Source organism: Mustela nivalis (genome assembly GCF_964662115.1).
Source record: "Mustela nivalis genome assembly, chromosome: 18".
Classification (NCBI taxonomy): domain Eukaryota; kingdom Metazoa; phylum Chordata; class Mammalia; order Carnivora; family Mustelidae; genus Mustela; species Mustela nivalis.
The window spans coordinates 19,838,871-20,127,228 of NC_139037.1; the positions used below are offsets into that span (position 1 = coordinate 19,838,871).

The following is a 288,358-nucleotide window of genomic DNA, read 5'->3' on the forward strand; positions in this document are numbered from 1 at the left end:
AGAGGTTCCACCATTATAAAATGTGCTGGGGTTGCCTACAAAGACTATCAGTGACCTTTGGGGCAGAACAATGATATGGAGCAAATTTTAGTACTGTAATTCTGCCCCAGGCACTGCCGGAGTCTGCAGCAGAAGCCTCATGCTCAGAGCTAACTCTACTATTTGGCCTCAGGAAAAGTTTCCTGGCCAAGTTGAAACCCCTGGAGACTAGGAGTGTATAATTTAAGCACTAATATAAGCTAAGAGGGAAAGCAACAATACTAGCGCTCCCATAATGGAAAGATCATTATTTTTAGGTTTGTATAGAAAGCAGAGCCGGCAGCTGTGAGAGAAAATGTACCCTTTGAAAAGAACCTACCATTGTTATATTTAAGCTGTTGGGATACAGCTTTTGACTCAGAGGCAATTGTCATCTGCTCAGAATTACCCCATGAACAGTCACAGGCTTAATGCTTTCGAAAGTAGCAATATACAAACAAAAGACGGTGAGAGGCCAGGACTGAGAAGTGTTTTATGACCCATTAGTTCTTTTGTCTGCTAAAGAATTTGTTGCCATACTAAGAGCAGATGGAAAATGATAATGCCACCTTGTAAAGAGCGGAAATTTAGTTTTTTGCTCATAAATATTTACCTGTCAGGATAACAGAGAGGTTAAGTACTTGGTCAAACAGACATCATTTAAAATATTAGGTCTGCTACTCACAGCCGTGTGGTCGTCAATAAGTTCCTTACTTTTCTCAGTTTCCAGTTATGTATATGATAACAAATGGACATAATAATAGCATGTCTCAGAGAGATGAGGCATAAAGTTTCATTCACTTTACACAAAGTCATTGGCAGCTACTAGTATCTGGTGCTAGAAGTACAACAGACAACAAGACAGAAACAAGATCCCTGCCCTCTTAGAACCTTATGATCTAGTCAATCAGATGAGAAAAGAATGTGTCACTGAGCACGGTGCCAGCAGGAAAGCAGAGATATGTATCTACATGATAGGGTTTATTCAATGGTAACATCTCACTATAAAGTTCATTGTGCATGGGGGTTAAGCTGAGCAGCCTTGGTCCCAGTTCTACTCCAGAAGAATGACTTGGCTGGGGGCAAGCCCTGTAAAGTGTCTGAGTTTGTTTCCTTGTCTGCAGATTAGGGGCAGAATCTATCTCCCAGGGTTGGGGTAAGGATGAAATGATTACCTCATAGTTTCAGGCATTCAGGAGAAGTTTTTGAATCAGAAACCCATCAGACTGAGATACTGACAAATTGATAATGGCAGAAGAGGATTGAATATCTGAGTCTGAAAGCCAGTGAAACAGCTGGCCAATTTTGGCCTTCGTACTACCTGATTACCCTTTATTAACAGCTGCTATATTCCACGTATCACACTGTGGGCTGTGCAGGAGGCAGAAGTGAAAAGCACAGCTCTCCAGCTGGGGGATGAGGGAGAGGCAGTCCCATGGGGAAGACAGAGAAGTAAGTAGCTAATTCTGAGACTGGGAGAATTCAGTGGGTGTTGCAGGATAGAAATGAGTGGAGGGGTATGGGAGGCACTGGGATATAGTCATGTCTGACTCCCAGGAAGGATATCTGCCATGCAAGTGAGCAGACCTTTAGAGCAGTGAGTACATTATAAACATAGTTATTCATCATTCTGCAATCATGAATACCTACCTGGGGGGACACTTATTGTCACATATGCATGCCACACTAAACAGGGGGAGAGGACCCCCCCCCCCCAAAAAAAAGCATCTATGGGGAATCCACTGGAGGCAAGGCACTGGGCCAGGTGCATTAAACACCTCCCTTGATCCTTCCAACAATTCTGTGAGGGACATGTTTCTGTACTACATTTTAAAGGTATGGAAACTGAGATGTAGAGGGTATAATTCACTTGAGCAAGATCAAATAATCAGTAAAAGACAATGCAATGTATGTATACCCAGATCTTACTGATGGAAATGTTTTTCCCCCCTAGTATATATCGATGCTCCTCACTGGTCATATATAGACTACAGTTTTCCTTGGGGGAAAAAGTAAGTTAACGAAGGTATAAACAAAAAAATTGATTCAAAGCGTCATCCAAGAGCAATGCACTATATATGTCAAAGGTTCAAAATAACCCACAGAATTTTCCAGGTGAGTAATTTACCAAAGAAAGTGAGGTGTGTTTCAGAGCCAGTATTCAAATTGTTTTTATGCTGATTTTTGCTTGATCCCTTCACAGGATATAATAAAACATGACCATATGCCATAGACTTCTAAAGGGCACGAGTATACACCTTGATTTTGACTAGGAACCCAGGACATGATTTTGAAATCACTATGGTGGTTAATGAGCATGTTAAAAGGGTTATATCATCTGGAACTGTTCATGAATTACAATATAATTGAGTCAGTTGGTACACATTATGGAAATATGGATTCAGGGAGAGAATCAAGGTAACTAAATAAACAATGTGTGGCCAAGGATCAGGGTCTTAGAAGAGGAGACTAAGTTGTCCCTTGAGAGGTCAACTCACCAAATTCATGAGATTAGTCATCCCAAGTAATTTTCTTTATGACAGATTTATCTAAATTCAACAGTAAGAACAGATGTGCTTAGAAATTCAGTCAAGGCTTGGCAGGACGTAAAAGAATTCTGTAGCTTGGTCAATGGTACTATTAAATCTGATGTTATGTATGTTCAAAAAAAAAAAAAAAAAGAGGAGGGTATTTTCTGTATCCAGGAAGAATAATGGGAGAACAACATTTTGTCAATATTGATTCAGTGTTGTCCAGGAAAAGAGACACTAAATATAGCACTACTCATATTCTGGACCCCAAGGAGAGTTCAAGAGATGTCTCGTCTACCTTGAGATGCAAGATATCCTAACATCCTTTTTTGATCTAATTTTTGTTCACAATGAAATAACTGCAAAATGATGTGGATTACTTAGAATTACTGATGTATATATTCTGATTATTTGCAAGGTACAACCTGCAAATATATCATTCTAAAATTAAGATAATTTTATTTTTTTATTTTTATTTTTAATTTTACAAAAAAAAGATAGATATATCTTTGTATATTAAGTGTGAATTATTCCCAAGTGGTCACTTAACCTCTGAGTTCCTTGGCATTGTTTCTGAACTAATGATGCTTTGGCAAGACCCTGGGTCATTATGGTTACACTCAAGCCTACAGCCCAGAAATAACTTGTCTGGACATCTGACCAGCACCTTTAGTGTTAAGATTCTAATTTAAACCCATGTGAGTATCAAAATATCACATTTTCTTTTTTTAATGTAGAAAGTTATTCCCTGTGCCTTAAGCTGGAAGACAGTGGGTGTAGCTCTTTCCCCCTCCCCCAATCCTATTTGGGTGGCTCTTGCTAGGTGACATTCAGCAGTCATACTGCCTTCCTTATATTAAAAGGTACAGAAATGGGGAAGACAAAAGGACCTCTCATCAAGTACTAAACTAGATGGAGGGAACCATTCATACATTCATACATTAATTTATTTATACTTGCATTTATCCATTCATACACACATTTAAAAAATATACATTGAGCATCTACTATGTGCTACGCTCTGAAGATCCTGAGGTGATCAAAACAGACAAGTTCTCTGACTTCGTGATTCAATGACAAAAGAAACAATGTGGTCCCTACTTTATACAGAGTGGTAATGAAAGGCTTCTATATTAAGGCAACATTTAAGCAAAGACTAAAAGATATGAAGAAATGAGCTACATGAAAAAGGAAAAGGAAAAGAGTATTACTAGAAGAAGGAAATATCAAATGTAAGGGTATGTTGAGCATGGTCAAGGAACAATGTGGAGTGACATGAAAATATGTAAGAACAGTAGGGGGTAATTTTAAAGAGTTAATGGGGACAGGATTATGTAGGACTTTGTAGGTCATGATGAAGTCTTTAGTTTTTCCTTGAAGTAAAAGAGAAACTAGTAGAGGCATTTAAATAGAGGAGTAATGTGATGTGACATTTTACAAAGATTATTCTAACTGCTGTGTGGAGAACAGGTTGTTGGAAAGCAAGGTGAACATAAAGATACCACAGAAAAACTGCATTCAATGCTGTGAGAATGACTGTAATCCAGTCATTTGGAACACTTAATTTTGGAACAATTAATCCATGTAGAGAAATCTGTGCCTGTCTTCAGAAGCTAAGCCCATGGGCCCAGGGATAATTTCTGCTGGTTAGAGGGCTGGCCTTCAAGAGGAAAAAAAAATAGTGGCACATGATCTATGGAAAGAACACCAGTAGAACATTTGCCTGGACTCTACCTGAGGTTCAATAAGTTACCATTTTCCAAAAGAGATTTTATTTTTTTATTTGAGAGATGGCAAGAGAGCCACATGAGTGGAGGGAGGGGCAGAGGCAGAGGGGGAAGCAGGTTCTCTGCTGAGCAGGGAGTCCAGTGCAGAGCTCCACCAGGATCATCACCTGAGTTAAAGACTTAACTGACTAAGCCACCGAGGTATCCCCAAGTTATCACTTTTAAGCAAGGTAGGAATAAAAAAGAATAACAATTCAGTCTAGTACACAAAAGGAAACTCAAGTGACTCACTTCTTACCATATTCCTAAGCCCACTCTAGTCAGGGAACAATGTAAATGCCCTCAAGTGGTAAGGAAAAAATGGAGATTCTGAGCTGTCTTTACTAACTGAGAAACTAACTGAGAAAAAGGGAAAGAAATGGTAGGAATCTGGAGTGTCCTTCTTGGGGCTACATTTTAATTTTTTTCCAAAGGTTGAAATGGAAAACTCCCTACCATCTTTGGGAGAGAAAGGACATGGCGTTAAGAATAGTGTTGGCAGAGGCCAGCTAAGATGCCAACATTTGTGAATACAGTGGCCTTGAAGATGGCACAGATGCAGGAGCATCTGTGATATGGAAAGAAGATGGTGAGAACACCTCAGTACTAGAACAGTGACTCAAGGTACCACAAATACAACCAAGAAAGAGACAGTCAGCAAAATCCTGACTGGAGACCCTGAGGCCATTATTTTCTGTGGTCACTGCCAGATAGTGGACAAGGCACAAGCTGGAATGGAGGTGGGGAGAGTAAGAGATGCACAGGGAGAAGATTAACAAGTGGACCAGATACTGATGGGAATTGGGAGAAGTGGGGTTTGTAGTCTAAAAGAGAGGTGATGGTAGTGGGTGTATCAGTCGCCTCTCAATGATCAGGTAACTTATCACAGGTGCATACAATTCTTCCTTCTATCTCCAAGTTGGAAAAAATACACTGTGTTGGGACTTACCTAAATGTTAAACTAACAAAAGACATACTTGCTCCATAATCTACCTCGGCTTTATTTTTCCATTCTAACTTGTGTTGTTCTAAAACAGATGCATGAAAAGGTCTGTGTTGTAATAAATGTGGCACGTATCAACTCCTACTAGGAGTTGGAAAGGAGGAAAAAGTACAAGGCATTATGAATAAATCTTGCCATGAAAGGAACTCTGATTCTTAGATAAGATGTAGTGCCATGGAGAAAGAACTGTGCTTGTCATTGCTGGAAAAAGTAAGAATGCAAGCCTGGTGTCTGTAGGGTAGCTGAAACCAGAGTTCTTGGGGGAGAAAGAGTCTGGGAAATAAGATGCATGTGAGAAAAAGGACTTTGAAAAACTCTCTCATATACCAGGTAATGGAGAAGGCCAAGCATATGTTTGGGCCAGGAACAGGCTCAGAAAAAATCCAAACACTCCACACTTTCACCTTTAGCTGACCCTTAGACTCTGCATGAGTACGGAGACTGAGGCAGAGTTGTAAAAAGTCCATCTAAGCATTGGGAGTGCCCCAAGACAGAGTCAATCTAAAGACTAGGAATATGTCTATTTTCTTTTCTTTTCTTTCTTTCTTCCCCCCCCCCCCCCCCGTTGTTTAAGGAAACTCTGTCAAAACACTGGATGGCTGGTAAGTAAGTGGAATACAGAATTTAATGGGCATGCATGACAACTAATACAGAATTTACAAAAAAAGTTTAGAAATTCACTAGACAAAATAAACCCAAACAAACAAACAAACAAAAACACCCACAGCAAACAGCTACAATAAACTGAGGGGAGATGGAATATCTGATTTCTAGACGTTCCATATTTTTTTAAGATTTTATTTATTTATTTGACAGACAGAGATCACAAGTAGGCAAAGAGGCAGGCAGAGAGAGAGAGGAGGAAGCAGGCTCTCCACAGAGCAGAGAGCCCGATGTGGGGCTTGATCCCCAGGACCCTGGGATCATGACCTGAGCCGAAGGCAGAGGCATTAAACCACTGAGCCACCCAGGCGCCCCAATGTCCACATTTTATTATTCAATATATCTGGCTTCAACAACAATAAAAATGATGCATGCAAAGATAAAAGAAACTATGGCCCATTCCCACATAAAAAATAAATTAATAGGAACTCTTAAAGATACGGTTTCCCAAAAACTAATAGGTAAGTGGGCAAATAAACTATGGTAAATCTGCATCATGTAATATTAGTCAACATTAAAAGGAAATGAACAATCAAGCCACAAAAATACATAGATCAATCTAAATACACGTTACTAGGTAAAGAAGACAGTCTGAAAGGGCTATATATTATATAAGTCCAATTATATTATGTTGTTTAAAAAGCAAAGCCATAGAGACAGTAAAAAACCCGTGTTTGTGAAGGGAGTGCATGAAAGGGATAGGACAGAGTGGTGAAGAACAGGATATTTTACAGTGATGAAATTCTTCTAGGTAATACTGTAATGATGGATATATGACCCTAAGCATTTGTCAAAACTGAGAGAATTTCACAGCAGAGTGAACCTTAACATATGTAAATTTTAAAAATATTGCTTAGGAGCACATAGGATCCCCAAAATGAAATGCATAATGTGATAAAAGAATCTAACCATTTTATAAATTTATGAAATAACCACATCTGAGTGGAGAAAAGGATGATAACTACATGACTCCAGAACTGAGAAGAGTCCAGAAAGTAAAGGCAAATGGAGGTGTACATAAATACTGTATTCTCATAAATAAGCTTGTTTTCAAGGGGGAGGGCTTATTAATTCTCACACCATCAGATCAACTCCTGGAATTGGACCCTTAAGTAAATCATGCTGAATAGTAGCAGCCAGGGTTCTCACTGTTGAGTGGGAGGTTACACAGAAGCAAAAGGAAGAGGTCAGAATGATCTATGTGGTAATAGCATATAGTTAGAGATATCAGTAAGAATTCATGCTTAGCTTAATATAGATGCAGCTGGTTTTACATAGAAATATTTATAGATATGTATATACACAGTTTTAGTATATAGACTTACATTCCCCCTAGTCTGTCTAAGAGAGTCTAGATTCAATGACACCCCAGTGACAATGAGCACACTGAACTCACAGATGTTGGTGTCTAATACCATTCTCCAACTAAAGGAAACAAAAAGTGTTGGTAAAATGGATTATTTTCAGACAAGACCAGAAAATATACAAGAAGAAGTTTTGTCATCTTTAGTGCCAGAAAGTAAGGAAGTGCTGAAGATAAATATCAGTAATGTCAAGGGGACACAGGGGCCAACTGAAAGAGCTCCCAATGGCCAAAGCTGCAACAATTTGAGTAACAAGACAAAGTAGTATTGGATTAAAATTAAGAGTATGAGGTAAATAACTGATGAATCCATACTGATACAAATAAATAATTGAATAAATAAGTCGATGTGGGAAAAGAAACAAATCTTCCATGAAAAAGAATTCCAAATAATTTATGTAGGGGTTCCACACACATGGAGGTAGAACAAAACTCCCCATTTCTTTAGTGTGGGTTGTACACAGAACCTTCCACCCAAAGTCTATAGGATGGAAAGGTAGATATAAAGAAGAATAACTTTACAGCACAGACACTTGACAAGCACTATCCCAGCCAGGTGACCAAAATTAATATCAACAGTAATAAGTCATCTTGATAGCATGTATGTGGTCTTGATATGATGAGAGGAAAATGGCACTTTACATCTGTAGTCTTCCTCCCCCAAACACATAACTTCAGTCCAATCATGAGGAAGACATCAGACAATTCTCAATGGACCAGCATTTTAGAAAGTGTCTGAATAGTACTTCTCAAAAATACCAAGATTATAAAAAACAAGGAAATTCTGAGAAACCATCATAGCTAAGAAAAAGAAGCCTGCAGAGAAACAATAATGATATAACATGGTATCCTAAGTGATCCTGGGACACATAAAAGGCATGGGCAAATAAGGAAATCTGAATAAAATGTGGACTTTAATTAATAAAACAGTATTACTTCATTAACTGTTACAAATGCACCGTACTAATGCAAGATGTGCATTTTAAGGAAAACTGGTTGTGGCATCTAAGGGAACCCTCAATACTATCTTCACAAATTTTTGGTACATCTAAAATTGTTCTAAAATGAAAAAAAAATTATGCATAAAAAGAACAATGACTAAAATCATTTCCTATTTCCCATAAGTGCCTTTTCCTATTTATTTTACATGTACTTACATAATCTGTTTTTCTGTTATTACATATATATATGCATTCACTCTTGTTACTAAAAACCTTTTATTTAAAACACTGCAATTATAGCAAAAATATGAATGAAGGTACCAGAATTTACTTAGTCTCTATTACTGTACATTAAAGTATTTTAAAACATCTTTACTTATAAAACACATCTTCCACATAGTGAAGAAATTCAAGGATTAGATATGGGTGGTTTTTTCCCACTGATTTTCAAAGATGAGTATCAACGATGTGACCGTCTCAAGGGCAGACAGCAGAAAAGAGTGGGATATGCTAAACACATTGTTTCTCACATTTTCACATACATAAGCTGGCCTACAGATCTTGTTAGTTAAAATGTGGATTCCAGTTCAGTAGATCTGGGGTGAGAGCTGAGGTTCTGCATTTCCAATAAGCTCCCAGAAGATGCTCTTGCTGCTGGGCCAGGGACCCCACTACGCATGGCCAGGCAGCAAAGAGCACTTGCCTGGATTCAGGTGAGCTGGATTGTCTGCTTTACCATTTCTCTTTTCTCTTTCCTGTGTGACCTTCAAAAATCACATGCCTTCTGAGAAGCATATGCCCCCTCTCCCTGCTCCTCCGACCTTGTTCCACTTTCCTCCCTCGGTTGTTGTAATTTAGATCATGAATGTAAAAGTTCTCTGTGAACTAGGAAATACCTAGTATGAGTGTGTTTGTGCTCTCTTTCTCTCTCTCTCCCACTGGAAAACTCACTGTGGTAAAGTCCCCCACACTGTACATTACAAAAGTGTCTCAATCACAAAAATGGCAACATTAGCAAGTAAGACATGCATGAAATGGCTGCAGCACCATTAAGGTTCTTACAGCTCTCGTTGCCAGGAGTCAGACCGTTTAATCCTCATTAGGACCGATACCATTAACGGAAGGAGTTAGGAGACATAAGTGGCTATAAAACCTGAGCCTTGTTTTCAAGGAAATTGACATTCTTAGCAGAGCTGGGCAGGGTACGGGTTGTTAGGGATGGTGGAATCATCATTAAGCAAGAGCAAGTCAATCACACTGAAGACGGCAGGCAAACCTTATGTTTTCCCAGAAACGGATGCTCTCAGCAGCATATTCCCATCAGGGGCCCACGAAAACACTCTATCCAAAATAAACAGGCATGTTGGGGTTTGCGTCTCTGTCCCTGGGATGTGAACATGGAGTTGTCAAGTCACGTGAGATCCAAGAGCTATAGATTCTATGCAAACAGAGCCAGTGTAACCTCACAATAAAGGAAATATGCTTTATTTCTTTTACTTAGTTGACTGAAAATAAACCAAATAAGGTAAGATTTTATCTTATTATGAAGACTTTGCCAACACTGATAGATGGACGGCTGGGTGGATGGATGAGTGGATGGATGGAGGGATGGATGGATAGATTGATGCATAAATGGGTTAATAAATAAGCAGAAAACTAAGCAAGTGAATAAGTGAAAGAGTGACTGAATAGGCATTTGACAGACCCAATCATTTGGGACTTGGTGAATACATTTTTAACATGCCAGAAACGCCATTAAACCCAATATTTTAACTAGTATATGAAGAGTGCAGGCAGAAAGCAGGCAAATCGGATGTACAGAAAGCAGGCAAATCGAATGTACCTATGTGCAGATTGTGAAACTGGGAAAGAAAAGACAAAACAACAAAAACATTGATTGAAGAATCTGTGAGGGCAGGAACCAAGGCTATCCTACCCATGACTGCATGACCAACACTAAGCATAATTCTTCACATATAATGGGAGCTTGATTAATACTGTTGAATGAATGAATGTACAGGTGACTGCAGCAATTGCTCTAAAACTTTAAAGTGTATGAGAATAGGGGTGCATGGGTGGCTCAGTCAGTTAAGTGTCCCACTTTTGATTTCACCTCAGGTCATGATCTCAGGGTCGTGAGATCAAACACTGCACTGGGCTCCACACTGGGTGTGGAGCAAGCTTAAGATTCTCTCTCTCCCTCTTTCTGTGCCCCTCCCCCTGTTCTTGTGCATTCTCTCTCTCAAAATAAAATAAAAATAAATACAGTATATGAGAATCACTTGTAGAATACACTCAAAGCCTCCATTTCCAAAAATTCTGATTCTGATTCTATCTGGGGTACTTACTTCTTCAATAATTATCCTTAAATGACTCAGATACAGGTGAGTCTCACTGAGAAACCCCAATCAATTCTTTATGAAAAGTTATTTCCAGATGGCCCCAAAGAGGCAGATGTGCCACATGGCATTCTGATACGGACATTTTCATAGCTCAATAGTGAAACTAGATCTTTGATTCACGTTTAAGACTTTGCCTCTGGAATGCTAAATTTGCCAGCCCATTGGCTAAATAGACATTTCTGTAAAGAAGTTATACTGCAGGGTACCTGGGTAGCTCAGTGGGTTAAAGACTCTGCTTTCAGCTCAGGTCATGATCTCAGGGACCTGGGATCAAGCCCTTCATCGGGCTCTCTACTCTGTGCGGAGCCTGCCTCCCCTCTCACTGCCTACTTGTGATCTTTCTCTGTAAAATAAATAAATAAAATCTTTTAAAAGAAGAAGGAGAAGAAGAAGAAGAAGAAGAAGAAGAAGAAGAAGGAGGAGGAGGAGGAGGAGGAGGAGGAGGAGGAGGAGGAGGAGGAGGGGGAGGAGGAGGAGGAGAAGAAGTAGTTACACTGCAAACTACACTGTATGTTCGAAGATTTCCAACCTTTTCCAAAATATCAGTTAGTACATATGTTACTAACCATGGATTGACATTAGAACCATCTGATGGAGGCATTTGAAAAAGACCAAGACCTGATGTACACTGTAAGCCAGCAAAGTCACCAATCTGGAGACAGGACTTAGGGATCAGTATGTATACTGGTGTCCTTGATACAACCAGCTTGAAGGTCTGCACCTTTTCTATACCTGCACCACTTTCAGTGTAATAGCTCCTTTTATCTTTTTCCCCACCATTGGTTGTTTTATTTTCTGAATTCTCCTGAATTAGAAGTATTTTATGTCCTGAATTCTGGTTAAAAACAAGGGAAAAGACGACCACTGCATTAAAATGAACTGGAGCAGAAATAAACTGGGAAAGAATTCATTTTGAAAATTGTAGTTTCATGTCATTTACTTTTATTTAATAATTTAGTTTGGCAAAGCCATGGCATGTTCCACTATCATGAAGCTTGGATCTGGGAGGTGGAAAAATTTTGCAAAGCCAATGAGTGACCACTGCTATCTTCCTAGCGTGCCCCTTGAAATGACCATAAGACCGGGGCTGCTATCCTCAAGTGGGAGAGGATAATTCATGGAGGCATAACCTCCCTTTATTAATTAAAATACATATGTGCTTTATATATCTTCTACCTTGCCCCAAAACAGATTAAGGAAGTTTAAATGCAGTGCAGTATATAAAGAAGACATACATTTGGCAGTAGTCAAAGACACTGAAACAGAGACAAAGGCACGTCCATGCAATGAAGCCAAATATGAACCCACACCAGGATTCATTTCTCCCAGGCTTCGTGGAGGCTCCCAGGACCTCCCCGGCACCCTCAGCCGGTGTGGTCCTCTCCTGATGCTGACTTCATCATGCCATCTCTACCTCTCCCCGGTGACACACCACACCCATTTCCCTGCCTAACATCTGTGCTGCTGTAATATTCCTACAGCTTCTGATGCATCCGAATCTCCTGGACGGCTTATTAAAACCCAAATTGCTGGGCTCTTCCCCCTCAGTTTCTCATTCAGTAGGTCCAGGGTAGGGCCTAAGAATTGGCCTTTCCCATAAATTTCCAGGTGTTGCTGATGCTGCTGGTCTGAGGACCACATTGAGGTCCACTGCTCATCTGGTCATCAAAGCATGTGTTCTTCAGATGAAGAGAAACTATTTTTCTTGTGTATAAGGCCCTGGGGTCTTGGCTTCTACCTTCTTCTTTAGGTTTGTTTAGCATCACCATCTCTTAACTCTGTAAGCTCCTACCCCAGTGCCCTTCACCCAGTATCTTAACTGAACCATACTCCCTTTGGGGACAAGCCCTCTGAACATGCAGTTCTTTTTCACCATCAGTCTCATTGCACAACCCCTTCCCACTGCCATCTTCAACATCCTAACTGTCCTGTTAACTTATGTGTCATTTCCACAGGAAATCCCTTAGTTTAAATCAGATTTTCTTCTTTAATGCTCCTACAGAACCCTATTCCTTTCCTGTACAACACTTACTTCGATTGATAATTATACATTCATGAGTATGATATGTGGATTAATGTCTTTCTCCTCCTCTCGACTCCAAGCACCATGAGAGTGGGAGCCCTTTTTTTTCTTTTTTTTGTATGTGCATTCAATTATCTTTAGATGCCAGCACGCTACTTGGGATTAAGGCAATCCATTTATTTTTAATGGAGTAAGATTTCATACACTTGCTAAAATTGACCTCACATTTAGCTCTAACTTTTCAGCCACAATGTGAAAAAAAAAATCCAACAACACATGAATTATGCAATTCACAGTCTTTCTCCACATTACTCTGGAGTTTGCAAGGAAATCAAATGTTCCGAATGATCACAGCCATCTCTGATTCTCAAACTAGGGTGGGAATTACGTGTAACCCAAACATTCTGGTCAGCTAAAAGTAACAAAACATGCATTGGCATCATCCCAAGTACAGCCCCATTCATCGGGGTCTTGGCTCCTGCCCTTCACTCATTTCCCAGAGTGGGCCAGGGGAAGACTTCCAGAACATGCCACGGTGGTGACAGCTGGACAGAAGGTGATCCTCTGCAGGTACACTGCTGATGGTAGATGGTCCGGCTTAATCTAGAGTTGATTTAAGAGTCCTCAGAGGAGTAGATGGACTCTATATACTCCAGGCCATACTCCAGGAACATTGTTTCTCTTGCCAAACCTTTGAAAAATATTGGACATCACCAATGTGCTTAAGATTTTACTCCCTGGAAAGTCAGTGGAGGTTATTTTGATCATGTTCCATTAAAAAGTAGAATCCTCTGTTTAATAAACCAGCCCAGATGAGAAGCCTCAACTTCAGACAGGCTGTCCAGGCTGCCTGAAGTAGTCCGGGTTACATCTATGATCATTTTATTTCTCATATTCTGGCCTACCTGATCTGTAAGCCTAAAACTTGCAGGCTCTAAATGTGTTGCAATAAACTTCAAGGGAGGCACAAAAACTCATATAGTGAGAAGAATGTGGGCCGAACCTGGATCATGGTAACTTGGGTTCAAATCCTGCCTGTGCATGATGGCTGGCTTGATTAAATGATGTAAGCCATTTCTTTCCTTTTTTTATGAATTATTTTTTATTTTTTTATTAACATATAATGTATTATTAGCCCCAGGGGTACAGGTCTATGAATTGCCAGGTTTACACACGTCACAGCACTCACCATAGCACATACCTTCCCCAATGTCTACAACCCCACTACCCTCACCCAACCCCCCTCCCCACCCCTCTGCCCTCAGCAGCCCTCAGTTGGTTACATAAGCCATTTCTAAAACCTGGTTTCCTCACCTGGAAACATTACGTATCCTTTTGAAAGATGAAGAATAAAGAAGATAATGTATGTAAAGTGCCCAGCTTAGGAAGTATAAAGAAGCTATTTTTGTTGTTTTCCATGACAACATGGATAATAGCTTAATCAGCTATTATTTTAATAAACCCAAAGCCTGACATACCACCACAAAGTGATGTCACAAGAATTTTTCATTTGTGAAGCAAAACAGAATTGAGGCTAAGCCTGGCTACCGGCCTTTGTTCTCATTCCCTCTAAAGCCTTGAGAAAAGACCCAATGGATGCTTTTTAAAATACTAAAATAGAAAAAGTCATGATTCCCCAGGGCCTAGTGGATAATGAGGCCAAAAAGGATCAGGCTGCCTACCGCTCACAGACCGGAGGCAGCAGAGCAGGCACCGGGGGCCCACCTCAGGGACTTTTGTTTGCAGCAGAGCCCGACAACTGAGGGTGCTCACAGACACCTTGTAATTCAGGTATTAACCTGGCATGTTCAGCTGCCAGATCCTCTCCCCAGTGGTTTCTGCAAAGAGTTTTAAGTTTGTCAGCTCATTTTTCACTTGCAGCATCTAACTCTGGAGATGGCAAATGGTCTTGGGCTGCCCCCAACTCTGAGTAGCGCACACAACATTTTTTAACAGACTCTTCCATTTTTCATATTGCTTGGAGCACCATAGTGAAGCAACACTCACTGGGCATCAGGAGACATGGTTTCGAGTTGACTCTGCCCCCAAAAGAACATTCAAGGAGAGGGAACGGCGTGTGCAAAGCTGTAGGGGCAACCAAAGGGACCTGGGGTATGTATAAAGCATTCAGAAACTCAGTGTGGCTGGGACCTTTGCAGTACTTAAGGTGGTGATGGAGACTAAGGTCATGCAGGGATGCTGGGAACAGACACTAAAGAGTCCTTCTTGTTCTAGGGTTCTTCTTCTCATAAGCCACAAGAAATTGGAATGTGTAGGAGAGACATGGAGATGTTGGCACAATCAGATCATGTTTATGAAATGTCACTCTCACTCGGGCAAGCTCTGTGAGGGGGTAGAAAAGATAATGTAGACAGAAGTAGACAAAACAGGATGTTTCGAAGTAGTTGTTGAAGTAACCCAGATTTTAAAATTTAATGTCCATACATTTTTTCCTTATGTACACATCTTAACCACCCCCTAGCTGTACACAAGCATGCATGTGTGCACACACCAGCACGAGTACACACACGAGTGTGCGTACTGTTTAAACAGAGAAATCAGTGAGGATATAAAACAGTCATTAAACTGAGGATGTGATCTGAATGTGGTACCAACTGGATGTGGGGAGAAATGGGGGGAACGATCAGGCTTTTCCTTTGCTGACTTCGTATGACTGGGTGGGTAAGGAAATTATCATGAGGGAAGCTTTAAACAAATGCCTTTCCCTCAAGGGTCTTGGTTTTACCGTTTGTAAGATGAGCAGATTGGAAGACAGCACTTCATTGGGGGTAGAGGGAGAAAGTGTGACGTCTGCTGCAACCACAGTGTCACTGAAGAGAGCCTGGTCAGCAAGCAACAGCGGCATTTTGGAAGGAAGTTGGTGATTTGAATCTACAGCATGAAGTCCTATATGCAAAGGTTTTAAAAACCAGGGTTAGGGGCACCTGAATGGCTCAGTGGGCTACGCCTCTGTCTTTGGCTCAGGTCATGATCCCAGAGTCCTGGGATCAAGCCCCGCGTCCCGTGTCGGGCTCTCTGCTCGGCAGGGAGCCTGCTTCCTCCCCCTCTCTCTGACTGCCTCTCTGCCTGCTTGTGATCTCTGTTTGCCAAATAAATAAATAAATAAAATCTTCTTGAAAAATTAATTAATTAATTAATTAATTAATTAAATAAAACCAGGGTTAATGTTTCAGGGCACATTGCATCCTTGGATCCTAGGGTACGAATTCTGCTTGATGAAATAATTCTATAATGTGAGAGAGAGAAACCTGGCTTCTCCGTGAGCCTGGGCGCTTTAAAGGAAAACTGAACCACTCTTCCAAAATGGTGAGTTCTCTGCAGCAAGCATCCATGAGCTGGTTCTCTGGCCTTAGATAGTTTACATAAATTGCCTCAGCCTTTATTTCCTTGACTCTAAATGGGGCTACTAAGACTGACTTCGTCACACTTTAGTGAGAACAGGATGAGAGAAAGTTAGTAAAATGAGCACCACACCATTTGATATAACACAAGAAGTCACTTGAAGTTACTCTTTCCATCCTTCTGTTAAGAGGATACAGTCTCATGTCATGGAATTTCTGAGGATGTAGAGTCAAATAGCCCTGTAGTCTATGGGGACCATAGTTCACATTCTTACGAACCTCAGTAATTAAGTTCCTCAGCCTCAGTTCTCTCATTCATAAAATGGAGCTAGGAGTAGTTACTTTACATGGTTGATGTAGCACAGGCAATAATCTGTTTTCATTTACCTTTGTTTAATGTATGATCACAATAAATTGTATCAGTTGTTACTGAATGAGCTTCAACAGGAAGTTGGGCATGCTTACGAAGGCTTGCTAAGACAATAACCAAGCCAGGAGAGAAAGAACTGGAACATTCCCTTTAACTGAGTTAATTGGTAATGAGTATGTAGGGGACATACAGTTCAAATCTCTAAAATCACTAGGAAAGAAGCAATGTCTAAATACTCTTCTTTTTTGTACAATTTATTATTTAAGAAGATTATAACAAATTCACAGCGAACAACATATCTGAAACACTATGGCACTGATGAGACACCTCAGCAAATATAGTTCTAGATTTTGAGAGAAATAGAAAAAGTAGAAATAAGAATACATAACCTGCTTCCCAGGAAACATAACCTACAAGGAGGTAGGAGTTTGATCAGATTTTAAAGTAATAGTAGGCACATTTGTAGCAATGCACAGAACCCACTTCTTAGCTTTCTTTCTTTTCCTTAGGTGACCAATGCTTGCCTTTGCAAGAATTCCTCAGTTAGGAATACACCCAACAATTCTGACTAAAGAGCTTAAAGCACAGAGTTAACAGAAGATTGCGCTCTCCAAGAAAAGCTCACTCAGAATCACAAAAAGACCCTGAACATCTACAAAACATGGGCCTCCAGTGAGGGAAGCAGAATGCATTTTCTATTTCTAAACAAACTTTAATATTTTTCATCTGGAGTTATTTCTATACTGTCAGCAGAAAAAAATCTTTGCATGTGGTTGTGTATTTATGAGTGAGTTTTATCTCTAAACAGATTTGTAACTAAAAACAGAAATATCTTTTTATGGGAGACAGCTGGTGGGGAGATTAAAGATACACATGGAGAGAGAGGGGGCTCAAATTAACAAACATTCCTAGACATAGAATGTCTGCGAGTATTAGGAATCTTTTAACTTATGACCTCAAAAAAAAAAAAAAAAATCTAATACCCACCAGTTTCCCAGGATAGGTTTCAGCTTATTTGGCATTTAAAGAAAAAAAAAAAATCTTGGTAAGCCTAATACAGATCTGTAACTCTACAAAATCTCAAGGAATCATAGATAACCTATAAATACTATGTGAACATAAAATTCCTAAATATGCAGCTCCATTTATGGGATTCAGGGAAAAAAAAAAATTAACCAGTCAAATCAGGCCAATTCTGGGCTTACTTTCTCCCTCTCAGAATACAAAAAAGATGTGCTTCTGAAATTTTGGATTTGATCTCCACATTTCAAGCATCTGCCACATGTTTGTGCTGGAAGTGTACCGGCATTGCAATAAAACCATCCTTGGGTTTATTTCCCAAAGGGCAGTGGCAAACATGAATTTTCAAACCTTATAATTGAAGCTGGGTGAAACCCTTTGAATTTTGCAAACCATTCCCCCAAATTGGATTTACAATTATCAATGATCAAAACAAATCCAGTTATTTTCATCCTAGTCTAGGAATGACTTTTCAAATAAATGGCCAGAACTCAGGCTGGCTTTATGGGAGGCTCTTGTCATTGTCCCAGGGACACGGGTGGTAGAAGGTTTGAGAGCAATTCCTTCCATGGGGTGAGTTCCATGGCCCAACTCATGTGCTTTAAGCTGACTTAATTTTTGCAATTGTCTGAACAAGACCAAGGCATAGAGTTGGCTGCCCTCAATGATTTTTTTTTTTTTAAGATTTTATTTGTTTGAGAGAGAGAGAGAGGGTGAAAGAGCACAAGCAGGGAGAGAGGGAGAAGCAGACTTCCCGCTGAGCAGGGAGCCTGATGTGGGACTCAATCCCAGGACCCTGGGATCATGACCTGAGCAGAAGACAGACGCTTAACCATCTGAGCCACCCAGGCGCCCTGCCCTCAATGATTTTAAAAAAGTAAAACTGAGGTTGCAATCATCATGGTTGGCTGATATAGGAAAAAATTATGCACAACCCATTTCCCACCCTTCCTCCAGTCTAGCTGGGTGTTTCTCAAAATTCCATTATTAAAATTGAAGTACATGTTTAACTTGTTTGAAAAATAAATCTATGCCTCTCTCATACATGGAAAACCACTATTGACTGCTACCAGTGGAAGGTCATATACAAAATAAATACATTAAAAGTCAAACAGTGTTAAAAACTGTTCCTTCCTGAATCAGCTCAGTCTGCTCCCTATTCTTTTGTGGCGGTTGTTCAAAGCAACTCTTTTTTTTTTTTTTTTTTTTTTTTTTTAAAGAAGGCTCCAAGCCCAGTGTGGAGCTTGAACTCATGACCCTGATATTCAGACCTGAGCTGAGATCAAGAGTCAGATGTTTAATTGACTGAGCACCCACGGTATCCCGAGAGGACAGCAACTTTTAATAAATGTTAAGAACAAATTACCAGTGGGGAGCCTGGGTGGCTCAGTCAGGTGAGCATTTGACTTCCACTCAGGCTATGATCTCAGGATCCTGGGATCAAGCCCTGTGTTGGGCTCTGCACTCAGCAAGGAGTCTGCTTGTTCCTTTCCCTCTGCCCCTTCACCCACTCGAGGTCTCTCTCTCTCTCTCAAATAAATAAAAAAATATCTCTTAGAAAAATACCAATAAAGCTGTTGAATGGGTTGATGGATTACTGCAAAAGTTATACTTTGACACCTTGTAATATTTACTGGCATGTGGTAATACTCCATGAACAATCAACTCTTCTTTCCTTCCTTCCTCCCTTCTCTTCCTTCTTCCTCCCTCCTTCCTTTCCTTTTCTTTTCTCTTTTCCTCTTTCTTTCTTTCTTTCTTTCTTTCTTCTTTCTTTCTTTCTTTCAGAAGGCTCCATGCCCAGAATGGAGCCCAATATTGGGCTCAAACTCACAGTCATGAGATCAAGAGCTGAGCCAAGATCAAGAGTGGGACACGTAACTGACAGAGCCACCCAGGGGCCCCGAACAATCATCTTCAATACAATCAGTGGCTTCTATTCTGTGCCTGGGGAAATCACTAGGGGACAGTTGCTACTACTATACAGAACTCATTCACTTGATAAAGTACAACTCTTAAAGATCTTAGTAGTCATTAGCCCCTGGGAGTAGATAAAATTGAGATTCTTGATTTCTTGCAGCCCATCAACCCTGCCTGCTTCACCTTCTTAATTCTACTGCTGAAGCCTTTCTTTGTCCTTATATAGCTCCATACTTTTATATACTGTACATGGCTTCCGCGACCTAGAAGACTCTCCTCAAGGCAGCCCTTCCCCCCACAAACATGACTTCAATGGGCTTAGAAAACTTCCACTCACCCACCGGAAACTTTAGAAGACAAACTGATGATAGATATATATGCTACATTTAAAGGACTTCATTAATCAGGAATCATTTCTTTTTTAAAAATATTTATTTATTAATTTGAGAGAGACATAGAGAATGAGTGTGGGGAGATGCAGACAGAGAATCCCCAACAGACTCCACGCTGAGGGTGAAGCCTGATGCGGGGCTCAATCCCAGGACCCTGAGATCATGACCTGAGCCAAAACCAAGAGCTTCACCGACGGAGCCACTCAGGTGCCCCTAATCAGAAATATTTTCTTGAAGAAATGAAAATGTGAGTGATTATTTTAGCATTGTTTGAAAAACCAAAAATGGAAGTAATGGCAATATCCATAAACCTAAGACTAGCTAAATAACCATGCTTCTGCCATAGAACATAATATTTTGAAGTGGTTAAATAGAAGGGAGCTATCTGTACACATACATGGGAAGATAGCCACCTAGTTTATATAATTTGCTGAGTGTCTCCTTGCTTTTTACCTGAATTGATCAATTCACTCACTGAATCAAAATCACTAAGGAACAGCAGTATTACCCCATATGATAGATGAGGAACTTAGCATATAAGAAGGTGAAGTCATTTGCCCAAGGTCACCCTGTTAGTGAAGAGGCATGATTTAATCCTGGGAATTTTAATGCCCTACATAGTTCTTCTAAATTTGGGGCTGATTGTAGGTCTTAAAGAATGTACATCAAATTGTTAACTTCATTTCCTTGGAAGGCAGTAGCATATTCATACGGGACATCTCTGCATTCCCAACAGAGCAAGGGGAGTTTTTTCTCATTGCCTAATTGGCTGATGTCACTAGGCCCTACTTAGAGGGGAGAGATATGAAAGGGGACATTCCTATTGATGTTCTGGGTCCAAATATCAGGCTCATAGTGTAACTCTGCGAGCCCCACCGTCTGGGACAACTTGCTACGGCAGAACTGGATTCTCACAATCACACACTTATGGATCTCACCTGGGCTCACTAGCTCCCAGTCACGATTCCCCACCACTTCCTGCCTCCTTGACCCCTCATCTTGGCAGTGCTTGTACCTCACTGTTTCGTTTTTACCTCTTTTAAGATGTGGGGTTCTCCTTAAGGTTTTCAGAATATCAGAGCTCAACTTGTCCCCACTTTTGGTGGTGGGGAGATTTCTATCTCTAGAGTAATGCTGAGCTTGCACTATTGTCCCCAATTCAGGATAGGTGTCACTGAAGGTGATGTCAGCCTGTGGTTTTAATCTTTGGATGCCATCTGTCCTTTTTTTTTTTTTTTTTTTTTAAAGCAAAGTCTTTTTATTTCAAAGTGAATAATCTCCCCCAATTTATCTTCTTTGTATGATTTGAAAAAAAAAAAAAAGAGTCTGGTACATGAACTTCTGATACATGGGAGTTTGAGTTTGTGCATGACATAGTTGAAAGAACCCTGGGTTGAGTCTTTGTCTGAGCACTGCAACTGATTGACTCTGTACCATCTGTCTTTTGAAGGTGAAGCAGATAGATATATTCTAGGGAGCTGTTGATGAAATCACTGAGACAGGGGCTGGCTTATCTGAAAGTACATTATAACAACTATTCGCAAATTTATTTTGATAACCTCTCTTCGAAAAGAAAGCTCTGGGCAGTATGACAAGCATCATGAAGTACCATTTTCTTACTGACAATAACCTAATTATTATTATCATGGTTATTATTCCACAGAGGTTTATTTGCAAACTTTAAGTGGCAAGTATTTTTTGTGTGGTTTCCTGCCGGATATCAGGTGTTCCTTTCACTGTCTTGGCTAATAATACCTATAAACAAAGTTGGTAATGAGCCTGTCATTCTCTGAACATTCCCATGATACAGAGTGCCAAAAGATGACTGAAGGTCAAGGGACTGAATTAGGGCCACAAGGTCAGCATCCCTGCTGGACTGGATATAGGGTAAACATTACTATGTTCTTCACATTCATAATCTCTCATACTCTCAAGAAAACGTCAAGGTAAACATAATGAACCCATTTCAGAGACTGAGATATTAAAGATTTGGGAGGTCATGTGATTTGACCAAAGTCATCAGTAAGCGGCAGAACCTATTTCAGACAAACACCTTTCTGATCTATCACCCCAACATATTGTCTGATTCCAATTTCCACAGACAAACCACAAACTTGATTTGGTAGCTTGCCATCTTTGAAAGGAGCTCCTTTGAGAAATCTGAATGCCAAGGAAATTCCTCTTTAATTTTTGGGTTGTGGCTACCATAAAAGGGCAGGATATACGGGTAGGAGTTTGCTTTTCTCTCTCCCAACCACAGCTATGCACTTCGGGAGCTCCCAAACATCGACACTGTGCTGTATCAGCCCGCAGTTGTGGGATGTCTTCCAGAAAAGACGTTTATTTTCACTGACCCTTACTCTCCCATGCTTTAGTTTTGTTTCATTTTTTATGGGCTTAAGTGTGAACAATCACCATCCACATGAAATATTCCAGCTGCTTCTGGAGCCCTTTGGAGTCTAAATTCTGAAAGCCATCGTCTGCCTGCCCTTTTGCCCTTACCCTTCTGTTTCTGAGGGAAGAACCCTAAGGACAGGAACAAGCCTGGGTGGGAAAATATAATCCAAAGACTCCTGGACCCTTGGCAGCTGAGAGGGACTAGCTATTAGGATGATCAGAAGACACAGAAAGCCCTTCCCATCTGCTCCTGTTTATTTCCCTACTGGTCCTCTTGTGAATTTCAAAACTTGCTTCTAAGTGATTCTCATTTGGTCCCAAGCAAAAGGCCCCAAGACTTCTGTCAGGAGCTACAACTTTCCATCTGATGAGAAGGGAATGAGATATATTGGATACATTCCCAGTGTGTGGTATTGCATTATGCACTTTAATAAAACTTTTTGAAAATGGAGATAAAATTCACATTGCATGAAATTCACCATTTTCACCATTTTCAAGCATCCAGTGAAGTGTTTTCCAGAACACTCAAATGTTGTGCTCCATCTGATTTCGGAATTTTTCCTTCACATCATCATCCCACTGAATCCCATCAACAATACTGTGAAGCAGATGTTCCGTTTACACCTGACAGACGAGGAAATGGAGACTGAGACCTTAAGTGACAAAGGTTACAAAGGTGTGAAGTGGTGGAACTGGGATGTACATACCAGAGTTCCTTACTTCAAAACTTGACCTCAGCCCATTCACCAGACGCTGCTCATAGCAAGGTTACTGTCTACATGGAGATGTTTAATCACCATTAAAAGCTATGTTTTGCTTCTTCTAAGAAACCCAGAAAATCAGATGGAGGAGAAATAGTTGGTGGCATCAAGCTTTAAAATCCTATCAGGGAAAAATGAGATACCAGAAGATGGCAATCTGTAACTTAGGATGGGCTTAGGAGGATTATGACTTTGACATAAACAATGCAGAGGGTATAAATGAAAAAACCCCAAAAAAGAAAACCCAGAAAGAGTTCCCACCAGAAAGACTACACTTGTGTTGGATCAGTATCTCACTATCTCCACCTTAGTCATATATGCAGATCTCTTCCATATATGTTACCCTGATGGATAAACAGTCTATACTTTTATCCACATATCAGTAGTTTAGCTAATAAACTAAGCAGTTTGTATAGGGCAAGGCCAGGTGAGTATAGTTGGGGACCAGTAGTTGGGAAGAGTGGCTCCAAGTGTGAGGAGAGGTCATGCCAGATGTGTGACCACTTAGCACTGGGGGAGCATGAACCCAGGAAGGAAAGACAAGCAGCAGAAGAGACTCAAACATGGAGGGCTCTGATGTCTTACATCCCAAATGCTGTAGGCAAAACCACAGAAGAGAGGGAAACCTGCACAGCCCCTGAGGCCACACCCAAACTTCTTTTACTTGAGCAACAGGAATCCCAGATGCTTCCCCCTCTGTGTGGGTAACACTTTGTCTCTCAGAGATGTTACCCCTTCATTTCAGAGCTTCGTCCACATGTGAGTAATTATCATCTCCTCTTCTCATGGGGCTGGAGGTGAAAACTGAAGGTGGTCTTCCAGAAGGACTTTCATCTCCCTTTGGATCTAGAGGACTGGCTTCAAGATCAGAGTTATGACTTTCTCCTCACTCCTGGTCAGGAAATTCCCTGGGGTTCTTAATCTCCAAGTTTATGCTGGTTTGGGATTTGAGGTTTATATCTGAGCAGTCACCCTCAACTCTGTTTCCTCAATGGTTCCACCTTTAATTACATACAAACTTTTTAAATCCCTTACTCTAAAACCACTGTACTTCCCAATTCAAAGCAAAATATTTAAAAACACTCTCTTGAAGAATCAACATAGTAAAGATATTAATTCTTCCAAAATTTATCTATAGGATTAATGCAATTCCTATCAGAATCCGAGCAGATTTGTTTGGAGTTTTGTTTGTTTGTTTGTAGATAGAGACATAGAGAAACCTATTCGAAAATTTATATGGAAAGGTAAAGGACTTAAAACAGGTAAAATAATTGTGAAAAAGAGGAAAAAAGGAGTCATCCTATCTGGTGTTAGGGTAATTATATGGCCACAGTTATCCAGACAGTGTGATACAGGCAGTGGATAAGACAGAGCAAGGGAACAGAACAGAGAACCCCAATACAGATAGACCTCTACAAATATACACAAATGATTTTTGATGAAGGAACAAAAGGAGAGCCTTTTTCACAATATGGTACTGGGGCAACTGGACATCCACAGGAAAAACAAACCCAAACAAACAAAAACCTTGACCTAAACTTACAACTTGTATAAAAATTAAATCAAAACAAATCACAAAATTAAATGAAAAATGCAAAACAAAACTTTTAGGGAAAAAAAGGAAAACAGAATAAAATAATCAGGATCTATGATTATATTTAAAAAAAAGTATTTAGACATGACACTAAAAGCATAAACTCTGAGAAGAAAGTACAATAAATTAGACTTCATCAAGATTTTTAAAATTTGGCCTACAAAGACCCCAATAAAAATATGAAGAGACAAGCTACTAGGGGAAAATATTTGCAAAACATATACTGGCAAAGGACTAATTTTTAGACTAAAAGAGAATTCTTGAAACCCAAGAGGGAAAAAAAAAAAACCTAACAAAAACAATTCATTAGAAAATGCATGAAAGACATGAAGAGATTTCACCAAAGAGGATATGCTGATGGTGAATAAATACATGAAAAGATGTTCAATGTCACTAGCTAATTGGGAAATGCAAATTAAAATCACAATGAGTTATCATTACACACCCATCAGAATGATTAAAATTTCCTGCAAAATTAAATATTCAACTAATTTATATAACTCAGCAATTACACTCTGACATTTATCCTAGAGAAATGAAAAGTTCACATAAAACTCTACATGAATGTTCACAGAAGATCTACTCATAATAGACAAAACCTATAAACAACCCAAATGTCCTCCAACAAGTGAATGGTTAAGCATACTGTGGCACACCTATCCCCTAAATACTATGCAGCAATGAAAAAGGAATGAACTATTGTTACACATCACAGCTGGGATGGATCTCAGGAGAATTATGCTGAATGACAACAGCCAATCTCAAAATGGTCCATACTATGTAATTGCATTTATATAACATTCTTATAATAACAAAATTACAGAAATGAAGAACAGATTAGTAGTTGCCAGGCTTTAGGATTGGGGTGGGGGATGGGCAGGCATAGGTGTAAAGGAATAAGAAAGAAGCCTAATATGATGGAAAAATGTTGCATCTTGATTCGACTGTGGTGATGGTTATGCAAATCCACACACATGATGAAACTGTATATACCTTTATTCACACACACAAAGTGGTACCTAGATGATTAGGAAAACCTGAATAAACTCTGTGAATTTATCCAAGACCATTTCCTTACATTGACCATTGTACATAGTTATACAAGGTGCCACCATTACAGGAAAGTGGGATATATCCCAAAGGATATATGGGACCTTCCCGTACATTCTCTTACAACTTCCTGTGGGTCCATGATGACCTCAAAATAAAAGGTAAAAAATAAAAATTCCCAGGAGCAAAATTTCTCTACAAATTGATTCCCATTTTTACCTCCAATGGAGAAACTTGCCTCCTATGTTTCTTTCTCTCCTTAATTCTATCACTTACTGTCTCGTTTCCCTCCAACCAGTTCATTCTAATTATTTTCCTGGAGATCTCTGGTAAGGAGTTAGTCTGTTCTCTGTCTTCCAGAGGGATTTGAACATGCAGTGCATATTCACCAAACTCTGTCCTGAAGAACGTTAATTTGATTAAAGATATTTGAGTAGGAAAATGGATAACGGAATCTGTTATTCTAATAATTTCTAAAATGTGGAGTGAAACAACTTGCTTTACGACTAAATTTCTGAGAGCCTTTAATAAGGTGATTTACTTCATGAGTCTCTAAGAATGTCAGAGCTCGAAGTAATCCCCTAAGTATCTTTCCACAGAAGCTTTCTTTCAAGGAGCTAATTCATGGGGCTGGTGTTCCATATGAGACCACTTTTGGAAATTTTGCTATGCAGCATATATCCCCGACACCCCTATATGCCCCAATGCACTTACACATCATTCTGTTTATGCACTCTTTCTATGACCTTTGTGCTTCTTCAAGATTCATGCTATCGGTTCCATTAAAGTCTCTCTAAAGTCTCATTATATTTCTTCCTCACGACCTCCCATCCTGTTTCCCAAACTATAACCTTTATTGTTTCATGAGATTCAGCATTCAGATGCACATCTTTTTATTCTGTTTGCTCCATGTTGGTGTCAGATTTCATGGTTTCATTTATCTTCATGGGGTGGCTTTAAATTTGTCTCATTAGTGATACCCTGCTTCTCTAATACCCACTCACATATCCAACCAACAAGTGGACATCTCCATTTCAGTGCTGTGGAAAAAAAAAAACCCTCCAAACCAACTTATTCAAAGATGAACTGCAATTTCCCAATCATGTTTGTTACATACTGAATGTCTGTATCTCCCCTAAATCCCTATGTTAAAGCTCTAATCTCCAATATAATATTTGGAGGTGACACCTTTGGGAAGTAATTAGGTTTAGATGAGCTCATGAGGGTAGGACCCCCATGATGGGATTAGTGTCCTTATAAGAAGAGGAAGACAGACCAGAGCGCTCACTCTCTCTGCCATGTAAGGAACAGCAGGAAAGTAGCCATCTTTGATCCAGAAGAGGAACCCTGCCAGGAGTAGAATCAACTGGCACTTTGATCTTAGACTTCCCAGCATCCAGAACTGTGAGAAATGAATGTCTGTTGTTTAAGATGCTGTGGTGTTTTTTTTTTGTTTTTTTTTTTTTTTTTTTTTTTTATAGTGGCCAGAGCTAAGATTCTACGATTCTTCTCAGTTTCCTCATTTCAGGAAAAGCCACCTCCACCAGCCATTCATCTAAATGAGATATCTGGAAGTGCTTCTGGACCCCTACTGCCCCCCTCTTCAAATCAGAGTATTAGAACTAGTATTTATGGAGTACCAGTACTTTCCATGTGAATGAGGCAGTAATTACCCATCCCCTTAAGGAAAACATGACTTAGATATTAAGTCATACTAAAACAGAAGTAATGGCCTTATGTCATAAACCCCTGTCAAACGCTAAAACCCTGAGTCTTTTCATAGCCCCATTCCATTTCCTTTAAACTTCATCTTCCCACCACCTCTAATATCATTCTCCCCCTTCTATTTCCGCTGCAGTTCCTCATGGTTTCTTTCTTAAACACCTGCAACAATTTCCTTAGCTGGCTTTTCACCTCCAGTCTTTCCCTTCTCTATTTCATATTTCACACCACCACCGGATTTTCATGATTTTCAGAAACATTTATTGGCTTCTATCAGACACTGAATTGTTTATAATTTTTAACCTGGAATTTTAAAATTTTAAATGACTTACAATATGTTTCACCTTCTATCTCCATCTGTACATGTAAAATTGCACGATCTCTCTCTCTCTCTCTCTCTCTCTCTCTCTCTCTTTATCAAGCCCTCCCCTTTCTAACTACTTATTTATATCTATGCTTTTGGTTTACACATTTATTTACTGGTGTCAGAATCTCTAGATTGGAAGCCCTGGATCCTACTCCTAGTCTTTATCTCACTTAATCTTTTAACAAATTGTACAAAATAACCTGAAGAGCTGTTACGAACATATGTGGAGAGGAAAACAGATGGGAAAGAGTGTGGTAGCAAGAAGAGATTAATGTGAATTCAAGTCACTGCCCACATTCAATCTAGAAGGAGCTTTAGAAGTGAGTGGAAGGATGGATGCGTTGATAACAAGCATACATGGAGAGGTGGCAGATCACAGTGTGTGTTACAGAATGAGCCTCAAATATGTGAAAAAAAAAACACAAAAAACAAAAAACAAAAAAACTTACTTAACTTTCTACATCACCCAGCCTGAGATACCAAGCAGGGAGAACTGCCTTTGGTAATCTACTGATGAAGGTATGAAGGTCCTAATGCTTCCCAACCCCTAATTTTCAAATTCCCCCTCATTTCTGCCAACTTTGGAGTAAGACTTGCTTCCACATGAAACAAAAAGATACATTGAAAGACCATAAAACCAAGGGCAGGATATATTTCTCTGCCTCACGAGTGGATTTCCTACAGATTTTAGTTTCCTTATCAGTAAACTGAAGAAGCTGGGTAAAATAATGTAGAAGGCTCACCCTCACCCTGATATGCTGATTCTCTGGGCTTCTGGCTAGGACTCAGCTGTTAGGGAAGCTTTTTGCTCATGTAGCGTCTACTAGATTGACCATAGAGTATCAGGAATCATTTCCTGCATGGGCAGGATGGCACTGTGGAGTCTCAGTAGATCACCTGTATCTATCAGACCTTCCTTTGGGCAGCCCACCGATCTGCTTCATTTCTACTGCAGGTGTGGTCCCCTAAGATGGGAACTTTATTATGGGGCACTCTTAGGATCATCACCAGGGGAAGGGTAGGGAAGAAAGCAGAACTGAACAGATGGAGAAGTCAAGCGCATTGTGGTCTCAACAAAGGATTTCAGTGACTTCATTCAAGTGCAGCTCCAAATCCTGGAAGTTTGGAATGGAGGGATAGGACTTAAAAACATGGTGTTAACCAGACCCTGGTTACAGGCTGCTCCGGTGAAGCAAAGCAGTACTCTTTAGCCGAGACACTTCCAGAAGAGGGCTGGCTGCTGAAAACTGCCAGGGACACTTTGAGTAACTGAGTCACAGGCTCTTTAATCCTAAAAGAGGATCTGGATGGCCCAGTATAATGAAGGATTCTGTTCCCGGGTGAAACATGGTGCCTGGAAATCAGTAATGCCAGGTAAACATATAGGTAGGCTTTGTGCTGGCAGCGGTGTTTTATTTTATTTTATTTTTATTTATTTATTTTATTTATTTTTTTATTTTTTTGGCAGCGGTGTTTTAGAGAGTAGTTGGAATTCCTGTCTCTTTCTCACTGTGGAGAGAATGATCTGGCACTAGTTACAATTACTTACAGATCCTTCAATATGCTCATTGCCATGGCCATCGGTAGAATCATTTACTGGCTGGCCTGTAACCTCTTTTTCCCAGTTTTTTTTTTTTGGTTTTTTTTTTTTTTGGTTTTTTTTTTTTGCCTGGCTAATTTTATTTTTCAATTCTCAGGTCACATTTTGGTCCCGAAATAATCATTTTTCACTCTTTTCTGAATTGGATAGCCACTGCTTTTTAGGATGGATTGATTAAAATAGTTGGTACCACGTAAGTGTGACTTTATGGGTAAACAATTTGATGGGATAAATGGTGAAAATGGATGGATTTATGGATGAGTGAATGGATGTACAGGTATCCTCCACTTTTTGAGAGTTTGCTTTCTGTCACATTCATTTTATGAGAGTGCTACATTAGTACGCATTTTTGCTAACTAAAAGAAAATTGAAATTGAAAATTGAAGCATTCAGCGTTTCCTTGCAGTGGACCATGATAGAAGCTGCATACCTCGAGCAGTGAGAGTGGCCCTGCCAAGCGCCTTCCCCAGAAACCACACTCAACATCTCAGCATCCAGCCACCAGAGCTTTGAACTGTGTCTGCGGCTCTCTGTGCTTTATATCCATTTATTTTGAATATCCATTAGCAAGCTGTGTCTTAAGGTATCAGAAAAGCCTAAGAGAGGCTATTTTGGGGGTCCGGAAATGCTAAAACTTTTCCCATATGAATTCGTGGTAATTACTTCCTTGCTTCATGCCAATTTGGCTTATGAAGGATGCTGAAGGAAGCCTCTGCTTTCAGACAGTATGGGATGCTCTCACCTGATGAAAAACAATACTCTCTGGCCAGCTATCTTGAATTCCTCCCTCTGTTCCTTCTTTTGCAAGACCGAGGAGAAAGAGTGAGGTTAAAACTGGAACTTTGGCTAGAAAGAAGAGAAGAAAGTAAAATAAGGTACACCAGTGCCAAAGGGGATCAGTCCTGCTGGGGTCAAGTACACCATGCTCGGGTTCATCTGTTTCTCCGTCCATGCAGCTGTCTCCACCTCTGATTTCCTAGCCTCTACTCTGGTTCTGCCCAAATCCCACCCATAGTTCCTGATCCAAAAGAATCCTCCTATACTATTCTTTCAACAACCTACCTTATTTTCTGAACCAATTTAATACTCTCTGTCTTAAATAACAGAACTTTAGGTTAAAAAAAATTTACTGATCACTTATCCTGAAGGAGGAGCGTGTAATGACTTCAAGATTAAAGAAGAATGGCCCAAACTCAGTTCTCATAAGAAATCTATTTTCCGTGGGTGCCCGGGTGGATCTGTCAGTTAAACTTATCAAGTCTTCGTTTCAGTTCAGGTCATGACCTCAGGGCCCTGGGATGAAGCCCCACGTTGAGCCCCACATCAGGCTCCACACTCAGTGGGGGAGTCTGCTTGAGGATTCTCTCCCTCTGCCCCTCCCCCAGTCTCTCTCTAAAATAAATTAAAACATCTTTTAAAAAATTTGTTTTTCTTTTTTAATGTAGTCAGTAACAGTACAATAAGATATTGGCATAGAAGGTGTAAGACGTGTTGACAGCAGGTATATAGTAAATTCTCACTAAATTTTTTAAAATAAATGAATGAATAAAAAGGCTTGCATTTTAACCAGCCATCCGGAATGGGTGAATAAAGTTATGATTCAGGAAGACCAGGTTGTCTGACATGAGATCCTGAAACAGGATAATGGCAGAGAAGTCAGAGAACTAGCTGGATAGTTAAGAAAATAGTGCCCTACTGAGGACCACACACACAGCCATATCCGGAATCTATCATCAGTGCATGTTGTGTCAATGCATAAATGATGACAAGGTTTGCACCCCGTCACATCCAAAGCGGTAAATCCACAAATTTAAAGAGTTTGTTTCCTTTTTCTCACTATTTTAAGCTTTCATCTTGAATTTTCACATTTCTCCTTTCCCTCAGTTTGTAGCAAATGCATGTGTAGTACCATTTAAATAAGGGAGCATTTTATATAGCTTTCCTTTCACATTTAGATAATCAGTCGTTCCCCCCAAACATATCTATATTAACACATGTTGTAAACCAATTTGTAGTTAGCCTTATACCAAACACATATGAAAGGTGAATTTTAGCAGTTTGCCGATGAAATAAAACAGGTTGAAATCTGAGTTGTCAAACTGCCGTTTTTTGGTTCAGGAATGACCAACTGAGGGAGTGCAGGCCTTCTCCTAAGCTCAGGGTTGCACGGTCAAGCACCTCATTTCTTGCCAATTTGTTTTAGACACACAGTTTTGAATTTTGGATTCAAGCATATTCTCACTGGGCTTGGGTTATAAAAGACAACTCATTTTGCCCCCAAAACACTATGTTTTTTTTTTTTTTTCACTCCTTGTGCTTTTGTTCATAGGCTTCTTCAGTGACAAATGCTTTCTGTAACACTTCTACCCTATTGCTATTCCAGATTTCCAACGTGAGAATTAGCCATTGTCTTCTCTGTCTAGCATACATCATATTAATACATGTTGTTATTAATGTCTGGCACAAAGGATATGTTTGACAAACATCTATTGAATTAAATAAATGCAGAGCCAGAAGAGAAAATAAAAGACCAGGAAAGGAATGCATTTATAAAATTTCAATGGATGCACACTTCATATTTTTGCATTTTGTTGTATATAAATCTTTACATGAAAAATAATCTATAAATAAATCTATATATATAAAAATATATATATAGATCTATAAATAAATATTAAGCTCTAGTTAGTCATGTGCATACTGAAGTAGTTAGGGGACATGTATAGGTGTTTACTATCTCCTTAAAATGTGTAAAGAAATAGATGGATTGGGGGCACCTGGCTGGCTCAGTGGGTTAAGCCTCTTACTTCAGCTCAGGTCATGATCTCAGGGTACTGGGATCAAGCCCCGCATCGGGTTCTCTGCCCGCCTGCCTGCTTCTCTCTGCCCGCCTCTCTGCCTACTTGTGATCTCTCTGTCTCTGCCAAATAAATAAATTTAAAAAAATAAAAAAAAATAGATGAATTGCTGCTGGACAGAGGGATGGATAGCATACGTGATTTACAAAGCAAATAAAATGTTCATGATGGAAACTAGGTAGTAGGTATGTGGGTGTTGACTATAAAATTCCTTCAACTTTGTTGTATACTTAAAAAATCTTATAATAAAATGTTGGGGATAAAAAGCAAGGTGAAAAGAAAAGATTAACCAAAGAATATAGAAATATTAACTAATCAGTATGATCCCTGCTGACTCTGACAATCAGCATTAACTCAATTTTTTTCATTAACTTATTTTTAAGCACTCAGTATGGTTCACATAACAATGTTGTGCCACAGGATAGGAAAAAAAGAATCTTCACAAAATGGGAGAAAGAAACCATGAAAGGTCACCCAGGTGGTCTCTCTCTTCACTCTTACCCCAAAATTTATGCATCAATCTGAGATGATAACACAACTCCTAAGTTGAGAGATTGATAATGGATGATATGTGTTTTTGAAGCAGGGGCAGGGACAGTTTATGGAAACAACCCACCCAAGATTTGTAGCAAGATCACAGGGAGCTCTGGCCTGAAGCCATTACATCATTCGTATATATATTATTTTATTTATTTGGATTTCCAGGAAATAAATTAAGGATACATTTGAGGAGTGAGAATGAAGCTCTGGAAATCACATATATCTTCCTTCCAACTTCAGAGTTCAGAACAGACTAATAAATAAAGGACTGTGGCTTAGTTAGATCTAAGGGAAATGGAGAAAGCACTGCAATACTGGGAACCAAGACTGAAAGCCAAAGGCAGCTAGTCCCTTGGGAAGAGCACCTAATTCACAAACTAATTCACTGACCTCATACCTCACCTATGCTACAAACTCTCCTTAACTGCCTTAACTGCCTCCTCTGTGAAATGGAGCCATAGACACTATCTTTTTTTTTTTTTAATTTTATTTATTTATTTGACAGAGAGAGATCACAAGCAGGCAGAGAGGCAGGCAGAGAGAGAGAAGGAAGCAGACTCCCCGCTGAGCAGAGAGCCCGATGCGGGGCTCGATCCCAGGACCCTAAGATCATGACCTAAGCCGAAGGCAGAGGCTTTAACCCACTGAGCCACCCAGGCGCCCCCCCATAGACACTATCTGTTCTTCTTATGGACTTCCTGCTAAAGATGGTGGGCCAGACGTGTTGGTTTGCTTCTGATCCCTAAAAGTTCATTAATATCAGTAAAAGCAAAAAAGTCTAAAAGGGCAAAGAGAACAAAGGAGGAAAGCAAAAAAAAAAAAAAAAAAAGAAAAATGGAAACAAAGTTTAGAAGGCAGAAAACGCAGGAAAGAGGGAAAACTAACAAGAATGCAAATAGCAGGGGGAGCGAAGGGACGCAAGCCACTCGGTCTGAGGATGGGAGCGGGTTCCGAAAACAGATGCTGCGTTTGTCTCAGAAGACGGGATGGGTTGCGAGATAACTTAAGAAGCTTCTTGAATGTCTTTATGAGGTTGCTCAGATCCCCCGGTAACCTCTTCCACTCTGTGGGACCAGGAAATGCCAAGCTCAGGCCGCGAGACCCAGATGAGGATATAAATGTGACCACATACAAAAAAAAAAAAAAGACAGAGATGAAGTGATTGTCTACAGACTGAAAGGGGGGGGGGCTCTGCCTCAAACCCCCTTTCCTTTTTCAGACTTCTGTGATTCTCCTGAGTAATTTTAGGATTGTAGGAGGGGTGAGGGTTCTTTACTGGGAAGACTTAACCATCTCAATATAAAGGGAAAGATAGATGTAGTGATGATGGATGGATGGATGGATGGATGAAGTGGGGATGCACGGATGCATGGTTGGATGAAGGGAGGGAGGGGTGGGTGAAGGGAGGGAGGGAAGAAAGGACGATAGAAGAGAGGGAGGGGTGAATGGAAGGAGGGAGGGGGAATATATACAAAAGAGAGAAATATATAAAGATTGTTTCCGAATATGGAGAGAGGGAGAGGGAAATGGAATGTTTGACAAGGGGGAACTGGATCTCATCTTCGCCCTAGGAAGTCAACCTAAAGATGAAAACGAGACATCTTAAGTAAGAGCGTATTATTTAGAAGTCTAAAGACAAATACTTCATGAAAACAAGCAAGGGATTTGAGAGCAACCGTTTCTGGTTAGAAGACATAACCTTGGGGAGAGTTGGGGCAAAAAAAATCTTAATTTTTGTTATCTATGTTATGTTATGATTTGGTAGCATTTATGCAGATATTTCACTTTGACAAAAATCTATTTAGCATAAGGTTTAGGGCTTATCAATAACAGATTATTGCATATGGGGACAGTGGGGTCCTAGTAGTGAAGATGTAAGCTCTCAGCTAGAGAGAGGAATCCTTGTCTGGATTCCTAGTCTGACTCCATTCCTTACAAGACGTGTGGCCTTGGGCAACTTATATACATTCTCATTGTCTTAATGCTCCTGTTTGTAAAATAAAAACAATTTAATAATAAAATATAGGATGTATTTTATAGCTCTGTTTTGGGGATTAGAGAAAATAATTTTGGTGGATTAGCACAGTTTCCAGCAGGTAAGAAGTATAGAGTTATTATTATGTGGAGCCATTTAAGAATGATGTTTACACGTAAAAAGGTATAGTAATTAATGAAGGATACTAAAGTCTATACTGAAAAGTTTGCTGTATTTTTTAAAAAATGGGATAATCCTGGAAATACAGCAACATGTAAACAATGATTTTCTCTTTGTCATGTTTTCTGAACTTTCAAAATATTCTATAGTGAACACATCTCACTTTTTTATAACCAGAAATAAAACCTTGATTTTAAAATGCAAATGAGATCTGGAAGATAAATCTGGCTGTCGTAGGGAGAAATGATGTGAAGATTAAATGAGAAATAGTAACATCTGGTGCATCCAGACAAGATATTGGCTTTGTCCAAAGGTAATATTCTGAAAACAAGGCGACTTAAGCTGTTTTGTCCAGTCTAAGCTCCTACTGTGGTCTGGGTCCTGGCAACACATATACCCACCTCCACCAATATCTGGAGCAATTCTTTTATTCATATGTTTGCAAAATTGATAAAAAAAAATTTAGTCAAAAATTACTTAGGGGTGCCTGGGTGTCTCCAGTGGTTGGATGATAGGACTCTTGGTTTCAGCTCAGGTCCTGATCTTAGGTTCATGGGATCAGGCACCGTGACTGCGTCCACACTAATCTCAGAGTTTGCTTGTCCCTCTCCTTTCCCTTCTGCCTGCCCTCCTCCAGCACTCATGCATGCTTTCTCTCTCTCAAATAAATAAATTAAATCTTTTTTTAAAAATTAGTTAAACCATTACTCTTAAGTACTGCTATATATCCATGTTTAACAAGGAGAAAACAATTTAAAAGTATTTATTGATTGGACAGTTAAAGACTCTTAAGCACTGCATATAGCTTACTATATCATTATCTAAAGTGCAATTATGTAAAACACACTAAGAGTTGCTGATTGTATTCCTGATACAAAATTTTCATTCCCTATTCATTAGGGAACTAGTCAATCCTGTTAACAACACTGTCATGGGGCAATCATATTTGCTGAATGTTAACACCTTACTGGACATAGGGTTCGCATGTACCTTTTCCCTTTCAGTAGGTTGCCTTTTCATTCGGATGATGGTTTCCTTTGCTGTGCAGAAGCTTTTAAGTTTGATGTAGTCCTATTAATTTTTGCTTTTGTTTCCCATGCCTTTGGAGTCAGATCCACAAGACCAATGTCAAGGAGCTTACCACTTATGTTTTCTTCTAGGAACTTCATGGTTTCAGGTCTTACGTTGAAGTCTATAATGCATTTTGAGGTAATTTTTGTATATGGTACAGGATGATGGCCTACTTTCATTTTTTTGCATGTGGCTGTCCTGTTTTCCGAACACTTACTATATGTTCTTGGTTCCTCAGTCATAGATTATTTGTACATATATATGTGAGTTTATTTCTAGGCTCTCAAGTTTTCCATTGACCTGTATGTCTGTTTTTCTACCAATACCATACAATTTGGATTACTATAGTTTTATACTACAATTTAAAATCAGGTAGCATGGTATCTCCAGCTTTGTTCTTTCTCAAGTTTGGCTCAGTTATTTGGGATCCTTTGTGGTTCCATACAAATTTTGTAATTATTTGTTCTAGTTCTGTGATGTATGCCATCACAAATTTGATAGAATTTGCTTTCGATCTGTAGATCATTTTGGGTAGTATGGATATTTTAAGAATATTAATTCTTCTAGTCCATGAGCATTGAGCACTTTTCCATTAATTTGTGTCTTCTTCAATTTGTTTCATTAATGTCAAAATTTTCAGTATACCCATCTGTTACCTCCTTGGTTAAGTTTACTCCTGGGTGTTTTATTCTTTTTGATGCAACTGTAAAGGGGGGCAGTTTCCCTAATTTCTCTCTTTTGCTTCATTATTGGTGTATAGAAATTCCACCGTTTTGTGTATATTGGTTTTGTATCCTGATGCTTTACAGAATTCATTTATTAGCTCTACATGTTTTTTGGTGGATCTTCTGGACCTCTTTCCTTGTGAAGCTCTAGCTCTGTTGATTTGCTTCTATTTACTCTTCTTTGTCCTTTTCACATTGCTCTGCATTCAGCTGGACACTCTATTGTATTAGAGCCCTTGTACTATTATATATAACATTCCTGGCTTTAGCGAATGTTCCCATTAATGTTCACTTTATGGAACTTAACATTGTAAAGGAAACTTTCTTCCCTCTAAAATATATGCCAGATGTTTTCACTGACTCATCCATTCATCTATTTTGTCAACAAATAAATACTGAGAATATACTAAGCCCCTGATGTTCTCTGATGAACAAAACATAAATCCTGACCTCAGGAAGCTTGAAGCTTAGTAGAGGCAAGTTATTTTACTTTACAACCAAAAAGGGGTGAGGCATGCCTCAAGAGAGATAAATACAGGTTGCTTGAAGACATGCCTAAGAAAGCAACTGATTCAGACAGGGTGAGTCAGGGTGGACTTCTTGGGGAAGGAAAAATGTGTATTACCTTCTGTCCTACCTCTCTTAAGTGGAATGCTTTTCATTCTTCCCAGCTCATGCTACATTTTAGCCCTCTGTTCTTCTTGGGACAGGCACAGTTTTCTGATATGAATGTGAGTTATAAATGGGTCTTCCATTGGTCTGAAAAATGATCTTCCTAACACATCAGTATCATCAAATAAGCCCTACATTTATAACAACTCAGGGTCTTCTGTTTAACTGTTTCTCATTCAATGACTCTAAGCAAAATTTTGATTTCCCTAAGGACTTACAAGCACGTCTGTCTTAATGTTTGAACGCAAGTGTTCATGCTGTTTCTCACATAGTAGGTATTCCATGAAGGTTGGTCACATGAGTGAATAAATGAATGGACCACAGAAGAGTCAATGTCCATTCATCTTTCTCATGAAAGGGCCAGATGAAGTGACTGTCAAGTCCTATTTTAGCTCAGGAATGCAAGTGAATCCTTTCAGGAGAATGTTGGACCCTCTGGGCTTTCCTTTAACTTGCCATCAGGTGCTTCAAAGAAAATACTTCAAAGAGTAAATCAAGGGCTTTAGAATCAAATGCTTATAAACCAAAGGTATGGCAGAATGGACACAGGCCCTGAGTCAAACAGACCTGGGTTCTTATCCTGATGCTGCCAGTTACTAATTGTAAAGCCCCAGTTCGGTTCAGTCCCACTCCCTGGCTCTAGCTTGTATCATTTCCAGAAGAGAGATAGCAACGGTGTGCGTGATATATAGAAGGCACTCAAGACATGTTTGTTGAATGAACAAATTCCACAGAAAACTAAATGAAATAACCTATCTGTATCACCTAACATTAATGTTATTAATGTTCAGGTGTTCATTTCCTCCTTCCATGCATTTTGTAATCAAATACAAGTAAATAGGATAACGGCAGGGATGAGAAGTCCTCGGATGTCGAAAAAAAAAAAAAAGTATGCATCATGTCAAATTTTTATGGGAATGAAACCGCAAGACTTTCCTACTTTCCCATGGAATTTAAATAGAAAAGAACAAGCGAAACGAGACGAGCAATTTATTAATCCATTTCACAATGGGCCCATATTACATTATCTTCAGGGTCCTTTAACAAACAAAAATTAATTTCTAGACCCACAAGTTGTTGGCACATTGATAGACTCCTTAATTACAGAGTCTTTGGTTTAGAAAATAATGATTGATTATTTTAGACTGTATTTCACTTAGTTATGGATGAGACCCTGAGTATTTGCACAGAGAAATTATTTCAAAGTTATTATGATTAATAAGTGTTATAGACAGGATGTCTGAGTTATTGCAAAATCTGAGACAATGAAAATAATTTTCTAGAGTATCTGAAAGGGTTGTTCTGAGGTAGATGACAGGAAATTGCGAAAATGAATTGTGCTTCTGTTTATTTATTCCACAAATATTTACTTGATACTTTTTAAATACCAAACCTTGTTTTGGACACGGACGATACAAAGTTAGACGAGGCATGATTCCTGCCCCAAGAAGATCACAGGAGAATGGAGAAAACCAAACTCCAAACAAATAAATGCAATGTGACAACAGAAGGGCTCTGATGGGAGTTTGGAGAGGGGTATCCAATGGGCAATTTTATCTGATATGCTAAACATACAAACACCACCTCACAAAGACGGCATTCCAACGCTGGAGAGATGAAGAAGGCCTTCCTGGGTGATGAATAAGGGCAAGCAAGGTGTGCCAGATTGATGAAACAGCACGAGTAAGGGTATTGTTATGCTTAGAGACCACGTCCAGGGACTTGGCTATGAAGTGGAGAATACCAACCAGTGAATGGCAAGGATGAGGCTTAGGGAGATAAACTGTCCAGTGGCAGTTTGAAAACAAGTAAGGAAAATATTCACGTCACATTTTAAAGAGACCATTCTGTGCCAACATGAAGCCTGAAAATGGAACACTGGCTCCATGAGGCTCTTTGAGAAGCAACATGGATACGAAGGAGAAGGACAATGCTGTATCCAAATGGCAGTGGGATACAGTAAAGGTAGGGATGACCCTCAGGTTTCTGACTGAGGGTACCTGGTGTTGGGTAGGGAGTGAGGTCATTCATGGAGGTATGGAACTCAGGAACAAAAATAAATTTGATGAACTGGATAGATTTCAAAAAGCAAACCACACGGATCTGAACTACAGATTTTTTTGTTCATTTGAGATAACTCTTAACTAGATGTGATAAAGTGTTTGGTGCAGGAAAGTCTTTGTTTTCAAAGTAGAGATTCAGGTTCTCCCCAACCCTCTTGTTATCATAATGCTAAACAACATGCAATGCTTGATGTTTGAGCATTGCCAATGGAATATGGAAGGAAAGAGGGTCAGGTCATTTTTGTGATGGCTGTTCTTTCTTTGGGATTCACCATATGTTGTAAAAAGGAAAGAGACTCCTCCCTGAGTCACAAGGCAAGGATGTCAAAGGAGATCTGGCCAGGGTTGAAGAAAAATACAGAAACTCATGGACTCTCTGAAGCTTGGTTCCAAGCCCATGATGGTGTTCTTAGCTAAATAGGAATAAAAATTATAGGAGAGTACAATCTAACTCCAGAGTGACTTAAGTGACGTCCAACTTCTCTCTGTGAGTAGTCCTTGAGATGTCGTTCTGTTTGTATTTTGTCTGTCCCTTTTGTGTTCATCTGCATCAAATCCCTTGGCAGGAGGAGCTCAAGGAAGGAACAGGGATAAGAGAAATTAGAGGATGCTAGATGGCCAGTTAAAGGGCACACCAAGACAAATATGGTGAAAACAAGCTTAACTTCTGTGTGTAAAGATAGTGCCAGGAATTGTGAAAAAGCAAAAATTCAGAGATGGGACTATAAAGCCCTGGGCAGGCAGAGTCTTGTTATTTTTACTTCCAACCTTTTGGCGCAGTACCCCGTAGACCAAATTCTTCTGGAGAAGCAGCCTTGTGTACTGGGACCTCCCAAATGGGTTGGAACACTAGCTCAGCCACTTGCTACCTATACAATCTGGGGACAAATTATTAAATCTCTCTGATTTTTACTTAGTAATACATTCTTTCATTCATGGAGGCAGGGCAACACAATTGCCATGTATTAGGCAGTGATTAAATGAAAGTGAATTCACATTTTACAGGTGAGGAAACTAAAATACATAGAGAGGTTACAGGAGGTTCACAGTAAAGACTTGACCCTGAGTCCACTGATAGTGACCACAAGTATTTTCCATAGGAGATGGTATAGGAAGACATTATTCTGCTTCACAGGAACTCAATTTGGGTTCTTTGGAATCACATCAGCATTTTCCCTCTGTTCTTAGATCTATTTAGGGTTATGGGTCTTCAATAAAAACTTGGGCAAAAATATTTGAGTTATTTATCAACTCTCCACTTTGCTTAGGCTGTGCAGCTCTGGCCTAAGGGAGTCAAACCAGGAGCCTCGCTCACCAATGAAGCCCATCAATCATTCAATCCATCCTTGTCCCCAACCCACAGAGAAGAGCTGGAGTTGCTAAAGGGAAATTTGCTATCATTTAGGGAACAGCCAGTGCATAAATTTGGTCATTCAAAAATGCATGCCTTTAAAAAAGAAATTGTTTTGCAATAAAAAGAAGTGATGATTATCAGGGCAAGAACCATGAAATAGCAGATTGGAAATAAAATATGCTTTTATTAAGTCTCCATTTCTATGTGTCAGGAAGAGAAATAAAGAACAGAATACAGGGCTAGGGGCTGAGAAAATACTGCCAAGGGTGGAGTCTAATGACTGTGAAACAAAGACCCAGCTTTGGAGAGAATTAAATATGTTGGTGAAATCAGAATGGATTTTCAAGTTCTCCACTGACCTTACACGCAACACTTCTTCATTTCCTGACTTTCAAGCTCAAGATGGACTCTTTATTTATTTTTTCTTTCTTTTTTCTAATCTCTCTTGATTTCATTTTAAGAAGTACTTAGCCATTGTCAGGCTCAAATAAATCCTCTGATTCATTAGGATTCATTGAGATTTTATAATATGGTATTTTAAATAATACTGCAATTAACATTCTTTGCGCTCTGTGTTTTTATTCTCCGATAATCTTTCTTTTGTCTCACCTCCATGTACTGCCTTGAAGCTATCCTAGTCAATTTCATATATATGAAATTATACACACACACACACACACACACACACACAGACATATGCAGTTTTGCTGGTAGGTTGTTGAGGCTGGAGTGTGACTGCTTTTATTTTGTAGGTCACTGCAATGTCATAGTCACATTGAAATCTTTAGTAAATTGTGCTTTAAGCTCAGAGAAAAGTACAAAAATGTTAATTTTCCTTCTCTCCTATCATTAAAAAACCCCTCATCTTTAGCATCTTGATGAATTTATAAATCAGGCTTTAAGGTTTTATTAAATTTCAGGTAACAGTAAATTAAAATCTCATTCACAGATGCTTCATTAATTTCATTTGTTACCAATAAATGCATCTACATTTCTTGATACATTTGAATGTGTCCTATAAATATATATTAACAATGAATTCCCAGCAAGAAATATAACACATTGTTGTGTAAAGCATATTATAATGACAAGTATTTTTAAAGTATGTGTTTAATACATAATTCAAATTATCAAAATGTGGGTGTATAAATCATAGCAGAGTTTAGAAATGAACTTTTCAAATTTGTATATGTAAATTTTTAGCAAGAATCTTCCTATTTTTCTTGTGAATGTGTGGGTTTGAATAATTACTTGATAGGCATCCACACATATTAATGGTTTCTAAGCATGTCATAATTAATCTGTCTTCCTAAATGTAGTGCAGAGATATTTTTTTCTTTAAATTGCCTTAGCGGCTGCAATGAAAATGCTCCAGCTTATGTCTACCCAATATTCTAGCCCTAGACAGAATATTCTCCTCTTGGTTCAATGAGCAGTTCAGACACTAGGTAATATGGGTCATTATTTTTGCCTTTGTGTGATTCAGATTGAGCACTCAAGAACTCAGAATTAAGACTGAAGAATTAAAGAACCAGAAACATCTAAGCCATCTTCTCTCCCTGGATACTGTTGCTTTGAATATTTATTCTGAGGGTGTCAAAAATAAGTATCATCTGCAGGGAAGGGGGCTGACATTGGCTCTAAGTAGATGAGATGAGTTCGATCTAGTCACAGGGGATTAAATCTGAACCTCTGGGTGAGTGAGACTGACCCAACTTGAGAAGTGTCTCTGACCAGCTCACAGTATCCTAACATGAGGAAGACAGGCTAGAGGTAGTGAGTTCCCACTACTGTGAAGTACTGATGTAAAGGCAAGGGAACTACTTGACAGGGAAGGCGGTTTCCTCTAGTTGCCCATAAAAGGTTCTTACGATTTGGTTATTTTATGATTCATTCCTGAGCCCAAAGTCTTCAGAGGAAGGACGGTAACTCTCATGGACTCTTAACAGGTCAAATAGTTTTTTGGTCACCTAAGTTGGTTTTATCCTCTGTGGAATACATGTGGAGTCTGGTACCTCAAGATCTTAGACTCTTGAAGCAGAGAGCTTCCAGACATGTTTTCGGCAAAGACACATCAAGTTAAAGAAACTGGTGTTGAAGGATAGAGAGTAAAAATGATTTAATTAAAATTACAAAGTGAACAAAGGTAAAGCCTTGTTAGGGGCTGAATTTTGTCCCCAGAGATTCTTATGGTAAAGTCATAACCTTCAGCCCCTCAGAATGTCACCTTATTTGGAAACAGGGTCACTGTTTCCAAATTAGTTGGAACATAATTAGTTAAGTTGAAGACATAATTAGTTAAGTTGAAGTCATTAGGATAGCTCCTAATCCAATATGACTGATGTCCTTTAAAAAAAAAAAAAAGGAAATTCTGAACACCAGGAGAATATCATGTGGAGATTGAAGGTATGTTGCCACAAGTCAGAGAATTACTAGAAACCAGGAAAGTGTCCCAGAATACATCCTTTCCTAGCATCCTGAGATGGAGCATGGCCTTGCCAAATCTTGATCAGACTTAATGGCTTGACCTCTCTTGTAGAATATATCCAGTTCCCACTCAAGTTTGGAGACAGATCAAGAACAGACTTTCTTTTCACCTACAATGATATCCTTTTTTAGTATTTGGACATCTCTTTGAAAACAACACCGTTTATTACTACTTTCCTGAGATACAAAGGTTGAAGTACATCTTTCCTTATTTTCTTGGTTCACATAGCAGACACTGCCTGGCTAAGGAATATGAGTTTTCCCCACTAAGAACAATTCCTGACCTGTGGGGTATATAAACAATGGTGGCTCTGCTACCTGGGTCCCTCTGGACTTTTATTTATGTTTTGATTGATTTGCAAAACACTTCGACACTTCAGTGACCTAAACCCTTCCCATTGTCAATTCTAGAAAGTAGGCAAGGAGGCTGGTATTTCTATTTCATATTAAAAATGGCCTCACTCATAGAAATGCTAAGTGAACTGCTTATGATCACACAGTAAACTAATGACAGAGTAGGGACCAGCGTATTGGCATTTTGTGCCAAATGATTTTCATCCAGTAGATATCTGCACATATTTCAATCTTCTCCTTTAATATTTCAAATTGTTTGTTTTCTTTGATACAGGACTCTGCAATACCTATCGTGTCTGGCTTTTGGAGAGGGTTCAATATCTTGGCCTCACTGCCTTCTGGTCTTGCTTGTGTGACTCACAAGGTGAATGAAATATGATGAGAAATAACATGTGTACATGCCAGCAGAAACTGCTTTTTTTTTTCTTAAGATTTATCTATTTTTTTTTTTTTTTTGAGAGATAGAGCACACATAAGTAGGGAGAGAGGTACATGGAAAGTGGAAGAAGACTCCCTTCTGAGCACAGAGCCTGACACAGGGCTTGATCTCACAAACCTAAGATCATGATCTGAGACAAAACCAAGAGTTGGATACCCAACCAACTGAGCCACCCAGGTGCCCCTGTAAGCAGGAACTTCTAAGTCATTGTGCAGTCACAACATGCATGAGTGGTGATATTCCCAAGAAAAACCTCTCTTAGCTTGAGTTCTGGCATAAAAATATCATGGTGCAGGCCACATCCAACACAAGAAGGTCATATCATGGCAATAATCCTTGGCTGCAAACTATTGAGATCTGTGGGTATTCCCTTAGCATAACACAATGTGAGCTACCTGACAAATATAGACTTCAAAGAAGTTGCCTTCTCTATCCTGCCTCTGGAGGGAAGAAATGGTTTTACTGTTATTTAAAAATCAATAGAGTAAAAATAGAGACTGAATGTATTAGGTAGAATTAATTTATGATGTGCTCTAATATATTAACACAGATAGATTAAATCCCTGAGTGTGATAAGACCTAAAACCAATTGAATATCTACGATGTTTCTAATAAGCACATATTTATGCCTCATTTTCGCTAACATTCTCATGTCAACCCTGAGATGCGGTGTGGCGGAAGACAGAAAGTTTGATAAATTCTTTCCTTTCCTACACCACGCCTTCGCAATGTAACACAGCAGGTCCTCCATATGATGTAAGAGCAAGGAAGTTCTTTTTTTTTTTTTTTTTAAATCACATTTCCTTCTTTTGAAAATGTGAAAATTAAATCTCAAAGAGAGGAGGATGTTTATTTAAGATTCCTTATTGAAGGTATGTGAGAGAGGCAGTATTAAGCCCCAGTATTCTCAACATCAGTCCTAGCATAACCGACTACTTCAGTAGAAAGAACTTTCTAGACAAGTGTTGGGTTTGTGTCATCTCCCTCTCATCTTTAACAGCATTAATCAAAAGTTTGTCCATGTATAGAATGCTGAATTTCTCCTATTTTGTACAAAAATTTACTTTTCAACCTTTTTCATGATTGGTATCATCAGGGCCTAAATTATAGACCCATTTTATGATGTGCAAAAAAAAAAGGAGCCCAGGATCTTAAACCAAAGTTGGAGCAGAAAACGCTGAGACAGGATTCAAGGGAATTCTCAGTCATAAGGACATCTGTGAAGGTAAGTGTGTACATCTGGAACTAGTCAATCAAAAACACAAAGTATAAGAGACCAGAGACAAAGGTGAAAGGTAAAAATCTAGCTGTGTTCTCTGAGGATCCAAACAGCCATCACACCTTTTTTTTCCCCCAAAAACATCCTTATCTGTGGATGTGGACACAGGTCCTGACCTGGCCTGGCCAGCCAGAGGTGGGAGATGTGACATCAGCAATTCAGGGGTAAGGGAAGTGAGGAGGCTGTGGATTTGTCGTGGCAGCAATTAAAAGGTCACTAGAGAAGGTGGTGTCTTGCAACTGGCCTCACAGAAAACTACAAAATAATCCAAGAAGTGAGCACAAGCTGTAGCACCAGTCATCGCCGCAGGTTTGAGCAGGAAGATGATGAGAAGCACCTGTCCTCACATCTCAGAGAAGTGAAAAACAGTACATGTGAAAACACGAGAGAACTGTTTAAAAAAAAAAAAAAATGCCCAGAGCAACTGCAGAAGTGGTCTGACATCAATCACTGTTGATATTTTGGTGCGTGCAGTGGCGGGGGAGGGGGGGGCGGGAAGGGAGGGAATCAACTTAAAACTTGAACTATTTCAGGGGCACCTGGGTGGCTCAGTGGGTTAAAGCCTCTGCCTTCGGCTCTGGTCATGATCTCGGGGTCCTGGGATCGAACCCTGCATCGGGCTCTCTGCTCGGCGGAGAGTCTGCTTCTTCCTCCTCCTCCTCCTCTCTCTCTCTCTCTCTCTGCCTGCCTCTCTGCCTACAGGTGATCTCTGTCAAATAAATAAATAAAATATTTAAAACAAAACAAAACAAAACTTGAACTATTTCAACAAGAACGAAAAGCAAACAACAGGGAATAACCTGTAGTGACCAGGAGAGAAGAAAGCAGAAATTCAGGAGAGCAATAGATAGGTCTTCGATTTAAGAACATCATGCACGAGCCCATGTGTATGCTGGCATACAGGTGGACAGGACCGCCTGTGAGCGCACGAGGTGCCAGAGGGTGGGGAAGGATGAGCTAATATTTTAACACAGTTAGGCCTGTGACCTGGTGATTATCACCACTTGTCCCTGGACCTCTTCTTGCTAAAATCACAGTTCTTTCTAGACTAGCCCCTCTGGAAGATCTGTATGATCTGATATAATGAAAAAAAAAAAAAGGCATTTGCAGGAATCCTTCCAGCCTCCTGTGGTTTCTCATTCTAATGAAGCTCACCTACAGTCCCTAAGTAAAATCCTAATGACTGAGGCCTTTAGACTCTCTCTTTGAACATTTTAAAGCTTTGCTGAACTGTCTGAAAATTCATTATACTTTATTTGACTTCCTTTTATTGGACAGAAATGAGGAGTCCCTGATGGAATTCTGGAATCAACATGTTTCAGGAACTGCGCACAGCAAAGGAGAAGAGAATCTTTAAAAAATGATGCTCTTCTGGAAGGCAGTTAAGTTTTTATACACACTTGTATGTTCACACACACAAGCATAGGTATACACATCATATTCACGTGGGTATCACTTGTGACATGGTTATGTATTTCCAGGGAAGCCAACTTAGCACACCTTGACAATAAAACCTACTCATCTTTAAAATATCTTTAAAATAAAGCATGCATGGGAAAAGGAAAAAAAAAAAAACTCAAAAAGAAAGCAATTCAAAAGGGTGATAGAACAGAAAGTAGTAGTTAATTATGATTTATAAACTTATTAACTTGCTAAGCATTGTAACGAACCAAAGAACAAATTTAATTTTAAGTAACATTAAAGAAGCAAAGTTGCTTAGATGAAAACACAAACCAAGAAAATGTATTTAAAGACTAAGAAATCACATTTTTTAAGGAAATAGCCCAAATGTCACCTTTTAATTCAGCTTTCATCCATTTAACATGAACAGAACTAGAACTAATAAAGAATAATAACAACTCAACATTTCCTAGATAATTGTTATTAAGTATAATAATGTGTTTTTTCTTCCTTTGACACAACTTGGGTATTACTTGTAAAAACAAATTACCGTGGCAGTTTATAGGTTTGAATTCTAATGTTCCTTATGTACCTACTGTGTACAAATCATGGTCTACCAGTCTATATATTACATATATACAATTAAGCAGAAGAAAGCATCATATTCTCTACTTTGGAAGCAAAACAAAACACCAGTAAAATAATAAAGAAACTTTGATATTATAGAAATCACTTTCATAATATGTGATGGCAAAGATAACTTATTACATTTGATTACGTAATATCATACCTAAATTACATTATAACTTTGAACTTCCTTGTTTTGCCCACTAGCATGTGAAACCAGAAGAAAACTGTAGTAGAAAATAAGACAGAAGTTACTTCTTTAGGCAGATTCCACTTGCTAGTGATTTAGCACCTGGGAAGTGATTCTTTTTCTATCCATTCACTCCAATTTTAACGTGGATTGATGATCAGACATAAAGAGAATGAGGATGTCTCTTTATTACTTAATAGTTTTAAGGAGCTAAAAACTTTACATACCCTCACCCTTCATTTAATGAATACTTTTGGACAAAGCCCAGAGGTTTAGGCTCATTTCCTCATTTTTTGTTATTGTTGTTTATTTGTTTATTTGTTTAATTTGAACTCCCCAGGCAGAGGTTATCTGTGACCACACTGAATCTAGCTCTTTCTTTTTCTCTGTTGTTGTTTTTGACATAATAAAATTGTACATGTGCGTACTGAGCACTTATTCTATGTCAGACACTGTGTAAAGGGTTTTATAGAGATAATCTATTTCCTCCAAAAAATAAACACACACACACACACACACAAAAAAAAAACCATTCATTGATGGAGGAACTAAGTGTTAGAGACTTTAAGAAGCCTTCCTAAACTCATCAGTCTGCACTGATGTTGCTGGAAATGGATCTCAAGCAGCCTAACTCCATATTGTGTTCTTAAATCTCATTCTGGTACTGCAGGAGGACCCATTTGGTGGATGGGTGGATGGCTGCTGAATGAATCGGTTGATTGTTTTGTCCACTGGTTTACATGCTGTTGCCAATAGACTGGGAGCTTCTTGAAAGTACAAATGATTATCTATTAATTTATTCTAGAAGCACTGATTATCTACTACATACTAGACACTTCTCTGCCTTACCAAGCTATACGAAGGAATAAAATAGAAAAACAAAACAAAACACCACAACATACTGGAGTCTACTTTCTGGTGGGCAAAGAAAGACAAAAACAACTTTATAAATAGATAGTGTGCTTGGTATTATAAAGTTCTATGGAGAGAAATAACCCATGATGTGGGATAGAGAGTACTAGTGATTAGAAGGTAGAGGACCCATCATATAAATGGCCATTAGATGGCTTCATAATAATAAGGTTTTACTAACTGCAGACAAAAGACCAGTTATTGCAAAGGCCATGAAGCTCTATGAACTATGAATATGAACTACGCAGGTAGGGTCAGCAGTTTAAGATGAGGAAGGGCTCCATCAGATAGAACCTGAAGGCCATTTTAAAATCTTTTATTTATGTATACAGTGCCTGATACAGTTACCATTCAACAGACTTACTTTATAATTAAAAAAAAGACTTGACCTTGACATTGACTATTGTCATTCATGGTCATTCATTGTCTCACTGATATAGAATCATCATCAGATATATGAGAGGGCTGGTAATGGATTCCTCAACCTCCGCAAAACTGATTTTTAAGTTTCATAAGTAAATTCATGTTAGTATAAAAATCTATTCTTTAATGATTAATAAAATAATTAATCTTTAATCAAGATCAATAAAGTCCTAGAGAGAGATGACATTAGACCAATCATAGATGAACTAGAATATGCTCATGACTATGGTTTTTAAGAATCTGGTTATTGGGCGCCTGGGTGGCTCAGTGGGTTAAGCCGCTGCCTTTGGCTCAGGTCATGATCTCAGGGTCCTGGGCTGGAGTCCCACATCGGGCTCTCTGCTCAGCAGGGAGCCTGCTTCCTCCTCTTTCTCTCTCTGCCTGCCTTTCTGCCTACTTGTGATCTCTCTCTGTCAAAAAAAAAAAAAAAAAAAAACTTAAAAAAAAAAGAACCTGGTTATTTATGGGTTAATTTAAAGTGTTATATGAGGAATAAAGCTTGACTTATTGACATAGGCTACTACAACATCCACAGCAAAAGGATATGTGAGGGAGAGAGAGAAGTAAAAGAAGAAAAATGATAAGAAATGATTTTCCTAAGAACAGAACCTTGACTTTGGAATGAGTCAAATCTGGGTTTAAACCCCAATCCCTCCATTTGGACATAAGATGACAGGCTGCCTACTACAGACATTCCCATCCCCTTTCGTCCTTGCTCACTTGATCTTGTCTCTATTACCCTATAAATGAGCATGGTTTCAGGGAGACTGAGCCCACCTCAACTTCATGATCTGATTCTTTCTTGGTCTAAGGTCATACCATGACGGTCTCATATATCTTGCCAGTTCAAATGTTTAGGTGTGTGTAGGTGTAAGAACTAGATGAATCTATAGTCAGGATCTGGAAGGGTTTCTAGAAAAGTTTTCCTTGATCTTATAAAAGAATATTCCCTTAACTCAGTCTCCAAAGAGGGTCAGCTTCATGTGCCAAGCTGCCTTATTTGGACAAGCTACAAGTTAAGGGTAGAAAAATGTGAATGTGGTGGAAACCTAGCCCACTGGGATGATGCTGAGCCCTTGAACTAAACTGTCTTGAACTTGAAACAACAATAGTGTCATTAAGCCACTTTCAGATGGGTTTTTTGTTTATTGCAACTGAAAGGTGATTAAGTAATAAAATTCACAACTTATCTAGTAAATCTTATCCACCAAATACTAACCTGATTAACCATGCTAGGAGTGAGGGTACAATGGTAATAAAGTTTTAGTTTCTTAGACTTCCCATGATCAACATATATGAACTAATTCCTCATCAACAACTCTGTTTCTCTTATCTTATGTAGGTTTTCCCAAAGGGTTTTCACCAACATACTATGTGTTTACTTTTCACATGCCATATTCCTCATTATATGGAGAACAAGGTAGTGATTTGGTTGATTTTGTTCACTCTTGTGCCTAGAACTATATCAACAATGTCATAGTCTCTACACAAATGTCTACTGGGAGAATAAATGAATGAAGGTATTAATAACCTATGGTCATACAGAACACATACACAAATAGTTACATTATAAATGAGCAAATTTAGCATTTGTATGCATTTCTGTATTATATTTTCCTACATACTCATGTATCTTTTTTTACTTTTTAAGATTTTATTTATTTATTTGACAGAGAGCGGGGGTGGAGAGAGAGAGAGAGAGAGAGAATGCATAAGGCAGGGAAGCAGCAGGGAGAGGGCAAGGAGCCCAATATAATCCCAGGACCTTGGGATCATGACCTGAGCTGAAGGCAAATGTTAAACCAACTGAGACACGTAGGCACCCCATTTGTTTTTGTATTAATTTGTCTTAGGGAGTGGAAATACTATACTCATTTTATATTCTAAATTAATTATTAAAGCCAAATCATCTTTATACATGATTTTAAATTTTTTACATGAGTCTGTGATAGTAGGGTAACCTTCCGTCCAAAAGATGAGTCAAATTTTACTTATCTATCTGCCCATTACTGGACATCAGGTTCTTTCTACATTTTCTTCATGTTTCTTATTAATAAGATGAAAAGCATTTGTATCAAGTAATTTTTTTATTGTTTCAAATACTGTCCTGGGGGGGAGCACCTGGGTGGCTCAGTGGGTTAAGCCTCTGCCTTCGGCTCAGGTCATGATCTCAGGGTCCTGGGATTGAGTCCCGCATTGGGCTCTCTGCTCAGTAGGAACCCTGCTTCCTGCTCTCTCTCTCTCTCTCTCTCTCTGCCTGCCCCTCTGCCTACTTGTGATCTCTGTCAAATAAATTAATTAATTACAAAAAAAATAATGTCCTTGGGATTGGGTGAAAACAGGAGGGAGGGTGGGTTTGAGTTTTCTGAGTGAGATTTTAAAGACTGGTTATATAGCCTTGCAGAAGGGTTAAGCTTAATTATACCCCAACACTGGGTTTCCTTGGCCAGCCTTTAATGTCATACTGATGTAAATGCATTGCCTTGATAAACTCTTTTCTTTTATTACTAGTGCACTGATTGATTTCTCCATTCCTAGCCATTTCTAGAAACACATGTTTTGGTCTTATCTCTGATGCTACAGAAATAGTGATTTAAAATATATATATTTATGGGGCTCCTGAGTGGCTCCGTGGGTTAAGCCTCTGCCTTCAGCTCAGGTCAAGATCTTGGGGTCTTGGGATCCAGCCCCGCATCAGGCTCTCTGCTCAGCCCGGAGCCTGCTTCTCTCTCTCTGCCTGCTTGTGATCTCTGTCTGTCAAATAAATAAATAAAATCTTTAAAATATATTATATATATATTTCTTAAAGGAGTTGGAGCACCCATATTTTGGCAGTCAGTGAGACTCACATGCTTTTCCCTATGGAAAAGGTATAATGTGGAATAACTTTACTATTTTTAGTACCATTCTCCTTCTCAAAGAATTTAACCATTTATTTTTTTTTTAATTTTTTATTTTTTATAAACATATATTTTTATCCCCAGGGGTACAGGTCTGTGAATCACCAGGTTTACACACTTCACAGCACTCACCAAATCACATACCCTCCCCAATGTCCATAATCCCACCCCCTTCTCCCAAAGCCCCTCCCCCCAGCAACCCTCAGTTTGTTTTGTGAGATTAAGAGTCACTTATGGTTAGTCTCCCTTCCAATCCCATCTTGTTTCATTTATTCTTCTTCTACCCACTTAAGCCTCCATGTTGCATCACCACTTCCTCATATCAGGAAAGTACCATCCATCTTTTTCAAAGAAATGGAACAAATAATGCTAAAATTTATATGGAACCAGAAAAGACCTCGAATAGCCAAAGGCATATTGAAGAATTTAACCATTTATATCAGTCTTTCCATGCCCTGCTTTCTCTCTGCCAGATCAGTTAATATGAGTGTTCATACTGGGTCTTGTTATTTAAGAAAGTGACTTGCATACTAGGGTTTGGGGCTTCTCTTTGTCCCCATGTCAATGTGGGAATCACTGTGCCTTTTTTTTTTTTTTTAAGATTTTTATTTATTTATTTATTTAACAGAAATTCCAAATAGAGAGGCAGAGAGAGAGAGAGAGAGAAGGGGAAGCAGGCTCCCCGCTGAGCAAAGAGCCCGATGTGGGGCCCAATCCCAGGACCCTGAGATCATGACCTGAGCCGAAGGCAGAGGCTTAACCCACCGAGCCAACCAGGCGCCCCTCACTGTGCTATTTTAAAGGGAGCACAGACTGAGTTAGTTGGCCACAGATGCAAACACCAGCTCTTAAACACACTAACTCTGTGACTTCAGGTACATTAATGAGTCGGCCTGAATCCAGCTTCCTCAGCTACAACAAAAGTAGAACAATTCATATCTCCCAGGTTGTGGTCAAGATAGAATGACAGCTAAGTGGGAAGGCACATAAAGTTCCTGGTAAACTGCAGAGATATTAGCTTTCCTTCTCTTTCTTGAACAACCTGCATAATATTTCTGTTTGTCATCCATTCTTGTTGTCATTATGGGAGTTTCTGTCTAAGACTGTACAAAACTACACTGTCAAACTTGAGAGGGCACATGGACTGCTTTTGCCAATGAAATGTAGATAAAGTGATTATTTTGTTTCTGAGCAAGAGCACTTTGGTCCCTCATGCTTTGCTGTACTCTAGGTCATGATGATGGTAAGATCCCACCATTAGCATGTGGTGCAGAGTGAAGGTGACAGAGAATGGAGCTACATCTGACCTTGAAAGAACATGCAATATACGAGAAAGCAACAAACATCTATTTTTTAAGTCACTAGGGTTGAGGTACATTTATTACCACAGACTACTCTGACCACCCACCCCATCAAAAAAAAAAAAGAAGTACCTATTATGGTCAGGTGAGGGAAAAAGCAAGCAAACACACGAAAAGTAAACAAAAAAGCCATACTAACTTAAAACCAAAGTAAGAACAAAGCTCTTTGTGAGTTATGAAAATTATTTATAGATGCTATTTGCCCTCAAAGAGATCACAGTCCATTATTCAGCCTATGCTGTTATAAATTATCTCTTTTCCCTTCACACAAGGGAAGATGTTCTCTGACCTGGAAACATGAGGAAGATGTCAAAAAATGTCCTTCTGCAGAAAGAGTATGCAGCGAGGATAGATTTTCCTCATTGTATCTCCATCTCACTCTACATATAGCCCAAAGTGACTAGCTCACTGCACTGTCTGTTATTGTAGAAAGACAAAAAGCAATTCCATGAGCTATTTTAGTTTTCCTAATGGAAAAACTAGATGCTACAGATGAAAGAGTTATTAGAAAAATAAGTCTTAGCTTTCCTATAAAAGCACCCGAAATGTGTGGCACGTCTCGGCCAGTCCATCAGCACTGTGAAGGTGTACATTAACAGACAGGATCTCTAATCAAAATCTATCTTATATTTAAATACCTCTTTTCCCCTAGAAAGTAGTCAAAGGAGAAAGAGGAGACAGAAAAGACAATTAAGGTTGAGTGAACATGTTTCAGCCCGATTTCTGATGCACCCTCTTTGCAAAGAGAAGCCTTGTGGCTGGAAGTCAGCCAGGCCACTCACCCCACTCCATTTTCTCTCCTCCCTTTCCTGACATTAGGGCTCCTCGTCTCCATTCTCAAGTTCTGCTTTTGATCATGTGCCTCCCTATTCCTGATCCTTGTCATTTCTTCTTCTTTTGTTCAAGCTTAATGGTGATAAAATACATGTAACATAAAATGTACTGCCTTAATTATTTTTAAAGTGTACAGATCAGTAGTGTTAAGTGTGTTAACACAGTTGTGCAACCAATCTCTAGCACCTTTTCATCTGGCAAAATGGAAACTCTCTACCCATTAAATAATGACCCCCCATTCCTTCTCTCCATTCCCTGGCGGTTGTCATGCTTCCTTCCTGTCTCTGAGACTCTGGCTACTCTTGACATGGTGCATATGTGAAATCACACAAATATTTGTCTTTCCATGACTGACTTCGCTTAGTATGATGTCCTCAAGTTCTATCTATATCACAGCAGGTATCAGAATTTCCTTCCTTTTTAAGGCTGAGTGATATTCCTCTGCGTGTGTGTGTGTGTGTGTGTGTGTGTGTGTGTACACACCACATTTGGCTTACTTATTCATCAGCTGATGGGCATTTGGTTGCTTCCATCTTTTGGCTACTGTAAATAATGCCACTATGTCCATGGAAGTGCCATTTCTTCTTACTTTGCACTTTGTGCAAAACCTCAGCACAAGATAAAATGAGTTTTCTTTTCTACCCCCAGTCGCATTTGGGCAGGAATAAAAGAGCAGAGCTGGAAGTGGAAGGAGCTGGGGCATGTGTCTTGGAGATAAAGTCTAAAACATTCCAAAGAAAATCTCAGCAATCAAGGCCCATGGTATTTCAATGTGCTCTTTTAAAATATCAAAATGAATGCAAAAAATCTGTGATAGACAAAGTATAAAAATTATAAGTAAAGAACGGAACAAGAGGGTGCCTGGGTGGCTCAGTGGGTTAACCCTCTGTCTTTGGCTCAGGTCATGATCTCAGAGTCCTGTGATGGAGCCCCACATCGGGCTTTCTGCTCAGCGTTCCCCCACCTGCCTCTCTGACTACTTGTGATCTATCTCTGTCAAATAAATAAATAAATTCTTAAAAAAAAAAAAGGAACGGAACAAGAATGATACATCCACAAACTGTACACAGCCGTATTAGGAACGAAAGCAGAAGAAAAAATTAGTAACACCAATCCTGACTTTATTTAAAATCCTCCATTATGTTAATAATGGAAATTTGCATCATTATGTTTTAATTATGCATCAAAACATTATTTACCTTGATTACTGAGCTTTTTGGTACCTCCTTTAGATAGTGTGATACCAGTGACAAGAGCCTCACTTTCCACAGCCTAGCCCCAGCCCTGTCAAACAGATGAAACTCATGTTCTTATGTTCCCCCTTGGCTTTATAAAACCAGATCAGGCCAAGCAGTTGCTCCTTTATTACCATCTTTCTTAAATCTGAGAAACAAGCCGGGCTCCATGGTGTAAGTTATCATCAATCTGGCCCATGATCTTGTCAAATACATCATTTTTTGAAACACCCCTTTTGCTGAAAACAAATTTTTCATGGCCAAATTAGTTTTGTAAATGATCAGTCGAACAGAGCCAAACAGATATTACTTGAGAATGTTAGGTATACACATGCTGGATGTGCTGGTGTGTACTGGAGTGACAGACATATTATGAGTCTGAGGTAGCTGGAGCCTGCAGTATTTTCATATTTAAGCAAGAAAGCACGATTTTCAAGGGCAATCCAACTCGGACATCCAGGGAAATGCCTCCACAATCTTGGGGAAGGGATTGCAGTAAGCTCTCTTGGAGAAGATGCACACACCTTATGAAAAGGGAAACTGGCAACAGGCATGCTGACACCGCCTAGAGAATGGTGTCACAACCAAAAGTTGAAAAGAGCTCACGTGCCACTCCGGGAAAATAAAGTTTACACTGCGTGATTTAATATCCACCTGTTAGATAGCACCCAGCTTCGTGAAGAATAGAATAGGAGAAAGGTGAGTTATTATTCACAATTCTTTCATAGAAGACATACTTCCACTGACAAAAAAGCACCATTTCACTAATTTCATTTTAACTTACATAAGATCATTATTTAGAGGTGAAAGACAGGGCCAAAGCTGGCTTTCCAACAAGGTAGGAAAAAAAAACTGAGTGATTAATTTGAAGGCATGGAAAAAGGCTTCTCTTTCAGCATTGCAATGGTGAAATCCATTTCTCTGGGTGAGACAATGCAGAGGAGTTTCCTTTTATTAGATACTGGCAGACAGTGGTCTTAAAGACATCCCATTATAAAGAGCAGACAAGGTTTACTGGTTGCTCCCCATATGCCAGACCCTACATTAAGCACTTATGTGGACTATCATTTTTAACATGTATGACATCCCATGAGGTAGAAACTATAATTACCCCCATTTGACTCAAGAGGAAGTTAGGTTCAGTGAGGTTAAGTCATTTACCAAACTCACATATTTAGAAGATGATGGAGCTTGGATCAGAAGCCAGGCTGGATCAGAAGCCATGCTGACTTAAGTTGTTCCATAACCACTGAGGCTAGAACCTCAAAACCTTTGCCTTCAAAGTATCAGCAGACTTGAAAGAGGGCATGTCTAGTGATGAGCACTGAGTATTGTACACAACTAATAAATCATTTAACTCTACATCAAAAACTAATGGCATCCAGCTGACAGCAAGTTCAGGTTGGAATCCAACTATTCTGGCTAGGACCAATGTAAATAATGCTATCTTAAAGGAATGAAAGAGGAACCAATGGAAGTGGGGGCAGAACTGCAAGCATCAGTATAAATAGCTTCTCATTTTTCATGAGCAGAGTGGTCAAAGAGAAGACAAGGAAAAGTACTCCATGCCAAGGTAGAGTTATCATGGTAAAGGTATCACTTCCTAGGAAAACAGAAGACTAAATCTACTTCAACTGCATCAAATCCACAAGCCTCTAGAGAAAGAAACTTAAAGGTGAATGATTCTCAAAACTTGTCTGCGTCAAAGACATTGACTCTACTTGGAAAACCTATGTTCTCCTCCATGTTTTTCCATTCCCTTCCAAGAGGGTCACGTGATTAGTTCTGACCACTGAATTTGGCAAAGACTTAGGAGCTAGAGCATGACCTTCAGCTTCTCTTGCTTCCTGCAAGGGCATAAACATTTTGATGACAAAGCTAAAGATAGAGAAGCTTGGATTGTTATTGCAAAGAGAACATTTTCTGAATAATATTCCATTGTATGTATATACCGCATCTTCTTTATCCATTCATCCACTGATGGATACTTAGTTGTTTCCATATCTTGACTATTGTGACCAATGCTACAATAAACATGGTAGTGCACCTCTCTCTTCGAGATCCTGTTTTCATTTCCTTTGAATAAGTTACCAGAAGTGGAATTGCTGAATCACATAATACTTCTATTTTTAATTTTTTTGAGGAAAAATCCATACTGTTTTCCTAAGTAGCTGGAGCCAGTACACTCCCACCACCAGGGCATGAGGGTTCTCTACATCCTCATGAAATCTAAAAGAGCCAAACTCATAGATATGGAGAGCAGAATAGTGGTTACCAGAGACTGGGAGGTGGGAGAAATATGGGAGTGGGGGTGGTCAAAGGATACAAACTTCTAAGTTATAAGATAAATAAGTTCTGGGGAATCTAAAGATGAGAGTGATTATAGCTAATAATACTGTATTATATTCTTGAAAGTTGCGGAGAGTAGATGTTAAATGTTCGCAACACACACACACACACACACACACACACACACACACACACATTATAGGTCCACATTCCAGTCTACTAAATCAAACTTCCAAAGATGTAGCTTGAATCTCTATCTTTACAAAACCAGGGTATTCTAATGATTATCAGTTTTGAAAAACAGTGTCAGAAATACTGTCAGACACAATCCCATTCAGCCTTCCAAACTGTTTTCTCTCTAAAAGCATACCATTATCAAAAGAAAAAGAAACAAAGGAAATCCACAGATATTGAAGCTTAGTCTCGGGTGCCCCAGCATAGTATGGCAAGGAGCAGGATTTGATGACCAATTTTGCTATTTACTACTGGTGTAGCATTGGCAAATTATTTAATTCTTCTAAGTCTACTTTTTTTTTTTTTAATCTAGAAATTAGAGCTAAAAATGGCATAGTTGCCTTTTTTTTTTTTTACAACAGTTTCTATCACATATATATTTTTTGAGTATGTGGGGTTCTTTTATAATTATTTTTTATTATTATGTTTGGTTAGCCAGCATATAGTACATCATTAGTTTTTGATGTAGTGCTAAATGATTCATTAGTTGTGTGTAATACCCAGTACTCATCACCAGACATGCCCTCCTTAATACCCATCACCCGGTTACCTCATCCCCCCGCCCCCCTTTTTCCTGTAACTCTCAGTTTGGTTGATGGCAGCAATGTCCACAATAGCCAAACTGTGGAAGGAACTGAGATGCCCTTCAACAGATGAATGGATAAAGAAGATGTGATTCATATTTATGATGGACTATTACTCAGCCATCAAAAAGGATGAATACCTACTATTTGCATCAACATGGATGGAACTGGGGTGCTTATGCTAAGTGAAATAAGTCAAGCAGAGAAAGACCATTACCATATGGTTTCACTAACATGTGAAACATAAGAAATAGCATAGAGGACCACAGGGCAAGAGAAGGAAAACTGAATGGGAAAAAATGAGAAAGGGAGACAAATCATGAGAGATTCTGGACTCTGGGAAGCACAGTTTTCTTCTTGATTGAAGTACTGGCTACACAAATGTGTACATTTGCCAAAACATATGAAATAATACCCCCTAAGGTGTGTACATCACTGAATGTAAGTCTTACAGTAATAAATAGTAAAAGTAAAAATAGAAACAGTACCTACTTGGCAGAGACATTGTAAAAATTATATCAGATAGCCACAGAGAACACTTAACATGATATCTGGCATCTTTTATTTTTTTAGTTATTTTTTTTCACAGATTTTTATATATTTAACTAACAGAGAGATAGAGAGCATAAGTAAGCAGAGTGGCAGGCAGAGGGAGAGAGAGAAGCAGGCTCTCTGCTGAGCAGGGAGCCTGATGCGGGCGGGGCTCAATCCCAGGACCCTGAGATCATGACCTGAGCCAAATGTAGAGGCTTTAACCACTGAGCCACCCAGGCACCCCATATCTGGCATCTTTTAGATATCTGGCTACTATTAGAAATTTTTTTTCTATTATTTTTCATGTACCATTATCAGAAGGTCTTCCTAAGTTACACATACCTAAAGCCATGGTAGATTTGGTAAGTTGTAAAGAGAGCTCAGACTACGTTAGATTGTGAATTGTGTTATCAAAGTATGTTTCTTCACGTTTTAAGTACATAATTTTTCTTTACCAAAACTATTTCATGAAACAAATTTCATATTACTTTGTGAGTTTCTTACAGAATGTTTTGGATTCCAACCTCAGCTTATTCATGATTTATAATTTTGCAAATGGTGCATGTTCCAACACACAATATATATTTTGTTATGCCTTTGCTCTAATTAATCAAGCAAAAAATGAGTATTATATTTCCTAATGACAACTTTCTGCTGCAAAGAAAAACCTTGCCACAGTGTTAATACATCTATATGGTCGCCTGAATCAAAATGTACAATCCTTAATTCTAATTTCAAGCTTTAATTGCTATGGGCCATAATAATAAAGGATTTTTGTAAAAAAATACACTGTGTGTAGGCTTTCTCTTTAAGAAAAGCAACACAGTATAATGATAGATGACACACAGAAAACCACATGATAAAAAGTATCAAGCATTGCAAATGTGTTTGGAGAGAGAGAGATTAAGTTGCTACAAATTTTAATTTTCTGGAATCCAAGAAAATACACTTAACAATGACAGATTTTAAGGCACAAGTTTTTGTTGTAAGAAATGTGTAAAATGTAATATAAACTCTTCCATTGGGAGGACCCCAGGAAATATCTGATTGTTTATTGAGCTTCTATTCTATGCTTTGTTCTAATCTTGAAATTCTAGGGATGATGACAATGGGAAAAGCAAGCCGCCTTGCCCAAGCAACATATACTTTGTGTAGGGAATGTTGCTTATAGTTGGGGTTTTCATAAATTGCCAGTCTCCTGTCTCTGGAACTCAGAACAATAGCAGCAAGAACAACAAGCTGAGATTAAAACCCTTAAAATAGAACAACTGATAAATATGATCATCACAAAGAGACAAATGACTCCTGGACAACAGAATGATCTGGCTGTATCAAGACTGCTTACACTAATGTATCTGAAGAAAAGTATGGCTATCAAAAGCAAGAGGAGCAGATGAGACAGAGTTACAAAGTATCCCAGCAAGGTATAGGGTGGGAGGTGGGAATAACAGGACAGACACGCCTCTGTCCCCTTTGACAGGGATAGTTCTATTACAGGAAAGGCAAACAGCCCACAAGTCTGAGGCCACTGGCAAGTTGGATGGACTGTCCCTGTGCTCCCCTTCATTTGTGAGGCTTCCCAGATCGGTAATTATAACAAATCTTTCCAGGCCATTCCTAACACACATACACACTTTTCTTAGTCTTCTCACTATTACCAACTTCATTCACATGTTTAGTTTCTTATGAGCACTTGATATAAGCTGGCTTTCCCATAAGACGATAATAAATATATGTTGAGTATGTACTAATTCCATATGGTTTACATTTTGTTTTTGTTTAATCCTCTTAACAGCCCCCAAACTAGGTATCATTACCCTAACATTATGTGCAACCCAAATATCTTCTCCTCCTTTAGTTTATAAGGTGCAGGGAAAGAATGCAGACTCATAACTCAGTTCCTTTAAATACTCCCCCCCAAAAGAATCCAGTGTCATAAAAGCATTATCAAACATGATAAACCTTACTGAAGGTGTTTGGCAGGAAAATAAGAAGACTTAGATTGCATCTACACAGGGGGAAAAAAAATCTCCATTACACATTCTTCTTCTCCGTAGTCACTTCCTAGTTTTGATAGAAGGGGTACAACCTGCATGTGAGATGTAGCAGCTGGGTATAATTTATATCTACCTTGACTCTGACTCTCAATTTTTCACCTCTCAACAATTCAAGATGTTTAATCAAAACAAACCAAAACAAAAATCTGGAGCTCTGCTGTCCTTGAGAAAGTAATTTGGGAACCGTTTTACTCCACTGAACATTTTCTTGCATTCACTATTCATTCCACATATTATTTAGTTGTTCAGAATGGATATGGAACTCCTTTTAGGAGAAATTCTGCTGAATGAGGTTGTCTTCATTGCTTTGCAACTAGTTGGGATTGTGAGCTTCTGTTTTGTCCAGATCTCCTCCACTTAACATCCAGATAACTCAAGTGTTAGGTAAGTACAATAAATGGTCCGATCAATCATCATCTCTGGAACTCAGACAAGACTGAATTCTTGGACTTGCAAAGCTAAAGGTCAAAGTCAAAGTTAGTTTTCCCTGTGAAGTCACATGAAGATCTATAGTTAGTATCTCCCCAGGTACTGGAACTGACCATGTACATCTCCTTGCACTGACACAGGAAAGAAAAGGAGTCACATAGAACATGATTCTGAATCTAATTTTTTTAAATATTTTATTTATTTATTTAATAGAGGTCACAAGTAGGCAGGGAGGCAGGCGGTGGGTGAAGCAGGCTCCCCGCTGAGCAGAGAGCCCAATAGGGGGCTCGAACCCAGGACCCTGGGATCAGGACCCGAGCCAAAGGCAGAGGCCTTAACTCACTGAGCCACCCAGGTGCCCCCTGAATCTAATTTTTTGATGCAGAGGATAGCTTCTCTAGGAGCTTGAAAGAAAACCCCAAGAATCAGAGAAGTGAATACCAACTTCCTAGTGGTGGTAGCGCTTGAAAGGTGGTGAGCAAAAGTGCGACGCTTGTGGGAAAATAGGCACAAGCATGTTCCCTACTTTGATCCCAATGAGGCTGGCTATTTGTCTGAATCAGCTCATCCATCATGGGTTCTCTAAGTACCTTGGGGGAAGAAACTATCAAAATTGTTTAGAGCCATTTGTCTTTGGATACAGGCTTAATTTTATTATTCTTGATATACTGATAATAACTCAAAATACTATCTTTGATCTTCCAATCCTATTCAAGTTCTTCTTCTTACCTTACCTCAGGCCCTCTTGATTTACCTTCTCAAGAAGATGCGTATGAGCCACGCACATCAATTAATCTGTTCTCATGCAATTGTGAGGGAGGTCTTCCTATGAAGGTGTCCACAGAATCCAATGGATTAATTTGAAAAAAAAAAATCAGCAGATGGGCTGTCACTGATAATTGTAATCTATACAACTGGCAATGTATAGTTGACACACAAGAAATTACACATTTCAGGAGGAGAGTATCATCTTTTCCCAAAGTAAGTCTGAGTTAACCCTAACATTACTACATATTATTCCCTCCTTTGATCTCCTCTGTTCTGTTCTTTCCTCCCTTTTCTTCCCCCCCCCCCCCACCTAAAACAAAGAGACAACATAGTTGGAGATCAGACACACAATGGTCGGAGGGTTATTATCTGGCTAACCCTGTAAAGACTGCTTCATCTCCTAGAGCCTCAGTGCCCTACAACTGCAAAATGAAATGGGTAACATTGCCCCTTCAGGATTGCTTGAAAGTTAAGTGACATGGTGTATGCAAAATGCAAAGTGTCTAGCACAAGGACTATGCACTGTTACACAGTAGCTACTCTCCAGAGGGCACCTATTATTAGAGGACTATGAGTAGTAATTGCAATACTAGCAGTAGTTTTAACATTAATAGAAATAAACTTTTGTTCAAGGCATATGGGACTCTAAGCAGACCTGTTACAATTTCTATGAAAATGTGTACTGGAAAGAGATGGTGGTGCTGTAATAGTCTTCCCTACTTAGAGCACAAGTTCCCTGTGAAATGTGAGAATTTCTGTCAGATGGTCATACACTCTGAGTTCCTCTGCCTGAAATGAACCAAAGCTCTCTATTCCGAAGAGCACAACATCTAGTGGCAGAGACCTTTTCTGGCCAGAAATCCTTCTGGAAACTGAGCAGCATTCATGCTCCCTCTCCAAAGCCGCCATCCGTTAGTCTCAGTTTTGTACCCCCTGGGGCCAAGCAAAATAAATCTAATCACTCTTCTTTATGACAGCACTTCAGATATTTGAACAAAGTGATCATGTACCCCCAGAGCATTCTCTTCTCCAAAGTATACATTCTCAAATATTTCTTGATGTGGCTCACATTCCAGGCCCTTCAGTGTCCTGATTGTCATTGTGACATCCAGGACTGAAAACACGAACAGAGTCTGTGGCAGAACACCAAGGGCAGCAAAGCACCTGTTACCTGTGCTGGGTGTTTATCAGTGTGGCTGGCAGTTTCTTTGTGTTAAAACTCATCATGTGTTTGATGAAGTAAAATATCCAGATCTATGATGTGTGCATGTTTGCATAGGGAAGTTGTTATGTATTTTTGTACACATTCCTCCCTCCCTGTCTCTTTTTCTCTCCCTCTCTTTCTGTGTCCCTCTCTTCTTCCCCACCTCCAGTAGAAAAGATCCTTTTAGGTAGTTTCAATTTCGCATTCATGTTATGAGAATTAGATCAGTCTACGTGTAAAGTACTTAGAACAGTGCTGACCTATGTAAGCAAGAAATCAATGCGAGATATTATTCTTATTTTATCTTCACATGCACTGTGACAGGTTCTAGAGATATGCATATATCTGGGGATATGTACCCCCAAATCAAGTACAAAAAAAATGGCTGCTACCCTTAATGAATAAGAGCGTTGGGAGGATTTTGATTTTTTTTTATAAATTATCAAATACTATATCAGAATTAGGCACATGGTACACAGAACATAAAGGAAGGATATTAAATTAATACTGTTGGCAGGAGAGAGGGAGGGGAAGGGAGAATCAGGAAAATATTTCTGGAGGATAGGACACTTGAGCAAAAGATTTTCAAATAATGTATTGGAATTACCTGAAGCATGCCTGGGAAAGCTTGTTCTAAGCAGGGGGAAGGGAGTATACAAAGACAATGATGCTATGGGCATTTGGAGATGCGCAGAGTTTGACAGGTTTTCATGCATTTGACTTCAGGATATAGGTGCATTATAAGGTGTTAAATGTCCAGTTTCTAGGAAGTCTTCATCCTATCAGACTGAAGGCTTGTCAGTTTCCATCTGAGAAATGCCCACAGGGCTGGAATGAGAAAGCTACAGGAGGACCCCCAAGCCCCGCAATGTCTAAGTTGTATAAACGTAGACCTACAGCTTATCACGTAGCACTGTAGTCTCCCAAAATGGGTGTAATAAGATTGAGCCATAATTTGGGGAAGGCACCTCCTTTCTACTAACTGATTAGGATGCTACAGCCTTCACTGCTGTGAATATTTTCTGTTTATAACATGATATTTAAAACAGATATTGGCCAAATAAAACCTATAAGTATTCTAGAAGCCACACAGCTAACAAATGGAAAGTAAAAGATGTTTATCGTGGAAAAGCAATTACTGGGTGTTGGCATGAGGGCGAGGGGTAGGGTTAGGAGGAAGAGGATAGAGAGAGGACTACAATTTTCAGCTGCTTTCCTGCTTTGAAATCATACCCCCATTTAAGTGATGGTTTGGCTAAATCTCTCTATGTCTTCTACCAGAATCTTCTGTAAATACGCAAACTTCTGGCTGAAAAAAGATACCCGTGTACTTCATTTTATACATCTGCCACATCCAAAACAGTTTTATCTGATGATTGATCATTTTTGTAGTACATCTTCCCATGTTTGCTTCCGTGACTCATCTGACTTAAAGGAATTAGACTGTCTGGGTGCATTTTCCCCCTTCCGTTGATGTAAGCAAAGCTATAGGAGAAGAGCACTTCACACTGCAAATACACATGGTAAATTCTGCTTCTTTTGATAAACATTTCTTAGTCAATCAAGACTTGCTTGTACTAAGGACTAAATGATGAGTATATGTCACAAAGCAGAGAACTATTAATGCAATTTGAAACAGTTAATGGATTCTGCTTTTACTATTTTTCCTTCGTAGTCTATACCAAAATCTCTTTTGAGGAGCTGGCATGACATGTGGGATTTTTTTTTTTTTCTTCCTCCTCTCTGTCATTCCTCTTCCCAGCCATCCTTCTTCAAACATCATCTTTGGCAGTAAAGGTTAGCACACGTTTATTGAACACCTACCATATGCTTGCATGCTTGAGATACAATGAGGAAGTATCAATAATTACTGGTCTCTAGATACCTCTCAGGGAGAGATGGGAGTGAGACAAGCAAACAGGGGATAATGACAAGGATCAAATTATACACTGGATTCTCTGGGGCAGGGAAAGGTCAGGGGATATTTTCCAAAATGTGTGATCCCTAAGCTCGGTTCTGAAAAACGTAAGATAATAAGGAATAGAAGGCAAAGGAGTGGTGGCGGGGGTGGGGGGAGCAGAGGGAGAAACACATTCACTGAATATTTACTATTTTTTAGGCACCGTGAATTATCACCTTTCTAACTTAAAATACTTCTCTGAAGTAGGTACAGACATCGTTACAACTTTATAGATGTGGAAACTGACACTCACAGAGGTAGAAGATTTGCCCACAGCCCATAACCAGGATTCACACGTGGGCAGCTTGATTTCCAAGCTCATTCTCTGTGCTGAGGAATTCTGCTCCCTCTCCTGAGAAGAGCATGGAAGGAGAAAACTGGGGCAAGCAATGGTGTGGACACATTAGGTAAGAAGGAAACCTGCTGACAATCCCTGGATGCCATGAATAGCAAAGAATTGTTGATAAATGGCCCTACATCGCAACATGAGGGAATCTGACCTCTGCACTGAGCAGTGGGGGTAACTTGAATGTCTCTGTGTATCTTCTGGCCATTACCACTGCCCCAGGTCCTGTTTCACCTGGGTGTCAGGACAGGCCTCCAACTGCACAGAGTCAATATAAATGTATCTTTGGGCATAGTTTTGAAAAACTGTGCCTGGAGTGACCATCAGCAGTAATCATGGGCTTTTAGAGAGAAACAGAAATGCAGACATCATTCGGGCAAGCCTCCTGATTCTGGACAAAAAAGAAATGGCTCAGAGCTCAGAGTGAGGCAAGTATTTATCCAAAGCTAGAGTTCAGAATCCAGGACTTCTGCTCACAGTAGAGTGATTTAAAGTCTTCGCTAAATAAACATCAGGGGGCACTGCCTCCCTGACCCTGGAGGATATTTGTGGGCACAGGAAAGGAGAGCAGCCTAGTACCCAAAAAGGGCTCATAAAAACTGCAGGCTGGGGAATCTTGTTTCCCACACCTGGTCTCATGCTCACACACCTGGTCATCCCGCAGACTTCTCCTACTCAATAACAAGCACCCATATCCACCCAATTGGTTGAATCAGTCACATGAGAGCGATCCTTGACATCTTTCTCTCTCTCACCTGCCATGACCAATTCAACATAAAGTCCTGCTGGCATTTCCAAAACACACCTTGTGCATGCATCCCTCTTTGTTGCTGCTGCATATTCCAAGCCAGCAGGCCCCTCCCCTGTTTAACTGCAGTGGATTGCCATGGCCATGCATTCATTCTTGTTTTCATTGGCTCACAGCCAAAACACTCTTCATCAACAAATACAATCAGATCACCCCTGCTTTAAAAAAATAAAAAATAAAAAAACAAACAAACATAAAAACCCCACATTGCCCATTGCATTTGGGGTACAGTTTCCTTGTCTACAAAGCCCTGGATTATTCATCTCTGTGCACTTCCTCAGAGTACATTAAGCATCAGGCTTACAAATAAATCTCTTTTAGGTTCCCAAATGCCCCAAATCCCATCTTGCCTCAATGCTCTTACACAATCTACTCCTTCCATGGAATGTTCTCTCCCTACTCTTAACTTTTCTGCATATTTTAATTTTCAGCTGAAAAAGAATACCTTTAACAAAAGCTTCACTTACCTCCCCTTACAATCTCTCCCATATAAATTAGTTCCCCAATGATATTCCCTTGCAGACTCTGAGCAATTACATCACATTTAATTATTCATTTATTAGCAAACTGTGTGACTTGGAGTAAGCCGTTCAATTCTCTGCGCTTTCTCGTCCTTGCCTATAAAATGGGCATACTTTGTAGAATAGTTATCAGGACTGGAATTAAAGCACTTAATAGGCATTCAATGAATAGCTGTGAAAAGAGTTATTCTTAAATTCCATTCATAGCCCAAAACAATACTCTGTACAATGGAAAATCAATCACAGCTTAAGACCCAGGACTAAGGTTAGAATAGAGACTCTTCTGGAATACTGCCTCCAAGAAGAAAACTCTGAAACCATCTGTGTATATGCCTCCTGTGCATTCCATTTTGATCTACCTGTGCTCGATGGAAACACCACTATTAGCTCTTAGCCACAAAGGGGCCACTGAAAGAGGAGAAAAAAACATACACAACTGGAGAAAACACTGAAATACAGCTTACACTGTGTAAGTTCATCTGTCTTAAGCTGAAGACACCAAGGAAAGATTTTTGTAAAAAGCTTTCTGCATTGGGTAACAATGATTTCTGCCTCTCCCTTCCCAACACCGACAGTCAACATTCCCAAGTTCATAAAAATTGGAACACAGAGCTCTCTTAAAACCTGTTGTCCAAATCGTAGACTATTTGCAAAGCAAGCCAGTACAAATCTTGAATAACATTTCCAATGGTTCTCCTGGAGCACAAACACATTTAAATGCGTCTATTCACAAGTTTAAAAAAGAATGTAAATGTATGCACATACGAACATTGAAATAGCCTTCTGTGAGGCCCTTTAATAAGCCAATCTCTTAGTCCACACAGCAAACAAACCAGAATTAGAAATCAGAAGCAGAACTGTCCTTATGCATACCTGTAATTCATTTTAGGAAGTTCATACATTCCAGAAAAGTTGTCTGTATACCACCATTTTGGAAATTGGATTATATTTTTAAAAGCACTAAAGGAGGTGGCTGTTTTAACTAGCATTCAAATGAAACCTTCGTTAAAGTGAAGAATTATTTTTTTGTAATGTGAATAACTGGCATCATTAAATTCACTTTGTAAACAAGGGACACTTGTACCATGTTTAGATTCAAGCAGAGGATCCATCTGCTCTTGGTTTTGGGATTCATTCATTCAGTTAGCATTTTTCATGCATTTGCTATTCATGTATTCATTCTACAAATATTTACTGAGTGCTTACCATATGCCTGGCACTGTATTAGATGCTGAAGATACAGGAATGAACAAGAGAGTTGATATCCTTCGCCCTCCGGAATCTTGTACCCTAGTGGGGCAAGGTGATGATAAACATAAATAAAAGTACACAATACAATCTCAAGTAGATATATATGTCACAAATAAGAACAAAGTAGTCAGGGCGCCTGGGTGGCTCAGTGGGTTAAAGCCTCTGCCTTTGGCTCAGGTCATGGTCCCAGGGTCCTGGGATTGAGCTTTGCATCAGGCTCTCTGCTCAGCGGGGAGCCTGCTTCCCTTCCTCTCTCTCTGGCTGCCTCTCTGCCTACCTGTGATCTCTGTCTGTCAAATACATAAATAAAATCTTAAAAATAATAAAAAAAAAGAAGAACAAAGAAGTCTCAGGGGAGAGAAAGGGATGGACTGCTGGGGACTGGAATGTTGGGTGGGTGCTTCTGCTGATGGAAGAGCCAGGGACAGAGCCTACTTAAATAGGCAAAATGAGGGAGCAAGCCCGGAAAAGGACTTAGGGCAGGGTGCTTCAGGCAGAAGAAGGAACAGCAAATGTAAAGGTCCTGAATCTGGAGTATATTTGCGTTTGAACAATAGCAAAAGGTAAAGTATGGCTTGAGTGATCCAGGGAAAGGTAGAAGGATCAGCCAGGTACTCAGGAATCACCTGAGTGCACCTGATGCGCCTTCTTGACTACAGATGGGGGTACGCATGAGGCAACTGTTTTCTGTACCAGGAGGAAAGGAACTGAAGACTCAAAATCCACAGATTTCTGCCCACCATGGAAGGGATGGTTCTCTAAATAAATTAACACGCGTATATCTTTGTTTCTGTATCCTCCTAATTCTGCTCTTACTTTCTCTGCCTCTATTACCCTTCCTCCCTCTCTCCCTTCCTTCCTTTCACTGTTTCATAACTACGTATTTCATGCCTATTGTGTTCCAGGCAATGTGCCTAGGGATCCGATGGATGCCCTCTGCCCTGGGCTTAGAGAAAAGCTCTCCCTTTCCCCCACACACTCCCCATTCATATCAAAACTGGAATCTGTTGCATGAGCTTCTCCACTGGGATAACGTGTGAGTCAAACACACAGAGGTTGGAATCCCAGCTCCAGTATGTACCTGCCGTATTATATTAGGCAGTGCATATAATTTTCCTATTGTCTTGATTCTTTCATCTGCAAAATAAGGATAATAACACATGCTTTGATGGAATGTTTTAATAATTTCTAGTTTTATTTATAAGCGGGTGATTATTACTACACTACTATTTCTAGTTTTTTCTGCCTTTACAACTTGAACCTCAAAGTTAAAGGAAGGACATTGTTACAAGGTTTGGTATGAGGCTGAAACTGTCTTCTGTATCTTCTAATGTTCTAGAATATTGTACACTTGATTATAGGATATAACCCATGGGACCTGATAACCCAAGATGACCCAGGCTGGAAGGAGGCTAGAAAGCTCTTTGTGCCTATGGGAGATTGTGTTAATGGCCCCAACTTTCATCCTTCCCTGTATCTACACCCCTTGCCATAGAACTTTGAAGTTCCTCTCACTAAAAAAGCAGATTATATATTTCCACCCCTTTTCTTTTGATCTGGCCATGCGGTATGCTTTAGCCAATAAAAGCATAGGCAGAAGGGACAGTTTCCAGTTTTAAGCCTGCACCCCAAGGGGCCATCCATATTTCTGCATGACAGCATGTGTAGCTGCCATTGCCATGAGAATATACCCAAACTAGTCCCAAAAGGAGGATAAGAAATGCAGGGAGCTGAGCAGTAACCCTGGCTTAGCCCAGTCTGGACCAGGCAACCCCAGCCAACCCATAGAAGAGAACAAATAATTGTTATTTTAAGCCACTGGATACTATAACCTAGTATTATTATGGAGACATTTGATATACTATCTTAATTTAATCAAAATATGTTAACAAACTATCAATTTATCATATTTACTGAACTTCTATATTTAATATATCAGGTGCTGAGGATACAGGCCTAAATCAGAAGGATATCATCCCTGCCCTTGGGGAACTTAGAGTCTAAGTGAGGGAGGAAAACAAAGAAATGTTACTGGTCAGAGTTGAAAAGGGTCTGTTTCAGAGAAGGGGGTTGCCTGGAGTCAGGGTTTAGCCTGAGATGACTGGTTGACTACTCCTAGTGGTGAAAAGGGGAACTGCATCTATGAGATGCTCTCCCTATAATGAAGTGTAGGACTTAAAACACGCCAGAATGTCAGCTCTGGAAGGATCCTCCCCTGAACTTATCTTGGGTGAGCTCTCCTTTACAGCTAGGCTCAGAGAAAGGCAGTGAGTTACTCAGGGTAACTCACAGAATTTGTGGCAAATCTAGGACAGGGCCCCTGTCCCCAGGGTAGGCACATCTAATTCTAATATGACCTCAGATGGGTCTTACAGTGTCAGTAAACTTTGTACTGCCATAAAACTCTTGGCCAGATGTTCTACTACTAACACCATTTAAAATAAGATTAATATCCGTGATTATTATAATTCATAATTGTAATATGACTCCTTTCTTGCTCAGGGCATTTAAGGTATGATACTAACCAGACCTCCTAATTAATAACAGTAATTAACACCTTTCATTTATTGAGTCTCTGCTCTAAGCACAGTCTTGATGGCTTTAGATATGTGGGTACATTTAATCCCTGCAACAATCTAGGCACAGATAATAAACCCCATTTTATAGAATTGGAAAGTGAATCTCTTGGAGATAAAGTCAAGTCAAATCATACAGCTAATAAGAGGCAGAACCAAGAATCAGACCCAGATCAAAGGCCTGTGGTTTTTCTACTTTGCTCTGCAGACCCAGCTGTGGCCACCTTGATCTGAAATGTTGGTTCACAAATGGCACTCCTGTTCCATCTTTCTCAATGTTTTCCCTTTGCCTAGAGAAGGCATGATTGGAGCCCACTGATAAAATCACCTCCCCTCTTCGATCTTGCCTCACTTTTTACACCTTATACCGAGGGATGCCTCCGGAGCAGGGAGCTTTGAGAAGACCTGGGGAAGCCTGGAGCTTCTAAGTGGAAACAAGGAACTGACTCAGCAGGGCCTGGCTATCTTCAGAGTCTGAGGAGAGGCACATCAAAGGGAGGAGAGCCTGGTACCTTTGATGAAGGAACCAACAGGAAATTATTAGCCTCATGCTGACAAGGACAAAGACAGGCAAAGGGCCATTTGGGCCTCATCTATGTCTGGACTGGAAGAGGCAGGAAGCTTAAGGGGCTGTTGAATCCTGGCCCCAGAGCAAGGTGATGAACGCTGGCTTCCTCCCTTGAAGAACCAGGTGAAGGAAAGGTGAGGCAAGTTAAGATAAACACCCAAACTTCTGGCTGCCCGGATGAACTGAATCTTTTAATTTAAGCTGTCAGTGGGTTCTTTCTTCTCTCTCTCTCTCTCTTTTCCTTTTTTAATCTAAACTGTAATCACACAATACTCCACCCAAGTGCTTGATATGGATTTCTAAGGCAGATCCTAACATAGTCATAAAAAAAAAAAAAATCCCCTCTGAAATGTGCACTTTGTACTGTGTCTATGTGTAGGTGTGTTTAAAATGTCACAAACTGGAATACCTAACTCTAGCTCCCAGGAATTAATCACTTAGAAGAGTGAAAGGGGGAAATTAACTTGCTTTAACACTTACAAGACTCTCCAAAGCAGGCGCCAAAATAGAACTTACTGAATAGACGTATGGTTATCTTTCTAGAAGAACCAAAACTCTTAAAAAAATTTTTTTTTCTCTAAAATTGCCTTGCAAAATCCCCCCGCCCCAAGTTAGGGCTCAAATGCAGGTCACAGACTCTCACAGATGCCTCATAGGGAATAAAGGTGTAAAAGGTTTGGGGGGAGGGTGGGAGGTGGCCTTTTTTAAAGTAACAATTCATTGGATTTTAGTTAAATGTGTAAATTTGTGCAACCACCACCACCATCTGATTTTAGAACATTTTCAACACCAAACAAAGTTCCCTTATGCCCATCTGTAGTCAATTCCTATTCATACGCTGAGCCAGGACAACCACTGATCTGCTTTCTGTCTCTATAAATATGCTTTTTCTGGACATTTATATAAAGGCATCATACAATATGTGGTTTTGTATCTGGCTTTTAGCATGTTTTTAAAATTCATTCATAATGTAACACATATCGGTATTTCTCTTCTTTTTAATGCTGAATACTATTCCATTTTGTGGATATACCACATTTGTTTATTTGGCAGTTGATGAGTATATGGGGTTATTTCCGAATTTTGGCTATTAGGGATAACGCTACTATGAACCTCAGATACATGGCTTTGTGTGGATGTTTTCCACTCTCTTGAGTAGAATTACAGGCCCAGAATTGCTGGGGCACTATATTGCATAGGGCTACTGACCACTGCTAGATACTAGGTTTCATCTGATTCAGATAAGCTATGTCAGTAAAAATCCACCAAATTCTTACCTTACCTTTAAAATCAGCTGATATTATCTTTCATGATTGGGATGGCCTAAAACAAGTCCTCCCAAAAAACAAATAACAAACAAACAAAAACAAAAGAACAGAAAATGAAGGGCAAATTTCCATCTAATACCAAATCTCATGTGCCCAGGCTCCTCCTGTTGAACATGCCTCTAAAACGGAATTAACTGAGGGTGGTTTGTTTGTTTGTTTTTCCTCATGGATCAACAGATGCCCTCTCCATCACAGATGCTGGTCATCTCTGTGTACGTGTAATTAGACTGATGATGGTTTCGCGGTCCCTTTTATGCCCAAGCGGAAATGATGAGAAAATCCTGACAATAGTAGTGGAACAAGCGCAAAATCCAGGCAGCTCTGAAGGAGAGTACAACTTCTCTCCGGTGTAACTTCATTCATCAGCGAGGGGGCGCGGTGTGAGGACCCCCCCACCGCCGCTATGCCCCGCCGGAGCGAAGGGACCTGCGGCGACGGTCTAGGACTCACTGAAAAGTTTTAGGGCTTAGGGCACCCGGGAATGGCAGATGAAAAGACTTCACCAAAGGCGCTGAGAGGAAGCTAGAGAGCAGGACTCAGGTCAGGGTCCAGCCTGAGGAGGTGGCCGAGGCTGGTACCACGTGCGACTCACCCGCGCGCTCCGCGGAAGCGCTGGGCCTCCTTGGCCTTGCCAGTCGCTCGCACCTGGTGTGAGGGCGGCGGCGGAGCGCGGTGTCCAGTGTCCAGAGGCCTGTCACCTTGAGGCCTCTGAGGTCTGAGGGTTGAGGGGAGCAGAGGAGCAAAGGCACCAGGCAGTGCAAAGCTAGGACCCCCTTCCCCAGCGGAGGAACGCGCAAGTTAAGGGCCACGGCCGCACGACGGACGCCGGACGCGCGCTGCCGGGGCCGGGGGATCCCGGACGCCGCCAAGACGGCAGGCGCGCCGAGGGGGAGGGGCGGCGTGCCCCGAGAGCCCGCCCCGCCCACCGCCCCCGCGCACGCTGCGGGGCGCGGAGCAAACCCACCCAGCCTCGGGCGCTCGCAGCTCGCGGTGTGGCCGCGGCCTTTAGACTGCCGGTTCCGACGCTGGGCGGGCTTAGGTCGCTCCTCCGCCTCGCCCGGCGTTCCGCTGCCTTTCCCTTTCGTGGACCGTCCGAGTCTTTCTTACTCATCCCCGTTTTCCGTTAACTCCTCGGCTTCACGCCCGTCGCCGCGCTCTCCCTCCGCGCCCTGCTTACCCTGCCCTACGCCGGCCCGTCACCTCTCCACCAGTTCCCCATCCTGATCCCCGTCCCTCCTGGAAATTCCTTTCCCCCGTTTTCCCTTTGCGTCTTCATTGTCTTTCCGCCTTTTCTTTTTTCCACCACCTCCCTGCCCTGGAAACTTGTTCCAGCCAGGGATCCCACCGGGTCACAGGCGCCTCCCTCCACCACCAGGCCCGCGGAGTGTGTGGGTGCCCCCGCCGCTTCGGGTACCACGAGCGTCCCGCCCAGTCCCCGGCGTGATTCCGAGGCCTTGACCCCGGCTGCCTTTTCTTGCCGCGACTCCGCGAGGGCAGGAAGAGGCCCGGCGCTCTCTCCCTCTAACGGGTCCTCCTCGAGGGATAAAAGAGAGGACTGGGGGAGGATGCAGGCCCAGTACCCTCAGGCCCTCTCGCCCCCAGAGCCGCACTTCCCGCAGAGTCGCGGCGGGTGTGCGGTGAGGGGGCCCTGAGGCAACAAGTGACGCTGCCTGCGGGGGCCGCTGGTACCTGCCTGAGGCGGGGGGCCCCGGCACCCTCGGGGGTGGGTGGCGGGAGCGAGACCGGCTCTGGCGAAACGTTCCCTGCGCCCCACTCCTCACAAGGCGGGGGTGGGGGGAAACGAGAGAAGAGAGAGACGTGGCTCTTCCCAAGTCCGAAGTCTCCCTCCCCAGGTTTCCCTACCCGTGCCCCGAGCAGAGTTTGCGAGAAATGGGGGAGACACAGGGCAAAAGCCGCCGACGTGGAGGGATTTTCGGAAGGTGGGGTGCTAGAGTGAGGAAAGACAATTCCCGATTGCCTCCCCCGCTTGGGCGATGCTTTCTTCCAACCCACCATCCAGGCCTCCCGGGCAAGGGCCCAGCCTGGCCAGCTGGAGCGGATTTGGGCGAAGGAGGAAAAAGGGGCTCCCAACCCCTCCCCGGTTTTCCTCCGCCGCCCTCCCTGATTGGCTGTGCGTCCCTGGAGCCCAACTTCAGTCGCTCCAGACTCTCTGAGCCCCAAGGGAGCCAGAGTGCAGCGACCCGGGCCCGGCCGCGAATCCAGGGGTCGGCATCCGTGGGGCCCCCGGGGGGAGGGGCGCGGACAGGGTCGGCCCCCGCAGCCTCCTCCAGGCCCAGCTTGCTGCGTCTCGCGGCCTCGGCTCCTCTCCGCCCCCCGCCCTTTCCTTCCCTCCCAGCAGCGGCCTCCCTCCTCCTCCGGCCCCCCCCACCCCGCCCGCCACCTCCCCCCGGTTTCTCATTCCTGCCACTAGCGCGCTCGGCGGCTCATTCCGCGGCCGCCGCCAGCCGAGGGGAGCGTCGCGAGCAGATGCCGCGGGGGCCGCTCGCAGCCGCCGCCGACTTGTGAATGGGACCCGGACTGGGGCCGGGGCTGATACCGCTGCGCTCGTTTTGTGCCAGGGACCGACGGCCGGGAGCTGGCGCCCACCCTCCAGGGCCCCAGGTGAGGCTTGCCGCCAGTCCCTTCCTTTCGACTGAATGGGGCTTCTTTTGGGGGGGGGGGTGTCTCTGGATGAGCATGTCTGGGGGTGGGGGGAAGGAGGTCTGACTGGAGAAGATTTCACTAATGCAACACAGAAACGGGAGGGGGGCGGAGGTAAGAAGATTTGTTTAAAAATCAAAAAGGGAGAAGGGAGCCAGCCAGCTGTGGGCGCGGGCGGCGCGGAGAGCAGAGGCGCCAGATGTGCGCTCCAACCTCTCCCCCGCTTCGGCCTCCTCTGGGGTCTGCGCGGAGGCCGCGGGAGAGGGGCTTTGCGCCGGGCTGGGGCAGAGGCTGCAGAGCTGCGCTCCGGGCGCGCCGGCTGCCCGCGGTCGGGTCTCTGGGGAAAGTCGCCCCCCGCGCGGGGCCGGCCCGCCGGCCCGCGCTGCACCTCTTTCCGAAAGCGGCGACGTGACCGAGCTCTGCAGGGTTCCTACCCCTTCTCCCGGTCCCCGCCGAGCGCTCCCCGGGCTCAGCCCTCCTTGCGCGACCGCCGGGGGGAAACGGGAAGCACCCGGCTCGGATCGGCTGTGGCCCCGCACTTTAATAGGCGATCTTTGGGTCCGCTGACTGCGGCTGAGGGGCGGCCGACTGCGGTGCGCGCTCCGGCTTTCCGGCCGGAGTCTGCTCGGGAGCTCCGGGGACCGCCTGTTACCTCCCGTCAGCCCTACGGAAGGTCCGCGCGCGGTTCAGACTCGGACTCGGCTTGCCTGGGGCTTGCGAAGCCTGCCAGGGTCAACGTTAACTTTGCGAACCAAGCCGTGCCCTAAGCCTGCGCCTCCTCCCGGAGCGCGCCAAGCCTCTCCCGCTCCCCGCACGCACGGCCCTCCTCCCTTAGCTTTGCCCGGAACGCTAGCCGGCAGGACGGGAAGGGCGGCGAGGAGAGCACCCTTTCCCCGCTCGAGCCGGGCAGAGCTGTAAGGAGGGCCCGCTTCGCTATGTGAAGAAAGGAGTCCCCGCAGAAAGTGGGGTCGGGGAGGGCCCCCCGGTCACGCTTCCTTATCCTTTTCTCGCCAAGGCCCTGCTTTCGCTTGGGCGGGAGGGTGTGTGTGTGTGTTGGGGGTGGGGGGTGCACAACACGCCTCCCTTTCCCGGGTGAGAGGTTTTCTAGATGCTCGAAAAAGCCCTGTTGCTTTTGCTGATAATGCAGCAGGAATTTCATGGGCCATCGCGCTGCTATTAAGAAATTGCATCTTTTAATTATTTAATAATGCCATCCCTGCATGACGACGGATTGCCCCTAAGGGATGGGGGTGGAGGGTTGTTCCTGAAACCCTGCTGTTGGGGTCTAGATCTGTCAAAAGTCTTCCCTCGTTTTTCCCCCAAAAGAAATCTTGTTCAGGTGGTTCTGAAATCGTGCCTTGTCTTCCTCTTCGGATCTTTCTTAGCAGGTTAATATGAAGCAGGGAGTAAGTTTTCCTTTTAATCAGAGGGAAGACGCGATGATTAATCTGGCAAGAGGGTGGATCAATTCTTTATCACTTGGGCTTGCAGCAGACATCGATGGTTTTGCGGGGTGTCTGGCTTTCCGGGGAATGGGACTGTAGACGTGGTCTCAGGGGCGAGGATCAACCAGCATCACATCAGCGCATTTGCCAGGCTGGGCTCCCGAGTGCTGGATCCTAACACCATGGGAGAGGAGAAGGGGCTGACCTTCATTTCATTAATCCCGGAATTATTTTTCCTATATACCCGAGATGCAGACACCAGAACACAGAAGTAGTCGCAGCCCAACCCTAGCTGCAGGGAGCCTGGTCTCCTTCTAGCAGAAGGAAGGAATAAAAGTTGCAAAACAAAGGGACAGAGTTGTGGTCCATACCAGACAGATCCTGAAGCTCCTGGTCACTAAAGTTCCTTACTCCTAAGCTCTGATTCCAAGTTTTAGAGTTGGCCAGTGGGCCCTGGAATTCAAACCTCCATGCAAAACTGAAATCCTGCCTAGTACAAAGAAATGTGAGTACATTTCAAGTACAGACTAGGGAATGGCATCTTACAGGCCAGGAAAATTGGCTTGAGTGGGAATTATCTTTAGATCTTACTTCTGAAACATTGCAAATTAATGCCTTAAAAATGTGTTGCAGCCAGGCTTTATGATTAGTAACAATTATTATGATCATTTTTGTTGTAATTTCAGAGTCTGCATAAGCTGGCCATGTTATTACATTGTTTAAAAAAAGGGATCCCCCCCCCCCACACACACACACCCCTGGAGTTAGGGGATATGGGGGGAGAATGAATAGAACTAAAACTGGATCATCTGTTGAGGCCCAAACATGTAGATTTACTCAAACTGGGCTTATTGCTTACTAGAAAGAATAGGATTTTAAAATAGTTCTAATTGAAGCAGTGGACCATCTTGATAACACTTCAGAACTTCCATTATGTTCAGCATTCTTATCAGAACACCAGACAGTAAAATTACTAGAAACCTAAATTCTATTTTCAATTAAGATGCAATCTTGTTAATTTGAGAATTTAAAAAAAAGTCACAGTTCTATTTTTGTAGGGGTGGCAGTGGATGTGTATATTTGTTTATTTGTGAGAGGAGAGGGGGCAGGTTTGGAGACCCATGCCATGATTTGGGGGAATACAGATCAATTTCATGCTCCTTTAATGGACTTGTCTTCATAATTCATGGTTTTTCTTCCTCTTTGAATAGAATTACATGGCTGCCTTGTAAAGATTCTGGTTTTGGGGACCCTCATATGGGAAACGCCATGACTTTGACCTCAAGGCTTGATTTACAATGCCAGAACTACACTCCCATGAGCTTAGTGTGTCTCGGAACCTTGCCTGTGAATGTCTGTGACTTATGAAGTTGACAGTTCACATAAACTTTGATCTGTGATATTCAGATCTATTTTCAGAAACATCTAAAGGAGATCCGCAGGTTTGATTTTAATTTTCCTCCATTTTCAATACATTTATGTAGGCAAATGTTCAAGAAGTATAACCATTTTGTTTATTTATTTTCAATATTGGTTTTTTTCACTTTGATCATAGACGTACCTTATCATTAATAATGATAAAACACTGGTCTATGGACTTTGAAAGTAGGTAGCAAACATTTTCTCTTAAACTGTTAAGTTTGCCGAATGCCTGAATTCCTTAGTCTTTTTCCTAGAAAATCTGAGCACTGTGTAAATTCACCAGCCAATGATTTAAGGGATTGAAATGTGGTTGGGATTTTTTTTTCCTCCCTCTTATGAAATTAGTCATTGTTTCAGAAAAAAAGTTACCTAGTTCGTTAGGAGCCTCCATTCTAGATCTTCCAAGCATTTGGGTTGTCAACCTTTCCAATCCAATGTTATTCCTCCTAGAACATGTAAAGATCTTTGGTCTGTGTGAGCTAGGGGAGAAACGTCAACAGGTATGTTAAAAAGGAAAAAAAAAAAAAAGTGAAGCTGGAGAAAGTTGGACAAATTCTGGCACACCAGTAGTACTAAGAATCCATGAGGAGTCCATCAGGATTACTGTGATAGCCATCCACAGCCTCTTCTACGGGCAGGAAGGACTAAAGAAAACACTCGAGGAGGATAATTAGACATCTTTCTGCTATAATTTTACCCTGACATTGAGAGCCTTGTGCCTCTCTGGAAATGGGCTCCCTCGCGGAAGATTGTACTTCTGGCCACTAGAGGGCAATGGCGCCCTTCTCCAACTTTCTGCATGGGGCCCATCTGCTTTTGAGGGCACCATGAAAAGCGGTTTTGTTACCACCAGCCTTGTCTGGCCCTCTCAGGAGAGACCGAATTCAATCTAGCTATGGTTCAGGCTACCGCCTGAGCAGTTTGTCAGGATTAACATCTTTCTAGTTGGTGAATCTGTTACCTTCAGCCTCTCCTTCCCACCTTGCAGTTTACTAGAAAGTTGGAAAATCTTGTAACTCGAGATTCTCTGAGCAGGAGATGAGGAGGAAAAGGGGTGGGGGGGGAGGGCTGGGCTGAATGAGACACTAGGTCAGCTCTCACTGAGGCTGTGATCTTGGAGGATTTTCTGGCCTTTTTTTTTTTTTTTTTTTCCTCTCCCTGCCAGAAAGAGCATCATTTGAGACTCTGAGGGGAAGCGAAAGAATAAAGAAGGGAAATATTAGTGAGATTGCTGTGGTAGCATTGCCTGTTCTTTCAAGAGGTTTTGAAGAGTCTGCAAGACATTTCTAATTTGAAAAAAGAAAAAAAAAAGAATAGCGTTTTGATCTTTGGTAAACACTTTGGGGCATGGGGTTATAATAGAACCATAAATGTTTTACTCTTACCTTTAAACCATTCTTGATATTGCTGTTTAAAAAAAAAAAAAAAACAACCCTAAATTTAGCAGAGAGTAAAATTTAATTCAAGATTGGTCCTCATGCACTACAGTTTAATCATTTGACTTTTTTTTTCCCCTCAGTGATATGGAAATTACTGCTTATGATTAAATTGCATATTTCAGGCTGCACGAATTTATATTTGTTACTGTTGGATAGTGTCATTATGAAAGTTCAGAAGAATAATGTAAAAAAAAAAAACCACTAGCGCTATATTATAATTAAGAGGAAAGCTCTATTAAAAAAATAAGTACTGTCTTAAGTGGATTCTTATTTGTATTTTTTTTAACTGAATACAATTGCCTCCCTGGTGAGTCAGCAGTGCAGTTCCTTGCAGCTCCAAGTGTGTTGGAATGCAAGGGCCGTTGATGAAGAAGGAATCAATGCAAATGGATTATGGGAAGGAGTATTAAGTAACTCAGTGGAAAGTAAGACAAAGTGTTTTGTAAACCAATGCTCACTCACCACCGGACAGTTTATTTAACTGAAAAAAAAAAGAAAGTGCTTTTAAATTGTAAGTGCTTGTGAATAATGCATGTTTGTTAGAACTGGAGGCAAAATTTCATGGTTATTTGGTTTAATTGGTCATCAGACGGTTGCAGAGGTCCAGAATTCTTATTGAGATAAATCATTGTTCTCGTGGTCTGTCAGGTGAAAGTTTTGGTTCAGGCAGAGAATCTGGTATGTCAGGATATTAAGTGAGATAGGAGGATGAGAGGGGGAGGAGGAAAAGAGGTAAGGGAAGCGGGGGGGCAGAGGGGGGAGTGTGAGAGAGGCTAATGGTGCTGTTGCTGATGGTGGGGCAGAGACTGCTGTCCCTATTCCTTTATCTCCACTCCTGGAGACCCATGTGAGATCCTGAATCCAGAAAGCTGGCATAAACAGCTTTACAGGCCGCCGCGAACAGTGGCCAGGGTCTTAAATTCTATTACTTTCTGGCCCTGAGAACTCCTCACAGTACCCTGTGAATTTTTCTTGAATTTTTCTGGTTTTTGCAGGTGAAGAAAAACCTTCCTTCACTTCCTCCACAAATCCCCTTCCTTGCCAGAAATCCACATGACGTGGTCCTCTGCACTAGCATGATTTCGCTCATTAAGAATTTGCAGGAATTTCTGGAAGATACTGGCTTTGGGTGTGGTGTCTTCCACGCTATGATGATTACCTAACATAGCAACCGGGGAGCGATGGAGGCTGCTCCCTGGTTTTAGTTTTAGATGCATGAGATCTCTTTTCCGCCACCATAGGCTCCACCAGTGAGTGCAAACAGTGAGAATTTGGAGTTGCGTCCCTGCCACCGGTGGTGTTTATTCTGTGTACGAACCAGCACGGATGCCAGCATGGGTAGGCGTATTAGATATAATGCTGTGCAAACCATTCCCAGCATGAATCTCTGGGAACGTGTTACCTGTAATTCCGTCCTGAACACTCAGGCTACTTCCGTCATCCCCGAGCCTGAGGCTTGGCCCAACGACTCAGACAGCAAGACATGAGGGTGAGGAGCGTGCAACAGCAGAACAAGATCTTGTCTTTGGTTAGCATTTTGATATTTTGTTCATCATCACGGACTTTCTCCATTCAACATGGTTTTTAAAATACCGCATTACAGTATTATTCATGTTAGTTACTGAGTTTTTTGGCAAGCCCTTACATTTCGTGCCCAAGGACCGTGCCTCACCTGACTCACCCTAATTCCAGCCGTGCCCAGTCCTTGGATCCTTCTCGGCTCCATCTCCAGGGCTTAGAGGCTATGGGACCGAGATTAAGGAACATCACATTTCTAAGACTCAGACGCCTCATCTGTTGCAATGGAAACCGTAATAATACTCATGTCCTAGAATTGTTGTGACGATAAAGTAAGAATGGAGTGCAGTGCCTGGTTCATGATAAGCCCTCACCAAACACTCAGTCCTTTCGTCCTCTCAGACCTGGGATTTGGTTTTAGAGACTAATGGTGGCAGGTAGCAGTTCTTCCTTATAATTACTACCGCAAAATCCTACACTGAAGATTCCCTTTAATGGAGGCTTCTCCCAATTAGGGATGAATTGTTTATTAGTGCCTCCCTCTTTTTGAATTATTTCATAAGTTTAAGTGATCCGTCCCTCTTCCATTTAAAATATTCAAGAGGCAGTTGAGATTTTAGAGATAATGATGGCTTTTGAAAAGTGCCTGCCTCCTTCTCCTACCTTTGCATTTTCTGTCTGTTCATTCTACATACGGGTTGCCTGATAAGTTGCCCTGAAGTAATATCTTACTGGGAAAGTTTGCTAAGCGTGTGATGTTGAGATATTCATCACAGGGTCTGCTTTCATTTAAAAGGGGCTCATTACTATTCCAGACTAGCTTAAATGATAATTAGCCCCATGATAAATCGTCTCCATTTCAAGCATATTCCTGTTTGTTTTTCAGGTTAAAGTAGTTTGGGAATTTAAGGGGGTTGAGCAGGGACCATTCTGACTGATGAAGAGACTGCGGCCGGAGAAGCCGTTGCCTGCCTGTGGTCTTCCTAAGGTCCAGGCCAAAGCACAGTGATTTGGTACAGCCTTGACAAGGACAGAACCCCCTCATCCATTGCCCCTGCCCCCTGCCCCAGCCCTTAATGGTTTGCCAACTGTTTTCACACTCAGTGGCACCATCAGCCTGGGCTTTCCAAGGCTCCTGGACCTTCCAGGTTGTCCTGCTGTGTCCCATCTGCAGCCTTCTTGTGTCATGTGTTTCGACCCCAGGCCCCAAATCCCTCCTGGGTATCCCTTGCAAGGAAAGGAAACATCTCCCTGTGTTTGCCTCGAAAACGGAAGGGAGAAGAGCCAACTTGTTGATTTCCCACCCTGTGCCAGGTCTGTACCTGAGACCTCATTTATTCTACGCACTCACCCTGTGGGGAGGGTATGAGCATCTCTGTTGTGCACATGGGAAAACTGACTCTTGGGAGGGTTCTGGTCCCTTGTCTAAGCTCCTGGGGCTTGAGGAAGGAAAGCTGGGTTCCCCAGTATGTTCCGAATGCACATGCCTAGAAGCTTTCTGCTGTGTGTGCAAGCTGGGGCTCCCCTAGATTTCTAGAGAAAAACAGCTGGAGCGAGACCTGAGCTGACTGCTCGGACCCCGTGCCCCTATCTACAAAAGGAACTTCTGGGATCTTCTGGTCTAACTATTCTTTCTGCCTGTTTTCTGTTTGTCATTAATCCTGCAGCTTCGTACATGACCTGATGACAGCCTGCTAACTACCTCTTAGGGAACCCCTCACGCTAGCCATGACTACTAACTCTGTTCATTAAAACTCCCCATTACAGGAGGACGTGAAATACCCCTCTTTTGTAACTTTCTCCCAATAGTTACTCTTTGCCCCTGCTCTCCATCACTATTTCCTCCTCCTGACAGCCCTGCAAATATTTGAAAATCAGTATCAGATATTTAAAATCTAGGATTTATTGTACATTTAGCTAGTTTCAGACACTGGGCTAAGAACATTCTATATAATATGAGACTTACCCATAGTGACTCTCTGAACGGGTAAGATTATTGCTAGGCTCTTACAAAGAAAAACAAAACAAAACAAAAACCTGAAAAAAACCCTGAGTTCCCAGTGTTCCGCAAAGTAATTGAAAAACATAGGCCCAGAGCCTTTCATTAAAATAGGTGACAGAGAACTTGGACCTACTACTTCCTGAGTGAGGAGTAGACATTCTACTTTACCAAGTAAGAATCAGATGTGTGACGTCATTGGATTTATCAGCTATTCTGGCCAACCTTCAGTTAGAGATAAGGGTCCAAGGACCTAGAGAGGAGCCACGATTTGCCTAAGATCACATGTTCATTTAGGGCAGATAAAGCAAGAACTGGGCAAGCTTGGCTCTTAACTCAGTCTCTTAGCAGTGTCTACATGCAATTTTTTTTTTTAGACTAGTTTGATTGGTGGTCTGATTTTTATTTAAACCTATCACTAGGTCCATTATCTATCTGCCTGTCTGTCTATCTATCTATCTATCTATCTATCCATCCATCCACAGAAAGATATAACCTCTCATGTCATTAGGCAGTTAAGTTATGACGGCTATAAATGGGACTTTCCGTGAATCTCTGTTTGGAAGTCATAGTCAACCAATCCAATGCCATTTGATAGATAATATTTTGAAAACTGTAGCATTTGACCTTGGCCTTCAGGCCTGTCCTACCTTGTAGTCCCTATCATTACTATCTCCATCCTATGTGTGTCTTGATAACAAAGGAGAGTGGCATCTTATCTTGTCACCTCTGGCAAGCGTTCACAGGGCTCCCTGGCAGGGTGTGGCTTGAACTTGATCCCAAACCCATTTCTTTGTCAACTACTTTAATGAAAAGCTCTGGGCTGGGCACATAGAAATAGTCAAGTCCTAAGGCCTTCCCTTCGGGAGCTGCTATACCAGTGGTACCGAACATACTACGTTCAAGGCTGCAAACATTTAGTGCAGCATAAGTGGGGCCACAGGGCCGATGAGTCCCAAGCAGTGCGGTGATCCAAGGTGGTCTGGGGAAGGAAGGCATTTGTGGCTACCATGTACTGATGATGGTGGGGCATCCTTAGTGATACAGGGTGCATTACCCCTAGTGCAAATCATCTAGGCATGGGGAACTTTCCTATTAGAAAGACTTCTTTCTATGGAGCCAAACTGTCTCTCCAGAGGTCACATTCTTTGATACAAGCCTTTGATGCTACGCAGAATGCATGGAGTTCTCCCACATTCGTTACCCAGTATTTACTGTCTTCCAGGATGCCTTCTCCCCGGTTTTCACATCTCCAGCGTGAACACCTTATTCATGTTTGCTTCAGCCCTCTGCGGAGGGAAGGACTGAAGACAAAATTCCAGGCAGCTAAACACTAGACTATACCCTTCTTTCCCCACGCTTCTTTTATTGCAGCCCGAGGCTACATCACATTAGCTTTTATTGCCAGTCACATCACCCAGAGGACTTACGCTCCATAGTTTGTTTGTTTATTTGTTTTTCCTTATGTGCTGCTGTTAAGTCACATTTCTCCACCTGTCCCTGTGCACCTAAGACATGACAGGCACCTTCCGCCATTGTTAGCACAGGATCCGGAGTCAGACTGCCCTGAGTCAGACTGCCCTGCTGCAAACGCTGGCCTTGTCCCTTCTTAGCTGTGCAAATCATTTTAGCCATTCCTCCGCTTCCCCATCCAAACGCTGGGTTAGTAATAGATACCTTATACCGGGGCTCGGGTAGCAAACACTATTAATACATACACATGCTTAGACCAGTGCACAGAACGTGATTGCTGTCACTGGTGTCTCAGTTCTATGAGTTGCTTTACTTAGTTACCAACCTCGCTTGGTAAAAACAAAACAACAGCCGCAGTAAAAATAACAGAAAAGGAGCAGGGGCAGGAACTTTTTAAATAAGACACTCCTTTTTCAGTGATTCAACAGCCTAGAATACACTATTCTACATGTTAGTCGTTCCTGGGGGTGCGTATCTGTCATCTGGTTTGCTTGTTTGCTTGGCTGCAGAGCAGTGGGACCCCCTCCTGTGTCTGGAGAACAGCTCACAGTAAGACTCTCCATAGAGAGAAGACCCCTCCTTCCGCTCCAGAGGCCTGAAGGACCAGAGTGGCTTCCCTGGCCCTCCTGGAAACTAGAACACAGATTCAGCACTAACTTCCCCGTGTGTTTTACATCTGGATTCAGTACCATATATATATATATATATATATATATATATATATATATATATATGCAGACATGAATGCATACAGACACAAAACCACTGGCCATGAAGCACTCACTCTGAGTGCTGTGGCTGTGGTTGCACCAGTATCTGATTTCTGGGGCCACCGGGGTGGTAGCGCAAAGCTGTAACAGCCCGTGTCCAGCAGAGACAGCTTTGGGGTCCTCATCCACCTGTTCCATGGGAGTGTCTTATCTGTGATCTGGCTGTCTCAGGCTCTTGGCATTCCTCTCCATTTTCCGAGCCTGCTTCTCTAGTCTTCCCGGAAGAATGGTGCTACCCTAAGTCCGTTTCTGAACTGAGAACTGAAAGAACTGAACTAAGAACTAAGCACTGAACTAAGAAACCCGAAAGGCTTCGTTTCCCTGCTCATTTTGCAAGACTATTGTGAGAAATCTTACCCACGGCAGTACTGAGTGGGGTATCTGGCTTTTGAGCTCCTTTTGAATGAAGGGAATGTTGATAATTAGATGCTAGGGTGTGAGGGTAGAACAGAGGCAGCCTTTATTAAACATTGAATAGTTTAATTTGGGCAAGAAGTAGGCAAAATTTCAGGACCTAGGCTGAAGCCTACTGATATAGCTTAGTAGATGGTGGGATTTCTGTGGGAAGCTGTGGCAGACAACTCAATAGCTAGTCACGTGGACGGCCAAAGATCTGCTGGAAGGGACGGGGCAGGTTGTGTGGGCAAGTGGCCCGTGGATGCTGGCCACGGAACCAATGCTAAATTCCCAAAAAATATTATCCAGAGGAAGCTAAAGCCAGATATAGGGACAAGAATCCAAATTGGTTCCCCAACCCAGTGGCAGCCAGGTAGTGAGGTGTATGCGAAATTCAGAGCCAAACATCTTGGAGAAGGCAGGAAGGAAAACATAGAAACTCTCCAAGCATTCACGGGAGTGTCAAAGATGCCCCCCATAAAAATGGGCTAGTCTCCCTAAGTCCTATCCTAGCTTCTGGAGGGGACAGCTCCCACGCTGTCCTGGCAGCATGGGCTCTGTGTGGACCCAAGGAGACAATGATCACATGGCAGTTGTCAGTGCTTACAGCTGGGCGATTTGGGGCAGGAAGGACACACAGATATAAGCTGTCTCTGCAGTTCGCCTCATACCATCCCAGGACAACTTTCCTCACCGACCTTTGTCAGAAATCAGCGTCACCCCGTCTGGGTGGCTCGGTCAGTTAAGTTTCTGTCTTCGGCTCCGCTTAGGATCCCAGGATCCTGGGATCCAGCCCCAAAGTTATCAGGCTCTCTGTTCAGCCGGAGTCTATTTCTCCCTCTCCTCCCTGCTCCTGCTCTGTCTCTGTCTGTCTGTCTGTCTCTCAAATAAATACATTTTTTAAAAAACAAAAAAGAGAAAGAAATCAGCATCACCTTTCAGGGAGGGAAGCCTTCGGAGCAAGCTCAGAATTTCAGATCTGTCTAATGGGCCAGGTAGTGGAACACAGAATGACTTTGATTTTGTGGCTGATGAACCACTGGCCACACCTGACTCTGTTATCACCAAGCTGCCTGGGACTCTTGGAGCCATGCATTTCAATTTCCATGAGATGCTCCCTGATGGGTCACCATGGACACCCATCCAGACCACAAACCACAGATGCCTAACCGAACAGGTGAAGCTGGGTGGGCACCTGTGTTAGTAGGTATCAACTTTCTTTTTTTTTTTTTTTTTAAAGATTTTTATTTATTTATTTGATAGAGATCACAAGTAGGCAGAGAGGCAGGCAGAGAGAGAGGGGGGAAGCAGGCTCCCCGCTGAGCAGAGAGCCCAATGTGGGGCTCGATCCCAGGACCCTGAGATCATGACCTGAGCTGAAGGCAGAGGCTTAAACCACTGAGCCACCCAGGCGCCCTAGGTATCAACTTTCTATTCTCTATAAAAGCATGCATATTTTAAGGTTTTAAATATTTAAGCACATATTTAAAGGTACTATAAAATATTTTATTGACAATAGCAGCAAAACTGTATTTGAAATCCAAACCCAAGCTGAAAAATCAGAGGTTATTTCTGCAAACAATTCCAATTCACAACCTTTTGACCTAAAGCACCCCAGCAGTGACGGGAGACTGTTCTTGAACCGGCTTGCTCCCCTACCGACTTCATATATGGACACGGCTGTGGTGTTAAGATACAGTTGTCATTGTTCTATTATTCTTGGGAACCTAAGAAGCAGTATATAAATGAAGTGTCACTATTAGTATTATTATCTTAGAGTAAAAATTGCAATGTAGCAGTTAAAGCTGGGCACACTTGCCTTCGAAATAATGCATGGGTGATTCTTGTGTTTTATTCATCGCTGCTGCTCCAGCAAACATCGCAAAGAATCTTCAACTTCAGCAAATCTCAGCAGTGCCTTTGGAAGCATTAATCAGGAGACTAATGTAGCCAAAGAGGCTGTGTCTTTGACGTGAGGGATGGGTCCCGTGGAATTATTTCAGCTGCCCTCTCCCACCAGCTCCGCTGCTGTCGAGCCTTGCATTACAAGCCAGAGAGGCCCCCAGTTTTCACTTAGAGAGTCATGCCTTGTGTCCTTTTCTTATTGGCTGTGTAACATTTTATTTCTCACGAACGGAGAAGGATCGCCTGTCAGCAAGTTTGCTGCCAATTGCTGACGAATTTACCCTAATAGGCTGCCAGGTGATTCCCTCCCTCCAGGCCGACGAGCTTAGTGCCATCTGACGTTGCTGATGGATAGCTACGGGGCCTTGGGCAAGCCAATTAACCTCAGTTTCCTCATCTGTAAAGTGGCCTTCGGGGTCCTTTCTAAAACGGTCTGACTCTCATATCTTCCACAAATCCTTTGGCAAGGTGCTTTTTGACTGTCAAATCTCAGCATTCTAGAGAAAGCCATGCGAACAGAAACACCAGGAGGTGAGAGCACAGACCAGGTTTGCCCAAGCACAGTATGCCAGCAAGTGATAGCGGACAAAGTCTGCCTGCGGGGTAGTAAGTTCAGGACTCTGTGGAGTACACTGAATGCCGAATTCAGGGCTTTGGACTTCAATCCCTAGCCCCTAGGGAGCCTCTGAAGGGTTTGGAGTAGGGGAGTGATGTGTTGAATGCATTATTAAATGATTTCTGGAACAGCATGGAGAATTACTGAAAGAAGGAACAGAGACCCTAAAGAGGAAGGCCAGCAGGATGGGGGTTACAGCAGAGATGATGAAGCGGGGATTAGGGACTAGGGTGGGGCAGCATTCTCACAATCGCTGTTGTGCACTGAGCACAACACTGTATGCACATCCTGCGCAGCGATCCCCGTGAATTACCTCAGTCTGTCCTCACTACAACCTCAGGGAGGCGGAAGCTATAATTATGCTCATTTATAAAACATAGAAACCAAGACTCAGGATAGTTAAGCCACTTTCCCCAGTGTTGTGTGGTTTATAAGTGGACAAGCAGGGATTTGAACAGATATTCCATGTTCTCCACGGCTCTGTTGTAGGGACACCGAGGTAAGAGATTTTGAGCGGTTCAGGAGACTTGCTGTTGATGGTTGATGAGGAGTGGGGATGGATACTTGGTGACGTGCAGACAGAGTGCCCTGCACTTGACCTTCCAGGGTTTACCTCATCCCATCTTCCCAAGCTCATAAACAGGAGATCCCACAGATAAATTGTTGCAAAGGATTTGAACTCAATTGACTGAAAGAACTAGAAAGCTTTTCCTGTGGTTCTTCTAATAGGATTGATGGGTGCTTGGCTTTCTCCCGATCCAGGGATGATTTGAGGATGACACAGAGTGTTATGTTTTCTGTCATGGGCTCATCATACAACTTATATACTTGAAAAGATGGGTTACACAGAAAACAAGTTATACTTCTAAAATCCATGTTTTCTTTTGAAATTTTGGTTCCTTTCCAGTCCTGGCATAGATGAAGATGCCCTAGTAGTGTCATTTTGAAACAATTATTTTGCACCCAGGATTTACAGGGGGGTGATTCTAGGGGCTGTTGAGAGAAAGCCCATAAAGCCAGTCTTCGTCCATCAGTGGGCACTCGCCACTTCCTGTCACGTGACTCCATGACCTGGTGAAATGTATGGCAAAGGTGAGAGAAGAGAGTCACATTGTATCTGTACTGATGCATATGAATAAGGACCCGGGCTTCTGAGAGATAAAAGAATTACCTACACCAGAATATAAGAGGCTGAAAGTTTGTCAGTCTAAGCTAGAACTTAAGAACAAATGAAATTGCAGATGCCAACATGGCAAAGTCTGGTTCAGAGAGACTAAGGCCGTGGGGACTTTGTGCTTGGTATTTCTTTATCTTCTCTAATATGCTGGGAGTAGTTTCATTTCTGTATCCTCTTGATCTAGCCTTTACCCATTCCTTCTTTTTTAACCAAATCACTGTGAGACAAGAGATGGAAACTAGCTTCCCTTGTCCAGACTCAAGTTCTCTCTATGGTAAAAAAAAAAAAAAAAAAAAAAAAGTTATAATGGAAAATTGCCTCCCCATAGGAGAGATCTGGAAGAACAACTGTGTTCTGCTTAAAAGTAAGGAAAAATAAATAAATAAATAAAAAGAAAGAAAGAATTAAAAAAACAAACAAACAATGAAAAACATCTCTCTCTACCCAGCTTGACCGAGAGAATACATGTATTATTCTCTTCCTAACCCAGCTCCTGGGGTTCAGATTTTTACTTGGACAATGAAAACCAAATTGTTGATAGGCTGTTGGGAACTCAGGACTTCTTTCTTCGTTCTGGCCAAGAACCTCCAAAACCTGTCCCCTGACTCATTTAAATGAGTGGTTGTAAAAACAAAGGCAAGTAAGAAAAGCTTTGTGGATAAGAATGTGAATTGATTAAATTCATGGAAATAGCATCACTCTTCAAGGATTGCCTGTCTTTGCTGAATGTTGAAAATATTGATACTATCTCCAGTATTGTTTCCCCTATTTTTACATTTGCATGGGAAATGATTTGATTAACATTTTCTCTGAAGAGGGTTTCCTTCCGAGCAAGGTACATTGATGGTATCCGTTTGGCCCACGGAGCAGGCCTGCCTTACCCCCACCAAAGGCTGATTTGGATGCAAAACAGAGCTATTTTGGAAACTAACGTTACCTGTATTGTTGAGTCTTTTTTGGAGGCTCAGTTGGGTTTGCTGCAGGAGAGCATTGAGGATGCCATTCACGTGGCGTGCATTGTGCTAATACGACTTTAATTTTCATGTCAAATTGGACAAGAAATGAGTTTGTCAAAAATAATCAAGCCTATTACAGAGGTGCCAGGTTGGAGAGTTACTGAGATGTGACTATTACTCTGTGACGTGACCTTGTGTTGTGGGGATGTGTAGATGGAGGTCATCTGGCTGGCTGGACCCAGGTACTCCCCTTGGGAAACTCCTATAGGGAACATTCCTCGACACGGCTCAGCTGGTTAGGAATATTCCCGAATCTTCACAATGACGTGGCTTTGGGCTCTGTCTCATTCCCAGTGCCCTGCGGGGCTCCTTACAAAATCAAAACCAGACCAAAAATGCTTTTTTTTTTTTTTTTAAAGATTTTATTTATTTAGTTGACAGCAAGAGATCACAAGTAGGCAGAGAGGCAGGCAGAGAGAGAGAAGGAAGCAGGCTCCCACTAAGCAGAGAGCCTGATGCAGGGCTCGATCCCAGGACCCTGAGATCACGACCCGAGCTGAAGGCAGAGACTTAGCCCACTGAGCCACCCAGGCACCCCCCAAAAATGCTTTATATAAATAGTTCAATCTCTATGAAATTTATGCTTTACCGTAAATGAAAGATAAGGTGACTTGAGGCTAGGTCCACATAGGTGGGCCCAGAAATCCAACCGAGTGTGAGGAAGCACTGGGAAGAAAATATAGAAGGGATTCCATATACGGAGCCTGTAGGAACTGATTTTAAGCCTTTTAGTTATCTATGAGGCCAGAATCCTTTTGACTTCACATTTCGTAGGGGAATTTTGAATCAATTCTCCCAGACTCCAGGATTCTACCAATATGTCCAAGTTTCCCGAGTCCATTTAGGTTCCTCTTCACCTGTTAGGGTCTTTCTTTGGAGCTGAGGGGGCACAGAATGCCTTGAACACTATATCCTGTCAGCGCTCTGTTGTGCCTTTCATAGATGTGGATGTTTCCCGTGGCTTTGGCGTGTGCTTTAAATTCACTGTCTCAGGGGCGGTTGGGTGGCTCAGTCAGGTAAGCAGCTGTCTCTTGACTTCAGCTCCAGGCAGGATCTCAAGGTCTTGGGATGGAGCCTCAAGGACAGCTCCGCGCTCAGTGGGGTGTCTGCTAGAGATTGTCCCTCTTCCTCTGCCCCTCCCCCAACTTGCTCACTCGCTCGCTCTCTCTCTCAAAGAAATAAATAAATCTTTTTAAAAATCCCTTTATAAAATTCACTGTTTCACTCAGATTCATGACAGCAGTGAAACCTGATCTGAGTGACTAAAAATTCAAGAGCTGAAGGGGTTCAGACCAACGGCTTTCAGATTCCACGGCCACCAGTTTGGAGCAGTGTGGCCGGGCATCTCTCTGAGTTCTTTTTGCTTCAGTTTCCTTATCGGCACCACTGGCATGACAAGGACACGTGCAAAGCCCAGTGAGTACTTGATAAATGTCAGCGACAACCCTGTGAGTGAGACGTGTATTTTTATTTCTGCTCTGCAGAGAGGAAGCGAAGGTGCACAGAGTTTGCACGTCTTACCCTGGTTATAGAGCCAGGAGCGGCAGCGTGGACTTTGTATCCAAGTTCAATGGCTCCGAACCCATTTGTTTTGCTCTGTTCCTTCCACTCAAGTTTACTAAGCTATTGTTTCTCTATTGTTTCTCTCTTCCACACCAAAACCTCTCCCTGTCTTTTTTTTTTTTTAATTTATTTATTTTAGAAAGAGAGAGAATGTATGAGCAGGGGGAAGGAGAGGAGTAGAGGGAGAAGGACAAGCTGATCTCAGAGCCTGAGGCGGGCTCAATCCCACAACCTGGAGACCATGACCTGAGCCAAAATCAGGAGTCAGACGCTCCATGGACTGAGCCACTCAGGTGCCCCAGGCCTCCCCTAGATTTGATGAAAACTAGTTTTCCATCACTTGTGAAGATTTCATGCTTTCCTTTTAAAGAAATTGACATAAATAGTGGTCTCTTTCCCAGGATGAATCATATTTGCGTAACTGTGAAGATGTTAAGAACTCAATTTTCTTCAACAAATCCTTTGTTTTTAAGCTTTTACATGTTTATAATTGAAATTCCAGGAGGATAGCTCTTCAGGCAAATGTCCTTGAGACATGGGACACAAGCCTTAGCTGTGAGCTGTATCTGTAATTTTAACTTTTCTCATAGTCCAGTTAAAAAAGTAAAAAGGAAATAGGTGACAACGTGAATGATGCGGTTTATTTAAGCCAATATATCCAAAATATTATGACATGCAATCATATAAAATTATTAATGTGCTATTTCTCATCCTTTTTTTATACAAAGTCTTTGAAATCTTGTATGTGTGTATGAGTAACACATCTCAGTTGGGGCGAGGCACATTTCAAGTTCTCAGTAGCCACCTGCCCTTAGTTAGATACTGTATAGATACTGCAAGTCGTGATTTTTCTAAGGACAATTTATACAACGAACAATATTTTAAAAGACTTATTTATTTCGGAGAGCGGGGAGAGGGAAGGGCAGAGGGAGAAAGAGAGACTCTGCAGCCATCTCTGAGCTGAGCACAGAGCCCAGTGCAGGGCTCGATTCCAGGGCCCCAAGATCGTGAGCTGAGCCAAAACCAAGAGTGGGACACCTCACTGACTGAGCCCCCCAGTGGAGCACCACTGTGCCCCGGTCTCAGGACCTTCTAAACCACAGCAGCAGGAACCACCTTCTTGGGTTCATTGCAGCTCTTCTGAATCTCCCAAAGCTGGACCTAATCAAAGGGCCCACAGAAAGGGGATGACCAGAACAGGGTCATTCTTATCAACAATCAAAGGTAATCATGACTTTCAAAGGTCCTAGTGAGCTAGCACGGACATAAGCTTCAGACCTGGCAACCTGACTTTCAGAGGTGGGACACCTGTGAGTAGAGATGGCCCTGAAGCAAAATACATAACACTAAAAATGTGTTGTCCCTCCATCCACTAAGCAAATATGCATGGGACACTGATAAATTAATTAGGCTGGAAATAGAAGGGTGGCCGCGGTAGACAGCTTCCACTCTTACAGACCTTATAGTTTAGTTTGAGGGAGTAGAGAATAAAATACAAACAAATGAACAAACTATTTTTCAGTAGTGGTAAGTGTGATCTTTAACTGATGAGGTAAAAAGTCTTTTACACATGACAATGTGATGTATTAGGAAGTAACTGACATTTGAGGATGACAGTCACTCTCTCTGGCCATCCCAGCTGAGGACTGCTGGTACAAATGGGGATGATGATTGTGAAGATATTTACCATTATTGGGGCCTACAACGTGATGACTAGGAAAGGAAGAAAGAAGAAGGAAAAAGAAAAAATAAAAGAGGAATAAAAATGACAAGGAAGGAAGGGGGCACCTGGGTGGCTCAGGCGTTAGGCGGCTGTCCTTGGTTCAGGTCATGATCCAAGGGTCCTGGGATAGAGGCCCACATTGGGCTTCCTGCTCAGGGGAAGTCTGCTTCTCCCTCTCCCGCTCCCCTTGCTTGTGTTCCCTCTCTCTGTGTGTCTCTCTGTGTCAAATAAATAAATAAAATCTGAAACAGAAATGACAAAGAAGGGAGAGATAAGAGAGGGAAAAAACAGGACAACGTTTTGGCTGACACGTTTTGTAAGTGATGACAGGACATCCCAATAACTATCCTGAGAGAGAGCTGGATGAGAGTTGGATCCCCTAAAATTGAAAGTGAGCCCCAAAGAGGGAAAGGACCTTGACCAGCATCACAGGTGAGTTCAGGACTCTTCCAAGAGCAGAATCTGGACCTCTGGTATGTCACGGTACCTCCTTGTTCACACCCAGGTCTCCTGGTGGACTTTCATTGCCTTTATTCCAGGGAAGGTCCTCCTTAGTGAGAATGTGTTAGGAAAGTTGTGTGCATCTCTCGGAGGTTCTGAGAAATCAGTGAATGTGTAGAACAAGCTTGTATACGTCAATGGTTGGAATAAATAAAATTATTAGAACATAATTCCTTTGGTTAATGGATAGAAGCTTGGTGATGATGCCTAATAGAATATAGCCCACACACATCTGACGGATGCTTTGCAGGGGAAAGTGATCAGATTCTCACTTGTGACCCAAAAACAAACAAACAAAAAAAGTGATGAAACATCCATCTCAGGAAGAGATATTTACATTAAATGAGTTGATAGGAGATATAGACTGTCCGTGGAAGCACTTTTCTCAGGGGGCGTTAAACATAGGAATTTGTCTACCCATCCGGGGTCTCCCGATAAATGCCAGTCTGGCGGGAGGTTCCTCTGGTTGTCCTCTCACTTCAACCGCCCCCAAATTCAGTCTCTTAGTTTTTCTTAAGATGCTTCTCTGTCTCAGAAAAAGAGAAACTTTTTTCTGAGTTACCTCAGTTGGACACCCGTCTCAGCCTTTTCTGTCAAATATTGGAGATTCTTAGTGCTGTTTTCTTTAGTCTTTTATTCCAGACATCTTCTCTTCTGTCACGCTTTTTCACTGGGATGATTCACAGACTTCATAGCTTCACCTCCTGTCCTAACGCTGGCGAATCCCCAGACCGCATTCCGAACTTAACTTAGCAAACTTTTAAATATGATCATTTCCCTGTATTCCATATTCCAGTGATATCAACGTTATCCACCAACGTAGCCAAGCAGAGGCAAATGAAAATACAAACATAAGTCCAAGGTGCCTCATTTCTGAGACCTCATGTCTTGTCTACGGCCAATTACTATTGATCTGTTTTCTGACTCCTCTCAAAATAAGGACATTTTTCTGATTTTGCTATTGTCCTGGTTTCATCCTTTGTCATTTCTCTTGTGACTTTGAAGATTCATCATTCTCTTTCCTCCTTGCTTCCTGCCTTTGATCAGAGCCCCATGACCTCCTTTAGCCCCAACACTTATAGCTTCTTTAATACTTGGCACATAGCAGGTTGCAGTAGCTACAGGTTACAGAAATCTAGCCCAGAAGAGTTTGAGAGAAAGAAGTTTTGGGCTGTGTAATTGGGAAGTTCATGAGAGGTCTAGCTTCTGGCTGGACTAGATACAGGGCTTCACAGTTCCGAGAAATCTGTCCTACGTTTCCACATGCTGGAAACTTTGAGTCTTAGTCTCAGACTCTGTTGCTACTGAGAGGTTTTCCCACATGATAAAAACAATGACATGACCACCACCGGTGGTCTCAGAACATGCTTATACTTGAGGTTTGCAGAAGCAGGAAAGAGCTGTCCCTCTTTCTCCATATCAGAAAATTCCAAGGAAGGACTGAGACTACCTTGAGCCCCATGCCTATTTCTGAGGCCATTTTCTCTCTCCTGTGAATACTCATAAGGACTCAACTTGGGCCATGTGTTCATCCTTGTGGCTGACAGTGGGGTTGGGACAGAACACAAAGCCCCTTTAAGACATAGAAGCTCAGAATTGTTATTGGATAGACAGACAGATGAATGGATCAATGAAATGGTATTTGGCCTCCCTAAACCTTTACTGTGTTTTAGTCCACGTATGTCTGCATTTGTGCTCTTTCCTCTCTCTGGGAGAAGAGACGCATATCATCTTGCAGTTTAGGGTTCATTTTGGTACAGCTGTCTATGTGTTGGTTCTCAGTGGCTGTGGATTCCATGAAGCCTAAACCAGGATACCATCTCGCAATTCACGGTACCCAAGGATGGTTGAGTAAAAGAGTAAGTTACTGAACATATAAATGAGTGAATGAGAAAATAGAGGGTTACAAGGCATTTCTGTAATGTTGGGAATTCTGCTCAATACATCCTTTAGAATCAAAGTTTTCAAAGTGACCTTGAAGGGCATTTGATTTATTTACATTTGATATTCATTTTATAGTTTTAAAGAGATTTAGGTGCTGATATTTAGAGAGATTTAAGGATTACCCTTAAAATTGCATGACATAATGATAGTGGCATCAGGAATAGGGCATCAACCCTTTTAACTCCTAGTGAGGTGCACTTTCTATTACACAAATCTCTCTTCTCAACTGATAGGCACCTACCTTAGCCTATGCCCAAAGGAGATGCTCTAGGGGATAGTAAAAATGAAAAGACTGAGCACCAATTTTCCAGCAGCTCCCAGCTGAATGAGGGCAATTTAGTCAACGTCCAACAGCATGACTGTCACCTATCCAGAGAGGGACTGTCATTCGGGCCTGCTGCCTCGATATTTTCTTGCTATCCGAGGAGGACTTCAGTATCTCGTGTAACTAGACAACCAAAGTTGTCTTACAGAACATCGGAGGATATGTCAGCTCTGGTATGTTTGTCTGCCCGTGTCTCGTGTCCAGGGAACTTAAGCATAACAAGAAGAACATCATGGCACCTGGGGATGCATTGCATTTCTCAGATTCTCTGAAGAGACCGCCCTGGCCAGGTTGGTTCTTCCAGCAGTGGCTTTGCCCCATTTCCTGGCCATCTCTTCTACATTTGATCTCTTTTGACAACATTTCTTTTCTCCATTGAGTCAGACAAGCTGAGTTTTCAGGTTCGAAGGAAAAAAAACCATATGGGTTGCCATTCTTCTACTGATATTCCAAACGATCCTTCTTGGAGTTTGGAGGGCTCACCTGCTACCTCGTGATGATTTCTGGTTAGATTATTCTAGCACAGCTTTGTTCCATGGGAAAAATCACATAAGAAACGAGTATACAGACTCATATTCTGAATTTGCTCTTATGATTTAAAAGTTATGCCTCAATTTCACCAACCGAAAGTCCTCAGTAGTTAAAAAGGAGAGCTGTCAGGGGCTTCCTGTGGAGGGCAGGGGGGCTCTCAGTGTTTTGTTCCTTGTTATAGGGCTGATAACACGGTCATGATCCCTTAGTAAAAATACACAGAACTATGCTCTTCTATATCTATTTTTTTTTTAATATTGAAGAAAAATTTAAAAAGTAAAAGCAAAAAAAAAATTAATAGTAATATTTATACCCCTAGAGAACAGGGGTTATAAGCCTGGGATGATTTTTTTCCACCAGGGAGTATTTGTCAAGATCTGAGACATCTTTGGTTGTCACCACGGGGTAGGGGTGTGCTATTGGTATCTAGTGAGAGAGGCCACGGATGTGGCTGAACATCCTAGAATAATACACAGAGCAGCACGCCCTGCCCCGAACAAATAATTATCTGGCCCATTAGTGCTGACATTCAGAAGTCCTGCCCTAGAGAGTGGAGATCCATCTGAAAGATTAATTTATTCTGAAGGGCCATAGCAAGCACCATTCATAGAAACTTGTAGGGTAGATTATATCTTTCTTTCACAGTTGAGGAAACTGAGGCTCATAGAAACCAATCCGTCCAGAGTCATTCATTTAAGAACCCAAGAAACCAGAACCTTCCTCTTTACACCAGTATATTCTGTTGCCTAATATCACTTCTCCAGCGCAAAAATCGTAATTTGAAAACTGACACATACTTCTCTCCACAACTAAGATGCTTTTTGTGTAGGACAACCAGATAAAGGCATTAATGAAAAGAGACTTTACAGAGATAGCATTGATATGATCTTCTGCAACAATGGCTTTGTAATAAACTACTATGAATTACTTTTTCCAAGAACTTGTAAAAAAATGTGCAAACTGGAAAGCATCGTGTTCTTGTTATTGAACCAGCTGAAATTTGACCTTTGCACATAAGTAAGAAGACTGTCATTCAGGGGAGTTTCAATGCATTTCTGGCTGCTATCAGGAGATCGCCGAACCTCTTCTCTTCCCCGGAGTATGAAGTTGTCTGGAGTTTCCTATCTGTCAATGCCGATGTACACATCGTCTATCAGTCAGGATGCACTGAGGGTAGCAGAACGAGGAGGATACACGTGTATTCGGAGATTTATTGGAAGGTGAACTGGCTCAAACCATTGTGAGGGTTGGCAAGGTACGTCAGAGGTCCACAGGACAGGTGGGCAGGCAAGACAGACAGGAGACTGAGGATGGGAACCGTAGCTGCCGTCCACAGGTGGATCTTCCTCTTTCTTAGAGTAAATTCACTTCTGCTCGGAAGGGTTTTCCGCTGGTTGAGTCAGGCCCACCCAGACTATGGAGAATAATGTTCACTTAAAGTAAACGGGATTATAGACTTTAGTGACATCTACAAAATATCCCAATTAGTGTTGTGTAACGGGACTATCACCTAACCAAGTCGACACGTAAAGCTGATCACCATGCACAATGAGTATAATCTTTTTTGAAGCCAGAAGTTATTTTAGTTGGTGTAGTTCAGTTCTCAGAAAGTAGGAGTGTGAAGGAATGTAAACTACACTATTTCTCCGAACAGCGTGAAGATATGGTGGGCCCGCTCCATCTCGCTATATCTCATCTATTCTCTGTATTTGGAGACACTTTTCCTTCCCTTTTTTTTTTTTTTTTTTTTTTTGACAGAGAGAGATCACAAGTAGGCAGAAAAGAGGCAGGCTGAGAGAGAGAGGGAAGCAGGCTCCCTGCCAAGCAGAGAGCCCGATGTGTGGCTCAGTCCCAGGACTGTGAGATCATGACCCGAGCCAAAGGCAGAGGCTTAAACCACTGAGCCACCCAGGTGCTCCTAGAGACATCTTTGTCTTCAACCCATTACTTGTGATTTGGTCTTGAGCCTCGCTCTGACATCACACTGAGAAGAAATACGGCAGACTGGAAAGAGCTGGGAGTAAGGCAGATGGGGACTCGGACCGCAGCTCTCTTCTGTAGGAGCTCTGTGAATGTGTGTATTACTTAATCACACTACAGATGACAGTAATAGACTGCCTCTCATGTTCTGGGGAGATTTGCTGGAGACACACACAGTGGGCGGTAATATAGGTGCATGGATGTATAAATATATGTGCATATATGTACAGACACACATTTGTGCTGTAGTTACTTTAGCAACATCCATGTATCCAACAAAATATCTACCATGTAATAGCCACGGTGGTAGGTACCAGGCACACAGAGGTAAAGCTATCATAGTCCTTACCTTCAAAGTCCTAATAGTCTGGAGGAGAAAGATATAATTAAATTGGTAATTTCAATGTGTTCTGATACATGCTATAATGTATACACATTTAGAAACATTAAAAAGGCCCCTTGAATGTTGAATAACTGAAAGCAAAATTAATTAGCTAGAAAACTGTTCTTTGAATATATGTTCCTTTGGATAGATGTTAGGACCAACTCTTCCTTCATAAGAAATTACTATTTGTTAGGGTTTAACTAAAGTTCTGGGCAGAGAGCCAGGAGAAAGGTGATTGGATTCCCAGCGGTTGGCCACATGAAGAGTTCAAACAGTATGGCCTATTTACTTGTCCATTTATTTATGGCCTTTCCGGTTCTCAGGAGGTGTTGAAGTGGCCTTCATAAATACCAGCAATGTGCTAAGATTTCAACAAAGGAAAGTTTTAAAGAAATTAGGATGAAGGAAAATTAAGTAAGGTTGAAAGATAGAACAAGGGACTTCCCTGAAGAGCACACCATTATTTATGACACAGAGCACTGTTTCTTAGTAACCAAGCAACTGGAGAAACATCAAGAGTTATATACAACCACCACAAAATAATAATACAGTAGTGTCCAGATGAGACAAAATATTTTTTGACTTTGAGGCCAGTAGAATTTCTCCCAAAGAGCCTTATAAAGAGACCAGTGCCTTTAACAATTACCCAACCAAAACTAAAAAGCTGCACATGCACATGGTGCATATTTACTTACATATGGTTATATATGGATAGATATTTAGGTGCATCTCTAGGGTTGCTTAGTACACCCATCCAGCTCAGTGGTTAGAATCTTCTTAGTCAGTGACATTGCCACGGGATTTGTAGGGTCATGTCTCAGCTCAGACTCTCCCCTACCTTCCTCTCTGTGTTCTCCATGGCTTTTTGCCAGGAGCCAAGGTGATATGGACTACAAATAGAAAAATAATGACCTAGTGAACCAAGGCTGCTGAATGTTCCAGAACCGCACTACGCTCAGAGCCACCGAGAAGCCCTGAGTTCTGGGCACCTGTCAGTTGCTTCCTGGAGTAGCTTCAGACAAGAACTTTATCCTCTGTGTTCACCTACCTGGGAGTGGGTCACTGGGCTTTGAAGAGTCTTGGGGCCTCAGAAGTAAATACTGAGCAGGTACAACATCTGAGATGGGTTTTGGCCTTTAATCTCCCATGAACTCTTGATAAAAGAGAAACTGCTGTCATTACTGGAAGTTTGATGAATCTGTAAAAGATATATCACATTACTACAGAAATGACATTAACACAGGATTCTATTCATTTATTTCTTTCCTTCTAATTACCTTCTCTCAAGGTGAGAAGGAATAACTGTCCACTGCAAAATCGTGGTTCATGGGTCTCTGCATGAATGAGATCTGTGATCTGAACTGTTACAAGAGAACTCGGGAAATGCACCTTTGAACTTGGTGAATGGACACCTGGCACCTGGTCTGGGCTTTGCCACGTGGCTTTGGCCATGTTCCTTAGCTCCTGTATCCCAGGTGTCTCTATCAGTAGGAAGAGGATAGTAATAGCGGCCCTTCTTTACTAAGGTTGATGTGTCTATGGCTGCATAAAAGTATTATTATACTTAGATATAAATCTTAGATATACTTAGATATAAAGGGGTCGGACAGTACCAAAGACAAAGAAGAGAGACCCTATCAGTTGGGTTCAAAGCATTTTTTTCTCTGTGGGCTCAGTGGGAGTGAGGGCCTCCTTCTCTGCTCTGGGCTCAGAGATGACTGTCATTAGGCAGCTTAGTAGGAACTCTGGCCTGGGAGTTGGAAATTGAAAAATTCACATCCAGATTCCGTCATTTTACATAAACTTTGAACAAATAACTATCCCTCTTGGGACATCTGTTTACATATATTTTTTTTTTAAGTAACGAAGTTAAACTTGGTGACCTCTAAGAACCTTTCCAGCTCTGAGGGACTACAGTGTACCATTTATAGTGCTGTGGAATAGGGACTTCTGAGTGAAAACGACAAACCCAGTCATCTGTAAGCATTCTGTTGGAAGAGGCAGAGGGCATCCGTGATGGGACAGTCTCAGACTGGAGTAGTTGTAAGGAAAGGAACAGAGTTGAGTAACAGAAGAAGAGGTGAAAAGCATCTTTCTTGCGAAAGAGGTGAAATGGGTCATTCCCTCAGGAATATTTCTCGGAGGAGATGACATTATTTGATCTTCCTCTTTATTCTTACAGAGTAAACAGTTAAAATGACATCTGAAAGAACTTTATCCTCTGCCAATCCATCTCAGCGTTAGTGGTGGAAGACAGAATGGCTTTAGGAGAAGGTTTCCTGTCTTAATTAATTAATTAATTTATTTATTTATTTATTTTTGAATGTGTGAGGTATAAATAAAGGAAAGTGAATAGAGAAGGATCTTTACAACTAGAGCAGGAGAATGAATGAATGTTTGCTGAGCACCTACTAGGTGCCTGACCTTAAGCAAAGAGCTGAGACTAGGGTGTTTAATTATCTAGCCTCTTCCTGAAGAGAAGCCTAGCCTGGAGGGAGAAGAAGCATATAGAAATAAATATCTCTCTTCCATGGTAACAGTGGTGGTGGGAAGGATTCAGGATAATTCAGGACATTGGTAATGGGGCTGGTTTGAATAAGTATGAAGCAGTTCACAAAAAATGCTAAGGATGAGTGTTTAGGTGAAAAATAAACCACCAAAATTATTTTGAAATAATGATGTCATTTCTGCTGACATTTCTGCTGAATATTTTACAATACTCATCTCACTTTTTTAAATTAATACTAAAGAAATATCTTAAAATGTTAAAATAACTACATGTATCAAGTATTCAGCATAGGAAAGAAAGAAAGAGAAAGAAAGAAAAGAGAAGAATTCTTAAATATCTAACAAAAGAGATTGGTTAAATAAATATGGTATGTATTTATGATGGACTATAATTGTCACTGGACATAATAACAAAGAATCTGTTGCTACATGGACATATGCTTAGGATAAAATGTTAAGAGGTACAAAGTAAGCCACTGATTTATCTATTCAGTGTGATTTCAGCTTTCTCCACACACAGCAGAGGATGGAAGGGTATGACTCTGAAATAGCAATCATGGAGGGATGGTATGATTAATTATTTTCGTTTAGTTTTAAATTTTATTCTTTTTTTATTTTTCATTACCGCACATTCGTACTTGAGAAAGAAGCACATCGAAAACTGTTGCAGATCTGGGGGTATTTGATGAAGAATGGAAGCGCGGTTCCTTCTAGTTCAGTCTGTTTCTGATGAATTAGTTATTATTCCTCTGGAGTCGAAGTTAAACCTTGAGTTTAAAAATAAACCTTACATTTTGTCTTTAATTCAAAGCTTTTGCGATGCTGCAATTCATTTTTACTGTCCACAGTTTTTTTTTTTTCCCTTTCGACATTTAAATGAAGCAAGAATAGAAAGCATATGTGAGTTTAGAAAACCTGGTTTTGTTGTATATTTCTGCTGGCACTCAGGAAGAGCTACAGAAAAGGACGGAAGGTCTTTTGAAAATAAAAAGGACCTTAGCAGAGTCATTTCATGGCTGAGAGCTCTAAAGGCTTAAAGATGAGGGGTGATTTGCCCATGGTCATGTGACTGGTTTAGAGGGGACATTAAGCATCATCACAGTGCAGATGGGGAGAATAAGACTAAGAAGAATTTGGCTCAAGATTTGTTGTTGTTTGGCTTGTGATGGTGGTGATGGTGAGATGGTGATGACAGTATGTAGGAAGCAGAAGGAGGGATAGGGCTCATGCTCAGTTCAAAGCTACAGTATGGTCATTGTAAGAGTGTAGAACATTCAGGATATATTCTTTGAATAGTGGAAACACAACGTCAGAAAGGAAATTATAAACCTGATACCAAATCAGGTGGAACTTGAAGTCTGGGATTTAAGCTCTACTATTCTGTGAGAACTCAGAACATGTCAATTTTCCGAATAGAAGTGTTTCTTTCCATATCTAAATTTTAAAATTCATTGTGCATATGTTCTGCGATTTAAAAGTAACAGTCTTTTCCATTTCTCTCATTCTGTTGCAGATTGCAATCGTACCATGTCATCAAAAAGTTATTTAGTGACAACTTATGGGAAGCCAAAAAGTTTTCTATAATTTGCATATATTTTCCACATTTGGAATGTTAGTGATTAAGTTTTTTTGTGTTCACTTAAAATAATATATTATTATTGAAAATAAATATAATAATAAATGCAAAATGTTGGCTCTAACGGCATATGCTAAACACTTGCACCGTGCAGCACAGCATATGCTTAGTTCTTCATTAAGAGATTTTAAAATAACTCGTATTTAGCAAGAATACATTATCTTTTATTCAGAATTAATTATATGCTGTTTTGTGTACCATAATTTAAAGTGCTACCCACTTCTAATATGTAATACGCAAAAGAAACTATGGTTACAATTCATTAGAATTGGCTTCTTTCCTTTGCAATTTAGTGGCATAATGAATACATAGAGCTGAAATGCTATTTGTTACTTGAATCAAAAGTTACATGAAGTGCTGATAACTAACAGTTACAAATCCTTCATTTTTTTTTAAGTCACAGCATGCCTCAGGAGAATGGACTAAGTCATGGGAGTAATTCATGCATAATTAGTTATTTTACCATGTTTTGATAGTTTTAAGAACAAATTTCTAGAAAGGCGATTGGAAGGAGAAGGGAGAGGAACATGTAGACATCATTTTTGTATTATGAAAACACTGTGTTACTTAATTGTTCGGTATGCCCAGACAGACAGCACTTTGAAAGCGAACTCTGACTTTGTGCAAAGGTTTTGATTCTAGGTGTCTGTTAAATCAAGGTAACATACCTTCTTAAAAACGAAACCCCTGTCTCAAAAAATGACCTGGAGATGTGTTAGTTGTCTGGTTAAGTGTGTATACCCTTTATCTGATCATCTTCTATCTCAACTATGTTTTTTTTTTTAAGATTTTATTTATTTATTTGACAGAGATCACAAGCAGGCAGAGAGGCAGGCAGAGGAAGAGAGGAAGAGCAGGGAGCCTGACGTGGGGCTCGATCCCAGGACCCTGTGACCATGACCTGAGCCATAGGCAGGGGCCTTAACCCACTGAGCCACCCAGGCACCCCTCTCAACTATGTTTTTAGTGCCTTGAGATGTTAATCCTAGCTGGAGTAATACTGCTCTTGATTGGGAGCCTGGTGTTGGGAGTCCAACTTTCTTAGCTTAGGGAAGGCTATTACTTGGGCTGCATGCAACTGGCTTATACTGCCACTTTTAGCCTTATTTTTTTACCAAGAATTTCAATAAGGGAAGGCCATTTGAATGATACGTTACCTTAACTAAGCAGAATGAAAGGACAAACACAGCCAAAGTGCATCAAAAGTGAAAATGAAAATTCTTAAATGCAGTTTCCATTTTTGAACTATATGATGACATCTTGATTTTTTCATTAAAAGTGACAGAACCTTGAATAACAATACTAATATTCATGCTGACCAGGGTAGAATGAGATGAGTGCTCTAATACTTTGCTGATGGGATTATAAATCAATACCAGAGGGCATTTGGCAATGCTTTTCTTGAATCGAACCATTTTCCGACCCTTTGTCTTTGTCGTTTTACCTCTGGATATCTAGCCTAGGAAACACTCAGAAACACAAAAATTGAATCATGAAAACGTGTTCTTCCAGGTGATTTCTTATAGTATATAAATTGTACCTCAATAAAGCTATAAAAATGACTCCACTTTTTTTTAATTTACTGGAATTAAACATAAAAACATGCTAAATGACTACCCCTCCAAGGAGATCTTTAAATAGTGACAGTTCAATCATACAACCTAAATTTGAGAAGTCATTCATCAGATTTAGGAAGAAAAGTCTCAATAACGGGGGAAAACCACTTGCGTTATCTATCATCAGGTGCGTGATAAAAAATAGCATGTTAATCACAATCTCTCCTTTGACATCTTTTGAATGGTTAAAATAATTAAAAGGTAATAAATCAGCATGGTAACTAATGATAGTTATGATAGGGTGATAAGATTGTCCATTTATTATCCTGTCATTTGTTTATGTAGTTGGTCAACTTTCTGCAGTTTATTTAAAGCCTCTACCTTTTCAAAATGCTCTTCCTTGAGGATTAATTACTACTAGAAATCAGGAAAAAAGGCATTAATCAGTGTCAAAGGGAGGAGACCTCACACACAGATATCGTAGCTATGTGGAAAGACGGCACTGCACACTTTCTAGGAGATGAAACAGTAGTCCAAGATTGTCCTTACCTGGCCAAAGGATCCAATTAAACAGGACTGGTGAAATTCACCAACCTCGTTCTCTCAGTCATGGTGATTATGGGTCAACCCTGGGGACACAATGTGGAACAGGCTGCATCAGAAACAACCCACCTAATGCCAACGATTTACATAAACTCTAAATTTCTTCACGTTTAGCCAGCAGCGGGGCTTTTCATTTCCATCATTTCTATCCACTGTAATCAAAGTGTTAAGAGCTTGGAATACAGAATTTGCACACTACGGCTGCATGTGGTGGGTGATTGGCGTTAATAATCCGGCCCTCACTGTTCGATACCTTAGCATGGTCAGGCCCTCAGTTCTAGTTCAGGATGCAGAAGTGTTTCCTGCAACTTGTTAACACAATTACACAGTCCTCTGAATTACAGCAAACATTTCTTATACAAAGTCACTTGCCTAGTGTCTATGGTAGCTGACACTTCATAATTCCTAAGGGAAGATATGAAGTATTAGACTAAATTCCCTGGTTTCTGAAAGGAAGGGAAAGTGATTAAGACATCGAAATTGCTCCGGCTACGGTGCTGTCGTTGTTGGAGGAAGAGATACTGTGTCAGGTGCAAAATGTAATAGCTCTGATTACCCAGTACCTATCTTCTGGGACATTTCCAATTCACACCTAACTCTGAAGGCTGCTCTAAATCGAAAGATTCCAGAGTATGCTGTTCTAGGATTTTCTTTCATCTCAAATGATCTCATTTTTTCTCATTTAAAATTCACTCTGAAGATCCTAAAGTCGAATATTTGACTTAGATGTTCCATGAAAAAAAAAAATTAATGCACTTTCTCTCTCTTATAGTCTGTTGTGGGATATCTAAGCATATGCTATTCTGTGGGATACCCAATCTCCAGACAGAACCCTGGCTTTCAAAGCCAGGGGTCATGGGTCATACCTCCTTTCATGCTCTGGGACTTGTCTGTGTGTTACAAGGTTTTGCAAGGGGTGGTCTGCACACCATCTGCTTCCACGTTACCTGGGGGCTTCCTTCCTTCAAATGAAGTGTCCACAGCCTTCGCCCAGGCCCACACAGCTGCAGGTGGGCTCTGAGAAGCAACATTTATAACAAGCTTTCAAGTAATGGGGAAGCCTGCTAAAGACTGACAAGTGTTGCGTTAGCTTGCTTTTCTTTTCAGAAAGCCTCCACCCTCACTTCCATTCTTTACTTCTTAACAGTTTTCTTGGCAGAGGATCGTGAATTTGCCGCCGCAAGAATGAATAGCCACCCTAATATCCCGGAGCCAACAGGAGTCTAGACTTGACATTCAAGCTGTGCTCCCTTAACCTGCAGCATCAGACATCACCTAGGGCTGCTGTTAGAAATGCATTTTCAGAGGGGCGCCTGGGTGGCTCAGTGGGTTAAAGCCTCTGCCTTTGGCTCAGGTCATGGTCCCAGGGTCCTGGGATCAAGCCCCACATCGGGGGGGTCTCTGCTCAGTGGGGAGCCTGCTTCCTCATCTCTCTCTCTCTCTCTGCCTGCCTCTCTGCCTGCTTGTGATCTCTATCTGTCAAATAAATAAATAAAATCTTTAAAGAAAAAGAAATGCATTTTCAGAGCGGCGCCTGGGTGGCTCAGTGGGTTAAGCCTCTGCCTTCGGCTCAGGTCATGATCTTGGGGTCCTGAGATCGAGCCCCACATCGGGCTCTCTGCTCAGCAGGGAGCCTGCTTCCTCCTCTCTCTCTGTCTGCCTCTCTGCCTACTTGTGATCTCTTTCTCTGTCAAATAAATAAAATCTTAAAAAAAAAAAAAAAAGAAATGCATTTTGAGAGACCCACCCTGTGACTTTCTGAATCAGAAACAATGGGTGTGGTTATACGAAGCCGGCCAGTGATTGGGATGGTTTGTAAATCTTGAGAACCACTGGTCTCAAGAGTTGGTTTTTAGTCTCCAGTGCCCGCTAGCCACACACCTTCACTTACACAGGTCATTCACCTTCCCGGTTTCTATAAAGGATGAGACAGCTCTTTCCTGCAGACCATAGTTCCTTTTAGAGCATCTCACATACTGAGAGATCCAGAAATCCAGAAGAGATTTTTGACTCCATGTCCCAGGCAAATGATGCCTTTCAAACAGGTAATGGTCTTACCAGGGAGATAATGGTTTGGTCTTTTAAAAGCAGCATCAAAATAGCATGACAAGACCTACTGGGCTTTACACTGGATGACAGGCTCCTGTGTTAAAGCTAGTTCGGTTGAATCTTGGTTTTGACATTCACCAGCTGTGTGGCTTTTGGGAAAGCTAAAGATTATCTGGGAGCTTCACTTTTCGTATGTGAGAAAGAGTATAATGATATTTTCACAGAGCGATTTGGAGCATTAAATGAGGCATTGGAAGGAAAGTGCTATGCTGAGGGCCTGGTAATCAGCAAATGCCCCAAGAATGTTGTAAGACATGTAACCATGGATATGCATTGTAGTCTCTGGACCTTTAGTTCCCTCATTTTAAATTGAGAGTAATTGTCATGCCTCAAAGTGGTGAGTTTCAGCCATAAACCGGAACTTAGTGTATCTCTGCAGCTACAGAATCTGAGGTTTTCCTATGAAAGACGAAAGGATGGAGAGTGGCCTCTGTGGATCCCCAGCCTCCGGGACTGGTTTTAGCACCTGTTCAGCTCTTGATGAATAGATTACGTAAGCAATTATGCAAGCTAGTTTCAGAATTCAGTGCTACGGTCTTTGGCTAATATTCTCAACAAACCCAATGAGGAAGTCCGAGTTACTTATCTCATTTTACAGAAGCAGCACCTCTAGCTCGGAGAGCTGGAGTAAATTGACTACAGTGGCACTGGGTGACAACTCGGGTTATCTGACTTCGGGGCTCCTCTGCTTAATTATTCCGCCATGGTGTTTTAACCTCCGTGTGACTCCGGCTGGTAATCTCTAGCAATAAGCAGCAGGGATGGGCAAGGTTAGAAATAATTTTTTGAAGCACCTGCGGAAAACACAGGAAAGTAAATTATGAACTTAGATGAATCAGCAACCTTTGTTTTTTTTTTTTTTTTTTCTTAATTCAATAGCTATAAGCTAATTAACTCCTCGCCAAAGTGAGGAGAGAGATGCTTTTTATTTTGTGGCTAATAGTATTTTAAACTATGTTCTTGTTAGATATAATACAGAAAGCTGAGTACATTATTGTCAGGTGAAAACTTTTGAATTCCCTCCTTTCCGCCCCCGAATCCAGGAGGTAGAAGCTTGCCAGACACGCCCGAAACTCCCAGGGTCTTTCCTCTGAATGAACCTGACCATTTCCCTCACCTCCCCATTGCCAGTGCATACAAACACTATCCAGCAGTTCCAAACACTATCATGTATTCTTGCCTGTTTTTTTCTTTTTATCTTCAGAGAGACCTTTTGAGTTTTTTTTTAATCTTTAAGTGTCCCTCACCCCGGTCATGGAAGAAATGGAATAATTTATCCTATAAGAAGGGTTTCTCAACCTCAGCACTGTTGACATTTTGAGAAGGATCATTTTTTTGTTGCTGTGGCAGTTTTGCGTTTTGTAGGTTTTCTAGCAGCCTCCCTGGTCTGTACGCACCAGATACCCAGTCATGACAACCAAAAATGTCTCCAGACACTCTCAAATGTCCCCAAGGGGCTAAAATCGCCTCTAACAGAGAACCATTGCTATAGAGTTTCCTTCCATCCTTTTAATTTTCTGAAACTGGATCCTGCATGAGAGTCTTAATTAATCAGATTCGGATTCAATTTTTGCATTTGTTTTATGTATTCATCGCCAAGACTGCTTCCTAAAGGTGGTGTGCACGTCCCTCTGGAGGCCCATTATTTCAGCGATTTCTCTGTTTTGCGGTGTTAGCCACCACTGATGCCCGGTGTCTAGATCCTTCTAAGGGGTGACAGTGTGTTGACCCGCCAGTTCTGTGAGCCCTTCGCCGTTGAGTTGTCAGAATATTGGTATCAAGGGAAGCCTGCCTCAGCCATGTTTGGGTTTCCAGAATGGTTCAAGTGGGGAAAGTTTCCCCTTTTCCTAGGATATCTTTAATCTTAAACAGCCAGCCTTTTCCATTCTTGCCCTGCAGAGAGCCACTCTTCTCAGCTTTCAAGACCCAGGTTTTCAAATGCGTCAGGACTCGTGTGGCTCCTTGGCTCCATTTCATGGAGTCTGTCACTCCTGGACTACTCAGGCTGTGTATGAAACTTACCAGGTGGGGGATAATAATGGGTTCTCGTGGATTCCCATGTCCCTTCTCCCCCACTAGTCAGTGAGTGAGGGAAGCAAGACTGTCTCTCACTGTTCCTTTATTTCACTGCCTAGATTTGAACCAGGCATCCTGGCACTTTGGAAAGAGCACTGGCTTTGCAGTGAGACAAACCTGGACCCGAACTCTAAATCTGAAAACTATCTGCTGGGTAATTGAAGTCTTTGGGCTTCAGTGTCTTCACTGTCAAAACAGAAAAAGTAAGGTCCACAGAATTGTCTTTAAGGATCGAGTCATTTGGAAACAGTGCCCATGGGAGACATGTTCAATACACACTTACAACGTTCTTTCCTGTTATAATAGTAGCTTCTATTAAAGAAGTACTTGCTGTGTGCCGTCCTCTACCATGTAGGGCCCCTTGTGTGTCTTCTCATTTGATCTACCTGCAGTGCCCATATCCTGTTGTACAGGTAAAGAAAATGAAGCTTACAGAGGTTAAGTGACCTGTCAAAAATTTCCAAGCTGATATGGGTTGGCTCTAGACTGAAAGTCAGACCTTCCTGATGCCAAAACCCTTTCTATTATTTCCTAAGCATTCTGCCTTTAATTGAGTGTTAATGTTTGAATGAATGAATGAATGAATGACTAAATTAATGGATATAAGCAGATGACACCAGAAGTTTATTAGCAAAGAATTCCTTCCTCCCAGAGGGCCTTGTTTCTCCCGGAATTCAATTCAATGTGGACTTTGCATTTCACATTTGGGTTGGGGCAAGAAAGAGTAGAGCCATGACTTTGTTGTGGAATTGGGTGGCAGGCGGTGGGATGGGGAGGGGGGGGGGGAGTGGAATGTCAGGCATCCATTCTGGCTTCTCCGACCATCCAGGGGTGTGGCCTGCATGTTCCTCACCTGTGCTCAGACACTGCTTGGCCCTGCTTTTCTAACCAGTTGTTCCCCTCTCGTGATGAGGGACTCACCAGTCTACCCCGTCCTATGGGCTGTACAGCACCATGGACAGGGCTCAGGGACCTGGTCCCATCTTCCTCTCTACATAGTAATCACTTGTTAAAGTGTGAGAGTCCTAGTGAGCACCTGGGCAGACAGAGCTCAGGTGAGTCCCCCAACTGGCCAGATATCAGGGTGCCATTGGGAGTTTACCTGATGTAGCTCAGGAAGCTGAATTCTTGAAAAGGATGTGGGTGGACCAGCAGCTCTGGAGTTTACCCTAAGGGGTGCGGAAGGTGAGAGACTGTTTTAGGCGAGCCCCGGCTGAAATGGGAAGCGGTAACGCCGGAAAAGCACTGGGCACGGGACCTGGACTCGAGTGGGTTGCCAGCACCTTCTCTTTCCTTTGCTCGCCTCCCTCTCTGTGTAGGTTTTGTAGGACATTTCCTTGAATCCATTCTTTGTCTCTCCACAAGTCACATCTATGTTTTCAGTGGCTTTCAGAACACGTCTATAGCATACACAGCTATTTGAAATCAATACCTTTTGTCTCAGAATATATTCAGGGTGAAGATTTTTGAGTGATATTGATGTCTCTATGGTTTGAAGAATACAAAAAAAAATATTCAGTTTCCCTTTGGGGTGTTCTGGATTTTGATACTGACCAATCACATTCTATAGTGATAGATAACCGAAGTAACCCCCCATTTGATAGGCTCTGTTGCATCGCAATCAACAGTAGATCCTGCCTCTCTTGTGTGAAAGCCATCCTGTCATTACCACTACACAGAATGGTTCATCCTTGGAATACTGTTAAATTTTTATACCCATTTTCAAAATATATGGCTTGATGGGTCAATTTAAATATTTAAAAGAAATATTGAAATTTTGAATAGAGAGAGGTATATATCTGCAGTATTATCCAATATTAACTAGATTCAATATATATACACTATAAATATATGCATTTTAATATCTAAAAGCAAATCATTTGAGAGATTGCTGTAGTAAGAAAATACAATGCACTACAATCCAGCAAGGATTTACTGAGTCATGATTCTAGCCCGGGTCCTGCCATTCCATAAAATGCTGTAGATACAAAGATGAATAAAGTAGGACACCTGTGCTAATGAAGGTCATGGTACATCAGGGAGCCAGGCAAGCGAAGAAACAATCATTAAGGGGAAAAAAAAAATCACAGAGAAAAGAATGGACAAATTAAACTGCCAACTTTTGTATATCAAAAATACCATAAGCAAAATTATGACTAAAGAGCACATCGGGGAGATCCTCAAAAGAAATAGGACCTAAAGAAGAATTCTAGTATTTGAATAAAGAATTCTTATAAAGGGATGAGAAAAACACCATGGCCTTATGAGGAATTCAGCTGTGTTACTATTCAAAGAAAGAGAAATCCAGACAATGTTGCCTTTTCACCTGTAAAAATAAATAAATAAATAAATAAATAAATGAATGAATGAAATATCTGTGGGTAAAGGGATTGTTACCATGAGGGGACAGGGAGAAGTTAATGGACATTCTATTACCATGTTGGTAGGCTGTGTGAATTAAAATAGCTCTCCTGGAATTAATCTGCAAAATGTACATAGAGGTTAAAATCTCACCCCTTTGGACCCAGCAATTTTGCTTCTAAGCAACCATTTTAAGAGAATGAGCGAGTTTATGGACAGAGATTAGTGTACAATTAAGTTTGCTGCATTGTTTCTTATACTAGAAATTTTTAAACTACCAAGTAGCCCAATAGTTGGGGACTGAATGGTTATTTAGTTTGTTGTACATCTGACAGGCCATTATGCTACCATGAGAAGCAGGATCCCTAAAGAATGTTTAGTAGAGGCAAAGTTAGAAGCAATAGAAGAAAGATCTCAATGGTGTAAAAACAAGAGAAAAATAGTGGGAGGAAATGTTTATTTTCTCATTTAAGCATTTCATTTCCCAAAATTTTGACACCCAGTATGCATTATCTGGTAATTAGAAAAATATCAATAAATAAGACCTAAGAATTGTATGGGTAATCATAACAAAATGTGCAGTCGGAATTATAAAAAGCAAAGAAAGGTTTCCAGGAGATTGATCAATTAATTCCACTTGACGAGTCAGGCAGAGAAAGCCGGAGAGAAGTGCTGGGTTTTAAGGACCGAGATAAAATTTGCCTCATGGATCAGGGAAAGAAGGTCCTTCTGTTTCGCACTGTGCAAATGATGGTATAAACATAACATAAACATACCTGGCAGGATGAAAGGATGAGATTGATCTGGTGTGACTGAACCGTGCACTCGGCAGGGCAGAGGGCTCAGCTGAATCAAGGAAGGTGAGAGACTCTAGGCTGTGAAGGGCTTTCCATTTTCAGGCCATGCTAAGGAGTGTAAGCATCAAAACCTAATCACGGAATCTGGGAGACTCACGCCCGAATGCTGATTGGAAAACACAGACCCACAAATACATGGACGCCTCATACCCAGGGTGAGATAGATTTCCCTTCAAGTATCAATGTCAAAGCATGCATATAAATATATATATATATACAAATAGATATTCAGAAAGCATCTTGGGGCAAAACTGCTGTTTCCTTTATGATAAAATTCAAAGAAAACTGTGGTAGGGAAAAAAATTACATATTTACAAATACTATTTTTTTTTCTTAGGGTTCATTCTTTCCTGTCCTTCAAGGCTTCCCACCCTTGAATAAATCTGTCAGAGAGGGTTTTTTGATCAACCTCCTATAATAGCTGTTCCTTTCTGGTTTGTTATCTATTAGTAATCACTAATGAAATTATAAGCTTCATGCAGACAGTGAGATTTATCGTATATGTCATTACAGCCCCAGCTCCTGGTATACAAGGCAGGCTCATTAGTAGTTGCTGCCTGAATAAATATCACAATGTCTCCGTGCATGGAACGCTTTGCCAACATTCATACGGTTGATGACAATATCTGCAACTTCACATGACCGGAGCATTCTTCATTTTTCAGGAATAGCATAGGCATATTATACTGGGCTGATGTCACTTTTCCCTTACAAGCCGGTATTCATTTTGAGATCATTGCTAGGCTAGTGACTACATTGCTTGAGCTCAGGAGTCAGCAGCTCTGAGTTCTACCGAAGCCTCTGCCCCCAGTTCCCCAAATGGTGTTAGTTCTGTTTAGTTCCTTCAGCTTCCCCCTTCCCCCGCCACCCTGGCCCTGTACAATGAGAAGCTGCACTCAGTCTGAGTTGCTGATCCCAGGATCCCCCTGCCCCTCCCCCCACCAGGAACCTCTATTTCTTACCTGCTTCACGACTATGCAAAGTTCAGCAGAAAGCAGCACCTGATAAATGCTTGATGACTTATTGATCCAAATGCCTATTAGACTAGAATTATTTATATTTTGAGATGGATAACACCATTGTAAAAAGTTTCTGGAAAACAAAACAAAACATCAGTTTCTCCCAGCGTGATGGGAAATTTTTTTTTTTCCAACTGTGTTTAAATAGGGAAATCCATGGTTTCCTTGGGGATTCTATGCCTTTCTTTCTTTTTTAAAGAATTTATTTATTTGACAGAGAGTGAGAGAAGGAGAGAGAGCACAAGCAGGGGGAGAAGCAGAGGGAGAGGGGGAAGCAGGCTCCCTGCTCAGCAGGGAGCCTGATGGGGGACTCAATCCCAGGACCCTGAGATCATGACCTGAGCTGAAGGCAGAGGCTTAATCCACTGAGCCACCCAGGTGCCCCATTCTATGCCTTTCTTAGGGTAATGGCATAACATAAAGTATTGTCTTCACTGATGCTAATAATGGAGATGGTTTATCACTACTGATACGTTAAATGTGTCTGCTGCCCCCAGGAACATTAATGCATCACATGTGTCAAGCATAGGACAGAGGCTGTGAGCTCAATAAATACACACATGCTGACACACCAGTAGTGATCTGCGGACTGTTTTTCTATGCAGAAAAACAGCAGAGTGAGAGCAAGAAACTGTAAGGTCTTGAGGACAAACACCATCGCAGATTTAGCTTTCTCGATCTGACTCAGCGTCAGGGAGAGTGGTTTGACTTTTCATCTATTGTCCGGATACATATAAGAAAGAAATGTGCAGAAGAATGAACGAACGATGCCATAATTTGCTTTCAGTCCTAATGGCTCTCCTGGGGGTGGGGGAGGGAAGGCTAGAGCAAGTGATCACAGTCTGAGAATCCGAGGATCATCATAATTGCCACTTTCTGCTTCGGAAACACTTAAACGAAACATCTCCGTGTTTCCGTATCTGTGAATGAAGCTGCCGTGGGTGTTAAGCACACAGAGAACGTACAGATGCGTTTCTGGCTAACGTAAATTGAAGCAAAAGTATCTGAAAAGAGTCCACTTTATCCTTGATAGGCAGAGGTAAGATGCTGCAAAGTCTTGAGGATGAACAGAATAGCAAACTCTGTGATGTTAAAGCTCTTTTATACATCCCATCAAATATTTGTGAAACTTGATATGGCTGAGTTCTGTAGCTGTGTCATGGCTTAATATTTAATTTAAAAGGATTTCCTCCTTTAAGCATATTGTGTTGATTGTAAAACCTGCACAGTTCCTCTTAAGGTATCTCATAATTTGCTTCTGCCTTGTCTTGATGACGCGGAACATGTTAGGAGAGTATGTGGGTGAGACGTAGCCTTCGTTAATTTTCTTTTTTCTTTTCTCAATTGTCATTGTGCTTTTGCATTAGACTACTGCTTGTACTACTGCTTATATAATTAGACCGGGCAATATCCTCATTTCCATTATTCTTTTTACATTAAATCTTGACTTTTCTGCCTTTTAAATATATATATATATACACACACACATATATATATGTGTGTGTGTATATATATATATATTTCACACCCCCCGAGTCAAGAGAGGAGGATGCACACCTACAATGAGATTCTATGTGCTGCCAGACTCTTCGCTCCATCATCTCATTTTATCCATGCGTAATCATCGATAAAAATGCTTATACCCATTTTTTTTTCTCAAATAAGAAAAACTGACATTTAGAGAGATTAAATGATTTCCAGGTGTTCGGAGGTTGGAAAGGTAGTCGGAGGTTACACCTGCTGGCTTCTTTACTTCGTGGTGACCTTTGCACGGAGTATTTGCTTAGGCATGAACGCCTCCGGGACTTTCCCCCACTGAGAAATAACGCAGTACAGTGAGAAGTGTACGGAATGCACAGTCTGGAGGGTATGGGTTCCATTTATGTCTGAGAATGCCCTTTGTGCCTGTTGCCAGGTGCTTAGACTCATAAGTCTCAGCTGTCCCTCAGAAAAAATGGGGGGCACCAGAACTCTTTCCAGATGTCTATAGGATTAGAAATACCACAGATCCCCAGGATGGGCTGGATCAGCGAGAGCTGTTCCTGTCTCTTTTTCTCCAGCCGTTCTCTATTTTTACAGGCTGGGAGCCATTGATGGAGGTTATTGATGGCTTCTCCAGGTGAAGAAGCAGCTCAGCGAGCCTCAGAGAGGGAGGGTTTTCTTTTTCGGTCTGCCGGCATCACCCTGTGAAAGAGAAAAGAACAAGCAAAGACAGCCAGGCCTTTCAAGCTGGGATGCAGGAATTGGAAGAGGGGTTTGTAGGAGATAAATCAAAGGAAATTGTCGAGTATTGGTACAAACGAAATTTGAGCTTAACAAGTGCTGGAGTGGTGAGGCAGGATTTGTGCTCCTTTTGCTGAAACACAATTACTCTACCTCGCAGGGGAAGGGAGCTCTTTTGCAGACTGTCAGAGGCACTGGGCCACTAATTGCCTTCTACCTGGGACCAGAGACTCCTAGCCCTTCCCTGATGCAGAGCGCTCGGCAGTTGCTGTCAGTCCCACTTCTTCCTTCTCACACTTCCTTTAACAAAAATCAGAGGTCCTGTGTGTTGAGTCCCACCCATAAACCAGGGGCAGGGTACACGAGGTGCTTGATGACACAGAAGAGGGCTGATTACAAATAAGGGTACATCCCTGGAGCTTATTAATGTCCAACTTCCTAGGTGCTATTTTGGGGACTTTGGGAAAAGTACTGTTATTGTTCATGCATCATATGTTTGTATATATGAATTATCTTACAACAGCATTTCACCCTCCTTAGGGACCTTTCTTTAAACCAACTTTCATGATAGCCCCAAGAGTAAGACCTAATCGTCTCCATTTTATAGAAGTGACAGCTTAGAGACCGCTTATTCAGAGAGGTTTAACATCTGCTCCTAGGTCACACAGCTCATCCATTCAATGCCATGTCATCTACACTGGCCTTGCGGCAGCGACTCCTAGTCCAGGGACAGTATCCTGGGGGCATCGGGCTGTGTCCATGTCATCAAAACAGATAAATCTCCAGGGATGCATTGCTTGTTCGAGGTAGATTCTCCCGAAATACTCTTTTGCTATCCCGTGAAAGGCAGTGATTCAAAGATCCTTGCCAAGGGATCATCATAAATCCTGTTTAGACAGAGAAATCCCTAGAGGAAGAAGGCTTCTTTTGCAGTGGCCCACAGCCTGGAGCAATAGTGTCCAGAAGAGGAAAATTTGCAACAATGCTTGAATGGGAGCCGAGGGGCTTGTTTACATGGGCAATGGCGCAGATGTCCTGTAAGTGGGATTTGATGAAGAGTCCCCCCTGCCCCACATGGAGAGTGGGGAGAGGGCTTTCAGACAGCGTTGTCTAAGAGGCCACTGTCATATGTGGATTCTTGTGATCCTCTGCCCGAGTGGTTATTTCTCTTTCAGAGATCAGCAAGCCTGTCTCATGTTCTGCCCCTACTGCAGTGAAAAGTCAAGGCCTGGCTGATAGCCATTTTGTTCAGCCCTCTTTCCCCTTCCCTTTATCTCTCCTGCAGAGCCGTCCGGCAATGCTCACCCCCACGTCATGGCGAGTTGAGCAGATTTCCAGCCACCCAAGCTAGGATCCGCCATGTGGAGGACATGGGGCGGTGGGTTGCAAGGGAGGGGAGGAGGAGATTGCACACGTGCGCACGTCTACAGGGGTGCTCAGTCCCTTTCTAAGAAGAACCCTAGGGACATGCATTTTAATAAAAAAAAAATATTAACCATTTCTTCCACCCAAGGATGGAAGAGGATTTACTTATTCCCTAATAATTTTTGCAGCATTCTGTACAATAATCAGGAAAAGTTTATAAAGAAAAATACCCTTTTGAGCACACACACACACACACACACACACTCTAAGAAAGGCTTGGACCTTGAAATAGGAGGGAAAATTACAAACAAGGAGCCATCGTGGGAGCTTCTTATTAATGCTCAACTTCTCTGGTGCCTGTTTGGACTTTGGGAAGAGTTCTTTTGGATGTATCTTCCATGAGTCAGTATGGCTAGTCTCAGAGCAACAATCCCGTAAGGTAGAGACCATTAGGATCACATTCCAGATAGAGAAACCAGGGTTCAGAGAGATGAAGTCACTTGCCAGAGGTAGCATAGCTAGTAAGTGATGGAACCTTCTCCCGAACCTCGGGTCCCTAGAGTCCAAAGCTCTGTGCGCTTGGTTGTCTCTTGGAGTTTCACTGAATGAGCATGGAAGATGGGTGATTCAGGTGTTTTGAACCAGAGCTGTTTTATTCCCCCAAACTTGTTTCTTCTGGAGCCTGGGTGTTTTTGCAGTGGTGACCAGTACACAGCCCCATCCTGCCCCAGCTCTCCCATCCAGGCAGAGGAACAAGGGAAACAGAAAGTTAAATAAACTCCCCAAAGGGCACTCCCTGGGAGTCAATGGGTATTTGCTTTATTCTAGTTGTTTGATTTAGAACAAAACAAAACAACAAATGTTCCCTGCCTCTGGGTCCAAGGACTTAGCTGGGGATTTAACAACAGCAGTTCCCATGAATAATGAAAACAGTTTCTGGGTTGTCTGCAAACAACCGGGACATTAAAGGGACACACCAAAACGAAACTCAGGTGTTTGCTTCTTCTTGCCAGTGTGGCAAGGCTCAGCAGCCTCTTGGGCATCCCGTGGGCACTGGGCATCACCTGGAGATGCAGGACCTCAGCTGGAGCAGAATCTGTGCTTTCATAAGGCCCCCCAGTCCTAAGAGTGGGAGCAGACTCTCTAAGGAATGCTGGAAAAGAGGAGGACTTTCCTCCCAGCCAGGTCCAGGGCCAATATGAGGTGAGTGATTCATTCTGGGTCCAAAATGTAAGAGCGCCCAATAAGGCAGTCATCAGCATAATCGGTATTTAATGCAATATTTTAAAAATAAATTTTGAGGGTTTGTTTGTGTTTTTTGTTTTGTTTTTTTATTTGTTTGTTTTTTGTTTGTTTGTTTTTGTTTCTTTTTTTTTTTTTAAGATACTTAGAGATCTGCAGTCTTCTCCTTTCTGGTTCCTTGATGGGGAGAGAGCAGGAGAAACTACTGGAGGCGGTCTGGGAGCTTTGGTGTTCTTTTCTCTCAATAGTCTAAATTTTCAGCAAGTGAACTTGCATGGAATTGTTTCCATTTTGATCTGCATCCCTCTATTTCTATTATTGGATTTTCAACAACTGTAATTGTACGCAAGGCATGTTGCTTTATAACCTGAACGTTTAAGCTCCCAAGTTCAGTTCAGCCGCCGAACATACCTCATGCTAATGATGATGTTAATGATCAAAGCAGGTAGCATTTATCGAGGGCTTGCTAGATAGATGCTAAGTGTGTTACAGGCATTAACTTCTTTAATTTTTACAAGAACTGTATGAGGGAGGTACTGTTTTAATCTCTCATTTTAGTAATGAGGAGATGGAAGTGTACCCAGAAGTGAGATAACTTGTCTAAGGGTAGAAGGAGGTAGACGTCCAATCCAGATGACTTGCCGCCAGAGTCTACCCGGCTTACAATCTGCAGTAGAATAGTGTAAAATGAATTTACATGCTATTCGAAGTTCTGAAGCAAATTTATGCACACTTTTTTCTTCAATGGGTATCAGGTTGCCAAGTTTTTTTAATTCCGAAAATCTGCCCCTTTTACATTTTTTATGTTAAAATGCTCTTTAAAACAATGAAATGAGAGTTGATCCATGATGGTAGCTGCCTTTGAGAAATATCCATGAAGTTTCTGCCACAGTTTTCTTTTTAACTGGGCCAGGAGGGGAGAAGAGAAGAGGCTGTCAGTTCTAGGGAAAATGCGCATTCCGGGATCCTCCCTGCTGGGCCGGGAACACCTGGGAGCGCAGTTGGGCGACTTTGGTTGGTCCCGCCCTGTCCCTGTCTTCGCTTCTGATCTGTGGGCTGCGCGGCAGTCCCTGCATGGGCCTCTCCGGGCTGCTGTCCGTGTGGCACTCATTAGCAGTGGGTGTGTGTCTCACCACAGTGGCCCATTCACAGGCCTGTCAGCAGTGCTAGGGAGCGGGCCGTCCCTCTGGCTGTCCTGGGAGGCCACTGCTCTGGGCTGTCCGGGACAAAGCAAGGCTGTACCCTCTCACGGCCCCACAGCATCAGCTGTTCTCCCAGGAGATGCTCTAAGATCAAAGAAGAAAGCAGGCGTTTGGGTATGGCCTATTGTCACCCTGGATCCTGCCTCTCAAGGAAGACCGGAGGCGGCAGCAGCTGCTCAGTGACCTTCGTGACGGTGGAGTGAGTAGGCACTGGATTTAACAAGCCTGGCTTCTCCATCTGCCAGCCTAAGGCAGGTGCCAGAGACACCGCCTAGCCCAGACAAGGCATGGGGATGGTGACAGAGAGATGCCAGCAACGTGCACTGGCTCTTGGGGACACAGCATTTGGTCTGGCGGTGTGGTTGTATTTCTGTCTTGCCTGGGTTCTGCCCCTCCGTTCCCGGGTGTGCATTTGCCGTTTCTGTGCTCGCACTCGGGTCCATCTCCATCCCATTCAGGGGTTGCTTTTAATTCTGGCTTGGTCGCTGCTTCCAGAACCGTGGCTCAGCAGCTTGGCATGGACCGTTGAGCCTATCTTAGGAGTTTCTGAGAGTTTGTTCTGGTCCATCTGAGAGAAATAGCGTGGACTGGGTCCCGCTGCCAGATTGTGGAGGCTGGGGACACGTGCTTGGGGCACTATTTCCATCTTCCGTCTTTGTCTCATCTCCTCCTCATTAAATCTTTTAGGTCTGTGGAGTTGACTACCAATTGGTGCCTGACCTAGTTCCAGAGAACCACGGCGTCACCCCTTGCTCATCATAATAAAGAGATTATACCAGTTCACTGTGATTCAAATTGGGCTCTGTTATTTTAGAGTCATTTCTACCTTCTTGGACTAAGGGTATGGGCATGTAGATGTGTGTGTGTGTGTATGTGTGTGTTGTGGCAGTTGCCTAAATGAAGGCTGACATTTTCTGTTGCTATATTGGGACTCTGCTTTTGGACAACAGTGCTGTGGTCTTGCATGGAATAGTTAATGGGCTTGCTGGTTTCCCTGAATTGATCCTCTTTCATTTTCTCCTTGGAGCACTTTCTCTGGAGCAAGGTTCTCACGTCTTCTGCTCTTGGTGTCAGCTCTGTTTGCCTCTTTTCTGCCAAAGGGCACCACGGAGTTACTCAAAGGACCTTTTGAACTGTTTGTTCAATGAATGAAGCGCTCAGTTGGGACAGTTACTGGGACAGTGCATGCTTCCAACTGGTCCCCGCTGCCCCATGACTCAGGCATCTGGCTTTTGCCTCTGCTGATCTCAGAAGCCATGTGGGAGGTTGGTTTTGTTGGCGTGTCCCAGAGTCTGTGACCTTTTCATCATCATTTTACTTTGCATTTTGAAAGATACTCCCCCCAAACAAGCTGTATTTATAAAGTAATAACTGATCTGTGTTCTCACTTTTAATTAATCATATGTACATAATTGCCAATCAGAGCTTCTAATCAGTATGAGTTAATCAGTGTTAACATTTATTTATTTTACTAAGCACCTTCTATGTGACTGACCTATGCCAGGTGCTGGAAACAGAAAACTGAACAAGATTCGGGCTTGGCAGGGGCTTCCAGTAGGTACTATTCTTGTTAACTTATCATTTTAGTTTGGTTAAAATATATGAGCCCCTCTGTGTGTTTGGAGTGGTATGGAGTGCCTCGCAAATATCATCTTGACTGACCTGTGAGTTAAGTTTCACAGGTGCCACTTTTCAGATGGGGAAACTAATCCTTGTAGAGTTGAGTCCCTTGCTCAAAGACATACATTTAATATATATGTATATTTAAGGAGGCTTCCCCCCAGGGTGGAGCCCCATGCAGGGCTTAAACTCATGACCCTGAGATTAAGACCTGACCTGAGATCAATAGTCAGACACTTAACCGACTGAGCCACCCAGGTGCCCTGACATACATTTAATTAAAATCAGAGGCAGGATTTGAACCCAGGATTGTGAGACCCCAAAACCTTCCCATGGAGATTATAGTCACAACTCCTTGCTTCCTTCCACCTCTTTCCTTCTGGACAGGTGTTAGCTTTTGTGGGCAGGAGAGTGCCCTATGTCCTTACCCACGCTTTCTGGTTTCTGGCTTAGTGTCCCCCTACCCCTGCCCCCGATTTTGCTGAGATATAATTCACATATAATGCAATGACTTGATATACATGTATTTTATGAAATCATCACCGCCATCAGTTTAGTTAACATCAGTCACCTCCCGTAGTTACACATTTTTTCTCTTGTGATGAGAATCTCTTGTAAGATTTACTCTCTAAGCACCTTTTAAGTATACAATACATTACTGGTTGAAGTCTCTGTTTATAGCTTAGTTTGACGCCTATGAAAATGTGGAGTACAGAGGAGCGTGTGCCCCCTAGAATAATGGAACTTTGAGCTTTCTAAGGCATTCGGCTGACTCACTTCCTGATTGTTTCAGTTGGAGAACTGAGGCTCTGAGCGGCTGGGAGATTTGGTCCTGGCGTAAGATCCTGGGCTTGAACTCAGCACCCCTGACGTGCAAGCTAGTTGCGTTCTTTACAGCCCTTTCTTTGATTCCTGGCTAATTTACTGTGGGCTAGGTGGCAAATCTCAAGGGATGTTCCTTGTAACTGTATCCAGGCTTGAGGTAAGAGCAGCCAGAATTAGGTGATGATGTCAGCTCATTAAGGCAAGGGTCTAGTTTTGTTCATCACTGGGTTTCGAATCCCCAGCACGGCCCCAGGAATACTGTGGGTGGTCAGTGGGAATGCCTTGGATGAAGGAACTGGGAGAGATGAAGGGGCCTGGGCCTCCAGGATAACCATCTCATGTTACCCATTTGGTAGCTGCTGACCTTCCTTCTTGGATTCTCCTGCACCAGAGGAGATTTTAGAATCAAATTGATGGTATCAGTATTTCAGTTGGCACGTCAATGATTCAGTCATTTTGTATCATAAACTGTTTTCCTCTTCCAATTTTGGAATGAATTAACTGCTTCTTTTGCATCTTGAAGCAGAGTAGTTTTCTAGTGTTTGCTTTTTTGTTTCGCTTTTGGGGGTTTTTGGTTTTCGACGTGGGGAGTGGTTTGGCTATATAGGAACGTGGGGCAGGTGCTCAGTCACCACAGCACAGGTTCACCTGGGGGGGTGGCTGGCTCAGAAATTTACCCTGCAAAAGAGATGCTTCTGGTTGCATGATGAGAATTTATAAAAGTAAAAATTTGTGTCCAGGGCTGATAATTCTTTTTTTAAAAGAAATTATGTAAGCAATGAGGAAGAAGTAAGGAGAAAAATCACCCACGGTTCATCCACTCTGACTCACTGTCCTTATTTTTCCCCTCCTTTCCAGTACTCAACTTGGGGATATTTTTGTGTTATTGTCACTGGAATAAAGATTTTCTTTCCTAATGAACGACATTGAAATGTCCAACATATTTTTCCACATTGCTTTACAATTTACGTAATTGTGACTTCGGGAAAGAACTGCTGTCCCATGCAGGGCGTGTCCTGTCTTACACACTTTCCTATTACAACAGGGCACTTTTGACTTTACAGGAATAGCGGGATATGATTTTTGCAGGGAATATGCGTGAAAAACAGAGTTGGATTGTAAGATTGGCCATAGCTGGAAGGCCCTATGCTTCTATCATAAAGTTATTCCATAAGAGTCTGTTCCCCCAGCTCTAGTGCCCGATTTCCCTAATGAATAAAGGATGCTTGAAATATGCACATAGAGAAACCTGGAATTAATCAATATCATGACTTTTTTTTTTTTTTTGTAATTTAAATAATTAGGATGAATTTAGGAAGCAAGCCTCTTCCCTCATTGGGAGAAGCGTTTTCCTCATTTCTGAAACTAGGTGGTGTTGAACCAGAAGGCAGGGCAACAAAAACCTTACAACTGTGACAGCTTAAGGAAAGCGAACCTGGTCTTTCAAGTTTCTTCCGGGTGGGGGGGAGAACAGGAAAGGCAGAAAACTGTTGAAGGGGAATCTCTGTGCTCCCTGGCAGGTCAACTCTGTTAGGATTAGTCCTTTAATGAGGTTACCGCGTTTGAGGGGTGGCCTCAGCAGAAAGGGGCTGGTAATGAGCCGACTTGGAAGAGGAAGGCTGTGAGAGCTTTCATGAACTCTGCTTGCATCACAATTTGGCAAGGTCACGGGAGAGAATCTTCTTGAGGCCACTAAAAATAGATAGTCTCGGAGATCCAACTGGGCTGTCATCTCTCTTTGTCTGCTCTTTAGTCACATCTTATTTGGGGAGATCTCTTCCTTCTCCACGCCCACCTACCTCCTTCGTAACTCTACATTTGCTTTAGATCAGCTGCCAGAACCCATGTGCCGGGGAGGACAGGGGAGGCAGGACATTTCGGGACCTCCTGCTCACCTGGCTGCTTTACCTTGCGCTTATATCCACTCTCCTTCCTTCTCTTCTTCCTTATCCCTCCCTCCTTTCCTCTGTTTTACCCTAACCTGGCCCCTCAATCCCATTCCGTTCTCTCTGCAAGGAGACGGCACTTACAAATACTCTACATGTCACAACTAAATATGTGAGAGGAAGAATAAATGAATGAAGGGTCAGATTTCCAAGAAGGCCGAGTTCCAGTGAGAGATCAGTGGAGCTAGGAAGGCTTCTGCCTCCCTTGACAGCATATCCCACTACTGCTCTACTGTCCTCTTCCCACACTCTGGTACCCCAGCCCCTCGTATGCCATCCCTTCACTTCACCTGTGTGTTCTGTCACTGTCTAGCCGTCTGTCTGTAGTGGTATACATCTGTCCATATCTTAATGTGCACATCTGTTCACATGAGTTTCTGTAAGAGTTCAAAGGAGCCGTTTAACTCTTAGATTGACTAGTTCTATTTTCCTCTGTCTTGATTCCGTAGATTTCATTCAGATTTTTGTAAATAAAATCTGACCCCAAACCCTAATATGTATAAAGTGGATAAAACATAGCTGTGGACTGAGAAGAAGTAGGAAGACGGTGGGGATCCCAGAACCTCCCCATCCTGGCCTCACTTACCATAGCTCCTGCCGTCACCTCTGGGGTACCCGGGAAGACTGTCTTGGGATCTGTGATGTCCCTCCATCTTCAAGACTGGGTCTCTGTGGTTAAGGTTTGCTGTAAATGCAGACGATTGCATAGTAAGTGCTCTAGGAGCTGTAACCAATGTGAAGACAGACTTTCTGCTTTTCACCAGCTCATGGGGTTTGGGGTGGCAGGCAGATGGCTGGGAACACGATTCCCTAGAACCACAAGGTGTCGGGGGCCTTGAGGCCTGAGGGACTAATGATGATCGTAAGCTGCTGTGTTGCCTCTCATCCTATCAAACCCTGAGCATCCACTCTGAGCTGGCCTGCATGCGCTGACTGAGGAAAAAGTCATGATCCATCTCTGTTTCATTAACCTTTTTAAATTTTCTGTGTCCTCTATTACTAGTTGTTGGCTGTTTATTCTTCTGTTCATTTTCTAACGCTACCGCGGGATGAACACTCTGCAGGGAAAGCAACCCTGTCTCCTACTCTAATGACTTCACCTGTATCTGGCACGTAGTAGATGCGCAAGAAACATTGATTGACCTGATGAGTGGTTGATAAGAGATGATGCTGTGATGATTTGAGAGAGAGAGAGAGGGAGTGTGTGTGTGTGTGTATGTGTGTGTGTGTGTGTGTGTGTGATGTTGAAAAAAGAAGGTGGGTTATTGGGAGGAAATAACTTGGCCAGGGCCTTAAAGGACAGGGAACATTCTTGAAGAAGAGAAGGAGAATGTGCATTCTGTGCAAAGGCAAAAGTAGGAGCAAAAAGTTGGGAGGTGTGAGGCATTATGGTAAGTTGAGCAAAAGTCATTCTGGGAAGAAGCTGCTCCAGGTGAGGCTGAAGGCCTGCTGGCTCCCTACTGAAGGTCCGGCCCTGGGGGAAAGGAAAGTGATGAAAAGGGACAGAAGTCAGAGTGTAGTCGGGGGTACCTGGGTTTTCACCCTGACAAGGGGGTACCTGGCTTGTTACCCATTCTCTGTGTCTCAGGTCTCCCCACTTTCCCATAGAGGTAATGGATGTTACCATTTGAGCAGAGGACCCAGAACAAAGCAAGGCTTGGTTATTATCCAACGCAGAGGAGACCAGACCCAGGAGCCCTTCAGTGTTTTGAAATCTGGGGCAGGCCAAGCAGACCCGTGGTTCAGAGAAAGCACGGAGCAGCATGTGGAGGATGGGCTGGTCCCCATGTCCTCCTGGGAAGAAGATGTTTCTCACCCCTCCCCCACCTCCTTCCCTCACCTGCTGGAGACTCAGAATCCTCACTGTGCTGGTGCTGCTGGAAGCTGCCATCTATTCTGGTTCTACGATGCGTACACTAAGGGTGTGTGTCAGCTGCCAGAGGCAAGGTCAGGGTGGTGGGAACCATGGGCTGAGGAACTGTCTGGCATCGGTCTCTGGAATGGAACTGAAGACCAGTTTTGTCTTCGTGGGCTCAGAATCCCTGTGCCTGGTTGTGTGTCCTTGTCCCATTGTGTGACACAGCCCCGAGAGGGATATGACTTCTCTGCCCGAGCTCTGCGTATGAACCTTCATTCAGATCACGATTTCACGCCGTCATTGCTCCTTTCCTCACTTTTACTATGGAAGGCGGTGCTTCATGTTTCCGTAGTGTCTACATCTTGGCAGGCAGCCCCTTCAACTTCCTTTGGAATAAAACTGGGTATTTGTAAAATGAGTGCACTGAATGATAGGGAGAGTCCAGAGGTAGAGTCTGTGCCCTGTGGGTTTTCAACCTAGTTTCTTCTCCATGAAGACCTAGATTCCTGGAGAGCTACTAGACTCTGCTCCCGCCTCCGTCACCAGGTCTGGACTGACCTTAGTCACTTCCTTTGAATTTCATTTCTGCCTTTGGGAGAGGGTCAGAGTCCTTCCTCACAGTTTTGACCACACCTGCCCAGCACGAGGTATGGGGGCGGATGCTGCAGAGACATGCGCTGCCGGAGCAGGGTCTGCTGGGCTCTCCTCTGCCCACTTGGGGCCTCAGCATCTCCATCTGTAAAATAATCATTGAGTCATTCATGGTTTTCTTCAAAATATTGAGGAACCACCCACACAGTTATTTACTTAATATTTTCTTTTGATTCTGTTTTTCTTAAATATTTTTGAAGCAAGCTATCCTTGATGATAGACTAGCACTGCTTTTGATAAATGGAGAGTAGCCCCAAAATTGATATAGCTAAAAGAAACAGTATAATTGAATCTTCTCTGAACCTGAGATTACCTTTTCTAAAAAGAGAGGTTTGTTCGGGAATTACTATAAATGGAGACTCTCTTTGTGGAGATCTGGATTGAAAGAGAATTGCCTACATCCTGACTCATAGTCATTTAATGCCAAAAATAATTGTAGTAATTTGTGGGAATCCTATCATGTCAGGCACTACACTTATTTCTTTAATATTTCTTTATATCAAGTCCTTATAGCTGAAAACTGATAAATTTTTGATCCTGGTGATGCTGACTAATAATATTTAATGAAAAGTAAATTTGTGCCAGCAACAACAGCATAATTTGTGCACATTATCTCATGGGTCCAAAGAATATCTATTTTATAGGTAAGAGTCCTAGCGATAAAACTGGTTCCCAAGTGGGAATGTGCCTGCCGGACCTGAATTCCACCCCCCCGGTAGAGGCAATGCTTACTTCCATCTAACTCCCTTGCTTGGCTCTCCCTCCATTTGATTACTGACATAACCACTTGGTTTGGCCCCTGGACAGGGTGTTCTGTCTTTCTGCGAGGTGACCAGATCATCTGGTCAAGGATTATGAAGCCTAGCTGTATCTGCTTATAGCCACCCCAGCAGCTAAAGGGGAGACCCCTAAAGGGAGACTGTATCCTGACAGTCTTCTGCACATGAAGCGTCCTCATAGAGATGGTCTTCATTATGGTGCCAGCTTGGGCCCATAAAAGACCATTAGAGAGGGAATGGTTCCTAGAGATCTCTCTAGCTCAGGGATCCCCTGGGGTGCTCTGAGTTCTGCAGGAGGATGGCAGGCTGCTTTCAGTGAGGGAACTGATTATTCCGATTATAGAATTCTGTAGACTCAGAAAAGGAAAGAAACTTAGTGACCATCAAATCCAACCCAGTACCTGATGTCAAACTTGATTTTGTAAGTTGTCAGGTAGGAAACATGTTTAAAGTATTTCCAGAGATGAGCAACCACGAAGTGAATTGTGTGTATGTGTGGTGTGTGTGTGGGTGTAGCTTTACACATTTACAGTATCAGACAATTACAGATATCAAAGCCAAGAAGGTATTAAAAAAAAAAACAAACTTGCTTCAAAATCCAGCCTGGTTTTCTTGGATGAAGTCATAAGATAGACATTTTCTTTTAAAGATTTTTTTATTTATTTGACAAAGATCACAAATAGGCAGAGAGGCAGCCAGAGAAAGAAGAAGGGAAGCAGGCTCCCTGCTGAGCAGAGAGCCCGATGTGGGGCTCGATCCCAGGACCCTGGGATCATGACCTGAGCTGAAGGCAGAGGCTTTAACCCACTGAGACACCCAGGTGCCCTAAGATAGACATTTAATAAGTGAACATTTCAATGGAAGATGTCCCAGAGCCTCCGATTCAAGTACTATTAATAGGACATTTGCCTGTCACTTCCCTACCATGGACCCAAACCCAGTCTAGAAAGATGACCCAACTCTACACAGCTGTTGATAATGCTATTTTTGTCATTATTCTTGGTTCTTATCAATGGAATTAGTAAAAGTAGACTTTATTTGTAATTATTTGAGTAGTAAAAAAAAAAAAAAGATGAAAACAAAAGAAGGCAAGATGTGGAACCTTGAGGGTGCATGTGCATCTAGGAGTCTGGGAGGTGAGTTCTGGGGGAACAGCCTAGATAAAGCTTTCTGTGGGGATGCTGATTTCTTGATATTGGCAGGTGAGTTTTCCCCAGATCTTCAGGAATGTCCAAATTTGTGCATACAAGTGAAGAATTTTATTCCACCAATAAAGAGCAGCAAGCTATAACTGAGACATTTTAATGGCCTGCTTCCCCTGCCGCCCCTGAATGAATCCGCTGAACTTAATGAGGCACAGTGAGGAAGCAGAGTGCCTAGACTCACTCGCTGGCTCGTGTCAGCCCCTCTGTAGCCAAATTCGCATTTGTGCCTGAAGAAAATTCTAAGTCATCACCCACTGTGGGCCTTCCGAAACGCTCGTACATAGGTAAGACCTCGGGATCTGGGACACAGTTCTTCATTCCCTAGCTCGACTGTTCCAAAGCTAACTGGGCGCCCTTAGTGTGGCCCTTGTAGCAATAGATATGCAACGGGCAAGAAAACACACAGGCTTTTTCCTTTGTGATGCTTAGGAACATTATCCGTGTGTCCACTTTCTATCTTAAGGATCAGGGTCTCCGAAGAGGTAAATAGCATTCTTTTTCCTTAGCTTAATTGTACATTGCAAAAGGGCAATCTGGCTTGATTTGGAGGAAACTTGTTTTTGTTTCTTGCCAAGCAAAATGGCCCCAGAGAGAATGCTCTCCTATTATAACGTCACCCGTTCCCACGGCTGTGGACAGCGGGGCTTGCTTTCTTCCCTTGAGAGGTAATAGCAAATTGTGACTCCTTCCATCAATCAGCAAAAACTGCTCTGTGTGTGTGTGTGTGTATGTGTGAATATTTCTTTGACTCTATGATTAAGGCATTTTTCAAATGCGTTGATTTCTTGGCTGTATGGAAGTTCCCCAATGTTGATAATCCATGATTTATTAATTCTTAGACCTTCAGTTAGATACTGTTCATCATTTCTTTGGAGGGGTCTCGTCCGTGGTTGCCCTTTCTCTCTCGCTCTCTCTCTCCCTGGATAATTCAGTAGTCTGGTAAAGTGATCTAGTCACTGGTCACTTAAAAAAAAAGAAAAAAATCACTGGACTACTTCTCTAAATTAGTGCTCTAATTTACGTCTGCAGAGAACAGCTGAGTATGGCTCTTGGATGAATTGCTTTGGTTTAAACTCTTATGTCCAAATCCTGGCTTCAGTGCTTTATAGCTCTGTGAATGAGGGCAAATTTACTCCACCTTTCTTATCGATTTCCTAGTTATGAAATAAAAAAAATCATAGTACCTGATGTATAAGATTGTTTCATATATGTGTATATATATATATATATTTTTTTTTTGTATTTCATATATATATATATGTGTGTGTGTGTGTGTGTGTGTGTGTGTATGTATACACACTTAGCCCAGGACCTAGCACATGACAACCTCTCAGTAAACGTTAGAAATCATCTTTGCTGGCTTGGATTAACTTGTGTCTACAGAACACCTGGCTCCCGGGGGTATAGAAGAGCTGAAATAGTTCTCATCGTGTGTACATGACTATAACCGTGCCCTTAAATCCTCAAAGATGATTAAATGCTTCACTTGGCATCTGAAGTATTTGGGAAATATCGATCACATTTTTCAAACTCAGTTCTTACACAAACACATGGATTTACCATCAGTCAGTCAGGAAGAACCTATTGGTTACCCAGTCTTGTTAATAGCCAATTGTTTGCAAAATGATAATCTATTTTTAGGTATAGATATTAACTGCTTTAGAAAACTAACGAAAACAGCTCAAGGCTGCGTCATTTGGGCCAAGTGAGGACATCATTACAGTCCTTAAAAAAAAAATTACAAATTATACGAATATACAAAATATATCTACTTGGTGTACTTTGACACCAAGTAGATAAAACAGGTAGATTTTCATTTAAAAAATTTTAAAAATACAGTTTTATGGTTGTTCTCCATTTAACCAGTACCATTCATCTATTTGTCCAATAAGCCATTCATCTATTTGTCCAATAAGCCAGGCTCTGTAGAGGGTTGGCCTGGTACTGACCCAGGCCAGACAAAAATGAGTGTAAGATATTACATCTCATCTTTCTGTCTTCGAGAAGCTCAATGTTTCCTTGGATGCAACATTGGAGGGGGCAGACAGACATCATAAAAAGGAGCTCTCCCTGGGGGAAGAAATGGAGAGGCACAGAGGTGCACGGCCTGCTGAGATCAGGGAAGAGCAAGCCTTACCTGGGCAGGAGATAAGGCTGGGAGCAGACCAGGGAGAAAAGCAGAAGCTGTGTTAACCAGCACAGACCTCTCCTGACCCGACAGGGAACCATTTAGAGTTTCCATATTGTCAGATTTTCGTTTCTTTTCTTCTTCTTCTTTTTTTTTTTTTTTTAAACGTAAAGATTGTTGTCCTTCTAGGAAGTGCTTCCATCAAGAAAGGAGTTTCTGTCTTTTCGTGTGCATTGCTGTCAAAGGCTGAGATATGTATTCGTTCACAACAAGAAGATAGATAAGCAAAATAAACTGCAGGAAGAGACATAAAGGTTCTGGGCATTTGTGAATGCAGGCACTCTGCTTGCTTTGTGTATCCCAGCGATTCTTTCTAGAACTTTACCCGCTGGCTGTAACGGACATCCCTGAAACCTTCCGGAAGCTGGGTTGTGTTTATTTTTGCTTGCTTGACACCTCTCCTTCCCCTCAAAAGGTTAAAATGTAAAATTGCTGGCATTCTAGGGCAAAATAAAATATACTCTCTTGAAGAAAGCCTCTTTATTTTACTTCTATTGTCAGTGTTCTCAGGTTCTATAACAGTATATAAACAGACCCCATGTATATTTGTGACTTTTATGGTAGATGTGCTTAGATTTCCCCCTTATTCTGAGGTTTTATTCCTTTTTTATTCAGGAAAGAAACCACCAAGGCATAGCGGGAAGGCAGAGCCTTAGGATCTGGGGAAACCTATGTTTGAATTCTTATTTTATGATCAGCTAGCTTTGGTGCATTGGGTAAGCTTTGGTTCCTTCTCTTCTAGGAGGCAGGAACCAAGTAAAACAAGCCCCTGCCAGGGCTGTGGGCAAGACTAATGAAAAGAAAATTGCATGTAGAAGCACCAAGGCCATGTATATGGGGGGTATGTAGTAGGTGGCCAATAAAACCGGAGCTTCCAGCATCAACGACTGTTGCTATGTTAACGGAGAGAAATCGAAAGGACCGACCACATCATTTGGGCAAGAAATAGGGATAAAATGTAGAGTAGCAGGAGGCTTGCTCATATGCTAGATGACAGTTTGTTTATTCATTTCCCAACGATATTACAAAGGCTGTGAATATTTATTTAGTTCTGCTCCCAATAGTCCTTCTAATAGGGAATTATTTGGGTACAACGAAAGACATTTGTAAATGCGGCTGATAAGACTGGCATTGGACAAGGAGTGTTTTGTTGGACACAAGAATTCTATTGTCCCCAGCTTCAGTTGTCAAGTGCCCGGAGAACCCAGAATTTATGGTGGTAGCACAATGGTCCTTTCAGGGCCCAGCGAAAGAGCTGTGAGATCCTGCTCCCCGGCTTTTCAGGGCTTCTAATCTTTTTATCGGGCCCGGACAATGCCGGATTCAGCCGCTGCCTGAGCCTCCTAACTGTCCATTGACCGCCAGGTATTGTGCGGTAATTACCATGGTGACAATGGACTCTCTCTACGCCCGTCCATCGGCGCTTTGGAAAAACGGTGAAGGTTGTCACTTTGTATTAGGGGCCTCCAAAGGCATGGCTTACTTAGAAAAACTGCTAAAGAGAAATAAAGATAATCGTGTTAAGAGTTTGATTTAAAGGGCCGCTGTGTCAAATCCATTTGGAGCCCAGGACGTCTTTTCGGATGTTTTCTTGGACTTACGGTCAGACGTGGGGGGTCATCCCCGTGCAGGCGGTGCAGAGTCGGCCCCTGGAGATTTTGCAGGAAGGCATGAGCTATGGGCAGCTGAGAGCCCTTCACATTCAGCCGGAGCAGAAGTCCAAGCTGAGCCCGTGAACTTTGAGGGATCCCCGGATTTCTTTGAGGCATAGCTTCTTCATCTGAAAAAGACTGATAGGGGAAATGCTTACAGATTAATACTCAGTATGTGTGATATATGATAGATACCGAATACATGAATACAAGCTCTGAATAGACGCTTGTACTTCTCCCAGAGGGCGTTGTGAATAGCAAATATACCATAGAAAGTAAAACTAAGTTTTAAATCAGGCACGATTTGTACCTTCGCAATCACAGCTACTGATTATTGAGTGCCAACCCCAAGTGGGGGTAGTGTGTTTATTATCACCGTTCTTGACAGTCATCCCGCAAAATAGTTGTTCTTACCCCCATTTTCTAGTGAGGAAACAGAGACTCAGGGAATTCGTACTTACCCCAAGTCAGACTAGCTCGGAAGGTGCCAAGCATGGATTTTACATCGAATGTCTCCTCACATTTGATAGCTGACTGCTCCTCACCCACCCTCATTTCTTTCCAAAAAAAAAAATTCAAAATCTATAAACCTGTGTTACAAGATGTGTTTCACCATATGGTTTGGAAACTTTGGCAATGACAGGAGAGAGAAACACCCTTGATGTCTATTAATTGGGTGTGATCATCCCGTCAGCAATGTCAGGGACACGTGACATGTACCATAGGAAGAAGCCCCTGTTCTAGCTGGCCCTGACTCCAGGGTGCCCGGAGTCAGCGACCAGCTGCTGCCCCTTCTCCCAGCCACAGAGCAAGAAACAGACACAGCAACATCACCAAAATGATGCGGTCTTTCCAGTACAACAGAAAAGCATATGGTCTTTGCTTGACTTCTTTGCCGCAACATGACAGTCCCAGAAACCTGGTATTTCATTTGTTTATTTAATAGTAATCTATTTAATCATAGTTTGTTTCTGTCAGCTCCCTACCAAAGTACTGGAAATTCCCTGTTGTATTGTTTAAGCAAATAAACAATTTGCTGAGCGCCTGGGTGGCTCAGTTGGTTAAGCGACTGCCTTTGGCTCAGGTCATGATCCTGGAGTCCCCGCCCCCCACCCCCACACTGGGCTCCCTGCTCAGCGGGGCAGACTTCTCCCTCTGACCTGCCATGCTCATGCTCTCTCTCTCTCTCTCTCTCCCCCTCTCTCTCCTCCTGACTCTCAAATAAATAAATATATTTTTTTAAAAAAGTAAAATATTTCTGGGCTAATGTATTAGAGGGATAGGCATGATTTACCCCAGGAAGCAGGTCTCACTCTGGGCTCTTAAATCTGGCAGGAGAGGAGTCTCCGTTTGCTCGCTGGTGATCCAGTCCGGTCAGGCTGTTTCCTTGCTCTGGGCACTGGGCACTTATGGCTTAGCTGGCTTCTTCATCTGTAAAATGGAGCTGTCGCTGTGTCCTTGGGCTTCCCTGCTCCCCTCAGTGACAGCTCTTTCCCTTTTCACCCGCCCGCCCCATCCCCTACCCCATGCTCTACCTACCCCAGCATTGCATGCACAGGAAGTGTCCCAGGATCCTGTTGATAGAGTCACTGAGGTGGGGACTGTTCTCATCGAACGCACGTAAACATTCAGCCCTGACCCTCCCCGAACCCAAGAACCACACGTGGTTGTTGTCCTTGTTCTCTGAACAATGGTCTTAGCCCATGGCTGGCGTGGCTGAAGTCCACATTCTTGAAGATGACCCATCCATGTACATCGACAAGTCGAGGCACTTGATTTGGAGCAGAGATCCTCAGAGAAGGGACAGCAGTGTGACTCGGGAGCCCAAGGGAAGCCTATGGACTTGCGTGTACTAAGCGCTCAGAGCTCAGCAGAAGATACCTGCCACAATCACACCCCCGCCCTTCCCTGGCTTTTCTCCTTGCTCTTTGGAGGCTCATTGAGGATTTCTTCATCCTGCTTGATACCCTGGGCTTCACAGTGTTCTTTCCCGTGATTTCTCGATCTCACTGCAGTCATCGATGGCATGATGTGTCTATACCCCTGGGAGGCTCAGTGCAGCTCTAGAGAGAGCTGGTAGAAGGCATGACTTATACTGGGAGCAGCTCAGTCATGGCACACAGGCCTTGAGAAAGGAAGGGGAGACTCTGAGAGTAGGTAGGGGTAGATGCCATGGGGCTAGGTTGGATTTCCATGGCTCAGAAGGGAACACAGGATTCCAGGTCTTGGGGAGTCATGAGAGAAGAGGGAAGATGAACATTCCAAGCAGGAACCCCAGTGCAGAAAGAGAAGACGGGCAACATACACGCACAGAGCCCTCAGACCCAACAAGCTCTCTTCCCATCCACTCTGCTGAAAGCACAGAAACGGCTAAGATTCCTTATGTCATTGTTTTCTTTTCTAAGAAGAACGGTGCAGTTGTATACCAACATTTTCCACAGAACCTACCTCAAATGTTTGCAGTCATCGGAATGCATAGACAATTCACCCAGTTCTTTTTGCTTTCCTTCCAAAGCTCTTAATTGTCTGTGCGGGCTTTTGGTGAAAGGAGTTTTATAGGGGATATTTTGCAGGGAGGTAAACAATTCGAGGCAAAGTGGGAGTTTAATTAATTTTTATGGATTTGAGAACTTTGAAAAGCACACTGGCTACAACAGCTACGGCTGTGTCATTAACTGACTGGATACCGGGGAATGCAGAGAGAGGGAGCACAGGCTCTCATGCCTGCACTGCTGAATTTAGGTCTCACCTTGGCTGTTATTGGCTGCACCCCTTGGGCAGAAGTCTTAGCCTTTGAATAGTGGGGTGAGATACCCAGGTGGGCTTATGACAACCAGAGTGGTGATAGACATTGGTGAGGCCGGGGACAGATGTCTGTTCCATTTACAGCGTACTAGATATCCCCTGCTGAGTAGCATACTGTCCCCAATTTAGCAGGTTATCACAATTCACCATTACCTTTTATAGTTGAGTTTAGTGAAATCATCTGGGTGGTTTTAACGTGGGGTCTCTCACGCTGTGTAGTCAGATGGCTGATCGCAGGAAGGTCTGACTGAGTTGGATGTCCAAAATGGCATCTTTGCTCACCATCTGGCACCTCAGCTTGGGTGCCTGGAAGAGAGAGATATGGCGGGGCATGTCTCTTTCTATCCATGCAGCTTCTCCACATGGCTGCCTGGAGCTGTCTCACAGTATGCTGGTCTAGAGTGTTCAGACTTGACATGACAGCTGACTTCTCCCAGACGAAGCCTTCCAAGAGCACAAGACAGGCTACAAGGTTTCTTATGACTCAGCTTCTGAAATCACAGAGTGTCCCTTTGCTTTGTTTCATTGGTGACCCAAGGACAGCTCAGATCCACATAGAAAGAGACCTGGGGCATGGATATCTGGGGAGTATGGTTCATTTGGGAGGGAGTCATTTTTGGAGACTAGTTCAACATGTAATATGGTTGCAAAGTAGGGTTCTTCATCAATTATGTGTTCTATGACTTGTCCATGTGGATTTTTCTCTGACTCCACGTTCATCTGGGAATAGCCCCATAGCTATTCTGTCCTCAACATCCTGGGCATAGCACATAGTACGACATTTTCTTGTTTTTGCTAGTCACCAAATCAAGATGTGATGGGCACATTTGAGATTTATAATTTATTTCAGTCCTTCACCAAGAAGGGTTTTTGCTTCCTGCTGTTGGTGGTGGTGTTTGTGGAAGGCATGGTGTGTAAGGAGGAGCTGTCGGAGGGAACCAAGATGAGATGAGGAAAAGTGTATTTGGAAACAAAAAGGAAGCATAATAAATAAAGTCAAATAAGAAGCTATCTCAGTTATTTCTTTTAAATATTTTATTTATTTGAGAGAGAGAGAGAGAAAGCAAGGAGGGGAAGGAACAGAGAGAGGGGGCGGGGGAAGGGGACAGAATTCCAAGTAGACACCCCTGAGCGCAGAGCCTAACATGGGGCTCAGTCTCACAACCCTGAGGTCATGACTTGAGCTGAAACCAAGTCAGACGCTTAACTGACTGAGTGACCCAGGTGCCCCAGAAGCTGTTTCATTTCTTAATGCAGGCTGGGTTGATCCTAGAAGGTAGAAGCCCTAGAGATGAAGGACGTTCAAGAAATCCTTTACGCCGTTGTGTTAGAGCGGTGCCAACTACCGTGTTCCCTGGTTCAGTGCCTCAGTTTTTGAAGGCGACAGCTGTTCAGACCCTCCGTATTCCTCTCTTCATTCACTGAACAGCTCTACATTGAACAGCTGCTCTGGGCTAGGGAATGTGTTAGACACTTTGGGAGATATGAAGATGAATCCGACCAGAATCCAGGCAGAACACAGCCCCCACGCAGAAATCCAGAGTGTGCTGTGGTGCAGGAGGGGGCGGAGAGAAATGTAGTCTTGATGAAGAATTGAGGCTCTGTCAGCCCAGGGCTCAGCTCTGCTGGTGTAGGGATGACATCTCCTATCACCGCCACCACCCCTGTCACTCTTTGCCCTTGAGACTGTCATTCCACGAGGCTCTGGCAGCTGCAGAACAGTGTTCTCCCTTGCAGAGGGAAGGTACCTACTTTGGACTTAGAATGAGCGTTTTCTCAGAAACTGGCTCCAAGAGTTGACATCCCCACTACGGGTTTGAATGTGACATCCGTAGAGTGGTGCAAGAAGTTGGATGGATGGCTGCTTTATCTTTTTATCAAAATACCAAAAACACATATATAGTGAGTCACATCACCTTTTGGTAGCTCTAAACCCATGGCAAGTTTTTTCCACTATTCACACAAGTGTGACAATTAGTTTACATCTTTCTCTCCACGCCTGGACTATTCTCCTCTAAGGGAGATGTCTATCTACACAACTGTGTGTCCCCAGTATCTAGGAGTCTAGGAGTGTGTCATTTCATTGACTCATGTTACCTCTGTTTAATAGCAATCCTTTTTCTTTTTGCAGAAATCCCTATATTTTCGGCTCAGCGACCCCGGGGTGCTTGTTCCAGTTGTCCTTTGTTGAGTGACCAATCAGATGGGTGGAGTGTGTTATAGAAATTGGCAGCAGGTATCCAATGGGTGAAGAAGGTAAGATGGAGCTACTTGACTATACAATGACTGTAGGCATGGAAGTGACCGCCAACTGGCCCCTCCCTCCAACCTGCCTTTGCTTAAATCTGCACTAAATGGAAAGCAGCGTCTGAGAAGGAAGTTGGCCTACTTATTTGGGCTTTGAGGGATGTGATTATTCCTTGTTGTTCTTGGGTTCTCTTTACTGAACACCTGTTACGTACCAGTACAAGGTTGATCATTTTTGTTGTTGTTTGGGTTTTTGAGGGGGAGGGATGACTATAGAAAAGTCAGAGGAGAAAGAAGGAACTGAAAGGCATTCTTTAGCAAAGACTCAGCTGGGAGGACTAAGATAATTGACATGTTGCCTTTTCCTCCTTTTCTTCTTTTGAAGAGAATTCTATAAATAAGAACAAGGTGACTTATATCCCATGGCCAGGAGGCTGAACCTTTCAGACCTCAAAAGGCAGACTGCAAGATCATAAGCCAAAAGGCTGATTTCAGCTGCGAGGCCCACTCTGCCACTCATATGCCCTGAGATTAATGAGCTCTTTTCTGGGCCACAGGGTAGCTGGACCTAGGGTCATTAACAGTTCTAAAATTTTAGGATTTTATGACTCCATTGATCTCCTCTATCTTCTCAGTAGTAACTAGAGCTATTTTTATAGGACACCCAAATATCCAGATAGAAACGCAAGAATCAATTCTAGGGGCATGACTCCCTACATTTTAGGGTTCTAGATCCATCTGTCCATAGGTCTATGGCTCCTCTCCATGGGGTAGTCCACCAGGAGCCTTAAATGCAGAGGCCAAATACAACTCACGGTTTTCTCCTCTCAACCCTCACTTTGTCCTGTGTGTCAAATTTCAGGGTAGCATCAAAACTCAGTGGGATCAGAAACATGGAAGGGGTGCCACACGTCTCTCAATCAGTCCCTTACTGCCAATGGCAGTTTATTCCTGTTGATTCCTACTGGTGCTACTCTGATGATCTCTGAAATTACTTTTTTTTATTTCTCTCTTCCCCACTTACTGTCATCCTCCAAACATTAGCCTGATCCTCTTTCTCCAAAGTTATCCCAATTGCCGCCGGACAGGTCATTTTGTCTCTGGGGTTACTTCTTCTCCAGCATGATATGCCTTCCATACAAATGCTAAAGAGTGTCCCTACATCCAGGCAGTATGTTACTTTCCCCCTTAATCTTTTTGGTGTCAGAGATCTGATTCCTTAGTAAGTGTCTAGGACCCCTTCAGGGATAAGGCCACTATTTTGCTGTCCAGACTCATCTCTGAGCCATTCTCTCTGCAAACCCAGCCCTGCCTAGACACATCCATTGTGGGATCCACTATAGGGCACACCTGTCACTTCCCCAATGCCCCATGGTCGCACTCTCTCTTCACAAGCCAACTCTTACTCACTTATATCTTAGCTTGGACCTCACTATCTTTAAGGAATTCTCTCCAATCCCTGAAAACTGAGCTATGGGTGTTTCCTAGACAACACATGGGTAGTCAGAGGTTATGTGATCTATTGTGATTTCGACAGAGGGTTATAACTGTTTATTTAATTACATATCTTCCTGGCTAGACCTGGAGGTTCTAGCCCTGGAGGGCAGGGCTTATTTGGGGGAGCACTGTATTCCTAGTGGCAACCACTGTATCTGGCCCAATGTAGGTTCTCAAAACATAGTTATCAAACATATCAATAGCGACTTTTAAGTATATTTTGAATAGAATATGAGAAGGGGAGCTAATGTTACAACAGAGAAAAGTCATAATAATGGCAGTGCTTAGTACACATCAGGGTACTTATTGAGTGCTTAGTACACATCAGGGAAATAAGATATTGAAAGGCATCACATCCCACAATCCTTGCAAAAACCTACTGGAGTGGGTACTCTAAATGTCCAAGATTTGCTAAGTGAGAAAACTGAGTCTTAGAAAAGATAGGTAACTCGTCTATGGCCATATTGGCATAGTTTTTATCCTCGGAAATTTTTATCTTTGAGAAGTCTGATTTTAGCTAAAGCTGATAGATTTAACCACTCCCCTCTTTTCTCTTAGCCCTGAATGAATCTGCTCTGTTAGGGACGAAAAAAACAAACCAACAAGTCAGTACCTGTCCAGGAGGCAGGCCTTTTTCCCTGCCTCCCACGCAAACTTCTGTGACAGAAGTGGTCGTCCCCTGTGACTAGACTCGTAAATCTTTGGTGATTTTCCAGGTGTTGTACCCTCCCATGTGAATGTGAATCTGTTTGAGAACACAATTTCAATTCGGGGAGCTCCCCGAACTCTTTCTCCGGTGCTCTGGTCCATGCTTGTTACAGAATAAACCGACGAATGAGAACGCTCTTCAGGGAGCAGAGCGGCACGTCCCTTCAGAGACACCCATAAGATCTGGAGTGTCTGACTGGTTCCTCTCAAATTAGCATATTTTGCACTCATTTGCTCTGAAGCCTGGTTCAGCAGATGAGACGTAGCTCTCATTTGCTCTGAAGCCTGGTTCAGCAGATGAGACGTAGCTCTCCTGTAGACATGTCTGAGAGTGGCGATCATCTCATTGCTGCCAAGCCAAATGGGTCTCTTCATTTCATTAGCCTTGTGAATTCTTCAGTAGAACACGCAACTGACATTTCCTATTTTTCTAGATAATAGGGACAATTAGAATGAGGTATCAATGAAGCAGAGTCAGAAGCTAAATAGAAAGTACTTGGATTTATCTTCTAGGAAACATGTTAGTTTTGTTATTTGGTTTTTTTTTTTTTTTTCCTACTTAGAAATTAAGAATGCCTAGTTAGAAGAGTTCTGCATAGCTTTTTCCAAGGAGGAGAAGAAAAACTATTCTAATGCTTCTAACACCCTTGAAACACACACACACAGCATGGTACAGACAGAATGGCTGTTTGATCTTTCAGGCAAATATTCTTGTTTTACAGAGAGGTTTTTTTTTGCTGTTGGTTTTTTTTGTTTTTTGTTTTTTGTTTTTTTTTTTTCCCTTGAAGAAAGGGAAGACTTGTTCATGATTATACTGTAAGGTTTTGGAAGAACAAAACAAAATTAACCAACAACTTAGGCTGCAGTCTCAGATTCTTGATTCCCCCTTCAGTTCACAATAACAGCGTTTCTTTTCTTCTTCTTCTTCTTCTTTTTCTTAAAGAATTTATTTATTTATCTGACAGACAGCGAAAGATTGTATGCACAATCAGGGAGCGGCAGAGGGAGAGAGAGAAGCAGGCTCCCGGCTGAGCATAGAGCCTGACATGAGGCTTGATTCCAGGAGGCTCAATCCCAGGACCCTGGTATCAGGACCCCAGCCAAAGGCAAATGCTTACCCCACGGACACACCCCGGTGCTCCAAGGGCCGCGTTTTTGGAAAGTACCTTGGTGTGCGGTTCACACAGCAAGAGTCAGAAGGGCACTTCCCTTTTCCTCGAGGAGCTAACAGTCAAGTTGCTCTGTATAAAGTGCTCAAAACCCAAACAAGAAGGAAAAAGAGAGTGATGGGGTAAAGAAGAGAGAAAAAAAGAGAGAGAGGCTTTTAACAAATGGTAGGGAAGTTGTTCGGGCTCGCAAGATCAGCTCTCCGGCTGACCTCCGAGGAGATCCACTAGAACTCTGTCCCTGGCACACCTTTCCCTTGGGTCCATCCGCAGCGCAGGGGAGGACGTGCCTGGGTTGGCCACAGACTACGGCTTCTCAGCCTTGTTGCCCCACTGGGCTTTTAGAGTAGGGCACTGGGGCACAGATAGGAATGTCTTCAAGTGAAAAAGATTTGCCCTTATATTCATAAAATCTTCCACACATGGTGATTCTGCTGAGTGATCATGGGCAGGGGCCAGTGGTCCCAAGTCACCCAATATCTTTCATTTGCATAAAAATCAATCCCAAAAAGCCACTTTGAAGGGGAGGGGGTGCAGCTCATCTATGCTGAAGTCTCCAGCGAGCTCTGCTTTGTCGCTGACAGTCTGAAATGCTGGCAGCCTGTCTTCCAACCCCCTAGCCTGCTGGGTCTGTCTGTGAATGCACATTTCCTATTTCGGGATGTAGGCCACTGTGGAGAAAGAGGCCAAGTATCTGTCTTTAGCTGGTGTCACTTGGATAAAAAAAATAGACGCTCAGTCCACTCGCTGACTCCTCTGCAGATCGTCGGTGTGTATAATGTGACTGGCAGTCCCGCTGTCGATGAAGAATTACAGGAAGCCGGGCAGCACGAGGGCCCTGTCTTTGCCCGAATCCGTATCGAAGACACACACGGCAGCCATAGTGGTGGCTCTTTCATCTCACTTTATTTAACTAATGATGAACAACACGCAGAGGCCACTCCCGATAAGAACAGTGAGAGCGGAGACTGAACGCGCATGTCCGCGCTTTCCATCCATGATCGGGCTGGACGCCACCAGAACTTTGAGTGGTGTGTGCAGTCATCATGGTTCTTTCATCGATGCGGACCCTGAGGGTCGGGGAGAGTACAGTCCGCCTGCTGAGGGACACGTGACTAGCAATGGGTAGAGCCAGGGTCTCTCCTCTGAGCCCTAACTCTCCTGGGTCTTCTGTTTTGCCTTCCAGTCTTAGCGAAGTTTGAGGGCAATTCTAGTAGAATTTTTTTAGTATGGCCATGTCCTAAATCTCCACTCGGCTTATAAGGAAGTCCTAGCAGCTTCTGGCGAATGCACTAGTACGCAGCTCGGTGTGTAACACTGAGCGAGAGCGAACACGTCGGGAGAAGCGAAGAGAGTGCTGGGTCTGTTCACTTCCCAGCCATCTCTCGAGAACTGTTCTTGTTTTAGTCATTGAACGAGATACTGGAGCTAACACCGTGGGCCAAGTGTACGCCCGTCTGGGGTTACAGCAGTGGAACTGAAGTCATGCCTTTGAAGGCCCTTCCTTCTTGTGATGGAGCCAAGCTGGCTGACAACCATGGTGCTCGCTCCTTCTAGACAGGTCTAGGCTTCCATAGGAGCACAGGGGTGGGGGCCTGACTCTGATAGAGGAAATCAGGAGAAGCTTCAGTGGGGAGGTGACCCGTGTGTGTAGACACAATGCATGAGTAGGAGGTTACTGGAAAAGATCAGGAAGTATGTTGCAGTCCAGAAGTTGGAAAGAGAGAGAGAGAGAGCAGTACGGAAGTTCTCGAGCCACTCTTTGTCGTGACTGGGTGGTTTGTTTTATTTATTATCTGTAAGTCGATAAGACAGTTAAATAGATGAAGAGGGTATGAAATTCAGAAGGTGATAAAAGTTCTACAGAGAATTCAGACTCCTTCAGTGCCTATCATCTCATCCATGAATTTCCTGCCACGGAGGCAACTGCTATTTTTGGATTCCTACGTGACTGTCCAGAGATTTTCTGGATAGTTACAACCACACGTATCCACAGAGTCACTTTCTCCACATCTGTACATGGGTATCTAACTATAGACACTGTTTTGCACACTGTCCTAGAAAAAGAATACTTCATTAAGTGCTTTCCCTTATTCGTTTTACTCACGCTCCAAGGATTTTAAACTTTTTTAAAATTAAGAAAAATTACAAACCTGCAGAAAGTTGTAAAAATAACACAATGACTTCTTATAAACCCTTCATCTGAAATGACTGATTTTTTTAAATCATTTTGCCATGCTCCATGCAATGGTTGTACAGATTTAATCCGTAATTAAGGTACAGCCTGGATGTCAGTTACCCAGAGAGCTCCAGAGCCCTTCCTTCCTGAGCCAACCCAGGTACACGCTGAAATCTAGAACATATCCACTCCATGTCAGTCGCTCTAATGTGCCAAGAGCAGCAAATCCCCCTTCAGGATGGAGATGTCTAGAAGGGCCCTTCTTTGCGCTGCTTGATACCCACCTCGTGCTCAGTTTGGGGAAAGGTTTTGCCCTGTCTTGTCAAGTGCTCCCTCGGCAAGAGGTGAGTGTCTCTCGGGCCGGGGAGCATGCGTTCCCCACTTACCTTCTGGACCCAGTGGTCCAGGGTGGGAACACACAGCCCTGGTAAAATCTGATCACTTCATTTCCGACAACCGGCCATTCAGATAGTGACTCTTCTGTTCTATTTGTCAGCTTCAACAGGGCCACCCCAAAGGCTGGTGTAGGATTCCCTCCTTTCAAAGATCAAAGCTCCTGAGCACTGCTCAAGTTATCTCTGCGTTTCCTCTGGGCATCTCATGGCAAGGGAGGGTTTGTATTCTACATGAGAGGGACTTTGAACGCTGTGACGGGCAGGAAGTAACCCAAGAAGACAGTGTGGAATGGCTTTGCAGTCAAGGGCTCTGGGCCTAGGAGGATCGTTTTCAAGTATCCATTCATTCACTCATCAAATAATGACTGAAAGCCTCCGTGATACTCTTTCATGCTTTGTGGCAAGGCCTGTGCATACTCTTTGCAGACTGTGATGGTCATCTGTGGGGTGGCGGACATACAGGCATACCGCAGCTGAAGAAAGCCGGCAAACCTGAAAGGGATGGGGTAGAATCTCTAAGGAGTGGCTTCCTGCTCATCCACTCATTCATTCATACATTAAACACGTTATCTATTGACTGTTTGCTCTGTCCTAATTCCAACATGTGCCCCTGTGAATAAGACCATTGTTGTTCCTATTTTAATGGAACTCATATGCCGGAGGTGGGGGGGGCTGGGGGGTTGTCCTCTTGACCTCCCTCTAAGTCTACCTATTTCCTTATGTTCCATCAGGGAGATTCAGCTGCTCCCACTGTTTCAGGACAAAAAAAATCAGGCCGTTGCCTGTCAGCCCTTCCTGGCCTCCTGTGATTCCGAAGCCAGAGAATCACCATTTCCTCCGGAGGCTACTAACCCAAATTACCCTGTGCCCTGTGGGGGACTCAGAGCTCAAGGAAGTTTGAGAGTGCAGAGGAGGAAAGGTAACAAGCCATACTAAAATCTGCCACCAATTAATTGTGTCTGCTGAGGATCTAGACGGCTGTAGCCTGACACCTGGCAGATGCCTCTATTTGGAAGCTTTAGAAAAATTGTGGAGGGGCCAGTGAGTTCATCTTTTCAAGAGGCTCTGAATTTTAGACTCTAAGTACATATTCCAAATGCTGTTAGGTTGCCACAGCAACAGTTCTTATACATTTTTTTTTTATAAAGAAAATAAATTGTAAAAATTCCAGCCATAGACTTGGAAGGAAGGGCAGGGTGAGAAGGTGCCTCTCTAAATGAATGTCTAGTAAGTTTCCCCAAGAACTGTGTTCCTGTCCTTAACAGGTACTGTTTGGGACCTCCCAGCACTCCCCAGTTTCACTTCAGAATCTCCACTTGAAAAATGGACCCAGGAGGATTGTTACTCATTGTCCCTACCCCGTTTACATCAGGCTTTGGGCAAAGAAAGCAAAAGCCTTGATCACTAGTGTGGTTTCATTGGCCTCAAGGGTTGGAGCGGAACCTGCAAAGGCAGTCCGGGCTCATAGGGGACCGGCCAGAGCGGCGGGCACTCCAGCTCCTAGGAGCTCATCCAGCTCTACGCCTGCTTCCCCAGTTTTCTCCTCCAAGCTGCTGCAGGATTTCTCCAAAATCCAAATCATATCAAGTTGCTTAAGTCTAAAACCTTAAGCTTCAGAAGACCACTGGTCCCTTGCAGGATAACTTAAGCTTCAGAAAAGCATGGTCCCTCGTAGGATAAATGACAGGTTGCTTTGCTTGTAAGACTGCCAGGATCCAGCCTCCACTCCCTGTCGTCTCCTGGAGCCCCCGTGTCACCCCCCCCCCCTTACCCTCCTTCCAGTCCACAGCTTACTGCTGGCAGCCCAGCACCTCACTGGGATGCTTCCCTCCCGATTCCTTTGCACAAGTTTTCCTTCTCTGCCCCCCATTTCTCTGGTTGTGCAGAGAAAAATTGTCTTTGGATGACGTTCCCTGGCCCTGGGAAACAGGTCACTTCTTTCCCCTGAGTGCCTTGGCCCTTGGGGGTCTCAACATGCCTTTCATGGGCCCCAGGCACCTTCACCTTCAAGATCTCCTTTTACCATAAAAAAATATATATATTCTATGACTGCTTTGGTATAAAGATGAATATAATCTTTTACCCTGAAAATCCAATTAATTTCCCTTCTGACTTTAAAAGAAATTACAACTGGTATGTGAGGATATGGAGCAAAGGGAACCCTTGGTGGGATATAAATGGAGGTCCCTCAGAAAATTAACAATAGAACTAAGCTATGATCCATTAATTCCACTCCTGGGTATTTACCCAAAGGGAACAAAAATGCTACCTTGAATAGATAGATGTGCCCCCATGTTCATTGCAGCATTATTTACAATAGCCAGGACATGGAAGCAGCCTGAATGTCCATAGACAGTCAAGACAATGTGTTGCGCACAGAGACACACACACGATGGAATATTACTCAGCCATAAAAAAGGAAATCTTGCCATTTGCACCAAATGGATGGACCTTGAGGGCATTATGCTAAAAGAAATATGTCAGAGAAAGACAAATACCATATGATCTCACTTATATGTAGAGTCATAAGGGGGGAAAAAAACAAGTAAAACCAAATTCATAGGTGCAGAGAACAGATTGGTGAGGGTGGGAGGGGGTGGGAGGTGGGCAAAATTGGTGGAAGGCAACCCAAAGGTAGAAAGTTCCCTTAGTATAAAATAAATAAGCCCAGGGTATGGAATGTACAGCACAGTGACTATAGTTAGTAATATTGTATTGCATATTTGAAAGTTCTTGAAAGTTCTCATCCCAAGAAAAAAAAATACAGCTGTGTGTAGTGACAGATGATAAGCAGATTTAGTGTGGTGATCATTATCCTATATAAAAAAAATATCAATTATTATATTGTACACCTGGAACTAATATAATGTTATATGTCAATTATACCTCAATTAAAAAAAAATAAGCAGGCACAAAAACGTTCCTGTGAGTCCCTAAAGTGTTAGGGACCCCAGGCATAGTGCCTAATGGAGAAGTCGGTGCGGCATTCCTCTGTGACCTCATTGCTATTTGGCTGTCTACAAGTCTGCAGGATCTTTGAGGCTAGAATCTGGATGTTTAATGCCAGGTCTTCTATCACAGTGTGTGGGGTATGTGTGCACACTTGCTGAACAGGCCTTCGCAGGAAGGAGACGTGGTCTCCGTCCTCCTGGACCCTGTGCTGCTCAGAGTTTTGACTGGCGTTCCCAGATAAGACAGGGCCCACTGTCTCAAGTCCATTTTCAAAAGGGACAACGTCTTCTCTTCCCACCATCTGTACAGCCCTTCCTTGTGCTCCCCACATCGACCCCTGTGCATGGACGGTCTCCGTCTTACTCTCTGGGAGAATAAATAGAGGCTCAGAGAGCTTACAGCAGAGTCTAGGACACAGAGCTGTCTCCTGCTCAGGGTCCCACCCAGTGTGTGGTGCGAACCACGATGCTAAGCCTCCTTTTCCCCGAGGACACCTGCTGTTGCCCTCACACTGCAGACTTTCCAATCCAAACTACCGCCCCTTCCTTTCCCATACTAGGACCTGTAAGACACAGTGGATCTCAGCGTAGGTAGAGAATCCACGCTGCGGTGCCCTCCCCCGTCTTCTCTTCCCTGGAGGACTGGTAGTCCCAGCTAGTGACATACTGTTGGTAGAGAACCTGCAGCTCTCAGCCCCTTCTGGACTTGCCTCACGTGGCCATTCCGGCCAAGATCATAGCCCCTCCTGGGGAAGCCCACATCTGATGACTGAATCAGTAGGGGTTTGGCCATTGTGATTCTGCTCAAGATCATTGTGAAGGGCCTTCCTAGCCCAGAGCACCGCGCAGGGTTACCTGAGGCTGTGGCCAGCCCCCACGCTCCCCCAACTCACCTTCTCCCTCTGCCCACTCCTGCTTCCCTTCCCTCATATTCTTCTCGAGGGCAGCCCAGAATGAGCATCCCCACATGAAACCCCATCTCAGAGAACTTAACTTGCCAGAAACTCTATGGAATATTTTGCAGCCAGCCCTCTCATTGTCTGCATGAATACACCAGATTCATTTGTGCCTTCATTGTTTTCACCGAGTGTGTATTCACTGGATGCTTAGCACCAGCTCAGCACCAAGATACAGTAGGAAGCAAGACAGAAAAGGACCTCTCGTGACATGGAACTCAAATTACTTCGACTCTGAAGACAGATTTTAATCCTGTTTCTGCACTGAAATCGTGCTTCTGCCAGAGCTTTCTGGCTGCCCCTGAGCTTAGGTGGAGGACAAGAGAAGTTTCCCATTGAGCTCTGCTGATTGCTGTGCGGAATAAATCCTGCTTGCAAGAATGTGGGAATGGCCTTCTCTTTATCCACGATCAGACTCCTCCGCTCCCTTCGCTTGGCCCTTTCAGAGGGCCCGGAGTGAGGTCTAGGTGAGGGGCAGGAGCTGGAACAGGAGAACTGGGGCTGCGGTGGCCGCCCAGGGTATCGAGAGAGAGGTCAGAGATGCACACAAGAAGGCCTGCAGGAATCAAGGTCAGGACCAGGAGCTGAATTGAAAAGACGGAGGGGAGGCAGGGCTGGGTTTAATTTGTAGCCGAGTGGAGTAAGGGCTTGGAGAGTGATCTCCATGGCCCTTCATCATTCCTTAAAAATAGCTCATGACCTCCATCTCAATCAGAACAAATGCAGACCCTAACTGCGCTATCAGTGCTGCCCCTACGTGCTCCCTCCCTACCTCTACGTCCCTGCCTGGTCCACTCAGCTACACTGCGTACTTGCTGTCTCTTGAACTGGCTCAGCCCTTTCCAGCCTGCAGGGCTTGGCCCTTTGTGTCCGCGGAGTCCGAGTCTCTTCCCGTGCCTGGCCCCTTGTCATCATTCAGGACCCAGATTAAATCTACTACTCACCGCCCCCCATCAACCCCCACCTACCGGAGGCTGTTCCCCATGCCGGCACCTCACCTGCCACCCACGCCCACTCATTCCATATTTCATCGTTCTGTCTAACCCTTTAAAACAGCCATCACCATCTGTGAATGCTTTTTTCTTTCGTGGGTTTTCTTTTTTACTGTCCTTTTTCTCAATGAGATTCTCAGCCCCAGTGTTTCACAGACGTCGTCTGCGGGGTCCACGTCATGGCCTCAACACCAAGCGGGGCCGTTCACACTAGTCGCCGTTCAGGCAGTATTTCTTTTCTTTTCTTTTCTTTTTTTAAAAAGATTATTTATTTATTTATTTGACAGACAGAGATCACAAGTAGGCAGAGAGGCAGGCAGAGAGAGAAAGAGGAGGAAGCAGGCTCCCTGCAGAGCAGAAAGCCCGATGCGGGACTCGATCACAGGACCCTGGGATCATGACCTAAGCTGAAGACAGAGGCTTTAACCCACTGAGCCACCCAGGGCGCCTCTCAGGCAGTATTTCTTAAGTGAAGGACAAAGTTCCAAATGTTTCCTTGATGGGTTAACAGGAATATAACGGTCAGGGTGTCTGTTTTCAACGGAGGGGTGGCGCTTGGTTTCCTCCATGCTGCTGAGTTGAACAGAATTTTCAGACACATCTCTCTTCCCCTCATTCTCTCTCTGTGTCCCTCCTGGGCCATCCGTCGGATTTGAGTGACGTCCGTTCCTGGAGCACTCCACTCTTGGGAGGCCAACAGCTGCATAATGGCTTCCCCGTGTGTGCATCTGTGCATTAACACAGGCCTTTTGGGCCTGCTCCGGCTTGCCTGACCCATCTCCCATCAGGAGAGAATGTGCATCCGTAATACTCTGGAAAATTAGGGCTGACATGTAGTTCGGTACCCAAAGTGGTTTCACTCAAGCAAACACAGAGAATAATAGCCAGGCACTTAAATGCTTGAGCAGGTATCAATCAGAAGAACATTCCAATAATCCATGTTTATAAAGCTCGTTAGTATGAATTTTTGAAATAGCACTTACTCCGCATCCTTCTTGACAAATGGTATTTGTCGCCATTGAGATAGTTTATTTCAATTATGCGCCGGTGTTGGAGGGAGAAGCTTTCTGACAATAACACGGCAGAAGACGTTCTTCCTGTGCTTCTATCACTATTCCCGTTGCTAAACTCGACTGGACAGTTCATTAAGATGAAAAATTAACAGCACATGCTTTGGGGAGAATAATCATGGAACATGACAGCTTGCGGAGGCTTTGGCATTCGGGGAAGCGTGGAGATGACAAACACGCTGGTCTTCAGAAGAAGTGAAGATTGGCCAATCAGTCAGAAGCCACGCGTTTACCAAGCACCTCCACCTGAGCAGAGGAGCTGGGGGAACAGAAAATGCAGGAATCCCGGCCTTTGAACTCCACGAATATACCATCTATTTGGAAGGGCTGGAGAGATTCCAGCTGTCAATCTGGGAGCCCCCGAGGGGTACACATCAAACGCCTGACACTTTGGTGCTGATTACAAGTCCAGGAGTAATGCAGTGTGGGCCTCCGAGATTTCAAAGAGCTTGAAGAAGTGCAAGATGTTGATTAGCAAACTATGTTCTAAATAGAGCAGCTGCTCGTGGCTAGGAGTTTGCGTCTAGGGGGTGATGAAGATGTTCTAGATCTAGGCTGTGGTGGACTGATGCTCAACTCTGCAGACACACTAAAAGAAATCCTGAATCGCTCACTTTCAAAACGTCGACTTTATGATACCTGAATTTTATCTCAAGCAAACTGTTATTTTTTTAAGGAGCCTACAAATTCTGCACGGCTAAACTCCAGTAAATTTGTTATATGCTCAGAGAATTGGGCTTAGTTCAAATAGATGAAGGGGGTGAGGCTGATTAACATCGGTAGGAAGGATGTACCCATTTTACAGATGAGGAAATGAAGAGTCAGACCAGTTCATGACTTGACCGTGAAGCCATACAGCTGGCAAGTTATGGGGCTGGGACCTCACCTCCCAGACTTTTTGGCTCCAGAGCTCAGATGCTTCTCACCCCACTTTGCTGGGGCCCAGAAAAAAACAGATTCTAGAATAAAGTCATAACATGAGTGGCAGCAAAGATAAGACAGTTTTGCCTCAGGAAAAGGATCCTCCCCCTTTTCTCTGTCATCAGTTCTTACAGCATCCCTATCTGAGATGATCAGGAATGGGTGTACCTGCAGCTGTGGAGGTAGGGTGCATCTCAGGAGAAAAGGGGGCGCTGAGAGCAAGGAGACCACACCTGTTTTCCCAGGCTCTGTGAGGAGCACTGCACCGCCCCTCGCCCCGCTTCCAGGCATTCAAAGTGCCCCTGCCTCCGCTCAGGTCTCTGTCTCTCCCTGGACTTGTACATGTCTCCCTTTTCTCCAATGCAAGCCAAATGTCTAAGTGAGACCATAGCAGTGTGGGATCCACGGATGATTAGTGACAAGGCTTGGAATTAGGTATCCTGTCCGTTAAGTAGAGACATAAATGCTGTTTCTTTACTCCTCTGTGGAAGGAGCAGATGCACTTTTCTATTGTAAAGCACATGTCTAGATTAAAGCCACTTAAGTCATTATCTACCCTGCAGTTAATAAGAGAGCTTTTGATGTCATTCTCAGCTTACTAGTGTAAATAATGGGTCAAATTCTCATCCTGTTGGACAGGATGGAAATCTGACTCAAGATTTGTAAATACTGCTGCATTTAATTCATTTTCACGGGGACATTTGCTTCCCCAGCAGACAGTGGAATAACAGCATCCTGGGAAACAGCCTGTGCAGGAATCAGGATGCATTAACCTAAGCAGTGAGATCAAAACAAAAGCTCTGTTTGCCATCTCCCGCCAGAGCCCAAATCCCGGCAGTCCCTGCTGTTTGGCTGCATTCAGGAAGCATAAATAAAATTAGATCCTCACGCAGTAAGGAGGAACGGGGATTTACAAAAGGGAAGTCTTAAGCAGCTAACATCCTCTTTTCCCATTTCATTGACTTTTTTTTTTCCTTAGCTCTAAAGGAGTTCGAAGAACAGTAAAATAATGATAGTAATAATAACAACAATCATACTAATTAAAGATTAAGACTTCCTGCAATATATCCTTGCCTATTTCAGAGTATCTGCTCTTTGCCCTCAATGAAGGTTGACTCCGAAGTGGGAATGCCTGGGTTCTGATCTTGTTTCTGCCTGCTACTTACCAGGCAAGTGACAGCTGTTGTGCTCATTTGGCTTATTTGTCAACAAAGGGGTGATTATAATACCAGCCAATGATCAGTCTACTCCATAGGGATTTTGTGACAACCGAAGAGGGTATAACCTCTAAGGCACTGAGACCAACGCATGTCACCCCAAAAGGTTCCCCAGACACGACTCCGGGTGGTGGTGATGGTAATGTGTGAGTCTGTACAATTCCAAATAACCAGGTGTTTCCAAGAGTGGGGCCGTGTAAACAGAGGTTCTCAGCAATTGATGGAATCCAGGTGAAAGCCAGATTTTTCTGGCCTGCGCGTGCCTGCAGTCTTATGGGGGAGAGCCGACTTCCTGCTGAGCTGACCCTGGGACCAGCTAGTTAAGGCGGCAACAGGCAGGCCTTCCCCCTCCGGGCTTGCTGGCCCCCATGGGCAGGGTCCTTGCTTCTCCTTGCAGAAGGGCCGAGCTGTGCAAATGCCCCCACGAAATACAGTGTGTGGGTCAGGAAAGAGACAGCCAGCCCGGTTGGGATTTTAGTTCTGCTTCTACCTGTGCCCTTGAATGAAACAGCTACTCTCTCATGCTCATGATTTTGTTGTTGTTGTTTTAATGCAACAGGAGACTGTGACTCTCTTGACTCTCACCGGGTTGAGGAAGGCTTTGCATTTTTAAGTTGTGACATTGCACTGGTCCCCCTCCTTCTCCAGCACATGATAGCACAAGCCACGGAGTCACGCTGTGTGCATCGTTTCTGTGGCCCGTGAGCTGGCAGCCGTGACTCTGGCCAGGTGATGTGACCCCAGGATGCTTCAGCTTGCCCATCTGGTAAATGGGTGCATTTACCATTGGCTATTGCTGTTGTAACAGACTACCACAGACTTGGTGGCTGAAAACAATACAACTCTATTATCTGAGAGTTTGGGACATCAGAAGTCCAGACAGGGTCCTATGGGTTGAAATCATGTCAACAGGGCTGGTTCCCTCCTGGAGGTCCTAGGGGAGAATCTTATTTCTCATCTTTTTCCCGAGTCTCAAGGCTTCCTGCATCCATCCCTTAACTAATGGCTTCTTCCTCTCTCTTTGAAGCCCATCACGCCACCCTCTGCTTCTCTCACCACATCTCTTTCTCTGTCCCTCCTGCCTCCGTCGTGGAAGGACCCTGTGATTACGTGGGGCCCAAGCTACTCTGCCCATCTCCAGGCCCTTAATTTGACCACAGAGGCCTCTTTGCCATACAAGTTGGGCCCACGAATACTGAGAACTAGTACACGAACATCTCTGGGGAAAGGACATTATTCCTACTCATGGGCCTGTTGAAAAAATCAAATAAGATAATGCATGTAAAATGTCGAGCGCAGGTTCCTAACCCAACAAATGTTTATGCTCCTCATCAGACGTAGTGATATTGCCATAGGCTTACTCACCTCCAGGAGCCAGCTGGGGATGACCGCAGTTGGAAATGCCACAGTTCTCTCTGGTGGAAGCCGTATCCCTGTTTGGCAATGGCTGGAGGCTTCCACTCACGAGTCCGGAAAGGAAGCCCGTCTGCCGAGACAGGTTTGTTGGCAGAGCACGTCCTGCAGCAGGGCTAGCTTGGCCGAGGCGAGCCTCCTAAGTGTCAGCTTCCTTATTTGTAAACTGAGGTGAGGACGAAAGGCCTGACTTGGGGGTTTTTCCACTGAAGATCTATGAATGACAATAATTGAGCACAGGTGAATCCAAGAAAAAATAAAAGGGCAAGTTGGTTGATGTTAAGCTATATTTACTGGCTTTTCAGGGAAAATAGCCCATTGCAAAATAGCAGCCTTGGAGACAACTCTCCCCCTCTCCAGCCGTGAGCCTTGATGAAGGTTCCTAACTGTGGGTGCTCCTGGCCAAGGCTAGGCTCTGCCATGACATTTCGGGGAGCCTGGCACCGGCCGCATCCTGTAATGAATGCAGCAGCAGACAAGCGAGGGTCTGAGCTCAGGATTCGGGGGGCTGAATTCTTCTATGTCAAAGTCACGTTGTTCACGGATCAAGGATTGAGGAGGAGAAACGTGGAAAAGGGAAGACGCCTACTGTGTGCCGGCACGTCTTCGTGTCATTTAATCCCACCACTTTGCCTTGTGCAGGGGAGCATTTTTATCTCCATTTTTCAAACGAGAAAACAGAGCCCGAGAAAGATTGAATAATTTGCCTGATGCCTCACAGCTGGTAAGTGGCACGAGGAAAGGGAAATTGAATTAATACTTCACATCTAAAACGGAGCTTCTAGGCTGTCACAGCAGGCCCTGCCTCCGCCTGAACGAGCAGGTCTGCTCTCCACGGGATGGGCCAAGTGGCAGGCCTCGGGGCAGCCCCTGAGCCCGCCCACCGCCCCACAATGGGCCGAAAGCTAAGGCCATGGCATACTGTGTGTCAGCGTTTTCTCTTTCACCCAAAATTTTTACAAAAAGCATCACCATCTGTCCAGCCTTCTTTGTGGTCCCGTCTTCCCATCTCAAATTCAAACTTTTCCTAGTTATTTTGGGCAGAGGTGAATGATGGATGTTCGCAGAGTGAGACCTAAGCATCCCAGTGGTCCCTTTTCCCTTCATAGTTAACCTTCCACGGGTGCCAAACCCAACCTGTGACTCTGACTGTCTTCACCCAGGATGCCTCTGGAGCTGTTTTGGGGAGGCGGCGGGGGGTGGGGGGGTTGCCTGTGTTTTGAATCACTTTAGTAATGGCAAGAGTATGTCTGGGGAGACTATTGGAAGCTTGTCAAATACACCCAGAGACAAGGTGGGTGTGAGGAGATGATGCCACCAAACGTGGGCTTGTGGTTCAAATGAGTTGGAGCTGAAGTTCTCCTGGAACTAAGAAGCTTCTCCATCAGGAGTTTTGGATGCTGGGGTTCAGGTGTTTGCAGCAGAATCAAATCTCATTAATTGCAAACCACAGTTTCTCGGAGCGGGGAGCATAGGTAACTTAAAAGCAGGTGCAGTAATAGATCCAACGCCTCCGTGAGTCCCAAGCGGAAAGAAGCCAAGCCTTGCATCAAGTACACATTGCATTTCTAACCTGGGGCGAGCCACGGTGAAAGTCAAGAGGCTCTGGGAGCAGAGAAAAAAACAAAACAAAACTCCATAGCTTTTTTTTTTTTTTCCTCCAAGAGAAAGGTTGTACTCATGAGGCAGGACACCTTCAAATTAAATTATTAAACGTTAAACCTCTGAGACCGGATGGTCAGCAGGTCTCTCGAGTTGTTTGACCTTGAGGGAGTGACTTCTCACAGCCTTGGTGTCTTCATCTCTAACCCCATTGGGCTGTTTACCGATTAGCTAAATAAAGCCAGCAGAGCAGAGTGCTCGGCTCAGTGCTGAGCACAGAATAAGCAGACAGTACCTGGGAGCTACGCCTATCGTGGGCTGCTGTTAATCAGCTATGTCCTTCTGAAGGCGAAGCATCTGACCAGAGGCTGAATTGGGGTTGATTTTGGAGCTTTCCACTCTCCGTTGGAAACTTGTGTTCCCCACCAGGGAATTTTTTTTTTTTTTCCTTTCCTGGGGTAGGGTTTTCAGGCTAAGCCCTCCTCTCAAGACTGCAGCCTTCAGGTGTACTAGCATCTCCGAGCATTAAAGAGTATGACTTATTCCTTCATTCCCCATCAATAAAATGAGGGTAATAATAACCCTTACCTCTGTGGGCTGATGTGTAAAATGAGCTAATGTTTGTGAAAGCCCTTTGTAAATTACAAAGGGCGATAAAGTATGAATTATTATTGTGATTGCTCTATTCCAGGCAATTCATAAACAATGCAGAAAATTAAGGATGCATACTACTGGCATTCAAAAAGCATTTATGCCTTTTTAAGTATATAGCTATAAACTATCAGCAGATGGGTTTGACAATATGGTCTTGAATCCGATTTAAATATTGGTAACCGCCCACCGAGAGTGACTTTCTAGCAGGGACAGTGCAGAGGTGCGAGCAGGCAGTGGGGCACCATGGTTAGCTGTAAGAGCTCTGGTCTCACCAGGCTCAGGTACCAGCAGCGGATGCCCTTTGTGACTTTGCCTTGAGTTACCAAAGGTCTTCTGATGCTCACTTCCCTCTTGTGTAAAATAGAGATACTAATACCTGCCTCACTGCGTTGTGCTGAACAGTCAGTAAGATACTGACCACGAAGCCTTGGATGTATTACCTAGTGCAGGGGACCTGGAAACTTCCTAATTGTAGCCCCCTTGCTGCTCTGATGGACAGATGTTCTCTCTTGCCCCTTAGGCCCCTCGTTGAAATGCTAATCAGGGTTAGAGTCTCTGCCCTCAGCTGGGCTCCCCACAGGCTCCCTAAGATCACTGCCACCTCACTCAGCTCAGCAGCCCACCTCCCAGTGTCTTACTTGCCTGCTGACCTTCAGGCCACCAAGGTCAGCTCCAACAGGGCCAGATCTCTGCAGATTCCAGTGCCTGCTCTTGATAACCATCTGTGTGGTGGTGGGGGGGGGGGGTGCATGGGGCCAGGGAAGACCGTGTCTTCAAGCCAGTGTGAACACCCAGGCCATGTCCGTCCAATGCTCCGGGGCCTGTCTGGCCTCTAAGGACCTTATGTTACCTGCCGACTCCATTCGGACAGTCAGGTACAGCCCTGTCCACGTTGTTTCAGCGATAATCAGAGAAATGTAAAATTGACCTTGACACTATTCAGTTCTAGAGGCCAAGATTTTGAAGCTGATAATAATAATGGGTAGTATTTATTGACTACTCGCTATTCACCACACACGGTATCCAGCTCATCACAAGAAATGTATGGAATCCTCACAAGGCAAGGAGGAGTGTGCTGTACTAGTACCACCAGTTTTTCAGATGAGGCCACAAGAGGAGGAAGAGCCAAGGTGTTCCTGGTGGCGCCAGTGGGACCAGCTTGCTGGGACAAGTGTCCTGGAAGCAGGGTGTCAGAGAGGAACGGAGAAATCACCCAGTTCAGAATGCACTGTGCCTTGCCCCACCCATGTTAGTGTCCTGGGGCTGCCAGAGGAACAGAAGGCCACAAACTAGGTGGCTTAAACAACCGAAATTTACTGAATCACAATTCTGGAGGCCAGAAGTCCAAAATCAAGGTGTGGGCTGAGTCGACCTGTTCTGAGAGCTGCGAGGGAGAATTTGTGTCCTGCATTCCTCCTAGTTTCCGATATCCTCTGACATTCCTTGGTTTATAAATGGTGCCCCCGCCCCATGTCCAAATTCCCCTGTTTGTAAGGACACCAGTGAGACTGACGTAGAGCCCAGCCTAATGATTTCATCTTAACTTCATCATTTGCAAAAACCGTGCTTCTAAATAAGGGCACTTTCACGGGGACTGGAGTTAGGACTTCAGCATCTTTTGGGGAGACATCATTCGATGATAATCCTTTCCCAGCTCTGCTTCCCAGGTGCCCAATATCACAGCACCTGCTGAAGATAAGGTGATGGGCGGCACACACATGATCCCCATTGTAACGGAGCTTTGGCGATGTTCTCCAGCAGAATTTCTACCACAAGCCCCTCTGGTACTGCGGCGAAACCTCTTATCGGCAATTCCAAATGGCTCCTCTGAGGGGACAAGAGAAGGTAGCTTCATCACTCTGAGTAAATCTCAAGACAGCGTAATTAGAGACCAAAAGTCATCTTTGATTAACTTTATTTGCATGTGCACATCTCTAATTCATCCACTGCTTTGCAAAGTGACGTGGGATTTCTTGAAGTCTAAAACTGTTTGTTTGTTCTATTTTTTCCTCGTTTACTGGTGGGTGTCACCCTAGGCCTCCCAGACCAAGTGCCGCAAGCAGGGTGATTTTACCAGGGTGCGCCACGCCTTAGATGGAAGAACGATTCGCCTGTGCTCTGTTTAATTAAGCCTCACTTAATGGGCAAACGTTTTCTTTAACAAGCTTGCTGTCACCTCTTCCCTTCTTTAAGGCAGTTCCCATCAGGGGGAAAAAAGAGAGAGAAAGGAAAAAATTTCTCATTTGCTCGAACTCGATTGGTCTAAGGAAAAATGTGGCTGTCGAGAAGGTGCCTAATTGCCACTGTGATCGTGCACTTATTCTCTATTTAGTCTCAGGCTTCTTATTGAAACGCTAATCAGGGTTAGGTCTCACCTCTTGATGAATGATTTTGTAAAAACTTGATATTCCTCCGCTTAGCTGGGAACGTCTGCATGCAAGTGTAATGCCACTCCGACTGAATGGGGAGATAACTAATGCCCTTAATTTTGCAAAGATGGCTCTGATTTGGTACATACAGTGCAGATCAGGGGAAATCAGAATGAAATTAATTTCCTTCTTTGCATAGACACCACCTCGGTTATCTCGGGAGCGACTTTGCCTTCGCCGTTGTCGCTGGGGATGATCTGGAGAATGCTTGGCACGTGTGCGTGGGCTTATTTCCTATAGCTGGGGTCAAATCTAGGTTATGCCATTATATCTGATGTCAGAACATGAGGGCTTAAGTTCTCTGATTTTGTTGCATTCGTCAAGTAGGAGATATTACACGAGACCATGGTAGGGAGTGTCATTCTTGTTCACGTTCTCACGTTATAGGTACACAGTGTTTTTTCCTTTCTCTTTATTCCCTGCCCCTCCCCCACCCTCTTTATTCCATGCCCCTCCCCCACCCGCCGGCCCTTGAAAGTGGGACACAGGTTGTTGTTTGGAAGTTCTCCCCCCCTCCCCGCCGCCCACCCACAGCAGTCACGCCCTCATTCTGAACCTGAGTCTTGGGCTGCTTCTCGGTTTAAGGCTTCACACATCCTGTTGGAGAACGCATGACTGAAGCAGATAGCCACTCATTTGGACAGCTGCGGACATGTGGCTATTTCTGCACGGAGTGGCAACCGAGTCACTACTGACTTTCCGACTTTGCAGGCAGCCGGGCAGGTGTGAATCCAAGCACTGGCCGGAGAGTGGACGTTATTATTCATTATTATGTAAGTGCTGTTTGTTATGTGTGTAGATGCGGTCTACACAAGGAAGCCGGCCTACATGTCCTGCCCCACCATTTCCCCTTTCTTGAGCAGCTTCTGCATTTTTACTGTCTCAAATTCCTGTTGTTACATGAACACAGACTCTGATTTCTTGTCTGAGAGGCTGGCTACTGTCGCTCCCATTGGCTCGGTTGCTGTTCTTACACTGGGCACATCTCATCGGTTCTTACACATCCCTTCACAGCTTCATTTAGGTTTATCAAGTACATCTGGTCTTCCCCGAGTGTCCACGTCCCTGGACCCTGTTTTATGTGAGTCTCCACTGAGCTCTTTCAGCAACTCATACCCACATCAAAGCACCTTTTCATGACATGTTTACTATTTTCTGGGCTGCCTCCCAGCCTGCCACCCACCGTGACTCTCCGGGAGTCGTGAGCACCGTGGCGGGGTCTTCCTGCCATTGCCTCTTCTTGGCTCAGTATCGGCTTCCCACCTCATGCTCTGGGTGTGTTTGGTGGATGCATTTAAACCACCTTTTTTTTTTTTTTTGCGTGCATGTGAACAAACATCCATAAGAGTTGCATTCTTGAAAGCTGCCTCTGTGGTACGTGCTCCTAATATAAATGATCCTGACCCCAATATTCGGGGATTGGTTGTTTTCTGAGAACTAGTGTCAACTCAGGATGAAAGAGAACATTATTCCTAATTCCTTGATCAATTAGTACTACAGATAATCCTCTCATCCCTAGGCCTTTTAGACAGTAGGTCATCCGTCAATATCCAAGGGCGTATTCCATCTTCTCCAGGGAAATCAAAGATCCTTCCTTGGTTCTCTCTGACCTGTTATACTGATTTAAGAGTTTCCAAACTGTCAACATTTCCCCAAATGTGATCTCTTCTGCCCAATGATGATGTTTTCCTAAGGACGAGGCAAGAGCATTTTGAGTTCACATAGAAGATATTTGGAGAAGATTCTGGGATTTTAGAAAAAAATGACTTGAGGCTTGGAGATTGGCTTGCCTCATCCAGTTTTTAATTTTTACAAATGACTTTCCACTTTATCAGACAAACCTGTGACTTCCAGTTAAATGTGGATTTCAGATTTTTAAAAAAATAATCATTTTAGTATAAGTGTGTCCCTCCAAATTCTATGGAACATGATTTTACTGAGAATGAGTGCTGTTTATCTGAGATGCAAATTTAATTGGGTGTCCTGTATTTTTATTTGTTAGATCTGGCACCTCTGGGTCCCACAAAAGTAAATGACGTGGCCATTATGATTTAATAGACTTGACATTGTGGGAATGATAGGGTTTGAAACGCACAGACTTTCTGAGTCTCAAATGAGTATTCAGTCCTAAGTCATATGATTAGGAGTGGAAATTGTTCTACTTTAGTGCAAAGGGCTTTTTGCAAGCTTGAGATGACTATTCCTAAAAATCCATCTCATCTCAGCAAAGCAAGCATTGGTTCAACATGGGGTACAACCCAAGAGAAACGAGCCATATGAAGACAGGGAACTTGCAAAGTCTTCTTGTCACTTCATTGCACCACAAGCCTGACTGTAAATGCCTGGTAAGTTCCCAGGAAGGCTAGGTTCTCTCTTAAAAATGCAGGGATTTTTTGCTGTATAGGATATCAAGAAAGTGACCAAGGACCTGTTTGGAGGAGATTCAAAGCCACACGATGGTATAAAGGCACACAATGTAAAGTATCCATTAGCTAGCATTCATGATGTCCACTTATCTTCAATATAAACTTTCAATTCCCCATACAACTAGGGAACTGATGGAACTTTCTTTAGCCAGGTATAAGTGAAATAATTTTCACTATTCTACTATAATCTGAATTTCTCCTTTTTCTTGTGATTTTCTTTTCCAAAACGGCTTCACTGGGGGGGGGGGGGGGAATCACATCTTTATTACATTTTGCAGGGAAAAAAATGTCTTTTTATGCACACATTTCAATATCTGTACCAAGTTTGTGATTTGTAATTATTTGAAGAAGGCTTTGCTTCTCTTAAATATTCCTAATGAAATGTCTTTGTGTTGTTGTTGTTTGGGGTTTTTTGTTTTTTGGTCTTTTTTTTTTCTTATGACTCCAGAAACACTTTTTTCCCAGCTTTTGATTTGGGTCCTATTGGTGTTTCACTTTGAATTTTCCCAAAGCAATGCCTCTATCCCCTTCTCCTGCCCCAAACCCTCTACTTTGCTTACTTTATGGTAGCATCAATTTTTAGTTTGAAAAGTCATTCTGTTTTTTGTGGGGGAACACAGTCACCATGATACAACCTTGCTTACCACTTAAACCTTTGCTTCTCAGCCATAAGATCTTCATGTTGACCCAGGCCCTGAAGGTTGGGCATCTGTTGGAGCCCATGTATAAACTAGGAAAAGACTGACGTAAGAAAAGGATGTAGATTATATATCAACCAAAGTTTCACTCAGTTCCCTCCGAACAGGACAAAGCAGGATTTGGCGGCACCTTACCAAGAGTCCGCCCTAAGTTCTGTTGGAATATCTTCGTTGTGAAGTGAGGAAGGGAAGGGAGGTGCGGCATAAGCATGTGGGAGTGTGTTGGAGGTTGTGTAGCTAGAACAGCTCCAAAGCAGTAGAAACTATTAAGAGTCCTTGATCTGGGTTGGTGCAAAGTGCGTCCATCTGGAGAAGGAGCACAGTCACTGACAGAGATAACTTAGATATAGGCAGGAGGCAAGATCATTTACGGTCTCCTCTGTCCAGAGAGAAGTGGGACCTCAAGCAGGAGGTAAACATGCTAGAGTCAGGAGCAGACCCCAGGGAGAAAATTCTGGCATGGTTTTGGTGGAACCTCAGAACCCTTGGCAGTCCAGTTGGGATTCTCAGCAAAATCTTGGGGAAGATGAGATGGAGAATGTCGTACAAAATGAGATATAAAGTTGGCTTCAGAGGAGGGTTGGGGTGGAAGCTATGGTACTTTCCTCCCATTTCTATTGTGCAGAAATCTACCCATCTTCTATCCAGATCTAGATCTGTTCTCCTTTATGAAGTGGCCACGCCATTCTGAGTGTATCTTGACACCTCTTCATGTTTATAGTTATCATTGATTTTAACGAGCTAACTGAATCTGCATCTGTTAGTTATTTTCTGAGTGTGTCCATTTGTCAGATCAGCTAATGCTCAAATTTGGAATCTCTCTCTTACCCCTTCCTTGTGATTGCTGGCTAGGCTTGATTAGATTGCTGGATTTTAGATCCAAAAATGCCTACGTGTGGTACAGATGGAGGATTCGAACTAAGACCTTGGGGGTGCACAGGGCCCATGACTGGGATACCCAATATCATGGTTGTATTAAGAAGCAGGAACAGGTTCTGATCCAGGAGACCAAGCCATATTTCTGAGGCCTCATGGGCCGTAATCCTTGAGATGCAAGAGTGGGCATTTCCATCACGGATGTCTTGCCAAAAAGGTAATAAGTCCTTGATGGCAAAGTTCATGATGGAGCAATTGCTTTATTATTCCTTGTTCATCTGCTCCTTTGTTAAATGAGGCAGTTGTGATCTAAAGGCCTTTCCCTTACTGAGCGAATCTAGAGAGCGCTTTCTCCAATGGTACCACGGATTGCGAATTTGCCCTTCCAGTAAAATCCTTTTGGGAAGAGGTGCTTAGCTGATCCATGTAAGATGACTGAGAGCAATGGCAAAACTTATCCCTGGCTGCACATTCTTCTCCTTATGGAGACGAGCTGGCCTGGGGAAAGGTCCATTACGACTGAATCACACTGGTGCTCTATAAACCGATTAAAGTTTTATATTACTTTGCTTGTTTATGTAATTCTATAAACATACAAATGAACAAAGACAAGCTAGTGTCACCTCCTTTCCTGTTGAAAACAGGACTGAAAACAGGATTGAGTCTCCTTCGCAGTGCAGGTCCTGAATGGACCAGCGGCGTGTGTCGTGGTTGGGGGACAGCCACTCTTCCTGTCACAGAGCAGTTCCGGGCCTCACTTTCATGCCCTCGGATGAAATATTGATGTGTGGGACTTGTCTCTGCCACCGTGTAACTCCTCCTTCCCTGAGCGACATACCCACTCTTTCCAATAACCATTAGCTCATGAGATCTCACAGAGCTACCTCATGTTGATCTGGCTCCTTTGTTAGAAGATATTTATTGTCTGGCTGCCTTCCCACGGTTCCCTGCACCATTTGCTTTTTATTAATCATTAGCACCTCCTTTGGAAGCTGAGGCAGTGAAGGATGCAGAGGAAAATTTTGTTCTCTTGTGGAAAACATTATGAGGGAAACGTTTGAAAATCATGCTTCATTCATTCGAGGACTATTTGGAAGAGTGTGGCAAGGCTGGGGAGCATCGGGGTGAAGGCAAATCCTCGAAGGAAACATCAGAGGAGCTGGTGATGGTTGAACCTTCAGTGAAACACCCACTTCCTAAAACTCCCAGTACTTATGTGTTTCTTGTGGGCAAAGAACATGTTTCACTAAATTCACAGCATTTAAGTACTGCAGAAAATCCTAGGCTCCACAAATATTTTTTAAATGGTTGCTGTGTGGAATAAAATCTAGCTGAGTTCTGACTATCCACACTCTCCCACCAAAAATTTTAAAAATAAAAAAAAAATGTAAAAAAAAATTAAGACCTCCATAGGAAAATTACAGAGAAGTTCAACATAAAGGCAGATAGGCAGGGCCTTCCAAATGGACTATATATGGCTTCAAGCCCCCTTTTAGGGGTGAACTGGTCATAGGAACTAAAGTGAGTGTTCTGAAAGTGAAGTGCCCCCCCCCCCCCGGCCATTGTTTCCTTATCTGGACAATGGACACGATGACACAAAACTCCAGAGGATGCTGGTGGGGGGCGGGGGAACAGACCATAAAGAAAGCATGGGAAGCACTTGGCACCGTGCCTGCCACACACTAGGCGTTCAGGTATGCCCTTCCCCAACAAGCAGAGGCTAAGAGGAGAATGGGTGCTTTGCCAGGATGGCCTCCTGGAACTTCTCCAGCCAGGAAAGCCCAAGCCGTCTCATGTGACCCGTTCCTGGCAGCTCTGGCCACACTTCCCATACTGTTCCATTCCTGTCCCCTATTCCAGATTATTGAAAGACCCTGTATCTGCAGAGGGCTTTCTGGCCTGGATCCCTACAGGGTCTGGGACTCTAGTCTATTTTCACAGCTTTTCTTGTTGAATCGGCCGTCCCTCCTCTCGCCACCACACACACCGTCCCTCATCTGAGGAGCTACATCCGGGATCCACATCCTCACAAGTCAGCATCACAGAATCCTTGTGGGTCCAGAAGCCAACAGAGAGGGTACCCAGGTGCAAGAAAGGAACCCATTTGCAGCATCTGACAGCTTGTATCCCCATCAGAGAAAAGGGATGTAATCGCATTTCCTTCCTGGAACGTTAAGAGGTCATTTGCGTTTATCTACAACTACATTACTAAAGTCTAAAAGCCGAGCTTGAAAAATGACCCAAAGAAATGGAAGTTGCCGCTCCTGTCGGCGTTTCATCGTCTCCCTCCTCACCAGGGCAGTGGATGTTATGTTTTTACAAAGAGCTTCCCTACCTATTATCTCTTTCCACCCTTCCATTAACTTGGGAGCCAGCGAGGTCAGGCATCTTTCTACTATTTTTGTCATAAGAGAAAACAGACTCAGGGAGGTGAAGTGAGTTGTCCGTTGTCAGTGGCCCCACGGTTCCCTGAGCTGCACACCGTCGCCCCCCCCCAACCCAGGAGATCATGGGCGCTGAAGCAGGAATTTCCTAACCCGCTCATGGGCTGAAACAGTGAGTCTGTTAGGTATCAAGGTCTCAGAAGTGGTTTCTTTTCTTCCTTTGTTTTTTTGAATGCAGCTGAACTGCTTTTCTAGGACACATTTTGCTTAATTCGGCTGGGCTTCTGTTTGCTGGGGGATATGGGGCCAGGAAGTTCAGCTGGCCCTGCCTCTTGCAGCCCATTTCCTCTTAATTTGGGGGGCATTCTGCTGGTTGTCTTTGAAGAGTCATCCATCCTATCCAGCCCTTGGTTTTACCCATAGGAAAACAGAATTCTAGACCACGGGACATTGCACAGTGAGTTTGTGACTGACCTAGGAATGCCTAGTGCAGTGTTCTTTGTATACCTTCATTCGCTCATCATACCAGGTGACGATGTTTTAGAGACTAAGACCAACACAGACTAATAGAACTCTTTTCTATGAGAGAAATGACCACGGAACCCTTGACATGGGGCTAGTATATTGAGGCAGTAAATTTTTAATTTTATTTCATTTAAATTAATTTAAATTTTAAAAAACCATATGTCTAGGTTGCCACCATTCTGGATAGTGTCGCTCTAGACCAGTGGTTCTCACCTTAAATGTATACCACAACCACCTAAGGAATTTCAAAAATGGCGATTCCTGGTTTTCAGTTATTTTGCTTGGTGTTAAATAAGGCCTGGCTATGGGATTTTTAAGACTCCCCACTACATCTACTATGCAGTCAAGTTCTAGGGACACTGGTCTAAATGTTAAGCTTCATAAAGGGCTGCGGCCCTATCAGCTATATGCATAATTATACTCCGTGCTGAGGAGTCAGGTATGTTCCAAATCTTAGAGAACTTCATATATCTTAGGGAAGAGGAAAGCATAATCAAGAACAAAAGATATTAGAAGTGCCCTTATTAAATTTCTTAAAAGGCCAATATCATCCCAAGGAGTGGAAATGGTCACTTCTACCTGGGCAAGGGAGAAGAGGCACTCTCTATGGTAATGATTTTGGTAATGAATTATAAATAAGATACATATTTTTTTCCAGAAATGCATTTATAGTAGTAGATGTTTCTGCCAGGCAAGTCAAAACTCACGTCTGTAATTCACAATAGGATTAACCTGGGATTATGGAAAATCTAATTAAGTGAACCATATTATCTGAGACCCACAAAAGACACTTAACGTTGCCTTTGAAAGTCCTGTCTGCCTGAAAGTGTTCAGCATATGCTTCAGAAAATGCTCTGCACATGTACAAGGCACTTGACTGGTTTGCTGTATCCCATTACTTTTCTTTTATGCTCAACTTTTTTAAAAATCCCATTACTTTTGATAAATGACATTAATACATCTGAAAAGACAGAATCGGGCTTCAAAGATTGGATTATTTGAAACTACAATGAGATCATTATGAGGCTATTGTTGGTGTCTGCTTTCTAAAAATAAAGGGAGGTAAGAAAATCCGTGGCATATGTAAAGATGCCCCCCAACATAAATAAATAAATAAATAAATGTGGCAGTTTAGTCTACTCTTAGCATGATAACATGGGTTTGGGGAGGTATGTTAGAAAGAGACCTTTAGAAGCCCACCCACACTCTGGTAAGAGTCAAGCTTCCAGTAATTGAAAGCAGCTTGACTTTCTGCATTCCTCACTTCTGTTCGGAGGCTGATTACCCTGGTCGGATGCATGTGGACCACCATGGACTGGGGTCACAGGCTGGAGGTCGCAGAATTCTGAAGTCTCGGTAGTGGTGATTTGAGGCACTCTCTCCCCTTATTTTAGTTTTAGTAATTATTTCAGAAAAACCACATCAAGCCCTTGTCAGTTATTAAGACCACCATGGGATAATTCCTCCTCTTCTTGTTTATACTTAAAAAAAAAAAAAATTCTTTGTGGAAAGTGGTTCCTTGCAGATTCTGGCAATAATATGCAGATTGTTTTCCTTCTTCCCGTTCTCCACTGACAGTCCTTAAAGAGAGCTCCCAGGTCCTTATTTATGAATGCCTTTTCCCTTATAGAATATGGACGGTTGTTTACACAGAAGTCGTTGGCAAGGGAGGACTGCTTTTACTCTGGGTTTGGGGAGCAAGAGGGCAGGGTAGATGCTGTATAAATTATCTTCTGCTCCATGCTTTCTCTTTCATGTTTCCTCTACAGAGTGAGGGCTTTAGGTTTTGTGCACTTTGTTTTGGTTATTTTTTTTTCTATTTTGCACAAGTTGCTTGTCATTTCTGTATCTCTTTCCCTATTTGTCCACTGAAGAAAGAACAAGAGAGGAAGGTCTAAGGGAGGGTTTCATGTAGTTCTGAGACTCTAGCCATGAATAATACAGCAGAATGCCCAAACTGGAAACAGAAATGGTAACACAGATAATACCTACTCTTGGAAGAACTCAGAAACTTAGCTCTACCCTGACACTTTTCATTGGAGCCTCCGTCCATTGGCTTCACAAGCTTTAACCCACTTAAAACCAAAGGCATGTGCTTTATCCCCAAACCAGCTCCTCTCCTCCTGAGGCCAGGAGCAGCAGTGCCATCTTCAGACTATGGCCTCACGCTCTGCCCTTCTTGGGTTGTCCACTTCCCTAGGCCCTACACATGTACATAGTTTCCAGAAGGGCACCTTTACCTCTACCAGAGGCTTATATTTCCTATTTAGAGCCATGTTGTCTCTCTCCCTGAGTGGCTGCAATGAATCCAGGAAGTCTCTGTTGATTACATCCCCTTCTCTCCAGATATGCTAGAATCCTCTACTGTGCTGTCCTAAATGGTAGCCAGTAGCCATGTAAGGCTATCAAGCTTTCGAAATGTGGCTAGTCCAAACAGAGATGTGCTGTAAGTTTAAAATACGCACTGGGTTTCGAGGTCTTAGGACCAAACAAAAACAAAAACAAAAACAAACAAACAAAAAAAAACTGGTGTGTGTGTGTGTGTGTTTGTGTGTGTATGTGCAATATCTCCATAATCCATATATTTATTACATATTAAACTGATACTATTAGGGGCATACTGAATTAAATAAAAAATACTGTTAAAATAAATGTACCCATTCTTTAAAACTTTTAAAAATGTGGCATCTAGATTTGGCTCGGGTCATGATCTCAGGGTCCTGGGATCGAGCCCCGCATTGGGCTCTCTGCTCAGCGGGGAGCCTGCTTCCTCCTCTCTCTCTGCCTGCCTCTCTGCCTACTTGTGATCTCTGTCTGTCAAATAAATAATTTTTTTTAAAATGTGGCATCTAGATAGAATTATACATGCAACTCCCATTATATTTCTATTGGAAAATACTGGTCTGCTTTATCTCATTTCCCTCATTTACTCGTGTCGTATGTAACAATTCCTGTTCTAAGTATTATTTTGTTTAACTCCTCCTGATGGACAGCCTCTCAGAGCCTTCCATTAGGCTTGCACGTTATTGCAGGTGGTATGTGTATGGTATGTCATATCCCTGTATCCAGGGCTTATAGTACATATTTATGTATTCTTGTTGAAGGAACAGAACTCCTCATTTATCCTCTTGATCACCTGCAGTGTGCCAGACCATGTCAAGTCCATACAAGAGTCTCTCCATGCATCATCTCCTTTCATTTTAACTCTCCCTCTGAGAGTGCTTCTCTTGTTCTCACATTTTCAACATGGCGGCATGGAGATTCTTGGAGGACGAGTCATACACCTAAGGAATAAGCCCTAGCTCTTGAGCTCTAACGCTCTAATCCCTCTGACTTTTGAGCCCATGCTGTTAACAATTGCGTCAGAACTCCCAGTTCTCATGCTACTTTCTCCTGTATACCTTCGACAGTTTGGATTCCATCAATTTCTAGATCAGAGTTTTTAGTGGATTCCCATTGCCCATTGGGTGAGTTCTGATTTCTAAAGTTGGGATCAAAGCCTGTCACATTGACAGGGGTCTGCATTGCCTAGTCCCAGAGAACATCACTGCCGTTATATCTCATGAAAGTGTAGCCTCCTGGTGTGCGTGGAGCAGTCCTGCCAGCTAGGACCCAGACTTTTTTTTTTAAATATTTTATTCATTTGACAGAGAGAAATCACAAGTAGGCAGAGAGGCAGGCAGAGAGAGAAGAGGAAGCAGGCTCTCCATTCGGGGCTCGACCCCAGGACCCTGGGATCATGACCCAAGCTGAAGGCAGAGGCTTTAACCCACTGAGCCACCCAGGCACCCCAGGACCTGACTTTTTAAATTAGGTGCAGCCTCCCTCTAGGGAAGGTTGCTCTGTCTCAGCACAGCACAGGCTCAGGCTCACAGGCTCCGGTAGACACGAAAGACCTTGATAGGCTTGATAGGCTATTGTTAGCTTCCCATTTTATGGGAAGGTGAAAGTCTCAGGAAGAAGATTTTTTTTCTAAGGTTACATAACTGTTCAATGACAGAATCTTTGCTAGAACACAGGTGTTTTGACTTTTGTTGTGAACGTTTCCCTATGGCTCCAGTGTTTCTTGGATATTCAGAAATGAAGAAGGCATTTTCTATGTATGAACAAATGACCTCCACAGCTAGAGTACTTCATCCTTTATCAGAAGAACCACCAAACATTTTCCGATTGATTATTGTGGTTTACTAGGTTTGCTGTCTTGAGGGTAAAAGAAAGCATTCAAGTTGGCTCACTTCTAGGAGACCTATTGTCATTTGATGTATGGAAACTGAGAAGCAGGAGATCAGTATGGTGGGCCCCATGGAGACAGCAGGTGGAGGGCAGTCCTTCATTGCCAAGATTTTCAGAGAACCAGGCCACATGTCGTGCTGTTTACCTGGCTTGGGGACAGAGGCGATGTTTGTTTCTGTTTGGTTACTAACTTGCTTGCTCATAACCTTGATTTCACCAAATCTTTGGCCATGGAGGATGACTACTCCATCCCCCAGGCAGCCCATCACCTTCCTGTTTCAGTTACCCCTCTCACGGAAACACGCTTCCTGTTTCCTTTCATTCAAGTTCCCAAGTGGATCTTCTGCGCTCAGCTTGTCCTTATGAGCCAGATGACACAGTTTAAAACAATCACTGATCAATTTAAGGTTTGGTTATTGCTGAACTAGATGCAGTTCAATCAGCCGTGGTTCAGGATGAGAATGGAAGCTTCACATGGTGGAGATTGCAGAGATGATAGGTGTTTACATGGAAGAAGCAGGAGTGGGCAAGGACCAGAGGACTGGAGTGATACGGTACACATTCAATCTGCAGAGATGTGTTCCCCATTTCCTCGGTGCTGTGTACCTAAGTCCCGCTTGCCCCGATCCCATTATCCCATTATTCATCTGCTTAGAAGACTGTCTCACCGTTGTTGGAGTACATACAGTCTCCGTACAGAACAGAGATACACAGCAGTCTGTGTATCCCTGGGGTCCAACCCAGGTCTGGCACTGTGTAAAGTTATTGCTGAATGAAGGAACTGCAAATGCAGTGAGCTTTACAGATATTTACTGCTCTGAGACAAAGGGAAATTTACATACAGGCCTCTGATACCACAAATGAAGTTCCATCATGTTGAGCATCTGTTTATCATTGCCATTTGTGGCCTAATTTTCCCTCAGGTGTTTTAGATCATGCAAAAAAAAAAAAAAGAAAGAAAATAAATCTTTCTCTTTTCACGATTCATATACAGTGTTTATTCACAGTCTGAGATGACACAGCTGACATTATTTCCTGTATGTGTTGATATATTTTATTCATCCTAATGATTAACATTTTAAAATATTACAGTGAGAAAAAGACTGTCTTAAGGATTGAGTAGAGCACAAAAAAATAACTTCTTCATTGCACACGTTGTATTTAATCATCTTATTAATTATTTGAAGAGATAAATAAATAATCATGGAATGATTCTACATGTTTGGGGCCTGGGAACTGAGTTGGATTCCAGTGACACTTTGTGGCCATGAGAGCCTGAAAACATAGAGGCTGATTTTACATACTTGAAAAATAAATGAAATTCATATCTAACAAAGATTATTTTCAATATCGAATACAATTTTGCAGCTGAGATGATCCTCGAAGATGGATCATGCCCTCTCCTTATATTGAAGATGAGGGGAACATGGGTTCCCAGAGTTTGGGAGTCCGGTAAAGCAAAATCATGGGTTCTGTTGTCACATAAACTTGAATTTGAATAGCAGCCTTGCTAGTGATTTAGGATGTACCCTTGGGTGATTTACTCAACCATTCTGAGCCTCACTTTCCTTGTAGATAAAATCTGGGTGATATTTACATAGAAGTTGTGGTAAAGATACAATTAAATAATAAGTACCAAGCCCTAAATATACTGCCCACCACTAGAAAGATCAAGCACTGGGTCAAGGATAATCTCTACCATCAATACCTAAGGTCATGTAGCCTGTAAGTGACAGGACCAGGATTTGGACACAGGTCTGCCCAACAGGAGGCAGTGAATGATCTTTTTCACTTTCAAAGCTGACACTCACGTGGTTCTCTATTTCTCTAGAAGAAGAGAATCAGACTTACATTGCAGCAGTTTTAAAATTTCCACTCACCCTAGAGAACGTTATGGTCACTGATAAGGGGTCCTATTGGCCACATACTTTGACATTTGAATTTAGTATCAGAGCTGGAACAACAAGACCCTTTTGCAGTCTTGCCCTGTGTGTTTTGCACCTGAGCAGAAGTGATTATTACTCCAAGCTTATGCTTTGCTCCAAAGTGTAGAAATCAGGGAAGAAGAAATATGATTCAAAGTTCTTATAATACTTCCTCTCCCCATTCTCTGTGATTTCCACAGACATGGCATAATTCCTGTGATTTGATTTGAAACTAGAGACCAGCTCAGTGCTGAGTGATGAGATCTGAACGGGGAATAAAATATGCTTGAATTAATTTGCATAATAGAATCCGATTGGTTACAAAGCTGTGTTTGTTGAAGTGGAGAGCAGAGCCCCCAAGCTCCCCCACAAGGGGACACTGCGCATGCAGAATGTGGAGTTTCGAGTTCTGGTGCGGGCCTCGATAATATTCTTAATGTAATGATAACCTGTCTTTAACTGTAAATTAGCTCCCTGGAAATGAAAAGAACAGGTCAGTCTGTCTGATCCTTCCAGCTCTGTGGGGAGGAGAAAGCTGAAAAACCAAAGCCACTTGCTTTCTGCTAAGCGCTTTCCTCTTTCTTTCTCTACCCGATAACAATTTCCAGCAGGAGTCCAAATATACTTAAACACCCGTATATGTCATTTTCTTTTACGGAGACAAAAGCAGGCACAGCAAGAGGGTTTTATGCTCAAGGCGCAATAGCTTATGACGGGCTATCTGCTCTCAAGATAGAGGGGCGAGCCTTCCACTTAGAGCTGGTGGTTTTGCAAATCCATTTTCCTGTCATGTTATTACTCCTGTGACTTTCAACAACATTTATTTTTCCTTCCAAGCAATATGCTCCCACTGTAAAATAAAGTCCGCCTATATGTTTTAGTGGAACCCCAACGCTTAGACATCCTGGCATACCGCTAGAAAGTGCTTTAATGGAAGGATTGTTTGAGAGTTGCCTCGGGGGTTTTTATTGAAACCAATTAGAACATTGATATATTTCTCTAATTATGACCAATGTCAAGGTCTTCATAGGAGGGCTGCCTCCTATTAATTTTCATGTGTGCTCCCTGCAAACTCTTTACTGTTGAATACATCAATCAGATCTCTAGATTTTAGAAACATTTCTTTAAAAAAAAAAGAAAAAGAATCTTTCTGAACACATTTTTGAAACATATACATTTAGAAATTCTGAAGCAGGGCGTTTAAAAATAAAAAGCGAAGATTAACTTTTGTGTCATGTGTTGTTTAAAGGCCTGGTTGTACTGTGCTGTTGATGGACTGATGTAATCACTTCCTGTTCATCTTCCCTTCGGTCTCTGCTATAAAATGTGTTTTATCCTTTTTCTGGTTTGGTTTTTAGTATTTTAGTCACCACCAGTGCCACTAAAACTTAACTCGCTATCATTTTAAGACTGTTACATGTGTGTCAGGATGTGTGTCTATATTAGCTCTACAGTCTTCTCTTAGAAAGGCAATATGGCACAGCACTCCAGGGGAGGAGGATAGAGGTCTTGGAGCCAAATATCTAGGGTTCATGTCCCAGATCTTCCACTTGCTGGGTCTGTAACCATGGACGAGTTATTTAATCTCGCTATGCCTCAGACTGCTTACCTATAAAATAGGAATAGCAATAATACTACTTGTGTAGGGTTATTGTGAAAATTGGATGACTCACCTCATGGAAAGCATTTAGAAGAGTATTAGGCAGATCATAACCATGGGTGAATATTAACTATTATTACTATTTTTACCAGTCATACTATTATATACCAAGTTCTAATGTTGGTTTACTTCAGGTGCCTTCTAGGTTACAATACCCATATCGTAGTAACCGTACCATTTCCTATGAACTCAGGCAGAAACAAATGGAAGGAGTTGGTATTGTTCACTGATTAAGAACACAGACACCAGAGCCAGATGGCAGGGGTTCAAATTTCAGCTCTGCGATTTCCCAGAAGCATAGCCTTGCACAAATTGCTTCGTTTATCTGGGCCCCAGCTTCCTCAACCTTTATAATAAGAATATTGATAGTACCTATTCATGTTTGTTATAGAAATAAATAGCTGAATTATTATTTGTAAAGTTATTAGAAGAGTAGTTAGAAAAAGCTTTTGCTAAGTGAATTTTCATTCTGAAAGTAATTTTTTAAAATTATGTCTTGAAATTCATCTTATACATACCTGAGGCTAATCATTAAAGTAACATTACATATTACATGTAGTTGTATAAATACTTTCAAATAATGGGTCCAGTGAGTTCCTTTTAAAAGCAAGTTGGTTTTTCTTTTTCCAAGAAAAGAGAATAGATAATTTCATCTTTTCAGTAATGCTTTCATTGTTTTTTGGGTCATGGAAACTCTTAAATTCATTAGTATCAAGCTAGAATTTTTTTATCAAGGGAAAAAAGTTGTCATCTAGTTTTAACACTTCTGGTGTCAGAAATAATTGTGCTTTACAGCAAAATGGCAGCCAGAAGAAAGAGGTGCAGAAATATGAACTTTAATTAAACCCTTTCTTTCAAATACACTTCACAGTTTATATGCAAGAATAATTTATCACCATGTGAATGAACACTTAATACTTGGCATGGTGTAAAATGGGCAGGGATCTTGTCACACCATATGGTCTTTGCTGTTTCTTCTTCTTGAGATTCTTTGGTGGCAGTATCAAGTTTGCACTTGAAGTATGGGGTTCAAATAATATATTCAACTTTTACTGATGGCTTGCTTTCAAAAGCTCAGCATTGGACCTATAATCGTGTGTAACATATAATCCCAATCATAAAGATCATCCAGTTTAGTAAAGAGATGGTGTATGAATCAAAAGAAATCCCCAACAGCCTCTCGCTGGCGTTCCAACCATCAATATGAAGCTGGGAGCCATTTGTAGACATGTCACCCAATGGCTTCATTTTGGAGAGAATGTACCAATACAGAAATGACGAGGTCCCATGACAAGCTATTGGCAGATTCCTGACCATATATCTTGCTTCCTTACTTAAGCCGAGGGATCTTCCTGCTGCTTCACATTGACTCATTTTAGGATCTGACTCCTCCTGGGGTCCCCCTCTGTGTTTTTTTCACACAATCAGTTTGGATAGCAGGCAACAGCGTTTCATGTATTATTGCATCCCTGAGTCTGAGGATGAAGCCATTCAATGACGATGCCATCTGTTTAATCTCTCTCTCTTCTACACAGTCTTTTCCATACCCTGAGATGTCTGTCTACACCAAATATTGGACTCCCTATTCCTTGAAAAGAGACTAACATCAAAGACTGTACTGGGGGCAGTGACGGACACCTGAACTTATCTGCACATTTGTGGCCTCCCTAGACACATTTTGCCATATAACAAAGGAAGTAGAAAGGGTTGGGTTGGTGAAGTCAAAGGCCATCAGAAGGAAAAATGTTCTGCTCCAACAGATTAGAATTTCACCAAGTCTAGACTACTAAGACCAGATGGCTCTGGCATCCCCATGTAACTCTTACTTCTCAGTTCCTCTCTGAGAGAAAGTGCCTTTTCTGGGCATCTCCATCTGTAAGGCCAAAGCACCTCCTTCTACTGAGTGAGACTGAGGGCTTGAATTGTGGCACGCTAGGAAGAAAGGAAGAAACTCAGACTGCGTCCATGCAGCCTTATATGAGTGCAGCAATTCTTGTCATCCCTGTAGCTCAGATGAGAGCCTACCTAGAGGCTCAGAATGCCTGACTGGCGGGCCTAACATCACCTATATTATAAGATATAGAAGCAGTGTTCCAACCCAGGTCTCTCGATCTCTAAATCTAGGTACATTCCACTATGCCAAGATTCATACTCCTTCCTTTATGTTCACCTCCCCCCACCACCACCACATTCATACTAGATAGCTAGGAATTAAATGATTTTGTTTTCTACAATGCTCAAGAAGCTCACCAGTTTCATTTAGACTCACCAGTGCTGAATTGAAGTGTCATCCTCAGTATCAGAATGTTATGCTCTGTGCCCAGCACTCTTCTGAGCTGTCTCCCATCGATAGTAGGCATGGTAATGGGGATTGCCAGGTTCTGGGAGCTAGACCTCCAGTGGGAGTCTGGATGGCACACCAAGAGAAAAGGATAATAGTTCAGAAGAAATTGCAGGGTGCTAACCAATTCAGAAGAGGGGAACAAGCAAGGGAAGTTCCATAGGGGATAATTAAGTTTCCAGCAGCAGCAAGACTAAGTTTAGTAAAGAAGTCCAGGAACCCAAGGCAGAAATTAAAGACCAGAGTAACTGTAGGTTAGAAACCTACAAGGCGCATGGAAGGCCCATCGTTATACTGATGAGTAGGTGAGCCATGGCTGGGAGCCAGGAACAAGACCTTTAGATCAGTAGGTGGGGTATGCTCTTTTATTTTGCGTTTCATGGCTGGAAAAAGCTTGTAAAGTTTCTGTTTTAAGACTGCCAAGTTAAGGAGCTATCTTCAGGCTCTTGGGTGGGCCTTTGATCAAACAAGAGCCAATGGGATTATTTGTTAAGTCACAGCATAGCATTCACTGATCCACCAGGAGGACTTGGTCTGTTATTTCACTGACAAGTGTCTTAGTGAGCATAAGTGTTTTCTTGGGATCCATCCCAGCCTCTTTTCTCTGGCAGGGTCCATTGCTGCTTTTCTCCTCCTTACACCATTCAGTCATGCTGACCAGTATGGGACGTGCTGTGCATTATGAGGACCTCTGGACTTTGGAGCATGCTGTTCCCTCTGCATGGTCATCCCATCCACTCCCTTCTAATCACAGTAACTCTGACTTTAGGCTGCAGCACAGCCATCCCACATTCAGGGAATCTCCCATAACTGTCCCCACTCTCTTCCCTGTCCTCCCTTAATCCCCATCAGTTAGATGTTCTTCTCCTGGATGCCCGTAATGCCCTAAGTTCCTCTAGGGATGGAAACGTACCCTAGTACAAGTATGATCAATAACGATAACCGATAAATATGGAGAACTTGCTGTGTACAAGACACTGTACTAAGGGATTTAGAGGCATTCATCATTTAATCCCTGTGTCGACATTTCAGAGAGCACGATTAGCATCACCATTTCGTAAAGGAGCAAGCTGAGCTCAAGGAGCTGTCATCTTACCCCAAACCCCTAGTGAGGGAGTCAGTCAGGGGTAAAGCGGACACTGAAACCTTGGAGCTGAATTCCACAGCACACAAAGCGCACACATTTATCCTCATATAGACCTTGAGGGTCATCTTTGTGTAAGAGTTTATCCCACCGGCGACACCTGAAGTTGCGAAAGCAGGGACAATTTCTTGCTCAGCCCGCCCCCCGCTCTCCCAGGTGTGGTCCACTCTTTGATGGAATGGGGTTGAAATGAATTGGGGACGTAGCCTGCGGCTAATCTGACCTTTCTCTCTTCCCGCAGAAGCCTACTGGGGAAGTGGGCAGCCCTGACGTGATGTACTCAGTGAGCAGAGACATTCCATTCCAAGAGAGGTCTGCGTGACACGTCCGGGAGGCCGCCATCGGCCAGGCCCGCCACGGGGTTGCTGAGAGGGGCGACAGCCGCATTCTCCTGTGCCTACCACGTAACCAAAAATGAAGGAGCACTACTGTTTACAAGCCGCCCTGGTGTGCCTGGGCGTGCTGTGCCACAGCCAGGCCCTCACTACCGAGCGGCGGGGCCACCTGCGACCCTCGTTCCACGGGCACCATGAGAAGGGCAAGGAGGGGCAGGTACTGCAGCGTTCCAAGCGAGGCTGGGTCTGGAACCAGTTCTTCGTGATCGAGGAGTACACCGGGCCTGACCCTGTGCTCGTGGGCAGGGTAAGGCCGCTGCTCTGCAGTGCTTATTTCTCCCTCTCACCAGTCCAGCAGGAGGGTCTGGTCAAGAAAGAAAATTCCTGGGGGGAGGGGGCACTAATGACCTTCAATAAGAACCATGAAATCATTGTTCAAACATATTTCAGCCTTTCTGCCCCCATTCATAGACTTACCCATATTAAGAACACTTGTGTTTTCCACTTAATATACCATTAAACTCCATTTTTAATGACTGTGCAGTAGTCCACCGAGTTGAAACCATTATTTATTTACCCATTCTCCGAACGGAGGGCATTTGGCTGACCACACACCCTACCTCCAAGGTGGATGCCCCTCCCTTGTGCTCTGAGAACCCGCCCTGCTCTTTGTGAGAGCTTTCCCTTCTGAATTACACGGGTCTATTTCCCTGTCTCCCTCCCTGGACCTGACCAGTGTCATTCTGTGTCCTGAGGTCCTGGTACTAAGCCCAGTTTTGGGGAGGCCTTGGTCAATATTTGATGAAACAGATGTGTCTTAAGAATGGGTGGGATTTTATGTGCTTTAGCTCAGGGATGGCAACACCGAGTTAGGATGATCTGAGTGTCCTCCCAGTATTTAAGACTGCATTCTCTGTGTACCCCCTCCAAAAAGGGCAAATGGTAGGCCTTCTGAAATATGTTAAAAAATATATTGCCTGTTATCATTTATTTTTAAGTGTGCAGCCATCTTTCAGAGGATAATGGTGTTAAGGACAAAGAGATAGGTGTTCATCTGCATAAGAATGAAAGCCCACTGTGCTCTGGGGAAGAGCTAGGCCAATGGTAACCTGGATAAAATATTCTGATCTTGAAAGAGTTCAGAGACTAGTGGAAGAGACACACCTACCTAAGCTATTAAAACACACACACGCGCGCGCGCGCGCGCACAGAGAACAGGATAATGAAGAAATTCAACAGAAATTATTACACATTTACATGGGAATGTTTGGGAAGGATGGAGGAAAGTTTCATAGAGAACATGGTAGTGACCTGTGACTTGGAAAAGGACTCGGAGTTATCCCGTGAAGGGAGCAAAGGCCAAGGGTAGCTCTGAGGCGAGCTAATTTCTAAGCCTCCTATATTCCAAGGAGTTATTTCAGTTGTTCTTTAACATGCGAACAGCAATGCATATTTATGTAATTGACATATTTGGAAGAGGTTCATATTAGCATCTCAATAACGTTGTTCCGGGTTGGGAAAGTGCCTTTTCAATGCCAGACATACCAAAAGAATTTCATTCATGTATACCCAAAAATGGAAAGACTATCCCCAAAATAGAAGTCGTCTGGGGGAAATGGGAACCCAGGGAAATAATTGGCATGTGAATTCCCTACATGAGGAGATGGGCTCTGTGCCCAGAGAGGAAGACGAGACTTCAGTCATGGCGGGGGCCGTTGCAGCCTGAACAACATGGGGAGCTGTGCATGAATTGTTCTGAGGATATAGAACCTCCCCACCTTAGGGACTATCTCAGTGGGGAACAGTGTGTGTGTGTTAGGGTGCGGGACTGAGAAGAGACAGGACCTAGAGAACCTTTTCTTTATCACTGTGGAGCAAGCGGTTGACATGCCCACTAAAAGGGGAATATAGGGCAAAACATGGAGAAAAGTAAGCAGTGAATGATCTTTATATATAGGCACATGGGATTGAGTGTGAGATGTCAGATTGGATGGGGGAAGAGACAAAAGGGGCTGGATCCTGTGGATCTTCCTCTTGAGATACTGTGGATATATAGTTCCCTGAGAACAGAGGAGTAGACTCGATGACCTTTGATTTGACGACATTCAAGGTTGAGTGCTTTACGCTGCTCTGAAAAAGTAGATTTTGGCAGGCAATGGACTTTCAGATTTCTTGCAGGAAACACAGTCTGTGTCATGCTGTGCTCTGCAGAGGGGGAAGCCATCAGTCTTTGGCATCAGGAATTGGCTATGTATGCCTCGGCAACTGGATCCCCTGATAGGATTGAATGGTTTCCCAAACTGCTTTTTGTGTGGAACCTAATAAATATCATTGTCAGTTGTATAGGTCATCTTTGTTGGAGAGAGAAAAAGGAGAAATTTATATTCAACTTACAAATCTGAAAACAAAATAGAGGAAAAATAACGAGCACTATGGTTTTACTTTTTTTTTTTTCTTTCAGTTATTTGGTTGATCATGAACTAGAATCTGTAATTCTCAAGAAACTCGGCCAAACTCACATGTAATCCATGAAAGCCCCTGGAAACTTCCCTTCTAGACACTCCTATTAAAATAAGCATTGATTTCCTTGTTTCTCATTCACAAGACCAAGCCCCTAACTTATGCCAGGTCTGAGGCAGACAAAAGAAACAAATAACAGACTGTGGGGGTTGGGGAGGAAGCCAGGGGAACCACGTCAGGGATCCTGCCCTCACTGTGGAAATTGTATGAAGACTGGGGCAATCCTGTTCATCCTTTGGAGGTCACTCAATAGTTTCATATTTTACTCACAACTATTCACGAGAAATGCAGTAACCATCATTTCATGACAATATGTAGCTGGTTATGAATAACAAGTTCTGAAAGAAAGTTTTTTTTTTTCCTTTTAATTTTCCTGAGACACACTGTGAACTAAAATCAAAATAGTCTTCCTGATTTGTGCCTACAGGTACCCCCCCTTCCCTCACCACCCCTGAACTAAAGTACTTGGGTGTTTCACTGAGCCACGGACTGCAGATCAATTAGATACTTTTTGAGAAATTGAAATAACACATTTTTTAAAACAGTGTATTGAACCTTGCTTTGTGATTCTGAACAAGCTCTCTGGACCTTGGTTTCATAACAGTAATATTAAAATGGCATTAATAATAATATTAAAATGACATTTACTTATAATATCAGTACTAAAATGTCATTGATAATAAGAACTATTATTATTATTAGAACATTATTATTATTATTATTATCATCATCATCATCAGTGCCTTTTGAATAAAGCTTTCTGATTTATACTGAGGTTTCTTACATAGTAGGTAGAACCATGGGTTTTTTAGCCCTTCGGCCATACTTGAAGCCCACAGAAATGGTAAAAGCAATGTTTATCTCTTCCGACAAATGGCATAATGAGGGCAGAGGAACTCAGATTAAGATGGAAGCTTTAGACATTGAAGTGATATTAAGAGAAAGTGAGGAATTAATTGCTACAGAAAAATCAGATGTGGTCTTTGGGTGAGATCCACACAGAACAGAATCAAGCAAGGCATGGGATGGGTAGTCAGGACCAGCCAAGTGTGGATTTAGGCAAGTACCATCATGTCTCTGGGCTTTGTCAAAGGAAGCAGAAAGAACCTAAACATGTTTAAAGTTCTCTCTATTGCCTAAGAAGTTGCATTCCTATGAATCTATCCTACCCACACAATGCCTGTGTGATCAGAATGGGAGCTTCCTCCCAGCAGCCATGTCCCCAGACCCTCATACCTCATGCTCCTCACAGAGGGTCTTCTGGAATGGTCTGATCAAGGAATTGCTTGTAGCAACAGAAGCCTGGAAGCAACCTCTGTGACCTTTGGCAGAGGACAGCTAAAACGAGGTGATAACATCCACCCAGTGGGTGAGGTTGATCTGCATGTATCTGTGTGAAAGACCACCTGAATTTACTTTCATAGGAAAACACCAGAGGTGGAGAGTGACGTGTGCACTATAGCACTTTATTGCATAAAAATAAACCGGGACATTTATGTATCTCACTGTACAGATATTCTAGCATATGTGTAAAATATATCTTAGAGGATTCACAGGAAACTGGTAACAACTGTTGTGTGTGAGCAGAGAAATTGAGGGAGTGGGAATCAGAACTGAGAAGACTTACTTATGGCATAAATGTTTGTGTTTTTAAATTTTTTATGTTATGTACATATTTCTTTCAAAATAAGTCTATTAATATAGATGCATATGTATATATATTTTGTTTGGGTGATATTTGTGTGAATGTGTGCGTCTATTTTGTATGGGTGTGTATTTGTGAGGAAAGCATGAATCTTAGAATTTAAAAAACTCAGGGTTCAAGTTCGAACGCTGGGTTCACTGCACCCAACTGTGTGACCTTGGCCAAGGCAAGTATCTTCTCTCAGATTCCATTGCTTCATCTGTAGAAGTGGGTGACAGCATCTCCTTCTCACAGTGTATGTGTGTGTGTGCACATCTGTGTGAGTGTGTGTGGAAGGTACTACAGCAAACAGTGTGCAAGTGAGACTCTGTCTCCCCATGGCCTCCCTCATGGAATTAAAAATCTCGATTTCTCTTTTCCTAGCTTCATTCCGATATTGACTCTGGTGATGGGAACATTAAATACATTCTCTCAGGTGAAGGAGCCGGAACCATTTTTGTGATTGATGACAAATCAGGGAACATTCATGCCACCAAGACATTGGACCGAGAGGAGAGAGCCCAGTACACGCTCATGGCACAGGCGGTGGACAGGGACACCAACCGGCCACTGGAGCCACCATCGGAGTTCATTGTCAAGGTCCAAGACATCAATGACAACCCTCCTGAGTTCCTGCATGAGACCTACCATGCGAATGTGCCTGAGAGGTCCAACGTGGGTGCGTACGGCTGGGGAGACCTGCTCCATCTACAAGTCTGGGTTCCTGTGGGTGGCAGGGGCTGGTGCCTGCTCTCCTATATCCGGAAAGTCGAATTTATACTGCCTCTTCTGTGGCATAATGACAAAAAAAAAAAAAAAAAATGTTATCTGTGTAGTTGAAGTTTCAAATATTTAAAACAGACCTGAGATTTTAAAACCTAAACTTCTAGGGGCGCCTGGGTGGCTCAGTGGGTTGAGCCACTGCCTTCGGCTCAGGTCATGATCTCGGGGTCCTGGGATCGAGTCCCGCATCGGGCTCTCTGTGCTCAGCAGGGAGCCTGCTTCCTCCTCTCTCTGCCTGCCTCTCTGCCAACTTGTGATCTCTGTCTGTCAAATAAATAAAGAAAATCTTAAGAAAACAAACAAACAAAAAAAACCCCTAAACTTCTAAAACATAAAGAAGTGTGTCGGAGTGGCAAGAACATGACGGCGTCCAGGGAATCCTGGCTCTGACCCTCATTGGCTGTGTGACCTGGATCCAGTTCTATTTCTCTTTCTGTAAAATGTCCCTTTTTGTAAAATGGAAAGACAATTTCTAGTCTTGCTGGATTAGAGGCAACGTAGTTTAATCACTAGCTCACACTGATGTCTGTTGCAGTCACGATCATGTTAATATTTGTTGCATGTAGACATCATGCTAATTAATGATTTCCATGGTGTTCTTGCATTTCATTTTTGCTATGATTCATCTTTACAGTGAGGTATGTCTTATTTGACATATCTTACAGATGGGAAACCCAACCCAGAAATAGGTTAACTGATTTATCCAAGGTTATCTGAGCTATTAAGTGGCTCCAGAATACACAATGAGTCATGACATGCTGTCACGATCTGTTAGAATAATTTACAAGTGGATGTGTATTTTCATCAGGCCTAAAGACATGCTGCATTGTTAAAGGATATTTCTCTGATGGATTTCTTCAGGTGGCTACCTTCTCCTGGCAGTAACTTTTGTTTGGTTTTATAGAATGCATGCCGTTGTGGTCTGTTGGGAAACATGCCTCATACTGAGAAGGGTTTATGTTTCAGACAGTGATCAGGGCTGCTCTGATCAGGGAATGAGTCTGGTTATATGAATCAAAGACTTTAAAGCCTGAATGGACTTAAGAATCATCTGGGCCAAACTGCCCATTTTACAGATGAGAAAACCAAGCAACAAAAATAGGTACTAACCTGCCCAAAATAGTTAAGAGGCGATCGGCGCATGGGTGGTTCAGTGGTAGAATTCTCGCCTGCCAAAATAGTTAAGAGGCGGAAGTGACCCCAAATCCCTAAGCTCTTTCCACTTTGCATGTAGAATTTGGGATTAAAAAAAAAAAAAAAAAAGTCTCTTTTTTTCTCCTCTGGATAAAGTCAGACTTTTCTCACATTTTATGAAGGTCAGGCTTCATTTTTTGTTTCTCTTCCCTGGCCAAGACCAGTCCTTTAGTCTCTCGGTATTTGCCTAGGGATTTTAAGGAGAAAAAAGCAGACATGAACCAAATCATTCAATAAGAGACAGTAGCATCAGCAACTGAGCCAGAAGGAAGGCCTGTCATTCAAGCAACACTCCAGAGGAATCTACATTGTCCTCACCTCCAGGAGCCTGCTGATGCTTCAGGCTAACACCCAGACCTTCTGTCACGACTTATAAGAGTAGAGTCTGCTGTCAGTGCTGTGGAGGTGGCCCTCACCAGCCAGAGGAACCTAGGCAACCGGTCACGTCTTTCTCAGTTTTCATTTGATCATCTGTAAAGAGAGGATAATGTAAACTGCATTGAGGGTTAAGTAAAATAGATGGAAAATACAAGGAGTCGTAATGGATTTAGTGGAGTTCCAGAAGCAAATGGAGCATAAAGATTTAATAATTTCCTTAGCTCAACCACGATAGTAGAGAATAGAGCCTACTCTCCTTTAGAAACCCCTGCTACCTCAAAGAGTGCCTGATTGTATGGAAAGAGTTCAGAAAACTCGTTTGCATGAAATAATGAATTACATAAAAATAATTAAGGAAAAGGAAGAATGACTTATACACCATATACAAATTGCTGACAATCGTAAATTAAAGGGTTGACAGAGGCTGTGTGAATGGGATCCCAAGCCTCCCACCCAGAACCTAGCCCCTGTGCCAAAAATATCAGAGAAACCGTGGGTTTGGTTGGTTGCTGGATGGGCATTTAATTCCTGACTCTGGTCATAATAATCCACTTTGCAAAATAGATGGTAACATTTCCGACTTCTCACATCCAGTTTCTCAAAATGCAGTAAATGTAAACATGAGGAGCTGAGGTAGGCTGGCAGAATACATGGAATGTGCCGGAAACAGTGCTTGGAGCAGAAGCATTAAATGCCTTTTCTCTTCCTCTGGCCCTGCACCCCGTTCTGCAGTCCACACTGTGTGCCCTCAAGCCCTTGTGACCATCAGGGAAGAGAGGCTCTGCTGGGAGCAATGGAATTCCATCCTCACTCCTTTCCCTGGTTCTTTCGGACCCACCCAGGTGTATGGGTGGTTTCTGTTAAATGACTACCAGACCCGTTAGAGGTGGGAAGATGCAATTTTCATGTCACCAGGGAACGACATTCTGTACAATATTTATAGCCATAAATTAATTAAAATGTAGTATTAGGAGCTATTTTATTACATGCAAAGCAACAATAAAATGATGTATTTATTGCTCTGCTACAGATGGAAGACTGCTCTCTGTCCTTTTATGAAAAGCAATTCATCATTAATTATCCTTTATTATACTCTTTGGGAGGATTTTTATTTAATTATTTGATATACTGAACATTTCAATTGCATGGGTCTTAGAATGTTTTCGCAGTAATGTTATTATTTTAACTACTAAGCATAGCACAATGTACTTGGAATTTAGAAAGTTCCCTTTGAAGCTACGGAAGGTTTTTGTTTGTTTGTTTGTTTTTAAAGAAGACAAGGGGGAAGGAAGAAAAGGAGGAACAGAAAAAGATTATTTTACATCTCAACCCCGGAAAAGCAAGCATGTTACATAGTTGCTGGGCTTTTCTTTGTTTTTAATTTTAAGATGAAACTTTGTAAATTAGAATATAATTCAAAATGCTGAGAGAGTGTTGCTAATGAATTTATTTCATTTTTAAGGGACATCGGTCATCCAGGTGACCGCTTCAGATGCTGATGATCCTACCTATGGAAACAGCGCCAAGTTAGTATACAGCATCCTGGAAGGACAACCCTACTTTTCAGTAGAAGCACAGACAGGTAGCGTGCAATGTCGTTGTGATCCGTGACACACTGTGGGTGACCAGTCCGGCCCTACTTCCGAAACCAGTAGAATCTCGGTCTCCTCACCTATGAGAAAGGCCACCTCACAGGGTTGTTGAGAGGTGTAGACGCTATGTGTGCACGTGCCTGGGTGTGGTTAGTTTCCATTGAACCTTATTTATTATTGTTTTGGCCTCTGTGTCACCATGCCACAATAATAAATATAATCTTAAAATACAACTTTTATATTAAAATCGTATCTTAAAAGTCAATTAAATTTAAGGGCTTCTCTTAAAATACTTGAATTTTATCATAATTATCAACAAAGGATCCCAGGGAGGACACCATAGAACTTGAGGGCTGATCTGAAAACTAGTAGTTCTCAAAGCTTGTTTCGAAGCCCGCCACGTAGGACGGTGGGAACGGGTGTTAATAATGTTCCAGTGTGTTTGGGACATAGCACATTCCCTCCACTGTGCTTACGGATTCCCAAGAGGTCTTATCCAGGAAGAAGGCTCTGCATGGCTCTTACAGGAAACAAATGGCAAACCAAAAGAGTGAAAAAATACAATCACCCAAACCAAGTGGTTTCACTTCATTTATTCTGAACTTTATTCCAGGATCCTTTTATTAGAATAAACTCTGCAATCCTGTGAAAATTCTAGTCTACAATAATCCCCTAAACTGCTTTCTTCTGCTTTTTCTATAATATGCCCTGTATATTTGAAAGATATTTATTTACAAATAATCCACATTTGTTGGTATACTTAAATTTATATGAAATATATATTAATATGTATACACAGAGCCTGTCAATCAGATATTTTGTCCATTTATTATATATGATTTCCAGTGACCTATATAATTATTTATCTGTAGCCACGTTGCTTCAGAGCATGGCCTATGCAGCTTCTTGCTATGATTCCATCCAAGGCATTTGCTCTTTATCCTTTCCAGATTAACCAAGGATAAATGTGGGATTTCATCCAGATTTTTGAAATGTTGAACACTAGTGGAGGAATTCCCAGTTGCAACTTTCATTTTTCCCAAGGACTCATAGTTAGAAATCATCAATTTGAACCTACCAAAGTATCTAACAGATCAGGAAATCGAGACTCAGTGTGTTCAAGGGTGTTGCTGAAAAATACAGACATCAGGGCTGAGAGACGGACAAGGGTGCTCTCTTTCTATTTCCACTGTAAATGTTACCGCATCTACAGAGAGGAAAAGCTTGCACCTGTTCCCGAGAGATTCAAGTGAGCATGGTTTTCATACAGATGGTGTGCTGATATCCAGAGATCATGTAGAATTCATTCACTTAGCACCGTTGTCAGTGATGGGTGTCAGTACTCTAAATATTTGTATAAGCATTGTGTGTATTTTTAACTCATTTCGCTCTCTCTTCTAAAATTTAATAATTACATCTTAACATATTGCATGGAATACATGCTACCTACTTTTAACCTAAAGCCTAAGAATTGTATGCTGGGAACAGACGTTCAGAAGATTCTGCTAGCATTTCAAAAATGTGGGTCTAGTCATGGGTCTATTCATGGATATCCATGCAACGGGCCCTCAAATATTTCAACCTTTAGGATTTTGAAGTGTTGTGCCTTGTTTTGTTTTAATGTTGTTCTCAATGAACATATGTGATGTTTCCTGCTCGCCTGTCCAGGTATCATCAGAACGGCCCTTCCCAACATGGACAGGGAAGCCAAGGAGGAGTACCACGTGGTGATCCAGGCCAAGGACATGGGTGGACACATGGGTGGACTCTCAGGGACAACCAAAGTGACGATCACACTGACTGATGTCAATGACAACCCACCAAAGTTTCCACAGAGTAAGTAGGTGGGCTTGGCTTGCACGTTTTAATGGGGCCACAGACAGCCCTTCTCTGACCCCTTCCGGCTTTACTCAGCTTTCAAGAAGAGATCTGTAAGAATGGAGTCTCTTTATCATTCAAGCAAAAAATGGAAACAAAAGCACTACAATAGCAACATAAAAAAGTGAAGGTGCAGTAGACGTAGTCAGAGGAAAAGGAGACCTAAAAAGTTCTATGACCCTGGAAACAGAAAATCTATTTTGCTGGCTTTTTCACTAGATACTGGCTATGCAATCTAGTAATTCATTAACCTCTCTCTGTCTCAGTGTTCTCATATCTAATCTGGAGGTAATGAGAAAACTGAATGAGTTATCTTGCTTTAAAACAGACTGCCCCAAACTTTGGGGTTTAAAACAATAATAATAATTTTTTGTCATGAGTCTGTAATTTGGGCAAAACTTGGAGGAGACCCCTTGTCTTTGTTTCTATGGCATCAGGTGAGGATGGCTTGCTGAGGCTGGAGGACCCATTTCCAAGGACGCTCACTTATGTGGCTGATGAGATGGTGTTGATTTCTCTCCATGGGTAGATCACCAAGGATTGGCTCCGATAGGTTCTGAAAGCGAGAGCCCCAAGGATATCAAGCAGAACCTGTATTGCCTCTTGGGACCTAACTTTAGAAATCACATGCCACCATCTCCACTGTAATCATAAGACTGCCCAAATTTAAGGAGAGTTCTTATAGACCCCATTGTTCAATGGAAAGACAGTCAAAGTCATGTTGAAGGAAAAGCACTTGGGATGGGAGATATGGCTTTGACCATTTTTAGAGAATACAGTCTTCCACAGGTCTTAATTAATAGAATGTTGTTAGAACTAAGTAGGCTAGTTAAAACCTTATGATATCTGGCATAAGTTGTTATAATTAAGTTGTTATTATTATCTGGGGGATTGTGATCGTTCTACAAAATTGATGATTGCTAAGGGAAATAAAAGAAGAAACGATTTTGTAAGATTATTAATTATCATAATTACAACAACTACCATCATTTAATGAAGACTTACTACTGTGGAGTATCTCTACAAGAGCCTACATTTTACAGATAAAACTGAATTCTGTGACCAGTATAATAAGTTGCCCAAAGAATGTAGCAAAGCCATCCCAAAACAAAAAATATCCAGTTAAAAATAGTCAGAAAACAGGAACAGAAGACATACAGATTGCCAATAGACATGTGAAAAGATGCTGAACATCACCCACCATCTAAGAAACACAAATCAAAACCACAATGAAGTATCACCTTACATCTATCAGAACACCTAAAATCAAAAACACAAAAAACAGCAGGTACTCCTGAGGGTGTGGACAAAGGGGAACCCTCTTGCACTATTGGTGGGAATGCAAACTAGTAAAACCACTGTGGAAAGCAGTATGGAGGTTCCTCAAAAAACTAAAAATAGAACTATGCTATGATCCAGTAACCGCACTCAGGGCATTTACCCTTCAAAATATAAAATCACTAACTCAAAGGGATACAAACACCCCTATGTTTATAGTACCACATTGGTCACTACAGTAGCCGAATTATGGAAGCAGCATGAGTGTCCATCAATAGATGAATGGATTAGAAAAATGTGGCACTCCTATATACAATGGAATATAATTTAACCACAAAAAGGATGACTCTTGCCATTTGCACCAATATGAAAGGATCTACAGAGTGTAATGCTAAGTGAAATAAGTCAGAGAAATGCAAATACTGTATCATCTCACTCGTGGAATTTACTTAATAAAACAAACTAGTAAAAGAAAATAAAGAGAGAAACCAAGAAACAGATTCTTAAGTCTAGAAAACAAATTGATGGTTACCAGAGGGGAGGTGGGGGGAGGGCATGGCTAAAATAGGTGATGGAGATTATTCTGCACTTATTCTGATGAGCACTGAGTGATGTTTGGAATTGTTGAAACACTATATTGTACACTTAAAACTAATACAACACTGCATGTTGACTATACTGGAATCAAAATTAAAGATGTAATCAAATTTTTAAAAATTAAAAATTAATAAAACAAACAAACAAGAAAGTAGCAAAGCCAGAGCTTGAACATAAATCTGTTTATGTATATATAGATAGAGACAAAAGTACAGTGTGTTGTAATGTTGCTGATGCTGCTAGTACTTGGGGGAATCATCACTAGATTAGGAGAGTATCTGGTAGAGCTTGGGAGTTTATTGTCAGAGAGATGGCACTTTTTACAAACCGGGGAACAAGGCAGGAAACAACTATGGCCCCAGGAAGGCATCACGGTCATTCAGAGGAATCCAAAGACGAGGGTCTGTGCAAGGGAGATACTGAGATAGAATTACAAGGCCATAAACAGTTCTCACAGGGTCCCAGACGAGATGAAGAAAGACTGTTTTACCTGGTCAGGCACAAGGTTCAGCACCCCCAATAAGCTTAAATCTCCTATGGCATTCTAACAGACTACATGCTCCATATCTACACTACAAAATTGTTTGGCCGGTGGAAGGAAAAAGCAAACATGACTATTAGCAGGCAGCCGTGAATGCCCTTGCTCACATGTGACGATATAGGAAAGTTCCATCACTTTGGTACAGATACTAGTTTCATTGGCATGAATTCAAATCAGTTTTGCAGAAAATCAGATCAGAACAGGTTTCCGTAAACCTTCCTGTGAATTGGTAGTTACCTTCTGAGACTTATCAACGAAGACTACACTTTCCACTTGTCTTTGACTATCAGATTATGATGTAATTAAGGAGCATATGGGTCAACCTGAAAGCATTCAAAACCACATTATATAGATAAATATAGACAAGAGTACTGGAACAGATAAAATCCATGGAAGGAAACCTAAAACGTATTTAAGTAATTTGTCCAAAACCACTCAACTTGGAAGTGGTAGGTTTGGAAAGGTTTGCAACCCTTGTTTCTCTGTCTTGTTTCACACACAATATTTTTAAAATATGAAAATGCAGATAAGATCATCTCAAATCCGGCTTCTCTACTGAAAACCTTCCAGTGGCTTCCACCACGTTTAAACAAAACCTGAAATCTTTCCCATCTCCTGCAAAGACCTTTTTACATAGATGAACCCTAGCCTACCTCTGTGCCCTCACCTTTTACAGAAAGCTCCAGCAGCATTCCATCTTGCTTCTGTATGTCTTCAGTATGTGCCCACTTCAGGGTTTTTGCCATTTGTTTTTTTTTGCTTTGTCTATAATTTTTATCCCCAGAGATTCGCATGATTGATTGGTAACTCTCTTCAAGGGAGTTCAGATGCCTTCTTCTGAGAGATGTCTTCTCTGACCGACTAATTCTAAATCAATCTCAATTCTCCTTCTTTCTACTTCTCACACAGACACAGTGTCTGTGTACACACTCAAACATACACATCACACATTCATATGCACACTCACACTCATACATGTATATGTATACCAGATGCTCACACACACCGAGACATGCGTTCACACATGCACCAGCCCCCTCACAAACCATCACACACTCACACACAGTCACACACTGTCTCATTACCCTCTACCGCTTACACTACTTTATTTTTCTCCCTGGCAATGATATAGATAGATAGATATACATTTGCTTCTTTTCCTCTTCAGTGTGCCTCAGTAAGGGAAGAAACGTGATGATTTCATTCACCACTGAGTCTCCAGGGGCTAGAGCTGCACCTGGCACGCATCAGGTTCCCAATAAATATTAAATAAATATATATGGACAGCCCACACTGTGGGAAACTTTCCCGATAAGGCAGTGTTTATTGATCAAACGGTGAGGAAGGTGATGTAAGAGGAAAGTCAACTAGAGAGTTAGAAGAGTCATAGCCTTGAAGGATAAAATTTGCTTTTGATTTTTTAAAAAATATGGAGCTATAAGTTTGTTTTTGTTTTTGTTTTTTTAAGAGAAGGATGTGTTTCTGGGTACTTGGAAGTGCCTTGAAATTAACTTGTAGACCATCCTGAAGACATGAAAAGAAGTCTTTGCTCTTTGAACATATAAAGACATACGCGGTCCTCCATCACTTCCTGATGGGAAATGTAGCTGAGTATTGTTTTCCTTTCTCACATGTGGCAGGTGACCCCACCACATCACCCTGGACCCCGACACTGTTTCATCCTCCTTTGTAGAACACATTTCTTTGACAAGCCGTCCGTGTGGGATCTTCCTTCCCATCCATTCACTTCTTTCATGTTTTCAATCAATAGAGAGTTCAATTTCAAACCCTTTGAGAAATTTATTGGGATTCAATGAAATCTAAAGTCGTACCAGCTGCCAAATAAAAGAGAAAATAAAAATAGATGTCTTCTTCTTCTAGGCGTATACCAGATGTCTGTGTCAGAAGCGGCTGTCCCCGGGGAGGAAGTAGGACGAGTAAAGGCAAAAGACCCAGACATTGGAGAAAATGGCTTAGTCACATACAATATTGTTGATGGAGACGGTATGGACTTGTTTGAGATCACGACGGACTATGAGACACAGGAGGGTGTGGTCAAACTGAAAAAGGTGAGTTAGAGTGAGGACGCAGGTATGTGAGCAGGCCAGCCAACCCTGCCAAGGCAACACTGCAGGGAACGCAGAGAAACGAGAATATGGACGACAGGGGGCTGACGCGATACTGCAATTCAACTCCCAGTTCTGGGCCATAACAGAACTATATCCCCTTCTGTTACTGCAGAGGGAGCTAACAAAGGGGCTGTGGCTGCTGCCAACTGCCTGGGAGTTTTTCTGTGAGTTGGCACCATTTTCACACAGAAGGGTAGATAGCTAGATAAATCTAGATTTTGGACAAACAGCCCTGGGCACATAAGGGGTTCCTCCTTTGACTCTGCCAAACTAACTCTGTTCATACTGACGGTTCAGAGGCATTTCCCATCTGAAGCATCCAGGGGCCATGGCCTTGCTGGGCCCTCTGAGAAACTGGAGCCAATCCTCTGCTTGATTTTCTCTCAAAACTGAGCCTGAGAAACAGCAGCGATAGACCTTCCCCCACAGTCAGCTGAATGGTCCCTAAAAATGTGTCTTGGAATTGACTCACAGCAAAGAGGAGTTTATTGTTTGTCCTCGTTTTATTTTAAAAATCTAAAATGTACTCAGCACTCAATATAGGCTAAATGAAGTCTGTGCATCTTACAAACATTTCTTCTTCAAGAAAAATCATATAAAGTAGATAGTATTGTCCCCATGGGCAATAGTACCTCAATTTAATTATGAGGAGCCTGGGACTCAGACGGATTAAATAATTTGATCTTATCATAGTCACACAGAGCAGGTCATGGACATGAAATTCAGACCTAGGGCATTCCGGAACAACGTCCTACTCGAGACATTTTGGAAACAGCTGGGCCAGAAAAGGATTATAAAGAAGCCAGATAAGATTCAGTTTCAAGTGAAGAAATAGTTACGATATTTTCTAAAATGGTTTTTCCCCCCTGATTTACCACTTGAGAAATCAACACCTCTCTATCATCAAAGTGTATGGAGCATTAAATCTGAATTAGATGATGGGATTACCTTGGTTTTAATCAAGCATTCATTTTCAACTTGGTTTTGTAGCATGAATATTAAGCTCCTTGGTGTGATGGGAAAGATTGGACTGTAACACTGATAAAAAATTAATTTAGAGAATCAATAAAGAGGCCAGTAGCTGGAGAGCAGGCAGGAGTAGGGTCGGGGAAATTCCTGGAGGAATCTTTTAGTTAGGGAATCGGAGAGAGATGTGCTCTCGGAAGCTGACTTTTCGCAATACTTGCAAACACTTTTGGGTTTGGGGAATATTCTATGGGTCACAAAACAAAGAGAAGGCAGAAGGTGACTCTTTCGTGAAAGAATATGGAAGTTGAGGTAAACTTTGGATACTTGGAAAAGTCAACATTAGTGACAAAGAACTAGTGGCCGTGGCAGCCTAATCATCGACCACAGAGGGCTGGGGCAATCCCTCCCTCTGGTTTTCCTCTAGAAAAGTAGCTGAGTGACTTGTGTGTTAGCACAGAGCTGTCAACTTCCCTTGTTAATTAATATTACTATCCCTTCTGCTTGACACTGATATATGAGCACTGACATCAGCAATTCCTGCTTCCCACCCTTTGCTGTTCAAGTAATTGGGTGGTTGGTTATGCTAAGGTTGTCACCTGTTTTCAATGTATTCATGGTATAAACACGTACTGTGTCTCTAAGATCCTGAAACATTTAAATCACCCCATGGAACTCACACATCACAAATGAGCTCTCTGCATATGATTAATTTGCACATTTCCCCCCAATTCAGGGTGTTTATTCCAGGCGAAGGAATAATTTTCTATAAAGCACTGAAGTCTAGGTTTAGGGCACATGTTATGTTATTTATTGGTAAAAGAATATTTCTGTTATTTCATTGGTAAAAGAATATTTGCTGGAACTTGTAGCACAAAGTTCCAAATGTCCACCAGGGAAGAAAAGCATTTTGAGGGGTCAATGTAACTGTATAAAATGATGGAGCCTATGGAAGTCATTATACATGATTTAATAATATAAGAGAGTACAAAAAGAGATCATGGATGTATTTTTCTCTTAAAATATTCTTTAATATGATATTTTTACTCATTTCTTAATTTATTCACTCATTTTTCTACCAAGAGTTATTGAGATCTTATTCTTTTAAGCAGGCCCCTTGTGAGAGGCTGGACAACTAAAGGTGAAGAGATGGAGTCCTGGCTATAGGGAGGACACAATTTAACAGGACAGTTAAGTGAAAAGACAGTTGAAATAGAGTAGGTTTTCTCAGCCTGGGTTTATTAACATTTCAGGACCAACGCTTCTTTGTTGTCCAGGGCTGTTCTGGGCATTGTAGGAGAGTAAGCAGCATCCCAGGCCTCTCCTTGCTAGATGTAAGCACACAGACTAGTGCAACCCACCTGTTGTGATGATTTAAAAATAGCTCTAGACATTGCCTCATATCCCTGGCGTGAGGTAGAGCAAAATCGCTCCCCAGTTGAGAACCAACCATAATAAAGTGTCATAAAATCTATGAATATGGGTCATGAATGACTTTTTATACAAGTAAGAATTTACTCCTAGAGAAGTAGGAGTTTACCAGATAGATAAGGAGAGGAAGCCACACCACCCCCCACGCCCTCCCGCCCAATAAAAAAAAGAGAATTCCTGAGGGTTTAGTACTGTTAAAAAATAGGACGCATTTAAGAAACTTGAATAAGTTCAGTCTTGAGAGTTTGGGCTGGATACTGTGGGATGGATTGAAACACTGTTGTTGGGATCCAAGAGAGAAATTACAAAGAAATGAAGAAGGCAGAACAGGTTAGGGTGAAGAATTTAAGAGATATTTAGGAGGTAGAGTCATTCATGTATCAAATAGCTTAGGAAGCAATACATATTTCTTGAGTATTGACTGTGTCAGACACAGTAAGTGTCAGGGGTGTAATGGTGCATAAGAGAAAACCTGCCCTCAGGATATGTGGTTAGCTGAAGAACCAGTGCGAAATAAAAATGAAACATGTTGGTGGCTTGGTGGACTTGGGGAGGAAAATCCAATGTGTTCATTGCAACACCCTTGATCAAGCAGGTTGCTATTTATGGAACAGAGATCCTGGTGTGGTTTCTGAGCTGTTTCCTTACTATCAAATAAACTCCTTGTAAAGCAGTATGAGAGCAGCATTAAAAGACATTTTAAATATCCCCTATTTTAATAAAACTATTTTTATGTCTGAGTATTTTTTTTTTTGTATTCTTTACCCACATGTATATACATACTGGCATATAACATTTGACACAGTTGCAATCATGGAGTGATCTGATTTGTTAACTTAATGTCACATCATAAACATTTTACATGCTGTTATATAATATACATAATCATTTTTAATGACTACATAACATCCCATCCTATTGATAGACCATTATTTCCTTAATAAAATCTCACAGTTGGATTTGGTATTTTGTGTGTATGTTTCCCCTGATTAGATATAACACTTTATTATATCTGACAGACACCATGCATTCTTGAATATTGTTTGTGTTGCTTTTCTGTTGAATTGATCCCTCAAGGAGAATTCTCAGAGGTAGGATTAGTAAACTAGGGGTTACTAAGATTTTTATGGTTTATGTAGTGTGTTGCCTCATTCAGCTTTATTTCAACTACTCATAACATGGATATAAATGTTCAGAGGGGAAACTACCTTAAATCGTTTTTGGAAAGAGTCAAGGTATAAATCGTAGGTCAATGAGGAAAGGTGGTTCATCCAACAGCCCAGTCCCTCATTCACTCAAAACAATCAGTGTAGATGCTCAGTTGGTACAGCCAATCCTGGGGAACGGGGAAGCAAAGATCAACCAGACTCAGCAGAGTCCTTTGGGATGCTCCCTCCCTGACCCTGCCACCTCACCACCTTCCTAGTAGGGGTGAGAATAAGGGACTGCAAAAGGGCAGCTCAGGGAAATTGACTCCACAAGGCAGTGAAGATTGGGCTGACCACTCGAAGACTTAGTCAAATCCCACCAAACTAGGAAAGGGCATTGCAAACAAGCGTGACTGCCGTAGCCTCAACATCAACCGTGCTGTCCATTGGAAACTGTCCATGGCTCTGGGCTCTGGCCCCTAGCCATACGCCTAAATCCAGTTCAAAAATTTCTGCTCTGAGAGCATCACCGGGCTACCTGAGATTAGAAAGTCTCTCCTTACCTGCTCACAGAACTGTCATATACCAGTTGTTTATGTTGCCTAATAATTGGAGATGTTTGAGATATTGCAGCAGTCTCGTACCCGCAGCCCATAAATAACATTCCTTTCTGATGCTCAGTAACCCAGAGAAGGAGAAAGGAGTTGCTGAGTCCCAAAAGGGTGGATTGGCCGTGTCCGATTTTCCTTCAAGAAGAAGAGTGTTCCCTGAGTCTGGGGTGTTGGGGCGGGAAGATGACAGAAAAACCAGGAATATGTTTCTCCTTCCTGAAATTGGAATCATCCTTAGTTTTGAGCTTTGTAGAATTAGGTCAGGACTAAACCCCATGATTAGAAGCCCATTCACAGGAAGTGTGTGCCAGGCAGTTGACAACAGCATGGCAGGCAGATGCTAACCTTAAAAGACCCAACTCTTTCCAAACATTTGGTAGTTCAGCATCCTCCTAAGTGCTAATTAGAAAGTTCTGTTTCCTAGGCATCCAAGCTTGTTTCCCTGCCAGAGTTGTACTTTTCACCTTTGGCTGATTGACTCACTATGCCTCCTCTCATCCAGAAACACAGAGTGTTTACCATCAATTTCTCAATAACGACAGTCATTCAAATATGACTTCTCAATTTTTCTTGAATCTGTGTGAAATCTATACTGTTGATTTTTTTTTCTTGAAGTGGGTTTCTTTTAAACGTATATGCATTCTTTTAACAGGAAAGCATTATTCTCACTGTCTTAGATCACTTGCCATAAATGGAAGGTAACCTAGAAATGAATGCAATCAAACAAAATGATGTCATTACATTCTATCTAGACAGTTGTATCACAGTCTCTCAAAAGGGGATTAGGAAGCATAACATATATGTTAAAAAGTAGCACTATACTGAGGTATACTGATGTATCCTTGAGCTGTTTGGAACGGACAAATTAGAAAAGGAATACTAGTGTTGATACGTGATTTAATAAGTAAGTTAATGTCATTCAACAAATCCATCCACCAAGTTACCCATAAACTACCTGAAGTCCTCTTAAGGGCCCCTGTTAGTCAGGGTCCCAGACTTTGAAAAATGCTACAGGGTTGGAAAATTAAAAATTAGTCTCTCAGTACGATTAAGCCAGCTGTGTGTGTGTGTGTGTGTGTGTGTAAGAGTACAGTCACCTAACAAGACATACTTGTGCTGAAATTCAGTGGGTTATTTTTATTACCAAGATTCCTAGCACTTTACAGAATGGACTACATCATTTACTTTTGTAGTGTTTTAATTCCTCTCCTTAGATGATTTTAGTGAGTGATTTGGACAGCCTTCCTGTTGTTGTTATAGAACGAAGTTCATTTTCGATGATGTGGTCTTTCTGTGTCTGTTGTGCTCCTGGAATTACCCATAGAGCGCAGTCCAGTTTTCAGCAATTGATTTGTCTGATTTTCTGACCAAATGGCTCAGGTAATTGGATATTGAATAGACACTGATTTTCTCCCTTTGAGGAGCTATTCACTCTGCCCTGTAAAACAATCCGGTCTCTCTCCTCTGTGATTTTTTTTTTTTCAAGGAACCGGTTGTCAGTCTTCTCTTCTTCTTTCTTGCCAGCCTGTAGATTTTGAAACCAAAAGAGCGTACAGCTTGAAGGTAGAGGCAGCCAATGTGCACATCGACCCAAAGTTCATCAGCAACGGGCCTTTCAAGGACACGGTGACGGTGAAGATTGCAGTGGAAGATGCTGACGAGCCCCCCATGTTCTTGGCCCCAAGTTACATCCATGAAGTCCAAGAAAATGCAGCCGCTGGCACGGTGGTTGGGAGAGTGCATGCCAAAGACCCCGATGCTGCCAACAGCCCGATAAGGTACAGATATTTATTTAAAAGCCTGGATGAAGAATTTTCGAGGCAAGAGGTTTTAGGAAAGCCCTGAGGGAAACACATCCTTCAGTTCCAAAAAGGGTCCAAGATGATCTGGTTCAAGGCAGTGTAAACAAGATTAAGATGTAGAAGACGGGACTTTGACTCCGTCTCTGCCACTGACTTTTTGGTTGGGCTTGTTCAAAGTACCTCATTTCTCTCTCAGCAGGTTTGCCAATGTGTACTAGGTGAGGCGGCTCTCAGTGGGGCCTATCTCAGGGAGCTGTGTTGTAGTAGGAATAAGGATTATGAAGTAATTATTGTAATTATAATTTATTGAACATTCTTCTATGCTCCAGTTACTCTATTATGTGTGTTAGAAGTGGGATCTAATGTATCCTGTCAACTTTATTTCATAGGAATTATTGTTGCTATATTGTTTTTTCCTTCTTTTTTTTTTTCATTGCACAAGTCTTTATTGAGCACCTGCTATGTGCCCAGCCCTGCGGGAGGTGCATGGGGGTACAAAACTAGAGGCAGAAATAGCAGGGACCTTGCCAGGTGATGTGGGGGCCGAGGTGTTGGGGCATGGGACGCCTCTGCCAGGCCTGGGATGGGTGCACACAAAGGCTGTGGGTGTCCGGCTGGAGCAGGGAGCGTGCGAGCGCCACGAGGCCGCGGCCCAGCCCTCACCCTACACGAAGGCGAGCTATGGGAGCCCTGCTATATTGTTGCTATATTGTTGCTATGGGGGATATGGGGTCTCCATGGTGCAAAGTGACTTGGCCAGTGACACAGCCCGTGAACAGGGAGCTAGGAGAGCAAGCTCTGTCTATCTAAAGGCTACTGAGAACTTTGAAGAGATAACAACAGGCCACACAAATTTAGGCTGCATGTATCATTAAGAATCTATCTTTGTAACTTAAAAAAGCTACTTAGAAAAGTGATTCAGAACCCTGCCTCCCCCCGCCCCCCCCCCCCGCCGCCCTGCCCCCAGCCCAGTGTGTGTTAATGACTGAGGAGGCTGATGAGGAAGAGGACAGAGATGAGAAGGTAGGAAGACAGCCAGAGAAGGCGGGTCACACATCAGAGATGCCGAGGGGACAGGAGTGCACAGCTGCCTGGAACCTGTCCCTGGCTTGGATTCCGGCAGGTTTTTATGTGTGAATAGCCCTTCCACTGTTTTCTTTTTCTTTCTTTCTTTCTTTCTCACTTTTTTTTTTTTTTTAATTTTAAGATTTAGTTATTTATGAGAGAGAGAGAGAGAGAGAGAGAGTACCAGAGAGATGGGAGGAAGGGCCAACAGAGATATGGACAAGCAGACTCTGCACTGAGTGGGGAGCCCGATGCAGGGCTTGATCCTACAGCCCCGAGACTGTGACCTGAGCCAAAATCAAGAGTCAGATGCTTAACCAACTGAGCCACCCAGGCGCCCCACCCTCATTCTTATCTCCCTGGACTTCTTCCTCTGCCTCCTCCTGGTCTGCCTGCCTCCAGTTTCTCACCCACCTGTCTGTTGTCCTACAGCCAGACAGCATTTTCAAGCACACGCCCGAACATCATAGCGGACTTCGGACTTCAGTTATCAGTGATCAAAGTGTTCCCCCTGGCAGCTCCCTCCAGAATGACCCCAACCCCTCTTATTTAGTGTCAGGCTCTTCTTGGAGCCTCTCCACCCGGATTCCTGCTGTGCCCTGCTCATCTCTGCCCTTTTTGGTCTACTTTGGCATCAGACTCTGAGTGGCAGCTAAACTGGACCACTTCCTATTCTTTGAAGCAGAACCTACTCTCTCCTGATTCCTGACTTTCGCATGTTCTTCCTCCCCCAGGGAGCTCTGCTCCCCTTTCCTTCAGACCTGCCACATGGTACCCATGTCTCCTGTCTCCACTTGGGTGTCACCCTTCCAGGGCACCCTACTGATGGCTCAGATGCAGGTTCCACCTCACAGAGCTCAGCACATAAAATCATAGTGACTCTTTAGGTCATGCATTGTCCTTAGCACACTCAAAGAGCATCAGGGACTGTCTGGTTCCAGGGTTGATAAGCTAGAGCCCACAGGAAAAATCCAGCTGCCATCTGCATTTTGAGGAATCTCTATTCAGTTTTTCATAATGGCTCTATCTTGAAGAGGTATCTGCACTCCCATGTTCATTGCTGCATTATTGCCAATAGCCAAGACATGGAAACAGCTTCAGTATCCATCAATGGATGAATGGATAAAGAAAATGTGATGTATATGGGTGTGTGTACATGTATATATAAATTATAAATATATATGTGCTTAATATAAATTTATATATACACATATATGTATCTGCATACATATTTAAGTGTATATATATGTGTGTGTATACATGTATAGATAGATTATAAATTAGGCTTAAAAAGACAAGGGGATCCTATCATTTGTGATAATTTAGATGAATTTGGCAGATATTCTGCTAAAAAAAAAATAAGTCAGACCCTGAAAGACATACACAGCATGATACTACTTATATGTGGAATCTAAAAAAATGTGAAACTTTGAGAAACAGAGAACAAAATGGTGCTTTCCAGGGTGGCTGCCCCTAAGGGGTGTGGAGATGGGTAGATACGGATCATAGGGTACAAATTCCAGTTATAAAATGAGTAAGTTCCAGACATCTAATATATAGCCTGTTAATCATATTTAAAAATGTATGCTTGCAGTTTGCAAACAGAGTCCATCTTAAGTGTTCTCAACACACACAGAAAATGGTAACATGAGAAGTGATAAATATATTAATTAGCTTGCCCATGGTAATCATTACACAAAGTATACTGCTATCAAAACACAATATAGTATACATTATATAGAGACCTTTTATTATTTGTCAAACATACCTCAGTAAAACTGGAGGAAAAAAAGTAAACAAATCTGTCATAAAAAAAAAAAAATTGTTGTGAACAATGGAGTTATTCTGTTGACACTGAAGAAAATGCAGAACGGCCTGTAGGAGGACCGGAAGGGAAATGTTGTTAATTGCCTTTAAATTCTTGAATGTTCTCTTTTGGGAGAAAGGAAGAGAATTGCCCTTAATGGGTATCTTCTCAGCCCAAGACAATGGGTCGCATTAAGTTATTGAAATCAATCCTCAGACATCCTTTGATACTATGACTGCTTTGGATGCACTAGATGGAAATACTGAGTCTCAAAGGGGTGAAATGCATCTGTCAAAGTCGCACAGCCAGTTGAGTATTGAAGACTGGACTTAAGTCCAGATCCGCCTTCAGTCCAGTTTGAGCCTCTTACTCTAGCCCAACAGTCACCAATGAAAAATCTCCCAAGAAGGTTTGAGTACAGTGTTCTCGCTATGCAGGAGGAAACATTGTATAATGACTGAGGGTCGGTGTAACAACACCTTTAAACTACTCAAAACTGTCCACGCTATAGATTTTAAATTAGTTAACTTAGAATATCTAGGTACATTAGCAATGCTTTGGGAGAGTGATGACGTAAAAACACTTGAAACAACTGCTCATTTCCTCTGTGCCTCATGCCTCCGGAATCCACATCTGCGATTGGTTATTTGGGTCATGTTTTCAGTGGTAGCTGTTCTGTGCATGGAGGCAATTTCCGTGTCTATAATTATCCAAAGATGCTCAGTACCGCCCTTGAGCCCCCCTTTAACCACTCAGTCCTTGTTCCCCAAACAAATTATAGAACATTCAAATCTTTTATGAGGTTTGCCTCCTGTCCTGCTGTCCCCTCTACCTAAATTTCCCGTTTATCTTTACTGGGACAAGAACCTGTGTCCTTGGACATGTGGTTAGGACACGGTAGTGTCAACCAGACTCTTAGCTACATAGAAATTTTGCAGATCTTTCTTCTCAGACTCCAAAGCATGAGATACACTTTTGCTCACTGTTGGCTTTTGGAGATATCCTCTCTTCTTAGCTACCTTGGCAGTAATCTGTTCATGCCTGAGACAGCAGCACCCTGGGGTTTTCACCAGTCTTTGATCCTTGACCAGGCAGTGGGGGCTCCCTGAGATGCATCCTTTTGACTTGGACCTTTCTCTCTGTCTGTCCCCTCCTGTACAGCATCCCTACCCATGCATGACTGAATTGAATTAACACTCCAGATTCTCCGCCTCAGGGCTGATCTTTCTACGTATTTCTACTCTGTACCTAGTCTGCTGTCTGCTGTGAATTTTCACACGCTTGCTTTTCTCCTTCACTGGCTCACTCGTTTTTTAAAAAATTATTTTTGAGCTCATATTTATTGTGACACCCTTAAAAATATAAAAAAAAAAAAAAAAAAAAAGTAAACCTGACTCCACATTGATTCTGTGAAACCTGAGGTAGAGCTGACTTGTTAGTCTCTTAGCGTGGAAGCATATCCCTAGTGGCATTCTGCCCTCTCCTTGCTAAGCTGCCTTTGTGTTTGTGTTTCTCAATGTCGTCTTCTCTGACACTCAGGTAGGGAACTCTCTAGGATTCTCCCAGCCTCCTGCCGGTGCTCTGTTCATCACACAGTCGTCTGTCCTCGCTCTCACTCCTACACCACCAGCTCCTGGACGTCACCTCACTGAGAGCCTCACCACGTCTCTGCCCGTCCTCTACTCTCTCTCTCTCTCTCTTGCCCACCCCTTATGAATCATCCCGATGGCAGATTCCATTTATTTGTTCCTCTGGTCAAAAGCCTTCTGTGGGGGCGCCTGGGTGGCTCAGTGGGTTGAGCCTCTGCCTTCAGCTCAGGTCATGATCTCAGGGTCCTGGGATCGAGTCCCGCATCGGGCTCTCTGCTCGGCAGGGAGCCTGCTTCCTCCTCTCTCTCTCTCTGCCTGCCTCTCTACCTACTTGTGATGTCTCTGTCAAATAAATAAAATCTTAAAAAAAAAAAAAAAAAGCCTTCTGTGAGTTTTCACTGGCTGTAGGTAGGGTGAAGGTCATACTCTGTAGATTGACATTTGAGAACTTCCGTGATCTGTCCACAGCAAGGGACAGCAGCACCAAGAAAAAGAAGAGCAGCCATGATTCGTTGTGCTGTCTACAGTCTGCGAGGTGCTAGGTTATGTATCTTATCCTGTATCATCATTTCATGTAATTCTCTAATTCTTACAGATAAGCTTAAACTCTAGGTCCTGTTAATGTTCCTGTTAAAGAGATAAGTCAGTTGAGGTTCAAAGAACTTAAGTGGCTTTTCCACTTAGATCATCACCTAGCTTAGATGTACTGGAGCATGAACTTTACAAAACCATACTCATGCCCTTTGCTTCCAGGAAACAGCACTTTGCATTGTTAATTATCCTTCTCCCTGTGAGTGTGTCTTCTCATGCCAACTAGATAGTAAACTCCCTGGTAGCAGGCGGAAAAGAAATTCTGTTATTTTTGCCTCCTTTTCACAGAGGGGTATCTGCTGAAGGCTATGTTACTGAGCCTCTCTGACATTTATGAGGGGTAAATGTTTTATCTTCAGTTTCCTGACTGGGGCGGGAGATTCCTCATTCCATTCCCGTAGGGAGCTTCAGTGTCTAATGACATCATAGATGAGCTCCTGTCTTTGATACTGTGAAGTGCAGCTCCATGTGGGAGACTTCTGTGGAAACACCATGATCTAGAATCGGAAGATCCTGATTCTAGCACTGGCTCCCCCAGAAACTATAGATAATTGGCCATTTACAAATCCCATCATTTGTAAATTGAAGGGATTAAAATGTCTGACGTTCATGGTCTTTGCCACCTATAATATATCTTGGCTTTTATGACCCTTGATGAAGGCCTTCAGACATATGTATTCTGTAAACTTTAGGAAAGCACAGCCAAGCCCTCCAAGAGCAGGAAAACACCCAGTAAACTTAGAAAGCCCAGTATAACTCCCAGAGTTAACTTAACCACCTTTGCTCTTCATTTTGGAGACAGTTATGGCAGAGTGAAAAGGAAAGGGACTTTGGAATTCAACAGACTTATTAAAGCCAGGACTCCAGTTCTTAAAATTCCAGGTGTCCTGGGCAAGATATGTTAACTTACCACACCTCAATGTAGACCATTCTTCTTGTTCCATTCCCTCCTCCCTTTGCCATAAATATAATCCAGTAATATTCTGGAAAATATTTTGTCTTTTATTAGAAAAATGCAAATTTTCTAGAGGACAGGAGTAGCTAAAACTTTGCAGCTATGCTATTAGGCACAGCCCATTACGAAAGTGTGGGGAGAACGTTCTACAAATGATTGACCAAGCCCGCTTTTCATGTTCACCAAGGAACTCAGAACGATGCTCCCTGGGAACCCCTAAAACCAAATAAATTAAACTAAATAAATTCATTCATCAAAACAGAGTTAGCATTTTTCTTTAAATAAAGAGAAAACTGATTTTTTAGGATCATAAATGATCCTTGATGATAAATTTAGATAAACTTAAAACTGTTTAATATTTAATATTGTAAAAATCTAATAAAGGTCTGATACATTTGTGACTTTCACCGTAGTTTGGGAGCAAGGCAGTCCCACTTCCCAAATGCAGTTTCATAAATATTCAGATGGTGGGTGATTGTAGTAAATATGAAGAAATATGCAACATGTCATTACGCTTCTCAATCAAATATATGCTAAACAGCTCTTTCATTCATTGTACTGAATAAAGAATTCCAATGTGGCAAAATGATTTCTATAAAAGATTCATGTATGAAGTTAAAAAAGTAAATTTGATTAAAAAGGAAACCTAGCTCAAGCATTTCATTGAAAAAGTTGTTTTAAATATAGCATGGAGAAAATATTCAAATATTAAGCTGCTCAGAATGTCTCTGTCTAATTGCCTCATTTACATTCTGCTTAGGTATTCCATCGATCGTCATACTGACCTCGACAGGTTTTTCACTATCAATCCAGAGGACGGTTTTATTAAAACCACAAAACCTTTGGACAGAGAGGAAACCGCCTGGCTCAACATATCCGTTTTTGCAGCAGAAATCCGTAAGTATTCTCCAACGGGTTTTGATTCTACTTTACCAAATTTTATTCCATCAGACTCTCTATATATTCTGGAAAATGACAGACAGCTGAGATCGAATATATTTTTCAGTCTTAAGCATATTTTTTCAAACTTTAAAATGTATTCTTGGTTATCTATCAAAGACGGCATATAAACACGTTGAGATATTTTCCCTTCTTCTTCTTCTTCTTCTTCTTCTTCTTCTTCTTCTTCTTCTTCTTCTTCTTCTTCTTCTTCTTCTTCTTCTTCTTCTTCTTCTTCTTCTTTCTTCTTCTTCTTCTTCTTCTTCTTCTCCTTTCTTCCTCTTCTTCTTCTTCTTCTTCTTCTCCTTTCTTCCTCTTCTTCTTCTTCTTCTTCTTCTTCTTCTCCTCCTCCTCCTCCTCCTCCTCCTCCTCCTCCTTCTTCTTCTTTTTCTTCTTCTTCTTCTTCTTCTTCTTCTTCTTCTTCTCCTCCTCCTCCTCCTCCACCACTACTTCTTCTTCTTCTTCTTTTTTGGTAGAACTGGGTATAGTCTTGGCATGTGAGTTGATAGCCCTCAGTAGCCTGGAGCTCATAGCCATCACCAAAGGATTCCCCACTTTATGCTGTCACTCAGGATTGTTTAAACCCAGAGCAGCAGAACACTTAGACAAGATTTGCAGATGCTTATTTACCTATAGACCAGCCGTTCTCAAGCTGGCTCACACACTGGAATGTCGTGGAAGGCTTGTATTTACGTCTGAATTCTCTTCTTTCAGACAACAGGCATCAGGAAGCCAAAGTCCCCGTGGCCATTAGGGTCCTTGACGTAAATGATAATGCTCCCAAGTTTGCCGCCCCTTATGAAGGCTTCATCTGTGAGAGCGATCAGACCAAGCCACTTTCTAATCAGGTAATAATGCTTTCTTTCCCCTCCCTTGGCTATAAACGAGGCACTTGGAAATGGGTTATTCTTGAGAGCTTCTCCTGGAGATGCCTCCCACTGCCCCAGAGGGCTTCAGAGCCCTACTTCAGCTCTGTAGCTATGTTCTCTTGTTAAACCCAGGTTTCTCGCCAGCCAGGAATTTTTGAATAAATGATGTGGCAATGTCAGCATGATTTATTTATGGGCCACCTTTCTCTTTCAGCCAATTGTTACAATTAGTGCAGATGACAAGGATGACACAGCCAACGGACCAAGATTTATCTTCAGTCTACCCCCTGAAATCATTCACAATCCAAATTTCACTGTCAGAGACAACAGAGGTTCGTACCAAGGTTCCTATGCATTTGGAGGAGTAGAAACGGAGAATGAATGGCTTTTATATTGCAGAGCACAAATGTTCCCCCTAATCTTAATAATGCCTCTCTGTTGAAGAACAAACAAGAAGTAATAATGCCACCTTTATTTTTGAGACGTGTGGGCTCATTTGGTGCATATGAATAAGTGAGTAATTTTATTTTACTCTTTCTATTGGCTTTTGATATTCATGAAGCAGTGGGAAAACCAACTGGGGAAGCTTACAGGGTCAATATGCAAACAACTTCATTTATCTTTTTTTTAAGAGGTTGATAAACCATTGGGGGAAGCATGGCTCTATGAATATTGATATCAAGTAAAGCATTAAAAGAGATTAGTTCAGCTTTGTAAGGCGATGTAATCTTTGAGCTGGCCGTCCTTTCCAAGCATGGTTTTAATGCAGTGTGGTTGGGTACAGAGCTTGAAACGTAAAGGTGGGTGCAGAATTAGATCACCTGAAGGTCATGAACAGAGCATCATTTGGCAACTGTAAACATGGCAAAGTTTAATATCATTCCTGCTTCTCATTTCATCGGCGAGGTTCTAGACTCACAAATTATTTGAAGTAGTTGTTCTTGTGGTATAGGACCAAACTGATTGAGTCCCTTGACAAAGTTGGTAGTGAGCCAGGATAAAAAAATAGGTTTCTCGACTTGGAGCCAGGCTATTTTGGTCTGCAGCTGTTCCTCTAAGCCAGTGACAATGCAGGTCTATGGAAATGGGAAGACAGATGCCATCATTTGACATAGGAGTAAAAGGTGGTCCTCCTGAGTAGGCTTTCATTAGCCACACACTCGCTGTGCACTAGGTTATGGATTGATTGCTTTCCCAGTGACTGAGAGCGGGCTTAGAGGAGCTTAAGTTAACCTCCTAAGTATCATCACTTTTCCCATCACTGTTATCACTATCATAAATCCCAGCAGCTGTGCTCCAAACACCATACCCAGACACTTCCGACACTCTCTCATCGCATTCTCTCAACACACCGTAGGTCAGGGTTTATTATCCTTCCCACGAGAAGATGAGGAAAAGGAAACCCAGAACCATCAAGTAACGTGCACAGTCAATCAGCCACCCACTTGTTAGACCTAGAGGTTACAGCCCAAACCATTGGCTCTCCTGGGTGGATTATTAAAGTAAAGGATTTCCCCATGCTGCTTGGAGTTGAGGAGGAGGATCTAACATATGCTATTATTACTTCTGGACCTCATTTGAGCATTTACTTATGGCTTTTTAAAATCAAGCACTTATCAAGGGCCACCTGGGTGGCTCAGTCAGTTAAGCATCTACGTTCAGCTCTGGTCGTGATCCCAGGGTCCTGCAATGGAGCCCTGCATCAGGGGAGTCTGCTTCTCCTTCTTTCTCTCTGTCTCCCTCTCCCGTTCCGCTGCTTGTGCTCTCCCCTCCCAAATAAAGCAAATCTTAAAATAAATAAATAAATAAATGAAGCACACAGCCAACAAGACTGTGGGATAAACTGTCCTAGGTGCCATGACAGACTTTTCTCTCCTGATGCCTTGCTCTCTGCCGCGGTCCTGCTCTTGAGAGCCTGGGTGGGAAGGTAATTATACAAGAGACCTATGTTTTCACGGAACCCTATAAAACAACTGTCCTTCACTTTCTAAATGATTCCTACCACTTTGAAATAGAAAAGTAAAAAGTAAAGTACTTGGAGTGCTTTAATTTTCTATTTTGTCTAGGGCTTTTCTTTTACTGGTTGGCTTTGGTTGATGGGCACCTGTGAGTGCCTTAAGCACCTTTAAGAGATAACTCTACCCAGCACTGAGATAGATGAATAGTTCTCAACTGCAAACTCACGTTCCTCTCTGGCTACAAGTGTATGATATAGGAATTTCCTTTCATAAAGCTCCATTTCTCGAAAACAGGGAGACCCTGACATGTAGTGGCTATGTAATAAGCGTTTCTGGAGCTGAACTGAAGAAGGTAGCATACATGATGTTTTCATAATATTTTCTACGATATGCGTACACTTCAATGTGTGGGAATCCCGGCCTCCATTCTCCGAGTTTTCTTAGTCCCCAAACTCTTTTGGGATCCCATGCTAGGTTGATGGATTACTACACTGACATAAGCCTAGGCTTTGTCAGTTTTATGATGAAGAAGACACTTCTTATACAGTAGCTCAGCATACATTTAGTTTTATCAACAATGAGGTGATGGACTCATTTGTCTGGAAAACACTGCTGTTCTCACGTGCGTCTTATGCCACCCCCTCTTTAATGGTCTGTCGGCTCAGATATTTGCGGTCAGCAGGTCAGAAACACCGGACGCAGCAGGTGTTTCTGGGTTTCTCTCACTGTGCCAGCTTCGCCTCCATCACATGCCGTGTCTTCTTTGTTTTCATGTGTGCCATAATATTTAGCTGCTGCTAACCCTCTGAGAACATTATACGAAGACATATTGTTCTCTAGGGAGTTATAAGTATGTTACTTTGTCACACTTCGGGAATGCCATTGGTATTTTCAAAGAGATTCTATTACCATGGATGAGCCAGTCCAGTACCCACTCCGTCTCCCCTGCCTTTCCTTGTAAGAGTCTAATCCTGTGCAGAGCCACCACTTTTGCAGGGAATTGCTACTTTTTAAGAAAAATGACTTTATTAACTATGGCAAACAGTTAATGAAAACTCCCATGTTTAGAGCTATTACAAAACCTTAAAGCAAATACAGTCCTATAATTATCATTTAATAGAGTCTCTTTCTGCTAGCTCCTAGAAGTAATTACATATTGAAGTAATCCAAAAGGAGTAATCACATTCCACATCCTATTAATAGCCTACTGAGTTACCAAATTTCTCGGCTGAGACTGTTTTCCATAGAAAACATGAGATAATGGTTTATATCACGCTGAGTAAAAGCATCAGGTTTCTTTCTCCTTGAGTGTTTACTTCCATTATGCCATGTAAATAATCAGGATTGTGTTTGCCTAAACTCGGCATAAGCATTACAGATCTTTAGAAATATGAGGAGGGAAGCCATCTTAATACACCCAAGCTTTCTATTTTGTTTTCCTTTACTCTATTCTGGAGCCCAGTTTAGCAGATGACTCAGGAGGCAGCCGGTGAGTAGAACACTAGATGACTCTTCAACATTTAAGTCCATCTTGGGCTGTTAATATCAAGAATGGTGCTGTTTGGGCACTATTTGGGCACCAGAGCTGACCTGCCCCAGTTTTGAGGTGCATTTACTTTGAAAATAGCCTTATGGCATCTCTTAAAACACAAGAAATGTACAATGGTTAAGAAAAGGGCAAAGAAAAAAAAAATACTAAGAATAACTCTTTCCATCTATCTGGCTCTTCATTAGTTTATAAAAGCTTTGTCATGACCATTGTTTTACTTCATTCCTCAAATAGCCTCACAAGGCTCAGCGTGAGTATTTTTATCCCCATTTTCTGGATAAAGAAGGAGTATGAGACATTAGGACCTTCAGAGACTTGCCCAAGGTCACACTGCCCATCAGTGAAATAACGAACAAACTTGGGTTCTTGGAGGGTGCCATCGGCTGTATACACTATACAATGAATATAAAGCTCATGTCTTTTCTAATTAATGCTTAAAAAAAAAACTTTGATTACCCTGTAGTCAAATAATAACTATCTTCAGAAGAGGAAAAACCTGAAATTCAATGTACCAATCTAAGGTTCTAAGAGAAAGTGAACAGGGGACATATTGTACTTCGGGTTCAATTTTAATCACAGCCATAATAATTGTAGTAACATATATTTGCAAAGAATTTTATGATTTTTCTTCTACTACATACTTAATGCATATTCTTTGTGGAAAAGTTAGAAAATACAAAGAAGCAGCAATATTAATACCAATTATAAAATAACTTCATAATATGCTATTCAGAAATAATCACTGCTAGTTTTTATTTCTGTCCAGGTTTTTTCTTGACATATATGTATATATGATCTCTAAAAAAGGCCATCATAAAATTCATGTCCACTTTTTTCCCTCCTAATACGTGATACACATTTACAAGCATCAATATGCTTATGTCAACATCTTCTAAATATCTCCCTAACTTCCACTGTAAAGGTGTCTGATCTCAACTGAGCATTGTGAAAGTATATTGTCTTCACACACCTTTGCCAAATATCTAATTAGTATTTTAGATAAATTTCTAGAGTGGAATTATTGGATCAAAAGCCTTTGATACTTAATTGACAAACTGCCCATCAGAAATACATATACTACCAGAAACATTTATAATACCATGAGTAAAATAGGTGGGGGGTCTCATTTCCTCAAGTTCAAGCCAACGCTAGATATTACTACTCTTTTTGTATCGTTGATAACTTGCTAAGTTGAAATATAGTCACATTTTAAAATGCCAATGTCTTTCATTATTAATAAACCTGGGATTTAAAAAAAAAATAAGTATGGATCATTTATTTTCTGCTCTTTTTCTTTTGTAAATTTGCTATTCATGTTCTTTGCCCATTTTTGAATTTTGAATTATTGCCCAAATTTTGAATTTTGAATTTTTGAATTGTATATTCACCAATTTGCAATTGATTTCTAAAGTCTCTTCATCTTCTAATGTTATTAACCTTGGACCTGTCATACCTACTGCATAGACTGTCTCAGTATTTCCATGCCCTTTCAGTTCTGGTTGGCTGTGTTCATAATTATAGACGATGCACTTTTGGTACTAGGTTTTCTCTGTTTAATACTATCTTTAGCAAGGCTTTCCTCATCCAAAATAGATGTCGGTATTCACCTATATTTTCTTTCTTACATATCTCCCATTTCAACCATTCGTCCATGTGAAATAAATACATAGCCCCCATTTGTGGACCATTACCTAAATATCATTTAAGAAATAATTGGTCATTCTCACCTGCTTCATAACACTATCTTTATTATCATCTACCTTACACAGTACACTTGGCCCTTGAACAACACGGGTTTGAATGCATGGGTCCACTTATACTTGGATTTTTTTTAAGATAAATATAGTATACTACTATAAATGTATTTTCTCTTCCTTATGATTTTCTTAATATTTTCTTTTCTCCACCTTACTTTATTGTAGAAAAACAGTATATAATACATGTTATATACAATATATGTGTTGATTGATGGTTAATGTTATCAGTGAGGCTTCTGATCAACAATACGCTATTAGTAGTTAAGTTCTGGGAAGGTGAAAAGTTATGAGCAGATTTTTGACTGCATGGTGGGGGTTGGTACCCTATCACCCATGTTGTTCAAGGGTCAATCATAATAGATTTTTTGGAATTTTAATTCTTACAATTCTATTTACTCTAGTGCTGGTATTATAATTTTCTTTACTATTTTATATACATATATGTTAAAACCTGATGGATGCTTTCTCCACATTATTTTCATTTTCTTACTCTTATTACTCTTAAATTTTGGCTTTTTTGCTCCTTCAGATAATTTTCAGAATTGTTTTTCAGGTGCCTGAGAGATATCTTTGGGAATTTTATTGAGTTTACCTTAAATTTATGGATTAATTTAAGAACAAAAAATTTTTAAATATTCTTTCCATCCAGAAGCATGATCTGACTTTCTACTGAATCAGTTCTCTTTTTATTGACATCAGGAAGGTTTTGTAGTTTTCTTCTGTGTATTTCTTATTAAGCTGATGGCTAGTTACTTTATATTTTGGATGCTGTTGTGGAGTCAATTTTTAAGTTATGTTTTCTAAGTGAATATTTTTAGGATAAACTATAGCTATTTTAATTAATTTATTATTGGATATTGTTCTAAAGTGATATAACTTCTCAACTAATTTTCTTGGATTTTCTAAGGAGACAACTACATAAAAGGGAAATCATGACAATTTGCTCTGTCTTTTTTAACATTTGGTGATTTTTGTTTTTGGTCTATTTGCATAGATTTGCACTTTAAAATATGTTAAGTAACAGCAATAATAATAGCCATTCTTGCTTTACTTGTTACTTAGGAGTTTCTAGAGTTTCACCATTAAGTATAATATTGGCAGTAATATTAAAATTAAGAGTTGTGTTGTGGTGTGTGTGTGTGTGTGTGTGTGTGTGTGTGTGTTAGGAAATTTCCTTTCCATTATTGTTTTAATAAAATAACTGATGTTCAGGGACACCTGGGTGGCTCAGTCAGTTAAGTGTCCAACTTTTAATCTCACTCAGGTCTTGATCTCAGGGTCATGAGTTCAAGCCCCACGTTGGGCTCCACACTGGGCATGGAGCCTACTTTAAAACAAAACAAAATAAATTTAAAAAAAAATGGATATTCAATTTTTATCACAATTTTTGGATTCTAACCAGAGAAGGGAGTATGATTTTGCCCTTTGACCTAATATTTTGTTAAAGTAATTAAATTGAAATATCCTAATATTGAAACCTCATATTTTTAATTTCCAAATCTCTTCTTCCAAACAGTGATCATTTGATAAAATATAGAGGAAGAGCATGGGTCAGCGATTAATGCTTGGCTTTACTCTTTATCACTAGACGGGGAACAATCCTAACATGAATATTCAACACATAATTAATCCTATTACTGTTTCATTGTTTAAAAATTGTCAATTATTACATCAATCCTAACTCATATACTGAACTGCTGTTTTGAGAGAGGACAGCACCAAATTACCGGAAGGTGGGGACAGTTGGAACACACCCCAGGTTCTGAGAACCCCCGTGTTGCACACTCTCCAATAGGCCATCTCGACTCAAGTTTCAGGCCTATCAGATCATGGGGTTATGTAGCTCCAGAAACACTGCTTAATCATTTGAGCAACAGAGGACGGTTGCAGGAGCTTACAATAAGTTCTTACTTTAATTTTTTATTTTTTATAAACATATATTTTTATCCCCAGGGGTACACGTCTGTGAATCACCAGGTTTACACACTTCACAGCACTCACCAAAGCACATACCCTCCCCAATGTCCATAACCCCACCCCCTTCTCCCAACCCCCCTCCCCCCAGCAACCCTCAGTTTGTTTTGTAAGATTAAGAGTCACTTATGGTTTGTCTCCCTCCCAATCCCCCCAAAAAAAAAACTCTTAGGATTTTCAAGTTAACAAATTGACGAGGAGTCCTTTAAACATTATGAAGCAGCTTCCCTATTTCGGTTGAACTTCTTCACCTACCCCTTGATGTTTCTTCCATATTTTGTGTCATTATGACTTCCATTAAAAACCAGGTAATTTCATAGATCCCCGGTTATAGTCTCTTCTTTCCATCTTCCACGATCATGGGAAAATGAGCTGTTTTCATATACTTTTATCTGCCAGGAATGAACTCCTCCTGCTTATTCCTCCTCTTTAAGATCTCCCCATAAATGTTTCACTAAAGCGAAGCTTTGCAGGGTATCCCCAGCCCATCTTGAGTGCTTCCTCTTCTGAGGAAGGAACACTGCATTAGTTTTTCTTCTTTTTCTGTATCTTGCATTCTAAACACTCATTCCCTGTTTGTCTTCCACAAGAGCATGAGCTCTGTGGGGGCAGTGTCCCAGCACTTAAAATTGTGGCTTGGCCAAATGTAAGGATTAAAATGAAAGAACGACTGGGGAAATTGGTGTTCATGCTTCAGAAATTTCAGGGATCCATTATTATTAGAGGAAAAATGACTATATTATGACATAAGCTTCAGGCTTAAAAAGACACCACCTTATAACCCCAGAATGTTCTGAGGAGTCAATAGCCCATAAGCCACCTCTTCTTTCCATTCATCATTCATTATTTCACAAAGGTAAACTGGACATCTAGGACTTGGATTCAGGAAGAGATGACCTTGAAAGGTGCTCAATTTGCACCTATATTATCAAAGATGAGCCAAGTTGCACATCAAATGAGCTCTAATACCTGATGCATTCAGAATTAACTTCGAAGTGCTCAAAAAAAATGCAAAAACGAGACCAAAACAACAACAAAAAGTGTGCATGTAAAGCAGATTTGGCTGAGTAAATTGGGACATCCAAGACACATTCACCCCATTAGAACAACTGGCACGAAGCTTTTTTCCTCCCCCACCCGCCTTTTTTTTTTTTTTTTCTAAGCTTAGAACATTTTTTTTTTTTATGAGCAGCATCAGATAGCATCCAAATATGCTTCTGTTTTTTTTTTTTTACTTTTATTATTTAAAGATAGCCAAATAGATTTCTATGGAACTTTTTTTCTTCCTCTTAATTGCTTCAATATGGAAGATGCTCTATTGGCAGATCAAAATGGCAGATGTCTTTTAATGTGCTGCCATTTTCTCTGTGTAAATAATTATGTTCCTTTTCTGCCTGAATTTCATTGCAGCAGTTTGTCCATTACAACACAGCTTATCTGGGAGCTCACTCCCTCCCCAGCCCAACAACAACAAAAAAAGATAGGTCATTTGGTGGAACAGACATATTCTTTCAGGGTTTCCTCTGGTCGCTGATTTAACTCCTGGGATTTCTCAACGCACGAAAAGACCCTAAATGTTTATATCCCACTGTATTCCTTGGTAGTTTTCCTTGTCTTTTTTTTTTTTTTTTAAGATTTTATTTATTTATTTGACACAGAGAGAGTACAAGTAAACGGAACGGCAGGCAGAGGGAAAGAGAGAGAAGCAGGCTTTCCGCTCATGCGGGGCTCAATCTCAGGACCCTGGAATCATGACCTGAGCTGAAGGCAGCTGCTTAACCACCCAGGCACCTGGTAGTTTCCTTGTCTTAAACCAAGAAATACTTAGGCAATATGTTTCTTTTTCCCTCCCCATCACCAAGGAGAGAATTATCCTCATACAAAAATGGAGGAAGTGTTAATTTCAAGGGAAGTGGCTAATTATGACAAAGAAAAATCTGTTAATACTGACCAACGGTGCACCCTTAGATATCTCACACACATAGTTATTTCTACAATGTTATTTGTTATAATTCATGTTTTGCCAATCACTCAGAATCAAAGGTGCTAATTCAAGGATCGTGATGATCCTTTTAGTGTACAGCTTCTTAATCCAGTTGCAAGCCATTATAGCCATCAGAGTCTTGGGTCAAACAATTTTCTTTATTAATATGTATACACAAGTTATTAAGGTTATCTTTGAGCATAAGTAATACCAAAAATATAGATGCTACAAACTTGGCAAGTTTTATTTGAAATTGCTATTATTTCAGCCCCAGCGATTGAAGATGGCAAAGATGGCATCAACAATTTCAATTAAGTTTTAAATAATCATAAATCTAAATGAGTGTAAAAAAATCTAAATCACTAGGAGCACCCGGCTGGCTCAGTTGTTAGAGCATGTGACTTTTGATCTTGGGGTTGTGACTTCAAGTCCCACACTTGGGGTAGAGTTTACTTAAAAAAAATTAAATCTAAATAATTAAAATTTCCAGTGATGTCTTTTGTAATTGTGTAGCATATATACTTCTAAAAGTATTAAAGCATAAAACTCCATTGAGACTTCTGACACACATACTATGTATATACACATATATATATGTATATATACAGCTACAGATATATATCCACTTATATCTCATGTGCATGGATACTTTTTTCCATTATCCTGATAGAGCTATTGCCACATTTCTAGGGAAAATGGAGAGGGCCCAGAGGAAAGTAATCAAATAATGATTATTCTGCTAGCAACTGCATAACTGTCTTCAAGTATGTGGGAACTAGTTAAGTGGTAGATAGACCTACTTTGTCTCAGGTGTGAGCAGTAAGGGTACAGTAGGTAGATCTGGGTCAGAAATGAACAAAATAAGAGCAAGGTTTAGCTTTAATTCTCCAGATGTTTAACAGTCTCCATCTGATCAGGTTGCAAAATGACAGAAGGACAAAGGAAACAGAGTGGCCAAATCAGGGCATCTTAAGAGCTTTAGTGAAGTTACTGAGAGGACGGATTCCCTCACCTTAGGTCAAACCTTTCTCCTGACACCATGGTGAGACCGCAATGTACTAAGCCTTTGCTGTAGTGATTTCTCTTTTTCAAATTTTTAACATGCAGGGTCTATGCCTGTATGATGCCCATTTTGCAAAATTTTGTATTAGCCAAAAAAACAGTATTTCCAGTGTCAGAGAAAAACAACAACAACAACAACAAGATACCACAGCTTTCAGCATGGGGAAGAGGGCACCCAGTGTGGTCTATCACTTGAGGACTGGTTACCCATCATAATTTCCCTTTCTAATGTCAGTTGTATGTGTACCTTCAATGGGCTACATAATCATCATCATCCTATGTTTGCATCCCCACACTGGTACCATGGAGACCATCATTATCAGGTACCTTTATCTTTTGTTGGTGTAATGACAAAGTATGCAGGGAAAAACAGCATGTGGTTAGAGAGTCCAGGTTATAGACATGGCAATTTGAAATCTGAATTTATTTTCCACTAATAGAGACACTACAATTTGTACATGACTTATACTAGTAATGAATGACCCCATTTGCAAGATTTTGCCTAAGTGGGGGGAAAATGAAACTGGTTGTGTGTCTGTGGCCAAGGATGGGAACACTGGGCGTCAAGGATGAAATAGCGAGGTGCTTGAAAAACATTATCTTACCACAGGAAATACCGTGCCCAGGACTGAAAAGCATGAACTGTGTTCTTACCTCTGGATGATGAGCCCTTCTGCGGAGGCAGTTGCATTCCAAGCTGTGATGACATTTCCAGGAATTCACTTTCCTCTCTCTGCCAATAGGCTTCTCTTCCTCATTAGTTTATTGCTCAAAGAGGATCGCTTCCAGGAAAGAATTAATATTTACTGAGCATCTCCAACAGTCTGTCGCTGTGCTGAATACCTTTATGAATGGAATCATTTCAACATTTAAAATGATTAGTTTCCTGGGTGAGAATGGAGAAACAGGACATTGACTTAATAAGACTAAAATCAGGCAATTAATATGTAGACGACTCAAGATTCAAACCTAGGCTTGTTTGACCCCAAATACAGAAAGATTTGCTCTTTGGATGTTTTATAAAGGAGAAGGATCTGTGAAATCTCCTACTGGACATTTCAATATTGATAACAAATGCCTTATTCTCCTCATCGTGGGAGCCATGGTGCCTGTTTGACACTCCCCTGAAAATGTGTCCACCTGGAACCTGTTTTTACCGATGGGCCACCCTAAACCTGAGGAATGTGTATGTCCAAAGTGAGGGGACACTCTCAAAAACAGATAGGCAGTGGTTGCTAATTTGGATGACAGAAAGTCTGTGGTCAAATTTAGGATGCACAACTGATTTCCAGAATAGCGGTTTTTGTTATTATGGCTACTTAGTTTGTTTTTCAATTTGTTTTTCTAGATGCGTTTTCAATGAAGTTCCTGCGCATAGTGGGGCTTTTTTGGTTAGTAGATCAGTGATCAGAACGGACCACAAAAAAGACCATCACAAGATGGAGCACTGACTCCTCTAAAATGCCCATCCCCCCCTCAAAAAAAGCTCAGTCTCCCCTTGGTACTCAACCATTTGGACCTAGAGGGGAAATACTTTACTCATTCAAACAGTATCTACCACCGCAGTGCCAAACTGGGCTGGTTAGTCACGTTTCTAGCCTACACATCTGTCTACTGTTCTCTAGTTCACCAGCTCTGGAGGATGTCAGTACTGGGTGTAAAGTTTTCTGGTAGAAGGATTTCCATGAGCCCTGGGAGAACCATGACTTTTATTATGTTATTTGATTCCTGGGAGGCACACTTGATATCAACCGGTGTCCTCATTTTAAAGATGAACAAGTGAGGCTCTAGACAGGAGAAATGACTCATTTTAAAGCGTGCAGTTAGTGTATGCCCAAGAAGAGACACTCAGTCCATTTCTTTCCCACCTTTTAAATTCATCTTAAAATCCATATGTGAAACATGTTTGGCTAGAGGCACTTTTTAAAAAAGTCTCAAGATTCTACAGGTCTGTTGCTCAGAGACTGTAAATGGTTCGTTCATCTGGGTCCTCCGATGAGCTCTTCTGTAATAGTTTGAATGTGTCTGAGGGGACTCGCTTGTTTGGAATATGAGACATCCTGCATTCACAGCTTGAGTCCTGCTCAGATCCATGTTTCAGTTACTGTCATGTGTAAGCTGGTGTGCTGTGATCTGCGGGTCCAGTTTTTCGTGGATGGCACACTGAAGAATAGATTTGAATTTGTGCCTTCTACGTGTTTACAGAAACAAAATGCTCGGTTTACATGTCCTCCAACCCAACACCCTGGGTAACGGGGTGTGACCCAATAGATAAACTAAATAAATGATCCTTTGGGGATCATATCAGAGAAGTGTATTTGACCAAGCTATTTAAGTAATTCGCTCTTCCTCTTTGATTTTTAATTTTCACTTTTATTCATAGTGACATTACTGACATCTTATATCATTAAAATGGGAAAGATATTGTCACTTATAATTTATGAAAGTCTTATCTGAACTCAAAAAATATATGAGATAGGAAAATTAACATATTTTGAAATAATTTATTATAGATGTGTAATTTTTTTTTTATAATCCATAGGCATAAAACAATGGTATAGGCTGGAATAGGAGAGAACAGTCAGGAAACTGAATTTTCAGTTAATAGTCTCTTTGGCCATTTTATTTATCTGTTTTCATGACTTTCCATAGTATACATAATTTTTTCCAGTGACAAGAACAATATAGGCCAATCATACAATATTCAGAAAATGCAGAAATGAGGGCTAGGCATTCAGTCTTGGTTGTTTTTTGTTTTTTGGGTTTTTTGTTTTGTTTTGTTTTGTTTTTTTGAGGTGTTGGCAGTGAAGGGCAGGGAATCTGTCATTATACAGCTTGTCAAAAACCAGTGCATACATACACCTTACCTTCTGCAGTAATCAGAGTATCTGCTCATCCCTAAATCAGACTGAATCTACCTTTTATATTTAATATATTTTATCTGACAGAAAATGCATTACATTTCCCTTCACCTAAAATATATCAATTTAATTTAAAGATTCTAAGATATTTCTTCCTATGACAAGAGTTAATTCAGGGTACTGTCAGTCCACTCAAAACCTGATAGCTATTGGGCAATCATGTTGGTCATAACATTCAAATTGCTGTAAGTGACTGATGGTAATGATAAACAGAGGCAAATCATACTGAGGATCTCTGGGTGTGTGTGTGTGTGTGTTTAATTTGATAGAACATACTCAAAACTTCACCTGTTACTTAATTTTCCCCCAGAGCATACAGCCTGGGGAGAAATACTGTTGGTTGGTACAGATCTTCAGGAAACATGCTGATGAAGTAGTTGGGGGGGCTTAGGTGACAAAAGATTGAGAAATATATGGAAAACAACATCTGGGATTTTGGTTAAATCTTTCCCAGAATACAGTTAGGCCATTGTTCAAAAACATTTATTGAACGTCTATTGCGTGTCCAACACTAGAGAGATTGAGATGAATTCTCTACCCTCCGAAGTCCACACTCCAGGTGAGGTCAAAGTGGATATTTCAACAGGAGATGATGGGAGAGGTCTAGAAAGGCCTCCCTGATGTGATAGCTTTTGGGTTCAATTTTGAGGCGCGAGGAGTTTACCTGTCATGCCATGAGGAAGAGCTTCCTGGTGCCATAGGGCAGTGGCTAGAAAGGCATGTGCGAAGTGTGGTATGCTTGGGAAGCAGAAGAAAGTTCTCCTGTCAGGCTGAACTGGGACATGGGGAACAGATGGGACGTGACCTTGAAGGCAAAGTCAAGTCTTCAGATGAAGGAAAAATCTAGTGATTCACTGTGTAGAGGTGGGTGGTGTTGTGTGGACCACAAAGAGAACTTGGAATTATTCTGGGCAGGAGGCACGACATGTTGAACCAGGTGGTGGATGGTGCTTGAATTTCAAAGAAACTATAAATCTGCTACCGGTTTTATAAAATATTTTCTCTTCAAAGATAAATATTTTCCTTTAGGGCTTGCAAGTGGGTTTACAGTTTGGGCAAGGTTTGAGTGTGGACCGGAAATCTCTTAAACACACACATACACACCACACACACAGAAACCGGCCAAAGGTTTTTCATGAAGTAGGAAAGCACAACCATGAAAAAAGATTTTTTCTGTTTGTTTTATTCTCACTGTCAATTATATATTTAATTATCTGCCATACTCACATAGGGTATGTGGTCCACGCCCACACTTCACTGTGGTATCTGATGAAGGCGACACCCAAACAGAAAACAATGTGGCGAGCTTCCCAGTGGGGGCCTTTGTATCTACGAAATAAAAACGAGCCAATTTGTAAACTTGGTTCCAAAATACGGAGACACTGTTCTGCCATATCAGATGACTGTGGCTTCCACAGATACGTAGGTGAAAGATTCTTGTTGTTGACCTTGGTGACCAGAAAGAGCACCCCCTCCTCTCCCAAGCCGAACGCACGGATATTCATGCCATGATTCCGGGGACCCCGCTCTGAGAGGAAATGTCTCTGCTCTCCCAACAGACAACACCGCAGGGGTGTACGCCCGGCGCGGAGGCTTCAGTCGACAGAAGCAGGATCTGTACCTCCTGCCCATCGTGATCAGCGACGGTGGAATCCCGCCCATGAGTAGCACCAACACCCTCACCATCAAGGTGTGCGGCTGTGACGTGCACGGCGCGCTGCTCTCCTGCAATGCCGAGGCCTACATCCTGAACGCCGGCCTGAGCACGGGGGCGCTGATCGCCATCCTTGCCTGCATCGTCATTCTCCTGGGTAAGGGGGCTCCGCTGGCACCTGCGGGAAGGGTTTGGCAATCGGATGCCCGTCCTTGAAACGTGTATTTCTGGAGTGCGGGCTGGTTATGCTGGATGTGCCATATCCCTTGGCGACACCTGGGGACAAGGCAAAGGCGGGGCCTGCTCTGGCGCACTTTATGGCGGGGGAGCAACAAGGAGGAGACAGGGTGAGCATTCTGAGCAAAATCGGGGGACGCTTATGATGAGCACATTGCCGACATCATGGGATTGCGGAGCAGCAGCCCGTCCGGGGGGGTTGCAGGGGGACATCTGACAAGGTTTTGCAGAAGAGGAAATTAGGCAGAGGGCAGGTGTATGGGCAATAGTTTGCCTTAGAAGAGGAAAGAAGAGTTAGGAACAGAAGGAATAATCATGAGGCCAAAGACATGGCATGAAGGACTCAAGGAACTGGACGAAGCTTGGCCTGGCCAGGCTGGAATTGACTCCTCCTCTGATTAGCAAAGGCAATGCTTGGTTGTGAGCCTCGGCTTATGGGAACCCCTAGGAGGCTTTTCCTACACTTACATCTCATCTCTGTAAGAACGGCAGTGGGCTCATGCTGGTAACACTTACCACTGCTGGGCTTCCGGAAGAGATCACGTAGGAGAAAAATCAGCTTTCAAACCCAAGGATTTCTGACATCAAATTCATGCTTGTCCCATGATGTTTGGTTCTCCATTGAATGAGTTGGGAGGGCGCCCAGCTGCAAAGGGAAGAGCCAGTGAGTTTAGGTCAACCAACAGTTCTTGAGAATTATCTGGGTACCGGGGCACTGTGTCCAGCCCTGGGGGAGAAAGGGAGCTCTCATTCTTGCATCTCCCAGTGATGGTGGACCCAGAGGGGGCTCTCGGACCCCTTGCCAGGTTCAGGCACAAACGTTTTCTTTAGTCTAGACAAAGTCAAGTGTGGGAGAGGGTTCTCATAGAATATTGTAGAAGCCTCTTGTGGGGAGATGGAGGATAAAGAATTAAGCTGTCTCAGCTTTCCTTTAAGTGTGGTTCTGCCCACTCATCCTAGGTTGCCTGAGTGTCCTAGAATCGCCTCTCTCAAGGGGGAGATAGAGCTGCTTCCTTTGGGGTTCAGCGGATCCTACCTTCCTGTGTTTAAATAAATAGAGGAGATTTGTCTCCTGGGGGTCATTTTAAACTTCCCTCCTTCTCTACAGTGGTTTAAAGAGAACCCAACCACAGTTATGATAAGATTTCTTACTAAGGTAGAGTAGGATCACCACTCCTGCCCCCTCCTCCAAACCCCCAGCCCTCTGGGCAGGGGGGAGCCTCCCTTCCCAGGAAAAGGTAGGACCTGTGGTCTCGGATCACCCTAATTCGTAAGTTTGAAGAAACAGCTGTCTTCCCTTGGAAAAAGAAACCAACATAAGCCATTTTTAAGAGGCTGCAAACCAGTCTATTTAGAATCTTCCTAATTCTTAGAAGGATGGCTTCCAAATAATGTCAGATTCATTTGTAAAAAGCTCAAAATAGTTCCAACTTGCCGGCTTGTTTGGATATCATATTTTCCTGGCAGCATTTTGCACAGGAAGAGCCAGGTGCAGGGTGGTTTTACACATCTTTGGGGATTCCAGGTAACACTCTTGTTTCGTAGACTTTCAGACTGGTACCTGTTCTGAGCATGTGCATATCATGCCTTCGGTAAGCAGAGTCCTCCTCGGCAACAGTGGGGGGAAATCAAGGAATACTGTGCTTAACCTGTGCTCACTTTCTTGTGCTTTCCTTGTAGTCATCGTAGTGTTGTTTGTGACCCTGAGAAGGCAAAAGAAAGAGCCACTCATTGTCTTTGAGGAAGAAGATGTCCGTGAGAACATCATTACCTACGATGACGAAGGAGGTGGGGAAGAAGACACGGAAGCCTTTGACATCGCCACCCTCCAGAATCCAGACGGGATCAATGGATTTATCCCTCGCAAAGACATAAAACCCGAGTATCAGTACATGCCTAGACCTGGGCTCCGGCCAGCACCCAACAGTGTGGACGTCGATGACTTCATCAACACAAGAATCCAGGAGGCAGATAACGACCCAACTGCCCCGCCTTACGATTCCATCCAAATCTATGGTTACGAAGGCAGGGGCTCGGTGGCTGGGTCCCTGAGCTCCTTAGAATCTGCCACCACAGATTCAGACTTGGACTATGACTACCTACAGAACTGGGGACCTCGTTTTAAGAAACTAGCAGACTTGTACGGTTCCAAAGACACTTTTGATGACGACTCTTAACAATAACGATACAAATTTGGCCTTAAGAACTGTGTCTGGCGTTCTGAAGAATCTAGAAGATATGTAAACAGGTATTTTTTTAAATCAAGGAAAGGCTCATTTAAAACAAGCAAAGTTTTACAGAGAGGATACGTTTAATAAAACTGCAAGGACATCAAAGTGGTAAATACTGTGAAGTACCTTTTCTCACAAAAAGGCAAATATTGAAGTTGTTTATCAACTTCTCTAAAGAAAACCACTTGGCATACAAAATATTTAAGTGAAGGAGAAGTTTAACGTGAACTTACAATGAAGGGAAATTGTTTATGTGTTATGAACATCTAAGTCTTTCTTTCTTCTTCTTCTTTTTTTTTTTTTTACTTGTCAAAGAAGCTTCCACAAAATTAGAAAGGACAACAGTTCTGAGCTGTAATTTCGCCTTAAACTATGGACACTCTATATGTAGTGCATTTTTAAACTTGAAATATATAATATTCAGCCAGCTTAAACCCATAAAATGTATGTACAATACAATGTACAATTATGTCTCTTGAGCATCAATCTTGTTACTGCTGATTCTTGTAAATCTTTTTGCTTCTACTTTCATCTTAAACTAATACGTGCCAGATATAACTGTCTTGTTTCAGTGAGAGGCTCCCTATTTCTATGCCATTTTTAATGTATCTATTTGTACAATTTTAAAGTTCTTATTTTAGTATACATACAAATATCAGTATTCTGACATGTAAGAAATGTTACGGCATCACACTTATATTTTATGAACATTGTACTGTTGCTTTAATATGAGCTTCAATATAAGAAGCAACCTTTGAAATAAAAACAGATTCTTTTTTAATTCTGGGTTTCATTCTTAACATTGAAAAATTTAAGTATTTCTAATGACTCATTTATATTTCTAATTTAAGATAATTGTGATCTTTTCATAACCCTATTTATGAGCTGTTGTAGTCTGCTGCTTTTATGGTTTATTTAAAATCAAATCTGTTTTGCAAATGTTTTTTTTTTTTTTTTTCAGACGAGATTCTGTAATACCGTGTAAAGCTTTCTTGTACATTCTTTTAGCTTCCTGGCTTTCCTCCGCATACATCTTCTGAAAAAGAAGGATGCTAAAGATCTAGGTCAGTCTCTGATTTTGCAATACTTGGTATATAATAGGCGTTTATCTTGCATATCAGTAATTCAGTGGCTATAAGAGATGAATCCATGAAGGACCAAACTGATCGGAACTCGAAACTTCCAAGATACAGGTTTTATGCCCCACACTGAGCATTTGGTAGTTGAGGGAGTGAAGAGTCAAAAATATAAATCCAGTCAGACATCTGATGTTATTCTATTTTTCTCTACTTTGATTTTGCCAGGCTATGAAAATGACTCTGACACTTGAAACTGCTTATTTTTTTCTCCTATGAATGTAACTTGTCGTAAAATAATGTGGCATTTTAAATTTTGATAAAAAAAAAAAAGCAATTCATATCCAAATCTTTATTTTAAAATCTGCTTTGGGCAGTCAGCTCAGAACGAAGGCAGGGACCATGGTGGATTCTGAAGGTCAGTTCAAGTTTGCCTACTATTCCCGGAAGTCCCATCTAGCTGCCTGGGAACGGGACTTCCACGAAAGACATTTCACCTGTTCAGCTGGGCCAAAGGTCAAAATGTAGCAATACTCGGGGAAAGATCACACAAAGTCATGCTACAAGTGTTTTCCCTCTTTCCCCTAGACACAGGGCACATGCTTTCTCCTGGATTGCAGACAATTTTTAGATTTATCTCTTTTTTTTTTTAAACTTTATTGTGAAAGTTTGTTTCAAGCATTTCCTAATATCCTGCTACATCCTATTTTTTAAGACTCAGTGAAAATGCATAAAAAGAGAAATGTTTCTATGAAGTGCTCACTTTCATTTTCCTTTGCATTTAAATCAAATTGTCTGAACCCTTCAGTGGAATAAATTCTGTGGACAATGTCACTTCGGAATCTTTCATTTCAATGAAGGATTGCACATTCTCAATACTTTCGTAATTGCAGGTTTTGTTCATTTTTTTATATAGTTTTTGTAACCCAAAGAATATTTTGCTAGATTTGCACAGATCTCCAATTGAATTTAAAATAAAGAAATAATTCAGAAGGAATATGAATAGCACTTAAACAAGAGTACAGCTGTAAGTAACCCCGTCACCACGGATGATCCTTTTTGTCTAGGAATGTATTTAGATTAGATTTGACAACTACGTTTTTACATTTTTATGTTTAAGTTAAAAAAAAAAAGTTGTCTAATTTTCAACAGTTAAAAAACTTGTTTTCCTTTTTTTTTTCCTTTTTATCTTCTCTTTTTTACTTTAAGCCTCTATTGTTTGTAGAACCCTCTTAGAAGCTTGGAAATAAAATGTCTTTCCTGACTAGTGGAGTCCTCTTTCATTTGGAACATATTGCCTTAAAAGTAATCTTCATTTAAGTGGTTCTTCCTTATTTCAATATAGAGTAATTACTGCTTTATGACATCGATTCAGCTAAAGAAGGAATACTGCTCCGTTCTTCTTGTCCTTGAGCAGTGGCTTTTGTTTACATTCATCATCCATCCATTCATTCAAACATCCATATCTTACTTGGTAGACCCCACTAGTGACTCTGGGATGCCCAAAGAATTTTGCTACTTTCCTTGATACCTTTTGGTCTTCCCAACCCTGCTCCAAATTATCTATTCTGTTGTAATCACCTATGCATTTCTGCACCCACCCACCTTCCCAGACAGTGCAACAGGACACCTTCTCTCCCTGAAGGCTGCAAGAACAAAATATATAAGAGATACAACGGGAGATGGTAAGATGCTGAGGAGGGTAGGCCAGTTGCAGCAGTTTTGGACAGATCTTACATTTAGCCAACTTATATCTCATAGGCCAGTGTCCTGGGGATGGTAGAGAGGACAAGAGACAGATGATCTACATGGCTTGGAGAAACTGACTAATGATATACATTCACCGTGCCCAGAGAGTATCACTCTGCACAGCAGGTGGGATCTGGTCCAAAATATTTTCAGTTGTGCCCAGGTAATTGTGAGTATAATTCACCTCTTTTTGAGAGCCTCTGGAGGATAATGGTGGCAAGTAGAAAGTAGGAGGTGAATTGGGATCTTTGAGCACAGGAGTGGGCAAATCTATGTGGTAGGCAGTATAGGGGACAGATTAGGAACATCTATACCAACAGGTAGTCCAAGAGGGTTTTTATGAAAGCTAAGATATAATGAGGACCTAGAATAATTCAGTAAATAGGGGATGGAAAGGAGGTGAGGCTTCTGTACTTCTCCACTGTCATTAGCCTGGTCTACACCATCCTCACCTCTGACCTGGAAGGACTAAGACAAACCCATAGCCATTCTCTCTGACTTCCAGCTTCTTCTCCACAAAGAAGGCAGAAGGATATTAACATACAAGTCAGATTCCAAGAGTCCATAACCAAAACCTCTTCACTGGCTTCCCATAGTCTTTCAATAAGTTCCAATTCCCGTACTCAGTTGCTTTACGTAACCAGGACCTGCAAACCTGTCCAAATTTATCTCCTCCAATTTTCCTTCCAGTACACTGTGGTCCAACCACACTGGCTATCCATCAGTTCCTCGTACAGCCTAAACGGGCCCCCTTTCCAAGCAAAGTAGGCCACACTTTGTTGGTTTCCTTTATATCAACCGCAAATCTTTCAACTTGGTTACCACCTCTTCCTGTGTGTGTGGGTCTAACTGTCACTGCAGAGTGTAAGCTCCAAGGGGGCAGGAATCATGCTTTCTTACCACATGCCAAGTTCTTTGCATGGTGCCTGAAACACCATAGGTATGCAAGCAATATTTCCTGAAGGATGACGGCACATCAATAAGGCAGATTATCCAGATGTGAGGGTTGTTTGGAGAATGTCTGTATGATTTTAAGTTTCTTTATCTGAGAAATGGAGTGAATGGTGATCTTGGTGTCTGTGGTAATGAATCCAAGAGGAGAAGTGGGTTTGTGGGAAAAAAAGTTGAATTAAGTTTGGGCTGGACTTTAAACTGGAGGTGCTCGTGAAACAGATAGGACTGTCAAGTACGTCACCAGAAATTAGGATTTGCTGCTAGCTCCCTACACAGGTGGGTTGCGCATGTAGAGTAGGAGTCATCAGAGGGCCCTGAAAGTCTCTGGAGTGACCATGTTTCTAACTGGGGTTCACTATTCTCTGCCCACTGAAAGGTATATTTTGATGGTGAAGTAAGTCGGCCCCTTTGGGGCAGGCAAGTAATGCTCACTTTAGTTTTAATAATATGGATAATTAGTAAGCATAAACCTTATCCATGTATGTCAAATGCTTTGAAAAATAAGAAGGGCACATTAATTAATTCGATAATTCTTTTCTTCAATTAGTAAGGCTTTTTTTGAGCTCTTGCTGTGTGGGAGAGCACATACTAGACGTGAAAAACTGATCTCATTCCTGTGAGAAGGCAAAGTATGGGCTATATTGGCAGAGATGGTGAATGAGAGGCTAAGTGTCTCTCCCAAGCATTACAGGAAGTGGTTGTCAAACTGGATGGGAATGGGTCCCATGTCCTCCACCTCAGTCCAGCAGTTTAGCCTTTAAACTTAGGTTAAAGAGCCAACAACGACATTATTCTTCATCATCAATGATGGGGCTAAGACACTGGCAGTAAAGATGGGATGCACACTTCCTCCCCCCATGGGTTTGGCTTCTTAGTATGAACAGCCGTTGGCTACAGAGCTAGACAACAGGATCTAGTCGGACCTCTCATTGCCTAACCCACCTTCTGGATCCAAACCAATAGATGGGACAAGACCACACATTGTTTCAGCTGGGTTCTGCATGTTTCTACAATGCAAATGTTGAAAATCAAATATATATATATATGTGTGTGTGTGTGTTTAAAAAAATGATTAGGCATTTTATAGCTGTTTGTATTATGCTTCACACAGAAATTTGATATTTTATCCTATGGAATTAAAATTGCGTGTTGTTTTGTTTTTGTTTTTTTAAATCAACATCAGGAGTCTCCATCAGGTCCCAATGGCCTAGGAGTGAGAATTGAATTTTTAATCTTGCAGACTAACTCAACTAATCAGTTTTTTAATGATCACAGGCTACCATCTCCAAAGGGACTTCTTTCTTTATTTCAGGTGTCCATACATTTTAAACATGATTTTATAGTTCTTTGTCACTTTAATCAACTAACTAATTAACACTACTTGGTTAACTGTCACAGGTTCCCAGAGGCAATGCAATGCTCCTCTCACACCGCTCAGAGCTCGAATCTTTAGCTCAACAGCAAAAGCAACATACCTCTTGTTGGGAGTGGCATTCAGCATAGGCCTGGGCATAAAATGGCTCCACTCTGACTAGTTGTCTGACTTGAGACAGGCATCTTGACCTCTCTGAACTTCATTTTCCAATGCAAATAATTTCCACATTGCCAAGCTTGGCAAAGGATCAATGAACTCCTATTTCTAGAGCCACTACCAGTTCCTAGAACAGGGGAAAAATAATAGAAGGAAATGATTTTAATTTTAGTGTCCACATATCTATTCCCTGTTCCAGATTTCAGGATGAAGTAAGGGAAGAATTTACCAGCTCCTACTTCCCACTTCCTCTTAAAAATCAATTTACTCTCTTGTCTCTCTCCTAAGCCAATAATAGAACATAACTTAGCACATGGTAGTTTAGTTGAGGCAGAGAACGAGCAAGTTTTCTACCACCAAACAAATTTTTTTTAATGACTAATTATCAGATCAATGAATTCACTTCTGTTTGATTGCAATATGTAGCATAAAACTGGCAAAGCAACAAGTAAAATAGCTTTTAAATATTTTATTAGAAGACAATAAGTAAATTCACATGATTATGAATTGTATTTAATTGGATAGAAATTATGTATCATATGGTATTTGAAATTTGGATGAGCTTACCAAGAGTTGCAAAAACTGACATTTCTAATATAAGGAATTTAATATTTGATATATTTTGCTCATTTGTTAAAACAATGGTGCTCCTTTTTTATAGACATAACTCTGACAATATTTAGATATTTCATTAGAATATCTAATAAATATCTAGAATGAAATATTATTTCATTAGAATAGTTTTCTTTCATAACAACTCTGATAAGTTTAATTTAACCACAATTTTTACTTCATTTAACACTCCGAAAATTGGAAATTATTTGATGCTATGGTAAATTTCTCCTTTTTTGAGGCTTTTTTTTTTCTTTCCAAACACTAACTGGCATATGGAAAAAATAATAGTGCTTGGAAGTACAATTTTCAAATAACTTTCTGTTATGAATTAGTAATGAGATGGTCAGTTTGATAATGCTGATGTAGCAAATTAGATTAGCCCTCCTGTGGGGCACCCACTTTTCTCTCCTACATTTTGGATTTTCAGCGCAGAAAAGGCAGTAAGTAATATTAGGGGCAGAAATAGCGTGAAGGCTGGATAAGGGGAAATAAACTCTTCCTTTCGTAGTCTAGGTTTTATAGATTTCTAAACTTCTAGAAATAGATAAGAGAATTTGCCTTGGTATCCCTCCTTGCTCCGCACGGTCGTGTTTTGATAGTATCATTATAATGATTTGGAGTTAGATTTTATGTGACTTAACATTCCTCCCAGGAAAATCACCCAACACACAAACTCAGATCCATCGGTCCCACATACTGAATGGACAGAAGTGCTGTCAGGTGATATAACTGACCTGCTAACCCTGAAAAAATGTGCTCAGTTTCTGTGGGTCCCATTTTCTTGATACGATAGGGATACGTAATCTCTGTCTGGCATGGCTCCAAGAATTCCAGAAAAGGATGACCGAAATGTATAAACTGCTGCACGAATGAATGATTTTATTGTTGCTGTATTTGGACTTTTTCCTACTGTCAACTGGCTCTTGGCAGCATCTGTAAATGCTTCCAGAATTAAACTCAGATCCAGAAGCAAATTTTTTTTTTTTTTTTTTCCAGAAGCAAATTTAAAGGACTCTGGATTCTCTTCGGAAGAATGAATCTGTTGGCCCAGAGTAGGCGTTAAAATGGGGACCACATCTTGGTGGTATTCTTGGCAGGGATTATGGCTCCAGGGGTTCTCCGCACCAGCAGGGAAATAATGACTCCTAGACCCAGGTCATGAGGACTCTTGATCCCAGCAGTCCACTTCCGGGGTGGAATGTGCATTTCTGATGGTTAGAAGAAATGGTTTTAAAGTGACATTGAATGGCAATACATTTTAAAGGGAGAGAGGTGCTCCCTTTTAATCTACTAATCAGATAATCTGCGCATAATTCTCCCTCTGTCTAGAATCCACTTCCCCCTAAAGTGGCTCATTCCAGCCTCCTATTCCCTGTCCGCCTTATTGCCCGTCTGTCATTCTCCACAGAATAATGAAGACTGCCTACTTTGACCAAACTTTAATCAGGCCCCTCTGAGTCCTCTGTCCCTATAGACCTGAACTTGGCCATTCTTCTGTCTTTGTACAATCTGTTTCGAAAGAGAATCCTGCTAAGTCATTGTAGTAAAAATTCCCTACCCTTAGTATCTGACTACTCTCATTCTTAATCACCCTAGTCTAAGTTCAGCAAGAATCCTGTTGAGCAGGTCTATCAAGAATCCACCTTACTGGGGCACCTGGGTGGCTTAGTACGTTAGAGCCTCTGCCTTCGGTTCAGGTCATGATCCCAGGGTCCTGGGATGGAGCCCCACCCACATAGGGCTCTCTGCTCAGCAGGGAGCCTGCTTCCCCCTCTCTCTGCCTGCCTCTCTGCCTACTTGTGATCTCCGTCTGTCAAATAAATAAATAAAATCTTAAAAAAAAAAAATCCCTCCTTACTTAGATGTTTCCTCTTAATAATTTTCTATCCACTGATTCCCCATCTGCTTCTGTGATGTAAATCCCCACTTGCCCCTGCCTAAACTGGACCTGAGTCCCTGCTCTCTCCCCTACTAGAAAACCCCACTGTAGTAGCCCTACTTGAATAAAATGTGCCTTACCATCTTTAATAAGTGTCATGGATAATTTTTTCTTCAATAAGAGCACATATTATTTTCTGATATTTTTATCTTCTCAATGCATTGAGAAGATACATTTACTTTCAGTAAATGTATTTACTCTCTAGAATGTAAGCTTCATGGGGAACAAAGACTTTATCATTTTTACTGTGTATCCTGGAGGCTAGAATAGAGCCTGCTATGTTGTGAATATTCAATAAATAATTGTTGACTTCTTAGGGGTGTTGGTTAAATTTTTATTGCTTGAACTAATGGAGCAAGGGCTAGGTTGAAGTTGTGTATTTCCTTTTTGGAAAGGGAAATAAAATCTCAAGATTAAAGTTTTCAGCAGCAAATCTCTAGCTAGAATTTAATAAAATGGTTTTCTTTCCATGTATTTATTGAGCAGTTACCTTCCGTACTATGGAGAGTTTTTTACTCATAGCAAAACACAATGTTTCCTTTTAAAATTGTGATACTGCAATTTATAATGAGAAATGTTATGTTTAATCTTCTTCCCCTTTCTGGCAGCACTCCTAAAACCCTTTAGATTTCTTAATTGAGGAAAACAACCAAGGTGGCTTGTTCAGTTAATGAGATGACTTTTGGACCCCACTTAAGGATGAATTGTCAAGAGAACCAGCCATTGGATTAGAGGGTTGGAACTTTAAGGACCCCTACCCAGAACTCTAAGGAGGGGAGACAGGCTGGAAATGGAATCAATCACCAATAGTCAATGGCATAATCATGCCTTTATAATGAAGTCTCCATAAAAAACAAAAGGACAGGATTCAGGGAACTTCCAGGTTGGTGAACACATGGGGATTTGGGCCGAGTGGCCATTCGGGGAAAACATGGAATTGCTGAGCCTTTTCCCCAGACTTTGCCTTATTCATCTCTTACATCTGGCTGTTCCTGAGTTATATCCTTTTATAATAAACCAGTAATCTAGTAAGTAAAATATGTTTTCTGCATTCTGTGAGCTGCTCTAGCATGGTCATGGAGCCAGGGAGGAGGGTTGCTGGAACTTCTGATCTATAGCCAGTCAATCAGAAACACAGGTGACAACCTGGGTTTGTGGCTGACATCTGGAGTTGACAGCATGGAATGGGGACAGTCTCACTGATCTGAGGCCTTAATGTGTGGAACCGAATGAGAAAGCTCACCCAAAACTTCAAATTAAAAGCCTAGTGTTGATAATGCTTATCATTATTTATTGGCTCATTCAACAATTATTTAACATATCAATAAGTATATGCCAGGCACTGTTCTGGATTCCGGGTGTACAGAGCTGGACAGCACAAAGCCACTGCCTTCAATTGGACTTTGATGACAGTTGGGCGGTGGGCACAAACAATAAACACATACGCAAGCATTCATTATGTTGAATAGTTGTAAGTGTAACGAAAGGGGAAAAATGAGATAAATAGCCAGAAAGGGTCTCAGTAACAAAGACTCATCATTTTATATAAGCAGATCAGAATAGTGTCAGCATTGAGTAAGACTTTCGGCTGCTTCCTATAGGTTGCTCGTTGATGGGGTAATCTTCCTGTCCCCCATATTAAAACTGTCTACTTAAGATAAGTATAGATTACATAAATAGCACATCTGTAAGTCAGGTATGCTGAATAGGCAGAGGGTGGGTGGTGAAGGGCAGTGTTGAATTCACTGGTAGCCTGCGAGTCTGGACAACGAAGATGGTGTCTGGTCAACCCATTTTATGAATGAGAGCACTGACGTTCTGGAAATTAAGTTAACTTACTTCTAGACTCAGAGCACCTAGAAGAGGATCTGGAAAGAAAATGAACTTCTCCGACTTGTGACCCAACTCTCAGTCCTAGGAAAACAACTCCAAAGTGATACCAGCCATCAAGCCGTTTCTTACTGAAGGGAAGAAATGCTCAGATACAAGAATGATCTTTCTTATATACCCACCATTGCTCCACGTAATGTCACTTCCTTGGAAAGCTTTTCAGTGATCTGATTATATAAAATGATGAGTTTTTGTTACTGAGACCCTTTCTGGCTATTTATCTCAGTTTTTCCCTTTCGTTACACTTACAACTATTCAACATAATGAATGCTTGTGTATGTGTTTATTGTTTGTGCCCACCGCCCAACTGTCATCAAAGTCCAATTGAAGGCAGTGGCTTTGTGTTGTCCAGCTCTGTACACCCGGAATCCAGAACAGTGCCTGGCATATACTTATTGATATGTTAAATAATTGTTGAATGAGCCAATAAATAATGATAAGCATTATCAACACTAGGCTTTTAATTTGAAGTTTTGGGTGAGCTTTCTCATTCGGTTCCTTCTTTCAGTCCTATTTATTAATAGCAATGACGCCAATCAAATGAGGATCAGAAAGGGTGTAACCACGTCACTCCTTTAACACAGGGACTTCAGATACTGCTGGGTAGTAGTTGATCGGCAATTGTTAACCCCGTGAACCCCATATGAGGGTTGCCCTGTAGCTCTTCTAGCATCTGAAAAGCCGCAGCACGAAAAGCTATGTATCCCCAGTGCCAAAAAAGAGACTCTAAATGAAGGGACGATAGCCCTATGTGAGTTGTACAAAGGGATCTTCAGGCTGGTTTTGCTCAGGGCACCAATGTCTAAATGAAAGAAAGTGTCAAAATCCCATTCTAATGACCCACAAGGACTTGGAAAGCTTTGCTGTAAAGTGAGTTTCTAGTTAATGAGATGGGTTTTTGTTTTAACTATGATGGATTATTAGACCCAGACTAGTTGGGGGAAAGGAAGCTACAATAGTTGTTAGTCATTCTGCTAAATATTTAACATCTGCTCTTACCTGTAATTGTGTGTAACACGCACATGATTCTCCCTCTCAGAGAGCAAATGGACAATTTATTGGCAGGCTATTCTGTTCTAGAAATTGGAGCCGTTTAATATTCAGAGTGATTCTCTTTCAATTGTTCTACATTATGGATCAAACTCCAAATAGACAGTATACTTCAGCTACCACTGATTATGTGGAATTTTTTTTTCTTAATTTCCAGCAAGATGACTGAAGTCCTAAAGACCCAAATATCTCCTAGCCATTCTGTGTTTTTTTGTTTGCTTATTAGAAACAAGTAGAACCAGGGCACTCATGTGAGGTATTACTACCAACCATGGTGAGCACATGTCCTGGTTCTTTCCAAGACAGTCCTGGTGTTTGTAGTTGTACAGTAGTTCTGAACAGTTCCCCCTTTCATTTTCCAAAGTGACCCACTATGGATAATCATTTTTATGGTCCTTCTACCAATAATTTTGTCCCGGTGTGTTGAAGTGTGATAGGTTTCCAAAGGCCTGCAGTGATTTTTCCCACAAATGCAGAAAAGTGATTAGCTGCTCTAGGAAGGAAAGAAGAGAAAAGGAACATAAGCCTTGATCTTATTCATCTTATAGAAATATTCTAGCTTATCAACTTCTCTTTGTAGGTTTAAACTTTAAGTCTGATTAAAAAAAAATTAACTGAACCCTCTTCCCTAAGATATAAAAATACTAGGGGGAAAATATTGGATTCATATGGTTTATACAGTTTTATGCTTCCTGTATTTAACACAGAAGGAGTATTCAATATCAACAAAAGGGTTTTCAAAAAAAATACTTAAATTTCTACACAGTATTACATTAAATGGATGAATCATCACTTATTTGTATACTCTATTAACAATACTTATTAAACACCTTATTACAACTTGAGCACTCATCAGGGTCCGGAGAAAACAATAATAGCAAAATAGACCAAGTCCCTGCCTTCACATGGATTAAGTTCTACTGGGGATGATCAGGTGATAATTAAATCCTGACACAGGCATATAACTTGATAGGAAACTTGATAGGACTTGCTTTCTCCAAGTAATAAATGTTCTTCTGGCTTTACAGTTTTTGCTATTCTTGATAACGTCTTGCCCTTATCCAAGACCAATTGATTCAGAGTAGAATAATAGTTACACACCTGAATATATATTTTAAAGCAGCACCTTATCTAGCAGTATCTGAGCCAGATGTAAAAGGAAAAAATAGTAATGCTGACTGTATTTTAAAAGTTGATATTTTTTTCATCATGCATTTTTTGCATTAATTTTTATTTTCTGAACAAATTTGGATTCAACTTTATTTATCTTGGTAATTGAGTTTTTGGTGCTCCCTAAATTTTGCACCAAAGGCCAGTGTCTCAAGGGCCATTCCTCACCCCTGGGATTCTAATGCTTTTGTGATAAAGGCTGAGCAACCTGTTCTAGTGACTGGTCTAGGCCAACATATCTCAAATTTACATGTTCATGTGAATCAATTTGTAAAGTGATTCAGAAGGGCTACAGTGAAGCTGGAGGTGATGTGTCTGTAACAAGCTCCTAGGTGATGCTGTTGTTTCTGGTGTATAGACCACATCTGAGTGATAAGGTTCTCAGCTATTCTGAAAGGTATAAGATAAAACATATGTCCTATGCACACAGAACCAGAGTGAATGCTATCCCACTGAAGGCAAGCCCCTTCCACATGGAGCAAAGGTAAAGTGGATAAGGGAGCTCTCTGCGGTGAGTCATTTCATCACCCCCAGGACTCCCCATTAAGTAAATTGAGATGTGAAAAGTCAGCAGCTCTATGTCCAACACTCCTCTGGCCATTACTATTGATCAGGGTATGATATCATTCCTGCCAGAAGGTGACCCAAATGCAGTTGCTTGGAAATACCATTGGCTGCCTGCCTTACTTTATATCCCTGTTAAAATATTTCTTTCAGGTCCCCAGTCAAGCCCACCACTTTGGAATGAAAAAGTTCCTCTCAGGTAGCTGTCTACAGGCAGGACACCCCACCTAGAGGAAATACCATCTTAACTTGGTTGCGTTGGTTAGCCCAGGGTGGGTCGAGCTGCAACCACCAATTCTGACTGGGAAAGGGTATAGGTTTATATCTGAGACCACATTGTTAGTCCCGCAAGAAGTATTATTTTCTTTTTTTCTTTTAAATCTACCTAATCTCTGTGAGGTGTGTTCATTCTGCCAAAGTGGAGTAACAGAACCCCAGCCATGGTTACCCATGAATTTCCCTCTCAGGGTTGCACTGGAATCCAGAAGCCTTCTGTAAAATGGAGCAATGACCTTTGATTTCCCCCTCTATGTAGTTTCAACAAACATCTTGCTTGTGCAAGCCACTCTGGTCTGAGGAACTGGGAGTCCTGACTCTCTAGAATATAGAACACATCTAATGTGTAGGGTCTCATTTCTTCACTCACCCCATCTCCTCTGACATATATCCAATTCCTTGGGGTCGTGCCAAAGGATAGTCTGTGGGTCAGCGTGGTCAGATGGACATCACATCTTTCATCTTAGTAGAGAGTGGAGGCGAAAAGTTGAATGTCTCCCTGTCAGCTGTTATTATTTCTACATTGGGTTCAATCTTTTACACAACAGTTTGAAATAATATTTGGCTTTAGGCTATGTCTGCTTTCTCCTGGACCTATCTCCTTGAGGCCAGTAGCGCAAAACATTTTGGCAGCCTCTTTAAAGACAATAGAGTGGGACAGAAAATATAAGGAGAATTGAGTCTGAATAATATTTAGCAAAAATATTTACTGTATCATTCTGGTGATGGGAGGGGACAGAAAATAAGCATGATAAATCAGTAAATCCATATATAGTTATAGTTATAGTTATAGTTATAGTTACGGCTAAAGCTATATAGCGTTATACAGTGATAAGTGGTAAAGAGGAAAAAATAAACTAGGGTCAGTGGAAAGACATTTTCAGGTGGAAGAGAAGGTGCTCAAATTTTATATAGTCTGGCTGGGAAAAGCCTCAATGAGAAGGTGGTATTTGAGGAAAACCCTGAAGGGCTGAGCAGCTAATCACACAGACATCTGGTATAAAAGTATTTCAAGTAGTGGGAGTAGCAAGAACAAAGGTAACTGAACCAGAAAGGCAAAAGATAGAGAAGGGAAAATATTTATTGAAATAGGGCAAATAAAGGTGTCATATATTCAATATCCAAACAACTCACATAAATCAATACGATTCTAATAGATACCTGAGTAAAGTTTATGAACAAATCACAAAAGAAGGAAATGTACATAAAAATCATGTATGTATCTCCAATTAGTAATCAAATAATTATACTCTAATCTAAAGTAGCATTTAAACTGCTCTATTTCAGTGAAAACAAGATAAAAACAGAAAATGTGAAAATTATAATAATAATACTGGCAAGAATTTACAGAAATAAATACCTTAATGTTCGACAATGCAAGTGTAAATCGTTACACCTCTTTGGAAAATTAATTTGGCAAATTTCTTCATGAGCCAAATTGTCATAAGTGGGAATTCTTCCTCTGAAAATCTACCCAGAAATGTCACCCAAATATGGAAAAATAGATGTTTCTATACATTCACAAGAGTGGACATTGGTATCAGAAGCAAATTAAATGTCCAGCATCATGCTATGAGCTCAGTAATTGTGGCACGTTCTTTCAATGAGGTAATACGTACCTATTAAACCCCTTGATTCAAAAGTGATTCAGTAACATGGTGACATGACAGATGATCTTGACATGTTAAATGGCAGGGGGTAGAGTCAGTTTATAGCATTATACATGTATATTGATTAGAGTTTAAGCTTTAAATCATCTTCACATGTATGTGTGTTCCTGTGTTTGTGTTTTATTCCTCCTCCATGTGGAAGAAATGATGGCCTGTCTACAGTCAAAGTTGTTCAGAAAAACTGAACCAATAGGACTAGATACACACACAGAGAGAGAGAGAGAGAGAGAGAGAGAGGAGAAATTTGTTGGCTTGCAAGTCTAAGCTTGGCAAGTCTAAAATCTACAGGGCAGACTGGCAGGCTGGACATCTAGGGAATAATTTCAGTTTGAATCCAAAGGCAGTCTGCTTGCAGAATTTCCTCTTCTTCTAAAAACATCAGTCTTTTTCTATTTAGTTCCTCAACTGATTGGACTAGGCCCACCACATAGTGGAGGGCAATGTGCCTTGCTGAAAGTTTACTGATTCCAATGTGAATCTCAGCTTGCCTGGGTGGTTCAGTTGGTTAAGTGGTTCAACTCTTGATTTCAATTCAGGTCATGATCTCATTTTTGACCCTCGTCAGGCTCTCTGGTTAGTGGGGACTCTGCTTGAGGACTCTCTCCCTCTCCTCCTGCTTGCTCTCTCTCTCTCCCTCCCACCCTCTCTAACATAAATAGTTTTTGTTTGTTTGTTTGTTTGTTTGTTTTAATGTGAATCTCATCTAAAAAATACCTTCTCAGTCACGTCTAGAATAACGTCTGATTAAATATCTGGGTACAGTGGGTGACCTAGCCTAGTTGACACATGAAATTAATCACCATGGCCTGTAATAGCTCAAGGGGTACATAATGCAATAGGTCCATAATGCTAGAAAACAAAATGATAGCTCCAGCAGAATCCCACAGAAGACTGGACTGGCTTGGAGAAGGTGGCAATCCCTGAGCCCATCCCAGGGGGCAGAGATCAGGGTATTCTGGTTGGAGAAGCCCACATCACACAGTGGGTGGCACAAGTGGCTGCCCCAGTTTCACTGTATGAGATGGCTTTCTTGGGGGGGAAATGATACAAGAAGAAGGAGGACAAGACAGTGCTGTTGAGGAGCCACGAGTTCTGACTCGAGTTTACTGCAGACGTCCAAGCCAACCACACAGATCTTGCATGATGGCTTTACTGTCTTCTCTTTGTAGCCCTCTTATTTCCCAAATACAGACCTTTATTTGTTCAAAAGAATGAAGGGGGAGATAATGGATTTCTGTCTGCCTTGGTCATACCACAACTGTAGAATTGTTTCTAGACATGAAAACCCCAGTTATCAAAAAACAAAACAAAGCGAAACAAAACAAAAACAAAACAAAACACATTAACATCTGTCTAAGTAGCAAAAGATTTTCAGATCACTTCAAAAGGATAAGGGCAAAAGATTAAGAGTCCTGTTAGATTAGAAAAATAGACCTGTCTGGACATGTTTAGGACAGATAATAATCCCAAAGATTATCCTGTGGGGTGGGGTTGGGCTTCCTCTAGGTGGGTTTTTGGGTGGGAATAATAATAAAAATATATATATTCTCAGTGTATGGAAGGACTGGGGACTATGGAATGTATGTCTTTGGGAAACAATAATCTCCTCATTTTTGGTAGTATTTAGAGATATTACAGGTTCGTGGGTGAGAATATTGCTCATCCATATTGTCCAGGATTAGGATAGAATCTAAGGGTTCATTTTTTTTTTTCAAGATCTAAATACTCTTACCAAGCTCAGGAAAGTTAGGGTTGGGTGGGGCTATTATGGGAGTAGTGCAGGGGGTATTATAGGGCTTAAATACCTATATTTTTCATTATAACAATGTGTATTTTTATATAGCCCCCCTTTTTTAAAGTAAATCCAGCTTTTTTCCTCCTCTGCAAAAAACAAACAAAACAAGCAAACAAACAAACAAAAAACCCTGTGGAACTTTAATATAAAAATATTTAATATTTTGCCTTTTTGCTTTTCTTGCAGCATATATTCAAATATCCCATCTCACATTTTCAGAAGATATTGCTCATTTTGACAAATTGCCAAGAAAGGGGACATTTGAAAGCTAATTTCGAATTGTTTTTCCATAAGGCTTGGACCCATAACTATTCAATGACTTCATCTCCTCATGATATATAGGCAGAAGTGAGTCAGTAGTGTTGTCCAACTAAATGATGGTCTCTCATGGATTTAATTCTCACATATTCTTTCAAAATGTGTACCTTTAAGTCTTGACATTTGTTAAATGCTAAAATCATATTACTCATTTACAATGAGAACTTTTTGAGAAAAATAAGAAATTGAAGGCAGAAGACACAAAAATCTATTTATAATATATATGAAGAAATGTTAAAAACAAATTTGGTAAGAAGGGGCCTACCAGCTTCAGTTCCTGCTTTTCTAGGTCCAAACAGCCAAGTATTGACAATTTCAATATAGAGAGAATTAGGAGGAAGAGGTGGAGGAGGAGACAATGATGAAAAAGAAAAAGATGAGAAGAAAAACTGTAAAATTAAATATTAATTAAATAACAAACTAAAGGATACATATTTTCAAATATACAAATTGAAAATATGAGCAGCAATAATGATGAAGATCTCAATTATAATGAAAATATCCACATGTAAAAAAAGAACGTCAACTATCCTTCATACCTTATATAAAAATTAACTCAAAATGGCTAAAACTTCTGAATGTTAAGGCTTAAAAAAAGGTGAAGGAGGAAATATAGGAGAAGATACTTGGACCTTGGGTTAGACAAAAATTTTTTAGCCTGATCCATAAAGGAAAAATCTGGACAAGTTTTACTTCATCAAAATTACGAACTTCTGCTCTTAATGAGAGGACAAGTTGCAGCCTGGCTAAAAAAAATAGTACACTCACATATTTTGTTAAAGGACTTGTATCCAGAAAACCTAAACACCTCTTTGTTTGTTTGTTTGTTTGTTTGTTTGTTTTGTTGATGTTGTTGTTTTTTAAAGATTTTATTTATTTATTTGACAGACAGAGATCACAGTAGGCAGAGAGAGAGGAGGAAGCAGGCTCCCCGCTGAGCAGAGAGCCTGATGTGGGACTCCATTCCAGGACTCTGGGATCATGACTTGAGCTGAAAGCAGAGGCTTTAACCCAGTGAGCCACCCAGGCACCCCACCTAAACACCTCATAAAATGCAGTGATTATAAAACAACCAGACTTTTTATTTTTATTTATTTATTTGTTTTTTTTTTTACAACCAGACTTTTTAAAATGCATGGAAGATCTGAATGGATACTTCACTAAAGAAGGTATGTAGGGGCACCTGGGTGGCTCAGTGGGTTATGCCACTGCCTTTGGCTCAGGTCGTGGTCTCAGGGTCCTGGGATGGAGCCCCACATCGGGCTCTCTGCTCAGCGGGGAGCCTGCTTCCCGCTATCCCCCTGCCTGCCTCTCTGCCTACTTGTGATCTCTGTCTGTCAAATAAATAAATAAAATCTTAAAAAAAAAAAAGAGGGTGTGTAGATGAAAAATAAACACATGCAAAGATGCTGAACAAAATTCATTGTTGGAGAAACACAAATTAAAGCCACAATGAAAACCACTACTACACACCTATTTGAATAGGTGACATAAAACACACACAAACAACAAAAATACCAAGCAAGTGTTGGTGAGAATGTGGACCCACTGGAATTCTCACACAGTGCTGGTTATGTGCAAAATAGTACAACCGATTTGGGAAAACCTTCGAGCAATTTCTCATAGTTAGACACACCGACTCTGAAGTATTTAAGCAAGTGAAATAAAACCTAAGTTCACATGAAATTCTATGTGCAAATGTCCACAGTGGCTTTATTCATAATCACTAAAAACTGGAAAGAGCTTAAAATGTTCATAAACTGGGGAATTAGAAATAAACTGTGGTACATCCAATAACAAGAAGGAACTACTGCTACACTTAGCAACATGGATGAATTTTTAAAGCATTTATGCTCAGTGAAAGAATCTGGCCTCAAAGGGCTACCTTCTGCATGTTGCCATTTATAGAACATTTTTCCTAAGGCAGAACCATAGGGAAGTAAGCCAACCAGTGTTTGCCAAGGTTTGGGGGCTGGGGGAGAACCTGACTACAGAAGAAGATGGGGGAATTTTCTTCTATGTCTTAATTACAGTGGTGGTGTGGTCACAAGATTGTGTTTGTTAAGACGATTAGAGTGATGTGCTTAAAAGCATGAATTTTACTGCACCTAACTTACAGCTCAATAAAATAAATGGGGGAAGAAGAATTAGGCTACGACACTTGTTGGCCTTAGTAAACAGGAATGTCTCTACCCTGTGCGGCCCCAGAAAGTGGAGACCGCGGCCCCAGAAAGTGGAGACCCAGTCACTTGGTATACCTATGTGTACTTAACATGAGGCAGGCCTCCTGTCAAGGCCAGACAGCTTCTCAAGCTGCCAGCATGGATTCCTCAACTCCCATTAATCCCATTAAGAACAAGTCAATTACTTTAATTTAGATTCCTGATTGAACTATAAAGTGCACTCCATCTGCTTTGTAGACTAAGCAACAGGCAGGCCGACACTTTCAGAGACGAATCTGCTCCAATGCTCATATTGGGAAAATGGACAACAGAAGATGCTGGCATCTGACCTCCAGTGAATTAGGGAGGGCTCTTTCACACCAAGTGAGAGAGGCAACATTTTCTTGATATGTCCATTCGTCACTTGTAGGCCCATCTGGCATTGGTGGGGGTGCAAAAAGGTGACTGTATCTATGAATACGACTGATAAATGTCATTTCCATCATCACTTTGTACGGTTCCTCTCCAGACTGCCAGGCTTGCCCCAAGCAGTCCTTGTCCAAGGATTGCTCCTGGTGTGGGCAGAAAGGGCTGTTTTCTAACCAGTAGCTGTGCACTCACATCTTACTTTCAACTTTGCTTAAATTAAAAAAATAATAATAATACATTGTGTTGGGGTTGGAGACTTTGCTTTTTGACCAAAGCACAACTTAGAGAGTCTTATAAATACTAAAGAACTCCAGAAGGAAAGGATTCAGGGAACTCTCAAGTCCAGAAAGCTATGTGACAAAATCAACTACCAAACTGGGTCTCCCAGGTACATGGATTTTGTCTTTGCTCACTTGGTTTCTTTACCTTGACCATCCTCAGAAGCAGAGTCTGCCTGGCCAAGCTGGTCATTTGCAGCTTTGGGGGTCTAAAGTAAGGAGGAGGGTGGGAGATAGAACACAAATGAGGCTCTTAGGATGGAACCAGGAGAAACATTGTTCAGGGAGAGGCAGAGAGAGTCAGGGGAGAAGTTACATGGTGGAAAGAAAATGGACAGAGCTTTATTGCCTGATCCACATTCAAATTAAGTCAGGAAACAAAACAAAATGAAACAAAACTGAATTGGCTTACAATTAATTTAGGTTACTCAACTTTTGTTGCTTTCAATTCTTTTTCTTGTTCTGCTCTAAATTTTACCAGATCTCTGAGCTCCAGTCACAACCATGATGGGCTTTTTGCCTTAGACCTGATCAATACCTTGCTTTGCCCCTGTTCTTTACTCTTTCAAGTAATGGGCCACTGAAATATTGGCTTTACCTTAGAAATGTTCCTGGCTTCTTCTTCATACAACTGTCATCACTGTCTTATGTGAAGAAACTTTGAAACAGCCTCCTCAACCATCTCTCTACCTACCTAGTCTACCTCATTAATCCTTTTCCCACAAGAGTGCTCAAAAAGATCTTCCTAGAATGCACATCAGATTAGGATTGCCAGTTGCTTCAAAGTCAACACAGCTTACAGAATGAGATAGAAACCAACCTCTAGCAAGGTAGTTGTGACCTTCCATGATTTAAATCCAACCTCTCCCATCCTCATCTCCCACCAAGCACCAAGAAACACTGATCTACCAGAAGTCCTCAAACCAGACCAGGCTCCATTTATGGCTTCTCAATGTCTTTGGACATGCAGATGCCATTGCTTGGAATGTTCCTTCTGTCTACCCAATCCTCCAGTTTCTGCTACTGCTTCCTTTTCACTTCAAGGCCTCATCTCCTTTCTGGAATCTCTCCTCTATACTTCTTTGTCATCCTAAGTTTCTGACCAGCCTCTCTCCCTCAGCATCCATACAAGAGGATGCTGGACTAAATTAATATTAGAAAAAATATTTCTCCTAAAAGGAACACTATTACATGGAAGACATTAGCTTCTCTTTGTCTCAAATCCCTTGTTCCAGAATAACATCTTAGTGCTAAGAAAAGGTCATTTAAAAGTTCTACTTGATAGTATGGCTATTGTGGACATTGCTGCTATAAACATTCGGGTGCACATGCCCCTTTGGATCACTACGTTTGTATCTTTAGGGTAAATACCCAATAGTGCAATTGCTGGGTCATAGGGCAGTTCTATTTTCAACATTTTGAGGAACCTCCATGCTGTTTTCCAGAGTGGCTGCACCAGCTTGCATTCCCACCAACAGTGTAGTCCATCAACAGATGAATGGATCAAGAAGATGTGGTATATATACACAATGGAATACTATGCAGCCATCAAAAGAAATGAAATCTTGCCATTTGCGACAACATGGATGGAACTAGAGCGTATCATGCTTAGCGAAATAAGTGAAGCAGAGAAAGACAACTATCATATAATCTCCCTGATATGAGGAAGTGGTGATGCAACATGGGGGCTTAAGTGGGTAGGAGAAGAATCAATGAAACAAGATGGGATTGGGAGGGAGACAAACCATAAGTGACTCTTAATCTCACAAAACAAACTGAGGGTTGCTGGGGGGAGGGGGTTTGGGAGAAGGGGGTGGGATTATGGACATTGGGGAGGGTATGTGCTTTGGTGAGTGCTGTGAAGTGTGTAAACCTGGTGATTCACAGACCTGTACCCCTGGGGATAAAAATATATGTTTATAAAAAATTAAAAATTAAAAAAAAAGAAGCTATAAAAAGAAGAACAAAGTGCCCCCAAGGAAATAAAAGGAATTAAATATTAAAGATAATAGTAGAAGTTAAAAAAAAAAAAAGTTCTACTTGAGTTTATTTTTCCTTATCAGCTCTCCCCCTAAATATTAGGTCCCTGACTCTACCCTTAGTGAGTGATGCAGTCATCTTTTAATAAATGCCACAGCACAAATTATGACCTACTTTTTTAGACAGATGTATTAATTGTAATTCCTAAATCATAAGATATAAGCTTAAAGTGTACAACTCAATGTTTTTTAATTTATTGACAGGGCTTTGTGGTGATGCGCACAATCTAATGTTAGAACAATTTCAGCCCCCTCAAAAGGAGCACTGTGTCCATCGGCAGTCACAATCCATTGCCCCAAGCCCCAGTGCAGCTCCTGCCTCTCATCAATTGTCAGCCTCCATGCATTGTCCTATTCTGAACACTTCGTATAAATCGATTCATACAATATATGGTCTTATGTGACTTTCTTATATGTCTCATATTTTTTCATTGGAAATAGGACATTTAGATAATGTATTATAGCAATATATTTTTTCTTGCATGTCTTATAACTTTTTGGTTGAAAATTAGACATTTTAAATAATATGTTGTGGCAACTCTGGTAACTCATCTCTCCCAGGGGGTTATTGTGGTTGCTCATTTGCTTGGTCATGAATTTGTTTTGTGACTTGGCTGAATAATTCCGTAAAATCTTTTCCTGAGTAGTGTGCAGTTTCTGATGTTCCACTCAGACTCCCCCAGTCTCTCCCCCAACAACCCTGCTTTTTAAAAAAATATTTAGACAGTGTTTGCCCTGGGTCAGCGTGAACCATGCATTGGTCAAAAGTTGTGCATAAGCCCCCTGAGCCAGTTGTATTTTTACCCTTTAACACTGTACGTGTGTATGGTCTAGAGGTTGCTATCAGAGTTTAAGGAATATACAGCATTTTGCCCCATGTTCAACCAGGTCCTGGTGGATGGGAGGTTCTCGGTCTGACCTCTCCTGAGAATGTGCCTCTGCGAGCATGCACAGTCTTCCAGACTGACAAGGTTGAGCACGGTTTCATCTGTAAGCCTGGTTACTTGGGAGTTGCCTCTGCATCAAAGTACCTGGCGTTTGGTCAGAGGTTGTGTTTAAGCCTCACATGCCAGACAGGCTTCTCTGCTTTCTGTGGATGGGTCAGTGGGTGGTTTGAAAAATTCTTTCAAGTTCTTTCCTGCTTGCTCCTGAGTGGGTTTAGCCTAGCACAGGTGCAGAGCCTTCCCGACTTCCAGAATCGACTATGATCTGGGCAGTCACCACAGCAAGGTGGTTATCACCAGGCTAAAATGAGGCAAAGATTGGGGAAAAAATTCTCAAACACAAAGCCAAGTCTCAACAGGCTGGGAAAGAGAAAGGCAAATGCAGGAGTGAATGTAACCTATTATTCAAGTACAGAGTAACTGCTGACCTTTAGCCTGGTGTGTGTTCCTTTGAAACTTTTCAAGATGTCTGCCCAGCATCACGATGTCTGCTCCTTCCTGTTTTGCGATTGACAATGGAGCTTTGTAAATCCATTTTTGCTGCTTTGATTAATAATTTTATGAATAACAGTGAACATGTTTCCTTAACAACAACAACAAAAAAGAATTAACTATGATCTTCCATTCTGTCAGTTTCCTTGGTTTCTTCTTTTAAGCATCTGTCAGCTCTGCCAATTAAAATTGTTCTTTTGCTGGGGAATGAGCCCACTGAGCTACTTATTCCACCATTTTAGAAGTCCTGGAATCCCCTGTCTAGGACGGCACTGAAGTGGAGGTGAGGGCGAGTAGCTGATGGACGGTGGTGTGGACAGGAAGCAGTCTTGACCCATCCACGTGAAACAGAGCTTCCCCCCAGTAGTAAAGGATAGGTAGAGGAAGGAGCCTTCCACCTCTCAGTCACTATTCACTGGGATAGAGCACAAAGGCTTTATGACATGGGCTGGGGATAAAAACCACAAGCAGCCTGCCCCTCCCAGGTGGGCTGGTAACTCCAGACTCTAAATGCGGGGAGGCAGAGACTCTATCTTCTTGGGGGCAGCTCTCCAGAGCGGAGTGCTCAGAAGAGAGTTTCTGTTATATGGAGGCAGAGAGAAAGAAAGCAGGTCCTAGCTCAAATACCACAGAATTTTGTTTTTTATACTGAAATTTAATAAATTTTCTTAAATACATATTTCTTCATTTGAGTATGCCCTTGGGAAATTTTCTACACACTTTAAATGATTGTTTTTGTTTCATTTTGTTTTGTTTTATAATTTCCACCAATTAAATTATTCTTTTGCTGGGGAATGAGTCCCATTGAACTACTTCCTCGACCATTTCAGAAGTCATGGAATTATTTCGTTCCCGTAATAATTACATACTATACCTAATTGGGGAATGAGTGAATGCTCTTGTCCGTACGTGATCTCTATTTGCTTACCTTATCACTTTGATTTTATCTATATAAACTTCTATCTTTTAAGCCAGGATTCCAAATTTACCCCTCTCCCAACACACTCAGTTTCCATATATCATTCTGTTCTTATGAAAATAAATATAGTTGAGTATTTATCGAGTTTTCTTAAATCCTTGGCTTTACTTTCTCTGTAACAGATTTTTATGTGCTTAGCATATGGAAGGAGCTTGATAAATGTTAGTTTCCTCCCTTCCGCTTCTCTTCTTCCTTCCTTTCTTCCTTCCGTCTTTCCTTCCTTCCTCCCCTCCCTCCCTCCCTTGCTAGACTATTTGATCTTGGAGGGTAAGGACACCTACTTTTCTTTCTCTGGATTTCCCATAGACATGGCACTATACTTTTCAAGTGGCGGCCACTCAATATATGTCTGTTTATTGATTAGTTACACAAAGTGGAGGGCCCATGCTGGAGTTCTTCCAGAGGGATTGAAAAAAGAGAGAAAGTGGTAAGAAAGAGACCCCCCATGAGATCACATATGTTTTAGCAATAGATCCAACTGTGGAGGGGGCTCCTGGGCAATCTCATGTGGTTACCTGGACGAAATGTCATGCTCGATAATCAGAGGTACAGGAGACGCAGAGGCAGTGGAAGTCCTGGGCAACAATACGTTTATCATCATAAAATCTGGGGAGAATGAATGCATGGTCATTGCTAAATAAAGACTGCAGGAGTTGATGAAAATCTTGCCACAAAACTTTCGGGGGTAGCAGAAAGGCTTGCAGTATAAGGTGCAAAGACCTTTCAAAAAGAGCTGGTATTTGCATTTATGGAGCCCAAACTGTGGGGTTTGCCCAGAGAGAAGGGCAGGTAGGAGTAGCCGCTGCATCAGAGCAGAGTTTGGACTGAACAAATTGGGGCTGTCTCTCGAGCACAATGCAAGGTTCAGCATCACCAGACAGGCTACGGAAATACGTATGTTTATTGTATGTTAAAATAGCCAGACTCTCTGTGCTCCGTGGGTGGGCTGGATGGAAATGACCCTGGCCAGGAAGGGGGTAAGTTGGCCTTGGTGTCTGATGTTGCATGCATGTGTGTGGGCTGAGAAGACTCAAGCGCATGTAATATTTATGGAGACCGGAGTCTGATAATAAAGGAAAACAAATGGAGACATCTGGGCTGTGTGCCTCTATGCACAAAACACGGCCCTGGCAAAGAACAACCTAAACCTTTTGATGAAAAAACTTTGCTTACAAATTTACTGCAAATATTATACATTAAAAAAAATAATGCTTGTCCGTTCAAAGTACTTAGAATATTCAGTAAAGTAGAAACATAAGAGAAAAAACGATCCACACAGAATCTGGCTGTCAACGTTTCTGCTCCCTTCCCTTTCCCCCACCCTACTTCTTTTTGCTTTCAGACTATTTCATATGCCAGTTTTACCTGCTTATGATCATATTCGATGCACATTTCTACCCCTGGCATCTTTCTTTTCACAATACATCAGAAGCACCATTTTAATGGCTGCATAACAGTCCATCACATGAATGTGTTATCACTTAATAATTTCTTTCGTTATCTATTTAGTTTAATATTGTTATACCAATAGGATGGGAAACTATGGTTTGATAAACATATTTCTGTAAATACATTTGTGCATACTTATTTTCCCCTATGTCTTAGGTTATTTCATTTGGATGGATTTCCAGAAGTGGAAATGCTAGATCATAATAACCCTGTATGAACATTTTTAAGGCTCTTGATCCATTAATGCCAAATTGCTTTGCAAGACTTCCGTATCAATTTATATTTCCATGCAGTATATGGGAGTTGTTAGAAAGATAAATATTAAGACACAGAGAGTATGCCAGAGTTCCTAGATAAGAATTAATGGAATGAGCTGCTGGGTATCACCCAAGAGATAAAAAGGAATAAAATCACATCAACGATATACAAATAGAGAATATTCCTGGCATACACTTGAGTAATAAAGGGTGCTTCTTCTCAGATAATCAGCTTTATTCAAGAGCCAGCCTCTATGATACCACTTTCACGATACCTCCCCACATTACTCCAGTCAAAATGGTTTCCCTTTCCTCATGGATAATCCTTCAGAAATTTTTTTCTGATCCCTTTTATTGAAGTTTAACTCTGTCCGCAGCACCTACTCAAGTTCAGGCTCATCGGAGTATACATACAATGTTTGTTGAATTTAATCTGTATGTTCACAGGCCATGGAAATACGAAAAGAAAAGAAGCAGGAAGAAGGATGAGCTGGGAATGCCTATGTGGGAACAGGACAAAGTTAGTGAATTAGTTTATTGTGCAAGGTTGTCTTTCTCTATGGTCATGATGAGGAGACTCCTGGAATCAAGATTTTCTGAAGCCATAGGACCCCCTGAGTGGCTCAGTCCACTAAGCCTTCAGCTCAGGTCAGAATCTCAGGGTCCTGGGATCGAGCACCACATTGGCCTCCCTGCTCAGTGGGGAGTCTGTTTCTCCCTCTCCATCACTCCCCCAGCACATGCTCACTCTCTCTCTCTCTCTCTCTCTCTCTCAAATAAGTGAAATTTTATAACTTCTTATAAATAAAAATAATGTTTTCTGAAGCCATTAGGGAGGAGAGGCTAAGTAAACTAGTGAAGGCTCAGGTCATCTCATGTGTGGAGGCATAAGACTGAGTGAGTAACTCAGACCTTGAGAAAGGTGCTGGTGTCTGTGCACTGTGTTAGGGTCTCGTGGTAGTCATAGCCAGACCACACTCCTGTATGTGGAGCTGGCGATGGGGGTGGGACAGTGTTTCTTAAATAGGTACTCTAGCTCTAGCTCTCAACTGCTTGGGAAGAGGGCATCCCTCCTGAGTAGGAAAGAACCAGAATAAGAGCATCTTATTTCTGTAGAGGCAATCAGTGTGTTCAGTGCCCTGAAGAGAAAAAAAAAAAAAGTAGGCTATACTTCGTTCCACTAAGATAAAGTCTTCAGTACAACGTTCATCCACATTTCTAGCTGTGTCTGGGCAGTCCTATATGGATCTCAGGGAAGATGCTTACTCTAGGCCCAGAGGCATGGAAGCTAGAAGAGCACAAAGAGGGGACATGAATAGAGTCACCATCAAGACACAGCATTGTCCAGGCAAATGGTGACTTCTTCAGGGTCCCTTCCAGGGAGTGAGCTAAGGTCAGCACAATGAGGAGCTGCAGAAAAGGCCATGGGACCTGTTCTTGAGCAGACCTGAAGCACTACCTTGGGAACTCATCAGGAAGACCACATGACTGCATTAGGCATGACCAGTTTCCAAACATCAGGAACAAACATGTGGAAGGAGCTGTGATCACTGTAACTCATGTCACACAGCAATATTATAAAGACAAGAAGAGCTACTCTGGGGGCGCCTGGGTGGCTCAGTGGGTTAAAGCCTCTGCCTTTGGCTCAGGCCATGATCCCAGAGTCCTGGGATCGAGCCCCACATCAGGCTCTCCACCCAGCAGGGAGCCTGCTTCCCCACCCCCACCCACCAACCACCTGCCTCTCTGCGTACTTGTGATCTCTGTCTGTCAAATAAATAACATAAAATCTTAAAAAAAAAAAAATAAAGAGCTGCTCTGCTCAGGCTTCTCCCCTCCCCCCACTGCAGGACTTCCACATATGCAGACTTAGTAATTTCTCACAATTACCTTATATGTCCTCTAGATATTCATACATTTTTTCATGTAAAGAGATGACTCATATAGTTTCTATTAAACATAGGTATTAATTTCGGGGTCAAGAAATTCAGAATCTGGCCACCTATAAGGAAAATTTCAAAGAAAAGAAGAGTAAGAAATCTTAAAGGGAGAGAAATTGATCTCTCTGTTACAAGTAAAAAAAAGTAAGATATGAAACTTATGAACTTAATTAACCAAGATGCTAGAGATATAGACGTGCTGGAGATCTATGTGCATTTACAAAATAAAGTGAAGGTGTTTTATTAAAATACCCCTTGGGTCAGGATGATATGGTTATACGTGATTGGATTGTTTTGTGCAATGTTGATTTGACACATTCACTGCTAGTGTTTAAAATTAAAGCAGGTGATCTTGAAATGGAAAGACAAAGGCCAGCTTGGAAAAAGAAGACTTCTCAAGATGTCAAGAAAGCTTTTCAAGTTATCTTTTAGGTGTGGGGGAGAAGATGTGGATATCATCCACTCAGAGGAAGGAATGATAAAACTTCAAAAATATGGGCATTATTAAAAAAATTGATGAACAACAGCATATACTGTTGAGAAAAAAAGCTTACGTGTGTAATATATATCTTTTTTAAAATAAAAACATTATCAGGATGCAACTGATTGCCTTTAAAGTATATGAGAAGTATACAGCTACTTTGAGAAGTTGCTATCATTATCAATGTGAGTTAAGACCTCTTTTCTCTGATCGAAGTTCTCTTGTGCTTCTAAGTCACTCAATCACAATAATTTCTTCTAGACAGACTCAGTGTCTGCTCTGGAAATCCCAACTTTAGCATTTTTACTTTTCATGGGTGTTTGGGAAGCGTAGACCACAAATCCATGCAGGAGAATAGTTTGTCCTTTCAAAGTGTTCTTCATGAATATTCGTTTCAGTAATGTATCAGTTGTGGAAGTAAGTCCCATCTACAAATGTACACTAAAGTAGAATTACCGTGGTTCCCTTCAACTTCAATATTTGATAGCCCTGTGAATCAAACAGAAAATAAATAGCCCCACTGGTGAGCTTTGATTGACATAGCCCATCTATTTTGGGCAAAGTTCTGTGCTCAGCATGGGGAAGGCAGAATCAATAGAACTCGAAAGCCTCAAACCCATCTTGGAGATGTTTGAATGCCCAAATGGAAATGTTGACCTTTTCTTGTTGGAAATTCACTCCCCCACTTAATGAAGCTGTAGCTGCAAAGGAAAGTGCATGGTTAGCTGGAGTCAGAAAATAATTTTATACGGATTGGATGTGGATTATTTCTGACATCAAATTCCATACCCGGAACCTGTTACTCCAGACCCTCATTAGAGGGCATAACCTTGAATCTCCTGGTCTCTAGTTTCTCTCTGAAGCAGAGCCCAGAGAAATGAGATTTCAGGAAGATTCACTAAGGGACAAGGGGACAAGTCACCCATCCATTCTCCACGGGACTCAAAGGTGGATCAAACAAGATGTTGAAAACCTATCACCTGGGAGGTTGCAAAGGAAATAAAAGAAAAATGGTTTAAAATTCTGGCTTCTCTCTACTTTCTGGGAAGGGAAACCTGACATATTCCTGAATATGCCTATCTTAGAAATGGAGGTTGAGGACACAGCTGACCTGGGATCATGGTGAGTTCCAGAGATTTTTTCAGTGGAAGCCCCGACAGCTGGGGGATAAACAGATTGCCTCGATTTCCCTAGTATGAAGTGTGTGGTCCTTGAAAAAGTTCCTAACTATGAGGATACCAGAGCTGGTAGGAGCTTCTGTCTCTTTTGATATGATGAGTGTGTCACTCAGTGGGAATGGTTGGCCCATCCAATCCCTCTGCATTGAATCTCAACAGAAAGATAGGAACTTTTTTCCCTGAGTTCAGAATACTCCAACAAAGGCCAGGGTCAGAAATGGTAAGGAAACCAGATCTAGTTGGTGTGTGTGTGTGGGGGGGAAGAGTATCATTTTGTTTGTTTGTTTTTAAAGGGTCAGGCCAGAGTTGACCCAGAATGAGTTGAGCCATATTTGGAGGAAGAAGCATGAGCTCCTTGTCCCCAGAAGTGTTCAGACACCTGAACTCAGAAAGACTTCTTTACAATGTATCAAGATGTGTCAGGAAGCAAGAACGGGCAAAACAGTGCTTAGATTCTGCTATGGACACTTTAGTCTTCCAACTCTGAAACTTAACATCACCAGCCATAAATTGAGGATTTAGAAATGCACCTCCCTCAGAGAGTTCATAAGAATTGAATGTGGGGTTGGATGTGCAGTGCCTAACAGGGCGACATCTAGAGAAGGACCTTAATTAAAGTTCATTCTCTTCTCATCAACTATCCAGGTCTAACCAAAGCTTCACAGTTCCTGCAGTTGTGATTAAAATTTTAAATGTATAACGTCCTCCAAGGTGTCCACCTGAAATATCTCAGGAAAGAAATGTTTTAATAGGTACACATGCTTACAATGGTGATATGCTGACATTTAAAAGAAGTAATACTTGAACTGAGCATAGAAAAAGGCCAGTACCCCAACGTGACTGCCTTGCATAATCACTGGACCCTGTTCCAGTTCTCAAGGCAAGATTATGCACCCGAGCTCAGCAGGGCACCACCGGTTTTATTTGCAGGTAAAATCGAAGCCCACTGCCAGTCATTGATTTGCTATTGCTCTGTTTGATGAATGTCACAGTCAGGAAGGAGAAATAAAATTCTTCTAACACATATAGACCTCTGGTAGGCAAGAAACTCGGTCCTCAGGGAGCACTATCCAAATTAAGTCCTGAGTAGAGACACAAAGTAATCACCTTTTCCTTTTATTCCTAAGGGGTATTGGGAATATTACAAAATATCACTATAAAGAGTGTAAGCCATTTGCTGGACATATCTTCATTCTACAAGTTAACGCAAATATTTCATATAATCCTAAATAAAACATCAAAAAGAAATGTCCTGCAACACAGCGAAGTTACTATGATATATATTTGGACATATACATGCCAAGTAGTGGTTTAAAGAATTAGGAGATGCTAGCTCTTTTGGATATAAAGATCTATTATACAGCAGCAAAAATTAACACAGCGTGGTGCTTGTACAAAATCATACCAATGGATCAGTGAGACAGAAGGGGAAAATGTGTATGTGTACTTACCCATATGACTTCAACTTATCATTGTGTAATTGGAGGGAAGGGACCATTTTATAAATGATGTTGATAAAACTAGCAATTCTTTGAGGGTATAAATGTCAATAAATCTTTTGCATTGACATGTGATTACAGAGTCCTGATGGGTAAAGGGTTTATGTTTAAATAATTCCCAAGCATTGAAAAGTAAAGTGAAACGAACAGTTTGTGAGGTCTTCCTGGGGGAAAACACTTGTAAATTCTGAAGTGGTAAGTCTTAAAGGAAAAATCCAACAGCTTTATCCCCATAAAATGAAAATTTTCTCTATATAGAATAAAACAAAACAATATAAAAAGTCAGATTCAGAAAAAGGTGCTTAAAATCATCAGTGAAAGTGATGATATCTAAAATACTTATACAATATGTATTTTAATAAAATGATCCCAGATTATAATAGATACATTAGAGAAAAATTCTCAGAGGAGGAAGAACAAATTGTAAGCAGAAATGAGGATACAGATGTAATGTTTTTATCTGCTATATAACAACAACAACAACAACAAAAAAAAAAAAAACAGAAAAAAATAGAGTATTTTGGTGTTTTAAATTTGTGGTCACCTGGTAAATTGTCATGCTACAGGGAGATGGGGAAAATCAATGAAATATTTTGGAAAGTAGTACACAAACCATCAAGAGTCATAAAAATATTCAAGTCCTTTGAAGGATTTAACTGAAGAATAGTAAAAAAGTTTTTTTGATGGCAAACCATACATCTGTTATGGAGTTAATGTCTGCAATATTTACACAACTCCTACCACTCAATAACAAAACAAACAAACAAACAAACAATCCAGCTTAAAAATCTATCATCAAGACCATTTCAGACAGATGGCATAAAATGTCATCCTCACAGAAAGGTGGGCTATCCATTATCAAACTTCTTTTTTTTAAAAAAATATGATTTATTTCTCCATTGATTTAGCTATTTTTCATTTCTTTCTTTTTTATCATTTCTAGTGTATAGATCTTGCACCTTTTTTTAAACTTCTAGCTCAGTATTTCCTGTTTTCTAGTGTTATTATAAATTTTTAAACATTTCCATTTGTTTTTGCTAACATGTAAAAATACATTTGTTATCTTTGCATCCTATGACCTTTTTAAGCCCACATTCTATTTATTTATTTGTTTGTTTGTTTGTTTGTTTATTCCAGTGATCAAGCTTCTATTCTTAGTTCCGCGTGATCATGGGCTTAGTACATACATGTCATCATTCCACTTTTGCCCCGGGTGGCAAGAAATGTGTGTCACCATCACCACTTGCAGATCAGGAAACTAACTAGGGTTTTGGCTGTTTCTTCTTACCTTGATTCTCATTCCCTCTGGCTCTTGACTGTCTTATCCTCCAGCCTTTACCAGAGTAGGGGCATCAGGAGTTCATTAGCGTCTTTTTTTTCTTCTTCCTTTATTCAAAAGCAAGATTAAGAGATGCTTGATTGTTTGGTTTAAACTATCTGCTGCTCCAATTTAGTTTTTCAAGTGCCTGCTCTCTTTGAGCAAAACCACTTCCTAAAATTACTCTCTGCTTTCTAATAGCACACTCAGCATATACAAGAGATCATGCTTTTGGTTTTTTTGTCTGTTTGTTTCTTTGTTTCTTTTTTTTGTGGGGGTGGAGGTATAAGTTTCCTGTGTACCTTTCTGCTGCAAAAATTACTCCATGGACCTGCCCATCCACTTGCCTGTCTCTTCCAGTAAACCACAGCGCTTTCGGACAGATGCTGAATGGTTTTGATAATTGTGACTCTAGCATCTCCGGCAGTCCTTAATCTGTAACTAAATAATTATTGAATGATGAAGGAATGAAGAGACGTTGTTTATAGTTCCTGTCCTCTGACAATAAAGTTAAAGGTCAACGTGTTCTCCCTCTGACACACACGTCCTCTCAGACAGAAGGTCTGAAAAATAGCTAGGAGGGACCTTTAAGAAATCCTATGGTCAAGACCTTTGTTTTTATAGATGTCTAAGAGTGATGGTGAGAAGCATCTTAAGTCACAGGGTACCCTGGAGCAACAGCTAGATAGCTAGATAAATACCCTCTTTCTATATATTTATATTAACACATACATGTATCTGCCAGCATGAAGACGCACATGTGCTTTTATGCATCCCGTACCATGTGCATATAGAGATGTACACACACACACACACACACACACACACACACACACACACACTTTTAAGCTGCTTCACATTTAAAGAAGGCTCGCTGGATGCTAACTTCCTCTCCCCATCTTCTCAGTCACTCTCTTTGCCCATCCTGATACACACACGTTGTTAACATCTGAGGGTCAGCGTTTTAGAGATTCATGGAGGACACGAGGACAGATGCCACGGAGACCACCCAGAGATACACTGCAGTAACGCAGAGGCTGCGCGTGACAAAGCCCTAGGCAAAGGCAGCGTGGCCAGAAGGGTTCTGATGTAAGGTGGGGAGGTGGGGCATTCCAGAGGTGAAATCAAGTTCTTGTGCCTTCACTTTGGGGAGGTGATCGTGCCTCGGGTTTGTCAGTGATAGCCCTGTCCCCAGCTTGCGGTGGACTCTTCAGTGAGAGACCAGAGGGGCCTTCCTTGAGGAGGTCACATACCATGAAGAATATTGTTTCCAGCTCTTGAAAACTTGAAGCTGCAATTCGTCAAAAAGTTCTGTAATTTGAGGTGCTCCTTCATGGAACAGATCGCCCCCCCTCCCAAGTAAGCAGACCCAACTGCTGGTGACACAAAACAGTCCTTCCTCGGATAAATGAAATCATGCATTCCAGAACAAATCCCCAGGCGCCTTCTGCCTCAATTATCTGTGGATTCTTCCTCCTGTCTCTGGTCTCCCCTTTAACACCATCTGTCTTGTCTCTTATTTGTCTTTGAGTAGACAGAATGATCTTTTGCTCTCTTCCTGACCTTTGCAGGCCAACACACTGCCCCAGAGGAAACTCTGAGCTTTCCGTTTCACAAAGGACTTCCCCGATGTTTTTGACCTTGGCCTCACTCCTCTAAAGCAGGACTTTCTGACAGCCTTGGCCAGGCTCTTATCTCTCCAGTCCAAGCAAGGGTGTCAGAATGTCCCAGGGAATCATTAATCAAGGGCCCCATCCTGACATCAGCTCGTTAGAAGCTCTCCGGTGCCTTGAGTGCATCTGGAGGTCTAGGCAGACCGCACTGGGCTGCTTTTATCCACAGACCCGTCCTAGAGCAGCAAGCTGATTGATGGCAAAATGGAGAATTAAACATTTATGTGTGGAAGACCAGAAAGGCACAGGAAGAAAGAAATGTAAGTGCACATGCCTGCTGGAGGAACACCATCCATATCAACACTTGGTTGCCCTGAACAACGTCCATCTCTCTCATTACTATATTCCTGTAAGGAAAACGCACCTCCATATAACATCCATCCCAGGTTGACAAATCCTATTAGGCTGTTGAGTTGTTTCTCCAATGAGACAATTTAAAAAGTTGCCTTTTTTTCCCTCTTCCTTTAAAATACGTTCCAGTGCTATCTTCTCCAGTGTGTTTCCTCACCTCTTCTCCGTAGGAGGGAGAACCTCTTCTCCCAAAAATAGTTGAGAATCAGCCACCTGGCTTCAAATAATACTCTGTGGGTTGGGAGAGGGAGGAGGAGGCCCACTTTGAATGTATGTCATGATCAAGAGTGGGCACACTTATTCTAGGTGGGGCTGGAAGTGGGAGAGGCAAAATTCATCTCAACAGAGGAAAGAACTTTGTAATAATGCTGGTAAACAGATCAAATGTACATGGTATTTTTCTAACTAAAGGGTGCATCAATTTAATAAATTTGATAGAGAGGTGAGCTCTTTTATAGGAAGTAAACGTACGATGCTGTAGTGCAAAGAAGAAGTAGAAAGGGTTCACATTTTTAGCACGAGTGGCTTTCAGAGCTCAGTAATTCTCCACAATGGACATGGTGAGCTGGTGACAGGGCCTTGGACTACAAAGGTCGAAAGGGATTTTCTGTCGATGTAACCTGATTTTTATGTATTTAAAATGTCAGAAGGGGCTTAGTTCTCTTAGAATAAAGACCCCATGGGCTTAGTTTCACTGTGTGAATAGCAGAATAGGTTTAGGGATCCCAGGTGAGAACGTTCAGTAAATGGTATTGGTCATGTACTACCCATGAGACTTGGGTCTCATACATGCTTCCTTCTATCTTCACAACAACTTGAGAAGAAGGTGCTATTCTTAAGAAGCATTTTCTATTTTCCGGAAGCATCATATTTTAAAGCAAAGAATCTTTTTAAACATGCCTTCTTTTTATCTGTTCTAAAATATTTCCATTGAACATCCTTGTCTTGACGTATGAAGTTTGGTTCATTGTAGCCAAAATCTCAGTACCTCCATCGTCTGTGATCTTATCTCCATTTATCCTTTGCCTTTTAAGATAAACTTTGCCATTCTTCACAGATATATTCACGCACACACACAGACACACACAGACACACACACTATAGGACTAACCGTATTGCACCATAACTGTTGATTTATGGGGCTTTTCACTTCTAGAGAGCGTGAGCAAAGTCTTGATCATCCTTGGATTCCTAGATCTTAGCATGGTTCTTGGAAAAGGATATATTTAAACTGCTGAATGAATGAATTCATAAATGAATTTTAACTTTTCTCTTTGGATCTTCTGGGCAATAATTAGCTTCAGTGACAGGCATAAATAATACTGGGTAAAATATAATGGGATTGCAAGGCCCATCATTCCATACTAGGATAAGATGATTCTTTGATTTTTGTTTTTGAATCTTCTTTTAAGGAAGCAATTTCAGATTAATGGAATGCCCTTCTGCCAACCGGTACACATCATAAAATAAACCAGAATAATTTATAATAGTTTTATCTCAGCTCTAACCTGTCATTTGAAACACAATCAAATATGAGTGCATTTCTTGATGATAATGAGTGTGGCTTAAGGGGGGAAACCGGGTTTCTGTAACTCGGGCTCTCTCCAGGATAAGGTAGTATCACGCTTCTCGGAAACTACATCAACAGCATTATCCTGGGGGTCCCCTGGAGACACACCTACTCACACATGCATTATGAAGGGTCTACTCTATCCTGCTGTCTGATGGGCTGGTGGTTAGTCTTCGGTCTTAGTGAAAACAACTCTTTGGTGTGTGATCTCATATACAAATGGCTATTTATTCTGGGCTTTCCTCTACCCCAACCCATCAAACAACATCCCTTAGAGATTTCTCATTGGGTTTTAATGTATTATCAAAGGAGAAGTTATCACGTGGCAAAGGAATTTTCCTCTGCATGCTGCTGTTTGTCATAATGCACAGTCCTTCCCTGACTATACATCAAGCTACTCAGGATGACTATATTATATTGATGTTCATCTCTCTTAGAGAGTTCTGAGACAGATGATACATTTGGAAGGTAATTTTTTCCCTCTTTTTTGAAAAGCTTCATGAATTTAGATGTGGACAACAGGAACGACTAGGGATTTGGTTTGTTCTCTTCTCCTGCTGGCATTTCTAATCAAAGAGACTACACTGCACATCTCTGTTTCAGAATCTCAAATATGGTCCCATTCATGTAGAGTTGATTCAAAAAAGATGGTGTGTTCTGCAATCTTGATCAGTTCTCGTATTTGATCTTGACTCTATCTCCAACTCAAACAGTGACAGTACACAATATGTTTGATAAATAGTAAATGATTTTATCACTGTGGTCAGGTCAATTTGAGGCTTGGGGACATGACCATAAGTCTCAACCTTTTCATACTCCACCTGGCTTACATAATAACCCCTCTTGGATTACTCTTGCTGGATCCCATTATCTGCTTTTAAAATGGAGGTGAGCTCTTTAAGAACTCACATTTCTTACTGCAGTGCAAAAGGTACTTTCTGGTTTATATGGTCATTTCTTACCTCTTCAGATTCAACTATGACTTTCCCTTCCCTAGTTAGTATACCACCTCATAGAGGCATCTAACTTCTCTGAGTCTTCTTACCTGTGAGATGACAATGATCATGGTACCTGCCTAAGGGCTTTGGAACACTATTTGAATTCATGCACACACAGTGCTTACGAGCATTTCAAGCCTATCTATGGTGAGGAGAGCCTGACTCAAAAACTAGGGGAGTCCAGGCAGGAGGAAATTATACCAGAGATGATGAGATCCCAGACTGGAGTAATAGCAGCAAAGAAGATACCTAGTGTGTATTGGCAATTTAAGTATGTCAAGTATTTGACAACAGGGGTATTGGGCGCCTGGGTGGCTCAGTGGGTTAAGCCGCTGCCTTCGGCTCAGGTCATGATCTCAGGGTCCTGGGATCGAGTCCCGCATCGGGCTTTCTGCTCAGCGGGGAGCCTGCTTCCCCCTCTCTCTCTTTCTACCTGCCTCTCCATCTACTTGTGATCTCTCTCTGTCAAATAAATAAATAAAATCTTTAAAAAAAAAAAAAAACAGGGGTATTATGATTGAAAGAGATAAAGAGCTGAAGACTAGGGGGAATGGTTCATTCGTGCAATGAATTACCATGCAACCACTGGGGGAAAAAAAATGATAAGGCCTATTTGACGTTGGAAAATGCACTGTGCTTGATGAATTACGTGAGCAGTGTAGAAAACACCGTGCATGGTGTGACGCCATGTTTATGAAGGAGCACGTATTGCTTCTACGATCAGCAAACATAATCATACCATTTAAATCTGAAAATCAAAATAAACTCATTTCCCCACAGTGGCCAAAACAAAACCAAACTCCTCATCTATTAGTTTCTAAGGACTGTCTACTCGAGCAGCCTGCAAAATCCTTGAGGGCAGTCTCTCTCCTTTTGCCCAGCACCTAGCACAGGGACTGGTGTAGAGGATGTTCTCTAAATAAATAAATTAATTAATATCTCGTGTTTGTGTTAATAATTGATGTGGGCATATTTAACGTAATGTGTAATAGAAGTCTCTCCATCTAAACCCATCTATCCTCAGATTTCCTACAGAAATTACCCACAGTCCTGAGTTCCCATCTACCCTCCATGGCAGAGAATAAAAAAGCCTTACAGTTGCTATGCCAACACAGAGTACTCCTCTGGATGTCCCAGCACTCCGGGGCAAGGAGGGCTACAGTCTGCCCTGGCTTCCAGCTGGTGATCAGAGGGTTCCTGCAGTCCCTTCCCCCAAAGTCATCAGCTTTCAGTGCTCACAGCTGTCTTGCCCAACAGCATCTTTTCCCAGTCGTCTGCTAAGCCTGTTTTCCTTAACCGCTCATTTTGACCCATCTACCCTTTACTTCCAAAGAGGATGTGAAGGGACTTTATTTTCACTAGCCCTTGTCGTCTGTTTTATTCTCTAATTCACAAACCAGAAAAAAGTTCCTTGAAATATATGAGCAAAAGCAGGAGCACCAAAGCCAAAGGAATTGAGTGGACCTCGAATCTGAGGGCGGAAGTGTAGCAACGGATCACAACACAATGTTGCAAAATTAAGAAGAAAATTGTTAGTAAGATCACACATACACACACACACACACACACACACACCATCAAATGATGGGAAGGATGACAAAGGTTTGGAAATACTGTGGGGGTTAAGCCAAGAGAAATCATTTAACGTAAACATGTATCAGAGGAGGTCTTTTATGGGATGCTGTCAGGACCAGACTTGATAACTTAAGGATTCAGAATAAACAAAAAGAGCTGAGAGCAGGCAAAGCCATTTTTGGCAAATGCTTCGTGGCAGACACACCCCTCTCCCCAGATCTATTTTGGATATGTCAAGCTTCCTAATGTAGAGACTTACGGATCGTTGTTCAGCTTTTATATCCTACTTCATCCTTTTCCAGATTTCAAAGGGGAAAAAAAAGAGAGAGAGAGAGAGAGAGAGAGAGAGCTTGGGGCAGGTAAATTCTGGACTAGAATTCTTCTAAGATAGTTTTCACTTTCTTGTATCTTTTCAGTTCACCATCTTTAAGACCCACATCGGTTCTGTCCTGGGTTCAGAGTTATACAAGAAAGGCTCTCACACTCACCCGCATTCCGGGTCCGGGTCGGGCTTGATTTCCTTCCTTCTCCACTTTGCTAAGTTTGCGGATGCCCAGTTGGGGACCTTCAGAGGGAATACAAAGGACCACCAGAATTTTTATTGATCAAAAGGAGCCTGTTCAAACCATCCTCAATAGATTTACAAATTAGCGAACTCCCCGCATTAGAATTCCATTCCGTGAGCATTTCCTTTCCTTTAATTGCAGGCTTGCTCCTTCATTACGGTGGCATTCTCCGTCCACGTGTAAATGCAGCAGCTGTTTCAGCCTGGCGTTCCTCTCTTTTAGAGTAAACCATTAACTCGCCATTTCAGTCTTCTATGAAAATGCTTATGATTGACAAAACTTTATGAAACGGTGGTAAATTGGAAGAAAATTAGTGCCACGAACAAGGAACAGCTAAGCTGTATTCGGAGAGAAATTTGTCATTGTGGGCTAACAGTGTAATTGGCTGGTTAAATATGTTATAAACAGGTCCATTTCAGCTTTATACCCTCCACCCTCCTCTCCTTCCTTCCTTCTGTTCCCCCATCTTAAAAATGATACAATTTCATGTCCTTCAGCATGGCAAAGGTTTCCTCTTGGAAGCCCTTTTGGATGGGTCTTTCGAATTTTTTCCCCCAAATTTGAGACATTTGTGTATGGTTCATTATAAATTGTGTGCTGCGACTATAGAGGGTACTGTATGATAAAGAGCTTCTTAAACTTGAAGTGGCAATAAGCAAACAAAACAAAACCTTTAGCTTTTGGTTTCCTCACCAGCAACGAGTGGTTTTCTTAATCAGTAGACACCATGTGAAAAGCCAAGCAGACCAGTAATGTCAGCAAGACTGGATTTTTGTTTTCTTCCCAGTACTTGTTTATTCTTTTTTTTTAAAGGTTTTTTTTTTTTTTTTAAAGATTTTATTTGTTTATTTGACAGACAGAGATCACAAATAGGCAGAGAGGCAGGCAGAGAGCCCGATGCAGGACTCGATCCCACGACACCGAGATCATGACCTGAGCCGAAGGCAGAGGCTTAACCCACTGAGCCACCCAGGTGCCCCTACTTGTTTATTCTTAATTGAGGGATAAATCACATGTAAGAAATATACTACAGTGTAGAGCGCAGTGCCTTCTACAATCTGTGTATACCACTGTAATCGCCACCCGGATTAAAAGAAATGTTTATTTTAAAGTAGTCTTTGAAGCATTATTTGCATTGGTTCTTATACTTCCTCCCCATGAATGATATAGAAAGATCCCTTGTAAAATATGGTCCTTTAATTCTCTGTAAGAAACCCATGATTCCAGTAGCTGGGCAAATGGATGGAGGAAATTCAATAGGGTATATTAACTAGGATGAAAAATCAGCTATTTCCCTGGGCTAAAGTCTAAGTTCAATCAGCGGTGCTGGTTTTAGACTTTCTGCCACTACCCCTCAAGCCCTGTTCACAGTTCAGCGCTCTGAAGCAGAAGGTCGTCATCCAGCAGAGCTGATGGACACAGATCACTTATGTACTTAACTTTTTTAATGTATTTATTTATTTGCATTGTGTCTGCAGCAGCCTATCTGCCAAATGCCTTATATAACAGCTAATTAAAATAGCTTTTAGACATATTTTTCAATTAAGATGCAGTTCACTAAGCCAATCAGTTATAGGTTATTATAAAATTTCAAAGGTGACTTAAAATGCAATAGCACAAAATTAAGAAATCATCATTTATCCAAAAGGGCTGCCTTGATTTTGAAGTGTCAACCATCGAACTGCATATAATATCCAAAAAGTGTGGTAATTATGTCCACTCCCTTCCCATGTGTCACTAATGCATTACAATAAATTAAAAGGGCAATTTAGAAAATGCCTCTGAAGTTGCCCCTGCATTATTAAATCAGGGACAAAGAACCATATTCTTTATGCCAACTTGCCATAATTTATACTGTCCTTGAGATAAACACAAGTGGGGAATAGCTAACAGCAGTGTTTAGTAAAGAAGCCTATGTCATTATGAAGGCTTGTCCGTTCAGCTTGGCTAACACACTCCTGTAGACACCCAGATGTGGACATGTGCCTTATTCTCGAGCATTCTTCTTCCGACAGAAGCTCGTAGCGGGAAAATTTTCATTAGGCAAGAGCTGTGGGTGTCATTAAAAAAGAACAAGATTAGTATTGACTGTGGGAAGCAAAGGTCAGAGAAGGCCCTGCCTTTCCCATTACTGCTTTTTTTTTTTTTTCATATGTATCTAATCATTTCAGGTCCTGATGAGTCCTTTGTGTGTGGAATTCCTGCTTTGGATGTTGTAATACATCAAGCCAAGGTTCATCTCAGAAAATGTGCTTCGAAGGCTGTTCCCATTTTTTGCTGTCATACATTTATTATTTAAAGAAAATGCTGTGACATACAATATTTTAGTGTTTTAGAAAGGCAGGAGGGCTATCACAGAGGCAAAGACGGGAAGGGAAGATGAGCGGTAACCACCCGTCGCTATTGGAGCCGGACGTTCCAACATGGCCAGGGAGATCAAAGTAGGAGAAGATCCAGAAATAAAAGTAGATCAGAGGAGAAAGCCTTTTTCTGGCAGGGTGATGTCCATGGCAGAGGCCCCAGGAGACAGGAGCCACGCACGCAACAGGCCTGATAAAGAGACCACGTCTCCCCTTAGACTTCAGCAATGCCACTTTTGCCTCTGACCACACGACCTCCTTCCCCACTCTCTGCCTAGAAGTGCACAGCCTAAAGCCCAGGCAGTCCCCCACACTCTTTCCATCTTATCAACCTGACAGAGTGTGTTTATAGTCTCAGTCACTTCCCAATCTGCAAGGAATTAAAAGCCAGGGCAGTCTGCTGGCACCAAGGCCTGGGGTGCAAGGGCGTCCCTGCCCTGAGGAGAAGTCTGCAGCCCCAAGGACCGCATGGGTGATGTCAGACCACCTGGGTTCCCGTCTTCCCAGTCAGTCACTGGGGGAATGGGAAAATTTTCTTTCCGTACCTTAGTGGCTGCATTTGTGAAAACAGAGTCCCTGCCTCCTGAGGTCCCCACACATGGACACTGCAAGGCTTGCACCATGCCTGACAGCACCTGCCATGAAGCAAGGGCTCAATGTGTTAGTTTCTTCTTCTTCTTCTTCTTTTTTTTTTTTAAAGATTTTATTTATTTATTTGACAGACAGAGATCACAAGTAGGCAGAGAGGCAGGCAGAGAGAGAGAGGAAGAGAAGCAGGCCCCCCGCTGAGCAGAGAGGCCAATGCGGGGCTCGATCCCAGGGATCCCTTGGACCATGACCTGAGCTGAAAGCCGAGGCCTTAACCACGGAGCCACCCAGGCGCCCCTAGTTTCTTCTTCTTGTCTTCCTCCAGTGCATCTCCTGGGTATTCTCACCTTCTGCCTTTTTATTGTTCTAAAACCCCTGACAATTTGTGGGTGCTGTCTCCCTTGGGGGCAGAGATTGGCTTCTTCTGCCTCAATCTTAAGAAATCTGGCATACACCAGAGGCCGCTCTGTGTCCCTGGCTAGGATTCAGTCTCTGATGCTCCCAGTTTCCGCCGGCCTCCCTTGCAGGGGCAATTCTCCTCACGTCCCCAGAAGCTGCCTGTATTGGAACACTTGGAATGTTGCTGGGACATTCCAAAACTGTTCCCTGACTGCAGCCATGAGTCCATTTATTAATCTAAATTTCATTTACTTAGTAAGTATTTACTGAAAGAAAACTTTCTCTGAATCCTCAGTTCGGGCTCAGGCACAATCTCCTGCCTCTTCTGATGGGCACATACTTTCTCCCATTTCCCCATATTCCTTTTAACTGTAGCAACTTCCTCCTCTCCCAGCCTTAGTTTCTTTTATGCACAGCATGTTCCTAGTGGTGGAGACCCTGATGCCGACTCAGTGTGGCAAGACAGATATTTCTCCCGAGGATACAGAATACCTTTCTCCAAAATTGACCTGGCATCTGAAGAAATCATCCCACTCTGCCCATGATGAGATGTGTGCCTTCAGCAAGTGACTTGGCCTCTCTGAGCAGCTACTTTCAAATTACAGCTAAATTAATATTGCTTCCTCTCAGGCTTTTGTGAAATATTCAGCAAAGAATTATCTAGCACATGTAAGCTCAGCATGAAAATACGATCAACTTCAGGGTCTTCCTTTCGTTCAGTCACGGATCCGTTCAGCCATGCAGTAGAGCACACATTCAAAATTGACCATCTTAACCGTTTTTTTAAATGCATAGTTTGGTGGCATGAAGCGCATTCACGTTGTTACGCAACCGTCACCGCCATCCGTCTTCACAACTGTTTTCATCTTTCCAAACTGAAAATCTATCAACAATAATCCCTTATGCCTTCCCTTCTACTTTCTGTCTCCATGAACTTGGTTACCTTAGGTACCTCAAATAAGTAGAGTCATGCTGCATTTGTCTTCTGTTGACTGGTTGATCTCACTTAGCATAATGTTCTTGAAGTTCATCTACATTGTAGCATGAGTCAGAATTCCCTTTCTTTGTAAGGCTGAAGAATATTCTGTTGTATGTATGATTCACATTTTGCTTATTCATTCTTTTGTGGACACGTGGGCTGCTTTGTGATGAATGCTGCTATAAACATGGGTGTACAAATATATCTTCTAGACCCTGCTTTCAGTTCTTTCGAGTCTATTCCAGAAGTGGAATTGCTAGATCATATGGTAACTGGATGTTCAGTTTTTTGAGAAACCCAGTACTGGTTTCGACAGTGGCTGTACCATTTTACATTCCCAATAATGGTGCAAAAGGCAAATGGCTCCATATCTTTGCCAATGCTTGTATTGCTTGTTTTGTTGTTGTTGTTGTTGTTTGTTTGTTTGTTTGTTTTGCCAATAGCTATCCTACTGGGCGTGAGGTGATATCTCACTGCAGCTTGGGTTCAAATTTCCCTAATGATTTGTAGTGTTGAACATCTTGTCATGTTGTTACTGGCCATTTATATATCTTGGAGGATCCATTTATTTTTAAACGTTATTATCTGTAATCCAGTTTTGTGTAGTATTCAATGGCACAGAGCTGAGTTTGGCCCTACTGCTGCCACTAACCAGCTGTGTGACCACAAGCAATGTGAGGGACCTCTATGAGACTCATTTTACCTTCATAGAAATAGGGATAAAAATTGTACTTCCTGGAGCACCTGTGTGTCTCAGTCTGTGGGGCATCTGACTCTTGATTTCAGCTGGGTTATGATCTTGGGGCTCGTGAGAACCATGTTGGGTTCTGCACTGAGAGGGGAGTCTGCTTGGGATTCTCTCTCTCACTCTGTCCCTCTTCCCAGCTCGTTCTCTTTTGCTCTCTCTCTCTCTCAAGTAAATAGATAAGTCTTTAAAAAATAATAATTCCCATGTAGCAATGCTGTGTGATCTGATGACCATAAAATGCTCATCTGAGTCTGCTTGCAATAAGAACAAGAAGCGAGAGACACCTGGGTGGCTCAGTGGGTTAGGCCGCTGCCTTTGGCTCAGGTCATGATCCCAGCATCCTGGGATCGAGTCCCACATCGGGCTCCTTGCTCAGCAGGGAGCCTGCTTCTTCCTCTGCCTCTGCCTACCACTCTGTCTGCTTGTGCTTACTCACTTTCTCTCTGACAAATAAATAAATAAAATCTAAAGAAAAAAAAAAGAACAAGAAGCGAGCAAGACTATTGCTACATCATCATTTTCATCCCCATTATTATAATGGGAAAAAAAAGTTTCCTCAATTACTTTGGTTAGTAACAGCTAAATGGAGTGAAGATGTACCTTTCCCACCAAAGAGTGCTGGATGGCCATCTGCGTGAAGAACAGTGTTCTCAGGAAGACTGAAATGACTTGCAATGCAATTTCCATGTTTATATGACTTTTCTTCCCAACTCTGCCATCCACCATTTGTTCCTAAAAATCTCCCAGTGCCCAGGAAAGCACGCAATAGAACCTCTTACCACCACCCAATGGTGTATGATTCTTCTGTGTGAGTGATTCTTCTGTCTGCTGGTTGGGTGGTAATGAGTTTGGATGAAGTCAGGGTCTGTAAGGAATGTATACTTCTGGGATGCATCACCCGGGGGGTTTTCCTACGTCCACTCAGAAATACTAACACCCAAGAATCAGTGTGAACAGCGTAGGAGTTACTCACCATGTGATTATTGTATGCTAGAGAGCAGGGTTTCTGCATATGTCACTCCTTGGAAGACCGACAATGAAGCTGTGAATCAAATAATGCTCCCATTTTAGAGATGAGGAGACTGAGCCCCATGAAGGCGATCTCATGTGAAGATTTCAGCTCACACAGCTTTTTAGGAGGATCTAGGATCCAAGGGTAGCTCTGATGGAGTCTAGTCTTTGTTCTGCTCTATTTCCTCAGGGCAATTCAGAAAATGTTGGTGGGGAGGGTAACACCCTACTGTTTGCCTGTATATTTCACAGTGAGTGGAAGGTAAAGGGCTGGTTAAGCATGGGTTTTTAGGGAACCAAGAATTCAAGAATAATTCTCCTGTTTCCATGAGATGGAGGAAGGGTTATATTCCCAGTGCTAATGTTAAACTTAATAGACTGGATCATAAATGAATTCGATAGATGAATAACAAAGAGAGAGAGAGAGCTCTCCAACATAGAGCATTATCTTCATCTTTACAGTAAAAGTGTTCCCCTGTCCGAAAGTGTGAGCAAAGTGCTCTGACATTTGGAAGGGTGTGCATAGAAGCCATAAGACTCCAGTATTTACATACCTTTCCGCCACATCTATTCCCAGTTCACAGATGAGGAAGCTGAGGCCAGGACATTGAGTTGCCTGAAGTCAGCAATTGCTCCTCTAAGATGTCTTCACTCCATATGGCTTAGTGGTGAAATTACAGATCCCAAGATCTGTTAGAAGCTTATTCTGATCCAAATTTCTGCTTACAGCTAGAGGACCTTGCTAGGCTCTGTCATCCCTGGGGACTTCAGATTTTCCATCTGGAAAACAAAAATGGCATTGTCTGCCACACAAGGCTTTTGTGACTATGAGATTTGATAGCACTTGTGAAAATGTGCTTTGCCAAGTTTGATGCACGCTTCATGCTTTTAACAAATGCTGCTTTCACTTCTTTCCCCGTGGGCAGTACTTCTGATAAATAAAGTAAATCTTACCCCATTTCTCAGATTAGGATGCCCAGGCCACAGCTGCTGACAGCTTGTACGGCTTTATGCTCAATAAAGAGGCACACAGAAGATTTATCCCCCAGATGCGACAAATGGGCCCTTTCCCATTATGGTGTCAGATCGCCCATTGAAATTACAACCTGTCATCTGTCCTGATGACCTTTGAGCTCTCGATCCTTGCAATTTTCCTAAATGAATATTCCACCTATAGGACATGCACCAGTCAATTTCAGTGATCAATACCATCCTTTGTGATGACCGTTACTGGAACTTGTTATGTTACCCTTCAAACAGGTGCTCGAGTCAGAGGCAAGGGATTCATCCTGTCCAGTGCAAACAGATCTCAGCATTTTAGTTGGGAAATACAGCCCTCTCAGAGAATCACCTTCTTTAATGAGGATTTCTTTGTGGGAAGGATTCTATGCTAAGGGGAGTTTAAATCAATCATTTGTTGGGTCATGAAACATTCTTTTATTTTTTAAAAACCTACAATGTGTCAGAGCCAGTACTAAGCCTTTAGCTGGTATGACCTAGCACATTCCATGTAACATGTAACTAAGCCTATGGTTGATGTTACCTGGCATGTATACACCTCCATGTGCATGTCTACATCGTAGGTAATTTACATACACACGCACATATGTGTGTATGTGTGTGACAGGCCAGTGACTATAGAGATGGTATGCATCTAAGTAACTAGTAAGTGACCAAATGCACAATAAGCCAAAAGAGAGAGCTGGTACGCTATGAGAACTACAAGAGAAAAGAGAACCCCACTCCTACATTGGATATCTTAGAGATGACTTCATAAGCCGTGAAGTTTGGGAAGAATTTGGACAAAAGCCCATGTGACAGAGGGTCCTGAAAAGAGAAGAAAAAGCATACACACAAAATGTGACCTTGAAATGGGCTGTATATAGTATAAATTAGGAGCAGGGTCTTGTCTCACCTACCCCTGTGTTCCTGGCACCTTGGGTCAGCATACAGCACGTGATCATTAAAGCTTTGTGGAAGGAGCTGTAGTTGGACTAGACAAAACTGGGGACGATTAATTTTCCGTGATAACAAGGGTTATAGATCTGATCTCGAGGAAGTTAAGAACAGTAATGGAAGGGGCAGACACAGATAGAGATGTAGATATGGACACAGATATGAATATTAATTGTGCACACATTCCTCCTCCTTTGTTAACGTGGGCCTGTCACAGATGATGAATCCTGTGTTACTGATTGACCTTAGGACTCTATGATATTTGAATAGCAAAGATTACTTTGTTTCACTTAAAATAGGTGCAACATCATTCTTATGTTGTAGAGAGAAAACCGCCAAGATGGTCTACCTGCTTCTGGGGGAAGAAGCTCCTTTCTGAGCTGTAAATCCGACTCCTGGAGCCCACTGGTTTGGAAGAGGCTTAATTTATTTCTGGCTGTCCTTTGAATTTGCAAAGGCCTCGGCATTGAAAGATGCTGCAATTCTCCAAAGCTGATCCCCTTGGAATTCATCAGCAAGCACACAGCAAGCCCCTGAAACGGCATCCCATCTGGCGTGCTCAGGATGTACGTGGCAGGGGTGAAGGGAGGCAGTACTCGCGGGCACTCAGCATTTGACCTTCGTACGTTCCCATACAACTGTGCACTGGGGGCAGCCCTATCTTTGGAGCTGATCATGTCCGTGTTGAAGAAAGATCAGGAATTTGAAAGAAGGCATGATAAAAGGAGTTGAAAGTACAAAGGAACAGAGAAAAAGTCTTTGGGTAGCAAGTAGAAGTAATATGACTCAAACTAACCCGGCAGGGAGAAAGTATTTACTTTGTCACTTAATGAGAGAGTCTGAGATGAGAGCCAAACATCTCCAGTGATTTCAGGAATACTGCCCTCTCCACCTCTTCCCCTCTGCGTCTCTTCTGCTTCTTCACCGTCCTTTCTGCAAGTCTTACCTAGCTCAGACGGTCTCAGTAGGCTGTCCTCAGCCCTTCCTCCCAGCATCAGGCATCCTTCGGAGGAGGCACAAGAGAAATGCAGGCAGATCCAGCTCCAGGCTTATGCTGGCTTAGCTTTCTGAGCCTAAAGGAAGTGGAGAGCTTACTTTGTCAATACACAATCCAAAGACAAAAACAAAAACCAAACGGAAACCAAACCAAACCAAAACAAAACAAATACACAGTCCAGCCTGATGGCAGACTCATCGTTGTGCAGTTACTGTGGCCAGAGGGGGGGGGTGGTGGTGCCATGAATGACCTGATCTGGGTCACAAATGTGCCCTCAAGGGTCCCGATCTGGGTCACATGTACACACACAAGGATATTCCGATTGGCAGCCAGAGCAGAACCACCATTAAGAAATGGAGGAGGGGCACTGGGTGGTTCAATGGGTTAAAGCCTCTGCCTTCAGCTCAGGTCATGATCCCAGGATCTTGGGATCGAGCCCCACATCTGGCTCACTGCTCAGCAGGGAGTCTGCTTCCCCTCTCTCTCTGCCTGCCTCTCTGCCTACTTGTGATCACTCTCTGTCAAATAAATAAATTAATTTAAAAAAAAAAGAAAGAAAGAAAGAAAAAGAAATGGAGAAGAGGCAGGTTCCAAAAGGGATGTCGGGAATGGGAGGCTGTTAACCAAACACAAGAATAAATGGATTCTGCTAGCTTAGAAATGGGGGAAAGACTCTTTTAGGCAGTCCCACACACTGAACAGTGAAGTAAACAACTTTTTCAAGGTCCTCATTAACTCGGGAAAGCTAGCAGGATAGAAACGCAGAAAAGAAAATAAAGCTTTGGGCATATCCACAATACTCCAGCATGTGTTAGAGTCGTCGGATTCTGTAAAAAGCCAAACTAAGATCCTTTGAAATTTCGCAGCCCGACCTCAATATCACCTTTTTCATTTTATTTGTTTCTGCTTTTGTTTTTGTTTTTTTAAGCCGAATTTGATGGGCACAGCTTTGACTATAGACCTACTCATGCGTTCATTACATAAATAATGATGAGGAGGATGATGGTGATGATTTTCTCAGGTCAAAAATATACCAGAAGTCGGATGGGCATAATCATAGGGCCTGGGCATTCTCAAACCATATGGGCGACCTACGACTGGTGGTAAGGAAGTTACCTGTAGGATCGGGGTCCAGGGAACCGTCGTGGCTCTTGGGAGAGACATTCAGAATATAAGACTGAACATCGACTCTATGCCAAAGTGTGTGCAATTCCTCTTTCCATTACTCTCTTATTCAGTCCTACTGAACTTCCACCACCAGGGAGAGGCTATTTATTACCATTTCTTCATCCGGAGGGGCAGGCTGAAATTAAAAAAAAAAAGATTTTCTTGTACAAGGGCAAACAGCACCCAAGTTCAGCCCTGATGTTGCTACGGTGCCACAAAAAAACCCCAGAAGCCTGACACAGTAACACACAATGTCACCATGCTTCTTTCCAATGCAGTTCGTAGTATTAGGATAGGAAGACAGAATGCTTTAGGAACATGAAGGAGTGAGCACACAGGGCTTCTGGTCTTGAGGGCTGTAGAAGGTTAGCTGGAAGGAGTGCTGGAAAAGAGAAATGGCACATTGGGAATGGCATCCCAAAGGCCCAAGGTTTCTAAAGATCAGGTATGTCCATTGTGACACCTGACCCAAAGGCACTTGGAAGCCCACTGGTTTGGAAGAGGCTTAATTTATGAAGCCACACTAGAAAAATGAATTCATGGATGAATGAGGGAATGAATGAATGAATATTTATTGATCAGCATTTTTTATTTATAGACCTTCATTATTAATTCACATGACATAGTATGTCTGCTTGAGCTTTTGAGGATTTGAACAAATCAATATGTTCCTCGTCTCATTTCTATAAAGCTTTCCACGAGAACGAAGCTGGGAGGGGTTGGGGGTTGGGGGATCTTTCCCCTGCACTCTTCCTACCCATCCCCATGCCTTGATAGCTCTTCCTCGGGGGTTTGTAAATCTCTGCTTATGCACCCAAATCCTGGTGTCTGACAAAGAAAAACTCCCTGTGAATTATAATTTGGATTTTTTTTTAATATAGGGCAGTCAGAATGAAGCTTTCTGGTGGCCGCTTAATTTGGAGGGCATTATTTTTAGCCCTGCAAAGGACCAGTGGCACGAAAACAATTAGGATCTTTTGTCAAGTTAATTAAATTTTACTAAGTGTAGTAATCTCAGTGGGCTTCGTACACCAGAGGTAAAACTAATTAAAACGCAAATTCTTCCAAGTCTAATAAGGAGTTCTGACTCGGGTAGCTGAAGAATGTTGTGCATACTGAGAGATATTCAAAACTAATTTATAATGAGACGAGGGCAAACCCTTAAATGGCTCAGTTCTGTTGAAGGCTCACTTGAGAACACCAATAAGTATGTTAAATTGGAGGCGGCCACTTAAAGAAAGGAAAGCAGATTGGCAAACTTCGCTAGGCTCAGGAGAAAGAAATGGATGCAGCTCAGACAAGTCAGGATGGGGAAGACGGGCGGAAATGTGGTATCCAGGTTTTACCTGGAAAGCGCTATTTTCTCTCCAGGTTCCTTCTCTTCATTAAATTCTCCCAGGGCAGGCTGAGCTAATGGCAATTGCCTTTTCCCATAGCGTCCTTTTCTTGGAAAGCTACATGGAGCAAAAATGTTTAGTTCACAAGGATTCAGATCCGTAGTTAATCCACACCAGGTCTCCTCCTGGACTGACAGACCCATGTTTCAGCTGAGGCCACCGACTAAAAAGTTCACTGTGCTCTAGAAATTAGCAGAGTACTAAACTGGCAATCCAAAATGGCTCAGTCTTAGTTCTTTTTTCAGAGCTCACTGACACCAATTTCTACCTCCCGTCAAATGTGTGTGAATATTTGCAGTTGAAAAATTTGAAATGATTGTTGAATCACAATGGGCAACCTTCATATCAACTTGGGTACACTTCAATTGACATGCTATTACTCTCCCATTGATTGAAAGTGGCATATACCTGCTGACACTTTCCTCGTTTCTCTGTCTCATTTCACACCCTGTGGTCTGGCTCCGGCCCTGGTATCCCACAGACTTTGGCACGTTCTGCCCTACCCTTCTCATCACCAAATCTAATGGCCTTTCTTTGTTGCTACTACCCTCGACCAGATTGGATCATTTGTCACAGTGACCACCCCATCCCTCCTGACCCACGCTGCTTTATTTAGTTCTGTGATGCTGTTATAAATGCAGCAGGACCTGCTGGGAATGAGCAACACTGAAGTCTCTTTCTCAGAAAGGGGCTTCCTGCCTAGTTTTGTTCAGTAGATACACGTGGATTCTACTTGAAGTGACAGGTGGGTGCCATCATATTGGATATCTATCATGAAGCTAGAATTTTTCTTTGTCCTATAATTATTTTAATATTTGCATTACATAGGTAAGGCATGCTCCCTGTAGAACCTTTAGGAAGAGCAGAAAAATAAAAGGAAAAGAAAATATGCATATAACCAAACCACAACTTTATTATTTCCTTCTATTTTTTTTCCATATTTTCCCTTTATGGTCTTAATGCAATTCATGTATCCATGATTGTCTTTGTCCTTAACACTCTAGCCTGAGCATTTTTCTGTGTCACTGAAGTATTATAAGCAATTCACTAATGTCGGAAGAGCATGGGCTTTTTAATTGGGCACATCTAGTTTTAAGTCCCAGCTTTCCCTTGCTATGAAATGTTAAGCAAGACTTTACATTTTCTTTTTAGTCTAGGTTCCTTATCTGTCAAATAAGATTGATAATGACTTTATCATAAACTTGATAGTAAGACGAAACTGGCTAATGTTTAAAACTTGTTTATCTGTGTTTTTCGTTGGTGATATTATTATTATTTTGTATTAACAAATTCAGTGTTTAATCGTTCACAATAGCTCATCATGTGGTATTCCATCCTTTACTTAAATTAATCTCTATTATTAAACACTTAATTTCTTCATTAGTTTTCTAACACCAGTAATTCTAGAGTGACTGTCTTCATATGTTCATTAATAACATTTTCTACACACAGATGTACAAGTTCCTCCCTAGAAAGTTGGTGCCAGTTCCTGCTCTTACCAGCTGCGTATGACAGAGTTCTTCTCTTCTAACTCTTGTAGCTGCCTGGGTGCCTTCATCGGGAACCAGGGGGCGGGTGGGGGGCAATCTAGCACCATAGCCGGTGGTAAAGCACCGATGGCCTTACCAGAAACCTCCTACCCAAGGCTTCCGCCCCAAACTCAGAAATCCTTACCCCAACCTTAACCTAGATGCTTACCAGCCTACACCCCTTAAGGAAACTCCACTTCTTGTAAGATTCCACAAGTGTCACTGATAAACTGCCCCTAGTTCTCCAGTAACACTTCCTTCTCCTCCCGTTAAGTGCTGAATCTGTAAGGGAGATACTCGTCTATGTAAATCCATGTCTCGACTCACCTGCAGATGAATAGAGAGATTTGGTTCATTTGTGATGTATTTAGGAAGATCTGGGTTCTGTCCTGGAAGGTGAAGAAGGCTTGACCTGAAAAGAGGCAACCAAAGAAGAGAAAACACGTCAACCACTGTTGAACATACAAAGGGGTCAAATGCTCTATACTGTGTATACATCAGCTATTCGATTCACTGAACATGACAAAACTGCAATGTCTCAAACACTACCCTAGTCTCTGAAAGTGCAAAGTAATCACAAAAAGTGTTTTTCCTTCCAAAAAGTCACTGTCCGATTCGGAGGGGATCTACAGAAATAGACTCATCCATAATGACACTCTGGGTGGCAGGTGATGTAATGGGGAGACACTGGAACACAAGGGGAAGAGGTTAGAAAGCTAATGAGACGGGGAGCCTTCTCACTGAAGCTGGGTGTTTCATATTGAGCGCAAATCCACGATGTGGCCTGGGAAAGTCAGCATTAGAAACGGTCTGGATGGCAGGGGATTCTGAGGAATCGATCTCCTACAGTTTGTGAGGCTGGGTTGGACATGATGTAGAGGAGATGGGGTAGGAGATGAGGTTGAAGAAACGGGGGGGGGGTGTCGTATTACAGAGTGGGGCTCAAAGGCCATTCTAAAGAATCTGTATTCTACCATCTGTATGTTGGAGGATCATTGCAAATGTTGATAGAATTTGCTTTGTCAATCGATGGCTTACATTTCCTGACGTGTTTCTGAGAGCCACGGCGATTGTTGGGATCCTGAGAGACTCTGTTCATTCATCTTACGCTAAGGGGAGGGGGGCTACTGCCTGTCGTATCTCGAAGTTTGGTAGGAGAATCACATAACTTACCACAAAACTAGTGAAAGCCAAGCTAAGTATAAGGTAACGTTTCCTTCTGAAAGCATTACACAAAGGGACACACTCCATGGGGACTGTCATCACAGGTTTTTAGTAATTGCAGGGCAATAAGCTAATTACTGTGTTCTATCTACTTCCTTCAGAGAACTCCAAACTGAATGAGTAAACTTGGAAAAAAAAAATTAAATTAGGGCCGTGAACAAACAAAACAACCTTCCATCCCCGAAGAAACCCAATAGAAGAGACATATTTAGGGTGCTCAGACTTTGTATGTTCAAGTCTGCTCTTCTTGTTTAAATCCAGAGCCCCTTTATTTGTGCTCATGGTGTGTTCCTGGGTAACTGGGAAAGCCAGCGTGGAACACTAATACCACATTCATCACTACAATATAAACGTTCTAACTCTGTGACTTGGGCAGGTCACTTGGCCTCTCTTAGACTCGGTTTCCCCCTCTGGCCTTAATGGTTTGGATTCAGTACCAGGGTCCAGTACTTAATCCATTAGCCACTTGTAGCCTCTCTAATGTGGGTACTGATGAGTGTAATTAATTTGAATTTTATTGATCCGCTACCTCTTTTTATAACAAATATTTTATAATATTCCCTTTAATATCCTGAAATGAAATTCATAGATAGTATAAATTATCTACATAGATAATTTTTTAAGTCAGTGCAATGCCCTAATCATAATACAGAAGAAAAATGAAAGAAAATAGACTATAATAAAGTAATAAGTACTTCCCATAAGTTAAGTTATAATGCATGACATAACATTATAAAAAGGAATAATGAAGTAGTAAGACACCTACATCCATACACAAAATCACCATGAATGGAACGGCTAAAAATGCAGACTGAAACAGATGTATTATACTGGCAGCATAATTAGGGGTATTTCTGTAACTGATAGGACTTTCCAAAAAAGTACAGAGCTCTTGGTAAGATTTTTTTAATTGAGGTGTAATTGACTTGGTAAAACTTTAAAAAGCTATCTTCCCCAATTTACACAAAAGTTGTATTCCTGAAAAATTCTGTGCATTTTAAACCAATGAGATAAATTCCGTATGCCCGTATGCAAAATAGACTTGAATCTAGGTGCGTGTGATTATAAAGGGTTTTTAATCTAAATACATGGTAGACTTTCAAACATCATATGGCTCGCAGTGCCATTTTTGACGGTGCAGAACTATTCTCGCTTTGCTTCCCGGACCTCCACCCATTCAAATACTAGGATTTCATCATCCCCATCCGCATTAAACACACATACTCTGTGATACTCTCTTGGTTTAGAGTGTTGGGTCCCAAGTCTTGCTTGAACCATTACTTAGGCCACTGCTCCTAAGGTGGAGTGTCCTAAATGCCATAATGTTCAGCATTTTGAAGGACCCCTAACCCACAGGAAATTGGTATGTATGTGGCTTACTATTTTGGGCTGAATTTACCCCCTTCCCAGAACTTATATATTGCAGTTCTAGCCTCCAGGAACTCAGAATGTGACTATATTTGGAGAAGGGGGCAGGGGTGTCTCTAAAGAGGTAATTAAGAAACAAAATAATAATAAATAAAGAGGTAGTTAAGTTAAAATGAGGTCATTCAGGTGGGTCTTCATCCAATATAACTGCTGTCCTTAAAATAAGAGGAGACTTGGTCACAGACACATACGGAGGGAAGACCATGCGAGGACGTGGGAGAAGACAGCCAGCTGCAAGGCAAGGAAAGAGGTCTCAGAAGAAACCAAGGCTGCTGGCACCTTGATCTCGGACATCTAGTCTCCAGAATCATGGGAACATTGATTTCTACTGTTAAAGCCTAACTTGGTTATGGCAGCCCTTGCAAACTTATGGTTGCTATATGTACAACCACGATCCTGATTTCTACTACTATTATAACTCTTTCAACCACTGCTCTGACCCCCATCCTCACAATTAGTTATTGAACTTGGTGTTATTTTTATGGTACTAATCACTCCCCATAACAAGCAGACAAGCCAACTAAGCCTCTGCTTGGGTCACTCACCTATGAGGAGACAAAATGAACTCCGGACCCAAACATCGCCCAACACGGCAAAGTCCCCATCCTAGCTTCTGTGTTGCCGTTTTTCTCATTCTCAGGTAAATCACGCTAGAGGCCCAGAAGATGTTCAGATCACAAGTCAGCAACCTCCTGGGCCCCCATTAGGGATTATGCCTGCATGTATTCTGATGGGGAGGAACTTGTTAAGAGAACTTGGCCAACTCTGCAGGCATTTCCAATGGGAGGCATTTATACATCAGTGACGACATCTTAGAGGCAGGACTGTATAATGGTTAAGGATGCCGATTTCTGGGTCAGCTTGCCTGGGATCAAATCCCAGCGTTGTCATTTATAGGTCAAACAGTGTCGCCTACCTCAGACTCTGTTTTCTCCTGGGCAAAATTATAGCTTATCTCTGGTAGGGTGATTTTGAAGCTAAACTGAGTTAAATCACATGAAGACCTTAGGACATAATGAATCAATGAACATTATATCAAAAACTAATGATGTACCACACTTGGCTAATTGAATCTAAATAAATAAATAAGAGCTTAGGACAGTGTTATAAAATGAGGGGCCAATACAGTTACCCAGTGTTAGGGAAGACTTCGCAAATGCCGTCTTATGAGTCCTTACAGCAAACGAGAGCATTTTATCTTTTGACACTCAAAGGTCGAGGAGGTTTTGTAATTTTCTCAAGGTCACACAGCTAGTAGAGGGAAGATCTGTGTGAGTCCTAAGTCCTCCTGCTTTCCAAATGCTCTACTCCATTTCTCAAATATTTCCACAGTCCTTTTACATATTAAAAAGAAATAACATTGTCCCTCCCTGGCAACCCACCCTACAAACAACCTCTATTCTTTCTGCTAAATAACATACCTATCTTTTTCATGGCAAGGTGAGATATAATATCAAGCCCTGAGATTGTGCAATGCATGGCTATTTTTTATTTTGCCGGAGAAAATAGCAAAATGCTCATGGGTTCGTTTATTCATTCAGACCAGAAATAGATCCCTGCAGCACACCATTGATATGCTCCACAAAAATGTGTAGATGCAAAGGGAAAATGTAATCTATCACCCGGATTTTTCTTTTGCTCTTTGGTGCCAAATACCTAAAGATATTGAAACATCTCTGTGCTCAACCAGGAGAACATACGTCAAAAAAAGCATTGTAGTTTTTACTTTCCATTCATACATTGCAGAAGCATGTGAACATATCTAAGTCTTTAGAGAAGTTAAAGCCCTTTACCTTAATCTAAAGGTCATGTTGCTAATGGAACTTGGCTGTGCTCACACCAGAGTGCAGGGAATCACTGTATTTGGGTTGCATGAAGGAACCGTCTCTCCCACCCTCCCCAACCAAAGAGCTTAGGAATGTATTCACCACCAGATTAAAGCCGGCATCAATTTGAATCTTTGCTCTACTGCACTCTAAGTTCTGTGAATATTAATGGAAATTTCTTTGTTGGATGGTTGGCTGCTTAAATTCATCTGCCATTCTTCGGTTGGAGTCATTCGGGCAATTAATGTTGAGCGTGTGCCCACTCCGATAGGGGCCAGGTGTAGGTCACAGGCATGCCAGCACCGTATGTGTCTAAAGGTCAGACTTTTGAAATCCAGCACAGGAAAGACGGCGAAGCCCCAGCAAGATCCATGATTGTGAGTTTATTTTATTTTAGGCGCAAACTAAGGCAGGGACAGCTGCTTTTTCATTCTTATTGGATAACCTTCAAGTCCCTGTTCTAATAACCAACTGCCTGGGGTGAGGGTGGGGTGGGGCTCGCCTGGTGTCCCTGTGCTTCCAGCGCGGTCTAGGTGGCTCTCAGAGGCTCATCCTTGCGTAGCCATAGGCCAATGTCTTAAACTCTCTGTGCTTCTGCTTCCTTGTTTCGAAGATGAGAACAGCAATGGTAATCTAGCTCGCGGGGTGTCTGAGGTTTAAATGCTCTCCCAAGAGTAAAACTCTTGGAAAAATGGCCTGGAACAGCATATACATTGAGCTACCAATTATTACTTTCAGAGGGCGTTGGCCCCAAATCATGTGTTTCCGAGACAACGTGAGGGATAATAATGTGATTTCAAAACAATGTCGAGATCAAAGGCTTAAAAATATTTACTTGCTAAGTCCAATTATCCAAATTACTTTGCCTGCTGCCAGGGTACATTTTGAGAAAAAGATGATCAGAGGGTCAGGCTGGGTTTGAATCCAAGTTTGGTGGTCCCCTAGTTGGTTATTTTGGGGCGATTTGTAAACTTCTCTGAACTTATTTTCTCCTTTAATATGAGGATAGTAACACCTGCCCATAGTATAAGATTCCAATAAGAATTAATGAAGTAAAATATATGCACTTAATCGATGGATAATTTGAATAAACGTCTCAGCTCAATACTTCCAAGCACTTTTCTCAATACTCCATAAAATGCAGAATATGTTTATTTGTTTCCATATTTAACGAATTCCCAGGACATTCTTGTCCTTTTATGCAGCTGTGTCTTCACCCATAAGGCCAGCTTTCTGTAATACCTTTCCCTTTGCTTTGGGCCCAGCACAACCCATTCACTTTTTAATGCCCTGGTTTGCCTTTGAGGGAAGAATGAAGTAAAACCACGACCTCCCTGTTTTTCAGTCCGATCCAGGAGCACTATAGCCCCAGGGCTGGAATGGAAGTAGGGTGACCAGGAAAACAGGCTAGTAGCTGGAGAAGAGAGCATCTCAGGCATGAGAAGGTCTGCCCCGGGCTAACTAACGCAGGGCCCAGTCTGTTCCCACGACTGCCAACCATTATAAGGTACAAATGTCCTCTTGTGATTTGCACATTGATGTACCAGCTCTGGCTAATGTCAACTGGTACAGCTTTCCTGGAGAGATACCCCATGTTCCTGGCCTTTGGTCCATAATTCCATTGATAACACAAACAAGTGGACTGATAAATGAGGATGAGATTTTCACCAAAATGTTATGTGTTACAGCCCCTAATTCACAACGCAACAAACCAAAACCCATGGCTTATGTTACATTTATGAAATGACCTTCTCTTAAGCCATTAACAATCCAGTGTCAGAACATCGGACAGCATGGATTAGGAGTCATGATGCAATCTTATGTCAGAGACAGAAGAGAAATCCTTACCCCAAATGCAATCCAAATTATGTGAGGATGTTAGGATGTGTATGAGTAAGGAAAGAACAACTACCTCAGAAATTAACAGTGACTCTTTGTTGTGGAATATTGTTTTTTTTTTTTGTTTGTTTGTTTGTTTTTATTTCTTGCATTTCATGTACCCCCTAAAATTAAGTGAAATGAGCAGAAAAAATATTTCAAATGTTACTTGGGAATTCCTTTGCTTTAGTTCAGGTGGCTCCTTGTGGACTGTGGGCAGACTGTGTTTCCAGGACTTCCCCCAAAGCACCATGTGTTGCTGTTTTATCTGGGTCCTAGCACCCCTGCCCTGTCATCAGTGGCCACCTTCTACAGGACCCCTGGGTGGTCAGGGACACCCACTTTTCCCTAACATGGAAGGGGACCCGGTGTGACATCTGGATGTGATTCTGGCTGCAGCAAGCACACTTGCTCCCATGCTTGTGACACTTCCTGGTTAGAGGTTGCCACTTACTAGGTGTCTGTGCTGTGTCGTGCAGTGGGTGCCTTAAACACCTCAATTCATAAGATTCTGAAGCTCAGAGATAAGGCCAGCATGATAGAAAGGCAAGCAATATGCCTAGGATGCAAAATTTAAGAGATTCTCAGGGTCATGCTTGTCTCTTCAAATTCTGCTCCCCAGGGATGACCCTTATACTACCCTCATCTTGGCCCTGCTCACAAAGGCAAAAATAACTTGCTCAAAGTCACTGAGCTGGTTAACATGTTGCGTTTGGGATCAGTTCCAGGTCCACCTGATTCTGAACTCATACTTTTCCCATTGTATCAATCTATAGATTTAAAAAGTCCAGTGTAAGTGCAGAGGGCACATGTGTGTATTTTTGTGTGTGTGGTCATATATACACCATGATGCATCATTCTTCATATTTTAAAAACATAAAGAAACCATATATTGGCTCAGATGGCAAGCACAGTGATCAAATACGAGCTCTTCCCCCCAATTCAGTGGCTGGGCACATCGCAGACTCCAGACAGAAACTGACACACGTGGAAAGCAGCCACATGCTCAAGGAAATAGGACACACAAATGGCTCTCCCAGCAGTTCTGGATTCTGCCATCCCGTCACTGGCACTCGAGACTAATGTCATTAGACATGGCCTCTTCCCCAGCTGGGAGCTCGGTTCAGGGTTCATAGAACAATCTGTGGCTCCAGGACACCGAGTTAGCAGTTCACCAGTGAGCCAAAGCTCGGTGTGGCAAGAACGAAGACAAAAGTCTCCCAGTCAGTTTCATCACGTGGTGGTCATAGAGTTGGTTTAGCAGATTGCCTAGTGCCAGGGAAAGGAATGTGGACTTCCCCTGCTTGGGATGGTGTTCCAACATGTGGCAAAATAGAACCCACGTTTTTTATTTCACTTCATGGTCCCTGATGTGATTTACAATAATGGTTCATTTTGGTGCTTTCAAGGAATAGACGGGTTTCCATCTGCAGGAAAAGAGAGAGTAACAAAAAGAAAAAAAAAATGGGGGGGGGGGCGGGATCCCAGAGTGTTTTTTAAGTCATTCATGCACTTAGGAAACCTTTATTAAACACTCAAGTGCCAGCAACTACATATGACATGATCTCATTTACTCTTTCCCGCACACGGTGAGGTCATAATTGTGTATTGTCCTCTATTCACTGATGAGGAAACGGAGACTTACGGAGGTTATATGTGTCACCCGACATTACAGCCGGCCGGTATCGAAACCACGATCAAAGCAGCGTCTAGTGTGCTTTTCTCTTCCTGCCTTTAAAATGCTGTATAAGTGAATTGCATTTAATTGAATTATGGTGGTGTGCATACAACTGATTGATACATGCCGGCTGAATGAATGGTTAGTGACTATATTTATACCTTGTATCCATAAATTTAATATATGTTGTGCTGAGGGAGATGCCTCAATGGGAAGATGACAGTTAACAAGGTCATTTTCTGATATGGAAAATACATAAATGTGTACGTGCCTTCTGCATTTAATTTCCTCACTGCTTCTGAAATGGATATTTGCCAGTCGACTGAGAGCTGTTGCTCTTTGTTATCTGAAGGTACCATATCATCTTGGTTGCATACAGTGCAGAATGAAGAGGGAAGATTAATCCCCCTGGAAATTTGCTCACATCTCCCTAGAAATGGAACGTGCGAAGGCAGCCAGAGAAATTGCCCCTACTGATTCTCACTTGCTCTGTGAATTCTGATAACTCACTTCCTGACCTTTGGTCCCCATGCCTATAAGGCACAGGGCTAGGACTCAAGCTTTCCTAACATTATCTCCACTCCTGAAATGACAGTAAGTGTTGTGGACTTACCCAGCCTTTCATACCATGGCACTTGGGTCTTATTTAAAAAAGGGGGGGGGGTGCCTAAGTGGCTCAGTGGGTTAAAGCCTCTGCCTTCAGCTTAGGTCATGATCTCAGGGTCCTGGGATTGAGCCCTGCATTGGGCTCTCTGCTAAGAGGGGAGTGTGCTTCTGCTTGCCTCTCTGCCTACTTGTGATCTCTCTTCTCTCTCTCTCTCTCTCACTCTGTCAAATAAGTAAAATAAAATAAAATAAAATAAAATCTTAAAAAAAAAGAAAAAAAAAAGAAAAAAAAGCTTTTCTTTTTTTGTTTTTGTTTTTGTTTTTTAAATCTGGCATTGCTTAAATTTATGGCCCAAATTTTAGTTGAAAATTTGATGGAGATATCATTAGCTACCTTCAGAAGATCCTAACTCATTAGAGTTATCTTCAGATTGCTTGTCTACAATGTCATCACCATTTACACTTTCCCTGCCCTAGCTGCTATAAAACTTTCATCACTGCTCACTGATTAGGGGGGGGATAGAGAAAATCCTCATGGCATAACAAGATGGTTATGGTGTGACTCTAATTACTTCTCCATCCTCAGCTCATATTACTTATGCCACAGGGCCTTTGCACCTTCTTTGCAAAGACGTCTTTGCTCTAGAACATGCTGATCAATATAACACTTACATATATATTTCTTGGTTAATGTCTGAGCATTCTTCAGATCCCTACTAAATTGTTTTTATTTGTTCTTAACTGTTTTTCCTGGTTCCTTAGACCTGTTTTCTCTGAACCTTTAGTCAGCTTCTTACCTGACCATCTTTCTATAATCAAGCTGTTTTTATGCAGATATTGTTGGGGTTGCATTGCTTAACATTTATCGTTACCCCTAGACACCGTGGCATGCTTTCTCAGGATTGCATTTCCAGTGCCCAACACTGTCCTGGGCACTTATGTGTCTGCTTAGTAAAGGAATGAACAATGTAGAACTATGAGCCAGCATGAAGTCAAAGGATCAAAGAGTTGAGGCTCTTTGTGGGCAGTTGTGGGATAAAGTCATCACACCAGACTTGGTATAAGAAGATGAGCATGTTGTGAGTTAAAGCTCTTCCACTGACCAGCAGAGTTGACCTATATGGTCCGAGTAAGTCATTGGGTCTGCCTTTCTTCCCTGGAGAAGAACATTTTTACCCCTCCTCGGGTGTTTGTGAGCACTAATGAAACACTGGACTCTTAAAAATATGAAAGCACTACAGGAATCTCAGGCATTGCTACTTTTTTTTTTAATTGCCTAAGAATAACTATGATCCTGATTAGCTTACAAGAGCAATTCACACAGAGCACCCAGTTAGCGTAGGGACAGTGATGATCTTTTTAACATGTTACGTGTTTACGAGGTTACGGAGTAGTCCCAAACCACCACAGTCACATGATCACGCAGCCTGTTCTCCTAAGTTCCATACATGTTTTAATTTCCTTGGGATTTCATTTTTAAGTTTCTAGAGTGCTATGCAGTTCTGCCCCAGAAGAAAAAAAAAAGTCCCTTATAAATGGAAGATGGGTTGTCACATAAACTCAAAAATGGCATCCATAGTAATGTGAAGTTTCTTTGCATTTTGAAAGAACACGAAGATTTAATTATATCTCAAATCGAAACACAGAATTTACCAGTGTTGCCTTGTTAACTGATTACACTATTACTGATATTAAAAGAATAAATGCCTAAATTTATGCATGAACTCATCACTTTAGTTTTTCACCATGTCTAATTTTTTGAGTGGAGAAGATATAGGACCCTCTCTTTCTTTTTCTTTCTTCCTTTCTTTCTTCCTCCCTCTCTCTCTCTCTCTTTCCTTCCCCCCTTTCTTTCTTTCCTTCCTTCCTTCCTTCTTTTTTTTCTCTCTTTCTCTCTTTCAACACTCCATGCCCTGGAGCCCAACACAAGGTGTGAACTCATGACCCTGAGATCAAGACCCGAGCTGAGATCAAGAGTAGGACGCTTAACCAACTGAGCCACCGAAGTGCCCCGGACCCTCTTTTTTCAAAGAAACAAAAGTCGTACACTCCCATAGACACACATGCTCCGAAGTAATAAACTTAATGAGAAAGAAGTACACATCAAATATCCATGAAATTAGAATTATATCAACCCAATGGATTATAGTTTCCAACTTAAGAAGACAGGGAGGGCTGATTGTTATGTTTTATGGACATTGTTTAAGGAATTTTCTTTCCATCAGATTCCCATATATATATCACTGATGGTTTGTGTTGTGTTTTTCCAAATTTCTTTTGTTTGTTCCTTCACTGAGAAGGATTATGCCTGAAAAAGTGGGCACTGAATTTGGAAACTTGAGGTTTTACTCTCAGGTATTTCCCCTTTTCTGGGTCTACAATCACATTACTTAGTGCCACTCAAATTTGGTGACCTCATTTGAAAAACTGAGGTGTAATTAGGCTCAAACGTCATAGGGGTTTTTAGATGGTCACCAATGAGTAAATATATTAAACACACAGCACAGTATTTGCAACCAGTAGGTGCTCAGTAAATGTTGATTTCTTTCAGTGAAACATGTATCACTCTCTAAAAGTATCACAGGAAATTAGAGAAAAATGTAAACATTTCTTATTTTCTTGGTTCCACTTGGTTCCACTTAAAATCATATCTATCTATATATAGATATAAAATGGATGAGCTTTCCCTAAACTATTTTATTCGTGGCAAGAAACAATTTAATTAAAAATTAAAGTAAAAAAATTTCCCCTGGGATTCAAAGTGCTCCTGCCCTCCTCAGCATAAAATGTTGGCTTTTAGACAAGAGTACTGATAAAAAGAATTTGTTCTTACTGCTAGAACAACCCAGTCAGGATAATTCTTCAAGAGGTGAGCTACAGCCTTTTATTCATGATTAGATATTTTGGTTTCAAAGTTCCTACTTTGAAAGGTAGAGACTGGAATGAAGAGAAGGGAAAAAAATAGATCAGTTATGGATTTAGGGGCATTTTCATTTCCTTGGAATGTGTCATCTGAATGCTTGTGAAGGCCACTAAATCTAGAATCGCTGTTCTGATCACCAAAATCTTAAGACAGCAGCTATTCAAGGCTTCTCTTCTTATAGAGATCATGTTGTGCACAGCCAGCATGAGTCACTGTGACTCTCTTTCAAGGTCCCCATGGTAGATCACGTCCTCTCACATTTGGAAAAGTCATTCATATTAACCAGGTTATAATCCGATCATGGTGGCGAGACAGGAAGAAGTGTGAATGCCCATGAGCCTTTAGGCAAGCATTTCTGCCTCCTGCACAGAATACTAGTAATTTATTTTCTGGTTTGGGGAGCACCTCATGGTGGTCCTTATTAACAAATAACAAATATCTTTTGTAAATAAATCCTTACTTATCTGACTTGAATTCCTAGACTTACTTTTTTTTTTCTTTTTTTGCTAAGTGATGAGTATATGGGGGGTTCATTGTACTAGTCTCTTCATTCTTACACAAGTTTGAAATTTTCCATAATAAATTTTTTTAGCCCTCTTTGTAATCTTTAGCTCCCACCTCCCCCCAACCCCCCACCCAAGTCTCAGCTCCTTTGGTATCTGGTCATAATTTTACATTCTTTACATATATCTCTCATATTCATCTGGGGTTGTGGGTGATTCTTTCATTCCTCTCCATATTTATAAGATCAAGGATATTAGAGACTTTCACTTTTTCTTTCTCATTGGAACCCATTTGTTGCTGAGCCAAGTTTACACTAAACAATGCATCCTCATCCTGTTATTCTACAGATATTTATGAACTTATCCTTCCTTTTGGAGTATAAGCACACATTTTTGTGGTTCGGGGGAAGGGCAAGTGAGAATTTTTAACCAATGTCTAGGCTCTTTCCATGCCCCATGCTATCTTTTCTGAGCTCAGAGATGAAATGAAATTTCACTGTTTCTTTTCCTGGCTTTGCAACATGCTGCATGGCCCTTGAGTGAGAAGCAGCAGGCCAGGAGATGCCAGGTGGGGCTCCTGAAGTCAGTCTGTTGACACATTAACACACACAAACACTGGCTTCCTTTTTTAATCTAACCTCTACTGCCTATGTAACATTACTATTAATTCTCCCATCCTATAAATAGACCTTCAGCTTCTAAATGAGATTTTCTCCGTACCAAATTTTCTCAGGTCTTTATATTTTTAAAGTGTCAGGACAAAGGGTGTTGAGGTAGCTACATGTGGAGAGAGAACTGCAGAAAATAATCAATTTCGTGAACACTTCTTCAGGGCTTGGTGCAGGTGTTCTCCGTAAAACTTTGCAGAAACATTTATAGTTTCAGGTTTCCATAAATAAGATACTTTTATAAAAGCTGTTTCTTTCCTTTTCAACAGGATAGACATAGTACCCTTTAGGTGGAAAATTTCCTCTTACATGGCCATTCTGCTTTGTTAGCAATGGTTACTAAAGCCTTGTGTTGGGAAGAATCCTAAGGCTAAACCTTGGTTGAGCAGAACAGTGCTGTACATACCCAGAGCATGGCGACGTGAAGGTGGACCTAGGAAGCATCACAAATGACCAGCCTGCTTTAGCAAATATAGTTTCACTAACTTAAACAAAAATCTTAAAAAAAAAAATCTTAAGAAAATTGTTTTTAGAGAGCATTTTGTGTGATTTCTTAATTTCTCCTATTAGAAACCCAAGGTCCAAAACCCTAGAGTCACCCTGCCTAACTGGAAGTTTGAAGTAGAAATAAAATTGATGCTCACCTTTCCTCCTTTCTAATCCCTCTACCCTTCCGTCTCTGACGGCCATGAAATGAGCAAACTCATTTTTAGCCAGACCCTAAATCTGAGTTGACCTGTAAATTGTTCCTTAACAAGCAACTTTTTTCAATGCAAGATTTTTTTATGGAAAATCAGTTGGTCTTATCCATAATAATAATGCTAATTGTAGTAGCTAGCTCATAAAATTGTTACAAGGATTAAATATGAAAATTCATGTAAAGTAAGAACAGTTCTGCCACAGAGAGCTTTGGCTATATCATTACTACTAAATGATACTACTATGTCACTACTAATAAAAAAAAAATAGTTCTGGCTTTTTGACCACAAGTGTAATAAATAGGTAAATTCCACACCCCCATTTCTGAATTAGAAGGTCTAGTTGGGCCAGTAATCAAACATAAGGGCAGTAGTGTTTGCCTTCTTGATATTTCAAATCCCCTGTCTTTTCCATCTACACCCTAGGCTGGGCTTTCGAAAAATTTCTCCCCACTGAGCTGCCTACAATTCATTCTTCCCACCTTGTCTAATCTGAGCCATCTTGTCTAAGCTGTCTTGTTCACTGGATACCAATGATATATCTGAGACGCACGCTGAATCACATCAGTGTTTAGCATGCTCTATTGTTTACCCATTGCTAACATGAGGAAGTGATGGGGAAAGCTCCCGACACAGGCTGTCGTCCATATTTCTTGCCTCGGGTATCTCCACATACATCTGTGTGACCAGATATGGAGAAGCCTATAGCGTTCTTCCAACACATCAAA

General features: G+C 41.9%; 1 protein-coding gene across 1 annotated transcript; it reads left to right on the top strand.

The window, feature by feature from the left end:
* The first annotated feature begins 74,770 nt into the window (after positions 1 to 74,770).
* Positions 74,771 to 223,073, top strand: CDH11 (cadherin 11). The gene is made up of 13 exons (XM_082712175.1): positions 74,771 to 75,221; positions 137,806 to 137,930; positions 176,525 to 176,925; positions 181,207 to 181,501; positions 184,640 to 184,759; positions 186,438 to 186,605; positions 190,945 to 191,132; positions 196,873 to 197,126; positions 203,918 to 204,054; positions 204,811 to 204,944; positions 205,180 to 205,297; positions 219,730 to 219,981; positions 221,742 to 223,073. Exons 3-13 carry the CDS (start codon positions 176,698 to 176,700, stop codon positions 222,236 to 222,238), a joined length of 2,391 nt encoding a protein of 796 aa, XP_082568301.1. The 5' UTR covers positions 74,771 to 75,221; positions 137,806 to 137,930; positions 176,525 to 176,697; the 3' UTR covers positions 222,239 to 223,073.
* The last annotated feature ends 65,285 nt before the right edge of the window (positions 223,074 to 288,358 follow it).

Bases quoted from the DNA above. Each gene is read 5' to 3' on its own strand.
- CDH11 (XM_082712175.1), top strand. From the start codon at position 176,698: ATGAAGGAGCACTACTGTTTACAAGCCGCCCTGGTGTGCCTGGGCGTG. The intron at 181,502-184,639 runs GTGCGTACGGCT...TTCATTTTTAAG, and splicing joins GCCTGAGAGGTCCAACGTGG to GGACATCGGTCATCCAGGTG. The intron at 204,055-204,810 runs GTAAGTATTCTC...CTCTTCTTTCAG, and splicing joins CGTTTTTGCAGCAGAAATCC to ACAACAGGCATCAGGAAGCC.